General features: G+C 38.6%; 4 protein-coding genes, 1 long non-coding RNA gene and 1 pseudogene across 17 annotated transcripts; 3 read left to right on the forward strand and 3 right to left on the reverse strand.

Moving 5' to 3' along the window:
- Nucleotides 1–61,953: 61,953 nt before the first annotated feature.
- On the forward strand, nt 61,954–64,225 carry LOC116440709 (annotated as a pseudogene).
- A 21,682-nt stretch (nt 64,226–85,907) lies between these two features.
- IRAK1BP1 (interleukin 1 receptor associated kinase 1 binding protein 1) lies at nt 85,908–116,659 on the forward strand. 7 transcript variants are annotated; one of them, XR_004239428.1, is made up of 6 exons: nt 85,908–86,200; nt 92,709–92,774; nt 93,077–93,109; nt 97,845–97,975; nt 105,714–105,811; nt 112,766–116,659. XR_004239428.1 is itself a non-coding variant. In XM_032104877.1 (5 exons), the coding sequence occupies exons 1-5, from the start codon at nt 85,940–85,942 to the stop codon at nt 105,733–105,735; spliced, it is 513 nt and encodes a 170-aa protein (XP_031960768.1). In that variant the 5' UTR covers nt 85,908–85,939; the 3' UTR covers nt 105,736–108,324. The 7 variants fall into 7 exon arrangements, 6 of the variants coding, with proteins under 6 accessions (XP_031960768.1, XP_031960769.1, XP_031960767.1 ...); XM_032104877.1 differs by lacking the exon at nt 112,766–116,659 and having other exon boundaries at nt 105,714–108,324; XM_032104878.1 differs by lacking the exons at nt 105,714–105,811; nt 112,766–116,659 and adding an exon at nt 105,607–105,707.
- LOC116442171 lies at nt 99,128–114,144 on the reverse strand. Of its 3 annotated transcripts, none has more exons than XM_032104881.1 (7): nt 114,081–114,144; nt 107,724–107,886; nt 106,412–106,501; nt 104,492–104,562; nt 103,567–103,730; nt 101,700–101,810; nt 99,128–99,210 (listed from the first exon to the last, which is right to left on the reverse strand). In XM_032104881.1, exons 1-7 carry the CDS (start codon nt 114,121–114,123, stop codon nt 99,181–99,183), a joined length of 672 nt encoding a protein of 223 aa, XP_031960772.1. In that variant the 5' UTR covers nt 114,124–114,144; the 3' UTR covers nt 99,128–99,180. The 3 variants fall into 3 exon arrangements, with proteins under 3 accessions (XP_031960772.1, XP_031960770.1, XP_031960771.1); XM_032104879.1 differs by lacking the exon at nt 99,128–99,210 and adding an exon at nt 99,597–99,806; XM_032104880.1 differs by lacking the exons at nt 99,128–99,210; nt 114,081–114,144 and adding exons at nt 99,597–99,806; nt 109,920–110,149.
- On the reverse strand, nt 114,804–222,325 carry PHIP (pleckstrin homology domain interacting protein). Of its 2 annotated transcripts, none has more exons than XM_032104872.1 (40): nt 222,100–222,325; nt 221,932–221,990; nt 221,722–221,751; nt 221,504–221,563; nt 211,303–211,453; nt 211,090–211,188; nt 200,439–200,599; nt 195,110–195,331; nt 194,384–194,484; nt 188,185–188,255; nt 187,282–187,382; nt 187,124–187,164; nt 185,946–186,044; nt 183,813–183,966; nt 182,743–182,877; nt 167,666–167,794; nt 162,434–162,659; nt 159,328–159,465; nt 158,093–158,276; nt 157,288–157,411; nt 149,405–149,545; nt 148,528–148,604; nt 147,599–147,830; nt 144,411–144,530; nt 140,677–140,784; nt 140,163–140,287; nt 139,870–139,952; nt 136,689–136,800; nt 136,410–136,471; nt 134,670–134,825; nt 132,591–132,711; nt 130,769–130,894; nt 128,712–128,784; nt 128,266–128,316; nt 127,825–127,974; nt 126,239–126,391; nt 124,030–124,193; nt 123,273–123,553; nt 122,794–122,955; nt 114,804–120,995 (listed from the first exon to the last, which is right to left on the reverse strand). In XM_032104872.1, exons 1-40 carry the CDS (start codon nt 222,143–222,145, stop codon nt 120,352–120,354), a joined length of 5,472 nt encoding a protein of 1,823 aa, XP_031960763.1. In that variant the 5' UTR covers nt 222,146–222,325; the 3' UTR covers nt 114,804–120,351. The 2 variants fall into 2 exon arrangements, with proteins under 2 accessions (XP_031960763.1, XP_031960761.1); XM_032104870.1 differs by having other exon boundaries at nt 114,804–120,998; nt 222,100–222,323.
- A 16,007-nt stretch (nt 222,326–238,332) lies between these two features.
- On the reverse strand, nt 238,333–261,694 carry HMGN3 (high mobility group nucleosomal binding domain 3). 3 transcript variants are annotated; one of them, XM_032104884.1, is made up of 6 exons: nt 261,490–261,694; nt 246,983–247,033; nt 243,286–243,315; nt 242,586–242,633; nt 240,192–240,264; nt 238,333–239,645 (listed from the first exon to the last, which is right to left on the reverse strand). In XM_032104884.1, exons 1-6 carry the CDS (start codon nt 261,502–261,504, stop codon nt 239,632–239,634), a joined length of 231 nt encoding a protein of 76 aa, XP_031960775.1. In that variant the 5' UTR covers nt 261,505–261,694; the 3' UTR covers nt 238,333–239,631. The 3 variants fall into 3 exon arrangements, with proteins under 3 accessions (XP_031960775.1, XP_031960773.1, XP_031960774.1); XM_032104882.1 differs by having other exon boundaries at nt 240,151–240,264; nt 261,490–261,672; XM_032104883.1 differs by lacking the exon at nt 238,333–239,645 and adding an exon at nt 239,652–240,035 and having other exon boundaries at nt 240,151–240,264; nt 261,490–261,672.
- On the forward strand, nt 260,613–268,194 carry LOC116442174. 2 transcript variants are annotated; one of them, XR_004239430.1, is made up of 4 exons: nt 260,613–260,924; nt 261,965–262,158; nt 263,423–263,503; nt 265,174–268,194. It is a non-coding gene; the product is annotated as an uncharacterized LOC116442174 (long non-coding RNA). The 2 variants fall into 2 exon arrangements; XR_004239431.1 differs by lacking the exon at nt 260,613–260,924 and adding an exon at nt 261,734–261,861.
- The last annotated feature ends 20,164 nt before the right edge of the window (nt 268,195–288,358 follow it).

A 288,358-nucleotide genomic window follows, 5' to 3' on the forward strand; every position in this document is an offset into this window, starting at 1 on the left:
ATAGGAAGGAGTTCACCAAAAATTGCATTCAGAGTTAACTACATAAGGGACGTAACACAAGCAATCCAGAAAATAAGCATTTAAAATTTTAAAAAGCCTTATTCCTAGTACTGTCTAATAACAAATTAATTTACAAATGCCACCAGAAAATTAAAAATGAAGGATTAATCTGAAATTTTAGTTAGACCTGACCAGAATTTGAATTTGATGCCAAAACCATCCAAAAGCTGCTGAACAAACATTCTGTAATGCACACTTGTTTAATCAGCCCAAAAATAAAATTAGTATTTAGATTATTTTAGGTAGTGCATTTTCCCCCAACAATTTCAAGTCAGGTTTTCTCGCCATTATATTTACTGCAAAGCAATGTAAAGTGGCTTATTTAATGATCAGAGACAAGCAGAAGTCCTCTGTGAAGCAGGCATATCTAAATTAATGGTTCCCTGTGTAGCATCACTCCATGATAAAAGTTTTCATTGAAGCTGGGACTGCAGAAACAAAAAGGCAGAGGCAGTTTAGCGCTCATTACAGAAATGGTACTCAACAGTTGCAAGCCTATAGAGTTTAGTTAAAACCTTGTAAAAAAGAATGTAACATAGCACACAGATAAAAATGTTCAGATGTTTATTAACAGCCCATACAGATTTCTTTGATATGCATTCAGATTATAAGACCTCAAAGAATAGGCATTGTTGTGAAATACCCAGCCCTTCGTGCCAATACAGAGTGTCCTGGCAATTCACAGTGAGTTGGAATTAGTTCTCCAGTGCCCTCTACTGGGAATAAAACCAGTATCTTGCATCAGGTTTTGCCCACGGGCACTTTATAGACATTGTGTAAAATGCCATTTTCTTATGTAACAATTTTTAAAAACCTAAAGAGATTTGCTTTCCCACCAATAAATTCATAATCATGACATGGCCTTGGAATCATTTAGGTTTTTCTGACTGAAAATTGAAAACTTTTTTAACTTTTTCTAACTTTTTCTTTTTTCTTTCGTTTTCCTCTTCTTTTCTTTTCCTTTCCTCTTTTTCTTTTTTGTTGCTTCTTTTTTCTGTTTCATTGTTGTGCAAATAATACACAATGTTTCAACTCTTACAGAGAAGATACTTAACAGATTGAGTCTGCAATCATTCTTCTAGTTGTTAAAGCCAAAGCAGAAAATATTAATAATAATAATAATAATAATAATGAGCTGTTTACTAACAGATCATTTAACACTGTCTCCTGAGAAGACAAACAATTCACTCTTCAGTTTAAAACATGGGAGGGCAGGGTTTTGAAGGCAATTTCAACTTCTTCCCAAGTCTCAAACTACAAATAGAATAGAGGAGATTCACTATGAGTTGTTGATCTTCTGTCTAAAATTTATTTTTAAGGGCTAAACAGTACTACAAAGGTCAACATGTACTTTTTATTACTTAGCAGGCTTAAGGCTTAGATGATCTAGTCATTTTTGTATTGCCTAAATACAGTGAGTTTGGAGCCAACACAGAGGTGCAGTGAAGGAAAACACTACCTCCAGCACTTGGTCTCACCCTCCTGGCAGTCTGGCCTGGCAGAGATTGGGTGTTTTTCGTTGAAAATTCTCTTCTTAATCATGGCTTCAGATTATAGATATTATTGTTCATTTCTTGGCCAGCTTCCTAGGTACAGTACCATTATTCCTAGGTACAAAGCAAAATGGTGCCATGGTGACAATCAAATTGTAAATTATTAAAGAAAATTAATAACTGGACTGGACACACAAAAAAAAAACCCCCACCAAACTAATGTAAATCCTATTTGGCACCAGTGGAACTAATATAATTACCTTTGTAATAATTTCAGAGAAATTGAGGCTAGCTTCTGGTTTGGGAAAATTATTATTACTAATGAAAGTCCAGAAACATTTTGAGAAACATTTTCTATTGAATAGTAGAATTTAACAACTGTGTAGAGATGGAAAATTAATTACAGAACAATCCTTGGCTGTCAAAAACGTTGAGGTACTAATGGGTAAAGAAGGTGTGACATGCCAGCTCACTCAGATTCAGCAAACCTGATATATTTTCAAGGTCTCAGTGGATAAAGCTGGAAAAACCTGTCCAAGCCAGTGGCTGCCAACAGCAAACCCACCCTTCTGGAGCTGACAGTTTTGCTGCCTGTTGGCACTCTGCAAGACAAAGATGCAAAATATTAATGATGAACATTTGCATTTATTCTTTGTATTCTGTCAGTTTTCCGTCTTCCTTAAATGTCCCTGAAACAAACCCCCAACCACCCTCTAAAATAAAATACAAAAAAAATCCAAAAAAGAAAACTCTGAATAGAATCCAGTGAAACCCTTTCTATCTTCCTGTGGTCCCTACAGCTGTCACAGACACCACTTGTTTTCTGATCCCTGCATGTACTTACCCATGATCCCAGTAACCTACACTTCTCCCTGGGTCCAGCACTCCCAGCATGGAGTGTGCACAGATGGATATGTCCATCCTACTCTCTTTCTATTTATCTGCCCTCAGCAGCCATTTGCTGTTAATTTTAATCCCTCAGCTCCTGCCTAAGGCCAGGGGACACCCTAGAGCCTGTGGATTCTGCAGTTGCTCTGTGGGGGCACAAGCAGTGCTGATTCCCAAATAGGATAGCTTCTAATGACCCACTTTTGTCCATCACTGAGCATTTTGCAGTTCCTAATAATTCAGTTACCAGATAAAGGAACTGCTGAGCAGAACATGAGCTCTACCTTCACTGCAAGAGAACTGGTGTAAATGGGTGATTTTGGGAGAGTGGCTGCGGGCACAAACTCTGAGCAGAAGAACATTGACTTGCAGTCCCCAGTGACAGTCACAGAAATGTGGGGTTAAAACACAGCCTGTCTTATTTTTCACAGATGAGATGAGCTGGCTCTTGTAGGGCTCATTCCATCAAAAAAATCAACAAAAAAAAATAGTGCAAAATATTAATCCTCTGTTCTGAATTTCTAAAAAGAAGATACTGATGGTGGGATGATGAGTATCTCATAGGAGGTGTCTCAGAGTGGCAAAGGATCAGCTTGTGAAGGTGCGACCTGGGAGGCTGTGAGCCTAGGGAAACAGCTGCCATGCTTGTAGGGCACTGGCACAGCAGGACTTGCAGGGATGGGCTGCCTCCTGGTGAGGCAGTAGGTAAAATACAGTGGTCTTCTGCCAACCTTGCTGAAACGGGGTGAAAAAATTGAGACAAGCATTGGCAATGCACATACCCAACCACAGCATCATCCCTGCAGGGAAGTACCATTTTCTTTCCAGAAAGTGCCACACAAGAGACACTGGAAATGTAAGACCAAAGCTGAGTAGGAAATAGCTCTGCAAGGCAAAACCTCACCCCTGCTCTCCTCCAAGTGCAAACAAGTTCTTGTCCCCAGAGACTTCCCACCTTTCTTTAGAGCTTTGAGCATCTGTCATTTGTAGGAACCAACATGACTTGCAAGTAACAGCTCCTTTCCTGAACTGAGGCTGGGCAGAGTGTTTATAAAGATTTCCCACAACACAAAGAGCCACATCCAGAGGGGAATTATGTCCACAGCAGAGTATGAACTGTGCAGTGGTGGGGGAGAGGACACTGAAAATAGAGATTGAACCAGCTATGGTTACAGTTTTCCCAGCTTAGACCAAAATCTTTAATATTTCAATGTGATTTTTTAATGTATGAATAAACACTGCTTTAATAAATGGAGTAATATATCTGTAACCATAGATTTTTTTGTTTGTGCAGCTCCTCTCATGGAATATTCATAAACGTGTTCCTATTTCTTTTCTGATAATTTCACTAGCACATTGTCTTGGGGTGACCTTATGATGTGTATCCCATATCGCTGCCTATGCCCAGAAATTAATTATTGGCCTTTCTATGCCTCTGAACTGAGCCTGAGAGGGGGAAGAAAAAACTGAGCAAAACTTTCTCAAAGCAGTTTGAAACTTGTTCAAGGTCACATAAAGATAGCAGGTTTTTTTTTCAGCTGGGGCAGGGGGGAGCGAGGAAGCACCCAGCTGGCAGTTTTTCCAGTCAGCTTTTGGCCAGTTTTTTTCCAGTTCCTTGTTCTCTGGAGAGAGGCTGAGAGCTGAACTTTTCCTTCTCTGGAATTTCGGATTTTCTCCCTTTTCTACTGGACTGCCTGATTGCTGTAACATCAGAGCACATCGGGAGGACTTTCCACCGGGCACAGAGGGCCTGGCCCTGGGCCAAGCCCCAGCTCCGAGGAGACCAAAGGGAGGACTCGAACACTTTCCCAGGTTTTTCCTCTACAGCGAAAGATTTTACCATTTAACATTATTTTCCTTTCCCGTGTGCTTGTTAAATAAATAGTTTTATCTTCTTCACTTTCCTTCGAGGAAAATTTTTTTTTTTTTTTTTCCCGAACCTGGTGGGGGGAGGGGTGGTTGTGCCTTCTCTCAGAGTATATATATATTTCTAAATTTGGCCAAACCGGAACACACATTGAAAGAGTTCCTGGCATGTCATAAAATGCAATTGCTGTTTTCACAGCATATTGCGCACTTGCTAAAATTTTATCCTCAAATGAATGCTACCCATTGTTTTGTAACAAATTACATCATGCTGGGAGTACACTGGGAAACCAAGTGTCAGCCTCCAAAGTATCACTCTTTCAGTTAAAGGTCACATCTTATCTTAATGGGATAACTGGAATGTCTTCTATGATTTCACATCCCTAAAAGCACTCTTCTTTGCTCTTGCAAATTTTCCTTTCTGACAGTCCCTTTCCAGCAATAAAAACAGAGACAAATGCACATGGTGGTGCTGGGCAAGTAGATGAGAGAGCTTCATTGATTTGAAGGAATCAACTGCTTCTTTCTGTTTTTGTCATTTTAGAAAGAAAATGATGCTACAATATAAGGAAGAATACCTCATCAATGATAGTTTGGGACACAATATTGTATTAGTGTAGTGCAGTGTGGTGTGGTGCAGTGTAGTGTCTTGTAATGAACTGTGATGGCTACAGCACAGGTACAAAATCTAAATTGGGGTAATGTAAATCATTCGAATCATCTCCTGAAGACTTTTTACAACTTTCAGTATTTTAAAAATACAGTAATAACAATTCTGTTTAAAGTGTAGCTGGGCCTTTGCAGGGTATGAACGAAAATAGTCATAATTTGGTTTTCTTCTGTTTGAAGACATGGGGTTTCTCTCATCCTGCCCATTTCTGTCCAATCAATATAGTCAATAAGTTTTGAAATATGATCTCCTATTTGACTATTTACTTATTGTTTGGGGGGACATTAACTCACAGTTGTGGTAGCATGCCATTTAATCTGGCTTTTCAGCAGAATTGATAATGTTTTAATAAAAATATTTCTCATTTGTATATAACATTTAAAACAGGTATAATTGAATCTCACTCCCATACAAGTAAATCACCAGCAGGTCTATTACTAACTTAATGGCAATAGAACACAGCCCCAGATGATCTCTGCTTACTACAGACTTCATCCACTGCCTCTGTACAGGGGATTTCTAAAAGCATTGTGAAGTGGGCCATAGAATAGGTCTGCCATAGAGCCCAGATCCAGCCTCAGGAGATTTTACTTCATAGTAGCACTGTCAAAAATACATAAAATCACAAGAGGAAGAATATATTTGGCTGCTCTGGAGTCCTGCAAGCTGCTACAGTACTGTAGTTTTACATGTCAGAGTCACCACTAGTTACTGTCATAGTAGATTTTGGCTTCACTTCAGTATTTCATCTATGGCCTTGGGCAAAGATGTGGGTTTTGGCTCTATTGTCCTCTGACAACTCTAAAAAGAAACGCTTTCCAGTGGATACATATTGACAGCAGAAGCCAGGCCCGGGTAAGGGAAGATGTATTGAAGATAGGTGGATCAACAGATGGAACAGGTTCAGATCAATCTTTGTCAAAAACTGGGAGATATCTTCATGATATTATGGAAATAAAAGAGGTTTGCCATGGTTTGTGTGTATGTGTGTGCACCATACAGGAGTTATGTGCCAGTGTTTGATAAAAATTCTTGCTAAAGAAAGAATAACCAGTGCAGTCTGGAAGATAATCAATCCCAAAAAATCCCCCAGGTCATCTTCAGACAACTAAGTTTTAATTCTTACATAGAGATTCAGCTAAGTGCTGAATTGCTTTCCCCTAAATCAATATTTCCCGTACCTGGGTTTTAATCCTCATTTTCAGAATTAATGCAATTTGATTGCTGACTACCTATTCCAAATGCAACAGAATACATAGGAAACCTCTCATCTCCAAGGAGCATTCACAGAAACTCCAGGGTCCCAATGCCTCCCTGACTGCACACATCCTCACGCTCAACATCAACCATGATAAATAATACTTTTGATAGCCCTCCCTCCAGTGTATTCATACCAAACACAGGGAGTCCAGTTACAGTGCTGGAGCCACTACTACTCACAGAAACTGAAACTAACAACTTCTGAGAGTGGACAGATAACTTTTCAGACTCCTGCTTCTCTTCCTGACTTTTCAACAGAGCTCTAGACTAATAACTAGCAACACTAGTCCAGTCCTGCACTGAGTGGGATGAAGAGCAGATCCATTAGTGCATTGTAGAAACACTTCCAAACTTTTCTGTTTGTTACTGATGATGTGAGCTGGAAAAATCAATCTCTGAGCTAACATACAGATGAGTACAGCTAGCAATTTGTTTCCCTGCAGTGCTTTTGTAATAAGAGAGAGAAGATTTGCAGGAACAAGATACTTTTAAACTGGACAAGAAATTAAACAGATGGAGCTGATTAAACAGATAATTCACCAAAGGGTACCTGGGTGAAAACAATAAGTACCCTACCTCTGACCTGGTCATAAGCATGAAAACCACACTACCTGAGAAAGTCTTAATACTTTTCAGCTTGCAGCTTTATATGCAGGTGTTTCTGGGTGAAGACCAGGATCAAACAGTATCACTCAATTTTGTCTTTCAACTCTTCAGTTGGAGAAATTGCTCTTTTTCCTGTTGTAATGGCAGCCTAAGAAACCACTATTGGAAAACAACTTAATCATGAAAGACAACACAGAACAGCCCATAAGGTTTGCTTGATTTCAGCAGCTGAGAGTATTGATTTGTGTTCACTCTTTGAACTGGCTGCAATATGAATGGCAATGGGGGAAGGGAGAGAAACATGGTTGCATCACCTTGAAGGAGCTCCAGCTACTTGATTTATCCAGGTGGGTGGCCTGACTAACCAGGGAAAGGCAAAGCAGGATGTGGGGAAAAACACTGTTCAGAGACAGCATCAGTCATATAGATGGGACTGTAACTCAGCCTGGGGAGATTAATGAAGAAGTATGAATGATAAATGCTTCTTTTTTAGGATTCTCTTAAAGATTCATTTCTTCTTTGCAAGTGATTCATTGTTTTCCTCCTCCGTTCTCATGTTATCTTAATAAGCATTTGAAAAACTTTTATTCAGTAATAAAAGGAAATAAGGTTTGAAGCCTCATTTCATAAATCATATCTGACACTCAAAATATGCTGATGTATCAGACTTGGTTTTGCAGCAGCTTTTGGAAGAAAGTGCATCCTGTGGATCATGAAAACTCTGTTTGCAGGCTCTTGGAGCTCATCTCAACAAAATATTTGAGGCTCTGGCAAGGGAGTTTGGTGGCTCTCACAGACCTTATGGCATTGTCCATACCCAGTCCACTTCCTTCTCTTTTGATGCCCTATCCACATCCCTGCCTTGTGACAGGCAGAGGAAGTGAATTCATTCTTCAGTGTTACTTATTTGGCCACAAGTGTCAGTATCACAGACCACAGATGGATTAAGCATATTTGATTTACCATCTACGCAAATTAAATCCTGAAGAATTTGAATTTAATTACAAAAATAATTCAAATTATGTAGAATTTAAACTTCCTTTTAATTAACCCTAGGCTAGAGCTACAACATAGTTCCACACAGGCAAATGGAAAGGAAGCTACTCTAATCTATGCATGTTACAGCCCAGCCCAGCATATCATCTCCTTTTGCAGGACAGTCATTCAAAAATAACCACATAATCTGACAAAATAACATAAGTAGGTACAGCCTGTACCAAAGTCCACTTTTGCTGCCCATCTGAGCCTCAGAAAATACCAGAGAAAAATAAAGTTCCTCAGTAGCTGTTGTTTTCCCATTGAATCCAGTCACACCAAAACACCAGCAGTAATTCCAGAGATTCACTTGCTTTGGTGTATGTTCCCATGGCAAAAAGTCAATTTTAAAGGACTAGAAAGACAGTTGTTATGATTCATCTGCATGAATATTACTTGCTTGTTAAGAATGAAATACCTACATAGAAGCTACTGTTTATACAAGGGCCATGAGAACATTTCCAGCTGAGAAAGATCTCACACAGCCTCCACTTGCCCAAGACATTCATACCTCAGAAAACTCATATGTAATACTTGTTATTTGCAATAATGTCAGTATGGCATAGCAGGCATTTGGGCTATTCCACCCACATTCCCTGTACTTCCCTGACCTCTGTGGTACCTTGAGGCATTCCTGCATCAACTTCTCATGACACTACACAGTCAGCATTTCTGTCATCCGTGATTAGGCATATGACCACAAAAAATGCTCAGTGCAAGACAGGTAAGTGTGGGAGTTTTGATAAGGCCATAATTTCTGATAAATCCAATTACCCAGATGGAGTTGTCACAGTTATAACCAAGGTCTGGAGTTCTTATATGATTTTCTGCCAGTGTCTTGGGGTGGGGGAGAGCTTAAACCTGTTAGCAGATATTTAGAAGGAGGAGAAGAAGTTGTTAATGAAACGAAAAGTTATAAATGTTGTCTTTCTTTAAATGAAAGCCCAGTTAACCTGTAGAAGACATGATTTTGCTTTTTTCCTTCAAGAGTCGGAGTTTGATTGATAATCAAAAATTTGAAGGCTCATAAAAAATTATGCTTAGCATCTTGGTTATATGAAAGGGTCCAGTTCCAGTGAGCTGGGGTTTAGGGAGTCCATTTCCACTGTGATAACCCAATAGTGATGTTAAACTCAGGGACCAACAAAGAGAGGAAAGTTTTGAAGTTGCAAGCACCAAACTGGCAGTGCCTGAGCGTGGCAGTGCTAATGACAACACTATGACAGCAGGTCCAAGATCAGTCCAGCACCCACAGCTGGACCTCTCAGAGACAATGGGAAGGTTGAAAATTGTTAATTCATCTTTCACACAGCAAAACACAGCTTATTCATAGCATGTCCAGGCAAGCACCCATCTTCTGCAGAGGGACTGGGCTGCACAGAGACTTGTGCACCTCCCATTTTCCCCTCTATGCTACAGCCCAAACCAGTCATTTTGTACAGTTTAAGGTCTAGTAACTCCAGTTTTGGACCAGGTAAAATTAATCTGAACTGGAACTTATTACCAACGTTCTTTCAAAGTGGAGCTTTGTATTAAGTAACAAAAATTGTCTTTTGGATCCATTTCTTTGGGAGTACAGCCCTACTAAGCCTATAAAAATATAACAATTATAATGCTACTACAACAATACCTTCCTGTTCTGTCATTGCACAGATGCTTCTGCCAATGGGCAAAATTCAGGAAATGTTTCCTTGTTGGTATCCAGAGATGCAAAAATAACACACAGAAAATACAGTTTCAGATCTCTTAAGCTATCCAAAGTCTACAACTGTGTGTATTTTTTCTGAGATTCCAACTGGATGTCTTTCTCAGATAAATATGCAGATGCCCCCATCCCTTTTTAGAAACTTTCTGAGAACATCCAGAGCCAGAAAAGCCTTTGTAAATTAATCTTTTGAGATTAAGTTGCAGGTAAACAGTAATGAAGCAGAGGAACAGGTGAATGCTCTTCGTTGGTCAGGGGTCTCCAAAGGAATGAACTAGACTAGTTGTGCCAACTCAGCTCCATATTTGGGGAGGAACATCAAGTTCATCAGGCAGTCAGCTCTAACTTTAGGCTCTCTGCCCAACAAAGCCCACCAGAGAGACCCCCAGAACAAGAGAATGCATGCATCAATGGGAGGGGAAATAGGCTAATTATTCCAAGGAAATTATTATCATACATATGTTTCTTTTGTGAAAACCAACAAATATGTATGTAAAACATAGTATATATATATATATATACATGTGTGTGTATACATATATATGTGAACTTTTCTACATCCACACACATGATATTTTGGTAGAAATATCCCCTCAAGCATCAGCATTGTAATAAAGAATGCCTGCTTTCTAATATGAAAATTATATTGTTAGGGAGTTTACTTTCTTGCCGTCTTCAGTAACACTATGAACACAGAATATTAAACACCAAAATTCCCTGTGATGCTGTCTACTCTTAAAAAAAGTAGAAGGCTGAAATTTACTTATTTTAGAAGAAGAATTTCATGGGGTTTTGTTTTTTTAATAAATATCTGAAATTATTACCTTCCACAGGCGCTATAAATATTTTCTTCATGGATTTGTGGTAGGATTTTGAAATGCATCCTGTACTGCAGGAGCCAGAAAAATGACTATGAAGCCATAGACAAGAGTAACTCTTCAGCAGCAAAGCCAGTGTCCACAACGACTTTGAGAATCCATAGGATTTGGTATTCTTTCCATTAGGTCATACTTGCATCATATTAACGCTACCAATGAAAGTCAAGGAAAATAGAGTCTTTAATAGCTTGTTAATACCATGTGGCGGTAAGTTGCAGTTTAATAGATGTGCTCTCAGACATCTGAGTTGCAGACCACATCCTGAGAGCAATGCCAGGCTCCTCTCACCACAGACTCAGGATGAACAGGACTGAACTCTGTTGAGGTATTCTAAGATAAACTTAGCAGGGAATATAGTTGGATGAATTTGTTATTTTTCAAAACTGGCCCACTACTTCTCATGACAAAATTAATTGGGAGACAGCAATAGAGCAGCAGTGCAGGGCCAGGTTGGAGGAGAGGGCTCAGTGCATTTTGGTGGTAAGACAAGTGGAGGGCAGGGATCTCTCTCCTCTCATCATCTGGAAAATCTCATCTAGAGTACAGACTCCTTTTTCCTAGTAGGAGCTTTTGCCTCCTTAGCCCTCATGTCTCCTTCAAGAACAGGCCTGGTTCTCCAAAGCACCAGCCCTGGCAAAGTCAGAGGCAGGATCCTGGCTTTCCTTCACTATTACAATCTTAGCAGTGCTTACAGACTGCTACCACAGATGGCTGCCTCTCTGCCATATGCTTAAACTGGTCCCACTATTTTCGTTTACTGTGTATATCGGGACTAGCAAACATCAGAGTGGTAACGGGTGGCCAGGGAATAAGAGAGAAAATAGCAATGCCTTATTGTTATCATGAATCACAGGCAAAAATAGTTCAGCATGTTATCTGTGTTTATAAAAAGAAAATCCAGCCCCAAAGGTATGCACCTATGTGCGAGTATAAGCCAGGTTTGGCATCCAGTCAGTTTTCTAATTAGTAATTAATTTCTCTGAAGTAATCACAGTGAACTAAAAAGGATATAAGGAAGAAATTCTTTACTCAGAGAGTAGTGAGGGACTGGAACAGCTTTTCCAAAGAAGTTCTGGATGCCCCATCCCTGGAAGTGTCCAAAACCAGAAGGTGTCCTTGGCAGGGAGGTTGGAACAAGATTATCTTTAAGGTCCCTTCCAACCCAAACTATTCTGTGAGTCTATGATTTTGAGTCAGCTGGACAAAACCACCCAGGGAACATCCACCAGAAAGCTTGAGACAGAGAAGCAAGCAATGTAAACAGGCCTCCATGCTGATGGCACTCAAGTAACAGCTGGCAGATCTTATTCCCTTTTGGTGAAAGAAAAGTCACAAACATGAAACAGCCAATGCATGAAAAGTTGTATAAAAAGCTAAATTCATCTGTTGCTCTGCATCCAAAATCCCAGGACACAAAATGGCACTGTTAGTACATAAAAACTGCAAAGCAAAACCATGAGCTCCATCCACCTCTTGTTGAAAAAAGCTCTGTGTGAAACCAGCCAAGCCCAAGAGTTTTCTGGCGCTTTCAAATAGGCCAGATCTACTGGCTGCTGCTTCTGGGATCAGTTTTAGGGGCATCTGAACTCTGAACACCAGCTGGGCTGTCACGGGTAGCTGGCCATTTGTTGTTGAGACACTAGTGCCAAGTCAGTTGGTTGTATGGTTTGGAGCTGAATGAGTTCTCAATCACTCAAATACTCTCTGTGTTGCTGTTGTTTACCCCAGTTTTCAGACCAAAAGTCTTTTGCATAGGTCATATTCAGTCACCTCCCATTCTCTTATGCCATGAGACTTGCCAGTAAGCTCTGTTTGTTAAATAAAGCTGAGTGACATTTCTGAAAACCTTTCTTAATGGACCAGACTCATCATCATAACCTCAGCAGCTGCATGTACAAAGCTCGGAGGGATTTGGGAGCAGTGATCAGCTACTCATTCTCTTCTGCAGAAATCCCTGCAGCTTTATCATTCCCAGAATGTCAATATCCCTTCTGCTACTGCATTAAGCAACAGTGTTTGGTGTTTGTTCACTCTCACTTCAGACAAAAGGCAAAATTGTGTGCCTAATGCAATAATTAGCTGTGCTTGTACGGCACATAATGGACCTTAGATGAGGATGGAAGAAGCTAGCAAAGGACATGTCACCTACACAGACACTATAGCGCTAAAGGAACTGTGTTTCCAACCACGTTCTATCTTTCATGTTCACACAATCTTTCAGATCAACTTAAATCCAAGCTTCTAAGAAGCATTTTAAAGATGAGGCCCAAGATTTTAATCAAGATTCAGTACATGGAAAAAGTCACTGTGAAGATATTGGACCTCCACACTATGCTTGTGTTAAGCCAGCATGTTTGTTAAATCACTTGAGTCTGCAGTCTGTAGGAGTGAAAAAAGGCTTGTTTTGGTCAATAGGAATGTTCTTCTGCTGTCAAGTCACGGTTCAAATTTAGTTCCTCAAATGGGACAGATGCCAGTATAATTTCGACTGAGATTAGACAATAAGGATATATCTGAGACACTATCTAGCCTTACTGTAACTCTTCCAGTTCCACTTTAGTAAATAAATAATGCATGTTTTTCTTACTTTGATAACTCTATGCTGTAGCCATTTATGTTCCTCCGGGAGCTGAATCTGCAGCCATAAGATGCACATCAGCACCAGGCACTGGAGACTATTGTCACCAAACTGAGAGTTATCCCACAGACCTGACTGCTGAAATATTTGAGAGTTTCAGCATTTCATTTAATGGGAAAAGTTTTAGATATTGTAACATAGAAAACTCGCACCAGAACCAATACAAGTGGGTCATTTGCAAACCTCAATAAACAAAACACAAATGAAGTCAATAAACAATCATTACAAGAAGGAAAAAAACACAGCTCAGCCATTAAGAAAAAATAGACAAAATCATGAGATATTTTTGGTTTATAAATTTTTTAATTAATCAGTCGTTATATGAAAGCCCAAGAAGTAAATAGTATACTGGCTAAACTACTTCATCATTGATGTTTTAATAGTCTCAGGTGATGGCCATCTTCATCCTTGAATCACCTATTGAAATAATTTATGTGCCAAGTATGAGGGCTTATTAGTCCAAACTCAGAATAACACCTGACTTATCATTTAAATCATGTATTTTTTCTGGTTTTGAGATGTCTGATTTTACTTTATGCTCATTTTGGACAGATGATACTGAATTTGCCTAGAGTGGCTGCACTGAAAGGAGTGAAAGATGACATTGCACAGATGTATCTCTTTATTACCATGCTTCTGAAATATATCAAAACATTAAGCACATGATTGAATAGAATACCACTGGGAAATGAACTATATAGCCCTGCTGACTTATGTTTGATTGCACTTAATGCTTCAAGACTGACTCTGCCAGAGACAACTGTCTGCACAAAGCTGCATCGGCTTCTGCCTCTACAGAACCGAGCCAGCCTCAGGTCAGGGCTGCAAAGCAGAAAGATCTCTTTCCCCAGTGTCTCTCCCCACAGCGTTTGGTTTTCCATTGTCCATCAGCCTCAAAGCCAACTGATGGCACTTTTTGGGAGTGTTTTCTGGTGCCAAATGTTTACTTCATCCTAGCTGAGGAGAAAAGTAATTAAATAAGCATAGTACCAGGGTGGAGGGAAGAAAGAGGGTATTGATGTCAAAGGGTTAAGAGTGACTCTGCTCTCTTGCAAAAAGAGCTCCCAGTAAGCTCCCAGGCAATCTGGAAGTTTTAAAGACTTCTCAGGAGTAAAAGGGAAGCTGAGCTGAAGTTATGGGTGATTCTTAGCAGGAAGTTTTGATGTGCATATATCATAGGTGTGGAAAAAAATGGTGGGATGATCAGAATTTAATGGTGAGTGAAAAACTGCAAGAGCTCATTCCACAAGCTTCAAAGGACGGAAGAAACAACCAGAAAATTTTCTGTTAATTCTTTCTTATTCTCAGGTGTTTTATCCTCCCTTCTTTGACAGGATGAGAGGCTGTGGATGCTACACTGTTTGTGATCTCCAACCTTATGATTCAAACTGAAGCCTGTGAGAAAGAGTTTGCTCATTCCATACAGAGATAGCTGTCACCAGCTACCAGCTGACTCAGTAGGTGAGAGCACTTTGTTTCCACCTTAGTCAGCTTCTGATTTTACCTAATGTTTGCAATTAGAAGTATTAACACCAAAGAAGGTTTGCTTGCCACTATTTAGTAAGTGCGCAACTCACCTGCTGGTCTGGCATAATCACCACATTTCACTAAAGCTACAAAAAAGCTCCTGTTTTGTTAGGAATATACAGGTCGCAGCTGGGGCTCACAGACAGCATTACTCATTTCAGGACATTGGATAACAAGGCAGGCAGCTGCCATCTAAAACAACCTGAAAGTATCTCTGAAGTATATGTACCAAACAATACTTCTGCACATTTACTGCCGTTATGTACATATTAAAGGATTCAGCTATGTTTCCAACCAGTATCTTGTGCTCAATCTTTTGGACAGTAAACCTTCTTTTCTATTAGCAGCTCTTTATTCCAACTGGAAAAAGAAAACGGAGTCAGGTTGTTTTGAATGATTCATGGTGAATAAATCGGACATGTTTAGCCATTAACCTCTTTGACAACAACCCTGTCTTGTCAGTTATTCTTGAGAACAAGAGGGGAAATTTAATATGTAAATAAATGCCTGTTTCAGGTAGTCCATAAATGGGTAGTTAATCTCTGTTTGGCATGTGACTGACTACATTGCACATGATAATTTTGCTGCTCCCCAGGCAAATATTTTTAGAGATTCAAGCACAGCAACACTGGACAAATAACATCCTTCTAAAACCAGCCAGCATTCTTCTTCCTCTGCAGCTATGACTCTTTTGACATGAATATAGGTATTCACACATAGAAAAGACATTGTTTGGCAAGCATCCCTTCACTGAAATGCTTAGTAAAGAAACACTTTGTATGAGCAACCACTCAAAATTTTAAGGGAGCTTCACAGTATTTTTTCCCTGTGCTTCTAGTATGGACCATTTTCACTTACTATCATATTTGCTTGTGTATTTTCATCTCTGCTTTTGTGTAATAATGTAGGAAAGGGTGTCAGGTGTATTTTCAGTCTGGCCTGTTACAGGGACTGTCAAATGACAGGGGCGCGAGTATGTGCAGTGTCTGAGGAGAATGCTGCACTCCCCAAATCCCCACACTCTTATCCTCATGAAGGAAACTAATCCCTATAGAAATGTATACTTAAGATGCCCAAAACACTTAGGTGTGGGGCTTTCTTTGCTAAGACTTCTCAGTGCATCCAGGTTTCAAAACACTACAGAAAATATACCTTGACCTCAAGGATGTAAGATGTTTATTTTGGATGTTTAATTTAGGGTGCCGTAAAAAACATGCTGAACTGAATACTATCAGCCACTTACCAGTCTGAGTAATGTCAAATGACCTTTATTATGTTCTACTGCCCTCTGTGTTCAAGCACCATGTTCTTTTATAGCCCTTCTATTACTCTATAAAGTAAGAGAAGACAACATGTTTGCAGAACTTTTTCCAGACTACAAGAGTCAAGTACCTCTAATACAGTCTTATTTTTTTTTAACAACTGATTTTAGAAAGTATGAGCAATTCTCCATTTTCTTTCTAAGGTGATTGACATTTTCAATTTCACTCAGATGCACATTAACTTTGATAAGCATTATGATTTAAGAATACTTTCCCACATTACAGTAGCACTTTCACATAGGAATAAATGCAGACTAAAATACCAATAATTACACTGTAGCTAAAAGTTAAGCAGCATTAGTACCTGATATAGCATTTCTGCTGCCTGTTATTGGACAGCCACTCAACCCCTATTCTGTTTGACAACTATAGAGTGTAATTATGTGTTACTATTAAATGTTTCTTTTGCAAAGTGCCACTACAAAAATCCTTTTCTTTTTTTTTTTAATTTTAGATACACTAAAACACTTTAAAAAAAAAAACAAACTTGATGAGCTGAATTCTGTATTACAATCAAAAACAAATCTGTCACTAACTGAATGAATATACAGGGATTGAACGTGGAGAGGAGACATAATGTCTTCATCATTCTCCAAGTGGATGTGGTGGGATAAAGAAAACAGGAAATGAAGAAGAAAGCAGCATGCTCTGCAGGGCTGAACTCAGGGCTGGAGGCAGGAAAGACAGGTTCTAATTCAAACTTTCTCACTAAATCCTCACTCATCTTTAGAGAAAGTGTAATCTCACTGCTGCAACTTCACCAAATCTGGAGTGGAAATAAGAGTTTCTCCTTCAGGAAGGTTTTAGGAGGAAGAGCTGGCTAATCCCGTGCGAGTGCAAACATCCACTTTTCCCAATTTCAGTCCCAAATAGCAATTTGGGAATCATTTGAGGCAGGAGTGCCTGCAGACTCTACCCACAGCTTTAAGAACTACCTTATTTGCATTTTGCCCAGGGCCAATCTTGCTCTGTCTCCCTTCCCCACAGGGAAGTGGAGGCCAGCTGTGCCTCGAGGCAGCGTGCTGTCCTTCCTCTTAACCTGAGCCCAGCACCCTAGAGACCAAGCTCCTCTGCGTTCAGTATTTGGTAATGGGAAAGGTGAACAGAAACAGAGGAAACTTTTCAGATGCAATGCAAACCCACTGGTAAAGGTCAGAAAAAAGGTCTGAATACGGCTATTGTGAGGTTTCCCTGATCTCTCACTCCTGACCCCTTGCTGCAGGGCTATTTGCAGTTTTTTCTTCACCATATGGTACTAACAGCTGTGTCCACTGGTTTCCAGAAACTCAGGCTCTCACTGATTCTGAGCCTAGATGATGCCTGTGACAGAATGTTGGACTAAGTGCCCTGGTCTGATCCCAAAAGAGAATTCTCATGATCCATCCTAGAATTAAAATGATAGCAACAGCTAAATTCTAAAGTGAAAAAACTGAATTACCAACTTGCTTACAGACACCTTTAAACTAGAACCCAACAACTACACTACCTTGAACAAAGATTTCCAGAGTCTCATGTTTATTTGATTGGAAAGCCCTCTCCAAGAATTCAAGACAATAAACTTCAGGTCTTGGAAATCAAATTATTGTGTGACAGCACCCCCTCTTAGTGTATATCCTAATTGAATTTAACATCACACTGCACCTCTATAGAAAAAGACAATGATAAATTTCATTTTGCTGCAGAATCCTCAGAAACATATCTGCTAGATCACAACTAGATTACTCTCCTGACAGCAGTGATAAATGGTTGTCATTTCCATGTTTTAAAGAACTTTTAAAGTAATAAGCTAGTAATCCTAGTGCTCCAGTAAATAAGTGCACATTTTCTTAGTCCTCTGTCAAAGTTAACAAAACGGCCACATTGTGATTGCCTTTACCAGAGGCAAAGCCAAGTGGGAAAGACACATGCATTGGTTGACACTTTAGATTCCTTGACAAGACACATCTATTCTAGGAAATTTAAACACTTATCGGTTTGCTGGGTGCTAGGACACTGAGGATAACTTGTATGGAATGGCTTGTTAACATGCTTTAAAATTCTCTTTTCCTTATAAACAAGGTAGCACCACTTAAACTGCATTGGGAATGGCTTAGGCTAATTCCCAAGTGATGCCTGGGGATGGTACCGGACACTGATACCAGTCCCAGGCCAAACACATTCAAAGGACCATTCCAATGATTTAAGAGCATGAACAATCATAAAATCATAGAAATATTGCTTGAAGATGGCTTAATTCAACTTCCTCTTTGAAACTGAACAATCACCTTCACTTGTTCAGGTCTGTCATTCCTCTGTCCAGCCACATCTTGAGAAGATCCGAGGTTGAGGTGTGAAGTCATTTTTCTTACAGTTCTACCTGAACATTTGAACCCCAATCTACAGTTATTAACCCATGCTGCACTTTCTGGAACTACTGAGAACAGCTTTTAGACAACTAAACACAATTTCACTTACCAATCTATTTATTGTAAGAGGTGAGCAGAAGCTCTGGGCCTGGGCTCCAGAAGATGGATGAAAAAGAGATGGAGCCCTGGCAGAAATAAACTGGGTGTGGTTTCGTGGCAGTTGGGCATGATGTCAGGAGGACACCAACCCTGTCAGGAACAGTATCAATGTCCACAGAAAGACACAAGTCAGGATGTGCAGGATTGCCAGGTTTAGGGCACAGACAGTCTTCACACCTCTTCCATCAGCCACAGGCTTTGGCATTAACCCTCTCAACTCAGGGATTTTTTTCATGCACATGAGCTATTACATCAAATTGATGGGGTGAAGAGAAGAGAGGTAAGACAGAGCATGCAGCTGTGGGTACCCAGCACTGCACAGTGTGCCAGCACTGCTGAGGAGCAAGGAATAAATCACGGTGCTGTCTGGCATGGAGCCTGCTGCTGTAGAGGTTGTGTTGAGCATTGAGTACTAAGAGCTGTGAGATAGGGGGTTAGTTCCTCAGCATTTAGGCTTGAAGCCATTGAAGACACAGGCTGAGGAGTCTCACATGTGCATGCATCCATCCTCCCCCACGCCAGCCTTGGAGTCCTCACAACCTGCAGGCACTAGGTATGCCACCACCTCTCCTCTCTGCAGCTATGTCAAGAAAACACAATATATTTCAAACTGCACCCATCCCCTCTGAGCAATTTCAGGAACCAGACATCATCTCCAAGAAGATGTGGACACCTTAGAACAGGGGGAGAGAAAGTGGGGGGTTTGGAGGGGATGGGAATCTCATTGAAAATAAGGGGTCGGCAAGTGAGTATTTTTAAGAACACTGGTGTTCCTGGTCTTTTCTGTGGGATGTTCACACCACAAAATACTGATTGTTTACTGCTGGTAAACATGGCAAATTTCCCCATGTGTATATGTGCACACTCACTTACTGTATGAATGTCCTTTAATTTTGTGTAAATACTTCTAAAAGGATATGAGTCTGGATGATTGAAAAAAAAAAAAAAAGCCATGTTTAACCTCATATCAATCTAAATTCCTAAAAACCCCTTATATCTGCACTTTGACATCAGTGTTCTTGCTGAAAGTTAGTTCTACAGATCAGTCAGTTGGGCAGAAATAATGCCACATGATCTGCAGATTAAACACAATAGTACATTTCATTTTGACAGTACCTTCAAAGCACTCATCAAATATTTCAGACCCAGTGGACACACAAAAGTAATCTTTGACAAATACAGAGGAAAGGTTAACAGGGCTTTTTCCCAGCCCTTTGGGAACATAAGGAAGAGACAGCCATTAGCCGTTAGCCTGAAATCATTTATCCCATTCTGCCTGGCCACATCAATGAGCTGTGTGATTTCAATACAGTGCTAGTATGAATGATGTGAGCCTCAAATCTTGGAATAATCATATTCACCCACAGAAAACTGAGCTCAGATGAAAAAATACTCACAGCCATGCCTTCATCTAAAGCTATTAGTTTGGTTTCCTATCCTGTTATTTCTGGGAAACCTGTCCATCAAATTTCAGCTGCTGCTCAGTTCTGTCTTCACCAGGAGATGAGCAGCACAACATGGGAGCTGTCATTTGTCTTTCATTTCTAGATTGTATTACAGATGTGTGATTACAGGCGAACGAGTGGGTGAACTCCTGTTTCATTTCCCTGGAGGATGCAGATCATGTTTACATAAGCTGTCACAACTCCTAAGAGCTCCTCCTGCTGCTTGGCTTCTATCCAGAGCTGTAAATGGACCTTCCTTGTCCCCAGAATGAGGCTGCCCAGGGATATCCTCTGCAAGCACACTGTGCTGGCACAGGTCTCCCGCAGCCACAAAGCATAGGGGAAACAATTCCTGTTTTGTGCTATGGATTCAGATTTTAGGCATCATGTACAGGGCTTCCAGAATTGCACACATTTGGTGAGATTATGGCACTATGGACTGTGAGCTTTTACTAATCCTATTTTAAAAACACCTTTGAGCAATACAAATCTGAGCCAAGGGAAGACAAAAGCCAGATGAAAAAACTATTGCTCCCTTCATCAACTCCCATGGGGAGGAGTAGTTTCAGGTGTTCATAAAGTTTTCCCACCAGGAAGACAGAGAAAACCAAGTTTTGGAGACTGATCCAGCTCATTATCCGGAATCCAGATACAGCTTGCCTGGCTCCTGGCCCTGCTCCTCAGCTCATATTCTTCTTCCAGTTGCGTGGTGCAAACAACAAGCAACTTAAATCAGCATAGATGCAGATAACAGACTACATCCCCCCTCAACACACTCATACATGGCTGTCACTCACTAACAAACTAACCTGTCCCACAGCAACCAGCAGGGCTGTGACCCTACTTTTGGGACAGTTCTGTTATGAATGGATGGTTTGGGAACCTTAGAGAATCACCATCAAAGGCATTGGTGAAAAGCAAGTTTTAATATAAATTTGTGAAAGTGCAACATAACAGAGTTCAATGGCAAGGTTTGCCCTATTATTTACCCCATAGTTGAAGCACACAAAGTAAAATCAATTCAAAATTATTTACACAGAGACCGCGAAGGGTGCAAATGACATGGATGTAAAAAAGTAAGGGTACAAAAGGTTTTAGCAAGCACTTAATCATGACTACTTTGACAAGTGATTCAATAGGATTTACTACAATTTTAACAGTGACTTAATTATAGATTCAAGATAACATTCATATCATAATCAATTAACCCACGTGCACACAGAAAGAAATGTATATATTTACATCTATGCCTGCAACGGTACCTGTTGCTGTACCTGTCCTGAGCCCAGTCAGCTCTGAGAGCAGGTCACTGGAACCCCTTTGGGTTGCTTCATCTGTGTGTAAGTCACTGCCAGCTACTGACATCTGCCCAGTTTGAACTAACCAAGCACAATTACACCAGAGCAAAAACAGTATGAAATCATTTCCACAGGAGTTATCTACATTTGGGTCTGAAAAGGCAACAGGACTAACCTGCCAAACATACAAATTTATAAAGAATGACTCTTTCGTTTTTATACACACATATAAATATGTATATTTAGTAATTAGTGTAGCACTGCAGAGGCAGTCTTAAGTAGAATGTCATCATTTTTTAATTAATTCCTTGAGAAATTCCTTTCTGAGGAATATGAAGAAAACTAGGACTATGCAAAATCTAGGAAAATGAACTCTCCATATTCCTTCACCAATCAATTACAGGATAATACTGCCCATTCCCTTTAGTATCCCCCCATGCACCTGTAACTGCATTCCTTTTTGTCTAGTCCATTTTTGAAGTTGCTGGCACCTTCTGCCTCCATTAATTTCCAAGGCAATAAGTTCCAAGTTATACCCACTACATAAAGACATAATTTCTCTTATGTCTTCTAAAATAGTTTCTCACCAGTTTCAACAACCTCCCCAAATTTTTTGTGTTTAAGGAAAATAACAGTTCTGCAGTCACCTTAACTATTTCATCATGATTTTATAAGCCTTAGCCACACACCCCAAAGCCTTCCCAAACTGAAGTCCCAAGCTAATCTGCAGCTCTTTCATCCCTTTATCCATTTTAGTGATCTTTCCTGTACTTTTAAGTCTGCTCTGACCTTTCTGATGTGCAAAAATTAAAACTGCCTATAGCATTCAAGTTATGGGTGCTCTAAAGTTCTGTGCAGCTGCAAAATTATGTTTTTCCTTTTGAAGTCAATACCTGATGATACCAAATGCTTTAGACTGATACAGGAAGGAGCCTTATCCTGTCTTCAGACCTACAATAGAAATCTTGAAAATAGCTATGTAAGCCTTAATTACTCATTCTACAATATTTTCTCTGTGTGGGCACATAGAATACACACACAAATGTTTGGTGCCATTTTACAGGATTCTATCCTGCTTACAAGTTTCTGAGCCCACATGGTCCTGAATCAAACAGCCATCTGAAATTTGTAAATGAAGACTGTCTTCTTGTCCTGTGTTTTCACCATGTTTGTGGTCCTTTAGGCTAATGTGTTTGACTTTGCAAATTAGATTAGCTAAGATGTGGCTCAGCAGACAGGTGGTAGCTCAGCAGGCTTCCATTAAAAGCCAGTCCCTCTGGCTCCAAATCTGTCCAGGTTTCAAAAGCTAGTCAGTAACAGAAAAGAATTAGCCTCTTGCTATGCTTTACACACAGTCCATTTCTCCCAGAAGCAATGACCTTCTGTACTTTTGGCTTTAATATGTTCATCTTCTTTTGAACTAAATCTAAAACCTACTGAATAAGTATTCATAGCTGATGCCTTTAGAATATTTGCTGCACAGGAAGAAACATTCAAGAAGAAACTTAAAAGCGTGTCAAAAAGGATTTAGGGGTTGGCATGTATGCATATATGCATGCATATGCAAATTCAAGAGGGTGCAAAACTTTGAAAATTGGGATATTTGTGTTTACTGGTCTTAAAGAACACACATTGCTGAAAGTCACTGTGGTAATAAGAAGCTTTAAGGAGTAACAAAGGATGAGCCTTGAAGGAAAATAAAATTATTTTCAAGCAAGGAAAACAGTTAAGCTAACATTTCCTGTACAAACCTTTGAAGGTGTTGGGGTTTTTTCCTTAAGATTTCACCATAATTGGAAAATTAGGCGCTAAAACCCACAATATACATTTCTATTTCTATCTGATTTTTTTAGAAATAAGTTAGCCATGATGGCTTTTCACTAGAGAGTGCTTCTGGAGTGCTACATTAATGATTAACTACACGTAGGCTTTGATCATTCCTCCCCATCCCAATCAATATTGATTTTGAATTTAGGTTTAAAAAAATTGTCAGTTTGTGACTTGTGTTTCATAAGCAAATGCACCGACACTTCTTCAGGATTCATGTTTTGCACTCTGTGGCAGAAGGCCAGGTATAAGTAAATTAATCAGGTTATTAACTTGGCCTGCACTACAAATTACAACTCTGCACGTGGAGAGCAGAACACCTGAAACTTGCCCTTCTGATCTGCAGAACAGCTAGAGAATTGGCACAGGAACTCAGAGGCACAGGCACACTTTCCAAGAGCTTTGAAAGTCAGCCAGCATAGCAGCACAGAGCACATGCCTGAATCCAGTCAAGTCAAAATATTTTATCAGAAACCCATCAGCAAAGGCCTTTTGACATTTCTCCCCCAGACAAGAACTGTGTCGTATCACTGATCTCTCCAATCCAAAAGAAAAAGCATAACTGACCATGAATATTACCATATCAATAATGAAAGTATCACCTGGTGTGTCAGATGCTTTTGATGAAAGCAAAGTTAAGGGGGGACATCTGGGGCAATTATGCACTGTCAAAATATAGTGAATATATTTGAAAAGCCGAGCTGAAAATAAGCTGCTTGAAACAAACCTGCCAAAAGAGTCAAAGGCTTCACATTAATTAATAACGGCATTCAGCACATTACGTGGCACATCTGGCATTCCTACAGCAGGGCCAGTACACGGACTCGCCCAGCCTGTTTGCCCTGGTCTCGGTAGTAGCTCCTGATTAAAAGCCAGAAGCGGTTGGAGCCTGGTGCTGAGAGTGACTCCTCTGTCATCAGGAGAGAAAATGCAACAAATGGTCTGAATAACACAGCAAAATGGTCATGACAAAACACCACCCATTTATCAGGTGGAGAAAATATAAAATGGAGAAGATCTGGGAAGTGCAGAGCATTTCACCTCAGCACTTCATCACTGGCCAGCACACGAGGGGATTTAGCTGTAGGGTCTTCCACATCCCCTCTCCTTCTTCCTTGCTGAAGGGTGAGTGCTTGGAGGCCATCACAGCACAGCAGGTGCTCAGGGCACAACTCACCACTTCCTTTGCCAGTGGACATGAAAGTTATAGTTTGGTCCACACTGTGGAAGTATTTATTTGCAAAGGGGCAGGAGCTAAAACTGGGGTCTAGCAGCAGCTCATGAAATCCAAAGACATTGAAGCGAGAGGAAAGACAAAAGCTGTGACACGTAAAGGAACTTAACTACAGAATATTTCTGCATATTTTTGCTTTTCTTTCCGTATGCAAGTTCAGAAATACTTCACACTCTATGCTAGTCGAAATCACAGAACCTTGAAACTCTGATTTACTGTGGGGCCAAAACACAAGTTCAGTAGTTTTAAATGACAACTTTTAATTAGTTTGAAACTGAAGTAGGTGAGACTCTAGCTTTAAATAGGCTGTCATATACAAGCAAATATATGTGATTTACTGCGTATTGTTTTTATGATATAGTGCAAGAGTTGCACATGGCATTTTGATATATTACGTGAACAGTTCCTGCCTTATAATTTCATGCTGTAAAATGAAATATGTGTAAATATAAATAAATATATGTATGCATATACTTTTAAGCACATAGACTCCAGTGCTGACAGCATAGAAGTAATAATTTGGTTTCAAGCCTGTTTAAAACAGCTGTTAGCTTTGGCTGGTTTAAAAAAAAATCAAGAAGGATGCTGAAAAAATGAGAAGCAAATTGATAAAAAATGGAAATATACATTGGGGTTAGCAAATATGCCAACTGGGAAAAAATAGTTTATGAATTCTTTTAAACTAGTTGTTAAATAAAACCACAGTCAATTAAGAAGCCATTCTTCTGTTGCACAACAGATAGCTCAGCACGGTCACAGCTCGCCTCGGCCCTCACACTACAGCGCAATCTGTCTCCCAAGACAGTGCTTGTGCAAACACATGTGTGTTCTACCAGCTGCCTTCACTAAATGAATACAAATAGGCAAAAACACTGAAAAGGCCAGGGGAATCTGATGAGAAATCATTAACTTAGGTTAGGTTACCTTCTATATTTCCATCCAAAGCGCAATACAGGAAATCTGTGTATTCCTTCTCAGAAGATTGCCTATGATGGGTGAAATACATTCTGCCTTTTCTGATTCAGCATCAATTACCATGTGTTTCAGGTTTGGTTGATTACATCCTAGCCAGACTCTTATTAAGATACTGTGAAGAGCACCCCAGTCCTGCCCCTCCTACATGGCCCTTTGTACCAGAAGTTTGTGGAGCTGTTTGCTCCATTAGCAGGCCTTGCAAACTCCCTGGATAGCTGCTCCTCCAACACCACGAAACGGGCAAAACTAAAATCACTATTTCATCTGGGATGGAAACAACTTCAGTAATTCATGCCCTTCTTCCAATACTACTTACCCTGGCTAGTCCCTCAGGGGACAACTCAGACCCTTGCTCCAGATTACAATATCCCATGATGTGACTGATAATCCATCCTGGTATGTTCCCAAGGAATTAGCTTCCCAAGCCCACTGCAAAGGAACGGGAGAGTGAGACTTCTCTTGGAAGCCTTCCCAGAGTTTTCAGGCCAGAGGTAGGACCATGTGCTGTTCACAACCTGGTAAATCAGATGAGAGATCAAACTAAAGCAGATTTACCCTTGATCAACTTTCAGACTTTTCAATATCTCCAAGCTATGCAGCAGCTGGACATAAGTTTTCGGAAGGCTATTATTAGATAGATGCAAAATCTAATGATGAACAATTCTGAGCACTTCAGCTCTCTATCCTTAGCTCACTTTCTTACCTCAGAGAGGCACATGCAAAGTTTCACAACAAACAAACTGATATCTAGTAGGAATGTCTATTTTTAAATGACAAACTCACAAGAAAACTACCTGGCATAAATAGTTTAGTACCAACAAAAGAAAAAAAAAGAATAAAAATTAAAAGCTCTTTTCAAGATTCTTCTCATCCTTTTCCTGTACAAATACAAACATCAAGAAAACTGAATCAAAATTATTTCCAAACCTATTGAAGACTAGTACCTGAGCAATCCTTGGAAGGTGTTCTTTAGACAGAAATGTAATTTTGAGAAGGATTTAGGTTCCTCAAAGCAAGATTTCATCTCTCATCTAACCCACCATTAACTGTAATTCCCTAATGAGATCATAGTACATAGACACGTCAGGAAGGAGTTCTGCATTGCAGAATGGAAAATAAATGCAACGTCTGTGATATGCCCTTACCGGGAGTAAAAAGTAAATATCATTTTAAAGACCAGAGGAATTCTCTGTTCCTTCAAAACCTAACTATGGAAGACTTTTATTAATCAGTAATCGTGCCCTTTTCTACTCAGCTGCATAATAATTTCTATGATTAGCAGTACAAATGGAGTATCCATACTGCCTGAGACAGCACAAGCAGCAGGCTCATAAGCCCACAGGACTGGTCCTGACTTCTACATCCCTGTCATGATATAAGAAAAAGATGCTGAAGTGACCCTGCACACTGAGAGTACTGCTTTGTCATCGTTTCTTATTAAGCAACTCTTCTGAGGTACATTAAATTAGTTCTAGTAACTCATTCCCCTCTGATTCCTGAGTTTTTCAAACCAGCATTTTCAACAGGTTCCAACAACACAAGCAAATCTGGATTTAGGCTTAGAAAATTAATTTAGTCCCTGAATTACAAATGTCAAGGCCAAGAATCACTGCATTATCATCAGATCTAGAAGACAGTCTACTTATGGAGAACCTATGTTGGCATAAAAGGGAGAAGGGAAATAGGCACAGTTCCCAACCTGCAGCTTCCCACTGAGGTTGAAGGCCAGTCAAAGTAATGTTTGGGCTAAGTCTCTTCTACAGGTACTTCTGGGTGGTGACTCAGGAATCTAAATTAGGCTGCAGCTGTGAACTACCTTCAGAGGATCCTCATCTCTCCACCAACCATAGCTGGAGGTCTGGACGACTATCCTAAATCTCACACCTAGGCGTGACTCATAAGTTTGGTAATTTCAGTCAGTCTCCACATGCGGTATCCTTGGGTCTGTGGCCAACTTACAGACAGTATTCCTTTCGCTAATATGGAGAAGAAAACTACTCTTTGTCTCAGGGATTTGGACCCATTTATTTCAACACTGTTCATCATCTCTCCTGTGACCCAGGAAAAAGTGGAATGCCAAAGAAAGCGAACTTCATTAATTAAACCATAGATTTTTTTTCAGAACTATTGCTGGAGCACATGCAAGAGAAATTGCAAGTTATCTGTTACACATCAGGAGATCTTGCCAAAATATTTTCAAAAATAATCATTTCATTATGCCTGATTAAGCAACACAGTTTGAACATCCCTTTCCAAACACATGCTGTGCCTCTTTAGATATACTTTTTCAGCTGAATTAACTGCTTCTCTCTCCACAGTTCTTCTAAGAAACTTCTCTACATAGAATTATCTAAGCTGTCTTCATTGGGCACATATGCTTATTAGGCATATATTAACTTAACCAATATGTCTACTTGACACAATGCAGTGCTGCACAGAGAATCCCAAAGCAGTTCCAAAGAAATCAGAGACACCTGGAGCCACATCAGCTTGCTCTTTCCACAAGACTAAGGTATCCAGCCTTGCAAAAGTCCTCACTACTTTGCACAAGGGCTACTGTTCTGGCTGTGGTTCCAAAAGTAGGTCATTCATTAAACCATGCTGCATTATATATCTTTTATGGAGATAGGTGGGAACTACCATAATTCTCAACAAAACGCTATTAGTTCAATAATCATTTAGAGAACGTGGTGAGTACGAGACAGTAAATCCCATGGAAACAGCCTCCAGCCAAAACATGGCATCCGGTGTTTCTGCGCCCTAAGGTGGTAAAGGCTTCTTCCTCTTTCATATTAGAGGCTCAGATGAGGCAGCCAGCAACACGATACTTGGAGCTGTGCTGCAAGAAGGAAATGTGACAGTGAGGCATAAAATAACACTAAAGTGAATAACATTAAATTATATTGAGAAGCACTAACCTTAGCAGTCTGAAAGTTTAAGGCTGACTTTTAGTCTAAGTCACTTCTTCCATGGGAACAAATGGATTCCTTAGAGCCTAATACTCATCCTAAGGTAAGTTTCTAAAGTAAATGAAATGAATCATTATTCCCTAAGTTTTCCCTGGTAAGGACTGCCACCACATCTTTCAGATCCTTATCACACGGGTTTTCCTCTAAGACCCAAGGCAGAAAAAAGTCTGCCTACAGGTTCCCTTCCACACCAGGAAGCATCACACACAAACAAAGTTACTTCTTATTCAAAAGCCTTTCACTGAAGCCTACTTCAGTTTTCTTTTAAGATGTGAACTGAAGAAAGATTACCTTTTTTATTTCCATTTACTGATTTTTATTCATCTGTGGTAAAATTTTACAACACTGCCATTAATCAAAACTAAATTTAAATAAAAATCCTATTTCATTATCTTTTATTGTTGGTACTATTGCTCTCATAATGCTGAGTAACGTTAATGATGTGCTTGTATGCCACCAAACGATAAATTAAAAAGCTTCTCATGAGTGGAACCTCTTGTTTCACATTGAGCCCTGGAAAGATTGTGCTGGATTAGGTATGGTATAGTCTATTTTATTGCAGAATACTTCAAATTTTCTTTTTTATTTGCTAGAAAGGCTACTGACAAACAATTATTTTATGCAGAACACCAAAGAGCTGTAGCCATATACATATCTATATAACCCAGTTATTAATATATTCAGGAGGCAGGTAGAACACTTATGCACATCAATCCTTTTGCAAGTAGTTTATACATTTTCAACAGTGGTGTTGCATTTTTCAAAGCAAGGCCTAATTCTAAGGACTGCCATCCTTTTGTATCAGTGCAGGCCATTTTGCCAGTCTTGTTCTTTTACCACTTTGCTTTTATCCACTTCTACATGCCTTTTGTATTTCTGTTTGATCCTATTAGCACTGAGATCAATCACAAAATTCCTGCTGGGAGCAGAATGGGATGCTACCTTTGTGATGTCTAAATCCAATATTTGACACCATTTTTCTTTACACATCAGCTGCAAACTGGTGTCTAACTCTTCACTTTAAGTCTTTCATTGTTAGGTCTTTTTACCATTAAAAAAAAAATAAGGCAAGAATTTAAACATGCAAAACTTTTGGAATAATGCTACCTTTTCTTAATATCCTAGAATTTTTGTACAGTTACTTTTCTAATCCCAGTTCATACATACACAAGCACACTACTGGTTTATTTGCAGAAACTACTGGACAGAAGGTCAATTTATCAATGTTTTTCACAAAACCTGGGCAAGTTAACTGCATGTTCACTGGATGTCTGTGGGTTTTCAGAGTGCATAGAATACATCCATTTAGAAAAATGCATCAATATGGACAGAAAAAAATGTACAAGTTCAGCCCCTCAGATGAGGAGAAACAACTTGAAGATTTGCAGATAATAAATTGGCCTTTCTTGAAAATTTCTTCTTGACAAACAGCTCCTTTGTCACAATACTGTGATGACTCATCTTGAGAAATGGATTTATAGTCTTACACAGGGCAGAAGAGAAAAAAATTTTTTTTCCCCTTTAATACCAGCTCACTATTAAAGGAAAGTAATTAACAACTATGCATAGTCTCATATCATTTTTACTGTCAAAGAGGGCATGGTGCACATACAATTGCTCATCTCACTGAATATACTAGGAAAATAATTTTAATAATGCATACTTGCCACTGCATTGGTTTTAATCCAGTTAAGATTGATAGTCGGTGAAAGAGCAGCAAGGTAAATGCCATTTTAATAAAAACAACTGTTATAACTGATTTCTGCCATTTCACTACTGCAATCCCCTTCAGCAATACAGAAAATGAAAGCTGTTTCTCTGGTGCTGTCACATCCAGATTTCAAGACCCTCACTTCTGAAAAAACAGAAATATTTTAATTCGCTGTTTTCTGAAAAAGCAGTAACTTTTGTTGTAAAACAGACATCACAAGAAACTTTAACCTGCCTTTTCTGTTGTACTGGTATATAAGCACACAATCCACTGAAGTTTTAAGTTCCTATGTTACCACAGAGAATAAGATACTTCTGACCATGGCATTCCGTTTGTGTGCATACAGACAGCCCCATCTTTCAGGTATTCCATCTCACTTTTCCAAGAGTTAAACTCAGGATTTCTACAGATTCCATTAGGTTTACTTAGACCCAGGCTGTTGCATCCAAGCAGTTAGAAAATAAGCCATGAAGTGTGTCTGGGGATACAAATTTGATATAATTTGGATCACTGGAGGACTTTCCAGAAGATTAGAAAATCGCTATTTGTACACCATTATCCCAAAGGGTAACTAGAAATACAGAAATAAAATGATGCTCAACAAAATGACAGGGTCATTTAGGAAGGCATGAGACAACCTAAAACCAGATGCAGAAGTAATGCCCATCAAGATGGCCTTATGAAAAACAACTTGCTACCTATCAAAATCAGTTTTACATCTCTAATATCATACATGATTAGTAGATGAAAGTGATTACATAAACATAATATGTAAAAATCTTATTATTGTCTTTGATTTAATATTATCTTCAGAGGGAAAAACCTCAGATTCAGAGGGTCCCACACAACTCATTCACAAAGTCCAAAAACAGAAAATAAAGAGAGAACTGAAAAAGATATTAAGACATCCCTTAGTCCATCCCTGCCCAAATGCTTCCCTGTCCCAATGTCTTTCCTGCAAGGGGTTTGCCAAACTTGTTAAAATCTTTCATTATGGGGATTCCTTCAGATCTTCCATGTAATTTCTATCCAGGTTTTCAGAATTTTTCTGCACAAGAACAAATCACTACATTTAGCCTCTGGTATACATTTCTTTTTCTTGAATCTGGAGCTTCAGCACTGTTAAATGAAACTACAGGGTTACCCGAGACACAGTGTGCTTCCCCAGGAGGGACAGACAGATGAGGGTGTTAAAAATGGAAACCACAGTCCACAAGGAGTGTGTGGTCCTGTGTAGCACTATCCTATCAACATCAGCCTTATCAATTACAAATATTCAGATTATGAGGCAGAAAAAAGATCTTCTTTTAAAAAAAAATCTGTTAGAATTTGGACTTGAAAAAAAATAAATGCTGAATATTTTTTACTTACTTTCTAATTTGCCATTGGGGCAATCTGAGTCATGACTTTTGGGTTTTCCACTGCAACCACTAAAACTAATAACACTTTGTGGGCTGCTTTTTTCTTTCTAAAATAAGGGAATAATCTCCTGTAATGACTTGTGTCCAGGAACAAAGGCTTTGACTGAAAAACAACTGAAAAACAAACCCCTGCATAATTTGAAAACTGCTATTCTTCATAAAGGAGCTGGCAATTTTGAAATGCAGTGCAGCTTTCCAGAAATAAGTGGGAACTCCACAGACATTTTATCAGACAACATATAAGAAAACAAAAACCATCTCACACTTGTTAGCAGGCACAGAGGAGAGCAGGCATCACTTTGCAGCTGAGCGACTGAAGCAGCTTCCTGCATCTCAGCGCTGTCCGGCATCTGGAGCTGCTCCAAGTGTCACTGTTGGTCACCAGCAGTGCTGGACCTGAGGATGTTCTAATATAACCTGACCCTCAGAAATTCAGGAACAAAGATGTGCACAGAGAGAGTCAACATCCAGGAAACAAGAGTGTATATAAAGCTCTCATCTCTGTGCCTGGGGATCATAGAAAGGTTTGGATTAAAAGCAAACGGCAAGATGTCAGGAGCTCTGTGGCACTGAGTTTCATACAAAGTCACCCCCCGGGATGACTGGGAAGAGGGCAGTCACTGAGATATCACACTGTGTCTGTGCATGGTTTATTCAGCTTGACTGCCATAACAAAAGTGCAGCTTGTGGGAGATGCAGATGACAGGCTTCTGCAACGAAAGGCTTTCAACAACAATTTATTAGCTTGGATAGGATCTAGAAGGGAATAAAGTATTATATTCAGGAGAATAATTGACATAAAGGTTAAGTACTGTCAAAATGCAACCATGCTGTTCTCATAACAAATCTGTGGGGGCTTCCACCTATTTAAAATTTTAATACATTTTCAGAGCTCTCAGAAATGCTTGTGACTAAAATGTTGGAAAATGGCTCCTGGGAGGCCAAGGTGGACTGGTTTATGTATTATTCCAGTGCCGTGGGCATTTAGCAGCCTCCTGAAGTAATCAGTTATGATGGGGAACTACTTCAATATCTCTGTGCTCTAAGACTTGAGCAGAAAATCTTAAACATGTAAATGATTGACCAGGTCTCATCAGATCTCCTTGGAGTGACAGGCTTCTCACAAGTCTTCTGACAGAGCTCCACTCTCCCAGTGTGCAAATACACACACACTGTTAGTGTAATGTGGTTGCCACCGAATTTATTTTAAAAAGCAACATACAACACAACCCATTAAAAAATACTAGGAGATGGAGGGTGAAAAAATCAACCCTGGTTAAATTCCACTAATATTAGTGAGTTCTTGATGTAACACATTTGCTGAAACCATCCACAATCAATTACTGAGACAGGAATGCAGAAGCAACTGCCTTTAAATAACAGACTGTTGATGCACTTAAAACAGTCTCTTACTTTTTTTTCCATAGGACAGAGCTTCCTATGGCTTTTCCTATTGAGTCCTGGGAGCTTCTCTAAGAACAAGCATTGAACTCTTCTCACACTATGGCAGTCCTAGTTAAATAAAAGGTGTAGGAAGGTTATTATGAAACATGCCTAATATCTCTCCCTTTTCAAGGAAAAGTTATGTAAACAAAAACTGCTAGTGAGAGCAATGAGATTCACTCAGACAGTGCCAGGTTGCTCAGGCACTAATTCATGTTTGCTGCGGTTCAAGCCTCAGGTAAAAATCCTTAAGATTTAGGAGTGTTACTGAGATGTTTTGGAAATGCTGTGTTAGCCTTTCTTATCAGTTTATTTCCCAATCTCACTTCCTATAGATAAAGCAAAAGAGGTTATGAAAGAGCAGATCTATCCTGGCTATTCATGATGCTGCCTGCTTCCTGCTTCTGCCTCCGTGTGGGGTGGCATCTGCCCCAGCCCCACGTTTCAGCCACTCACCGGAGCCTTGCCTTGGGACTACTGAACGCTGCACAAACCAGACTAACATAGTTCATTTTCCTTCCCATCACACAGGTCCTGCCATGCATCAGTTGAAACCAGTGTACAAAACAAAGATCAACTATTATGCAAATAGAAGAAAAAAACATATGGCTTAAATTTAAATCTATAAACAATTACAGATTTAAACAAGAAATCAGGTTGACTATACAGGATGAAAAACCTTTGAAATAATGATGTCTGTGTTCACTTCTTTGGGTTACATATTGCTGTAATAAAATAGTAAACCAAAATATGAAATAGATACTGGCAAATCAGCAGGTTATTTAATATTAAAATAAAGGAATATTAATATGATTACTGCTTGCTTTCAAGCACTACTTCTTTTTATAAGTGAGGTTTTAGAATTGTCAGAGTATATGACACTGCCACTCCTAAACAGTTCAATTTCATCATTTAACAGAAAGGCAAAGTGCCTGGGAGCACAAGAGCAGGAAACCAGCACTACAGAATTCCCTCTCAGAAGGCATTTAAATTTTATGTAGTAAGCAAGGCCTATGACAAAAGTATGTGTAATGTAATTGTAATTGTATCATTTCTCAAAGTTTTACATAATGACTTTCTGTTTCTAAATAATACTTCATTATTGGGAGCAGGAGAATGTAATTGTTCTCTGGGTGCTGCTGTTAGCTCCTAAGGGCACGATCAATCCTGCCGAGACATATAATTCATGCACTGTTTGCTTCTGATACAGCTACATTTACGAAAGCAATGCAGTGATTAGATTCCTCCAGAATAAATGTGTCTATAAATCCCTGTGTTGTAAATATTATTAACAGCTACATCCAGTAAAGGACTTGAGCCACCGACATGAGGCTGAGGCAAAACCAACAGACCTCCAAACAAACCATAATTTTAAAAAAAAAAAAAAAAATCCCCCCTCTGTTATGGCTTAACCCTGGACGTGTTTACAATCACGAGGCATCCTTCTATCTACTGTAGTCTGCTCAGTGGCTGGGGTGCTGCTCCAGATGCTTCTCAAGCCCTTTTCCCACATGAAGGAGACCTGAGTCATGGCACTGAGCATGCTTCGGCCACATTTTTTGAAAGACTGAATCGGATAGATATTTAACACAGCAGGAGCAGAATTAGATGCCTTCACAAAAGCAACCAAGGACACTCATAAAAAACAGTGGCTATTTTATCAGCCAGTGAGTGCTCATGAAGGGAGATCACTCTCTGCAGCACCTCATGCCACAGGAGAATACTGCCTTCAGCTACCTCAGGCCAGACATGATTGTAAGTAATGATCCAGGTACTCATAGAAATTACAATATCTGAACAAAGGGTAAAATTCATGTCTACAAATTAAGACACTTGCAACAGATCTAGCTGGAGGAAGATGAGTGTTTTAGGGCATAGTTCATCTCATTTAAGCAATGAACCTAAAACTCATGATGTGCATCTCCTTGGGATTGCTTTTCCCCACATTGACTATAAAGGGAGCCCTAAAAAGCTAAATCAGATATAAATGCATGCACTGCAGACTGCTAAATTTAGCTGAAATACGTTTTGCACCAACTGTTTATTAATAATTTAACTAACCAGAAACATGGATGAAAGTGAGTCAATGCATTGTTTTAATATTATTTATGTTACCATTGGACTGTGCAGAGAGCAGAAAGATGAAACAGGGACTGAATAAACATAAATCTTTCCTAATCGTGGAGAAAGTCATATTTATGTATGTCCTTGTATCCAGAAATACCATATTGATTTTCCATCATTTCCACATATGCCATTAATATACAGAAATTAAATTCTGAAGGCAGTAATTTTTTAAAAAGAGAGAGAGAGAGAAAGAAAGAGAGTAGGACTTTGATAAACCTATAGGATTCCTGTAATAGTCCAAGGAGATCTTCACACACAGCTTTGTAACTACTCTTGTCATTGGGTTCCATGGACAGTGTCAGGGAATCTTCCAGGACATCAATATATTCAGTTTGTTTCAGCACATTTCCAGATCAGTCTTGAAGAAGACTGGTACTATTTACTTTACAGTCTAGAGAGGCTGATTCTTAGGTCTTTCTTCCCATTTGCAACTAAAGTGTACAGTGCTCACAGCAGTACCAAGTTGTTCGTTCCACAATGGCCTATTTCCGATATATATAATTTAGGAAAAGGCCACCTATGTGAAGTCATATTTCCAGGGCTCATGTTGCATCCAGCAGCACAGAACTTCAATCCCATCTTTGCAGAATTGAAACCTAAATTTCCTGCTAGATGACACAGGAATTATTATATTTAAAAAGTAAATGAGAATTACACATTTGTTGAAAAAAAACCCCAATATAAATGAGCCATACATCACCTCTTGTTGACACTAGTCTCTAATTTGGAATATGTCCTCACCCATCCCATGAATCTCACTAGTATATTTTTTGCTTTCTTTGACCCATAGCCTGCCTTTAAGGAGAGCATCACTTACTGTCTTCTGAGTGTTCAATTCACTGGTACTTCAGACAGGCATGTATTGTAATTTTCCTGCAAATGACCCATTTAAGGAGAGGCAAAGGTGATGAGTATCACAGTGCCATAGAGAAAAAAAAGACAAGAAAAACAACAAAAATCAAGGCAAACTGTTGGTAAATCCCCAATCAGGGTTTGCACTCCTCATTAGAAAAAATAAAGATAAGAAATAGTCCTTAATTGAAAGAAAGCAGGACTGAGAGATCAGCATTCATAGTTCATCTGTTTCACCTCTGCTTTCTCCCTGAGCAAAACCAGTTTCGGCATAAATAATATTGACTGTGTTGCCTGTGGTCATTTTTAATTACTCATGTTTTAACTTTCCTCTTTTTGTTAGTGTTTCCATTTTCCTGCTTCAGCTAAGCACTACCTCATTCTCATGCAAGCCCTCAGTCCAATCCAAGTGGTCTCTCCAGCACAAGCAGAATTCAGCTTCACAGCAGAGGCGCACCAGAGTGCCTTTTACTGTGGTGGGTGAAGGGGATGTGTCAGCAACAAGGATGAGCCTGTGAACTTCAGGGAAGAGCTTGACTGCTCTCAAAAAGCAGGAGTGGATGACTGTCCACACAGGAGATGGGAATAAGGTAAGAGAGGTAGTTCTACCTGGGAAGGCACAGAAGAGCAGGCATCTTGGTTATCCACCATCAAACAAGATCTCTCTCTGCTGGCTCTTCCTTTGCCTTTCCAGCCACCTGAGTGTGCACTTCCAGCTGAATTGCAGAGGGTTTAACATATTTGATTCATGGTTTGACAGACTGGGCCCACTCGAAGCTCTGAGCAGTTTGCAGTAGTTACATAGACAGTACCTGCCCAGGAGCATAAATATAAACACACACGCTTGCATGGTCCTCAGTTATCAACTGGGATGATAACAATTTACCTCACCCAGTGGACAATCAACATTAAAAACTTCAGAGGAGTACATGTGACCTCGCCCAATTCATATTCAGTGGTATACCCTCAACCCCTTGAAAACACAGCCACAGAAAAGCTAATTATGCTGTGCTTTTCTAGATAAATGTGTTGCAACCCCAGGTAGCACTCTGACAATTTAGCCTCTGAGCTCTCAGGCAGTAATTTCCCTGAAGGAAAGGGAACAGTCGTGACAGCTCCTGCAATCCTTCCACTATCAGCAACACACAGCAGCTCCAGTACCATGCCAGGATCAGTCAGGGTCTTTAATACAAGAAGGAACCACAAGGGAACATAAGACCTTACCAGCCTTCCCTTTCCTTCTGTATTGTGGGATGGCAGCCTGAAGGAAGCTGTGGAGTGACATGATTTAACTAGAGATAGCCTGGCCTTGAAGGATAGGGTAGAAGTCCTGCCAAGGTCTCTTCCACCCCTGTTCACCATGATTCCTGACTGGTAAATTAGAGCATTCCTAAATGCATGTCTCACTTCAGGCTCTAACCAATTTAAAATGCATAAGAAAATTGTCTTAGCCTTACCTCTAACTGAAGGATGTCTCCCACTTTAAAAAGATGTATTCACTTAGCACTTAGATGACATTCCTAAGTCAAGTTCAGACACTATATGGATTGTACTGTTTCCTTAAAAACCTTTGCACTTTCCCCTAAAAATTGGTATTACTTTTCATTTTCACAGGGATTTTTGTCTGAATCTCAAGGCCCTTGGCAAAGGTAAATAACTGCAAAATAAGCCTTTTGAAGAGCACAGTTCTAGCATCTATGTCTTGTATGAGAAAATGGTTATGAATGTATAATTTAGGGTTTCAAGGAAAATTTTAGAGCCAGGTATAAACTAAGGACCTAATACTGTACTCACTGAAGTCTGTTAGAACATGACTGGACTCTAAATGACCACTGGAGGTTACTGTTTCCCCAGAGAAATTCAATGAGTCAAGCACTATGCTAATTCTTTTCAATTATTAAATACAGGCATCCTTAATATCAGTGGCTGCAAATTGCTCCCATACATGGCAAGCTTTGTTAAGTATGTTCCAGGGTAGCAGAAATCGGGGTCAGGGGAAGGGTATTTGAGAGTACAAGCGTAGAAATGCAGCCAAAGAAAGATTTCTCGGTGCTTATTATAATTATTATTATTTGTTGTTACTGTATGTACTACTTCAGGACCTAGAAACCCAACATTTACCAGGTTTCTGTTGTGTGAAGAGCTCTACAGGTTGGAACTGCTGCCCTGGCCTTAGCAAGAGACAGCAGGCCCTTACAGGCAGATAGGAACCCATCAGACAGTATCAACTGGTGAGATAGACAACAGCATCCACACGCCAGTGGCACATCCTCATCAAGTCCTGGCAGAAATTACATACACAGAGGGATATTTTAAGGCAAGATCCAAGGGGGGACAATAAAGCTGTTTTGCACATATTTACAGAAGCTACTTTGCAGTTCATTGGACAGCATGAGCTTTATTGGTGTACCCCCAAAAACAGGTGAGCAAGTAATCTTGATTTTCTGGGAGCAGGGGCAGCAACCAACATCTTAAGTATGAATAAGAGATGCCAGTCTGGCTCATATGACTGATTAACGGCTTTCAGATGTCAGCCACTGTGGGTATCTTTTTTATTGCCTTAACACATCACTTCACCTTAAAGGTTGTAAGAAGGTGCTTTTTTTTGGATAGATGTTGTATCATTCTCCTTTGCCCATATTACTTCTATTTGGAGCTTGTAGTGTAATTATTTTCCTGTGCAGCAGAGGAAAAATTTCTGCTGCAAATTGTGGATAATAATTGCCTTTTTTATGTCTCACTTGTTCGAAGGCAAGCTCTAGGAGACAGGGGCTGCTTTTTAACTTCCATTTGTGCAACTCCTGTGTGATAGATCTGGACAAGGGCTCCTATAAACTCCTTCAGTACAAGTAGTAACAACAGTAACAAGGTAATCCTAACCCCTCAAAATATCTTCAAAGAGTCAACACGAACTTTAATGTTTTAAGTCACGTCAGGAAGAGCCTAATGGCAGTTTACCCACAAAAACCTGATCTTCCTCACTATTGGCAGCCAGAGGCACCTAATGGCATGTTAGAGGCAGCACAACAAGAGAAGATCAATGTGACACAAAAAGAAGAGGAAAAAAAACCAGCCCAGTGGTGTGTGGAGAAGGCATTGTCAGGCTCAGGGGAAGCAGCTGCTTTGTCATCCATAAGGCTCTGTAAAATACCACAGTCTGAAAAGAGCAGAAGAATTTTAAAAATAGTACTCCATTTTCCCGTCTTTAAAGTTTTGTCACCCCCATCATTTTCTCTTCTGCAAAGTTCTGCTCTCTATCAAAGCTTTTTAACTTTAATATTAAAGTGACATATCACTTTTTTCCTCTTACCTTTTATTTGGGGAGTGTGGAGGAGGATTTGAATATTTTCCTTCATTGTTGGATTTATTTTTTCCTGCCCAAAGCTGGTTTTGAAATTCTAAGCAGGGTTAGATGCTTTGTAGAAATTCAACAACCCTCTGTTTATTAAAAAAAAATGAAATCGGTGATTTAAATCTTTGTCATACTGTAAAAGGGCATTAATACACTCTTTTCAACTGTTTCATTGAAAGTCTTTCCGCAGGTAAAGCAGGACTAGGCACAAGAGAAAGCTCACCTTCAAAGGTGTTGGGTCTGGTTGTCTCCCAGATACCTTCCCCCAGCACAGACTGCCATCCTCTGTTTGGTAGGAGGACACAGGGTCTTTCTCCTTCCAGTTGTCACTCTGAGTCTGGGTGAGTCTGGCAGTCAGCACAAGCCATCACCTCTTAAACAGGTACTGGATAAACACTGAATGCCAGACTGTGGTTGATGTGAGCCATTTCTTAACCATTCTACCCGGACCTGAGGGGAAATGGTAATAGGTGGGTTCCCATTTAAAGTAAATCACTGCTAGAGCAGGAGAAGTCCTCACACTGAAACCAGGGAAAATTATCCTGATGCAATGAGCAGAGCAAAGGAGTCAGGGAACAAACGGTCCCTACTGGCAAACAGGAAACAAATAGCCTACCAAGGAATACTTTTATTAAAGGCAGAGAAACAAAGTGCTTCTAACAGGCAGATAAACAGGGCAACAATAAATCATTCTCAAAGCATACTGTAATTTATAGTCTTTTCTTCCAGAAAGAGACCAGCCATGGCAGCTGGATGCCTTTCTCCTTCTCTGCCAGCGTTCACCAACTGTGCGAGATTTTACAGCCTTTCAAGGCCCCTCTCAGCTGAGCAGGTTGGTTGTGGGTGGCCCTGGGCTCTGCTCCATCACCCACCACCTCCCATCAGTCCTCCTCCACAGCCCTGCACGTGTGTTACCCACACAGTGCAGGGACAGCTCCGGCCTTCCTGGGGGTGCAGAGGACTCGGCTGAAGATGCCAGCTCTGCCTGCTGCTTTCTGACCAGCCCATAAAAAAAACAGGTATCATCCACCTCTGAGAGCAAAGACAGATGGCAAATTGCCCTGGAAGCATGGAGACATGCTGATAGCTTTCCCATTTCTCAAGAAAAGTGACTTCTGGGTGGGGGTAAGGAGGAAACAGGCGGGGGTGAGGGAAGGAAGAGCATGTGGGAGTTGGTCCCCTAGCAGAAGTGCGAACAGTCACGTCCAGATGCTCAAGCAGAGTCATGATGCTGAAACTTGAAAGGAAACAAGAAAACTGAATTAGTGCCACACTTTTCTTTTTTTGCAGGTCTGGGTGCTCCCAGACAAAAAATGTACAAAATGTACAAAAATGTAGTCTACACAAAGCCTAAACAACATTGTGGTCTACCAAGGGCAGAATAAAAAAAAAGAATTTAAGGTTTCCTTGTTTCCAATGGGAAAATCATTCCTCTCTTGTACTGCAAGTACATCTTGACAAAAAATGATGCTACTGATAAAAGCTCATGCAAAATTTTGAAGGAATGATTCCCAAGATCCTTAAATACTTACTTTATAGGACTCAGTTAACATCTTTGATGCAGAGAAACATAAGGTTGATAAAGACAAGACCAGCAAGTTCTGAACCAGCTCTTGTAAAAGTAGAATTCTCAAGAATAAATAGCATCATTATCCATAAAAATGACATTTCATTTACTGTAGGTTTTGTAAGAATGCCTACTCTGTTCACAGAAATCTGCTGTTGATTGGAAAAGCCAGTTTTCATAGGAGTGACAGAAATTACCTGCCCTTCTCTGTGTCTAGCCTTTACTTTTCTCCCTTCATTTAGCTGCCTTGATAGCAACACTAATTTAACTGAATTATTGCAGTCTGCCCAGGCAGAGACAGTTGTATCAATAAAGAAGTCTTAATATATTTATATGTGGTTATCAACTAATACTCACATCAACATGGTGGTTATACAGATTTAATAAATTTTTATTTCTTCCCCAATCACTAAATAGAGGAAAGTCTTCAGAATAGTTCTGGTAAGCATGTACAATAGCTGGTAAACTTTCATTTCAGTTTGATATGACTGATAAAATTGAGATGAGAAATGCCCTCTGGGCTACTAACGGCCAGAAAAGTTTTTAAGGTATAAGATGTTATTTTACTGTCAACTCTAAAGCTAGACAGATTTCAGACAGTGCACACTGACGAAATGACACATTCATTGCTTCCACTTTGACTGGGACCATTACAATATTGCTTGATCCTGTCACTGTTATTCCAGAGATAATTCCTTCTTCTTCTTCCAAGCAGAACAAAAAAAAGTGTGAGCCTGCCTTTTTTTTCCACTGTTGGGTAGCACTAGGACAGGGGAAGCTGGCTCATGATGATTTGAAATAACCAATAAATAGATGCATATATTACAGCAGAGCTGGCAATTATCAGTCGATAATGGAACTTGTGTCAAGGGGTATGTAAGAAGGAAACATGTCTGGCTATGCAGAGTCCTGAGTAACCCATAATTTTTTCTTGCCTCATCTCCAAATAGTTTAACTTGTATTCAATATCATTTAAAACTAAATTCATAATAGAGAGGCCATGAGTCAAAGCGTTCTTCAAAAATTTGGTCTTTAAATTTTTATAATACCTTGAATAATTGGGCAATTAATTTGGTTGTTCTTAAAAGTGACAGCAGTGGCTGTTTGAAGCTCTGAGCATGCAATAGCCATTCTCGTGAAGATGAAAGGAGGGTGTCATAGGTTAGCAAGCATAGTCCCGGAAGGGACGTCCTTGCTAAGGGGTGCTTACAGTTTCCTCTGGGAACTGATAGAACCTATCAGCTGGCCAGTTTGAATATGGACAATTCTCTGAGCCACTTAAAGTTGTGATCACCTCTGTGATCCACATTTAAGAATAGGAAAACTCCCCCTCCAAGCTCTCTCTCGTTTCCGGCGCTGGGACAGGTGGCTGCGGGCCCCGTGTGGGGGCCAGCGGGCCCGGCCAGGCCCTGCTTGGGCCAGGCCGGGCCGGGCCACGGCCATCCTGAAGCCGATGGACCTGTTCCAGCCATGGAACCCCCCCCACTGCCTTGCCGTGGGCAGCCGGAGCGGCTCGGCTCTCCCCCCTCTCCACTGCGATAAGAAAAATTCAACATTCCAGCTGCAAAGCTGCAAGGCCAAGGTGAGATTAACCCTTTTTATTGCTGTGAAGAGCTGAAAACCTGAGGGAAGAGAGAGAGGAGATGCTTAAAGCTGAAAGTCTGTTGTGAAGCTATGATATATCAGAGTATCCTGCTGTAATTTCATGAAGATATGGGGGGTGGAGTGTTCAACTCGTAAGCAAAAGCACCTGCGCTGAGATAGGCAGATGCTGACGCAGCTGTAATTTCATGAGAAGTTTGGACAGGGAGAGATGAACCAGATGAGGACTTTTGCTCCAAACGGGAAAGGAGAAAACCTCAGTCCGTAGAGATGCTCCCAGAGATAGTCCTAACGATGAAGATGATGAAGACCCTTTGCTCCCAGGGAAGGAGAAGGGCCTCTGTTTTTGTTTCTGAACGGCTCAACCTTAAAATTATACCCCAAAAAACTTCAAGAGTGGACCCTCGAAAGCAGTTGCGGGAAAAGCTGCAAGTTGGGGGAAAGGACTCACACGCAGGCAGAGAGACTCCTCTTCCTAAATGGACTGAACGATATTTGGAAGTGGGCGGCTGTCTCGTTGTGATAATGTTTTCATAGCATGAGCAAGAAGAGACTTCTCTTTCTAAATGGACTGAACAAGGTTATTATGGAAGTGGTAAACAGACTGAACATCTTAAGGGTTGTCTTTTCACATTGTCAGTGGGAGAAGGGAGGAAGGTGGGGGGAGGAGGAGAGTTCTGAAGGCGGTATAATTTTTTTTTTCTCCTTTTAGGTCTGTTAATAAACTTCTTTATATTCTTTCAAGTTTGATGCCTGTTTTGCATTTCTCCTAATTCTTATCTCACAGCAGATAAACAGTAATGAGTATTTTGGACCAAACCACTACACTAAATTGGTGTTTCCGCCCGGTTACAAACCGAACCCGCGACAGAGGGGCAGAGAGCACAACTCACCCGTTTCAGAGAATGCTCTTCACAGATGCAATCAAAGCCTTCTTTGTGGAGCAGGTGAGAAATTTTTCAATTAATGATTCCCACCTCCTCAGTAGCTAATCTTGACTTGCTAAAAATTGTTGTTAGGTTTCATTTGAGGGAAAAAGTAAAAATTCCTGTGTTCAAAGTATTTTGTTTTAAAATTTAAGCAAAATCACCATATGATTTTATCTGAGCTACGTACTTTAAAGATTCTTAATCCCAAACGTTTTTGAGATTTTAATTTTGCACTGTAACCAAAAGAAACATTTTTAAGACTTGAATATACTCTCACTTACTGCTCGGGTTTTTTATTTCCTCTGACAGCTGAGTTTTTAATAGTTTGGTTCAATGGACATGGAAGTCACAGGTGCAGAAAACTTGCAATGTGATATTTCAACATGGTCCCATCTTTCTTCTCCAAAATGAGTTTTCTGCAAAACAAATAAAATTCCAAAATTCAGGGAAAACATTCCATCTATTTTTTTTTACTGACTTTGACCATGTTATTCATCTTCCCTTCCACTAACATATTCCCTGTTTCCTACCTGTATTATGGTCTCTTGAAGTTTGCCAAAAAAGCTTGTCTACAAAAGTACTACATGAGAGAAGTCAAACATGTGAGTAAAAGATACTTCATTAATAAGTTGCTGTGCAGGAGAAGTGGCCCTTCGCTTGCTGAATCATTGCCATGTGGTACAAATTTACTGTGAATATCTTGAGACAGAAGAAAGTAATTACTGTAGCACTTTAAAGCCTCAAAACTTTATGAAAATTTTAGATATTAGATGTTATTGGTTCTCCTAAGTCTGAGACCATGAAACCTGAAAGTTTGTCCAGTGAGAACCAAAGAAATATACCCCCATAACTCTGATATAGTAAAGCTTTACTGCCACCTTTTTCCAAAGCACAAGTTAGGGACCCTATTAAAGGAAGCCATGTAAATCCATAGCTAGCTTCGCTTACTTATAAAGGAATAAAACAAGTCTTACTCTAACACATTCTTCCATTTGGAAGGCACTGGCAGCCAGTAGATTTTAATCTGAGTTTTCCAGAAAGATGATATCTACTTGATCTCGTTTGATAGAGCTCTCACTGGAAATAGATGTTATGTCAACAAAATCACTTATTTTTATCTTCGAATGATGTTTTGAAAAAGATGTGATGTTAAAGGTTTATTTCTTAGCTGAGAGAAAACGTAAGAAGGAATGGAACTATTATTCCATAGTCAATCTGAGTCTATATAATTTTACCTTCCTCTCTGGGTTATGACTTTCAACTCTGTTGCCAATAAATTTCAGGTTTTATTAGTGGTTAGTGTTGGGTACCTCAGCCTGTTATGGCTGGTTATCTCATTCTCACAATCCATTTGATACAACCTGATCCATTAGTAGTTATTTTCCCTCTTAGGACCACAGCCATTATTTCCTCTCTGATACATGAACAGACATAAAAATAGCAGAGAAAAATCAGGTGGGAGACTTTACATTGTAGATGTCATAGTCACAAGTCTTCTATGCAATAAGCAGCATCCAAAAAACCTAAATTAATAACTGACTGTTCAATAAATCTGTAAATAAATAAATAAATAAAATACTCAAAAGCCACAATGACACCCTGAGAGTAAAGAAGAACAGTTCAATGTCTCTCTCAGGAGAGACAAATTAAATGCCTCGCTCTATAAGCAGCAGAGATGATGAAACTTGGTTTCATGCAGATCCGTATCTCAAGTCTGTGCTCTCCTCTGGACTCTCTGATGCCCAAGCAACATGATTTCTTCCTGAATCTTCCCTGATGGGGCATGAACCCTCTGCCCCCTCTACCTGACCAACTATTTTCACATAGGTGTTTATTATTTTTGCAGGGATTTATTGTTTTTCTTGTCTTTACATTTCTGACAAACTTGGATGAAATCAGCTCATGTGTCAAAATGTTTGGGGCCAGTGTTAGCAGGATTGTGGACAACTGATCATCAGACAAATGCAGCATGTTTTCATATTTCATATTTGCTCAGAAAAAAAAAGCAAGCTAAAATAAAACCTGTCTTTGAAACAGAAGTTGGACACACCTGTTATTTTCAGGGATAAATGGGTGGGGGAAGGGGGAGAAAGTAACAAGGAAGCGAAATTATTAAGAAAGGATTCAAAGATATAGAGTTTAGATAGAGATTAGAAAAATAAGAGGAAAAAGCCCTACATCTAATGGGTGAAAAAATACTGCCATGTTCTTTGGAAATGACAGCAGGACTCTGCTTTCCAGCAGCCTGAAAACAAAACTCTGTGGCCTCCAGCCCACAAATGGTCTGAAACACATTTGCTGAGAGTCAGGAAAGGAGTCACAGACACAACAGGTGCATTATGCCCCAAATTCTCCTGTCAATCGTCTGTTAGCACAATTTTCATCTAAATTATTCTCAGGAAACTTCTGAAGCTCACAGAGGAGGAGAAAAAAAAAGAGGCAAAGACACTGAAAGAAGAAGACAGCTGTTTACTTTTACTTACCAATAAAATAATATGAGTAAAGAAAGTAACAAACAGCTTTTATGAACATGCATTCAGCTGCTGTAATGGACTTTCCATACAGGATATACACCAACCCTGGAAGTGTTCAAGGCCCAGTTGGGTGGCGCTTTGAGCAACCTGGTCTAGTAGAAGTTGTCCCTGCCCATCACAGGGGGTTAGAACTAGATGATCCTTAAGGTCCCCCCAACCCAAACCATTCTACGATTCTATGATAAATAGAATGCTACCACTGCTCAGTGTGCGTAGAATCATTGCCTCCCTGGGCTATGGTGCTCCAGGGTTTCTCTGGCTATTGCACTGTGCTTGACTGTGGTTGTTGCACTTGAATAAGAACAACGGGGAAGATTGTGAAGGGCTGGGAAATGACTGAGTCAAATCTAGTTTCTGTTAGTGCCCAACTGCTGGCCTGTATGAAATTAATCTATCTACATAACACTTAAAATCAATCTTGTCTAGCTGGGTCTTTGAATAGCAAGTAACTCAGAGTACCACCCTAGCTAGAAATGAGCCAAACTAGTGCCAAAATCTGTACCACATTAAGCTTTCAGCAGGCTGAATTTCAAGGCACAAATCTAGACTGGTGTCATCAATATTTTACAGCAGATGAGCAATCCTCTTTCCCAATGAGTCCCAGTAGGCCATGCCCAAATGTAGGAGCCCCATTTCCACTTGCACAGAAATGTTGAACTCAGTCTTTCCTCTCATGGAGGTGAGGAGTGTAAGAAAAGGCCCCCACTTTCACTGCGTGATTGCTGTGGTGACAAAAAAAGTGTCCATAAATCCTTCCTTCAGCAGCACGAGCAGACATAGGTTAAGGTATAAAAGGCTAGATGTGAGCCCAAGTGGATCTCCTGCCTTGTCCACAGAAAGGAAAGAATGTGTTGCTTATAATCTGTGTCCTCAGTGATAGGGAGGCACCTCCTCAGCAAGCTATGTAGATACTTACCTGTAAAACTCTAATCCCTAAAGTTGTACAGATAACATCCTGCATATGAGATAAAAACACAAACCTTATTTAAAAGAAACAAATCCCTTTTAAAAGAAACTCCTACCTGTTCCATCCATCTCTAACTAAAATTTACTACCTTGGCATAAAAGTTTTAACAGGGATTTGAAGACCAAACTAAATCAACTTTTCTTCTTGAGATACAATTCTGTAAGAACAGTGCCATTGGTTCTGTGCTGCATACATGTACTCTGAAAGGGTTTTTACAGACCTAAGAAATCAGGATTAGCAAAATGGTGTTTTCCTTCCTGAAGTACTTAAAAGCTTTGCCCTGGATCGAGACTTGGTGATTTGCTGCAGGACTCGTAACAGTTTAGCCCTTTGCTTACCAGGACTGGCAGCACCAACCTCCTCAGGTCACTCCCATGACTGTAGCCTGCCTCATGCTATCCTGAAAAACACTCCCAGAACATGATGACCAGGAAAATTATACTGTATAGCCATGACTCATTTACCCACAACAGTTCTCCAGAAAACATGAGGCAACCATTGGAAGAGCGAGCCCTTGTGGGGTTGAGTATATGGCAAATCTCTCAAGCTTTACTTTCATCCTGCTCTCAGTGCTGTGGGTCTCTGAACTTCATCAGAAAAAATGCTCATTAATGATTCAGCTCTGGGAACTCCAACTGATGTAAAGGAGAAAATGTACCCTTTGAAAAAGATCTGATGGAAATCTTCTGTTTCAAATCTCTCCTCAAGACCTACCTCTGCTGCAACATCTATCAGACAGGTAATGATCCTTACACGTTAACAGCAGTCAGGGACAACCCACACCTCTCACTAAAGGTGTTTTGCAGTGACTCATAAACACCATGTAGGGCCCACAGATAATTTATATCATCTTGTGGTTTCATCCCCACCTTCTTTCCTCCTTTACTGTCTCCTTCCTCTTTAAACTTATTTGTTATATTCTTTACAAGACCCTGTCCTCCTGGGGTACTGGGGCAGTACAATATGCTAGTCAGATGGCACTCGTCGTGCAACTGAAGTTCTGATGTCTGTGGGGGTGTCTACGTGCACATACTTACATATAAATGTTCACAGGCAAGCATATATATATGCTCATGTGTGTATATATATGTATAGGTGTATATACATATGTATGTGTGTGTGTATATACAGAAATATATATATACACATACACACACACACACACTTGCCTTGCACCTCCACACATACCCTCTCCATTCGCAGAAAAGTTACCTGGAGCTTCCCACAACAGAGCTTCCACGCACAAAATGATTCACAATTTATTTAGATTTTTAAGCTTTAGAAACCAATTCTCTGATGAGGAGAATATTTCAGTTTTAAGTGATTTGAATTAGTTCCCTTAAATATATGCAATTACATTATTTGAAAAAATAAATTGCAGGATCAAATAAGAGTTTACATCTATCAGACAAACTCTCTTTAAGGAAAATGTTCAAACACAAAACTTCAAATGCTTTTTTTCCCCTAGGAAGTCACACAAAATAAAACTTAGAATGATATGCTATCATTCTAAGTGAATTTTAGGAAGTACAGAATCACTGCTTGTTTTACTAGCGCTATATGCATTGTAAAATTGCTCACAATATGAAAGATGTTTGATAATAAAGTGCTGAGTAAAGCATGACAAGCTAAGCTGAAACTGGTTTTAGTCTATTAGTGCTAAGGACAGGGGTAGTTTATTGCTGCGGATGACAGCCAGCCCTCTTTGAAATCAGATGGAATTTTGCCACCATGACTTCATCCAGACCACTGTTCTGGGACACAGACCGGGGTCTCAGGTCTCAGTTTGATTACCTGGCTATATTACTTCAACCAGTGACACTGGTACATTGAAAAATTAAACATAAGCAGTAATGAAATATCAGCTCATTAACACATCTGGGACAGAAATCTTTCACAAAAGAGGCCCCATGTGTATATGGGACTCCAATAAAGTCACTGGTGTCTTTGAGAGCAGTTTTATTGATGACACAGCAAGCTCCCCGTTCACTCACAAGGGCAATGCACTATTCCACAGGCTACTCCCTACACGGAGCCTACTGCAGTCAAGGCTACAAACTTCTCCTTTTGGATGTCCAGCTTCACATGCTTCCTTAGGAGGCTGTCAGTGACTTTTCTCTAGTGCATGAACACATCTCCTTCAGGACAGAGCACCATGGCCTCAGCCCCATTAAGACTTCAGGCTTGATAGACCCCTGGTAGCAATTTCGAACACAATACTGCTTTCCCTCTGCACCTGAAAGCTCTTTAAAAGTTTCACATCCAGCTGAATGCCACATCAGTAGCAGATTTTTTAACAAAAGCAGCCAAATGATGCTGAAATGAGTTTGGTCTAGGGGTTACAACAGAGATTTAGAAAGTCATTGGAATGGCCTGCTCCCACCCTCATACATGTCAGAGCAGCCTTACTGCTCACCCCTTCCAAAGCCACCCTGGTACCCAGGGACTTCACCAATGTATAGGACTGTGGGCCACAAACCAGCAACCAGGAGGCAGGTAAAAGCTGATGCAATGCTTTCATCCAATGCAGAAGTTCCCTGAACAAACCTGAATTCCATAATGCCTGAAAAAAAACCCCCAAGTGAGTTTCACACTGTCCAGATATCACGAAGCTGTCTCCTAGAGGAGACACCTCTGTTCACTACTGCCCTCAGATTCCCAAATAGCATTTCCCATATCAGATAACAAGGAGCACTCTCAAAATTCACCATTATCACAGTCCAGACGAGAGACTATCAAGGTCAGAGACAGCCAATTTGTAAAGCTAAGTTATGCTAAAGAGAACACCATACTGTAAGTTAGATTATTGTGCTTAAAACTTTGCTGCTGGAAAGCCTCTCAACATCGTACCGTGTCTCAGAACTGATCTGAAGGTGAGGATTACTTGTCACATTCTGTAGATCAGGCCAATGAATTGGGCATACACAGTAAAATGGCTTTTTTTTAGAAGCCCTCAGTTGTCACCAAGACTGAGCAGCTGCTCAGAGGACAGCAGTAGCTGCTGTGGCTGAGACATTGTCATTCTCAGCTCCTGTTTCAAGCCATTCATGGTATTCTAGACACCAGTATCAAAACTATGCAGCAGAAATCATTCCAATATATTCAAAGAAAAATAAAAAGTGGAACAGCTGCACCAAGTAATGATCTAAAATATATAAAAGCTATAGAAATCAGGTTATTCTAGTTGTCTACTTGCTTATCGGACCATGATATATTTGCAGCCAAATATCCTGGCTAAGTTGTGGATATTCTTTAAAAAGCATCGCATCTTCCTGTCTAAAATCTGAGCTGTCACCTTGAACACCTGAGCCATAAGTCACCCAAAAGCCCCCTTCTGTCTCTAGTGGCACACAAAATTTAAACTAGTAAACTATTTACTACTGTTCCTGAACTGCAGACCAGCAGTAAGTTTACACACACACACTAAATATTTTGCATAATAGAAGAGTTCAAATACTCTGATACAGGAAAAAAACTCCTGACCAGAATTTAAACAAGTTCATTAAACCATATTTGACATGCCTCCAGAACAAATTAAACCAAGGGATATTCCAAAATATCCTAAAGTCCTGAAAGATCACTACAAACAACAGAAATTACTTCAAAATAACATTATCTGTGCATAAATCTGTCCATCCAGACTGAATTAGGGCCCCATTGAATATAATGGCATAGACTTACCACCTTCATCCTTTTTTTGCTCTCTCCCAGAGTTTGGTTATTATTTTTTTTAATAATCTACAGAAAGGGAGAGATATTAGTGTCCTTCTAACAAGCAGGCTTTCCATATATCCCATAATGCCCATAATTCATCTTTAGCACAGCTTAAGTATTGCTTTCACTGTCAAAAAAAAAAAAAAACCAAACCAATAAACTGCCTCTGTTCTATGAACAAATTCACCTGAGTGTGACAGCTTCCACCTCTTTATACTGTCAGAAGGACAGACTGTCAGACCACTTCAGAGATGGTGAATGGCAAGATGGGGCTGAGTTCCCCAAAGCCCCTGAAACTGGGACAGGGATGAACCCAAAGTGTCCCAGAGCAAATCCCTGGGGTTTACCAGTCACCACTCTGGCTATCTTTGTGTAGCTTACTTCACAAGGTATTCATGAGGGGGAAAAACATCTATCAACTTGCAAAAACTGATTAAAGAAATCTAAAGGAAACTGAAGCATCCAGCTAGACTCCCTAAAAAAAAAAAAAAAAGCAATAAACATCTACCATTTGGTGCAATGCAGTGTATTCCAAGGGCAAGAACTTTTGTTCTTCAGAATTATTTTTATAATGTCACCTCTGCCAGGGATGATTTAAGAGCTTCTAGATAAGGGAATGAATTTCATCAGAGGCAGAGAGATCACCTCAAGTGTCCCTTTAGCTACTTGATTAATAAAACACCCTCCCCAGCCCTTTCTAGCACCTCACTGCTACATTCAGAAGTGGGACTTTAAAGCAAAGGAAATTATTAGTGTCTCAGTGTAAAAGCCATCTTTAAGAAACTGAGAGCAAACACAAGTGCAGTGAGTAGAGATGAGTTGACTGAGCTTTAAGCAGCATTAAAACTACCTTAAACCAGGTGTATCCAATCCAGTCCTCTGAACAGCTACTACTACATAGCAATGTTGTGCCTGCTGCAAGTGAGAACAAATAGTACCTCACATTTTCGAAAAGCAAAGGCTGTTGAAGCATTTCAGGTGTCTTACATGTAGGAATTGCTACTTGCCATTGCCAATGCCTAATTGCTGTTATTACTTGCATGTAGGGATCCTGTCTCTTAAACTAATTTATACTACTTCCAATTATAGAAACAGCAGGGTATCATCTAAAAACATAAACAAAGCTTCAATACAAATTTCCCTCTCTGTACAGTGGAGATTTCTGATTAGTCTCACCCACCAGGCCCTTCCTTTTCCAGGATCTACCAGTTCTTCTTAGTGAATGCCAATGAACAGGCAAAGGAATACCAGAGCCGGGAAATAATTTGCAATTCACTCCTTCTGCCAATAAAAGTAGCTGTTAGAAGAGGATGTCAATCTTTCCCCCTTGTAATCCTTCTGCACAGCTACAGTAAGGAAAAAGAATCCTAAATATTGTACATTCCCAGTCATGAGTCACCCAAGACAGCACTGTGCTGGGTGGCCACAGTCTGGGCTTGCGTAAGTCCCTTGGATAGCAGCAAGGATGAACCTGAAGTGTCCTACATAAGTTTCTTCAGTTCATCTCTGGATATTTTACATGTAGTTTATTTTGAATGTTGAGGTATTCTTTTCTATTCTACCAGGATCTTTTCATTCAGAGATGCTTGATCGGGAAAGATATATTGTACAAGTCTCCATAGGATTCATAATCATACTACTTCTTATGTACAGACAGTGGAGGAGCAGCACTGTTGGGTTAAGTCCTGATAAGGAAGGCCCCAGTTCACACAACACATACATTTCCTAACAGTTAGTGTTAAAGAAAGGAACTCAGGCTGTCCCGTGTTCAGAGAATAGTGGTTAGAACACTGGCAAAATGGGGATTCATCTTATAAGGTAAGGGGATACTATTACAAAATTACTTATTCAGCTCAAAAAAAGCAAAGATGCCAAATCCAGAGGGTATAACTGTGTTCCAAATACTTCAAGAAGAAAACACAAGAGAAGAACTTTCCAAACTCACAGAGAGTGTTAACACATGAAGAAAATGGTTACTAAGAAATGAGATTTCCAGTCATCTGGAGACTGAAGTTCTGGAACAGATTTCCAGAAAAACTGTACTAGAAACAAAACAAAAACCCTTCATCAGTTTTCAAGATAAGGCTGGATGTGTTTGCAAAAGAGGGTTATTTGGAATGGTTTCTCACACAGAAATCCACCTCAGCACTCTGCCTGCTGTTTCCAAGCTAGGAAAAATTTACAGATATTTCTAGGGAATCAGAGCACACAAAGGCTGTTCTAGAAAACCTTTGGTCACATCACCCTCCTAAGAGGTACAATAAAGCAGTATATGCAAACAGTGCAACAAATTTAGGAAAAATTTTATATCTGAAATACTTAGGTATGAAGAAGCAGAAAAAAGTGAAGCTTTAAATGCTCATTTAGGGAAAAGAGCTATCTACAGTGCACAGCATACTGAAGGGCAAGGAATGCAATTAGTGCTTGCTGCAGTATTTCAGGAGTGTTTGATCATTTCTTCTTAGCATGTAATTTACATATTAATACTGGAAATGTCATTTGTTTGTTCCTTGCATTATCACTCTGTGATAAGCACATGCCATTGTTGCATACAAATAAGGAGCTTCCACCTGTCTGACAGAAAATACAGCCAGAAGTTATTTACAGAGGAGCCCTAGACAGTCTGTTTCATACCACAATGAATCACCTGCCTCATTAATGGGCACCTTTCCTTCCTCCACAGCAAGCAGGCAGAGAAAGATCCTGACAGCAGAGCTTGTACTGCTCACTCCATGCCAGGAAGTAACACAAGGCATTTTGCCATGTGCTGGAATCATGCTCATGTGCCTCCTCAAGGCACCACCTTGAATTTATCTTCCTTACAAAGAACAAAACTCAAAACCCATCTTTGAAGAAAATCAAGGCTTGGGAGGGAAAAAGAAAGTCCAGGAGAGTGACAGAGCAGAAGTGTTGGGGAAGCCTGAAAGCAGGGCTCAGCTCAGCAGAGCCACAACATCTGCTAGTAGAAGATTTTGAGTCAGAGCAACCACCTGAGTCCTCTGACACAGGCCGCCTTTGACCACTCAGTCAATAGTGAAGAACAGCATTAAGTCCACATATCTGACAGAATGGAGATAAGCATAAATATTTTAAGACACTTTGGTCAAACTAAGGGTCCATTCATTCCTGTAGCCAGTCTCTGGCTGTGGCTATCAGCAGATACTCCTGCCAGGAAACATGGCACACAGAGAGCCCTGCTGACCACGGTTGATATTCCCAGCAAGCAGGTGTTTGAGGCTGCTCTGTGCCAGAGTTTGATCTCAATGGCCTTGATTCTCCAGATCCATCCAATTTGCATTTCTACTTTTACATCTGACACATCATATAGCAGTGAGCTCCTGAGCTCTATTATAGGCTGTGTGGAAAAGTATTTCCTCTTGTTCGTTTTAGGCCAGATGTCTAATAGCCCCATTACACTGTCCACGCTGCACAGTCGGGGAAAGACAGGGAATGATCTTCTCCAGCTGAACCGCACCACATACATCTCAGTATTCTCTTTCCTAGGCTAAAAGCCATAACTCATTTAATCTTCCCATGTGCAGAAGCCATTTCAAATTTCTGGTTAACCTCATTGTCCTCTATATCTTTTCTACTTCTAGTGTATCATCTTGAGACTAAGGGAGCTCTCTATTCAACACTCCATATATGTAACAGTGACAAAGAGCTATTTTATTTTCTATTCCTTTCCTTATAACTTCTAACATTCCATTTACCTTTCAGTTATCAATAAACATTATAATGATTTTTTTTCAGAAAATTATGTATAATAACTTCAAATTGACATAGCTGATAGGGAAATTACAATTTCATACATATATTTGAGACTGGTTTTCCCAGATGCATTATTTAAAATTTTTGGGCCCTAGACTTCATCTGCCATTTCTATTTTAGAGTCAGTTAATAACAAGGAATCCTTCTAATGCTCTTTGCAGTTGCTCTGAGTTTTGGTTATTATGAAATATTTTGTCTGATCAAGCAGTAGTTGTCACCACAGCACTCATCCCCTTCCTCAGATCATTAATGAATACACTAAACAGAACAGAGGCTGGACCTGTGCATACTCCTCTCTGTTGTGAAATAGGGATCATTTACTCCTACCCTGTGGCTTCTTTCATTTAACCAATTATTAACCCATGATGTCTTAATATCATCAAGACTCTATGGTTAAAAATATCATTGAAAGTATTTTAAAAAAATTTTTATTAACTGCATCACCCTTACATACCTATTCTTCACAGAACTACAATAGATTTGTGAAGGATGACTTCAGTCCATGAAAACTGCTTTGACTCTTCTCCTCTATGCTGTATTTCCCCTCTACTCTTTTCTGTCATTTCTTTCAGCTTCTACCAACTTGTCCAACACAAAAGTCAGAGGTACTTTTCTGTAGTTCCTTGAATTCTTTCTGCAACCCTTTGATAAAAACTGGTGTTATATTTGCCACACCCAAACCATCCAAAAGAAAAAATAATTTTAAACAATAAGTTGGAAGCTACAACTAATTGTTCAGCAAACTCAACCCTGAGTTCAGCAGGTACACACTTGGCTTATACTGCCTGATACCATCAGTTTTATTCTTCCTTTACCACTGACTTTTCTAAAACTCTTCTGGTGTCTTTTCATATTGAGACAGTTCCTCAGACTTGCCTCCTATAAAGGAAGGTTGTATGCTTGGGGATGTTCCCCAATGAATGTCAAAGAAAAGAATTTATTTTAAGCTTAGTTCCCTGCTTTCTCTGGGCTCCCTGTAATTCTCTCCTGCTGAACTTGAAATATCAGTATCTTCATTCAAAATCACTTACTCGAGTTCATACCTCTTCATTTTAGACTTTTATTACTGGTAAAAAAGTATTCATATTCATATGAGTTTTTACAGTACATATGAACTTGATTGAGTTTTCTGTCTCATGCTTTATGAGGTTTTTATTTTTAATATTGAGCAGTGATAAAAGGGACTTTATCTGCCTACACATGATCAGTTACACAGCCTCATGTTTTATAGCATCCCATGCCTAAGTGTAGGCATACTGCAGCCCAGAGGATTTAACCACCTCAGTAATGAAAGATAACAGTAAAAATTAAAAATTCAAGACAGTTGGCTCTTTTACCCTTCTGCAAATTAGTTGTTCTCTCCCCTCCCCCCCCCCCCCAAAAAAAAAACCAAAAATACCACTCCCTGTATTTAAATTAGAAGACAAGACTACATTATTCAGGTATAGTCTTAAATGAAGAAGGGAGATTTATGTTTCTGCTCTGGGTTTATCATAGGTCTTTGAACAACCAGTAAATGTTCAATGTCATATTTATACTCCCACATGCTGTGATTTTTGCTGCCTGAGAGACTCCATGGCATATGCCCTCTGCTCATCTGCAGTTGTGAAAATATTTCAGCTGCCATTTGTAGAGCAAACCAAATGAAAGGAATGAAAGCACTAAAGAATCCTTTTAAAACTACACAAAATACCCTTGCTGAATTTACCACCACCATTTCAGTGCTTACTTACAAAAAAAAGAAACATTATCTCTCTCCAGTGATACTTTTTGTTTCACCAGATATCAACATTGGATGTTGCTTTGATAATGAAGCTGACAAATGATTTCTATTCACAATTCAGCATCCACAAATATTTTTATAGAAATAGCAGCATTTGCAACCATTTACTTTTAAGTACATACTTTCTAGCAGCATTATGTCTGACCCATCAACTCTAATGGCCATTTTACCCAGGCCTCTTAAAAAATAAGATGGTGATAATTTCAGACATATTTATCTATTGAGAAACTTCTGGCTTTAACAGGCCTACATTGATATTTTTATTTGATATGTTGTTGTATAATACAAAGCATTTTTTGTTGGGGCCCCCCCTCAAGAAGTCCACATGGGGTTGTGCTCATCCTCAGCTATCTGACACACAAAACCACCAAGCTGATTAATCCCCTGTCTCACCACTCAGGCATCTACAACTCAAAATTACAGTTCTTATTTCTTGCCCTGAGCACACCCAAGTATCTGACACTAGCAGTGGAGGGAAAAAACATATATAGACACACAAATATATACATAATAATATACTGGGGACCAAAAAACAAAGTTCAGCCAGGAGTGCATGCATTGGCTATTGTTTGTGGTGGTGCAGGTGGCTCCAGCCACTCTGTCTCCTGAGGAAAACTCACACAACCACCTGTGGTGATCAGCAACCCAAGTTCAGCATGTAACTTCAGTCATGGTGAGCACCCATGATTCTCTTGTTCTGCTTTTACATGTTTTCTCCCAATTGGTTAATGTTTTTCCCTTCCTGTTTTATGCATGAAGTTATATATATTCATTTCCCAAGTTTAATATGTATCAGTTCTAGAAAGTTCTTTGTTCCTTGACGCCCCATTAGATCCTTCCCTAAGTCCCTCCTATGTGTTGTTCCCATTGGTTCCCTTCCTGTCAACCCCACCTGCTTATCTCTATCCCATTGGCTGTGATCCCTTTCCCCACCTATTCGTGCCCAGTATAACATTGCTGGACTCTGCCACCAATTGGTCTTTTTGTCCCTGCCTTTTCCCTGCAATAAATCTGTGTAGAACACATACGGAGAGTCCCCTCTCTCTTTCTTCTTTGCCTTCGCCTGCGTGCCTGCCTGACAGTGACAGGAAGGTACAAGCCCCTTTTGGGTGAGGAGCTCTGCCCCTTTTTCATTGTGTGATGGGCACTGAGTGCCGCCTTCCAGAGGGGTTTCAGCGTTGACCTCCGGGCTTCTTTGTGTCAGCACATGAGGGGTAAAACCCCCTTCTGCCAGCTCCCAGTGGCTGCAAACCCTCCCCCAGCAGTTCACCAGGTACAAACTGTCTGCACACCTTTGAAGCAAGAACTCTTAGGAAGGTTGGTGTATCACCCCAAGGGAGGCCTGAAACCAAGGATGGAGTGGCACGAAGGTGTTGCAGTCATGCTCTGTTGAAATCAATGCACATATGAAACAAAGGATGGAGCAGCATGGTGGTTTTGCTCTGTTGAAAACAGTGCAGATAATAGGAACTAAGCCAATGGAATTTTCCAGATGGTAATCAAAAGTTGGAATTTGCTTCATCATCTTAAATATACATGTTACTTTTCATGCCCTACATAAGCTAATGAGTGAAGTCACTCAAACTCCATCTAAACATGAAATCGTAACCTTACATTTTCTCCTCCCACAAAGAAAATAATATACATATAGATTAAGTAGGGGAAAAGGTTAGAGAAGACTCCGTTGTAACTTCCGAGATCCATCAATGGGCTGAACCTGTCTTGTCCCCATAAGGATGCCAGTTGGGTAAGAACCTTATTCTATGTTCACTAAATGATTATTTTGAGCTAGCTTTCATTGGTGATTAGGGCTTGTCTGGATATTGCTTCAAATTCATTTTTGCAGTCAGTACACTGCTGATGGCAATCTCTGAACCTTAACCTGTCACAGTCTTCTATTACCAATGTGTTTGATAATAAAGTGTGCTATTCCATGAAGTGTGAGTTTGGGTCTTTCAAGGGTGCTGGCAGCTGCTGGCAGTGGATAATATGCTTGACAAAACTGATAATAAGCTAACCAAGAGTGGGGACACTGTCAGCGTGTGACCCTGAATTATTGGTCAAATCACCCTGTGATACAGTGGCTGTTTAGTGGGGTCCCCATAACAGAGCCCTGACAGACTAGTCAGGCACAAGGGTCTCATCCTCCCTGGGGGCACTGATAGATTGCTCAAATACAAAGGGTTCAAGGAAACATCTCCCTTTCACTTGACAGTATATCACTCTTACAACCTAGCAACTAACATGCAGCTTGGAGCTTTGGCTTGAGCTAAAACCCTGAGGAAGGTTTTCACAATTAATACAGAGAAAAGCTATCTTGAAAGCAAGTAGAGTCTGGTCACCACTAATAACTCATGTGTACTTGCAAGCTTCTCAGCAGCTCACAGGAAAACCACAAAACCAATGTGAATGTCAGTGAATTTATAGAGAAAACATGCACATACTTGGCATCATGGGAACACAAGTTCAAGTGCTCACTTCCCTTGAGGTGGGTCAGAGACATACCCTAGGCTGCATGCACTGAGAGGATACCTCTGCTACCCAGCAGCTCGTATTTGGGATGGGGAATCTCATTTTCTCAATGAAGAACATTGGCTGAGATAAGCCTTTGGAGAAAGGCCAAAGGTGGGGAGAAGGGACTCCATTCTCGTCATCTCATCCCTCAGCAGCATGAGCAGACAACAACTGAGCTTGAAAAGTTCAGAGAGTTCTCAGAGCTACCAGCACTGGGAGAGTAACACTGAGATGTCTCACCTAAGGAAATGCTCCTGCAGATGTTGGCACCCTTTTGTGACTCAGCTCAGCACAAAAGCCTGTAGCTGCCAAAATATATGATTGTATCTCACTACTAACCTAAATGGGGCTACTCCTACGATTAAGGACTAATTGCATCAGAAGGGATTGCTTGATGAAGTTCTTAGGCTTGTGTGTTTCTGGTCAAGCCCTCAATGGATGCAGATCAGCACAGCTTCAAAGAAATTAGTTAAGCGATGCTGAAGGTGTAGCTTCCACTATTTGTGTGTTTTAGAGGGAAGGCAATAGAGACAAAGCAATTCTGCATGGAAAGTTGTCTCTACTAACATACTAGTAATAGATAAAGTAGGTTGGCACGGTATAATTTATTTGGATTTTCATTATGTTCTTTTTAAAATTGTCAGGCAAACTAATTAGTCATGTGTTAAATGCCAAGCTTCTGTAGTGGGATTTGAAACTGATTAAAAGGTACAAAGGTAGAGAATTTAGGCATGTAAATGGTAAGAACTTGAAGGTAGCTGTAGAGGGCCAGTACTATTTAGTATATTTAAGTTATTAGTAAACAATCAGGAGATGATTGTGTGGGAGTCTTTGGAGGCCATAAAAATGTTGAGGTGCATCAAGTCTGAAGGAGGTATGAGGAATTAAAAAGGATGTAGTACGTAAGCAGATGGTTATTGTCTCTAAGACAAAGTGACACTAGAACACACCTCTCTTAGAAAGAGTGAGCAGTCATCAGCAGTCCTGTCCTTAAAAGCAGTTTGAGCAATTTAAAACAAGCCTCAGCTGATAAGTGGGAGAAACCCATTTCCTTCCACAGAAAACATCAGTTTGCCTGGTCATCGCTAAAGCACAAGTCAACAATGGAGCATCTCTCCTGTGGGGAAAGGCTAGAAGAATTGGGGTTGTTCAGTCCCCTGAAGGCTCCAGAGAAACCTTTCAATACTTAAGGGGCTTATAAGAAAGACACAGAAAGACTTTCCAGTAGGACTTGCAGTGATAGGGCAATGGGGAATGGGTTTAAACTTAAAGAGGTCACGTTTAGATTAGATGTTAGGAAGGAATTCTTTATGGTGAGGGGTGGAGGCACTAGAACAGGTTGCCCAGAGAAGCTGTGGATGCCCCATCCCTGGATGTGTGTAAGGCCAGGTTGGATGGGGCTCTGAGAAACCTGGTCTAGTGAAAGGTAGGGGAGTTGGAACTAGGTGGTCTTTAAGGCCCATTCCAAACCAAGCCATTCTATGCTTCCCTTCCCTTCTTTTCCCTTCCTCTCTCTACTTCCCTCTACTATAAAATCTCTGTGGGCTGAACCACAACCGTTTCGCACCTGTTCACAGAAACCCTTTGCAGCTGCAAGTGTCATTCTGGGAGAAGCAGCTGAGTGTACAGGCAAATAATAGTTATTTTAGCAAATTTTCTCATGGCTATTTCACACTTCAGGCACAACAGCTTCAGAAGATGAAGGACTCTTGCATACCAGCATTTATACAAAAACTTTTGTTCCCCACTGACCTTGAGTATTGTATGTCTGTGGGAGATGGATGGTATATAATAACAGCAGTGCTGGGGGAAGTTCAGTCAGTCGCAGCTTATACACACAGGTAAATGCATTTTATTAACTGGAAGCTTTCATTTTCTCTTGTGGGCTCACAGGAGCCCCTTATGGCATTTTTGTAAGGAGAAAATGGAACTGAATAATCTTTCAAGAAAAAGAAAACATCAAGCTTACAATTAATTCAGCTCTATAAAATGCCGAACATGGGTTCAAAAGCCAATTTAAAATCTTCAGCATCAGATCAAAAAATACTACAAAAGGATTTAAGTATTTTTAGACAGGAATGTTCTCTTCTGGAGTCAAACCACTTCAGAAGTTGACAACTTTCTGTGTTCATAACCAGCAGCTTCCCTTTGAAGCAACTTTCAAATTGAGATCTGACAGAATAACTGACGTTACAAAACAGGAAAGTACTATAAATTATGCTTATTATTTTGAGGGCTACAAAAATACAGTCACAGATAAAAATCTCAAGATGTGCACAGCCTAAAAAACTTACCCTGCCTTACAGAGATTCTAGCTGATAGATAAGTGGGCAAAAATATACAGGAAAGCAATGCAATAAGAAAAATCCATTAATTAGCAGCCTGTTTTGTGGGTCATGTATAAAGAAATTAAAACAACTGTTGTGAATTCTACTTTTGTCTCTAGGACATCTTCATTTCCACACTAGTTCGCAATTTTTTTTTTTTTTTATAAAAGAATGCTGGCACTTCAGAAAAAAATTAATTATGTGGGGCTATTTCCATGACTCCTAGAACTTACCTTATGGGATTAGCTGCCCAGAAATTATACTGGAAATATGGGTCCTGCAAAAGAGAGTATTCCTTTATTCAGGTCCAAAAGCTTGATATATTTGCTGCTTGGAAGGAAGAATTTGCTCGATGAGGCTATTGCAATCTGATTATGTGACACTGCATGGTACCAGGAATAAACAGACATCAAAGACAGCACTGTGAATGCAAGAACAGCTTAAAGCTTTAGCAGACACACTCTGAAAAAACAGGGAGAAAGGACATGGAAGAGACCTTAGCAGCATATATCTCCAAGTAAGGTGTGCCAGAAAAACTGAATGATTGTAAAAGAAGAGGTTTGATTCTGACAGTCTTCTAACTGTGAAGAAGTGGATGTGTTTCAATTAAGTTTTCACTTAATTTGGGCAGATGAAGCTACGCTGTGAAAGGACCTTACCTTTCATGCAAAAGTGTGACTCCTGGCTGGCTGGCCCCAGGCTGGACACGTCAAGGCTGGACAAGCTGTTTTGCTCTTTCCCGGGACCGCCGTCCTACAGAAATAACTTAAAAATTAAGTCACTCCCATTCAATTTTAGGTAACGCTTAAAAAAATGTAAATAGCATTTACATTTTTCCTTCTACCCTTCTCTCTCCCTTTAACATCTGCCAGAGTGTCTATACCTTGCTGGCTGGGACACTCACCTAGGTGGTGGCAGGTGACTGGAATTCTTTCAGGTGGAGAAGGGAAGGGAATTGTATCCCATATAGAGTATTCCACTTGGAATTACACTGTAAAGATTACATGTAAGGAAGCCACTGCTACTTTCTCTGGTTATGTCTTATAGGACTACTGCTCCACTTCTAAAGAAAATTTCTGGGACCATCTACTTACTTCAGTGTGTCTGGAGGGAAGAACCTTCTGGGAGGGACAGGTAGGATGACTACGAGTCCAGGCAAGGATGAGGATGTGAGATGGAAGCTTATTCCCCATAGCTCCTCAAAGAGATTTGAGACAACTTTCTCCTCCAAGTGCTGACTGTGAATTCCTTATGAGACATCCAGTCCTTGGGTAAGCAGAGAGGACAGGCATTGTAAGGCTGTCGATTCCTGTATGGGAGTAGGAACCTTAAAACTGGACTATACACAGAGACACACAGTTTTCCAGCACTCAAATCTGTTGGTGGACCCAGACCAATGCTCACTTCATTGTGTTGTGTCTCCTGGTGAACCCCTGAGGCTGGCATTGACACACTATGAGTAGAACGTACAGAAATCTACCTTGTTGCTGGTGCCACATGGGAATTGAAAGGATTTCTGTCACCACTGGGACCAGAAAGTTTAACATTCTTTATTAGCTCTGTGTTTTCTTTCTTAAAAAAATTAGGAGACTGGCATTTAATGCTCCCTGATTTGCATATAGCTAAGCTATATGGTATGGTAATTTTTGCTTTGTTTTTTTTAACACATTATTTCTATTGTTGTCATAGCCTTTTGAGATTTGCCATTTATGCCCTAAGCACTAAACAAATGACTAGGATGCCACTTAATCTTTTTTGGATATTTTTCATACACAATGTTCCCTGCATAGTGACAGATTCAGTATTGTTAAAAAAACAGCAGGAGAAAAACCCAATTAAACCTGCAATTTTCCACCAAGCAAGGCACATATGCAGTGTGCCCACCAAATGACTTCCTTGTACAGGACATATCTACAGGAGGATTTTCCCTTGGGGGCACAGTGTGTCTCATTTCCTAAAACTGCTACCTTTCTGCAGAAGAGCAGTATAAATAAAACATAACCATAATGGCTTTCTTCACCTCAAATATATATACTGAATTTACATGAAGGGCTAAGGCTCTCCAGACCTCTGAAAGCTGCCCAGGCTTTCAGTTGCAGCTTTGTTGTACACACCAGAAAAGTTATTGTTTCCCATGTTGTTCAGGCTATTTTGGTGTGCAGCTCCTCCATACATGGGTAATCATTTAATTTTCACATATGCAGGAGGAAGACTAGACAGTTTTATGTTCACAGAACTGGACTCCTCCTTTGACATCCTATCTGCTCTTTAAAATCATTCATATTAAGGAACTCTTGGTTTGATTCGCAGGGAACCCAAACCCTGATTTATAGCAAACCTAGGGTGCAATTTGTCTCCCACCACTTCAGCTGTCCTCAAGCTCAACACTTTTGGTAAGCAAGTCTTCTCCATTTCCTCCATACTCAGAGGAGCATTTTTTGATATAAGTATCTTTCTGCTCAGTGATTCATCAGCATCTCCCGCTTCAGGATGGGCTGAGTCATTTGTTTCTCTGTCCAACAATTAAGAGCCCAGATCCCTTTCTTACTCAACAATTAACTCCAAAGCAATTAACATTAAGACAGTTGAATCTTACCTCCAATTGAATCATTGCTCCTCAGCTACTATTTTTATGTCAGGAATGATGACACTGTGACATAAATCCCAGGGAACTTGGGTAAAGTAACACTCCTCTGAGTGTCCTGGTTTTGGCTGCGATAGAGTTCATTTTTTTCTTCATAGCTTATTCAGTGCTGTGGTTTGGGATCTAGTATGAGAATAATATTGATAACACACGGATGTTTTGGTTGTTGCTAAGAAGTTCTTACTCTAGGTCAAAGACTTTTTGCAGAACAGATTTTCTGCATTTACTGTCAAAATATTGCTGATGGCTATAAAGATGAAGAGGAGAGACTCTTGACTGTGTAGTGAAAGACATGGAAATTTGGGAATCTTCAGGACAATGGATAGTTTCATCTTACTCACCAATGAAAGAAAAGCTGAATGTGTCAGGCTTCTCAGATTTCTTGCCAGAACAATCTATCTGGAATGTTATGAGTGCCGAGCAAACAGTAACATTCAGAATTACATATAAATTCTGTCCCACACAATGGACAATGGAAGAATCAGCTGCCTCAGTTGAAAGCTTTAAATGCATTGACAAAAGCAGCTGTGCCATCTGAATTAAATAACACAATTACTCAACCCTTGCCTTCCTTTGGATTTGGAGGACCACAAACATCAAGCCTTGGGCTGCCAAGCTTTCCCGTGAACAGCAGTAGTAACAGTGCTACCAGTTTCTCATTTACAATGATTTCCAGTCTTGCCAGTGCATCATCATCTGGAAACACTGCTGCTTTTGAGAGCGTTTCTGTTGGTTGTAATCCCCTTGCATTTGGGGCTACATCCTAGCAATTGCCTAGCAATGCTTCTGCTGTGAACTCTTCAAGCAGCACTGTGCTTACCACCTTTGGAACATTTAATGCTGTAGTACCAACTTCTGCCTCACATTCCAGCAGTGTTTTATTTGGATAGACTGCCAGTGTCTCTGGACATAACATCACATCAACATCCTCTGCACTCACAAACAAGAATACATCAAAAAAGTTATTTACACCAAAAGCAGCTGAAGAATTGAAACAATTTGAAGCAAAAAAGATTACAATGAGAAAAATTTGTCTTAAGCTACCACTACTAGAACTTTAAAATGTTTAGGACTTTTTAAGCTTATTTTGAAATAATATATTTTTGTAATTTCTCTGATAGCTCAACTACACAATTTTGTGGTTGAGTAATGAAACAAAATGTTTCCTTTTCAGTTCACTTTTATCTTCTGCAATAATAAACTCTCAGGTAAGAAAAAAATTAACAAGGCCAGGTTGAATGTGGCTTTGAGCAACCTGGTCTAGTGGCAGGTGTCCCTGCCCATGACAGGGGAGTTAGAACAAGATGATCTTTAAGGTCACTTTCACCCCAAACATTCTATGATTCTGTGACTTTTCAGTTTCCCATGCTCTGTCAGTGAGCAGGTGCACAAGAAGCCAGGAGGCAGCAAGGCCAGGACAGCTGATCTGAACTGTCCAAGGGGATATTCCATACCATAGAATGTCATGCCCAGTATCTAAACTGGGCAGAATTTGCCAGGAGGGGGCGATCATTGATTGGGGATGGATGGGAAGCAGTCAGTAGATGAAGAGCAATTGTGTTGTGCATCACTTATTTCTCTTGAGTTTTATTTATATTTAAATATCTTTCTCCTTGTCAATAAAATTTTTGTTCTTATTATTGTTATTATCATGTTTATTAGCAGTAGTATTATTATATTTTACTGTATTTGAAGTCTTAAACTGTTCTTATCTCAACCCATGGGTTTTACCTGTTTTTCTGATTCTCCTCCCCACCACACCAGGAGTGCATGGGGGAATGAGAGCGCATTTGTGTGGTTGATGCCTGGGTTTAAACCAGAACAGAGTCAAGAGTCCAAGAGCCCTAGGTAATAATCTCTATTCCAACAATATTTATGCACATATAACTAGAAAGCAATTAGATAAAATGAATGACTAGTGATAGAAGTGACACCTTTCTGCCAAGCTGGGGCTCTTACCATTACCCAAATGTGTCAGGTCCCTTTTTCCTCTGTGTCCCTGGAAGCTGATACTCCTGGATATCCAGTGGTCTGTCTGCAATGGGACAACTGCAGAGAGTATTTGCTTAGAGTGGTTACTGGCCCAGCAGAAGGGCACTTTCCATTTTGCCTGGGGGAGAGCTGAATGTTGACAAAACGGAACAGCAGCTCTATCCCTCCCCAATAAGCACATATGTTTCCTATCCAACAGCTCATCACCTGAGCTCATAAAATAGTTCTAGGATGCAAATCCCACTCTTACCTCAGCATCAAGAGCATGAGGACGCAGAGAGACAGCTCAGTTTCTACAGGCTGTTTCAATGTATCCCTGTGGGCTGTCTAGTGCCAATACCAATCCTGCATACCCAAGAGTCCCTATTAAATTCATAACAAAATTAAGTACATAGCAGGAACTTAAAAATTTTATTTCCAGGACACGTACTAAACACTGGGTCCAGTGTAAAACATGAGACAGGATTTGGGTGTCCAGCCTGTTCATGAATTGCTGAATATCACTTCCCTGGGAGTCTGGAGACACCTTGTGTGGAGATCACAGATAGGTACTGTTTTACAGATAGTAAGTGCAAAATCCATGAAAGAAGCCATAGCAACCACATTTTCAGTGGATTGACTTTCATACTTAAGATAGAACATTTCTTTAAATGCATTATTGTGTGGACAACATACTGATGCTTAGATTTTTAAACAGGAATTTCCTTCAGCCATTCTAAAAAGCGAAAGAATAAGCATATAAATTAAGACGGATTTGTTACCCAAATTACCAACCTAGCTTGTTCACTGGGAACAGTGAGATCATATGAGTATTACCATAGCCTAGATATTCTGCTCCTGAGCAGGAATAGCTCCTGCATCATCCCAGCTATCCTGCTCAGGAAACTGCATCCCTGCACCTGGGCTATCTGGCACAAGATGGCTTTGTGCCCTGTGCACAGACACTACTGTTGTGGGAAGTACAGTCATAAGGAAAGAGAAAACTATGCCATCCCAGGCCAAGCTGTCAGCCCACCACAAACTCTCTTACCCAATATCAGAAAATAAGAGCTCCTAAAAAAATGTCAGGGAAATCTTCCTGGAGGTATCTCTTGGATGAGCAAGGACAGAATCAGCCAGGATTGCTTGATGTAAATGACAGTCACTTACCAAGTTCTCCTTACTTGAACTTTCTCTTGCTTCTGGAAACTTGATATAACATTACTTTTATTAACCCAGAGCACAGCAAAGGAATAGCTGAAATTCAACAGCTACATCAGCATCAAGAAATGCCCACAGAGGAGCATTCCTCAACCTACAATCTAAAGGTAAAGTATACATCACCAAAGACAAAGGGACACTTTTCCTATTATGCATTCGAAAGGTGAAAATTGCATTTCAAAGGCCTGAATGTGTTCCTAGAAGGGAACACAGAAGGCAACACAGCTCCTTTCACCTTCAGGAAGTGAAGCAGTCATTTATGCCAAAACCTTCAGCTGGGAAGCTACTGCTGGAATTGTATCAAGTATTTGACTAAGGACACAGAAGTACATGAAGCCCCATTCAATATTTGGGTGACAGTGTTTGCTCATGCAAATTATATCCACCATACTCACCCCCAGCTTTTGTAAACATCAAAAAAAGTTGTGTTTTGTGGAGTTTACAACTTTAATATTCAGATACCTTGTTTTGTGACTTTCATTCCCAGTTGTTATCTCTTATGAACCAGGGTTGTTTGTATCATTATGAAATCCAAAACCAAGCTAGCATGGTCAGTCTTCTAACTCCCTCACCAGAACATTGCACTTGCATTGAAATGGCTCAGCATAAGAGAGAGCTTAAAATTCTGAACAGATCAAAAATATATGTATAATAGATAGGTTTTTTTTACTTCTGTGTTCCCTTTTAATAGCTTAGTTCATCTACTGAGACTAATGAACAGAACAATTTATGTAACGTTCACTGAGTTACTGGAGTTTACAAAACCGTCTGGAATCAGCTTTACTTTGTGTGCTCACGTTATTAATAAACTATTCAACTGTATTTTTCTCTGTGCAGGGGATATGTGCCAGGTTTATGTTTGAATCACATGTTTGTATTTGTGGTCCAAATCCATCAAGAGACAGACAACCACAGTCATTCTCCTGCAAACTCTTAAAATTTTCTCATTGGACACAACATGGACTACATGCTCTAGTTTTACCAGAGGTAAAGTGTGGCAAATCAACACAGGAATGGCTATAGCTGTCTTACATAGAAATATTTCTAGCTTCCAGTTCAAACCCAAGGAGGAAAATGTGTATGTAATTTTCAGAGTTAAATTTGTAAATTATGCTCTTCTTTCCTCTGTATTTCTCAGTTTCAGAAACTGCATGGATTACAGGGAAGAGCATGTTCACTGGGGAGAATTGTTAGCCCTTTTTCAAGACTTAGCCTCAAAACCAAGCAGAGAGAGAGCAAAATATTGTTTCTTCTTGATAAAACATACGAAAGGATTTTAATTTTCCTCTGGCTTTCTTGCTTTTGGCTGATTCATTGTTGTAGACAGATAGGTTTATAAGCAATGAAGAAAAATGTTAAGTTTATTCAGAACTGAGTTTATTAGTCAAGCTAATCCTAAAGCTTTGGAGGTATTAAGGGATTCAAAAAGGATATTAAAAGACTGTTTTGATAGGCACCAATCAAAATATTTCTTGAGACCAGAAATCTAGGCATTTTCTTAAGACAATGAAACAGATAAAGAAAAACTTACTTTCATATATTTTAACACTGAAATATTCCCACAAGTATGGCCAACCCACAAGAGAATTTCACTGAGAAGAAACTAACTTATTTTTATATTTGGCAAATGTTTTTACTAGTATGCATTTTAATTACTTATAATAATGTTCTAAAATATTTTGCAATACAGAGTGGACTATTTTATTATTTTATATGTTTTGCTTTCACATTTTGAAGAATGACGCTCTATTAACTTCAGGAAGAAGCATGTCTCCACAATTATACTAAATGTCTTACTCCATTTTTTTATGTACCCATAGGTTCAGAATCAAACAATGAATATGTAACTAAAAATAAAAGTAATATTTCTGTTTGTTCCATAGCTGACCTTTTCTTAATAGATAGCATAGGTAGGATCCACCTCCACTTGCTACAAAAACAGTGACTTTAAGTTACGTATCTGATTCTGGAGAAGAATCTAGGTCCATATATGTTTTAGCAATTGTCAAATTCGAACCACGTTATGTCCCACCACAATGTTCACATTATTTCATGAGCAGATCCATTTTATTTGCAGTTATTTCTTCTCTTTTCTTGCCATGCTGTAACAAACACTTTGCTCTCTTTCTCTCAGTGATTAAAAAGAAATGGGAAAAAATCAGAGAAACCAAAGTCTGTGTCTCAAGCGATGATCATTTCCAAAACAGCTCATGTGTGTCTTATCAGAGATGCCTCCATTTGCACTAATAACTTCCTGAAGACATTTGATTGCAATGAACCAAAATGTAACACTTGAATGAAGAATTATGGTTCACTAAAAAAAAATAGTATTTCTAATCAAATAACTTTCTTTCAAAGCTGAGTAGAAAATCATATATTCATTCACTATACAAGTCTAAATTTTCAAAAGCATCTAAAGTTTAACTCCCTTAATAGCCCAAATACATTTTTAGTTAAATTTAGAAGCTTCAATGCCATTGACTATCAATTACCAAAGATTTTGGTCCTTAAAAAGGCAGTAGGATGTAAAAAAAAAAAAAAACAAACATTATGGAACAACACATAGTTTTTGAACCCAAATACCTTTAAGAATCCAGCTACTTGTAAAACATCTCCTTTGAAAATGTGAAAAAAGTGAACTCAGACCAACCCAGTAAACAAATGGTCTGAAGAAATTAGGTGTCAGTTTTGCTCCTCTATGGCATTAAACAGAAGGTACATTTTGTTTTGAAGAGCCTTTCTTCTCTGTGAAGGACACAACTATACTCTGTTCTATATAACAATATAAGGAAAGAAATGAAATTATTTCTGCATGTATTCTCCTGAATAAATGTTGGGCCAGATTTGTAAAGACACACATAAAATACAAAGTCAGTTTATTCAGTCGTTGATTTCAACAAGAATTACCTGGACTCTGCCTCTATTCCAATAGTTAGAGCCGCAGCTGGGATACAGGAAAACCTTATTTGAATTCATGCTAACTTATTGTTAAAGGGATGGAAGGAATAATAGAGGATATTTATACTGTTTAGGAGGAAAACAGAGGTGAAGTTGAACCTTGAGCTCTATTCTCACTTTAAATAATCTAAGAAGTTTATTCAATTGTAATTATTACTCTTGAATTGGAAAAATCCTGATTTTTCAGAGAAAGGAAAACTTACTTCAGGTCAAATGATGAGATGTCTGTTTCCTAGCTGAGATTTTTCTACAGGAAAGCATAGTCTCTAGACATACCAGAGGTTCAGGGGGGTGCCTTTTCAAGCCAGCAGACCTACCTGTAATACTGTCTTAATGGCTAGGAGGAAGCAAAGGAGAGAGAGCAAAAGAGAGATACTTCCACAGATTCCTTTGACAGGAATTTTCTAACTTTATCACCTAAAAGTCAGCTCCCTAAATGTCAGCTAGTCTCTTGGGCTCCTTTATAGTCAAAGGAGAGAAAGAGGCACCTCCAGGAGGCAGTTCATCTCAACCTAAAGATATCAAGACAGGTTCGATGAATCACTATCTCATTTTTTTCTTAATCTATGGCTATGAAGGAAATATGACAAGTAACTTTTCAATGTCTGACTTTGTCAAGATGAATTCTGACTTAGTGTCATTTTTCACTCCACTCTGAAATGTCACTTGTGGATTTTCTTTGCCTTTGTGGTCTTTGTGACCTGGTTACCTTTCTTGCCAAGTTTTGTGATGCCTGACCTGACCTCACACACTGACATGAGCCAAAGCCCACTGGAAGATCCTCTTTTCTGTGAACGATCTTTGGATCAGACCTTAAGGGAAAATCAATATGAGGGCAAAGGCACTCATCAAGATTATGACAGAAGAGCAATCAGTTTAGTCCAGTCATTGCAGGAAAAGTTCTCCCTTGAATCTTTAAGATAGGCCCAATGTATTGCTTATCCCATTTGAGTCCAGAAGGTCTAGCAGTTTTTTGATTTCATATCTTGTGCTGTCACGCATAACCTGATAGACTGCGTCAAAATTGCTCCATATGGTTGTCATTCACTTCTGGCCGGTAGAAAGGCCAAAGAAATGTGCAAGACTCTCTCAGAAACGTGTATTGCAAGAGTTTTTCTGCAACAGTCTGATGAAAAATGGACTTTCAACCTGAATTGCAGAGTTCCTTCTATTCTGGGATTCATCAGAAGTTAATAGGTTTGGGTAATCCATAAAAATGTTGTTGTTAAAATGTGTTCATGCTTGTCATTGAGGTGAAATCACATGACTAATTTAGTGATTTTTGCCCTCTCCTGAGGACCAGGTCACCACTATTTCCAGGATCATACAGCAGTACACAAGAAAGCAATCATAGGGAGGCTGCATTCAGTGACAATATATGAAAACTTAAATTCTTAAGTTTTCCACTGTAAGAGCAATGGCAAGGATTTCTTACTGAAATCAGAAATGGTTTGTGTTGTGCTTCAAAATACCTTGTATCATTCAAAATTATGGGGAAGAGAAGGCAGAGGGAAAAATAATCTTGAAAACATGATTTCTAAACAAAAGCTGTCAATCACTGTACTGTACTGAACATGACAAAAATGGCAAATAAAAAGATAGACCTTGACTTGAGAGCATCCATTCTCTCTTCACACATGAGAAAAAGTTGTCATACAGATAACTGTCTGATTTCTATATATTAACAGAATCCTCACTGGAAGGCAGTTTTTATCAGAACACAAACATGAAATATGGAAATATCTTTGTAAGTTCTGGTCAAAAGTGGCCCACACCTCAAGTAAATTGGTAAAGATGGGTAAAAATTAAAGCCTAAAAATCCATGGAAGTCTACCTGAGAGCTTCCAATTCTGCAGATTCAAAAGGGTAAGCATAAGAATAAAAAGCACCATTGCACCTACCATAGTAACAATAACAATTTTGTAAAGAAAACCTATTCACAATTTAAAATAATTTCTAAGCACGTTGAAGGAAAACAATTCACACTTTTAGTTCAGGTATGTCTACCCACGCAAATGGCTCCTATCCTTCTACCTGTATGAATCCCTGTGAGTTAAACACAAAAATGTGAACTTCAGTAAACCAAACTTGGATGTTCTTTACATAATTGAATCAAAACTGAGGGATCTTTATCACTTTCTCATTAGAATTAACAGGGTAAAGACACAGTAAAAAGTACCATTACTGTAATTTCATTATTATGAATTTATTATTACAATGGTGGAGGAATTTAACACCAAACAAAAATATTAGCAAAAGGAAAGAAAGAACTAAGTCACTTCTAAAGCTACTCTGTCTTTCTCACAAATTTGGAGCAAATGGATGATTTAAACCTCAAGTTCAACTTCATTTTTCCCACTAGTTCTCTTTTAATGAACATGTATGTTTTAAACCTAGTCAAATAACTATGAAGTACTTCCTATGATGTATGGTTTCTTCCTGCTCTTCCACCTAGTCACTTTATTTTATTTTGACAAAAAAATCAGTTCATCTCCTTTATTTTCAAAAAAAAAAAAACCTGTCTTTTTCAGTTTCAAAGTCCTTTTCACCTTCAGAGAAACTCACTATACAGAAAAATCTTCAGCAGATCCATTCCATAGCTCTGGCCAGCTTCAGATCCCATTAGAAAAAATTACATTTGAAATAATGGATCATACAGTCCAATACTAATAATACTTATGACTGCAATCCTAAGCATCTAGGAGCTGAAGACCTCCCTTTTATCAGTTAAATGAGACTATAATACATGCTTACGCTTTGTGGATTGTCACTGGTGCTCCCCCAGGACAGCGGGATGACACTCGCTATGGCTATAGCATGATTTGCCTTACTGACCTGTCATAGGTTAGCAAGCATAGTTCCGGAAGGGATGTCCTTGCTAAGGGGTGCTTACAGCTTCCTCTGGGACCTGACAGAACCTATCAGCTGGCCAGTTTGAATATGGACAATTCTTTAAGCCACTTAAAGTTGTGACCGCCTCTGTGATCCACACTTAAGAATAGACAAACTCCCCCCCCCAGCTCTCTCTCGTTTCCAGTGCTGGCACAGGTGGCTGCGGGGTCCAAGTGGGGCCCAGTGGGCCCGGCCCAGGTCCTGCTCGGGCCGGGCCAGGCCGGGCCACAGCTCCAGGATGACCCCCCCAGCCCTGCTGTGGGCAGCCAGAGCGGCTCGGAACCCCCCCCCACTGTGGCCAAGATTTCAGCAAAGCGTCACCGCTGTCTAGCAGAGGCCAGGTGACCAACAGTGATAAGGCACACAGCTGCAAGGCCGAGGTGAGAGTAACCCTTTTATTGCTGTGAAGAGCTGAAAACCTGAGGGAAGAGAGAGAGGAGATGCTTAAAGCTGAAATTCTGTTGTGAAGCTATGATATGTCAGAGTATCCTGTTGTAATTTCATGAAGATATGGGGGGTGGAGTGTTCAACTCGTAAGCAAAAGCACCTGCACTGAGATAGGCAGATGCTGACGCAGCTGTAATTTCACGGGAAGTTTGGACAGGGAGAGATGGACCAGACGAGGACTTTTGCTCCAAATGGGAAAGGAGAAACCTCAGTTCCTAGAGATGCTCCCAGAGATAGTCCTAACGATGAAGATGACGAGGACCCTTTGCTCCCAGGGAAGGAGAAGGGCCTCTGTTCTTAGAGATGAAATGCTCCCAGAGATGGGTGAAAAGAACTTTTGTTTCTGAACGGCTCAACCTTAAAATTGTACCCCAAAAACTTCAAGAGTGGACCCTCGAAAGCAGTTGCGGGAAAAGCTGCAAGTCGGGGGAAGGGACTCACATGCGAGCAGAGAACCAACCCGGGCGGCTGTCTCGTTGTGATAATGATTTCATAGCACGAGCAAGAAGAGAGTTCTCTTTCTAAATGGACTGAACAAGGTTATTATGGAAGTGGTAAACAGACTGAACATCTTAAGTGTTGTCTTTTCACATTGTCATTGGGAGAAGGGAGGAAGGTCGGGGGAGGAGGAGAGTTCTGAAGGTGTGGTATGAATTTTTTTCTCCTCTTTTAGGTCTGTTAATAAACTTCTTTATATTCTTTCAAGTTTGGTGCCTGCTTTGCATTTCTCCTAATTCTTATCTCACAGAAGATAATGAGTATTTTGGACCAAACCACTACATGACCCCACAAATGGTGCACCCGGTTCTACAGTGCAGAGGAGCTCCTGTGCCACACATGATCAAACGCTGCCCTGAAAAGACATGATGGAATGTCCACTCGACCTTCCCAGGAACATCATTATTAAAAAAAGATACTGAAGAAAATCAATCGACTTTTGCTTTTTTATTTCCTAAATTGTTGAAATCTCCATTGGAAGCAATCAGGTACATGTGAACTACAGAGAAAGATGAAAGTACACATATCTGCAATCCATCTCCTGGCTTACAGAGCAAGGCCTTCAGGGAACACGACAAATCCATACCATCTTTCTAAATGTCAGTTTTGTGCTTTGACCTCTGGCTTAGATATCAGATAAAAGTCATGCATAACCACATAACTAGCAATCATATTAAAACAGATGCTGAAAAGAATAATTTTGTTGATTAAAGTCATAATGAACTTGACAAACATAAAGGTCTCTTCCACATCTACCTTTCCCCACTAAAACAGATCACTGGAGAAGACATTTATTGGGCATGGTTTCTTGATGTTAATTTTACTCTTTTTGATTACATAAAGCCCTTTCTGATAAGAGATATGTGCATTTATAAGTCACTTTCAGATCTAAGGACAAAAAACACTAGCTAAAAATGTTATCATCATCACCACTGGAAAGGATTCAGAAAATGTGAATCTTTTTGTTTGAGAGGAACTTAAAGTATACACTGGGGCTGCAGAACACAGCTTTATACACTAATGTAAAGTCGTTATTGAAAATTTCAACGCAGACCTAATGAAATCATTAGCACTGAGAAATTACACACCTTTTTTTTATCCATACATTTATCCATACATTTTCTATCTTAGCCGTTCTTAAACTGGACAAATCTTACAGGAGTCGGTCTCCAGAAATAAAGCTCTCCATTTTTCTTATAGTTATCACAGGCAGTAACTATTTACATATTCAAAAGTCATTTCTCTAGCCAAGAGAAGGCAGTTGTGTGTCTCCAGGTCATAGCCCCGGACTGGAAGGTTATGAGAAGACCCTAGAGCCTTGGTGTTAAGAAACCACCTAACAAAACTTCACACAGGGCTCACCATCCCCACCCTCCTGGGATTTGACTACAGCTTCCAACACAAGTCTGAGCCCACAGTAGCCTGTCCTCCATGCTGGAGTTTAGCAGCGGATAAACTTAAGAGCCCCTAGTCCACATTGCTTCACTGGCAAGGCTGTAAAGCTGCATGTGCATTACTGACATGGTTGTTTCACCCTACTTTGTTCCTATCAGCACATGATACCATATTTAATATAACTCTAAATTTTGAGTGATTTTCATACAGCACAGATTTAAAAAGTATGAGCAGTGAATTTCAAGCACTTCCACGCAGATGGCAATGAAGTGTGAAAAACTATTCCGTTTTCCCACAATCAGATAAGAGAGTATAAATGTCAAATAAACTGGAGATTTTCCTCTGAGGAAAAGAAAAATGCAAAAAAAAGTTAGAAAACTATGTCCTGAAGGAGTCCAGCAAGCCCCATTTTTTGCTTGTTATACAGTCATCCTTATTACAAGACAGTGGGTTGATTCACTGGAATATGTCACTCCAAACAACTTTATTTTGCAATCTCTTACTGCCATCTTATGCCATTTTTTGTCACTGCACAATCCATGACATACTAAAAATCGGCAAAGAAGTACATTTTTACATATAGCATTGCCTTTCACCAGTGTTTGTGATCCTATCAGCACATTATCATCTGGCCCTCATTTCTGCACCCCCAATTCTGCAAGGAAATACTGAACACTGAATTCTCTTTGAAGTTGATGAGAACTGAGAACCCCCAGCACCTCTGAGGATGGTGTTAGAAAGGTTAATAAAAAGCTCTCCCCTTCAAAACTATTTCTTCAGTTGCTCATTGCTTTTCAGATATGTGGCTTGACTCATTTGCAGTTTGACTTCAGAGAGTACAAAGTAAATGAAGAAAGGACTGTAGTTTTCCTTCTGTTAAAAAAAAAAAAAATCCCTTATAAATGGTGAAACCAGATTCATGGTATACATCTTTTGCACAAAAATAATTTACAGAAGTTGCTGATTTAAACAGCATGGAATGACAGAACACCAAAATGAGTAAGGCACAAGGAGAAATAATGCTCTATAATAAGCAATCATATTTTGTGCCACATAAACTCCATTTTCGTAACATGGATTGACTTCAACTGTTCCCACCTATTGCAATCCTGTAGCACAATGTTGCAAGACAACTAACACTTGTATTCAATATGTGCTACAATAACTCCTTTTTAACACACTTCAGTGATCACTTTCAAGTACAATACAGTCAAATGAGAGCTGCAAAGTATTTCAATATTTGGCTTTCCCTAACAATGTAGCAATTACTATATCTCAGTAATATATCTACAGGAGAGTCATTTAATGTAGTAGGATCCGACTATTTAAAAGTAAAATTACTTTCTTCTGTGCTCAGTTTCCTGAGAGACTACTATTACCCCAAAAAAAGGACAAGCTGATTTCACAGTCTCCATTCTGGATTACACATCCAGCTCTGCAGTTTGCAGCAAAGGAAGGACATTGACCTATTTGAACAAGCCCAGAGGAGGGCCATAAAGATGATCAGAGGGACAGAACACCTCTCCTATGAGGAAAGTCTGAGAGCATTGGCATTGCTCAGCCTGGAAAAGACAAGGCTCCAGGAAGACCTTATAGTAGCATTCCAGTGCCTTAAGGGGGCCTACTGGAAAGCTGGAGAGGAGCTTTTTACAAGGGTCTCTAAAGATAGGACAAGCATTAATGGCTTTAAATCAAGAGTAGGTTTGGATTGGATATTATGAAGAAATTTTTTACTGTGAGGATGGAGAGGCACTGGAACAGAGAAGTCGAGAATGTCCCATCTCTAGAAGTGTTCAAGGCCAGGTTGGATGGGGCCCTGAGCAAGCTGGCCTAGTGACATATGTCCCTACCCATGGCAGGGGGTTGGACTACACAATCTTTAAGGTCCCTTCAAACCCAGGCCATTCTATGATTCTATGATTCTATGGCCCTGTTACAACCCTGTGTTCTGGGGCACACTAGAGTGTGGTGAAATCTAAAGTTATAGGTTGCTGCATTCTGCTTACTTGCAAGGAGAAAGAGTAAAGAATCTTACCTTAAAACCTCCCAAAACATGCCAGATTGGTATAAACAGAACCATATGGTTGATCTTGCAATTATCTATTTCCCTTAGTATTTGTATAACTCCCTGTCTTTTTAAAGTTGTGATTCACCATTTCAGGTGCAAAATAGGGTCCCTCCTCTAAAATAGGGATATTACAGTCACACATACTCAAGCTCATTCAAAATATTGGATCTAAACCTAGTTAATTAAAGATCTTATTAATACAAATAGAGGAAGAGTAAATATAGAGAAAATGGCATGGATTAACAAGGCCAACCTATTTCTCACTGACAACACCGGTCTCCTGAAAACTGCAGGGAAGTACAGTTAGCAGATATAAGGTCCAGTTACTATTACAATATAACAAAACACTCAACTTTTTAACCCAAATGTAGTATCTTAGAATCATAGAAGACTTTGTTTTAGAAGGGGCCTTTAAAGGCCATCAGGTTCAACCATCACCTCTTGTTCCCATCTTTCCAGCAGGTCCCCTTTAAGTACTGGAATGCTGCTACTGGAGCTTCCTCTTCTCTAAGCTGAACAACCCCAACTGCCTCAGCCTGATATGATATATGTGATACATTTTTACATGCTGAAGGGACAGAGACTATTAAGAGGGGAATTCAACTTCAAGCTTAGTCCACAGACGTAGTACAGAGATCTACAATAAAAGAACTTGCCAGCTTAATTTCAGCACCAAGCAGATACATATTCTAAAGGAAAGCTGATGCATTTCTAAGGCTCAAGAGTATTCTACACGTCCCTAGGTATGCATAAAGTGCCCATGGAAATTTTAGATGAAAACAAAAAGTTTCATAGCACAGAGAAAAATAAAGTTCTCCCTCTATTGCAATTTAAAAAACAAAACAAAGCTTTTTGTTTGGGAAAAAAAAGGAAATAACACCCAAGTCTTTTCCTATGTAACTTGCAAGGCTTTGGAACTGATCCTGATTATTTGTTAATTTTAAAAACATTAGTCCCTTAGGGTTACTAATGACAATGGTAGTCTGCTCCATTTCACAGCTACTTCAAAACTCCTTAAAATTTTTTTTAGAAATCGGTCATCTCTACTTCTGAATTAATTTTACACTTAATAGCAGCATTGCAAATCTCCAGATTCATAGTCCAAGCATGCTCACAAATGTTCTCTTGAGATGCAGCTTTCAGATTATAGACCTCTCTACCAATAGTTAGAACTATTGTCCTGGCACCATCTACTCTGACAGCTCTTCCTCTGCCATCCTTTTTTCTGGCATTTGCCATGTATTGTCCTACTGTCACTGTAGGTCTTATCTGTTCTCATTTTCTCTCTCTGGCATTTAGCCATTTTTTAATTAGGGAGCCTCCAGAGCTCTTCAGAAGCATTTTTATAGGCAACTGCTCCTGTTTACATTTTCTCTTGGCTGATCTTTGAACTGTGATTTGGCTTTTCTCCTGCTGTATCACTTAGATTTCCACTAACACAGTTGCTGTTTCAATTGCAGAGGATATTCTGAAACTATCTCAGACATTCCTGCAAAATTATTGAAATATCATTTCTTTAAATCTCAGTTATTGAGTGATCTACTTTCTGTGTTTAGTTACTCACTTCCAAGTCACGCTGCACTACTTCTCTTCCAAACCTTGGTGAATCTTCTGCACCATTGGGTAATAGTCTGAACGCTACTTTAAGTCTTTAATACTCTGCTTAACTTTTCTGAGGGAACAGGGTTAGGGTTTCCAGGACAACATTTTCTGAGGAAGGACATAAAGAAGAGGTTGGTAACACAGCAAATTTAGCCCTCCAGAGAATTCAAGAAATGTGGGTAAAATCTGTAAAAGGTAAAGAAGAAGATGAAAAACACATCAGTTGGATTGAGTAGAGTGAGCTGGGAAACGGAGGGAAGCAAAACCTAGAGGATAGAGAATATCCAGGGTCTTCAAAAGTGAGAATTTGAACTCTCATCATGGAAAATCTGAGGGGTAATAAATGACAGCTTGCAAAAAACAGAGCAAGAACATAACTTTCTGTTGCCTTTTCCAGTAAATTCTAACATGGAGAAAAAAGTGTTGGCACAAAAGTTAGGAAGACATTTCTAACACCATTCCATTTACTCTTTTAAGGTTGTCACTGTGTCGCTACCTGTTCTAACTTTCATCTCCCTGAGTACATAAAAGCAAATGCAGCCTTCTGCTGTCAGTCGCCATGGTCTGAGCCTCCCACCTCTGCTTCTGTTTTGCATCCAAATTTGCAGACCATATTTCAGCTAATATCTGAATTGTTACACCTCCCAAAGCTATTCTCACATCTCTTTCTTTCATCATTTACAGCTTGATCTCTGGATGTGTATATTTTTTTAAAGTATCTGTTACATTCAACTTTACACATTTTTTGTTTATTTATTATTTCAGATCAATAGGCATAATTAACAGTAATCCTAAATAATTATGAAGATCCATAACAAAACTAAAGTTACATCTTATTTCAAATATTTAAAAGAGGCAATGCCATGTACTGACTATTTTTTCTTTTAGAAAAGATGAAGATCACCCAGTGACTGGCCTAGATTTAAAGCAATCCGTTCTTTACCTTTTTCCTCCACCAACTGTGCAATAGAAAGATCTCATCTGAAAGATGAGAAAGAAAGAAAGACTAAGGAAAGGAAATCTTCAGCCTGTGTACAGTCAAAATATGGATTTCCTTGATACAGGTGATTCAAATTTTGGGGTCAAATCTAATAATGCGCGCCTGGATAATTTAATGAAAGCTAACAGTTGTTGCATACCATACCCAATTAATTTTGTGCTTCAAGACATGAAACTGTAAGTTTCCCTCCTGAAAAAGAAGCTGCTTTTTCTCTGTGTCATGGTAATGTGACAGTGTAGTTCAAGTTCAGTAGTTCAGGTTCAGTATCATTAAATAAATAAATAACAAAAAAGACAAGGAGTATTTCTTAAGTTTTTAAAAAATATTTCCCAATTCAAGCTTGGATAAACAAATTTAAGCATTGATTTTTAAAATTTATCTATTTTCCATTGTGTAATTTCCATTACATTAGAAGAATTGTGAGTGAGCAGACAAATTCCAGGAATAGGACTGATAGAAGCTGTCCTCGGGAAGAAACAGCCCTGGGCCCAGACCCTTCAGAGTTTAAGGCTTGTTGGCAAACCAGAGTATACGCATCAGCAAAGAACAGGATCTAGAAACTGAGTGCCAAGAAGAAATCTATTTGGGATAAAATCTCCTTTCCTTTGCATTTTGAAACTGGGACAAAGGTCTCTGCAACCAGCTGTGAGAGAGGGAAGTCACAGAGATGGTGCAGAAGGAACCTTCACTGATATTAAGGACTTGTGCTTGTGGAAAGAGGGAGACTGTGGACTTCAGTGTCTCCTCCTTGATGCTGATTATAATTAAGTGCTGAATCAGTGCATTCCTTGAATCAAAAGGCCATATGCAAACAAGAGACAGTGAGGACAGATAAGGATGTGCAAAAAAACTGTAATATCAGATGTTGTTTCTAGAAGTGGGTAGCCTAAAATCTGCCAAGGACTGCTTGTAAAAGAATAGATTTGTTAATTTCCAGCCTCTTCTAGTCTGCATTTTCTGTTAATACAGGTGGCATATAATGTCATCATTTTTCATCAATCAGAATAATCACTCAATAAAGATCTGCCCAAGAACATCAGGAGGTGCTCCATAACATGACATCTTTCCATCAAGACAACAGAGTCTTCAAAAAGTTTGGTAAGCTCACTTCTAAACTTTTGAAAGCTGTGTGGCCTTTTACAGAGGTCAGGGCACAGGAATTACTTTTTTTTCTTAATTTCCAACATTCCATAATTCTCTTCAATTTTATGATTGCCTCCACAAAGCTTCTTTAAAGTGTTCCTGTTGAACATATAATTGCTATAACTGTCAGGTTCTTGGTGGTGAAATTATCAAGACTTAGTGCCTTGCTAAAAAGGAGTATTTGTGGGAAATTAACACCCAGATGTTTAGCAGCACTTTTATATGAGAAGCATACATGTGTGTTCATTCACAGTTATCGTGAACTCCTAACAAAATATAAAATTATAGACTGGAGAAAATATATGTTCTTTCCTTCAGAATTTACAAAATCTCAGATATCATTTTAAATAAATTGTATTAAAATTATTAGGCATATAAATTTTAATGAAGAGTTTACTATAAGCCACTATCTTAAAATTACATTTTAATTATCATGTTCTGTAGGACTGTCTTCAACTTATGATTTTATTTTAATTTATTTTTTAAATATTACTTCTTTTGAAACATACATTTTTGGCAAAGATTTATTTCTTGCAGAGAATAAATCCTTGCAAATGGAATACTGAAAACCACTTCAAGGAGCCACTTAGCCTTTCTGTAATGTTCATGCCTTTGAACAGAGACTGTGACTTTTTACAATTTTAGGTGCTGCTGAGCACAGAACATAAGACATTTCAGTGATGTCTACCAGAGAGAACAGATTTAAATCTTAGTTCCACTTGTCTTAAACCTTTCTCTCTGACAGCATTATTAATGTCAGTATGTTCCATGATTTAGGGTTTCATTCAGTCATGACTGGAGACAACCAGTCTCTTAACTGATTTCAGTAGCAACTGTATTAAGTTCTTTACAGTTTTACAGGAACGGACAAGAATGATGTAATTACTTCTTTTTTGTACTGTGGGCTTTCACTCAGTAGATTAAATCAACACCAACAGCTAACTACAATCATAGAACAAGATAATTGCTCACATTATATGTTAAAGTTCACTTTGAAAAGCAGAGTAAAGAAATCTCCACTTATATTAACGGGACCACTTTAAAACTAGAAAAAGTCAGATTACATCTGCACTTAGCTTGAGACAGTAGTTTTGTATGGAGTTACCTCCAAAACAAATTATCTTGTCAAATCACTACTTAGGAGGAAGCCTGTTTAAAGGAAAGTAAAAATGTGATGAATCTGTTCATATTTTCCAGCAATACAGCCACTTCCTCTACTCTGGCTGCATATTCTGGAGTGTGTCTTCCAGCAAGTGACATCCAGAGCAGAGACTCATGGACTGACATCCTGAGCTACAAAAATCATTAATAGCCCTTGGAAATTCTGGAGGCACAGCCAAAGTCAGAGGACTGGAGGCATTTTCATTTCTCTGTAGACTTTTGTATGTTGTAAAAGGAAAACCTCACCAGCCTCAACTCCTGTGAGCCTTAGTATGTTCCTCTCAAGCCTCAGCAAGTCTGTTTTTCTCATTAGTTCATGAGGCGAAAAAAGCTTCCCAAGGACACATGTGTCCTTAATACAGGAGATTTCACAGAAATCATCTAAGTTCTACATTGGCTCTATCTTATCCAGTAAATTTTTATCTTGAAAATAAAACACCAACAGGGACAGAGCTACTAGTGTTGGTCTCTTTTTCTTCTATGTTTCCTGTTAAAAGATAACAGATACTCAAGTAAGTTTAGAACTCTTTGGTGTTCGTTGTTAAGAATTCAGTAATTTAGAATTCTGACCAAAAAATACTTTAAATTTTGAAGGATTATTTTCCATCTGTTTGGCTCTAACCTTCTTAATTTTGAGTTTTGTATGGTTCTGAAAAGGTAACGAACCAGGCTTACATGGGATATTTATTTGCCCTACAGAGTGACTGTCAGTGCCATGTAAGAAGTGAGTGACAGACTGACTTTGCATAAAAACATTGCAAGGAATAACCAAGTATGCATGAGTACAGCACAGGGCCTCCATTCATTAAATGTTTTGTAGCACGCTAAGTCAAGAGCTGCGACACATGAACACAGAAGGACATCAGTCAACATCGCTACTGCAAATTGTCCTCTCACAAAAATAGCATTTGGCAGCAGCTGTAACAGATTTCCTCATCAGACACATTCCAAACCTTAAAAATCTTACCTCACTAAACAAATCCAGCTCCATTGCTAAAAGTCATAATCAATGTAGCATTTCACTGCTACCATACAGAAATAGATCCAAACATAAAACCATCTGTTTCCTAAGGAAAAAACCAAATCCCACACACAATTTAGCACCATCTCTATTTCTTCACAGTCTGCAGTTAAGTTTTCAATTTCTTAATTCAACGATAAGTTAGCAGAATGATATTCACAATTAAATCAGCTTTTCCAACTCTAAAACAACAGGTTAATCCACCATTTTCAAACATGCCTCCTACTCAAAATGTAAGTCAGGAAAAGCTTATTATCTGTAGATTTGTCTCTATGTTCAAATTCTGAGTGACAGACTCTCTCAATACACATAAACTTAAGCTTTGCAATGTATATTTAAAGAGTGCAAAGCAGAAATGTGGCTATAGTAATTAAATTATCCCTAGTGTATGATGTTCTTATAAGTGCATGCTAACCACTCAGTAACATTTGACCTTGTTTCACAGAAAAGTCTTTTTTCCATAGATTAGTTTGCATTTCAGTTAATTTTATATTTGGCCTTACAAAGATCTTTTGGGATTTATCCAATTAAGCTCTTAAATATGATACCTTTATGCAATATTTCTACAAGACACACTGTGTTCCCCAAAGTTTAAAGATCACACAGCACTGAATTTTAAAGTAACACTTATGAGATTTCATTCATTACATACTGAGTATAAATACTGCAACAGATTTTGTTTGATATGGGCTGTCTCATAAAAAGGTAAATAATTTTTAATCAGTGGTTAAATCAGAATTATCTTGAATATGAAAAAAAAATAGAGAGTACACAATTTGGCTTCATTACATTATCCAAGAGTTCTTTAAAAGCTTTCTTAACAATTTCTTGATAAGCACCATTCAATACTTAGAGTATGTCAATTGATACTATTACATATTTAAGTAATTCCTCTATAAACATCTTGGCTAAACAAAAACAAAATGACAACAAAAAAAAAGTAAGTACAGCTGTGACAGACTACTTTCAAAAGCACTTAACTCTCCGTTTAAAGAAAGAATTTATTTCTGAGGAATATACATTTATAATTTCCTCTGTACTCATTTTCCTTTTTGTATTTTGTTTCTTAAAGTCAGCAGTGCCCAGAATTTATTCATGCAAGCTCTCAAATTGATTTATTTTAAGTGCCTAGGCACTGATATTTTTGGATTCTGTTACAAGCTTCTTCCTTGTCTTGTCATATAACTTTGATCAAAGTCAGTTGCACTCAAAGTTTTAGGAGTCTCTACTTCTGGTTGTTCCTGCTGAGAAACATGGAGTGTCATCTCCAGAGGTAATGAATACCTAAGAGCTTCAATCTGTTTCATTTGAAGCTTTAAGTGTTCAGCAAATATGGAGAGAAAACTAGATTCAAAGGCAGAAGACTCCAAAAGTCATGAAGCATGCAGAAGTCACTGATACCTCTTAAGGAAGATGTGATAATAATGACGAGAAAGCAAATTTGTACAGAAGCTGTATAACGACAGGACGTGAGGCATACACCACACCAAGCAGAGTAATGAAGGGGGAAAAAGACAGGGCTTCAACTCCCTCAATATTTCTGCTTCCTGGCACCTCCAAAGGATCTTCATCTGAGTTGTAAAATCAGATCTTGATATCTTTGCATGTCATGTTTTTATCTAGGAGGAGAGTATAGCAATATTTATCTGTATCATGTAACACAGACTTTCCAATACTTGCAACATGAATTCTGAAGCCTGAAAGACCTTGTATAAAGATACAGTACCATTCCAACCTCTATGCTAGATTACAGTTTTCAGGTAATCAAAATACAATGTACCACAAATGTAAACAGTGGTGACATATCCTGAGTCCTTCCCAAAAATCTTCACACAAACAAGACCAGACATAGAGAGCTCATCACTGAGCTACTCATTTCATAGTCACTCCAACTGGCTGAAGAACTGGGCTGAGAAACATCTCATGAATTTCAGCAAGGGGAAACACCAAAACCTGCACTGGGGGAGAAACAACGCTGTGCACCAGTGCACGCTGGGGCTTCAGCGGCTGGAAAGCAGAAAAGGACAACAGGTGGATCACGCACCCACATGGCAAAGCAGGCCAGCTGCATCCTGGGCGGGATTAGGGGAAGCATCGCCACCACGTCAGGGGAGGCGATCCTTCCCCTATGCTCAGTAGTGGCGAGGCACACCTGGAATGTTTTCTGGATTCCCCAATACAAGGAAGATATGGACATACTGGAGAGAGTGCAACAAAAGGCCATGAAGATGATGAAGGGACTGGGGCATGTCTCCTATGAGGAAGGGCTGACAGAGCTGGAACTACAGCCTGGAGAAAGATCAGGGAATCAGGGAGATCTTATCAGTCTATATATAAACGCCTGATGGATGGAAGACAAGGAAGCCAGACTGTCTTCAGTGCTGCCCCGTGACAGGACACAACGGACACAGATTAAAACACATGACACTCCAGGTGAACATAAAACCCCTATACTTTGAGTATGGTCAAACAGTGACTTGGGTTGCTCAAAGAGGTTCTGGAGTCTCCATCCTTTGAAATACTAAAAATGCAACTGGACATGGACCTAGGCAGCCTGCTCTGGCTGACCCTGCTTGGGCCAGGGCGTGGACCTTGTCATCTTGTCCTGGCCTTGGTCACTTTCACGGCTGGGTGCCACCCTCGGACACTGCCATGGCAGAGCCTGCTCGGTGACGGGCGGAGGGACTTCCCAGGGAACCAGCGACAGGATAGGATATAGTCTTAAGCTGCACCAGGGAGGTTTAGGTTGGACATTAGTAAGAATTTCTGCATAGAAAGGGTGATTATAAATCAGAAGGGACTCCGAAGGTTCAGGGAGATGGGGGAGTCGCCATCCCGGGAGGCGTTTTAGGAAAGACTGGACGTGGCACTCTGTGCCATGGTTTAGTGGACAGGGTGCTGTACGATCATAGGTTGCACTCGATGATCCCAGAGGTCTTTTCCAACCTTAACGACGCCGTGCCTCTGTGAGCGCCGCGCCGCTGCCGACCCGGCGGGAGCGGCCGGCTCCGGGCCCGCGCGGCGGCTGGCGGGAGCGGGAGGGCGCTGTGACGTGGCGCCCCAGGGTTGCCATGGTGCCGTGAGGGGCCGCCATAGCCACAGCCATGGCGCCGCCCGCGCCGCCGCCCTCACGCGTCTTCGCCGAGCTCGACCTGGCCCCGGCCCCAGAGGGACGCGCCGGGCTCGCGGCGCTGCCCGGGCGGGAGGTGCATGTGAGCGGCAGCGCGGAGCTGAGCGCCCGCCCGGACCGGGCGCGGGTGTCTCTGCGGCTCGGCAGCCGCAAGGAGGCGGCCGTGGCGGCGCGGAGCAGCGTGTCCCGCCGGCTGCAGTACATCGCCCACAGTGCCCGCCTGCGCGGAGTCCCGGTGAGCTCCGCCGCCCGGGGCCTGCTGAGGCGTCCCCCCGAGGGAGGGCGAGGAGGGCAGCGGGCGGGCAGTCCCGGTCCCCGGGGCAGTTCCCGGTCTCCGGGGCCTCCCAGGTCCCGCTCGGCAGCCGGCGGGGTGCGGTGCCGTCCCGCCGGGGCGGCCTTGAGGAAAGGGGCCCGCGGAGGGCCTTGGTGCCGGCGGGAAGCAGGGGAGCGAAAGGTTTGGAGCTCTCGGCCCTCTCCCTCGGGAACCGCGGGGCGCTGCTGCGAAAGCCTGCCTGTCTTTGGAAGGCTGCAGCCATGCCCGCCTCAGGGGAAAACATGAAATGTCGCTACCCGGGCTTTCCAACAGGTTTCTTTTTTAGCATGTGAAAGCCATCCTGCTTCGACTCCCACGGTGGTGGAGTCGCCGTCCCTGGAGGCGTTTAAGGAAAGGCCGGAGGTGGCACTCAGTGCCATGGTCTAGTTGACATGGTGGTGTTCGGTCATAGGTTGCACTCGATGATCCCAGAGGTCTTTTCCAACCTAATTATGTGATTTGGTCTTGTAATACAGCATTCGCCCGTGCATGCAGATGAAACCGATAAAGTTGTACACAGCGACATAACCTGTATCTGTGTCAGAGTAACTATGTGATTACCAGAGCTCAGCAACAAATACATACAGAGCTCTTTCCCTCTTTCTTGTTTCACTTAAGTAGAGGGGTTCTGAAAAACATGGAATATCATCACGATAGCTGAATTGACAGAAGTCCCTTGGGGACCCAAAAAGTTCCTTTACCACAGTAAGTTTTTTAGCCTCAGGAAGTAATTTTGCAACAATGAAAAAAGCATAGTCTTGCATTTAAAGCTTTGTCCAAACAATAAACGCTCCATAAGGGTGATACTTGTCCTAACAATTGTGCTGATTCTGTTTTTGGATTTCACAAAAGAGTTTTGGACGGTGTCCTACACATAGGGCCCTTAAAAACAGGAAAAATAACCCTGATCTTTTAGGAATAAGCAGTTGCTCTCGAAAGTTACCTGTTATTGAAGTTCCCTAGGAAGTTTGTGCCTTTTGAGTGTGTTCAGAGATAAGCTGGGGAGAAAGGGAGATGATAGAGTCTGCTGTGAACACCAGATTATTCAGTGGAGTAAAAAAGAATTGCAGAAGGGTTTCCTGATACTGCATGATGTTACAGTGCAAGTCAGTGTTAGTAAATGCAAAGTAAGAGAGTAAGTTACTCAGCCTAAACAGTGATGTGCCCACAGTGAAATTGCATGCCCACATTTCAGGTGCTGCCTGCTTTTGGAGATAAACACTGGCTCCAACTTTTCATTTCCCCAAAATAGTATTACCTGTTTTCTTTTTAAACTGTTATGCTGTCGCTGTAGTATTTATACAAATTGTTCAGGAATAAAGAAGGCAATAAAAAAGACTACTTAGCCCCTGAAAAAGCTCATATTGCAGCTCTGGGACTAGATGGGAAGGAGACACGGAGGCTCCTCTGGGCTAGGTATGTGATCATGGCTAGGTGCATGTCTGTCACAGGCAGCATTTGTCATGGGTTCCATTGCCATCAGGATGACTTGTTCCGCCAAAACTGGTGCATTTTTATACAGGATTACAGGTTGAATGTCTTCAGATTCTATTAAGGGAGTTAACAGAAGTTTAAAGATAGCAATTCAGCATGCCTTCATTTTTATTAGTAGACAAAATGATAAACTTTTTACCTACCATCATGGTGAGCTATCCAATTATGGGGCATTTTCATCCAGACTGTAAATAAATAGCTCTTCAGAGTGTGGCTAGATTTGAAAAGATAGTTGCAGATATTTACCTTACAGTGAATCTGAACAACTGACTTCCAGTTTTGACTTGAGACTGATTGAATTGGGATAGCCTGGAGCATCCAGCACGTGGTGGATGGCACACAGTAGGAGTAGGCAGGGTGTTAATTAGGTGAGTGTGCTTTAGAGGGGCCATGTGCACCACTCCAGGATGGAAAAAATAATTGCAAACTGAAGAATGACTTGGACAAACAAGTGGTTTTATTTGGGTTTATACAGCCAGGTTCAGAAATGTAATGTGAGCAGGCAAGCAGGATGGAGAGTGGGCTGTTTTTACAATGTGAGAGCATTCAGTGTCTTATTATAGTTACAATAATTTCACGGTAATCTTTTTCTGTTTCAGAGATGCTGTGTGTTGGAGAATGGAAATGTTCTTTCTACTTAGTTTAGAGACTGTGAAATGCTGCTTGAGTTGTGGGTTTCTCAGTGTTAACAAAGTGTTAGCTCTAGGGAGCTCTGAGAAAAACAACATGAAGTTGGGGGTTTTTTTCAGAGTAGTTCCCCACGGTATAATTTTTAGTGCTTTGTTCCATCCAGTTTTAAATCACTCTACTGCTGGAGCTTTTATTTGCCTTGCAGCTTTTCCACTAACAACTCTCACTGCTGACAATTTGTTCTTAACTGCGTTTGCTAACTTCACTTGTAGCTAATACCATTCTAGACAACTGTAAAATTAATCTCTCTTCACAATCTCCGTATGGTTCTCGTTGTTGCAAGCTTATCTAAGGCCTCTTTAGAAATCATCTGACTATGCTATATATTTATTTTTAATTGATCCACAGAACAATTTCCTTAACCCTTATTGTTGCTATAGTAGGAAGTCTGTGAGATCAGAAGTGCATAACCTTTGCAGCAGCAGGAGCTTGCATTAGCAGTTTGTCAGGATGCCTGGGGGCAGCACCTGATTTCCATATACATTTACACAGGATTTTAATCAGAAAGAGATGCACATAGTGGCATTTATTTATAGAGTGCTGTAAGTATATGCAGCACTTCAGAGCACAGAATGTGGTTTCCCCATTGATTGTACTTTCCCTGCAGCCTTCAAAGCAATCTCTCTTAATCAGCCCAGCCGTTCAAAAGTAACATTTTCTTCTCTTTCTCTAGAAGCAAACTGATTTTATATTTGCCACCTATGATTTATTTGGGGAGTGGTGTGGAGATGACACTTGTTTCCTTTAATGGCTATATCTAACAATTGGCATCGGCCACCTTGTTTAAAATAACTGTGATAATATTTGTTGTACCTGTCAGAGTGTTATTGAATGAAACAAAATAGCAAACTATACCTGGTAGCTCTGGGCTAGAGATTGTCTGTACTGGGATATATCCTTGGATTTATGTACAATATTCTCCATATTTCAAAACTTATTCAGGAGTCACAGTTATGTATGCACATCCATACAGTCAGTTAAAGAAAGGTTTTAAAGTTTGCTCACTCAGTTGCAAAGCCTTCCAATGTCAATATGTCCCTGAATGAAGGTAAAAACCTTTGTAAGGCATCACTTTTTTATATTACCATGTATTTAAAGAAATACCTTCAAAGTACCCTGCATTTGCTGAGTACAAATCTGCTTTTTGTCTTTCTTCTAATAACTGTTACATATACTTCTGTTATTTCTTCATTAGGCAGCAGAAACTTTTTCACCATAGGTTTTTGGGTTATCATTCTGTAATCACATGCCAAACAGACCAGACAGAGTGGGGGGATGAGAGGCTGGAGCACAGCTACCCAATCCCAGAAGGTGCTCACCATCCTTAACTGTCTGGAGACACTGTGGATGACTGTCAGGAGACAGGAGCATAAATCAAGGCTCTCATTAACCATTTCCATAGTGCTAAGAACAAAAATGCCATGATCAGATGGAAGAAGCTAACTCTTTTGATTGTACAGATATTTTTATTTTTCATAAGGTCAAGTTATACTGCATATATCAGTTCAAATGTACAAGTAGATTTTAGGAGACATTTTCAAGTATCTCCAGATATTTTTTTATTTACAGTTACACATATCAGCATAGCTTCCCCAACGGGCATTAGTGTACATTCCAAACTATAAACACTTTCCCTTGCTAAGGCTTGGCTTGTGTGTCATAAAAAGGTCTCACAGTTTTGTTCAGTCATTAACTGGGAGCAGAACACATAATTTTATGTGCAGATTGGCTGTTCTCTTAGTGTATTGTTACATACTTGCCTCCTTGAAGTGTGCTTTTGCTAACTTACCCATTTATTTTTTGCCTTGTTCTCTTCTGGGGAAAAGAGCAGTCATTCCTATAAACAGTCGGTGTCATGAGGGTGGGCACAGTGGTCCTGTGGCGAAGACATTGTTCAGAAGTAGCAGATAGGAGAAAGGGCTATATAAGGTTGTGTTCAGTTGAAAAGAGTGAAAATATAAAGCAAAGCACATTTCTAGACTTGGTGTTACAAGCTCGATGGGATATTGACTATCTTTTTCATCTGTGTTTATTTTAGAGTGCCTGCAGCAGTGATGTGATGCCACATAGAAAATAGGCTTTATAAGCAAAATTCAAGTGTGATTCTGTTAAGGGTTCTTCAATGGCTTCTGGGGTAATTGAGTTACCAATGTTGTTATATTCATTTAATTTTTTACTGTGATTCTTGGCCCACAGATTTAGAAAATGGAGAAAGTTATTCCAGATGTCCAGAACATCTGACACATCATAAGTGCAGCTTTCCCTAAGTCACAGTGAAAACTATTTCTTCTGTGGCTATTGTAATCAAATTGGTATTTCTTCAGACAAAATATGAATAGTAGACATAAACAGTAGGGAAGAAAGATTTTTGCTTTTGAACTAATCTCAGTCTTGATTCCAATTTAAAATCCTGTTGCCTCCCACCTGTCTTTTCCATATCTTTGTCTGAACACAGTCACAAATGGAAGCGAAGTATCGAACAGAAAATGTATCACAGAAGGCCACCTTGTTATGACTTCAGCAATTATTTCATCCATTTATCTTCAGTAACACATACAGCTACTGTCAAATTTGGTGGGATTAAAATTAGCTGTGAAGGAAATATTGTAATACATGTTACAAAATTATCTTTCACTCCATAATATTGATCTTGCCATAGCACCTGGTGCCACAGGATGGCAGTGTCCTTAAATACACAGGAACCTTGGGAGGGCACAGCCAAATTCCAAGGCTTGGATCTGCTCAGCAGGAAAGGGAACCTGTTTTTAAAAAGGATTAGGGAGAGGGGACAGGGGGAAACAAATGCCTTTTTTCTATCTTTACAGCTGTGTTACAGCACAGTTATTTCTGTAAGGTGCAAGTTGTAGAAGTTTGTGTTTTCTGCGTGGTAATTTCTGTAAGATATGCGAGACCTCTGGGAAAAAAAATCTTTCTTGTCAATTGTAATTGGATTCTATCATAAATCGTAAGATTAGCGCCATTTTGTAAATTAAATGAGCTGTTGGTGCTAGACTGTTTTGATCACTCTAGCAAACCACAGCCAGCCACATAAAAGAAAAAATACAGCTTTTATGGACTACTGGTCCTTATTAATCCTTACCCTTACTAGAAAAGATTATCTGAAAATATCTAAAAATAGGACTGTTGTGCTTGAATTTGAGCACTACCAATCAATCATGTTACAAACTTTGAAATTTCAATTTTTTGTAGACTGCTGTGCAGTGGTAATAAAACCATATAATGTTTTAAAAGGAAAATGCTTCTCATGGTTAATGTCATAAACTTATGCATGCAGGCATGCTACATGATAAACTTGAAGATTTGAGCATCTGTAGGAAGTATTCTGACACAAAGCATCTTTTGAAATGTGCCAACATTGCAGGCAAATATTTCCTATGCAATTAAATTTAGTAAATAAAACTTCTTCAGTGTCTGGAAGGCTGAGTATCTGCTTTACTACAGCTCCTGGGTGTTACATGCAAAGTTACAATTAAACTGTAGGCTGTGCTTTTTGCTATGTTAGAGTAATTTTACAATAAATTGTTCCTTCAAACTGTTTACTGCAGAGCAAAATGGGTGATAGAAACATGACTGTTAGACCACTAGCAAGCTGATCAAATATTCACGTGTAACTGCAGTTATTCTGTATCTTCACAAGTTCAGTACCTTATTTATAAGTCCTACAGGATTTGCTAGTGCTCTGTGCAGCCATTCTGTTGATCAGTGCAACTGCTGTTGATACAGAGGTATCACTGGTGGAACAGCCTTTTTCAAGGGTTACCGTTATGCCAGAATAATAGCTGTTCAGTCATTGTTCATATGACCTTGCCACAAGCTGCTGCTGCTAAAATACCTTAAAATAGGGGCCTAAAAAGCACTTCTCACATACTAACTTTCTAAAAACAATTGAAGCTTCTAGATTTTTTTGTACCAGGTGAATTTACAGGTACACACTAATACACACAGCTTCTACCTAGCAGCCACTTTTATGACCTACTTGTTCTCTTCAAGGGAAATGCAGCAAAATTACATTATAGAGCTACTCTGTAACTGACATAGAATAATGCAAGAAGTCTTTAACATCCAGCTAGTTTTTAACTGAAGGTATTTGCACGGAAAATTCAAAATTTCTGTTGCAAAGTCATAAGTAATATGCCAAAATAGTTCAGCTTTTATAGGACACCATGTACATACAGCAGTGCTTAATTTCTGTCTTTTAAGATTATATTCCTCTACTTTGTTTTAGGAAGAAAATATGACTGTAACAGAAGATTTTAGTAGAGTAGAAAATACTTACCAAATGGAAGCAGAGGTATGTATTCAACCTAACCAAAAATAAAAATAAAATAAAAAGCTAAGAAGTGTGTCAAGGACCTGTAAAAATTTGCAGACTATCTTTTCTTAGACCAAAGAGCATAAGGGCAGCATAGTCCAAAAAAACTATTTAATGACTACAGTTTATAGCACAGTTCAGCTGCAGTCTTCTGTGTGTGCAGAACTTGTTTTCTTCTCAGATGAATGCTTTTTAAAAGTTACCTGATGCTACAGACTGGCATATTTGGTTCTGGGGCAATGTGAGCAGACCAACAATTCTGAACTCTCCTTCACCCACAGGCCTTCCTGCCCTCTGCTTCTTGCAAGGAGTTGGTAAGTTCAGAAAGCTGCCCCAGTTAATAACATTTTTTTTTCCCCAGGTCAGCTTTTATTTTTTTCATTATTTTAGCTCCTTGAACTGGGAGCAAATGCAAGATCTGCTTAGGCCACAGTTGCACAGGACCTGGATTTGTGTCTGTTCTATACAACTCTGCCATCAGCTTGCTTTAGGTAAAGCAAAGTTCATTGTTTCTTGGGTAATTGGCTCAGAATTCTGCAGGTAAAAACTGCTCTGTGAAATGCAGATATGGGAATAATCCCATTTAGTGTCTGCTAAAGGAAGTATATTTTCTTGCCCATTCATGCCATAGTAGCAAATAAATGCTGTGCTTGAAACATTCACTGAGGGAAATTATGTGTGTTTAGCTAATGTATTTTTTTAGAACATAAAACTTTAATCACTACCCAGCAACTTTAGAGATTCTTACAAAGTAAACCTGGAAGCCTGCATTAAAATGATAGCTGTTTTACAGAGCTGTGGTTTACAGTCCTCTTAAACAGGTTCAGCCTCCTTAGTTTGCTTGCTTTAAGTCACATTCTCATCTAAATAACACCAATAAATACAGAAATGATTGAGAATTTGGAGAACAAAGTTTGGATTTTAAAATGGTGTGCATCAGTGTCATGTTCTGAATGATTTTAACTTCCTCATGGAGACACCTGCTACCTTGAGAGCTAAAATCACCCTCTTTTTTAGATGACCTGTACTTAAAAATTAATAAAACTCTATTATTAATTATTATATGAATTATCTTTTAGGCTACAGACAAGCTTAGGCTTACAACTTCAGTCTTAAGTGGTAACTTAACCAATTATCTCTCTTCTGCTATTAGGTTTTATACAACAAGGATTATATGTGGAAAGCTAATTGCTTGGATTTAGTGTTCACTTGTAAGCAGCTTGGACCAGCTTTAATTGCTGTTCCAGAGTTGTGTGGTTGCAGTTCCGGGGGTCGGAACTGGAAGAATCCAGCCACAGTGCTGCTGTTTTGGCTGCCCTGCACACTGAGGTAGCAGTGTGGCCACTCTTTATGCAGAGCTTAGTTTCTCCTTGCATTCCCTTTACATATATCCTTGTTTCATTAGTGCAGCTTCATAAACCAATGAAGTTCCATTGACCAGCATGTTTGCCTACTGTAGCAATATAAATGAATTTAAAAGGCACTTTCACTCACTTCTCTATTAAAGAGTTTGCCATTATATCTGTGTTATACTTAAAGTCTTGGAAGTCATGTGTTACTTCGTTCTATAAACTCTTTACCATTTGTCTACTGTCAAGAATTTTTAGAAGACTGAAGAATTCACAGGCAAATAGCTATTTTAAAGTATTATGAAGAATTCAAGACACTTTCAACTTAACGAGATAATTTTAATTCATGCTATAACAAAGGAATATATGCAGAAGAATAAAGTTGTGTATAAGATCACAAAGCTCTATAATATCTTTATCGTAACAGTTCACTTACTGCATGATGTTCTGTTGTGGTTTGATGTTGGCTAAGGCACCCACGAAAAAAAATCATCTATTTATTTTCCTCTGCTATAGCTGAGCAGAGGAGGGGAACTGAAAACTTCATTTTCATGAGTCGAGATAAGGATTATTGAAAAAAAATTCTTTAAGGTAAAACAGGTTCAAAATTTAAACAGTATAAAGAAGATTTATTATTAACAGAATTAAAAGTAAAAAAGGTAGTGAGAACTAAAGCAAACCTTCAGAACACCTTTCTTTCCCAGTCCCTCCCTCTTTCCACCGACCCCACAAGGAAACAAAACATGGGGTTTTGGTCAGTATTTCACTTCTTAAAAATCTTCAGTATGCTTAAGCAAAGAGTTTCTTCTTCTGTGCTGTGGGATCCTTCCCACAGGAGATAGCTCTCTGCGAACCTTCCTAGTGTGGTTTTAACTTCCACAAGCAGCAGTCCTGCCCCAACCTGCTGCAGCGTGAGTCCCTCTTATGGGCCAAGCAGTCTTCCCAGAACTGCCTAGCAGGGCTCACTTTAGTTCATGGGGTTTAGTCTTTTAAGGATGAGCTGTTCCAGTTTGGAAGCGAAGGCTCTCTTCCTCTAGCTCTAAAAGCAAGGGTCATCTCTCTCTGTCTGAGTTCCTCACTAGATTACAGCTTTTCAGTATCCATGCGCTCCAGCGTGAGTACTCTTCCTCACGGGCTGCACATGGATCTCTGCACCCCCCTGTGCTCCTCATGAATTACAGGGAAACAGTTTGTTGTATTATAGTCCTCACCACGGCTTGCAGGAGAATCTCAGCTCCGGCGCTTGGAGCAGTTCTTCCCTCTCCTTTTCTTTCACTGACCTTGGTGCCACCATGTTGGTTCTCCTCACGTGTCCTCACTTTTCCTTTTTCCCCTGACTTGGAAGAAAGTTGGTGTCTGCAAGTTTCAGTTGAGAGGTTGATCTCGTCTGGGCTCCGCATCAGGGAATTGCTCTCCGTGGCTCTCGCTGCTGGCCACGTGGCCCCTCAGGAGGGCCCCAGCTGTGCGGGCCCCAGCAGCCACCTCACCACCCCTCGGGAGAAGAAGGAGAGCTTCCTGCCATTTTTCCTTTCTTAAATATGTCATCACAGAGGCATTACCAGCTTCTCTAATTGGGCTGGTAACCTGCCCATCATCAGAGCCTTCAGCGATTGCCTCTGTGCTGGACATAAAAGTTTTGAGCAGCTTTTCTCCTGCCCCCACCAAAAACCAGGCTGTGTTAAACCAACACGCATTCTGATAGGATGAAGATTATCTTGGTTTTGTGCATTTCTTAATACACCTGCCTCCTTATAAACCATAATTTCTTGTCATTTACAGCCTTATCCAAACCTTGGAATGTGTCTAATAGTTTTGCATAGCCTCATGTTACTTTTTCACAATTTTTAACCTTGATAACTGATGATGTTAAAACATTTCTTTGCATTTTAATGTTCAAGTATCTTCTGTAATTGTAACTGGAATTTATTAGATGTAGCTCTAAATGAAAATTGGGATTTTTTTAGGAGGGGGACAGCAAAATCAGTTATTGCTCAGTTGTTTTCTGCCCCTGAGGGTACCTGATCAAGTGCTTTTTTTTTAACAATAAAGTTTCTGAGTGCCCAGAAGTGCCCCAGTCTGAGCAATTTATCTCCTGCTTAAGACCCGTTTTGTTTCATCATTGTTTTGTTTCATCCCCTAGAAGGAACAAATCTTGTAAATGCTGATGGCAAGCTGGAAAACACTATGACAGTCCTCATAGTGAGACTTTCCACAAAATACAGCTGCGACACTTTTCTGGCAAAACATCACAGGGGGTTGTATGCTTTTTATATGTATGGCAAAAACTCCCACTGAAGAAAAAAATGTAGGCATAGCCTCATCTTCAGTCTCTGTTCAATCGACACTGCACTTTCCAGAGCCACTGAACCAGTGCAAGGATCCAAGCCAGGATAAGGTTTAGGTACTACACCAAAAGGCTATCAAGGGTAACGAGATGGGAGCATTAATTACTTTGTGATTATTATCAATAACTACTTTTTCCCTTTTATGTATATGAGGTAGCTCCCTCCTCTCTCACTGAGAGACTCAGCTTCCTTGAATTATCTCATTCTCCACAAGGTGAATCTCTGGTATGCACACAGGAAGCTGCTGCAGTGCAGCTGACATGGTGTAACTTGGATTTCTATGTCATATCCCTTCACTGGGGTAGATTGATGCATAGACTGCAGCAAACACAGGGGTATGTCACCGGTGGTGGCAGTAGAATTTTCTTTACTGCAGGTTTTTTCTTCCACTCCTGTGGAAGCTGTATTAGTATGTAAAAAGAAGGGAGTCGGGGATAAGAGAGAAGGTGAACTTGACTCGTGGTGAGAGCACTGTACTGGAAGTGAAGGTGAGGTTTTAGTTTTTCTAGAAAAAGAGTTAGGGATCCAATATTTCTGATTCCTGAATGCTGTATCAGCTCAGTGTCATTGCTTCAGTCCTGGCAGCTGAGCTCTGCCACAGAGAAAAGCTGGCTCCTGCCTGGAAAGTTGCTGCCTGCCTGGACTTTCCACCAGGAAAACTGTAGGGCTCTGGATCCAGGACTGATAGTGATGCCTGCTTCATAGCATTTGGAAAAGCACCTGAATTCCTAATGCGTCTTCATTTCATGCTTCTTAAAGTCAGAGACACCTTAGGTGTGTAAACTGTTTTAATCCAAGTCTGAAATGCCCAGCTCCCTCTCAGCACTGCAGTGAGTCTGTTCAGACAACACGGGATTTGGAGCCCACTGCAAGCTGAACTGGGCTCGGCTTAGCTTAATCTCATAGCTCAGGTTTCTTGAACCTAATACTTGGAATTAAAATGTCATTTTCCTTCATGCACAATGTTTTCCACATCATTTTGCTTGAGCTTCTGCATAATTAACATCTAGCAATCTAAAAAGGGAAGAACCAGGATGCATCTAGTCATGTGCCCCAAAGAGCACATTCATTCTTCAGATTGTCTACATACCAAGAATGCCATACTTCCTCAGAAAGCGATTTCTTAATCCTCCATTTTAAACCATTTAATGAACCTCTTCTGTTGCAAACCTAATGCTAGTCTCTAGGGCTGTATAGAAGCCTTACAAGTTCATAAATGTTGGAGTTATATACAGGACTAGTATGTTTAGTTACCTTGTAGATGTCTGGCTTTATACTGATTTAAATAAAAGTGTTGAGTCGTAGTGGAAAATGAAAATATTACTCATGTGATATCTGTGTTCACTCACTCCCAGGTCTGTATCATATTCAGTGATTTTGGAAAAATGCAGAGTGTTTGCAATCTACTCATTGAAAAATTAGGAACCTCTGTTACCATCAATCCACCTCATTTCTACCATACACCAGAAGCCATAGATACCCTTCGGTAAGTTCTCTCACACACCACAAATTTTACAGCCTCAGTTAATATGAATACATAATTTATGCTGTTTGCAATGGGAGCAAGTAGTTTCCTTCACACCTATTAATATTCATGTTAGAGATTTCAGTATTTAAGTATTACTTATAAATTAATGCTGTTCAGCCTAGAAGATAGAACTTGTTCTTGTCCCTCTGCAAAAGCAGAATGTAATAAAAATATTTTCCCACTGATTTCCACTGGAGTATAATCTGCTGTGAATCTTAGGTCAACAGAATTTGGCTTTGATTGCATCATCATATGTAGATTTCATTTGTATTTATTCATAAGGGTGCAAGTGTGTTACCAGATGCTGATAATTTTAAGTACTTTTGCCAATTCCCATTACTGTTAGCTGCTGACATGATCTGGAAAGAACCCTGTGTGGCACTTCCTCAGCATCAAAACATGCTGCCCTGAAGCTCACAATCTTGATATGTTTTAAGCATTGACTATTCAAAGTCCAGGCTTCTCCCATAAAGTGGGAGGGACAGAAGGAAGTTTAGTCTTGGCTGGGGTTTTGCCTCTTTAAAGAAAAGAACTGCCTGGTCCAAGAAGCAAGTTCGATTAGCTGCTCTTAATGGTTCCAGAGATGCCAAAAGTGAATGTCAGAGGTATCTACAGGAGATCAGGAAATCTGGCCAGTGAGGTTAAGCAGGTGCTACTGTGCCTTGTAGCTGAGCCACTGAAATGCCTGGAGCTAGGGTTGAGCTCTTGCTCTGCACGACTCAGCATGGATGCCTGCAGTATACAGGTGTTGGAAATGCTTGATCTCATCAGAACTAGTGAGGATGCTGACATTTCCTCCACACACTCTCCCCTCAATGCCCAAGCTGTGGCCCAGAAGCTGGGGGAAGGTGGTGTGCCTTAGCATCTCTGCAGTGACAAAACCCGAGATGTTAAAAAAAAAAAAAGCTTGGCAGGAGCACTGGTACATCAGTTGGCCCTGCTTGTTATTGTGCTGCTGCTTCTACCTCTCAGCCGTCAAGTATGTGTCACTGCTGTTGGAAACACACGCCGGAAAGCCCAGGAAGTCTGTCGACTGTTTGGCCAGGCATTGGGAAAACCTTTATTAATAAAAGAGGAAGAAACAAAAGAATGGGGAGGCCACATAGACAGTCACCTGTCGCACTCTGCTGATTCACAGACTCTGCAGGAAAGAATCCAGAATGCTACTGCTTATGCTTCTTGTAGAGTGTTTGCTGTGTTTGAGATAAAGGGAAAAGAAAATAGAAGAAACAAGTTGCTCTAGAAACTTTGAAATCCTACACATTTTCATAATAAAATTCTTACGCTTTCTTAAGTTTTTTGATGGTTTTTTTACTCATTTTTATGATAAGTCTGTCCCCTAAAATTAATGTTACAATTAATTCTGAAAGTACAGTTCACAACTGCTTATTTTGTTCCCTGGCCCCTGTAAAACAACAATATATTTGATGTGCCAAATGTTTGGCACTCCTGGCTGAAACTGGGCTACATTTACACCTTTCCTCCCAAAACTGGAAGGAAATGAATCCCTATTGCTGGATCACGGCAAACTGAACATGCAGTGTGTTCACTTCTAAAAAAATTGAGTGTTCAACATAAAAACTGCTTAGGAATGTTTTATTTCATCAAAGGAAAAAAAATACACATTTTATCTTGGTGTCTGTTTGCTCAGGTTTAAAAAGGACATCTGTTGTATGAACAGACACTGAAGTACTCAGTCATGAGGGTAGAGTTTTTTCAACCATGGCTGCATAATGTATTTTGAGCCATCATATCCACTGAAGTAGGTTTCCATATCAGGGTGATACACCTGAGAAAAAATATTTCAAGTCAAAGAAGCATCATAATTGGCAATAAATACAAACTGATACTTAAACAAGTAATTGAAGTTACTACATTGTTTGAAGACTCCTCATGAGTTTTTAATGTACATAGAGGTACTTTCAGTGGGATTTTCTGTGTACCATAACCAAATTTCTGCCATCAGAATAGCAGCTCTCTCCAAGTACTTTACAAACATTGATCGCATGAGATGTTAAAAGCTAGATTTACACCAGCATCAGTGTTTAAAATCAGCACTGTTTCTTACTGAAGTAGTTCCCACTCATGTTGCTGTTAGAGCTATTTGGTATTTCTTTTAGCTGGATCAGTTATCTAATCCAGTGAGGCAGCAGGAACAGGAGAACAGAAGAAGCGGTGGGGGAAATGGTGAAGACAGACCCAGGTGATGGCCTTAGGTCCAGCATGAATATGCAAACCCACCAAGGACAATCCGAGCCTTGTCTGGATGCAGGAAGCCCACAGTGAGCAGCTGAGGACTGTCAGCTGGGAAAGGGTCATGACAAGTCTAAGCATTTCTGGTCACTCAACTCCTCAAGAAATTCTGTGCCTCTTCTGCTGTACAAAAGGCTGAGAGAGAGCAATCCACAGACCTTTTGAACTTGAGGTATAGGCATGACTCACCATCTATTACTAATCTCAGCTAGACAACTTTGAAATACCTGGTTTTGTGAGCTTGTTACCAACAGTTCCTCTAATAATCGGTGTGGAGAATTAACCTGCCATGCAGGTGAATAAAGCAATTTGATACCTTAAAAGCTAATTCCACAAAGTAAATATTTAAGATGAAGTATCTGTTTCTCCCCATGGAATATAAAGGAAACTGAAGGTAGCCAGCTAACTGGCATAGTGAAAGGTGCATTTTTTAGACACTGTGGGCACAATCCAGTTTTAAATATTTATAATGCTCATCTGGAACAGCATCGTTTCTGCTCCTAAGTTCAGGCATGTTGGCATATTTTATATTACAATTGGTGGCTAAAACAGAATGGACTGAACTGAGGCTTCTCCCAAATAAAAGAGGTGATGGTGTCACACTGTCGTTGAGAGGGGTCCTTTATGTGCAGCAACACAGTTTCAAGAGAGAGCATGGAGAGTCTTCAGGCCAGTCTGACTTACACAATTCCTTTGGGAGGTTTTCCCAAAAGGCAGAGGATACCAATTTGAATCTCCTCTGACTAGACCAAGCATCATCTCCTGTTAGACGAATGGTTCACCTACTTGCTGTTATTTTGAATACAGACCCTGCCACTATCCACAATTTGAAAGAAGGCATCCACAACAGCATAGGCGTCCCTTGCAAAAAGCCACTTGTATGTGGCATGCATGCCTGAAGGCTGTTTTCTGGATCAGAGTCTCAGACTATTTTAAAAATCGGGTGTGCCTTGCATAAGCTAATCAAAAGTTACTTCAACCCTGATACACAGAACAGAATTTTTGGCTCCCAAAGAGTTTTGCAGTTAAGGAAGGAGACATTCTTCAGTCTGGGCAGCAGTTGAGCAGGAGCTGTTCGAAATGCAGATTTTTGAGACTAGAATTGAGAAACCAACATACTTTGCTAGATCCCCAGAAATCCTAAAACAAAAGTCTGTGTCTGCAACAGCCTATATATAATGGAAATCAAGTTGCTAAAACACCTACCTCAGCAGTTGGATACTTTAAAGTGGGTAGTACCTGAGTTTGGTCATTTTTCAGCTTCCAAAAACCCATTCTTGAAAGCACAGCAGTAATTTGTTTATCTGCTCTCTTTATTAGTTTTCACTAACTTTGCAACCTAGCTAGTATCTGTTAAGCCAAAGGTCAGCCAACTTTTAAACATACAGGATAACAATCAAGTTGCAACTGAATAAAAAATAAGTACTACCTCTAATCCCGTAATAATTGTTATCTCTTCCTCAGGAACATAAGCTGTAGATTTGCCAAATCCATTTGCTTTGTTAATTAGAATTCGATAGTGAGGGGTATCTTTTAGATCCTGTAAAAATAGAAAGAAAATAAATAGCCTCAAAGAGACATGATGGCTAAAGATTACATATTATCATCAGTTAACTTTCAGTAGGCTTACAGAACCTAAATCCACTCGATAGATAGATAGATATACACAGCCAGTTCATTTTTTTTATTTTACCAACGTCAGTTTGGAGAATTAAGTATAAAGCAATCAGAACTGCAACACACGAAGTTCTTGGCATATCTGAAACATTTTTAAGAGTTTTAATTAAACTTTTTTTCCCACAGACCTTGCAAGAAACAAGACTTACAATATCCCTGCTTTTTGTACATAGGCCCCATGACCATCTGTTACCACCCTTCTTCCTTCAGAAGTGGCAACTGAACTCCAGAGAGGAAGAGACAAGTTCGGAACATAATGCCACCTCCAACAACCAATGGTCCCAATCCTGGAGAGAGCTAAGGCAACTTCTATGTGTATTTATATGAACCTTCCAACAAAGAAGTGCCTATGAAAACAAATCCTGGGCCAGGGAATGTGGGCCATCATATTCGCTGCTATCCATAAACATTCTTGCCAATCTAAACACAAAAAAGTGAGGGATGAATACAGAGAGTTCATGAAGCAATAAGTATCGATCAGTGAGAACAGGCAGTGGCCTCTGCTCAGTGATTTCATAAAGATCTGTAAGTGAGAGGAAGGCAAGGAAAAGTTGGGCTGAAAACCTGCTTGATATTTTGAGGGATTTACAAGGACTAAGCTTAGTAGTTGCTGCCTGAAGGTCAGAAGGCATTTTGCATAGCTGGTGCTTACGACGTGATAGGCAAAGGCAACTAAAACCCCAAAACCAAGAGAAGACACTTAAACCCCTTGTCATTGCTATTGAAATTAAACTATAAAGATGAACACAAGGCCACTGGGACAGCAGAACAATGTAAGGTGCATAAAAAGAATCAGTGTCTGCTGGGAAATTCTTGGAGGACAGTTGGATAAAATTACATCAGGGAAGGAAACAAATGCACAAAATGGGACTGAATGTCAGTTCCCAGCTGAACACAAATTTTCTGTTCTAGGCAAAGATTTTCATGTTTTCCTCATTTTCAGTCCTCTTTGACTTAATGGTTAGTGTCTTCCTGACACTTAAGCAGCATGTCAGTGGCATACAGGGTATGCAGCACTGCATTACTAGATTATCACTGTCAACAAAGATTTAGCATCTGATTTTCAAATACAAGGAGAAAGCTAGAGAAGTTCAAAGTCTTTAATAATTCTAACAAAAATCTGTTTTTAAATAGATTTATACTCCAAGTAACCAGATCCTCAAAAAACATTGCTTTCTCACTGAAACTGATTAAACACAGAGGATTACGTGCATTTCTTAGGTGCAGTGAAGATGCCACAAATTATGAATAACCAGATAAAAGACTTAACAGCTTCTCCACTGTAGTAACACAGCAGGAGAAATCCATTCAGACATAACAGGGTGACACTGCTGCTTTAAATACAACACTGTGTATAAAAAGTGAGTAATTTTGAGATAGGTCCACTACAGCCCTGACCAGCGAAGCTTAGCCAGTCAGTGGTGCAAAAGCCAAGGTGTACTGGGACCAGAGTGCAGAAGCAGCAAAGGTGCCACTCAGCTGCACAGGTGATACAGGACTCAGGAGTGTTTCCCACTAGGATGGCAGGATGTTGGTCTGTAACAGTGTTTCTGGGGGTATTTTAACTTGAGTTATTCTGTGTATATATTAATAAAAGCAAAAGTTTAGTACATTCCGACCTGTTTCACTGGAGGATATCTGGGTTGTAGTCGTTCTTCTGGCACGTTAGCTTTTACATCCCATCCAACAATGACTCCTGAATAGCCAAATCTTCTGTGAATTATTACCTGGCCCACACGGAACTTAATATATTCAGGCTTTGGACTGTGAACATGAGTTGATTCTAATTTAACAAAGAAAAAGACTTAGCAAGGATAAAAGTTTGATCAGTTATTTTAAATATTTTAACAGAAATTCTTCTGACTTCTACCTGAATAGAACTGACAATTAGATTGAGAGGTGAAGTTAAGAAGAACAGGTGCTTTGTTTTTTCCCCCAGAATACTAATTACTATATTTGACAATGGAACATCCACAAAGAAAGGCATTTTTCTATTTGTATGCCTTTGATATTACATAGGGATCTTAACAGAAGTTTAGAAAGCATTAATGTGTATGCATTGACAATTACTTCAGCCTTACATACAGTATTTTATAGTGCTCACATGTGGTAACTGATTGTGACATTTTTTTGCCAGTTTAGGTCACAGAATTCTTCTATTCAGTCTGATTGCAGGGAACTTTTTTCCAGGACCAAACTGGTCAGCTGTTTCTTTTTCCTTTTATGAAATTGATCTAAATCAGTTCATTTGAATCAAGTGAAAGCTGTACCGCTGTTTTGTAGGTCAATACAAAATACACACACTGGTGTATTCAGTAAAATACATACATATAGTTACATCATACTGATACTATTAGTTACTATTACACAACATGGGGGAGAGGCCTTGGATTTTACATCTTCTGTTTTGATTACTGAATATTATCAATTATGTTTAGAGAGATGAAAAAAGGAAAAAAGTCTGTCATTTACAAATAAGGTATAGAAATCCACTGTAGGCAACATCATGAGTAAAATACAAAAGGATTGCAAAAACTTCAATACCTGTAAAATAAGAATGGGGTTTTGCTTCATTGTCACCACTTCTAGTTTTGTTTTCGCCATAGTACCAATTCCTAAAATGTAAAATTAATAACTCAACATATAAACGAGTTTTTAGAAGCAGAGTTTTAGTAATAATCAGAAGGTTAATTATCCCAAGTGGAATACTGCAAAGCCTTTGATACAAACTTCTCTACAATTTGAAGCCTGCGTGAGTTTTACATTAAGAACACTTTTAAGGAATACACAAGAAAAAGGAGTTTGTTTCAACAGGAAAAAAAAGAGTATGAATCTCATTTCTTTGAATATGTTACTCTATAGTTGCATTAGAATTTTTGTATCAGAGGAAACCCACTAATTGTATAGGGATGAGCAAACTATTCTGCACTCTACAGCGTGATTCTTCAGTATATTTTGTAAAGTCTTTAAAAATTGGTTTCCACTGGTATGGACAAGGTGTCTGGCAGTGAGTCCTTGCCTAAGGCTGCAGTAGGTGTAGCTTTTCCTTCTGCACTAGACCGAGTTTCATCTGATTTTAAAGGGTGGGGAGTAGGGGACAGACATGTTGAGAAAAGGGAAATGGCTAGTGTTTTTTGTTGCTATTGTGAAGAAGAAAGTGTAAAGAAACGATAAGAAAACTGGACATTTAAGCTTTCAGTTATGCTTTCAAATATTCCTTCTGCTGGCAATGCAACAGCAGCAGTCCATGAACAGAGGTGTTTGGGTAACATTCTCCATCCATACTAGCCAGCAAATCATTGGTGCCAAAGAACTACAGGTTGTCCTAGTCTCCTTCCTCTTTGATGGTGTCTTTCAGTCTTACTCCCTTCACCCTGCCTGGAAGAAAGTGAAAGCAGGTTCCTGTGCAAACAGCTTTTTAAAAAAGTTTTGGTTTAGCTCAAATGTTTAGGAAGACTTAAGGCTGACAAATACCTCTTAACAGAAAGAGGAATGGGCAAAATCTTAACTTGTCCAACTGCATTGTTTAAAATAGCAACTAATATGGAAGGTCTCAAATAACATTATTTTTAGGATAACCAATTCTATATAAAATATTCAGAAGACACAAACAGCTTCAACTATATACAAATAATCAATGGATCATTTGATCTTTGCAGGCTTTATCTTTAGATATGCAAGGAGCTTTCCCCAAAGTTGCAAAGCAATTTATGGTGAACCTGAGAAGAGCACAGTTTCTGATTCCATTCATATACCGTTCCCCTAGGTTTTGCTGGGAGCAAAACTAAGTTGGAATCCTCTACAGTTCAGAGAACTTGATTGCACATGGATCAAGAATAAAGGATCTTTGAAGGTCCAGACAAGGTAAAACCTTTGGAGTATTTCTACTGTACAAGAATTAAGTCTCTCAAATGAGCCCTTCAACGAACCCAAAGAAGTCCATGAACAATCTTCTTAAATTAAAATGGTGTGTGTATATATAAATGGATATAATTTTACTTTCTCTAGACCAATCACTGTCACATGGCCAATAATCAAAGTTCCACTTCTTATCCCACAGATTTTCTGTCTGATTCCTAATTCAGATTTTCTTGAACTACCATACAGAGCATAAGATACCCATCCAATGCTTTAGCATCTGATCCTACAAACATAGTTGCTTACAGTCATTAATTTGGTTAATTGTCCTGACTTCAGAGTCAGATAAACTTCACTAATAACATGTACAGGAGTACTGCTATGAGATAGATTTAGTTTCGCATGGAGTTCAGTTTTGATATTTGGGTAGAATATAAGAATTAAGAAAATACAAGGTTTTCTTAAAACTGGTAGAATGTTCCAGATCAGTCTCAAGAAGCAAATGAGAGATACTTCCTCTTTGTCACTTATTTCCCCCACAACACACCTTCCTGCTGCGAACAGACCATGTCTGAAATCTGTTAAGTGCAGACGGTAACACCCTACCTTGTCTTTGAGAGCCACAGCTTTAAACGATCTGACCACGCATCCCGACTCAAGTAGGATCTTGTTGAGATGCTCCAAGAGGCAATTATCCTTTAGGAGTAAAAATAATCATATTGTTTTTAAAACCTTCTCTACTATTCTTATACAGATTTCTAATATTTAAACTTTAAAGTTTCACTTCTGTAGCAAAGAGGAAGAAAGGGTCAGTGACCACGAGCAAGTTCTCCTCAAGATTAATATCAAGACTGCAAATGAATATTCTTTCAATCATCACTTGTACCAGTAAACCACATGAAAATTTTGGAAAATACATTTTTCATTACAAGATTGCTTTCTTCCTGTACTCAGACCATAGGAATTGTTATATTACATTCAGACTGCAGCTTCAACTGTTACTTGAGAATAGCAAGCATGAGATATTTTAAAAATGGTGTACATAATCAAAAGACTTTTTAAAAAAGCCTCCAGGTTTTTGCATAAATCTAAATACTAAGTAGCTGACTCATGCCATGAGGCCTGAAAATTATTTCACTCTTGGTCTTTATGCATAAGCCAAGCTTAGTTCTCTTTTCATCAGGCCAATCTTTTGCTCTTACTGCATTGTGTATTGGAGTTCCACAGATGAGCTACATAGCCAGCGCACTGCACAGGCCACATTTACAACTGAGTCTCTCTTTTGTGGTTCATTTTCAAGATACCAATGTTTGCCAATGGATACCACTATCAAAAATTTGGATCTCATATAATATTCTCCACTTTTTATTTGGCGATAGATGTGTGGGATTCTGTCAATACACAGCTTCTTAGTTCATACACAAAATGGCACTCCTTACTTAACTCCATCATTGTCACTGCCTTAAGTAATTTACTGCGAATGAATTTTGTTGGTTAAGAGTCTGTACTGAGACATACTATGCAAGAAAATATTTTATAACAATAAGTGACAAAAGGTGATGGAAAATTATAACTAATGTTACTTAATCAAATGGTTAATTTTCACCTTTTGAAAGGGACGTAACCCTTAGCAACACATACTGGAATGTCCTAGAAAAGAATGAGCACTCATGCAGATTATAAAGATTTTTATGTGAAGAAAACAACAAATTGTTATTTAAATTTTGAAAGACATCCTTAAGCAACTAAATACAGTCATATTAAGCCACAATAGAAAAATGCCTGAGGTATGATTTAAATGTTGGTTTTGTATAGTAATAGTCAATACACCCACACTCCAGCTTTCCATGACAAAATTGGGGATGAGAAAGAGAACTCCCTTACAAATAAATGCAGTAGAGAAAGTGAGTCTTACAACCTTTCTGTTATTTGGATGCGCTCGGCAGAGTCCGTTCCATACCACTGAGATATGAAATACTGTGCAGGAAGAGCAAAGAGCAGCATGGAAATCTGCAGAGCTGCAGCTGCATTGATGTGAGGCATTCCAACAGGAAGTTTCATCAAAGACACTTCACTGCTCCCTACTCCAAAAAGAGGAAGAGAAAATTTTTAAAAAGAGACAAAATACATAGGGGTGAGCTTTGCTAGATGTGTAGGACTTAAAAGTTTCCTTCAGGTTCCTTTGCTGGCTCACAACATAATGTACAATCTATACTCAGGCATTTCAGTTACAGCCAGAGCATACTTAATTTAGGCCAATTTAACTGCATTAAATTTGATGGTACTTATAAAAGCTAATAGAATAATAAAGTGGACAGCTGCACAAGACAAAGCAAAAACCTGCTTTTAATTTTTATGCAGGCATCTTTTTTTGCCTGTAAACAGAGAGAGAAAAAAAAGAAGAACTGGGAATTTGTATGGTTGTCCAATTTGCAGTAAAAAGTTGCTGTCCATGAACAAAATTCTATGTGCTGCTTTGTTGTCTAATTCAGTGTATTAAACATGTCTGACATACCAGATTTATGGCCTCAAGAATAATCTGTTTAGATTCAGTGATAATTGCACATCTGACAGAACTAAGGGGTGTTTCTTTCAGGTTGAAGGCACGTATAGCATCATACCAAGTTGATAATGTGCCACAGTCCCAGCACTAGATTAGAAAAGGATTTGACATCACCTCTCATTCCATAGGCACCTGAAACACCATACCAGTGCATATTCATGGCTCTTTCCTCCTTCCCCATCCAATTAAGATACTCACCTTCACCTGAAGAGCACATTTACTGTCTTTACATTTGTGAGGCTTTTTCAAATCAGAACTAAGATGTGCTGAAATTTGAGACTTAAGTCTTTTACACATGTGTTCTCAGAGTGCCCAGGTTTACTGCACCATTCACCTACACCCACTCTCTTCTCCAAGAGCAGCTGTTGTGCTCCTGCTCTCTGGAGTGGAATACTCAGCGTGCAAGCACAAGCAATTCACCTCAGTTATGTCCAAGTTGCTTCTAGGTCCTGCTTTCCTAGTTTATGTAATTCACAAAATAATTTGGGTTACTGTAATATACCCAGCACGTGTGCACATGGAAAGGTGGATCTATGAAAACTGCCCAGCAAAAGTAGCCAAGATCACAAAACAATGCCAAAGGAGGCTCAAAGAGTATTGCAAGGAATATGAAAACATCTTCGTGTGTGGTGAAGCCTTACCACAAACTATTTTTCACTTCTGCATCATCTGCTTTAGAGCCACAAGCAAAGAAAAAACATCTTCTCCTTTTAGACAATATCAGTAGTTGTAGAGTACTTGTTTAGCCTTGTATGTTGTGGGGGGAGGAAGAGTCTCAGTTCGACCAAATAGCCACGAGCACCCTGCAAGGCCAGAGGGGCTGGACAGGACCCGGGGATCGCTGCCACGCCGCCCACAGCACTTACACAGCACGGCAATACAACTTCTGCCGCTGCACATCTTCCTCCTATTTCTAAAAATCGACTTTTTGAGCAGCCGGATCCCCCAGACAGAAAGGATGCAGTAGTGTATAGAGAGTTAGCCAGAATCAAAACATTTTTGTGTATATTCCGAAGCACCCGAGCACCCGCAAGAAGCGCGCTATGCCTGCGCCCCCCGAGTGGGGCCCGAGCTGCAGCAGCTCCGAGCCGGCAGCGCCCGGGGGAGCCGCAGCCCCGCTGCTCCTGCCCGGCCCCCGCTGTACCGCGCTCCCGGCCCCTCACCCGGCGGCGCGTCCCGTCCCGTCCCGTCCCGTCCCGTCCCGGCTGTGCGCCCAGGCGGGGCTGCGGGCGGCAGGTGGGGCCGAGGGGAGGGTTGTGCCCTCCCCTGAGCAGCAACGCCCAAAGGGACCCCGGAGGGGCGAGCGCCGAGCCTGAACCCGGGCCAGGCTCTCCGCCGGGTGCGGAGGTTGTCCCCTGCTCTCGCCTTTCCCTCGAACGAAAAAGCTCTCAGGGCAGACGGGATCAGGATTTCTTAATGTCAAAAAGCAACAAACACCCGCGTGGACTTTACACCCCGACGGTTTTATAGAGATTAAAATAAAGAAATAAAAAGTTCTGATTTATTTCTACAGGCTAACTTAAAGAAAAGTAACATTTTCAGCTTCCTCACCTGGGTATTTTTTTTTCTGTGAATGTGGACAAGTGGCTTGAACCGGCTATGAATAGAAGTACAGAGGAAGTTCTCTCATGTGAAGTTTATGCAAAATGCGGCCTAACACAAGCCTGTAACTCAGCCTCATGTTGTGCCTCTCACCACGCTGGTGGTGCCTCAGAGAGCACCTGGTGCGGTCCCTGGGCCCGGCTTTGTCACAGCTGGATGCCGGCCCAGCTGAAGCAGGAGTGTCCTGGCTGGTTTCGATAGCGCACGTGTCAGCGCCCACCAGAACCTCCGTGCCTGCCCCTGCTGGGTTGCTGCAGGGGGTCAAACCCGGCCATGGGTCTCATCTGTGGCATGGATTTCTTTGGTCTAAATTCAACAGCAACCAAATTTGCTGATGGCACCCAAATCAGAGTGGGAGCAAACAGAGCAGGCAGACTCAAACTGCAAATGATGCAGAGAGATCAGAGCAATGGGAACATTACAGACAAGAAGAGAAATTCATTAGTAGCAAATGTCGAGCCTTACCAAGAGAAAGGAAATGTTCTAGCCATCACTTCTTGCTTACTGAGCACAGCTCTCTGAGGGGCAAGACTGTGAAAAAAACCCAAAATGTTATCAAGCCATAGCTAGTGAATATGTGGGAACGAAAAGGCCAGGCCTGGGATGGATTTTCACTGACAGATTTAAACCTGTGCAACGTGGCAGGAATGCCCAATTGAAAACTTACATGAATACTAGCCTAGACTAGAAATACAAACTCTACCTAAAAAAAAAAAGTTTTTAAATCATAGAATCGTAGATCATTTGAGTTGGAAGGGACCTTTTCAAGGTCACCTAATCCAAGTCCCCCTGCAATAACCAGAGACATCTTCAGCTAGATCAGGTTGCTCAGACCAACCTATTTGCGTCACACAGCCCACCCCGAGGAGGACAGTCTTTGGGGCCATCACGGCTGTGTTTGCATCACACCAGCTCAAGCAGTGGTAAATACTGGGACTTACCAGCTCCCTTGAGCAAAACCTCAGGAGCCATGTAGACACCTGATCCTACCTCAGGGAGGCTGAAGGTTTTAAAGTGTGACTCAGCTTATTACCACCCAAACATTAAGACACCTTCTTAATACAAAGTAAATCAAATTGCAAGATGAAGATGCTTCTTTTACAAGACAGGTTACTCCCCATGTGCTTGAGCAGAGATTTTCAGTGCAAGAGCCATAAAGAAACCAGCCGTGTGTGCTCTGTCATGACTCAGAGGTGGGCAAAGAAGAGGCCAAAGCCAGAGGAAAATTACAACTTCATAAATTATCATGCAAGAAAAAATAAACAGTCCTGACCATAACACAATTTCAGATAATCTGCCCTTTCTTAAGACAACACTTACGTGAATTTTCTAGTAATTTTTTCTAAATAACCACTGATTTCCCTGGTAAACTTTATCGATCAGAAGAATTTAGCATTAACACACACTTTATAACCTCAAACACTTTACAAGCATTAAACAGCATAAAAGTTTTGAGTTCTAGATATTTAATCTTTCCCCATGTACTTGTGCGTGCAGATTAACCGGTGTCAATGGAGGACAACAGTACAGACTGTACATACACCCAGCTCCTCATGTTGAGATTCTAGCTGGGTAAAAATAGGCAGTGTATTGAGAGGCGATCACTAATTAAAGACTTCTAAGTAGCTCTTTTTTTTGTTCAAGTTTTGACAGCTGTATTCCATTTCTTAGCAGTTCATGGAAGCTTACACCATCTTCCTTAATAATTAAGAGAATTCAAGTTTTGAATAAGGTGCTCAGATCTCAAAAAAATAACCCCACTAGATTTCTCTGCTACAGAATATAAATACAGTAATTCTTTCTAATATTTTAATCATATTCTAACTAGGTTTGCATTTTAAGTTACTGTCTTTATTATTTTGAATATCCTTGTTCAAAGCCAGATTCAGAGATCTGAGACAAAACCCAAATTAACGGCTGAGGCTGCCTGGCTCTTGAATGCTAACATTGTTTGAAGTCAGTACCTCCAGGAATAGGCCTCTACAGAAATTTGATGCTGAGTGAGTTGGTTACCTGCCTCTGCTCTTGTTTCTTCCTTCTTGGTTTTTGTTTTTTGGGTTTTTTTTTTCATTTATTTACCTAGCTAAAGTAAAATGAAAGGCCAACAGACAAAGTTTTGGTAAAATCTCCCCATTTCAGAGACAAGGAAAGGAAGCGGAAAAGAAATTGGTATGGTTGTTACCAGACTGGGAACATCACTCCCAAATTTTCTACCCTGTCTTCCCTTCAGTGCTCACACAGATTTCAAAGTAGAAGAGAAGATTCATAAATTCTCACTGCACTCCTGTCAAACAGTAAATTAAGCCTCTTGCAAAGATTTCTTAGCACAGTATTTCTCTGAGCTAGAAAAGCAACCAGATGTTTTGGGCTTTGAATTTCCTGTTAATAGTAGTAAAAGCCACAAAAAATATATTTTGCATTATAATTTGTTGAAGAGGAACTCAATTTTATGCTATTTAAATTCCAGTCGCATTGTATGTTGCTTGCTGGCACTTGCTTTATTTTCACATTTGCTTCAACTAGCAACAGTGATTAATTTTTAAAGCCATTACACTTTGCTCATTTGTCTTTGGGAAAAGTGACAAACATTTTTTGCAAAGCTCATATTGATTGCTAGCGCAGGAAAGAACACAAGCTTTGGTACAGAAACTTTTCACTTTGAAAACAAAATGGTCAACTTCAATGATCACACAATTTCCTTCATTTAATGAGTGTTGTGATCTGTCCTCGTTACAGGAGGGGGCAGAGTTTAGCGGTGTGGGTGTGACCAAGTTGTTATTCTATACCACACACAGCATCACCTGGACACGGATGTGGCAGGAAAAGCCAGGCGCCCTTACTGGAAGTTGGCCACTTTTGCCTCTCCTGGTCCAGCGGGAGGGTGTCAGCAAAGGACCTGCGGACTCCATCCTGGGACACTTTTGTGGGACATGGTGCTGAGGAAGGGCTGCAGCGTGGCTCCCAGGTGTGGCACTGCAGTGACAGTGACCAGGGGCAGCACAAAGCCAGCATCCCAGTGGGACCATCCTCCCTTGCCCTGGTGCAGAGGAGCGTTGGAAGCGGCAGCAAAGGCACCTGCGCAGAAGTGAGCTCGGCAGAGCAACAGCGTGACCCCTACTCAGATGATTCAGCTTTCAGGGAGTTTGTCTATCACTGTTTGCCATTTTTTTGGGCTGGGAAATGTTAGCCACGGGAGCTCCCCCACCATATTCCCTTTGTTTCCGGACTACCACGTGGGCAGTGCATGGGAACGACCATCCTATTGCCTTTGTCTGGGGAAACCACACGGATGTGACCCACGTTCTTGTTCCTGGTGATGAATACTTTTCTGTGGGTAAAACACCTCTTTTTATTGTACTCTGTGTGTCTTATTCCATCATTTGGAGTTTTCAGTAAGTTATCTCTACCCACAGTCTCTCCATGTGTAGTCTCTCCTTTTTGTCCCTCCTTTACCGGAAGGGGCAGAGGCTGGGGTGTGGCTTGTTGGGACTTTAATTTCCTGCTGGTGTTAAAACCAGCACATGCTCCAACAGCCGTCAGGTACCAACATTTCACAGCATCTGTTAACCCTAAGCAAAGTCTTGATTTCTACACAAAGTAAAATAACCACAGTAGGTTTCAAAAAGATACCTGTCACAGAAATGGGAACTGGAATACAATTGTATTCTAAGGATTTTGTACAGAGGTACACAGAAAAGGATTTTTCTGTATCTTTTAAAAACAAAGAAAAGGTTATTAACTGCTTCAGACTATTCTCATTAACAAAACTAAAACCCTGGACCTGGAGTTGCTTATGCTTGGATGAGCACACCACTATTACTGTAGTGCTGTAGTACTGGAAATGCACATTCAAAACAACTACCACCTCCAGGACACAGCAGCAGCACTGAAGGAAGTGTGTTGTATTTTCAGTATTCTAAAATTATTTTCTCCAAGCAGAACGCGCCAATGAGCAAAACTCACACGGATCCTTGGGACAGAGATTTTTCCTCAACTGTTAAAACAAGTCTTGCTTTTGCCAGACTTCACATGGAGTCTGGAAAGCCACAGGGAACTCAATTCATTCCACTCTTACCATTCCACATTCCCGTCGCCCAGAAGCACACATACCTGCATCTGTGAGGTGAGTGAGGGTCTCTTCCATCATTTCCATCAGGTAAGGAACGGTAAGGAGGAAAAGATATCTGATAAAGCAAATAACACGTGAAATTAAACAGAATCCGCATTTTTTTTCTTGCGTCTATTAAGCAGAAAAACATAAACATAAACAAACCAACCCTGCAGTTTTGTGAAAACACATCCTGTGTCAACTTTTCCCTGCATCACTCACTCAGAGCAGCTAGACTGCAGACCAGTACTCTACAGGCAGGGCAGCAGGGGATGCTCTCTGCTTAAGTGTTTTTAGCTTCTTCTACAGCTGTTGGGAAGTGGAAATTGCCATAGATTGTATGTAGCTCTAGTACAAATAGTTGTCACCTGAACAGGGAAGGCTTCCTGGAGGATTAGAGGCGGGTGCCGTGGCGCACAAGTGAAAGTGAGCTAAGAGGACTGGCAACACTGTGTCTTCAGTGCCAGATGCTACTGCCTTTTTATTGCCTCCTGAACTGCAGGGCTTAGTGAAAACCCCTACCAAATAGCAAATTCTGATCCCTATCAGAGAGTGCTCCAGTTCCAATTTTGTCTGTTCCCACTTAACCACATACCATACTACCAGATACCGCTATACCGTATTCCACAAGGAATCAAAAGGAGCTGAATTTGGGGAGTTCTGAAAAGCACACACCCAATCGTCCCGTAGCACAGTAAATTACTAGATAGAAACAAACACTGTTGGACAGCTTAGAAAAACATGTTTTCTATTTATTTAAAAATAAGTTTGTAGTTACTACATTGCAGTGACAGTAATTCTTACACATACATTCTAGTTTGTATAAAAGGATTCAAAGTATTATGCATCAAAACTAACATAGAAAGTGTCCACATAACAGTAAAGAAATTTCCAATCCATATGTACAAAAAGAAAGGGCACTGTTATCCTGGTGAGATACTTCAGGTTATAACATGATAATCTAGATTTCTGGAAGGAAAAAAGCCTTGATAAAGCTAAAGAATTATAGTTTTCAAAACTGTTACTCATTACATTACAACAGATTTGTGTTTTACATAATTCTGTACAAAATAAGTGTGATTTTTAATCTGAAAACCTGTCAGTTTTAAAATTAACCTTTCTAGGTAATTTGCTTGAAGTTGAGCTCCATTCTATACATATTGAAACATTATGACAGAACTTAATTCACACATGATCATTATCCAGTTGTCCACCACACTTCTGCAGTTTTAGTATGGTCCAAAAATGTAACTTCTATATGGTCTCAATGCATTAGCAAACCAACCCGCGCAGATGTAAGCACAAAATAGTACATGTACATCACACAGTACGTGATAGGTACTTCTATTTCTTTCTACTTCTAGTTTGTGTGACCTCATTCTCTGTTCTTTCAGTATAGGAATTCATACTATAGTACTACTTTCCTTCCCTAAAATGTATTGTTTGCATTATTTGAAATTAATTTCCTGATGTATTTATCTGCATTGAAAAGGATCCAAATGAGTACTTGTCTCACTACGTACCTCCTAAAAGCTAAATTTATTCACCATTATTTTATTGCAGCATATAAAGTTTCTCTCTAGAGTGCCTTGCGGCTGTTAGAACCTTGGGAAAAGGGGGGTGAGGGGGAAGCAGCTAATCACCTTTTTCTGCAATTTAAGATGTCTTTTAATCTGGCTTCCTGGCATGTTTCCTCCTCTAACACACTGTAAAAATGACATGGCAAATTCCCGCATTAAAATCAGCAGAAACACAAGAGCACCTAGAGGTTAGCTCTGGTTTAAAAGCTACCTGCTGTTTTCCCCTAGACATCATAGAAAGTGAGCAAGGTGTACTCATGATTCGAAACCAGGAAGCTACGTAAGCTGTCAGTGCCAGATTTGTTATTTGAAACACATTGTCAAGCCTTGGCCAGTTTTATGAAATGTAATACACTTTCCTCTCCATACAAACAAACATGTATATACAGTAATTTACAGCAGAAAACTAACAGCCCTTTTATCAGTTGAATATCTAGGTCCCCTTGGAAACCAATCTGTTACACGAACTTCAGGGATAAAAGAAAATATATACTCATTTTACACAGTTAATTTGTCTTCATTTAGGTAGTAAACAGAAAATGAGCTTTTGCTGTTTCTAGGTGAGGTTTTAAAACCCTCTACCTTCTCTATCACAGCATTGTAGCAGAGTTATAATTAAAAATTTAAAACTGTTAAAAAAAGGCAAAAAGAAAAACCTTTGACTACCTACTGTGGAAAAAATACACTATTTCAGAATAAGGTAAGGACTCAGGACACAATGTGAATATTGTGGTATGGCTATATCTTGATTGACCAGCGATGTTAAAATTACCTCAGCAAGATTCACATGCTACAAATAAAATGCGAATGCTGATGAAAGTGAGCTTATAAAACCTCTAACCTCCAATCTACTATATAAATACAGGGTGAAAGGGTTCCATCCAGTTAAGACTAATGCTTTTATAGAACCAGTCAACTATTTAACATGTGCCTAAATTCAACTTACACACTAAAGCATTTACTTGTAATCCTCGATCCAACAAATGTGAGCAAAATATTTTAAAATGCAGTGTAAAAATCATAACAAGCTTGAAGTTACTGAATGGACAGACTATTTTTTGTGTTGCATGTAGTCCTTTTTTTGGTAAGACAAAAGCCTCTGGCACAGAATTGGTACTTAAAAATATTTGTACAGCAATACAGTGAATAAGCTGTCTCTACACTACAATTTACTTTTTAATAGATATTAATATCTATATGTGGTGCATCAGGGTCCTTTATCAATTACTAGTTTTAAAAATATTAAGCCATAGTAATATTTAACTCAACCAACTCAACCTTACAAGTCTATCAACAAACTGATCACAGGTACAAACCGGACACTGTACAAATAAACGTCTGTAAATCTTTATCACAGCAGTTGAATCACTGGAGGAAGACATTTCTCTGTAAAGTTGTATCACTGGTCATTGCCGAGTGACAAAGAGCTCTAGTTCAATATTGACAATAATTATGAATACTACAGTGGTAAAATTTCAGTTCCCAGAGAACACACTAACAACAGAAGCAAAGTGGCTAAAGAGTTGTTAAGTATGTAGGCACAGGTACAATGATTCCTGTTAAACATTTAGAGCACACTTATGGCAGAAGCAGAAGTATTTCCTCACTGGTAGTTAAAGAACACACTGTTATCAAGATACCACTCAGCAGCAAATACCAATTTTAATGTTTCCCAGTATAGCGTAGAAATACCAGAACAGTATCCTCATATCCAGGTCAAATATAAATGAATTTAATGAATAAAACTGAGTTAATTGCTGCCAGATCGTTTGCATGTGACTATGAAGCTATGTTATTTACAATGCAAATGTAAAACAAGCACATGAGATTTTGATACTCCATTTTCTGAACCAGTTGTTAGATACTTGAGATGGCATTATAAAACATGCATATAACTATAGTTCTTAAATTATTTCAGAACACTGACCAATAGTTTATTGCTCACATTTAAAAACCTAAGATTCTGTAATGAAAAGCTCTTTTTCTGTATTGATACAGTATCTCACAACCACTTCAAATAATAAATTTTTCCCCAACCAAAATACAGTCTGATGGTGACTAAAGTCTCATAAATAAAGTCTGCAACCCAGTGAAATTAAATTATAAAAAATAGACCTTTTAAATAAATCTGGTATTAATTTCTAATAAATTTCTAGTGATGCTTCTATAAAAACATTGACCCAAATTATCCACAGTTTATTTTTAAAGGAAAAACATTAACGTGTCTAATAAGAATCAAAAACTTACTGGCTAAAGTCACCAATATTACTGGGTGGGAAGCAGTACCCATGTTCTGCAGGTAAGGCCTTCTATCCTCGTAAAATTAAGATGTACAATCTTCTACCTACTGTTAAGGGAACGCAGATTATTTCAGTCTCCAAAACTTACACACAAGGTATTCTCGATATATAAATATATACATAAACATGCCATATAAAACATTATTACAAACGGAGTAAATACAGAAGATGAATTTTAGATAAAATCTATTTTATATATTACAATGCAGATAACATCAGGAAATTACACATTTTCAAATGATTGCCTTCATCAGTGATGATTTGACAAAATTAACAAGTAGAATCAATCAGTTTTGAATTGTGAAGCTGTATTGCAACTGTACAAACGTAGCTTGTTATCTTACCACATGTCTAGTGACTCCATTTTAATCAGATGATAAAGAAATACTTGTTAGAAAAAAATAAATATGCCAACAAATGAAATACAAACTAATCCCTGCCCCCCCAAGTTCAAATCCATGGCAATTCAAAGAGGATCTGGAAAACATCTTAGCCATTTTTTGTAGTAAAATGAACTACCTAAAACTAGGTATGGTGGATACTAATCTGCTATCCACAATAGCATATTTCTATTACTCTTGGTGGCAAATACCAATGTTCTTTGTTCAAACTTTTAAGCTTTTTTTTTAAGAAAATAAAGAGTGAAGAATCAGGCCTCAAATACATATACAGAATCTGTGCAAATTTAAGGTCTTAATTCTGCATGTCCTCCCGTCCAGACATTGCAGATAATGTGTAAAAACAAAAAAAAGTATAACCAGAAAATTTTGGTTACATTTTTGTACCATACCAGATCTCAGTAAATACGACTGCTTATGTATTTTTTTTCCTTGAAACTGGACAATACTTGTTTTAAGTGATAGAAAATGGTATTAAGGTTTGTTTGTAAAGGTATAAAATAACTAAATGTACCATAAACAAATAAATAACTGCTTTTCTTTTCCAGAGCAGTACATATAACAATACATTCCCCTAAGTCATATAGTTATCATTTACAATAGACAACTTAATTTTAGTAAGGATGCAAGAAATAATAGAATACAAGGCACAATCATTAAATGGAATTTTTCTTTAGGGTGTATATTGACATATGTCAGCGTGATATACCATAAAAAGTGCAGAAAAACACAATGTGCAATGAGACCACTGTATAAAATATGATTGCATAAAAAGTGATTTGGCCTTTTAACCCTAATAATTGAAAATAACCAATCTTCCCCTTAAAATTAAACTATAAAGTATGACATTTTAAAATTTTCAATTCTAGTGCTATCTAAAAAATCCTGAAAAAAATTTATACCTGGGTAATATTTTAGATGTATGTGTTTATGTATATATTAATATATACACATACACTATTCTTTGTAGGTCATTTCAGCCTCTTAAGCATGTCTTAAAGTTGTAGAAACAACAATCAATCTGGATCAGAAAGTAAACATCATAATTCCATACCTGTCCTGTAATTTCCTTGAATCCTTTAACCAATTATACATTTAGACTAAAACATCTCTGTCAAAGGACCCCACCAGTGCATTATTTTCTACCAGAAGTACCAAAAAGGATACATTTCAGAACAATGTTAACAATTTACTATTTAAAACAAGACACAGCTTTTATCACTGCAAATGGTATGCTGTACTGACACTCAAAAAGAAAAAAAGGTTTTCCACTGCACTGATTCTCAGTCTTTGGCACAATAAACAGAGATTTAGTGATTGATACAAGAATCAAGGTCTGAAAAATTAGACATTAGTCAAACTTTTTCCAATGTGGATATATATATTTGTGATTACATTTTTGCTATGTTTGGCAGAACTTGGATAAACAACGGCCTCTGCTAGGCTTCTTTTGCAGCTGAATGTTCCATCACAACTGAAATTAAACATTTTCAGATTAGCCAAGGTTGGTATTGTATTATTTAATAGAAATGTAAGTGAATTTACTGCCACTTTTTGCCAAAGTCCGCCTTCCTAGGCGACTTGACTCTACAATCGAAGTGTACCTTGCTTGGTCAAAAATAGATTTCTGTTTTTAATTTGTGGCAATTAAAAGTTCTATTACCTTTTTTCAAGTGTATAGAGATATTACATACTACTTGAGCAGAGTAGATCTGAACTCTGTACGTCAGTCAGAATTGCTTCAATTATTCTCAACTGTGAACAAAATGACTGTTGAAATGTATAACCTATTTGGAGGGCAATAAATAGCAAAAGTTTAAAATATATATTTCTTTCAAAGAATGTTCTTTCAGTTTATTGTTTTGCTATATTTTTCTCCCCAAATCAGAACATACTCTTCTAACCCATAATAGCAGCAGGGAAGCAGAAGTCTGTTCTGCTCTTCCTTAACTGTACCTGCTTCATAGCATTCTGAAGTAAAACCCTTGGTAAAAATTACCAACCAATTAAATTAGCTTTTGCTTTTTCAGTCAACTTTCGGACTCTGCCTCTGCTTGAAGTTCCAAAAGTTAAGGAGGTGTCTTCAAACAATAGCTGCCTTTGCTCTTCCTCAGAGTCATCTTCATTGTAAAAGGCTGTCCTCCTACCCTGGTTTCTAGTTCTCATGTGAGGTTCAGAATCTTTAAGTTCTTCAGAACTCTCCTCCATAGGCTCATGTGTCTTTTTCCTCCTGCTTCTTGTTTGCATTTTAACGTTTGCAGGAACTAAGAGGTCTGAGCCTGGCTGGCGGCTCTTTATCTTCCTTTTTGGCTTTCTACCCCCACGGCCTTTTTTTTGTAACAAGTCTTCCTTCACATTATTTTCAGAAAGAGAATTGCATGCAGTAGAAACAGAGGCTTCCTCTGGTATATCCCTTGTGGTCTGGATTGTATTCTGCTCTGCAACCTTTTGCTGTTCAACAATTTGTAGCTTTTTTGGCTTCCTGCCTCTCTTCTTGTGCACCACCACTTCACAGCTACTGTTATTAGTCTCCACCTTCGGTTTCCGTCCAGGACCTCTTTTAACTGGAGGTTTCAAAGGCTGTCCTCCGTGTCCATTTACCTGAATGCTTCCTGATGCCAAAGCATTATTCTTGCAATCTGCTGTAAAGAAATGGTACAGAAATGCTGTAAGTACATGTCACATAACAGATTTGCATTTACATTCATTTTCACACTGCCTTAATAAAAACTCTTACTAAAATATCTGAATGGATTCACAGTGATTGTCAATTTATCAAAATCTAAGAAACCCGAAGTTGAGCTCAGAGAGTTTCACTCCAGTATGGAATGAGGACTAACTTCTAGTTGGATTTAGCACACAGTAGCTGCAAGGAAAAAAAAAAAAAATCCAACAAACAAAAAACCCCCAGGAAAAACACAGGAGGAAAAAAAGAAGGAAAAAAAAGGGAACAGCTGAAGGGTTCTTCTCAGGTGATAACAGCACCAGTGGACAAAACTCCTATTTTGTATCTGCAACAGCAAAAGGTTGCTCAAGAAGCTTTACTGGAAGAATTGGGAATGCTTCACAGTAGGTCATCTCTGGAGAAATAAAAATTTTCTTTCAACCTGAGGTAGCATCTTTTGTATCAAATTTGTAGAGATTTTTCACATTAACAGACAGCAGAATGTACTTGCTTGGAGACTTTTATGGGGTATGAGTTTTCATTACATGAGCGGTACTCAGCTTCTTCAGAGGGGCATGTCACAGGACCTCTTAGGAAGATGTTCTGATACCACAGCCCTTGCCGGAAATGTGGCCAAGAACAGGCTCATAGCCAGAATGATAGTTCCTCCAGCCCTTTGATGTAACACCCACACACAGGTTCTGCTGTGTTCAAATGTACACCATCATGCACTAAAAGCACAGGCCTCCTCTGTCCTGTGAGTGGATGTAAGGAGACAGGACCATGTCAACATTCTGATAACCCCTGACCTGACCAAACATCCCATCCTGTAACAGCTGCATATTTAGCCATGCAATGTGGGAACAGCTGGGGCCTTTGTGAGAAAGCTTACAAGCAATGGACAGATGATTTAACTTATAAGACCACAAGCTACTTTCTCAGAGGCATGGATGAGTAAGAAAGAACTCCTTGGAGAGAGGACTACAAGGAGTAGGCAGATTAATTAGATGGGATTTAATTTGCAGACTACTGTGTCCCCATTTTCAGAGAAAAGATGTTTAGTGGATCTAGCTGCTTCAAGCATCTTCCTAACAGTTCAAAGCTCCTTCATAAACAGGAAAGCTTTTTGACTAGGAGACCTTATTTCAGCCTCCACAGAAGCTTTGAATTTTAAGGTATTCTGACATCAAAAGACCAAGCAAGCTTATTTAGGAGATTTCATGAACTAGGTCCAAGCAGGCCATTCAAATATACTAAACAGAAGCAGTAAATACTGCATAGGTTTCTTTTGCTGTGGCAAAAAATGAAAGAATGAATTTGCAGCTCAGGTCCTCTGATCCTTATGCTTTTTGCTGTGCAGAATGTCATCACACTCGGTGTTACTGACCCAAATATAACCCACAGAAATTTTGTGTGATTAAACACACAGGGTTTAAAGTGTGACCATGCAGAAGTCTGCTTTGGAATTTAGGAACTCCTAACATGACATTTGTAATAATTTAAATGAAGGTACTGATATGTTAACGTATCAAAATCATGTAGACAACAGTTCTCACACCATGGAAATGGTGTTAAGAGTAGTCAAAACCATGCTAATTCATCAAGAAGGAAACTAATGGTGACTGAATTGTTCCATTAGACTTCCCTATTCTGCTAAATCATCATGCCTTCTAATTTCCCTACCCCCAAATTACCACAACTAAAGCACAACACTACAGTCACTACATCAATAACTCTGAGGGTGGGGAGGAAGTTCCAGAGAAATTTGGTACCTTGTGGATTAACAGTGGAAGATTTTACTTTGCGCTTGATTTGCTTCTCTTTCTCGGGATTTTCTCTCGTGGAGTTATTCCTAGTGTTATGACTGTAATCAGATGGGGTAGGGTTTGATACAATATTCTGGTTCTTGGAATGTTTGGTTGAATTCTCCAGTACTAGAAGGATAAAAAGAAAAAAAAAAATTATGCAAGTCAAGTAGTATATACTACATTCAATCTTGTTGGGTAAAATGGAACTCATGTTCTACTACAAACAATGTGAGTCAGTGATCCAAAAGGGAGAAAGCTTCCTAGATAAAACAACATAGCTTAACTTGTTCATTTTTCCTCTTAAGAGCCTCAAAGTTCCATCAGCTTGAAAACAGAACCAGTCTTAACTGAGAGAGATATATCAGATTTCCAAAGAGCCAGTTTTATCTTTAAAAACATTCATAGCCTAATTAAAAAACAAAACCAAAAACGCCCCAACTTGCCTGACTTTCCTGACCCTGCAGTAGTATTAGGCTTTGTAATTAAAGGCTTTATAGTTAAAGGCTTTGCTCCTGAAGAAGTAGATGGTTGCTCTGTAACAGCCACATCTGTTATCCCCCTATTGCTTCGAGTCCGCACAAGGGAGGAGGCTTCAGCAGCTTTTCCATTCATCTGAGGCGGAGCGTGTCTCAGTGCTGTCGACCGTGCAGGTGCAGAAGATGATGAAGTGGCAGAAGTTTCTGCCTTCAGCTGAGGTTTTATTAATCTCCTCTTCCTTTCAGGGCTGCAAAAGGAGTAACAATTTGTATCCTGGATGACCACCTTGTCATTTTACAGGAATAAATAAAATTAAATGCTAGTGTCTGAGATTGTGGGAGTAAAACAATCACCTCTGCATGAAGTATGTTAAAAATATGGCATTTACTGTGGAAATTCATGTAAGTTGTGAGCTTCTGGAAAGTGAATCTTTACAATAAATACTATAGTTATATGACAAAGCATGATGCCATCACTATCCTAACGATGCTGTTTTACTGTATACATTTAGCAGTTATTTGAATTTTAAGCACTTACACTAGGATAGCTCTAAGTAAAGTTTAAAACTCTTCCACATCATAGGGACTTGCATGTCAAAGCTACCATTCTGCAATATAGGGAATAGTAAAGGAAGTATTAAGAAAAAAAACACACTAAGTTTTATTGTTTAGGTATGTCAAAATTTCACAGCATTTCATGAATACTGTAAAGGAATTAACGTACCTGGATGCAACACTACTGGAAACTGAGCTGCTTCTACTTCTTTTTTTCCTTCGTTTCTTTATTGTATTTCTTTTATGAAAGCGTAGGGCAGATTTATAATCTGATAAAATAGAACTTATGTGTTCTTCAAAGAAAGCAGAAAGGCGCAAGCTCATGCTGTAGATCTAAAAAAGAAAAGCCAGTAAACAAAGTTATATATTTTTCCAAAGCATCCTCTTATTTATCACAATAGACAGAAAAGTAAAAAGTGGTTAATATAGAAATGTTTTAGGGAAATTTACAATCTGCCTGAACAAATATATCCTAACTCATGTGTAGGTTTAACTATTTTCATGGTTTTGAAAAGTGTATTACAACTGAAGATGACACAGAAAAGGAAAAAATTAGAAAATCTACTTTTTCAATTGCCTTTCCAGAATGTATCCCTTTCTAGCTTCAACAAAAATCATAAAGAGAGATTCTTAATGTAATTTTACTGTATCATACCTAGGGTCAAGAAATCTTATTTTCTGCTCTATTAAGTTGCATCCTTATATCCTGTCTTTGAACATCAGTCAATTTCTTTTATAGATTAATTGATACTACAAGTAAGTTGGCTACAACAGGTACAATAAATGTATTGGAATTATGTAGGTGCACTTTTTTTTTTTTTACCAGCTTTAGCCTTAGATGATTTACAGAGAGTCCCAAACTCAGTTTAGGTCACAAGTAATTATTTGAGCACAGTTGCTATTAATTCTGGAAACAAAAAAAAACCACCAAAGTGACTGTCTAGGTACTTTAAGGAGAGACAGCACCTTCTAAGAAACACAAAGACAATATTGAACCACTGCCTACTTAAAAACACACCAAACCATCTGAGCATCAGACTCAAAAGGTTTGATAGATTCTGCATGTGTTACTGGAGATGATATGCAAGGAATGTGTGTCTGATGTGTCCAGCTAATAAAAAAAAAGCTGATGACTGTAGGTTTACTGTTCAAGAAAGCATCAGTGATGTCAGTTTACTGTTCAAATAAGCACCATTGACATAAAGTAAGATGCTAAAAATAGAAGTGCATGACATAGTAAAAACATCACCATTCAACTACATGTTGCATGCACTGAAAACACATAGGTTCTAGAATATTAAAATTCTTGACATAAGAACCTTCCACTTCTACTTCTGAGTAAAACAAAAAAAGACAAATTTATTACTATACCAGTCTGTTTGGAAGAAATATGAAAAATGAAAGTGTCAAACGAACCTATGAGACCAGACAAAGCTAATGTCAGGTGAGATGAGGTCAAGGAGAAAAAGAAAGACCACAAAAGAATTCAGACCTCCCCCAGAAGCCCTGTCATTTGCTGCAACTGAAAGAGTAATTCTTTTATGGGCTATGGCAGCCTCAACAGTGAGTGAGACTATCTGCTACTGACTGGGGAGTAATCTCTGATCCTGCTAGTCACCTACTAAGAAATTTGTGCCCACGTCTAAAACAATGAAGTCCTAATGATTAACTTGCTATTTAGAACAGCCAAACATAAAAGCTGTTAATAAATCTAGTCTTAAAACCAAACACATATTAGTAGAAGAAAAGCTACACAGAAGCCTTGAACACGTGTAAATATGCATCTATAATTTAACTGCTATCAGGTACTGCACCTCCCACTAGCAAGACATCTCAGTACAAATCGCTTTGTAAGCTGACACTTTATGTAAACTGTCCTGTTTCCCAGAAATCCTAAGAGCTTCATTACAATCCCACTGCATACTGGTCAACAGCACAGAAGTTCAACATCCTCTGCTGTCTATACCTGGATATTTCAGTTTGGGGCAACCTTCAAAGTAGAGGAGCTCTCCGTGTGTTTGTTTTGAAAATCTAGTTTCTTCCCCAAACTATCAGTTAAATTTCACTATTGTACTCATGATCATGTTTTTACAGAACTTATCTTCCTTGTGGCTCCCTTTAGACCCACTTTCTAATATTTACTTTCAAAATACACATGCAGAACATCAGAACTTTTGGTATTTAAATAGCACACATTCCTTTCCTTTCAAATACAAAGCTAGAATAGTTTCTCAGAAATATTTCTGTTTTAAGAACAGAAATAATTTAACTTGTTTTTTAAAAGTAATCAAATTACACTGTCTCTCTGCCTTTTAGGTCGTATAGTTTTCAGATATAAGTGTTCTTTCAAACAACAATGGAAAATAATAAAATCTTACCCTTGATCTTTTACTTGGTGTATAGGCCTTGGAATTGCTGAAAATAAGTCTCACATCTTTACATAACTCCATTGGTGACTCGTAGTTGCCAGCTTCCAGTGTTTCTCTAACAGTAGCAAAGTCCATAGGAGTGTCAATAATATCTCTATAATCCTGTTTAGAAATAGCAAAGCAATTTATTACAAGTTCTTCCCCAAGCCTTAATGTATCATTTTCACTAGGATGAGTTTGATAAACCTGTTTAACCCAAATGTCCTCTTTAAATAGGTATGGAAGACTGCTGAAGACATTTTGCTGCTTTCCACTAATATACAACATACCTCCTTGCAGACATACTCAGCAGGGTCAAGGTTAGAAGTCCACTGATAGACCTAATTTATTTTATAAAGAGATTTTTTGAAACACAGAGCTCAGAATTTTGTGTCCTAAGGGTTGCATTACTAACACACTGACAGGAAGATAACAGTGATTTGAAAGTGTGACTACAAGCCTTCTGGGTGGCTTAGCAGCTCAAACTTGGGACTAAGACTAATACTGTTCTTACATATTAGCTTTAAAATATGAAGTTTGAATATTTGAACCTGATCAGAGGCTTATCACATCCTTTCTGAAATCTAAGCAGTTTCCCAAATGGAGACCTGACAATTTACAAAAGTAATAAAGTATTAAAAACTCACAGGCTTAGGCAGGACCCAATTCAAGCCAATGACAGAACCATTTTTCTAGGTTATGGAGGAAACAGAGACATATCCATACAACAAAAAGCTTAAATATCAAATTTAACCAAAAAGTTAACTTAATCCTTCAGAGCAAATAGAACCTGCAGGAGTGCCTCTGCATGTTAGGCTTGTGACACCAGGGAGCAGTGTGTTTCATGCCTAAGCCTAGTAGAGTGCTCTCTATCAGCTCATTTGAGGATCTCAAACACAGAGGGCCACTTGTAGTCGGCCACAGTGTAGAATTTAGGTTACTTCAAAAATAATGGTACCCAGTGGCTGCAGAAGTGTCAAGACTGACCTACTAGTGACTTCCTAAAGAGAAGCATTTCTTTTCTCTGAGACAATTAATTTTGCCCAAGTTAGTCATCCTAAAGTGATATTTTACAGAACTTAAGATATGCTAGAAGGAAAGCAAGCAAAATCTTTGCTTTATTACTTGAAGTTTTCATATGATCTTACTTTTAGCTTTTATACTCTGAAATGAAACCAATGATCCTTGACAACACGTCACATGCAACAACCAAACACATGCATTTAATATATGACCACTTTTCACTCAGAAAGGGAAAGACATCTTAATTGGAAAAGGTGTAATTTGCTTTAAAAGCTGTAATTTACTTAATAGCATAAGCATCCCTGAATATAAAATGTTTTCCAAAAAAAGTATCTGAAAGAGCAGAGAAGTATTATTTATTTTGAAATAAGTTTAAAAGAACAGTAAACATTATTATCAAGTGACAACGAAGTGCTGAAAAAAATTCTGTCACTACAGTTGCCTGAAGTTTCAATTGAAAGAATGGTCAACGTAAAAAAAAAAAAAAAACCAAACCAACCCACCACTTAGCAATTTTGTTCTAAAACACTCACTGGATACTCAAGAAGATCCACTGGTTGTCGAAATGGTTCGGAATCTTCACACTGAAAAATGAGATTCAGCAGCTCCTGGCATTGCTTCTTCCATGACTGAATGTCATATGACTGAGCCCGATTACGTAGCCGCCGCTTTGGCTGATGATCCTGAAATGACAATATTGCCCGGTACATATTAAATAAACTAGCTGCTTTTTTCAAAATCTAGTGGAAAAGTTACCCCACAGAATGTAAATGAATTCACAACATGCAGCACCACAGACAGAAATACTTTTACATTGAACAGCTCGGTAGAACAACATGTCACTAAGTTCAAAACTTTCAAAAAGCTGACATTACACAATACTAGAAATATTTCAGTTTTACATTCCATTGTTTAAAAATACATTTTAGCAACTGTAGCACTAAAAACAAACTAAAAAATTTAAAAACATTTACCTTTCTTTTTCTAGTGGAAGTCCCCGGCACATTTGTGTCTTTCTCTTCTTCCTTTGAGCAAGATAATGAGTCACATAAAAAGGTTAAAAAATATAAGCATATATGAGTAGGCAAGTTCTTTTATACTTCAGACTTATAATTTGAGTCTTTACAGTCCTACCCCGTCCCTCTGAGAAGCCTTTCATGTAACTGTCAATTTTGAGAACCTCTTAGAAGTCTAAGCAGCATCCTCCAGCAAACTATTAAAGCTCTCTGCACTAAAGGAAGAGAGGAGGCTGGATTCTCACCCAGTTTCCTAGCTGACAAGAAGAAACATTGTACTGACAGAAAAGTACACTCCACTTCCCTAACAGTGACTGAAACCAGTACTTTGGTCTTCCACAGGACAGACAGTGGTCTTGTTTCTCCAGTGTATCAATGCCAGTGCCCAAGACACAACCACTTACCTCATCAGAGTCAGACAACACTTTCTTCTTCATTGCATTGTATAACAGAATTATGTCATAGCAACTCTGATCTCTGTAAAAAGAAACACAAGCTAACATTTATTTTCCATCTTTACCTGTAGAACCAACTGTAATATGCCTAGGAAAAGGAAAATATTTATGAAGCCATTCCCAAATAAAATGAGAATGTGTTTAGTGCTATACGAATACTAAGAGAACTACAGTAATAAGTTAAGCTAACCTCTGCTCAAAAAGTTGTAAATTATAGATCACTTAACAGTGTGAATGTTTTAAAATTAAAAATCATAATCCTTTACCATGCATTTATTACCATCAGAAAAATCTATTCCTATACTATATAAAGGCCCATCTTGCTTTGTAAGGAGCATTAGAGTAAATTTACCATACAAAAGTGCAATTTAATAATTTAATTTAGCACCCGCAATGTATGACATTTGAAATGCAAGTGTGTAAGGACTAACACTGCTATTGCGTAAACCTGCATAATTAAATCAGTAAAACACACACTAATTTTCAATTCTTGATTAACATGTAAAACTCCTCTACAAAGGAAAGCCCAAAGGTGTTCTACTATGTAGCAGTACAAACGACTGGGAAGAAAAGTGGTTTGTAACACTTTTACCACTGTAACTGTAAACACTCAGCAACTCCACACCGGAATCAGCATCCATAATACAGGCTACTGCCATTACCACTAGAACAGCTATGAGAGAAGGTGAAAAAAGATAAACTAACTGCAACACCCACCCCCCATTTTCAGCTTTTTAAGATACTTAGGTAACTTAAGAAACTAAGACTCAGATTCTCAGATGCATCTAGATATTTCATTCTCATGAGAACTATAGGCTTTACTTTCCATTGTCTAGGCCTTCTACCTTACAGTTACAACCTTAAAAATAAAGTCTGGGCTTTACATGAATTGCTAGTTCATTTAAATTAGTATATTAATAGACTCAAGCTATAGGCCATTATTAAATAAGAATATCCAAGAATATCCACTAATTTAGCTAAGCCAATTAAAAACACACACTTTGAAAAACTCTGAGCCACATACACTTTGAAAAACCCTGAGCTGCTTAATTAATCAGAAAAAAAACCATGTAGGACAAAGATGTTAAAGAACAAAATTAGTAACAGAAAAGCCCTTTAGATACATATCTGTTCCTAATGGTGTATATTTCACTAAAACTTTTAACATCTAAAGCAGTTAAGTGTTTTACATTCTCCAGCCAGTATTAGACATCACAGGCACTGAAGAAATTGAGCATTTATTTATGGAGTCAAAGTCCTAGTCAAAGTTCTAATGTTTTTTAAGAACACACAAAATAGAAAAGAACTAGATTTAATTTAACACTGACAAACGAAATCACTAAAAATGTCACAATTTTTGTTAAACTAACGAAGTATCTTGCTGTGTCTACAAGGTGGAAATAGCAGCGCTCATTGTGTATAAGCAAACCAAGGCAGTGGACACAGTAAGCTCTTACAAACTTCAGGTCTGTAGATGTGTCAACTGACTGAAAAATCTTAACTATTTCTCATTGACTTTGTCTATAGATAATAATAGAACATTTGAAAGATAGCTACAACTTCTGTCAACTACAAAGCCTCTAATTTTTACTTTGCATACATATAAAACACCATTTTCAAACCTATTATAAATTGTAATCTAGATTTTAGAATTAAATTCTCCCAATTATGTTAACCCAGCCAGTATTCAAACTCAAAATTAGAACTCCTAACTTACCAATGAATATATCTGTAACTCCATGAAGATACTCAGACCCATTTTTATGATTTAGGAGAAAGTATCTCAAAATAAAATGCCATGCCAATCTATGCCACTCAATGTATTACAGAACTTGTTTTACAAATTTTTGAAATCTTTGTCAACATAAGGTTTATTCTTTTCTGCCCCAACAGCAGACAACAGGCTTATTTAAAGTGAAGAACTATCTTACTTTAAAATTCAGATCTAAAAAGGCTCGTACCTTGGTAAGAGATAGGAATAACAACAGACCTACTAAGCAACTCACTTTATGAAATGCAGCAGAAGATCTGTGACAAATTTGGCAGATTTGACAATAGGACTTCCAGGTTCATTAAACGTGCGAGTATTGTGTTCGATGTACCGGACTTCCCACATTAACGAAGAAAGGCGCCTGTGTAGAAACGGTTGTCAGAAAAGAAAAGGAGAAAGAAAGACAATTTCTAGCAATGTGTATGAACGGGGGGGGGGGGAAGTTACATCCTCCTTCTCATTTACTCTTGTTTTCCCTCACATCAGAAAACGTGCACATCGGATACGCTGCCCTGAGTGACCAGCAGAAGGCATCTTCCTCTGGCTTCCTGTTCTCATGTTATATTCTGTGGTAATCTATACAATGGCTTCAAGAACATACAGCTGACACCCCTCAGGAAAACTCAGTTATGACACTTCAGCTTTTATTATTCCTTTATGATATACATAACCCATCCTATATCACCTTTGAACTCAGTTAAGGATTAACAAAATAGTAATAAAAGTGTTTTAGAATATACCTTTTTGTGACAGATAGACAACTATCAGATTTCCCCTGATTTAATAACCTAATTATAGAATAGCCACATTATAAATAATGATGCATAAAACAAAATAACTGAAAAAATAGATCAAAATCTAAAAAAGACAAAATAATAAGATAACTCTGACAGCATAGAACTTACAGGTTTAAGGGACGCCTCATGAAAAGCTACCAAAAATCAAGTGATCAGAACAATCCACAAAATGTTATTAAAAAAAATAATTCACTGAAAAACACAACACAGGGTGGTTGCTTATTACCTAACTAGGCCTGGGCAATATTACAAACTAAAAAAAACCCCAATTTATTGAAGGTGTGTTGATTACCAAAAATAACTGCTTACTCTTTTGACAAGAGAAACAATCCAGCAAAAAGTTCTCTCCATCTGACAGCAAAGCAATACATTAGAGAAGAGAAAGCTGGATTATCTCATACCACACAATAAACACGGAACAACATAAGTTCAATATTGCAATACAATGATAAAAACCAGGGATCCTTTTTTGAAAATGAAAAAGCAAATTCAGTTTAGAATTCAATCTTCATTTAGCATGTATAAAGCACTAAAAATGAACTTTGAAATTTGGCCCAAAACAAAATGCTATCCATATTTATTCAAAAGAAACTAAAGCAACACTGATTTTTAAACAATAGAACAAGAACTCAAGGAAACAGAAGTAATTTAAAGAACTATAATTCAACATAGATATTTACTAGGAAAAAAAAAAAAAGAAGAAAAGGATAAAACCCACAGCAATTGCAATTGCAGTTTAGGAAAACATCAAAATGGTATCAAAACATATAAACTTCTTTTTATTGCTGTACAGCAACTCAGAATTTCAACACAAATAATTTAAGAAGTCACATTCTGTGTAGCTGGTTAAGCGATAATGCAAGAATATTTTTTAAAGCACATCAGGACAAAAAACCACTTGAGGTATTTTTAAGGTTTCTCATATTAAAATTATTTTAAAAGTACTTTAAAAAAAATTATGAAGTGGAAACTTAATGCTTTGGTCTAAAGTCCTTTTACTAACCCTGCAATTTGAATCTCACATGGAACAGGTCATTTGCATAATCAGGAATTTGAATGCCATATAGGTCTAAAATAAATTTTGGAGATGTTCAATCCTTATTAGAGTTTTAGAAAATGGAAACCTAGATCAAGGGTAGAAGACGGAAGAAAGTAAAAGCGCACATGTGCGCCCACCTTCTAGTTTGGTATGACAAGACAAAGAGCTACCAAAACTACAGCTGCTGGTAGATCACAGCAGAACCGAGACTTGGGTCTAACCTGTAAAATCTGCTTTCCAGTCTTTGCTTAATGGTACTGAGGTCTGTGGGATATGCCACAACAGTGCAATACATTGGGTAAGCTTGAAGATCCACAGGTGCCACAAACGCAGAAGCAATATCTAGATGAAAAAAAAACCAAACAAACCACAAAACCCCCAGTGTTATATACCACAAAGTCCCACAGCAGTTTCAAGATTCACCCCCCTGCAATATACGCTATTTCTTCATGTTTGAAATGCACAGCAGTTTCCCAAAAATAACAGTTACTACTCTAGATATTCCAAACTATTTCTGATATTCTATTTAGAATGCTTGCTGAGGTGTGTGCTGTACATACCATTGCTGCAGTGACTGGGTACCCATTCTGTTATGCATGAAGCACCACACTCCCCAGAGGCACAGCAAGTGCACATATAATATACACATTTGAAAAGTATAAAAGTTATCTACAGATGAAGGCATGTAATTCAGTATCATTATTTACAGCACAGGCTTGTTTCATTTCGTTTTGTATTGCCACTCTCACATCTTCAAACAAAGCAATCCATTAAATTCCTGCCATAAAAGTTACAGTGCTATTTCAGCCTCTGTAAGATGTGGGTAAAATCCACGCTCAAAGTAAAACAGAAACACTCTCTCCTGTCCCTACCAAAAAGCAAAGAAGCCTTCCAAAACCAATCCCATATAGTGCTAGAGGACTGCTGTGCAATTTAAGTCTGTGCACCGAAACAATGTTGCCATTTCCCTCCTCTGCTTCCAAGCATCATGAGGGCTTAGACAAATCATTCTAACATCTTATATCTCAAGGAAAAATACTGCAATACAAAACAATGAAACTACCTTTTAAATTCTTAAAAGTCTTTAAAAAACAGATAATATGCTGTTGCTAAAAAAAGACTGCTCTTCTTCTAAAAGCTGTTTACTTATTCTTTCGAATGTTCTAGCAACTGCTACTTTGTACCAATATGCACCACCACACGTGCTATAGCTAAATCCCAAACTAAGCAGTCTGTCGTACAACATAATGCAACCTTGTAAAGCATTACTCTTAGATGGCGCAGCAAAAACAGCTCAAATTTAATTTCCTCACAGTTTTTTTAAAACATAAATCTCTAATTTGTTTTACTGCACTGTACAGGTAATTCCTTTGTTTAGGAAGCAAAGGGAGGTTTCTTATGCAGTATGTCATCAAAGAAACCATATGGGATATACAGGTAATCAGAATTATTTCAAGAGTTAAGTTTTGTGGCTTTTTTGAAGCATGTCTTACTTTGTATTAAGTGCTTCAAAAATCAGTTAAACAAAGTGTCTGTGACAACATTTATATTTAATGCATGACCACTGTTAGCCCAAAGCCTAAGACTGCTGATTTAACACCTTTTGATCCCCATAAAGACATACAGAAGACTTCTAATTCAGCCTGTATTTGCTGATGGATCCCCATCCAGACATCCATCTTTGATCAGGTAAATTTTGCAGTGATGTGTTAAACATTTTTAACAATTACTTTTTCAGAAGCTATGTAAAGAGTAATTGCTCAACAACCAAATAGCAAGTAGCTTTCCTAAGGTAATCAATTACTTTTTCCTAAGCATTATGTATAATTAAGGAAAAATGGAGAAGAAATCAGGAATTAGAAAAGACTAATACAGGGAAAATCCACACATAGGTATTCATTATCTAATTAAATCTATGACTTTTTTCTTCCCCCCCATCTGTCTGTAATGTAGTTAATATTCTCTTAATCATAAAGGTTTTAATTTTAACCCCGAACATGAGAATCTGGTAGCTAAAAGTTAAAAATCAAGTACTTTCTTTTAACATGTAAACCCCCTAGCATATGTCAAATTATCTACAAAAAAGCAACAGTTACCTTGGGAAACAGGAAAAAATTTAGGTTTCATAAGTACTCACTATATAAAAACTTTTAAAATGTTCAGTGAGAAAGTTTTGTTCTAGTTAATCAAGAGGTTAAAGGTGTATTTTATCACAATTACTTTGGTAATTTCAGAAGTGCACATGATCACTGTCTGAAAAACATAAACCAAAAACATTTCCCATATTATTCAGAATTTACCTAGAGTCATTAGTTGATTTATCCCTGCAATAATTCTGTCACACTCCTCATCTCGGGTCCTGGAGCCCCACTCTCCATCCAAAGGTTTGTAGAGCAGTGTTCTACGTTCATCATCAGTTAAAGGAACACTAGTTCCCAGTTCTTCTGGAAATACAGCTGGAATGTAATATGAAAATTAAATAAAGCATAAATGTTTGCATCTTGTGTAACGCATATACCTGTAAATCAAAAATACCATGAAATCATTTTTACAAATGCATAGTTCTTGATTGCTCAAAGACATTTTGGATGTATCCAGTATCCTTTCTGTTTATTATTCTGTGTTACATTTAAATCCTTACAATACAGTTTGGTGCAGTAGTCCTCCCTGGAGAAAGATTTATCCTCTTACAAATAGCTAATTGTAAAATTTATTTTAGAACCAATTAAGACACTAATTTATCCCAGTTAAAACTTGTGTTTTGGTTTTGGAGTTATTTTTTGTTTAAAACCCAACATTCTTGGTAATAACTTGTTTTGGTAAGGAATGGCAGATGATTTCCAGAGGGAGTTTAAGATAACTTTGACATTTCTGCTAAACATTCCCCAGGTAGTAGTTCTACAATGTCACAGTTCTGAGTTCAAATGCTAAAACCAGAGTTCCTGAGTGTACAAAGGAATAGTGTTCTCACCTTAGCACCCTTGAGGACCTACCAATATTGACAATTTATAATGTAACAGCAGATTTTCAAGGTATGATGTTAAGCGGTCCTCTTAACAAGTTTTAAGAAGGTGTAACAAATACTGATATTTGTGAATGTAGTGAAAAAATCAGGTTCAGGTTTAGTTATCTTAAGCAGTACCTATCCTTTGTCTGAAAATGGTTTCTCCTTTCTTAAGACAACAGGAATTGGCCTCTACTAAAAAGTAAACAGGGCCTTCTATTTTAATTATTTTAGTTATGTTACCAGTCTAACACCTGTATTTTACTTATGACAAGGAGGTACCCATTAAAAGAAGGATTGAACCAAAATGAAAAGTTGAAATGAGCACATTTACAACTTAAAATAATTAAGAATTATTTATCGTTATTTTTGAGAGACAACATTATCAAATGTTTCATGGAAAACACAAACGAAAATGCTGATTCTACTTTGCTTTAACCAGAGTTCTATGAAGTCTTAAAAAAACCCAACCAACAAACCAAAAACCTATGTAAGAAGAAATACTACATTCTTGTCTGTGAACACGTGAACAGTGGCCATGGTATGCTGTCCACTCTGCAGCATGTGTATCTGCTACATGTGCTGGTCCAGAGGGGGAGAAAAATCCTACTCTGTACCAAACTTTCTCATAGGCACAGGTTGCAACTGCAATGCACTGAATGTCTGCAGGAATGCTGACGTATCTTAGAGCAGCCAGTTTCCTCAAGCTGATCTAGGGCATGGGTTTATCTTCAATCCTTCCTAACTGTACAAAGAGTTAAATTTAACTGTACATTATCTATAGTAATTTTTGTATTTGTCTATTTTCAACATCACTCAGTTTATCTAGCATGGCTGGTTTTTTCACAGTTCTTTTATCTTGATTCACTTCTAGTTTAGTAATTGATTTAAAGATACTCTTTAAATGCAACTGGTTTGTGGGCCTTCCTCCCATCACCCCAAAAAAATAGGATTGTTTATGTAAAACCATATAACATTTTTTTTTTTCTTCTTAAAATACACTTGTAAAGCAAATTCTATTATTAAGATAACATACCATTACTTGGTATCAGCTCCATGTCCCAAGGGCTCATCTTCTCAGTATCACCATTGTCCCAGCTTAAAAATAACCACACTTGAATTATCTACTAATATTGCTTCAACAATGTAATTATTTAATGTTTGTAACATAACTTAAATTTATATACCCCAGACTATTATAGTAAAGTGGTACAGAGAAATGCATGACTGAATTTAATGAAAGCAAGTTTCTCAGTCAGTACTTCAAATGAAATAACTAATTAACATAAAAAAGATTGAAGATAAATTTGCTAACCAGACATTGTAGCACTGGAATAAGCTATCAGGATAATCAGGCTGAAGAGGTTCCTGGCTTTCAATTGTTCCAAACCACCAAGCATCATCTATCACTGACCTGAAACGATCACCTAGGTAAGAACACAAAATAATTTCATTAATATAAGGCATGTTACCCTCCCAAGAAAAGCAGGTTTTAGATATATCTGGCTTGATCTTGAATACAGAAATCCTTTGGGACATTTACAGCCTTAGCAGGCAAGCATGAGTCAATGCTCAGTTAAAAAAAACCCAAACAAAACTACTAAATTCTTTCTGAAGATTGTTTTTTAACCAAAATGAAAGTTAATGTGGCATTTTAGAAAAATACCTATTTACAAATCTACCTATACATTCTTTACTTATGAATTTATTTCTTAATTTCATATAAAAGGTAAGACATTTCAATGCTTTAAGACTCCTTTAAGATTCAAATCTACTTGCATTAAATACTACCTGCTACCCTAAGATAACTGAGCACTATGACACTTCTATATGGGGAATATTTTACAAGCTGCTGAGCTCATCCTCCTTAGTTTCTGAAGGGCTTTTTCAGCGATGCAAATGTAATTCAAGAGGTTCATTCCCTTTACTATGCAGGCAATCTGACTGATAATAGAATAAAATTTATTAAAGCTTGCTCAAAAGGTTAGCAAAGTAATTTACTGTGACTTGCAATTGCTTCACTACCACAAAGCATTCACGCAGCTGAGAAAAAAGGTCAGAAGCATTATTTAAAAAAATTACACATGAGAATGCATGTATTACACAACATCATAAATGCTAACATTTTCTACAACACAAGCCACAAAATTTAGAAACAATTTTTAGTGTAGTATTCAGCTCAATATAAGAACAAATGTAATTTAAGTCTGAGATTCCAAGAACAACACATTTTTATGCTCATAGGATATACACTCTCAACTGCTGTAGCATTTGTTCCATTTCAACACATCCAACCTCTGCCCAAATGCTTGCTGAAGTTGTCTGAACTAACAGGAAGTAAATATATTCTCAAAAATGGTCTGCTTTCTTTACTGCATTTTTTTTATACTTTAAATTTAATGGATCACAAGTAATTCCAGGACAATTACAAAGCTTCTGTTAATAGTCCTAATTGTGCTGAATAGGACCAAGTAAACCAGAAATATCTGAAATGCAAGATCAAAAATGTAAATAAGGGCTGATGCTTTATTTTAAAAGAATAAATTATTTTCTGAAGAGCTATAAATTTACAGTCTTCCAATCTGGCCTTCCCTAGTGATCAGTTTTACAAAGAAATGTGCGTAGGTACAACTATGAGTGACTTCACTGAGTTGAACGTTAAGCAGAACAAAGCCACTTGAAGGGGCATAAAGTGGCAGCTGCTTCTAAGTTCTCAAGGGTCACAGCATTCCTACAGACAGAATGCTAAAGCAGGAAAGAACACGATTGAAAGAACCATCGCCTGAATCACTGCTTTCCCCATGTCCTCTGTGCTACCTCATCTATGCAGAGAGCAGTCCAAAATCTCTTACAAGAAGGTGGCTCTAGCGCAATTTTCCAGAACTGAGTATCCCCACATAAAGCACACTTGAAGATAACATAAAATGTATGTTGAATTTACAGTGGTTGCGATGTAAGAGACAGGTATGCACACCTGTCTAAGACATACAGCTGAAGTTGCAGGAATACTACTGGAATAGCTTTTAGCCCAAATATTAAACTTGAAGTTTAGTAAGTTTAGTAAGATAAAGATATGCAATAAATAGAATCGGAATACAAATAAGAACCTGTAATTTCTCAAACTTATGTTTGTTCCCTCTAAAAGGATTCATACATTAATATAAATTTAATATTAAAAATATAATAGATAAGAAAATATTTTTCCCTAAAACAAACAAAACCCAAACAACAACAAAAATTCACATTATTTGCATTGGAAGCTTGATAAAAGGTCCTGGTACTTCCAATACTTTCTGTGTAGCTTCAATTTATTCCAGACTGCAAATTTCTTGAAATACAGTTGCCAGCCCAGGAAGCCTGGCTAGGCTATTTACAAACAAATTATGGCAATCATTCTGGTGCTGCTGCGATTTTGTGCAAAAACATGGCATAGCAGAGGAGGACAAGACAACAGATCCATAACCATGAAGAAAGAGCAAAGCTTAGTGACATACGAGTAGATCTTGATCAACCTTGTCACTTAAGAGATCTTTAAACTGAAATGATCTTTGAAGAAGAAATCCAGGTTTACATTTCTTAGTGGATCAGAAGCCTAGGTCTTTACCAAATTCCCAATAGAACTGAAGATGAACTGTCTTTTCAGACAACATAGCGTGAAGTATGAGATGATGTGGAACTTACTCCTATGCCATCATGTAATTTATACATCTACTGCTAAGGCACACAACCTAAGGATATCATAGGACAGAAGATTAATTTATTGCATTGCTGAAAGGTGATCTTTGTCATCATATGGAAAAGATGACTAGGAAATTGATCTGACTGGAGGACCTAACAGTCATGGGCATTCTTCCAGTATCCAGTACTCCAAAATAACTGAGCACAGGCAAAGTAAAAAGAATCCAAGTCATTCCCTCATCACTTAGCAGTGAATTATAACTATATACACTTCAACGCAGCTAAACCACAGGGTTTAGAACAGAATTCAAAAAGTGTAAGAAGATGGAAAGAGCACTCTTTGTACAATCTAGAAATCAATTTCCAATTTTTAAAAAATTATTTCCATATTTTCAGCAGATATTTCAGAAATTGAAAAAAAAAATAATCCTAGTAGCAATGCAGTTGTAGGAGGGCCTTCGATTAAAAAAAAAAAAAGATACACACAATATATAGGCTACAAGAAGTTATCAGCTAGCAATAAACACCATATTCCTCAAACCTATCCCTAACTATTCGCTCTGCAAATATACAACTGACTTTTTCTTTGCAGTTTCTTTTAGAGATCACCTTCACTATTTTGCTTGCTTGCTGACACTTTGATCAAGGACAAAGTAGAATTCCCCAGCTAACTATGGGCATATCTTAGTCTCTGATTTCAGCACAGTATTAGGATTTATTTACTATAACCTACTTTTAAGAAAGTTATCATGAAAATAGGTAGAAACTTAGAAAAACAAGCAAACAAAACCACAGCACGCAACTCTCCCACAACTCACCTATATTCCATCGCCTATGCTTCGCATCATCGAATTGTTGCCTCAAAACTAGGAAATCTATGACATCTGGCATATCATGGTACCTAATTACAACAGAACACATAACTATTAAGTGATAAAACAGAAAAAGCATACAGTAAGGCACTTACATAAAAAAATTAACACTTCGAATCCAACACTTGAAAAGCACAAGGTCAATATTACTGTCATCATTTAACTTTCAACCTCAACACCCCCCTGGCCATCCCCCTCCAAGAAAACTCCCAATTTGCATACAATACTGCTTTCCTTACTTCATGGTGAAGGCTCCTCCAGTCAGTTTACCCGTATCAGGGTCAAGAAAAGCTAGTTTAAGACAGCAGAGAGTAGGCAATCCCACTTCATACTTAATCCCAACTATTTTCATCAGCTCTTGCTCCTAGAATAAACAAAATGTACCACCACTGAAGTTAACTGAAATAGCTTTCTGAAACATGAAAATATGGGTATATTGAATATACTATATTTCTGCCAGATCACATCAAAATCAAGAATCTGAAATTTAGTCTTCCACAACAAGCTATTATTTCACAATGCAATATGTTTGAAAAATTTGCTGTGAAGTATAACCATCTCATCTGCTCGAGCAGATACAAAAAGTAGCACAGTTGAAGGTCTGGTTTCATTTGACTATTAAGTTAAATTTTTCCTCTTACTTTACAATATTAGGAGCACTAAATTTATTTCTATCAAGGAGTTACTTCCAGTTAGTTTCTATTTTTTTTTTTTAATATTAAGATATAAACAAAAAAGAAAAAGAAGTCATACCCGCAATTCCATTTTATGCCATGGTTGTTTCTTGGGATTAATATTATATACTTTGTTCTTCTTGGCCATTACAACGTATGCTTCATGACCTTGTCGGAAATAGTAGACCTAAAAGTGAAGTGTGACAGTTATCCAACAAAGACTCTGAGGAGCTGAAATGCTAACAAGTCACTGCCATACAGTGTGTGTACTCTCTCTTTCATCAACTTTTCAGTCTGTTTTCCTGCAAAAGTTGTGGGTTCTTAAAAAATTAAGTGGAGGAAAATTTTAAAAGCTATTACAGAAACATTTATAGAAAAAAGCAGGAAATACTTAGAACACTGTTTTCTGTATGAACAAAATACCCTAAATTACATGTGAGACCAAAACAAAATCAGTACAAAACCATCCATGTATCATTGTACCACAGAGCAACTCAGTGACAGCAACAAGAATTCCACTAATCCACCTGGTTAATCATCACTGCAGGACAGCCCTAAGTTAACAATCAAGCATCACTAAATTCACTATCTATCTTATCTTTTTTGAACAAGAATATATTCTAGAAGGAAAAAAGTCTGTTATTGTTCTGGTAAGATTTTGGTGTTTGCTTCCATGTAACTGAAAAAATAGCTTAACAAAGGCATGAACAAACTAAAAAAGACATTTCCAGTGCTTATTAATTTTTTTTTAATCCTTCCAGTATAAATTTCCATGGTCAGACATCCAGAGTCTAACAGTTCTACTTTGATCTTGTTGTATAAGATACCACATGGATGAACACTTTTATTATAAGCCATCACTGTAATGAGGTAGTAAGCTGAAACCCATAAACATGTATTCAAGGAATGTATTTGAAAAGCAAAACAGAGGTTCCACAAACTAGCTAGAACAAAATCTGATAAATGGCTGTATTCTTGGTACGATGCATGCCAAACAAAAGATCCTCTGTAAGTGTCCCAACATGGGATTTCCATCTAACAGCATGAGGGAAAGATAGCTTTAATGTAAAGGTCCAATGCAACAAAAAAAAAAAAAGCAGAGCAGAAATCCCCCTAAGTTTTAAAATATACAAATAAACACACTAATATTTGTATTTCTATCTGCTTTCCAAAACTCTTGTTTAAAACATTGTGAAGAAGTGTCTGCCAACTTTCTACATTAACAGGTACTGAACTCTTAGTGTCACATGGAAATTTTTAACTCTTTTAAATGGAGAAGGACTCAGCATCACATTTTTTTTAAATCTGGTTTTAGAGTATTCAATATACACAATATCCTCATAGGGACAAAACACATAACAGCTACAAAAGGCATGAAAGCAGTGAGAATCTCTTAGGCATTGTCAGAATCTATCTGTCAGGAAAAGGAAGAGGCTACTGAGACAAATCTGAAATAAGGCCACTTTACATTACACTCTCAACATTGTGATGATTGTTTCCCATACCTTCCAGTGAATCAAAACAAAAAAGTGCACAGGCTACAAACAATCTCTACTACACTTAGTGTTTCTGTGAAACCACTACATAAATTCAACCTACTCTTTACAGAAGTGAAATATTCTGTATTTTGCAAATGGCTCTAAGCATTGCATCTTCTGTCAGAAGAACAAATTTGGAAGATTTCTGTGAAGAAAAAAAATTCATGTCTTTTACCAGGAACTATTCTTTTTATTCTTGATTAATTCCTGCTTCTTCATGTTTGTTGTAGGACACAGACAAAACTGTTCTTTATCTGTGTTAATGGCAGAACACTCCAACAAACACGCCTTGTATTTGGATATTCAGACAGGGAAGTTGCAGCCCCATCTCTCTGGTGTATTTCCACTGTTCCTCAAGACACATGGCAGAGATCTGTAAACAGCACTATTCAGAAAGGGAAATGTGGTGGCACGTGCTATTCTTATGCACTAAGTGTAACTAAATATAGCACTACTGTTTTTTCTTACTTTTTTGTACAGCTTGAGAACAAATTTGAAATATCTCTCCTCCCAAATCTTATAAAACATACCTACTATCCAGCAAAATGTTGGAAGGCCACACAATATCTCTTCTCACAACATTTTTCTAATTAAACCAACCCTTTATTTCTGTGAATCTCAAAAGTAACTTTCTAGATTAATAATTTCTTTTCACATATTAAGTAAATCTGGGGAAGGCAAGTATCAGAGATGGAATTTCAGACAGAGCAGCTAGATTACAAACGTACTCTCTATTGGTGCAATTATTCCTCCTTTCTAGGCACAGGACAGGAAACTTCCTGTTCTCCCATATAAAGCATTTTCAGCAAAAGGATGTACCCCACTTAGATATTCCTAGTACACACTGTACATGCTACTCAGCAGGTGCCAAATCAAACACAACAGTTTATCTTACTAAACCAATACGATATTAAAGTCTCCTGAGCAGTATGGTACTGATAAATCCTTGCCTGCTTCACTGTATCCAGATGGTATCAGGCACCAAATATATTTATTTGGATTTGATCTTTGAACAGCAGAGTTTCCAAAACATGCTTACTGGAGGGTATAAATCCATAAGCATTTTCTCTTGTTGCATCTCTCAACTTCAAATGCTCCTTCCGTCCCTCACTAGCTTTGTCAATGTAATTTTTGCACAGTTGTGCTGTGAACTGGATCTGTGAAGTGATCCAGTAAAAACAAAACTGCTTGCACATGCAACCTCTGCTTCTGATTCAGTTTCTAAAGTGGTGCCCACAAAAAGCTTTAGCTTGGGAACAAAGTTAATCAACTTTGCCACCGTTTCAAGTATTTCTCCAACAGCATTCTGTAGGTCTGATCTATACAACAACTCTGTTTAGCAACTCAGAAAACATGCTGCTCCCCAAGGAGACAACACACTGCCCATTACAGCATAAGCCAGCTATTTCCTCTTATTTTAACCTGAGGGGGTTTTAAACATGCACAGACTCTGGCTTTCAAGACTGCATTTTATCCAGTACTACTTATTTGTACAATTCACTGTAATGTTCACTTGCTACATATTCCAAAGTAGAAACTGGTGGGTGTCCTTTTGCTACTGTATTTTCAGACATCGGGTCATGTTTACGGAGTGTTTACAGTCTGGTTGGTATAAAATACATATAAATAAAATTTTTCTTGTGGTTTTCTGTTCTAAGAGACTAGCAGAAGTTTTCTGATATCAGGAACACAAGTGAGAAGGACAATATCAGAGTTTTCCTTCTGAATAAATGATTTTTTTTAAAAAATTACATTGTCCACTCAAAACAATCACACCAAACAAAAAAACCCACAACCTTCCCCCAGAGGCTTAATTCCTGGTTTTTACTTCAAGTCCCAAACTGAAGTATGTTTTCCAGGCTTAATTTCATATTTGATTTCTTACCTGTTCTTCAGCATACCAAATGCTCTACAATTAAGGAATATTTTCATGACATAGAGCACCTCATACAGCTTGTTTACAGGTGTCATAAGGAAATTAACACACTGAATACCATACAAGAAGGCACACTACTGCAACAGCAAGGAATAATAATAATAATAATAATAATAATAATAATAATAATTTTTTTTAGACGTCAAAGCAACACTGTGCAGAATATTTTCTAAATACAAGGAAGTGAAAGCAAATTTTAGCTAGATCAAAGAATGTTTTTAAGAAAATCCGAAATATTTTGATTGTAAGTCTCTGGGGAAAAAATGCACAGATTAAAATAAAAAAGGCAAAAACAAGCCAAAAGAAGCAAGGACACATAGGGAAAACTAACTACAATACCTCATCCCCCATCTGTGGCACAAATGGGCACCGCCGAGGAACAGTATCTGTAATCCATGCTGAAGGCAGCCATTCTTCCAGCGTCAAACCATTTTCTGCCAGAACTCCTACAGCCAGCCTCTGAAGAAAACATACACATCAGATTAGTATGAAATTTTTGCTAGCGTGAGGATTAATTTTAACTGCCTTTTGAGTTCTTTTGCGGGGGTGTGTGGGGATGAGCTCTAACAAAAACTGAATTTAATAACAGTCCAGTAGCCATGTCTTGTGCCCAAAAAGAAAAAAACAGAAGCATGTCATTTACTCTAATCCACTTGGTTGCCTTGACCAAAACAGCACTAAATTATACAGCTGCCTCCAATTAGGGAACCTTGCACAAAACAAGGAGGAAAAGATTTATGAGGTAAATCATGTGAAAATTACCTGGATTGGGTACATCCACCTTACCTACTGGCATATTTACTATAAAGTGCAGTGGAACTGCACTTTCTGAATGTATTTCCACATAACATACTTGAAAGCAATGACACTCACTGCAGTTGCTTGTCCTAGGTGCACACTGCTTGTCTGTATCTAATAGGTCAGATTAAGCAGGGGTTTGTACAACCATTCAAGCAAGGCTGCTTTGAAATTCCTAACAGGATCTTATGTGTGTACAGACAGCAACCCTGGATGGCTGTACAGAAATCCACTCCATACAGCCACTGATGGAAGACTCTGCATCTCCAGACTGCAAATAGGATACACCACATGTAATTCCATTACACAAATTCAAGTGTGGTTTCACATGACAAGTAGTACTTTGATGAGTGCACCAGCAAGTATCACAGGAAAAAAATATACATAAAGTTAAAAAAAAAGTCCACCAAAAAAAAAAATTAAAACAGAACCTCTCTATTGTAATAAATCAATAACATAGAAGCACTTTGTGAATTCTGAGGTTCAAGCAGGTCTGTCTTGCAAAAAACTGGTACACTGCATCAGAGCAAAGTGTCTAGCTAACTGGTGAATTATGGGAAGGTAAGAAACAGCCTTTAACCAGAGAACCTTCCCTTGTCATATCTTTACACATTAATCATCAGTTTAAAGCTCTCTGGAAGCCAAACTTGATCTTAGTTATTCAACAGGAAGGCACTATTTCCAGTGACTTTTTAAAGTAATTTCTGCAACTCTACTAAATGCTTTAGTAATTAGTTCCACTACCTGACTACATGCTCAGGTGGATTTGGGGTGTTTGTTTGCTTTTGGGGGGGATAGGGATGTTGAACGGGGAAACGGCTCAGTTCTGAGCTTCATGTCTGTGTCATTGGGTGCTACATCTTATTGTAACAAAATAAGGAAGGATATCGTTCTGCATTTATTCCTTTCTAAACCATGATAGTTTTATACAAGCTTTTTCATCATATCTCTTCCAAACTCTCTCCCTTCTAAGAGAGACTGCTCTGTGTCTGCCCAAAAGAACCAAAAATGTTCTCTACTTTTGATCTTTCTGGGTGATCCTTCCTTGTCCTTCTTCACTGCCATATCAATTTTTTAGACTGATTTTTGGTAGAGGAGATTAGAAGTGTAAGCACCATTCAAGATCATGAAGCCCATGCATTAATAGACATGACTGTCAATTTTTCTCTGCTCCTTTCTTAATTTCTAAGATTCTCTGTGTGGCTACAAAGACAGTCAAAACTTCTTTCCTCAATGAAAAGCCCTAATTTTGAATCAGGATCAGGATGAGGAAGAACTTTCTATCAGAAAGGCCTGTGAGCTCTCTGCTCAGTAAGGAGGTCAAATGTCCACCAAAAGAAACTTCAAAGACTAACATCTGTCAGAAATGACAGCTGTAATTAATGGGATAGAGGAAAGAGAGATGATTTTCTGCAATTCCTTCCAGCTTCATATTTTCTTGTGACTCAAGAAATAAGCAGGTCAGCTTTAAAAGTCTGAAATATCTAGGCCTGATATTTTTTGAATTAAAGACATCCTGCATCTCAATAACTGGGACTAAAATGGATGCAAGATTCCCAAACCACTCAGTTTAGTTTTAATCTAAGTGGAAATATTAGGCTGTCAACCAGTTTTTTATTTTATAATAAGAAGCTAAACTAGAGGTTTCAATCATTAAAAAAGCCCCCCACCATATATTTTTCTCATCATCTTTGGTTTCTTATGTCTACTGATACCTTCTTTTGGTTTCAGACTGTGTAAATACCAATATACTATTAGTATTGACAGTACAACTAATAACTGCACAATAAACAAAAAAGCAGCCTAAACAACGAATAAAGACTACCACCTAACATCCTGCATGCCATACCAGAGATTCACAGTAAATCTGACACTGTGCCAACCTGCATATTTAAATAGCTGTTTTGTCAGTTTACCTTCTAATGAGGGCTAAAACATTGAAATAATGATCTTAAAGAACGCTGAGGACTTCTAACCTCATAAATAAACAAAATACAGTTATTTAGTTTAGACGATACAGCTAGCTTCTTTGGGTATTGCAAAAACAGAAGCTTTAAGTTTACAAAAACAATTAACATCTACCAGATAGATCACTTCTGGTCTCTGTAAAGAAAGAAGGAAGAGTGAAGTTTTCAGATCTAACAATTAAAAACAAAACAACCTCTCAAAAACACACTGAAAATAACCAAAGTCACAGAAAATTTCTATGCACTGATCTAAACTGAAATTACATTATATTAGAAAGCAAACAAAACACAAACAACAAAATCCTGATGAAGTCATATTTGCCTTGATGGAGATAGAGTGGCAAGCATAATGCGAATATCGTATATCATACAGAATTGACAGAAAAAAATGGCACGGTTGTGCAGATCTAAAAGAAAGTGCAATTATATGGGGAGCCAGGTCAGCACAGCTGTAAAAAATACTGGCACATTATACCAATACTCAATTGTATTGGAAGTTGAATACTCTACTTCCACAGAAAGGGTTTCTGGTGTGAGCAAGGAGAGTGATACGGACACTAGAAGTGTTCCTTATGTCAAATGTATCATTATAGCCATCTATCATTTGACTTGCAAGTCTTTAATTATCATTTGTTATGAGTGAAAGTCATGATGTGTTTTAAAATCAGACAATATTAAGGTGTATATGTAACTGAATCATTCATTAAATTATTTCTAAGTTAGCAAGAATGAGCAACCTGCAATACACAAAGAACATCTAACCTTTTGTTTTCTCTCTTTGGGTTTCCTCTTCTTTGGTGATGTTGATGGTCCATCTTTCTCCTCAATACCCTTTTTCCTTTCCTTTTTAATTTGCTTCCTTTGTTTTTCAGGTTCTTCTTCATCCTCTGAACTACTTTCTGCTTTCTTTGTTTTAATTTTAGGAATTTTCTTTGGTGGTTGCAAATTGATTCCTGCATCTGCCGTCCAGTCAGAATAATCACTAGAATAGTCACTACATGAGATATAACAAAGAAAAAAGAAATTAAAACCCCAAAGTTAAAAAGTGCATTGGATTACATAATATAACCCAATAAAAGGTTACAGTTAACAGTCTAGCTAACTACAATATTTTAATGGTTAAATTTATTTAATCCTTAATAGTTAAATTTATTTAATCTTTAAAACCTTATATTCTATCTACAATTTAAATGGTAGTAAACAAAAAGCCCTGACATCATTTGGTCTTGTAAGAAGCTTAACTTATAGCATCCCTCAAAGTAAACACCCTGTTTACTTCATCAACTCAAGATGATACACACTGAAGTCTGGATATTGTTTTCAAGATTTCTGGCTTTGAATAGCTTTGAACGAAAAAATAAAGGATGATTTATTCGCTAATTTCAAACCAAGGATCACAGATCAGACAGAGTCATAGGAAACTGCTACTACCTGCCTGAAACATTTGTGTGTCTGAAAAGAAATACCTTCCTGCAAAACAATTGTGCTTCCAGCAAACAAGGACAAAATCTTCCTGAATTTTAGTTAGCAATATGACTGAAAATTAAATCCTGAAAGTTTCATGTTCTTGTTCGCTTTTTCTTCTAAATCTGCACACGTGTTAGTTATTACTCATTAATTGTTTACAGCAAAAATTATTAAAGACTTATTGGCAAGAATTTTCTCTGTAAGGTATATATACTGTCACTTACCTAGAACTGCCATCACTGTGCCATGCTCTTTCGTCATCTTCTGATGTTCCACCGCTGGCAACAACTACTTCCCCTTCCTATTAAGGAGAGCAGCGGGCATTGGGTAGGGACAGAGGGAGAGGCAGAGAAAAAGAAAGCATTTTCTTTAGAGCTTAAGTTATAATATATGACAATAGAATGAAAACTTTTCTAGGCTTTATATGTGTGATAAACATATGACATTCTAGAAGCTTTATTCTAAAAAGGCATTTTAGTTTGCAGATAGTTCCTTTACTTTAGTGGTCTTATATAAAGAAGTATGAAGCTATCTGTGCTCGGCCAGACACAGTGTAGAGCAACATTTTTCATCACCATTTGACAAGGCTAGCTTACCTTCGCAAAAATTATTTCAAGTCTTTTTAATGTAGTATTTCCACATCTTTTCAATATCAAAAAAAACTCCAATATGAACTTTATGTACTCATCACTCATTCTGTACCGTATTTACAAAAGCACAGAATGATTGAGGATGCAAGGGACTTCTGGAGGTCATATTATCCAACCTCCCTGTTCAAGCAGGGTCACCTAAAGTTGGTGACCACGCTGCTAGGCCATGTGGGCAGTACTGACTAGGCTTACAAGTTACACATATGCTTTGCAAAATACCCTTACAAATGAGCATTTTTCTCCTTTGTCAATTACTTTTTAAGTCAAAGCTAAACACATACAACAGTGTGTGAAAACCTAACACAACATAATTTTTTTAAGACATGAAAGCAAACACACAATGAAAAATGTAACTTGAGTTTCCACTAGAAACAATGTTTCATTAGCTGAAGCAGGAGCTTAATGAGTAGAAGTGGAATATGTAAGACTGCCTCATGAATAAGGATCTTACATCTGAAGAACTGTGTCCATTTTCCAACTCTTCAGCAGGCCTTGCAGTTTCTTCTACTGCATATCTTGTACGGTAGTTGTGCTGATTAGCTGCTTGTTTCTTTGAGTCACTAGCGTCTAGTAAATTATCATGAGAATGGTTCTGTGAAGATACAAAAGTCAAAATATATAATTTTTGAGCATACATTTTATTAATACATGGCATTTTCTTTATTAATAGTATTCCAGGAAGCAATTTTTGCATTAGGAAAAAGTTACAAATCCAAGTCTAAAGAGCTGCTAAAGAAAACACTCCACGTGCATAGTTGAATGAATATAAGCACCAAACAGTTCAGTGTATTCTGGAAATAACTAAATTTCTTCTCAGGCACAACACAATTTTTAAATCTGTAATTATTAAAAATACTCATTCTCTGCAAAGTACATGTCAGTTAATAAGGACTAAAACAAGGGCTAAAACATAACTACTGATAGGCTGCTAAGGGCTTGTAAAAGCTCAGAATTACACTAAAAATGGCCAAGGAAAGGAGACTCTTAAACAGAAGTCCAGAGTGTTATTTTGCAACCGAGGGGTCAGATGTGTTAGAAGAGAGACCCGTACAGTAATACATCCCTTAGCATACAGAGATGACTGTTAGCAAATACAAGCCTTTAAATGGTTTGATGATGCATTGAAGAGTTCAAATGAATGAGTCAGTTTGAAAGAATGTGAGTTGATAAGAAGCTTAAAAGAATGAAATAAAGCTGTAATTTAGAACCACTTCATGCTCCAGCATTAAGAGATTTTGTTCCTCCTGTAGAATATATATAATGCAAACACTCGCTCTCAACACCAAGTGTGCAATCTTGTGTTAGTCCCCAATCACTGGGAAAAAACCCAAGAGTTATGATCTCAATTTCAAGAGTTTTGTGCTAATTTTTTTTTTGGCTTGTATAGTCAAACTTCAGATCCAACAAAATAATTTCTGGGCACATTCCTAGATGCCACAAAAAGAGGTACATTTCCCCAGTGCTATCCTTCTGCCACGAAGAAAACCTTGGATATCTATCAGGTGCTGATATAGTTGAAAAAAACAGTCCCAGCGACAAAGAAAGCAGAACGGGAACAAAATACAGAAAGGCACTAATATTTTGAGAGTCTTCTAGTAGAGCAGACTGCTTTTACATATTCCTCTTGGATTTTTTTTTTCTTTTGTAGGAAAGAGAAGATCTTTCCTATCATGTATGATAAAAGTTGGTTCATGAGGTTAAATTTTCTTGTTAAGGGAAATAACTCCCACTTTTTACATCAAAGCTGTACTAAAACTTGGCTAATCAACAGTAGCTAAGATTTAGTTTTCCTTAGCCACAACAATCATCATTAAAATGCAAAAGCCTAGTTACTAGTTTTTCTCCCACGCTCTCTGTTAGAAGATACACACCTTCTGCAAGCACAACAGCAACAGTTCGGTGGAGTACGCCAGCACACCACTCTGTACAATTGTGTTCCAGTTTTCATCAAAGCACAGAGGACGAACACAAACTGCTCTATGCTCTCTTCAGTGAGTACTGTGCTTCTGTTTTTCTGTCCTTCTGTCTAGCTGGGGAAGTTACCACACAGCACAGCTACCAGAGACATTTCTAATGGGACTGCTCAGCAATCAGCATTTTAACATTGCCCAAGACTTTTGAGACCTGGGGCACTCATTCCTCCTTCTGGATTCAAACTGGCAGCACACACCAGATCTCCTCAAGCTGCTCTGACCCAACCCAGAACAGCTCCAAGGCAGCCCTAAGCCCAGTGGCTGAGCCCATCATACAGCCTTCTGTCCTTCAGCCTTCTGGGGCTGCTCACTTCTCATCAAGATCTCAAGACTCATTACTGAAGCAAAGAGGTCACAAAAGCCAGTGTTACAGTAACTTGTTTCTGCAACTGAATTGAGACTTTTTCATCATGAAACATAGTAGAGAAAGCACAGACAACAGAATGGAATCACATAACTCCAATGAAACAAATTAGTCAAGTATCCATGAGGGGAACATTATTTTGCAGAAGCTACTTTACAGCTTGACTGCAATGTTCATGTCTTCTCTCTAGAAACAAAAGTCCTAAAACTTTACCTCCCTGTTTCTCTCCAGATGTGAGGTTTCTCAAACAGTTATTATACATACAGCTTTCCCCTACTTAAACAGAACTACAGATCCTTGGAAAACTGAAGCACTTTGCATTACTCTTTGGTTTTGAAAAGAGTTCTTTTCTTCTGGCAGTGCAAAGCTTAAGGGAAAAAAGAACACCCCAGCTCCCCTGCCCCAATCATTCCTTCATGGAAAAAAGTAATACCACTGTATAAATATTGGATTAGAGTGAGTTTGAAGGGTAACAAACTGCTTTGGGAAAGATACAATGCCAAAACAAGAACACAAAAAATACCAGGAAAACAAAACCACAAGTACTTATCCATAAGTAACAGAATGCTAGAATGAAGTTGGAAAGGATCTCTAGATGTCACCTTGTCTAAACCCACTGCTCAAGCAGGGATGAGAAAAGGGGCCATAAGGTATACAACTGTCTCATCTCTCCAAAAAAATGTATTTTAACGTAATTTCTATTCAACTTAGCTTTTCAAAATCTGATGAGAAGCTGTAAGACAGAACTTTATTTATTTAGGGGAGGGGTGGAGTTCAATGTGAAGGTTTGACTATAAAGTACTACAGATTTTTTTCTGACAAAATGTAATTATCACCAGCACGTTCAACAATAACTGAGGAAACACAGCTGATGCCTCCTCTCCCTCAATACATAACCTAAAGAGCGAGCTTGAAATTGGACTCTCAACTCTAATGGTAGGCTGAGAAACAAAGCCAAGACAACCTATGATTTGAGGTACAATCATCATTTTCTCTCTATACACTTTGATGAACAGTCATATATGCTGACAAGTACCTTCCTTGTATCTTGTCCAAGGCTTCCAGTCAGTATCAGAGCACATCTATTGATACATCAAAAATTACAGCTCCTGTCAGAACAGTTTTGCTGTGAAATAAAAATGATGGCATTTCCTGTATTTGAGAGGGATACTGGACACTGGACACTGCTAGGGGTCTTGGTAACATCATTTGTGAGAGGTACAGTGGAAACCCAGTGATGTCCTGACAACTCAGACCAAACTACATTCTACTGTCCTTATGATCGTGGACAGCACTGGGAAGCACAGCTTTGCTGCAGTCTCATACAGGGCTGAAGCAATTTTGGGAAGCTTTGGCTATAGCAATTTCATGGTATTTCTTAACCAGCGGCATCTATTTTTCATGTGACAATAATTCCTCCTTCCTTAAGCCAACAGGAATTAACTTCTACCAAACAGTTTAATAGGGGCAAGGCACAAGCATATGTCCAATATCAGAACTTCAGCATTCAACAGGTCACAGCTTCTTGCCCTGGCATTTTCACTTGGCTAAAGAGCACTCTTCCACAGTCTCCTCAAGTCTGGATCAGTGCCTATAATTACTTAGGTTTTACTCTTACCAAATTACGTATATGTAAAAAATTAGTAAGAACTGTTCCAAAAGCAGTGAAGATAACAGGCACTAAGCAGTAGGCTTAGTTTAGGAGTTTTATTCTCCTCTTAACATCTTGCTGATTTAAATAGAAGTAGTGTTTAAATAACATATAAGTAGAAAAACTTATTTCTGTGGAACACAAATAAGCCACTTTCAGTAGAACAAAGCACACATTCCTCCTCCCTGGGTTCTATTAGTTTACAATACAGTCACATTTACACCTCGCAACAGAGACATACGCCTACTTTTGTCCATCCATAACAATCTCCCATGTTAATTCCTTGAAATTTTCCCATAACGTTTCCACTTGAGGATAATGAGGAATATTTCCATTTTTGTCACATTTTACTAGGACACACATCACATCAACCCTCTAGTGCACAGAAATTTCACACTCTTAAATATTTATTAAAATGCTCTAATCCCAGTAGTTTAATAAACTAATACTCTTAATTACTTGGACTGGGAATATTTACCTAAGCATGTTATTTACCTCAACTCTCTTCTGCTCCTGAAAACAAGTAATTTGGAATACAGCTCCAGTCTTAAGATGGAAAAATTCCATTCTATCCTCTTTCATTAATGTTTTGGGGGGTCAAGCTTTTTCTCTTTGTTTTTAAGTGGTTTTGTTTAATAATAGAAAAATTCCTATTCCTCACCAATGACTTTGAAAGTCAAACCAAGTTCCTCATTCAGCCTGCAGGTCAGTGATACTAAATACTATTTACTAAATACTATTCAGGTCAAAATACCCAAGCTTTTAGTCTCTCCCCCCCAATTCCATTAGTCCCTTAAGCTATCATATACAAACACTTCTCCATATGACCTGTGTCAAAGAAATGTGGGCTTTCAATAGCAGAATACTTATGTGACTTCCATTTAAATTGCAGATATTGTTAAAGAAGAAAGACTGAGCTATAATTCTGTACTACTTTTAACACACCCTACAATGACCCAGGATTAAAAATTAGCAATAGGGCTTTGGAATCTCCTCAAAATGTAATTACAACTGCTCTGTGTTCCTTATTGACCTACACTTTAGCTTGCAATCCAAAATGCTAACATTCATTCCTGCCCATTTTTTCATTTTACTTCAGTATTTTTGACTTCTTTCAGTTAGAAGGGAACAGCAGAAAATATTATTTTATCATTATCATTATTATATGAGCAGATCTGATAAATTTCAGAAGTTGATATAAAAATCAGTATTTCCTACTGGTATGAATACAACTGAATTTTCCTATGAAGACAATGTTTTAACACAAGCCTTGTTTTACTCTGCTCCCAGAGAAGGTAACAGTACTATAGAGTGAGACACCCTCTAGAATTCTTGATGCTGTAGCTCTTAGGTCTAGAGATTACTGGAAGAGAATGTCTTGCCCTGTATTTTGTTGGAGGTGCTTCCCATCTCCTTTAGATCACAAATTCTCGCATTAAACCTGTAAGAATTCACTATGCAATAAGTACAGTAGTCTTACAACAGTACTGTAATATAACTTGCAAGAAATCAGTATCAAAACCTACTGGATGTTCTCAAGGAAAAGGAAAATTTACACTGTGCTTTCCAGTTCTATCTTCAACCTCACACAGCTTGTATTTAAAGTCACACCATCACTGTAAAGAACAGCAACAGAAGAGCAACTATAATGAAGTTATTAATTTCTCTTTAAAAGAACCCTAAAAATACTGCACAACAGTTTTTGGATTGCAGTCAATCTTGCTTCTCTTCCCAGGTGTTTATTTGAATTTATTGTGAACACTACATAGATGACAATTCCAATTCACTGCTCCTGTTGCTCAGACACTACCAAGCAGAAGTGTTGCTCATGTTAACTGTAAGCAACAACAAAAATCATGAAAATCTGAGCAGTTCATTTAATTGTGAAACTCAATCACTTGAGATCAAACACCTTTTTCTTCTTGAAACTTGCTTATTTAAAGCCCATGGGATATCTACTTATTTCTGAATCCCACTGAGATTTTACTCAAGAGATTTGAATTAGTGTACTTATCAGCAGTCTGAGTCCTCCAAAAAGAGACGTATTTCATGAACAATCAGCTATGGAAGAATACAACCTTTCTATTCCAAGATACTGAAAAAGTATTCTGTAGGATTTATGAAGGCTTTAAGCATTCTGAAAGTATTACTAAGTATATCAGTAATTTTTATATGGAAAATTTATTGACATACTGAAATGAAAAGACCATGATTGCCTGGTTTTTTTTCCGTATTTCCTCAAAACAAAGGTGGAAAGTGACTAAAGGATTTACCAAGTTCTCTGCCTCACATTTTGAGAATCCCTCCCCACCCCCCAGGTATAAATATATGAAACTGAAGAAAGTTATCCTTAAGTAGCAGTCGCTCTGAAGGATTTCAAGGGCATAAATATCTGCAATAAAAATATGGGGCTCAAAAGATCCAGTTGTTACCATTACAGTTTGGAGACTAAAAATTTTTTTTTGGAAACAGGATTTATAAAAACTTGCACTAAGTTTCTTTGTTTCAAAGATATAATAAAAGTAATTGCTAAAACCAAAATGCTGGACCGGATAGCCTATTCTGTTAAACTTTTATGTCCTAGTGATATTTTAGAAGAAAACTGTAAGCCAATTAGAAATTTAATGGTAATTTGATATGAAAGTGTGTAATTTGACATGAAAGTATGTGTAACTCAATACCAAAATACATCCCTCCTCAAGACAAGAAAAAACTCTGTTAAAATCTGAATTTGTCAGGCCCCTTTTCTATTATTCCCAAAAGAAAAATAAGAGTTACAAAGACTTCCGATGTCCTGGTATTTCACTAATGAGTCCTGTCATGTGGCATAAAGTTTCTCTCCTCTATGTACAAAAACTTGAGACAAAATGAACAAATTTTTTCCAGTCTATCTTGGGCAAACACACAATATTGGTGACTGCAGAACTGAAAATAGTGCATCAGTACTATTTTTTAAGATAAGAATGCACTCAAATTTACATACAAGAAAGAAATTGAAGGAAAAAGTAAGAAAGAAACTTAATAAAGAAATTTAAAGTTATTAGGGGACTATGGGTAGGGGAGTGTTCACATCACTTCTTTTGAAATTCTTACTTCAGTTGAGTATGAAAAAAGTAGCAAAACAATACTCAAATTTAATATCAAATACAAACTTGCTAATCTCAAACTCAACTCTACTACATATAAAATTAATCCATCATTACTAAAAACTACAAAATCACTACAAAGTATCTGAAATTTATTTATTTTCAGATTGCTTTCAATCTCAGTTCCTTCCTTCACAAGAAAGCGAGCAATAAAGAGCACACGCATTAAGTATGGTACTCTAATAAAGTTAAGAGCTGTAGTCTTTTGCATACTTGTTCTTTTTATTTCATTTATTCCTTTTTCCACCCTATATCCCATAAGTGATCTTTACTTTCAATCGCAATTGCCACAATTTGCAGGTGTTCCCGAAGGCTGTATTTTACAAGCTTTTGATTGAGGGTAAAAACAGTCTCCTCTGTATTAAGCATTCTGTGAAACCCATAGTATGACTAAAACTATGAACCTATGAGCTCTCCTTTACAATTGCTAAAATTCACTTCCTTTATTACAAAAACATAGTTGGCTATTTAGCTAGAAAAGCATAAATAAGCATGTGCAATTCATAGATAAACCTAATTTTAAACAAGGAAGACAAAAATCTTTCTGTAAACATAGTATATATCCTTCCATTTTTTTACCAGCAAAAAGATGTAAGATTACATTTTTTTGCAAGTTATATTAAAAAAACCAAGTGACTTATGACAATTTAATTCTTATTTCCTTCTACTACATCTATCCTGTTTTCCTCTTTTCTGAAAATGTATTCCAGCTCTAGCAGAAAGCATGACTTAGATATATTCCATAACGACCCACAATATGATTTTTAGGGTACCATGAGAGAAAACACCCAATTCTCTATTTGGACATGTATTTAACGTGTTATGGTTAAGGACTGTGTTATGGTTAAGGACTGTGACTTGAGTTTTAATAGAGCCTTTCCACAGAATAGTGCAAACAGTAGACAACAGCAGTGGGGTGTATCAATTAATAGTGACAGACTCCCAACAGTAAATCATGCCCCTAATACCAGATTTTCAGGGGTTTCCCCCCACTTCTGAAAGCAATCCATGTTGTTTATTATTCAGAACACATTGAAACATCAGTATAGAAAAGCTTCCTCATTCTGGGGAGGTAAACAAACTCCCATACCCTGTTTTTTAAATTTAAAACTGAGAAGAGGAATGTAAATTTATGTGACCCAACTCATTGAGTTAAATTTTATGCTTCATTCTGTGATAAGGTACAGTTGGACTACTTACCTTCGAGAAAGTAGGTATTTTGTTTTCTCTTGGAATATGACTCATTACATGTTTTCTTTTCTCTTCTGATCGATACACCCTTATTTCTTCTTCTCCCTTTGCTGTTCTCCATTCTTCCTGCCTACTGAAAAAAGAAAACTGAAATGTTAACTTTAAAGGACATTACTAGAACTGAGAGGATCTATCCCAAACCAAGGAATAGACATTCAACATCTATAACAATCTTTGAACAGCAGTTCTTCTCTTTACAGTTAGCATATGACTTTAAAATTAGCTTTTTTCAAACGAAGATTTTCATCTTATTGCATTAAACTAGAGCAGTTTATGCTTGACTATGGCAAGCAGGTTTTTGACTTACTGATTTAAGTACTCACCACAAGAGTTAATTAATGAAAAAATTAAAGTTCCAGTTTGGAAATCAAAATTCATCTCAGGCACCTAATAGATTAGGTCAGTATTCCAGCCATAAAATGCCATATAATGACAGGAATAAAAAGAGTAAAAACATGTAATCTTATGCTACAAGTCAGAGGATATTGAGGCAACTAGATTCTATTGCCTATACAAGTACAATTACTGTGTCATTCATTAAATGGACAATTTTTATTCCCAATCCTTCTGGTATTCCAAGATTTTTCAAGTGATACACAAACAAGTGATTTCAAACTGAAACTGATTTTATAAGAAATTTGAGATGAGAAAATAGAAAAACACCACACAAATGACAATGTGAATGGCAATAGGAATTCCAAAACTGTTCAATTTAATTAAGTTCACCATAGTAAAATTCTTGGTCTATGTTTACCTGGCCACACCAGAAGACAGTTCAGGCACTACAACCCTGCGACTCCAAGCCACAAGGTCCCGCTCAGTGGCTATTTCACTTCTTGGTGCATTGCTATGCATCTGACGCACACCTTCAATTTGTCCACTGCGCCTTAACCCTATATTTGGTGGGGAATGCACTTCTGAGGTAGAGCTTACAGATCCTAAAAAGTCAAAAAGCAATAGTTCTTGATCTGAAATTCTTAGGGAAGCATTTAAAAAGAAAAACTTGGAATGAAATGGAAAAATAACTTTACTTGATTTTTTACTTCAAAAGAAATCATATTAACTGAATAGAACTATTTCAGCCATTTCTACAGTCACCAAAACACAGCAGGAACAGCTACTGGGCTGCAGCACTCTGTTTAAAAATTCACATTAAAAAGAAGCCAATGTATTAACAATCTGAAGTGAAGCAAATGTTTGCTTCTTTAAAAATACTTTGGAAAACACTTATGCAAAGCTGACTATTGCTACTGCACTCTAAATCTGTGTTATAAAACAGTGACCTATCTCACTGAATCACTGTGCTCCTTTAAACAGTCTTCTACCTTCAAAAAAAAGGAAGCCTCAACACTGGAAATTAGGAACCAAGCTGTAAAATTTACAGACAAAAACTTGAAATGGTCAAGAGGTTAAAAATAACCAAACCAACCCAAAACAAAACCACACACACACATGCAAGAGCCTTCAAATACCTACACAGTAGCAAAATATCAACGTTTTTCCATATCCTTACACAGACAAGCTATTGTTGCTTACTATAGTGGATTGCTAACCATAATTTTTTAAGTGTTGAAAACTACTGTGTACTCTAGTGCAAGACACTGAAACATGGAACAACTTCGCAGAGAAATAAGTAGTTCCTTCCACTTTTCTTCCTCCACTTTTCTTTTTCCTGTCTCCTTATTTGAAAGAAGCCAGATTTCAAACAACTAGGTGGCCAATTCCAGATTAAACAGCAGGGTAGTTACTTCTAAGGGAATGCAGCTGCTCCAATTCCCTGAGTGACCAGACAATAACAAAGATAAATCTGTAATGTTAAGAACCCCAACATTTTGCAAAAAGGCAAAAAAACAATGGGAAAGGTCTACTATTTTCTACAGCTCCAAACCTCCTTTTTACTAGTTCAACAAAATGCACAGATCATGGACAACATAAAGGGATTTATGTTTTCCAACTCCCAGCCTCAACATCCATCCCCCAGTGATCTACCTCTGCTTATCCGGCTGGTACTACTGGTTCCTGCCTCCCCAGAGCGTCTCTGGTCCTGCTCTTGCTGAAGTCTTTGAATCATGCTATCCAATGGACTAACTTCTTGATTTGCTTGCTGACTAAGAACTTGATTCAATCCTGTGAAGTAAAATATACCGGAGAACAACATACAAACGTAAATTTTGAAGAAATTAACGTTACAGACAGCTCATCTAAGTTTTAGCTTTGAAACAAGTACAGTAAATTATCACATGTGTAACTATGGGCTACTGCTTATTTTTCTAACAGCCATTTCTTAAAACAGGACAACTTTTTTTCTTAATATATTTGAGAGCATTATATTTTCTGGAGCAGGGTCAAGACAACCACATTTCACTTCTAATAAAAGGTTAAATTTGATCAAGTACCAGCAAGTCACAGAAGCTTAACACAATCGCTGTTTGTCAGCTCAGTCAAAGCAAATTGTTCAAATGCAAGATTAGCCTGCCTCAAATGCATTACAAAACACTTTATAAGCTTCAATGAAAGAACTACATCAAGAAGGTCTAACTGAATTAGAAAATAATTATCTATACTGTAGACTACCAAGCAGTAAAAATGCTTGATTGAGCTCCACATGGACATAATGACCACACAGATGAAGTAATGGTAATTTTCTTTGGTATGTAAAACAGCCAAGAAACCTCCTTTTGGGTAGGTCTTTTGAATAGAAGATGGGAAACGGTTCCAAAGAAGTGATTACAAGGTGATAATACTGTTTCTGAGCAGCAAGCAAAATACACAGCACGTAAGCATGAACAACACAAAACTGTTTTCATACTCACAATGATCACAAAAACCAGTTAGAGAGGTATAGAGAAAAGGACAAGGGTTACAGTACTGATTCAAAAAGAAGTCAGACACCTCCACACAGAATAGTGAAATGGTGGAGTGGAATGCTGGGAAGCTCTAGCCAAGAGAAGCAGAACTTGCAAAACTTTATAATGAGGGATAACAATGTTCAAAGAAACAAGATACAGAAACTATTTTTCCAGCATGATTCTAAAGAAATATCACAGTATAAACTGCACTTTGCAAGATCAAAGACTAGATATTACAGTAATTGTGCTATGAAATGAAGAGCTTTGATTATGTAGCTGTACAGAAGCTGCTGTCTCTCTAGAGTATGCAGAAAAAAACGTAAATATTTAAGATAGTGCTCTCAGGCTTTAAAGGTTCTTGAAGTCAACTTCCCTAAAGCAGCAGAACCTTGGAATCATGGAATGAGCTCTGGTATAACCACAGCTGGATGTTTCCTGACTCATTTAAGTGAGACAGATTAATTTTTCGATCTCGTGAGCAGACATACTGTCTACTGAGAACAATGGGAAACACTACTAATAACCCAAGAATGATCTTAAATAAGGAAACTGCTATCTAAACAAAATGAAAGTTTTTATGTATCTAGCCTGTGAGACAATGCCTTAGCAAGAAACAGCAAGTGGTTTCTTTTTAAATGAAATAATAAAGACACTGGTGTAGACTTGACTTTTTCAAAATGTCTGGTTTAAAGGAGCCTCTCATGTACACTAAGGCAGTAAATCAAGTACAACTGTCCGACTTCCCCCTACTCTTAAAAGTCCCTACAGGAAACCTGACAAGAAATAAATGGTCAGTGCTCTGAGTGAGATGCATCAAATCCCACAACAAAGCTTCAGAGAGAGAAGGAACTTCCTTAGTGGAAGGGAACATACAAAATACATAAACACTGTTTAGCTCTGCATACGACTGCATACATTGTTGCTATATTGTAAAAAGGTAGAAAAATGTCTCGTGTCTCTCCATCATCTGTCAGGCTGGCGGACAACTTCCTGCTATTAAAGAAAATGCTATGGACATCATGTTCCTATAGGCATTCATGTGTCATGCAGACAGACCACTAAATTTAATTTTGTTGGGCCTGTGTGCAGAGTTTGATTTATTTCAAGATATACTAGACTGCACCCAGGAAATTTTCAAATTTGGAGAATTTCACAATGCAATGGATTCACACTTTAACTGTAACAATGAAGGAAAGGTGCATCCTTCCCTAAATATCAAATTTTGTTTCAAAGCCACTAGCTAAGAAGTTTACATTCACCAGGAAGGATTTTCTTCCTCCTTACAGTTGATTCTCAGGTAACATTTCTTCCTGTAATTTTGGAGTAAATATGGAAATCCTCCACTAAAATTATTTAAATATTCACTGCCTTATAATCCTGAGGTCTACAAATAAGGATAAAGAGATTTTTTGGTAGAAACACTCTCAGTTACCCTTCCTGGAATGTCTGACACACCACAGGCTTAAGTATCACGAACATATAAACTACAATTTACAGGAACAGTCAGTTTTCACATATTTTCCAGAATATCCAAATACTTAACCATGTTTATCTTGAAAACATTTAAAGCTACTTTCACCAGTCACTGTTTGTTTGTTCATACTAATATCAAACTAGTGAAACATAAAAAGTAGGCACTGCTTTTCCATCCCCACCCATGTGAAACACCTTTAGGCAGTTTCCAACAGCCAGCTATTGGCCCAATATATGCATGTTCTTCCCATGTCGTGTGCATGAGAATGAAACTTTCAAGGAACTTCCTAGATTTTGTATCTTTATTAAGTCTTCCATTCTTTAACCAAATCACCAAAGCTTAAAATTAATGACTGCCTTCATCTAAAGAAGAAGAGAATTTTGCTTGTTTCAGATGTCTTCTCATTTTTCTCTTCTCATAGGAGTTACCTTTTCCAACTGATCTGTGGAAAATCAGTCTATTTTCTAGATTTTCTAAAGCAGGAAACCTTATCCCAAAGAGATAACCAAGAGCTCACACGGCATTATACATTGTTCCAGTAATGAAACAAACTCCAAGCTAACTGGTGTTGTAGCATCAACTAGTGCCAACTTGATCGATGACAATACTGTAAGTGAAACTGTCACAAGCAATCAGTGCCAAAGACATTGCAATTCTTCCGCACTACATGAACTACTATGCCCGTAAATGAAGAAAAAGGACAAAGTTAAAGTGTAGAATAACTGGAGGTAACTAGATAGACTACTGTTCAGTGAAGTGAAATTTTCCATACCTGAAGATGTCACTCCCATCTGAGGAATAAGCTGTTCCTCCCTGCAGTTCTCACGACCAGGAACTAGTCTTTGATACCTTGCAGGATGAGGGTTGCCATCCACATCAACCAAAAATGGGGGAGGCATAAGGTGTGGAGCCTGCTGTGTCTGTTCATCCAGGACAAAGTTGTTGGCATCACGGATAAGGGGCCGATAATCACTATGAAAGAACATCTGATCTGCTATCTGTAAACAAAGTCATTTTGTAATTTTTTTAAAGAACCTATTAAAAAAGCATACAGAAGAGAACTGCCAAAAGTATTTTTAACAATGGTACTCATGGTCACTTTTACAAAAAACAAGGGTATAAGCTGATGTGTTTATTTCACTTTAAAGGGGAAAATTTAATGACTCCATTATTATTTTGTTTCCCAGTACTTTTCTATATTACACTGCAAGGAGAATAATCCACATGTTTGAGGGTGGGAAGCATTTAAAGAATAGGGGAATGGGTAATATTCAACTACTTGAAGAAATCTGACCAAATACAGTACTAATGTATTAGTTTATAAATTTTCTTTTATATATATATATATATTTCCTCTGAATATATATTCTGATAATGAAAAACTGTGTCACAGACTTATGAGATATGGTGCAGGAAGGACTAGGAAAAATATTTATTACATCAGGGCATTGCCAAATACTTTAACACCATCAAAATATATATATCCTTACTATAATGCTTGATATCAGAAAAAGTTTCAGTAGATAAAAAAAGCAGAGATAAAAATTGCATTTTTCATGCTCTGAGTTTTCTTTTTTTTTTCTGTCCACCTGCTCATAATTTATTATAGATGACTTTCCACAGACCCTCAAGATTGAGGAATTCTTTTGTCCAAATAAACATAAAAAGATTTATGCTCCATCCCTTGCTGGCACATGTACCTCAGTATCGTGAAATCAGAAAGGTATTGAAGCGCAAGGAGAAAAGGAAAAGTGAATAGAAGATAAGCTGATACATATACTACACATCCCAAGACTACCTACTGGCAAGCAAACCCCATGGCAGCTCATGTATTCAGCTGAACTTTGAACAGTGAAAATCAAATCTCAAAATCATCATTCACACAAATTTAAGATTTCTAGTGCAATATAAAAACAACTAAACGACTGACTCAATGCATAGAGATCTCAAAAAAAATTTGTCTTTTAAGCATGCAGAGAGGAATGCCCAAGTTGTCATAGAACATCATCTGATTTCTGGAGAGTATGCTCTATCATGACCAATCCATAACACAGTTTCCAGTAACTTGTTATGTAGAAATCAGAAAGGCAGAGGTTAGAGCAGCTACTCAGAGGTCTCGTCTCTCAATGACAAATGTCTCCCACCCTGGAAGCAAGAAGACCAGGAAACAAAGATGACAACAGACATTTGTCAATTACAGTATCAGAAAGTGCATCCATATGAAGTGGATTAAAAAAAAAAGAATTGGGAAAAAATCATAGGAATCATGGGACCTAGACCTCACAAAAACTCAGAAAAATAACAACAGGAAGAAATCAGAAAGATACACAGAAAGATGCAATGGAAAAGAATTTACTTCAGAGATTCAAAAGACTGCTCTTACAAAACGCGTATGGACAAGGTGATATCCCACTGCAGTAAAAAGCTGACTGGATGAAATCCTGTTGCCAGATTTTTTGTTAACAGATGCCAAATGAGAAATATAAAAGTTTTGTCATGTGTCTAATGGACAGAATCGAGGCCTGCTTAACACCTTTGTTTCTTCATCTCACAATAGCTCAATATGATAGAGACAGAGGTCCCCTAGGAGGACTCTGAAAATCATAATAATGGAATATGAATTACTTACACCTAGTATAAGTCTTCCTACTAAGTGCTTCCCACACTGATAAAAAAAGACTTTCCGATGGCAAGGTCATACAAACTGTGAGTTTTATTATGTTGTGACTTGGCTGTACAGAGTTGTCCGCATCCCAGGTTTTGCAAGCAAAGGGAAGACCTAGTGCAATATCACAAGGGACTTTGTTGCAATTACACTTCTGTGCACCCTACAGTGCAATCAAGTATAATAGAGAGAGTAAATAACGCTTTTGTACTCAATAAGATAACGTGGCATTTCTTGGAGAACACAGACTCTGGCCAACTCCCAGGTAGAATATCCCTACTGGAATCCAGGACAGTATCTTATCCTGAGAACAATAAGAAGAATTAGACATTCCAGCAGACAACCAGCTAGAAGTACTAACAATGAGACTTATTTGTTTATATACTATTAGAAATCAAATTCATGACAATAAGATGATACCACATCACCATCTGCACATGAGTCTTCTATTCATATAACTTCACAAACCCAGCTTGGGAATGAGCACAAAAGCTTTCCACAAGGTCTGAGCTCTATAGATAGACTCTCCTACAATCACACATTCAGAATGCTCAGTTTCTCCAAATGGGCACAGTTACACTAAGAAGTTTTCCCCAGTACTGCACCAATCCACCATACATGAACTGTCAACTTGCAACAAAGTACTGTGGTTTGGGCAGTCTGCAGGAACAAAAGCCTTAGAAACCTCAGAGATCAGGCTCCCAGGGAAAGTGGTCACAGCACCAAGCCTGCCAGAGTTCAAAAAGCATTTGGACAATGCCCTCAGGCACATGATGTGTTTTGTGCAGAGCTAGGAGTTGGTCTCGATCCTTTCCAACTCAGAATGTTCTATGATTTAAAATCAACAGAGTAGTACCTTACACTTTAGAACTGCTAGGCATTCCTGGACTAGTTTCCACCTAATTAAGAACCTCTGAAGTGCACATGCCCTGTTGACAGTGAACTTGGCTCAACTCTGGTGATGATACGCTAAGAAATTTCAGCTGAGATTGGCTCAAGGAACCCCAAACAAGCAGCAAATGTATTCTTTTTTTTTTTCCTCCCACAAAAAGATTACTTCACAAAAACATGTATCAAAGAAAAACCCCACAAAAACCCCAACAAATGCCAAACAAAAAACAAACAAACAAAAACCCCACCCCATTCACCTTCCTTGTGGCCAAGATCACACTGCAGGGGAAAGAAAGCCTAGGAATTCGTTCCAGTCAACTAGGAAACGCAGATACTATCTGAACATAACATGAAAAAACATAGATGTAGAAAAGCAAGAGCTTGTTCTCTCAGTAGAGTTAACACTATCTCAGCTATAATCACTGTCAATTCAAAAACGCAGGAATATAGGACAGGTTACCATGCTTCTTTATTCTGTAAAATTCATTTCCCCAGAGAGATGGAAAACACTTTAAAGGCCAAAAAACATATATCCTACCAGACCATCTGACAAGATGTCTGAAACCCTCCCCAGTATCTGAGGGGAGAAAGACAGAAAAAAACCCACCATCTCCAGCACCTACCTACCTGTAGTTACATTTTCCCATAAATCAGGTCAGACAAAAACAGAGATGATGAAACCACACATGGAAGACATCAGACACTTCTGAGTTTTCTGTGAGTGGAAGACTGAGATTAAAGTGGTAACAAATATAAGTCCTATTTGCTCCCATTTCTTCTCTGATCAGGAATGCCAAGAGTAACATTGGCACAGCAACAGCTGTAGAGGATCATTTTAAATCATTCAATAAGTGAAAAATTTTAAACCTGATCTTTTCTCAGAGGCTGCAGCCTCTTCACCCAAGAGAACCAAGGGTCTGTAGAATTCAAGCAGGGAAAAGCAATTGTGTTCAATCTTCAAACAGATTTAATCCCTCACAGGTAAATTCTTAAATGGCAGTATAAAGAAAAATTCTGATCTATCACAGCAAAGACGAAAAGACTCACAATTTTTCAGTTTAATTTCCAGCATTTCAAAGTAGCAGAGGACTACATACTTCCAAAACAGTTGGAGAGAAAAAGAAACCTGAACTCATACATGGACATGGTAAAAAATTGTTTCTATTACAATAGGCTTTTAAGTTTGGAACAGTAAGAGCTCTGAAAGACAAAGAAAATTATCTGATAATCCTGATTTTCCTTGCTTGTGATGTCTCTACTCATTTGTTTTACTTGGAATGGAAGCGGAAATGCACAGATAGTAATAACCAACAAATAGCAACAGCAGCTTAGTACTGAGGACTTCAAATCATAGTTGAGAAACAAGGAGAAAAAACAAATCCCCAAATGCAAATCCTTCTGTAAGACTACAGAAAGAAATGCAGTAGCTTGCAAGACAAAGACTAAAATTCCTTTTGCTCTCCCTCATTCGGGTCCCTCTGCATTGCTGTTTGCCAAAACGCTTTCAAAACCAGCCTGAGTCCAAAGATCCAAAGCAAAAGGCAAGATCCAAAAAACAGCACTTTACCAACAGCATTCAAGTATCAGCTACCAGAAGCAGAGATGAAAATCCTAGAGCAGATAGGTCTACTTAAGTCTTAGGAAAAGGGAGAAGAGACATATCTCATTTCTTCCCTGGATGGTAAAAGAAAAACTAAGATCTTGTGGACACTCCAAACCTGAATGGTTCACAGAGCATGTTCCTCCACAAAGAAAAAAAAATAACACCACATATCTTTACAGTCATGAGGGTCTGTGGCAAGACACCCACACTCAGAATACACAATGTAGACTATGACATTAGAATAAAGATAAAATATTTTAATCACACTAGTGGTGGAATATTGCTGTGTAAGCACAAAGGCATCCATGATGGTACTTCATTAACAGACATAAAATTGCATCATTAAAACATACAGTACATTTTTTTAAATAGTTCTCTCACAGGCTATGCAATATTTAAATACAGACAGCAGGAATTAGTTCTATTACACACCCTTTTCTTTGGGCTTAGTTAGGAACCAGAAAAAATACTTCAAATAAAATGTTTAACTATTATCAGTTCCACTGCAGCTTATTCCCATTATCCATGTGGATCCATTAGTAGATACTTGTAACCTTGTCACTTAGGAGAGTGGACAATGACTGGTTAATTTTGAATTCGTTTTTAAATTATTATTATTATTATTTTGAACTTCCCACATAAACAGTAGCTTAACAGAATGTTTCCATAATTTAAAAAAGGACAGTGAAATAAACCTCACTGTCAACAACAGGCATCCAAAACATCCCACATTATTGGCTCAAAATTGTGTCAAGTCATGCCCTCTTGAAATGAAGCTCTGAAGGAAAGTTTGCACAAATGAAGTCAACACAGACAAACATTCTGATTTTCATCTTGCACCGTACCTTGTCATATTTGCTACTGGAACCAAAGCCAAAAATCAGAAGGTGACCGTGAGAATCAGTACATGCAAAATGCTGTCCATCAGGAGAGCACTTGCAGTCAAAAACTGCACCATGTCCTTGTCCTTCAATCTGAAATATATCAACATACAAAATAATTAACAGAAATTAATAATTTTCAATTATGATTCTCAAAACTGTGGTGCTGACATTGAAATTTATTATAAAATTTGTATGACAGTATACTGCTAGATGGAAGTTACTTTAAAACAAAGCTTACTTTTTTAGCTATTCACTATTCAGTGAATTTTGTAATAATGCTCATGAAAGATTCCAAATTGATAGCAGTAGAAACTGACAGACTTTATCCACAAAGCAGGCACAGTATAGGAAGTGAAAGTAAAAGCTTCCCCTTGAAAGTCCTGCTAATGAGCCTAACCAGAGAGCTGGGCCCAGTTCAGGGCTTAGTCACTACACCCTTTCCATCCTCTGCCTTCTTGCTAAGCTACCCCAGTAGCAGTGGCTGCTGCGGTGTTTCACACCTGCCCCCTAGAAAACGCACTGACATTGACAACCCACATTACACAACTTAGCAACTACCTGTTTCTGTAATTCCTACTCCTAATTTATTGGAGTGGGGAAGGACTAAATTTCTGTAAAAACTCCACCTTTTATAGGAGAACTGCAAAGATTTTAAAAAAGGAATTTTTACCTGATACTCATTTTCTGTTTTCCAGTTCCATTAAGCCAGAACAAATGGGTTTTTGTTTTTCCCTGCAACCTGTCAATCAAGCAGAGGTGACCAATCACCACTCTGAATTTTCATGTCTTCAGCACCTCTTCAGAAAGCCCCTTTCTATTCTCCCCAGCAAAGCACTTTTGCATTTTCTTTAAAGAGACACCAAACAAAATTCTTTCCCTAACTGTGGTAGGCCTATATATTGCCAGAAAAGGGGAAAACAAAACAAACCGAAAAACAATGATATTCAGCCTTCAGACAGTAACACTATGCACTTCTGCAGCACCTTCCAGAGGCCATCAGCATTATTTTTAAAAGTTAACAAATCAAGCCTCAAAAATCCTGTGAGGTAGGTACTGTTCTCACTTACAGGCTGAGACAAAGGCAAGAACTCTAAATCTTTTCCCCACAGTCTTACAACACACCCACACCCCTGCACATCCCCCCAGTGATAGAGGCTGCTACATCTATTGCCAGTGCTTTCAGGTATTTGATAATGGACTTTCTTACTACAAGTAATTTCCCTAAAAGTCAAATGAGTTTCTGCACTAGCAAAAGAGGAACATAAACCAAACCGAGTTTTATGTTCTATTTTGCCCATTATTCCAGAAGAAATGAACAGAAGTATCTTACATAAAGAGATGGAAAATAAAAACAGAACTTCAAGCAAGTGACACTAAATTCACAACAGTCAGGAATGCAGAATTAATTTAGTCTAAGCGAGATCCAACTACCACAGTAAAGTTACAACTTTGTGCTGCTTTTTGCAGATAGAAAGCTCACTGTATTAAAGGGAGACAGTTTGGGAAAGCAGGTGGAAAGCAGACAGAATTTTAGCACAATAATAAGCTTTGCAGAAATACAGTTAAAATTGGAAAAGAAATATTTTATACCTAGAGATTTCTGTTCCCTTACTCTTCCTCCAACAAAGGAAACATCAACGTCAAGCTTCCTAATGTTCAAGTCCTTCACAAATAAAACTTCAGGATTCAGCCTAAGTTTTGAATACTTTTTGTTTTACAAGGGAAACAACTATTTGCTAACCATGGTGAGGGGGGAAAAAAAGACAACTATTAAGGAAAAAAAGACAACTATTAAGATGATGGGGTTTTTAATCCTTTCCATCAAGAAACGGTTTGGATGGACCATTTTCAAGAACCCCCTGGAAATTAGAGTGTTAAGTGGGAAACATTCCCTTCTTATGTAAAGAAAAGAATAGTGTTCTACTATTTGGGGACAAGTACAGTGCAAATAGTTTTAAACCAAACGTGCCCCAAATCTGGTTTTAAAAAGTGCTTTTGGAAAGGGCAACTCTAAGACCTTTCAGTAGAACCCTTCAAGTCTGAAGTACAAATACTTGGAAATAAAGATTCTTATAAGAACAAAAACTATGGCTGAGGATAACCTTCCAAGATATAATCACTATTCTAAATTAAAGAACAAAGTCAACCAGAGTGTGCTATCCAGTAGATTTTTCTTTTTCCAATAAAACTATTTCAGTAATAATAAGTGACACCTTACAATAGAATTTTTTCCATAATAAAGCTAACACAGAGGAGCTGGTCATTTAAAACAGAAACTAAATATTAAGTTGCAAAAAGGGAGGTTGTATCAGTTGTATCACAAATCAGTGAAGCTGTTACTTCAGCAAGCTAGATAAAGAATTTCAGCAAGAAGGAAGCTGCCTTCCCTTCTCTATCCTTTTTAAATCAAAGATGCAAGAACTACATGAGACTGTATCCCAAGAAGACATAAAGTGATTATTCTGTCTGGAACCTTCCCCTGCTGAATATAAGGACATCACTTGTGAAGGGAAGAAACTGCTCACGAGAACAGAAAAAGCACTGGTTATTTAAGAGCTGCCACAGAATCACAGAATTGTTTGCGTTGGAAAAGACCCTTAAGATCACATAGTTCCAACCCCCTGCCATGGGCACAGGTACCTTCTAGACCAGTTTGCTCAGAGCACCATCCAACCTGGCCTTGAACACTTTCAGGGATGGGGAGTCCACAATTCCTCTTGGCAGCGTGTTCCAGTGCTTTAACAAAGGCTGTGTCACAACAAAAGGCTGTGGAGAATGAATGTGTTAAGACATTCGAAGCAAGTAGCAAGGATTCTTCAGCTACAAACAGGGAAGAACCAGTGATGCTATACAAAGAGGACTAAGTGAAGATTATTTTTAGTCTCAGCACCAAGAATTAAGAGTCCAATTTGTCCATATTTTCACTAGCAAGGAAACATGTGGACATTGGTATATCCTGAAGGGAGGAATGCTGATGCAATAAGAGAATGAAAAAGGGAAGACTCTTCCTCTCAGGTTTGAGGAAAGCTTATTTTTTGCCCCAAACTAGGAAGAATAGAGCTGTCTTTCTTCAGAAAAATAACTAATTTTTTAATGCCAAGAAAATATAACTCATTCAACCTAGCTAGATTTCAAAGGCGTAATACAGTATTTAAACTCGATTCAAATGACTGTGATTAGTAGGAGAAATGCAGAGTAGGTAAACTTTATAAGGAAAGGATAACAGTTATTGATTTTGGAAAGACAAACAGAGCTAAAAGGATGTTATCACTAAAGTTTCTCAAGTCAGGCCTTTCTGGTTTTGACTACAGAAAAAATAAGAGCCCTTTGATGAAATGAACATTAGGGAATCATCCACTGAGAATGGATTTGGGACAGCATAAATTATATCAACTGAAGCAATTAAAAGCCAACAGGACAAATGCAACAGAGCATGAACCTAACAAGATTATTAGAAATAACTTACTAACACATTTACTGCCAGAAAAAAATAATGAAACTCAGTCTACATACAATAACACTATACATTTCTACCACATCTTCCAACACAAGTCACCAGCACAGTTAAAAAAAAAAAAAAATCAGTGAACTAAAGCCTCTACTAGCCTGAGGTAGAATCCATCCTTCATGTTAAGTAACTGAAGCAATTAGTTGAAAACACAGTGAAAAAGATCACGGTGTAGTCTTTGCAATGCACCACATATAATGCAGCAACAAAAAGAAAACTGTAATTCTAAACCAGACCATAAGTGCATGCAGAAAAGAAAGTGCATATGTGCTAGACAAATAGACAATGCTAAGAACAAAATCTTCCAAAGCAGTACATGGTTTTTTTGCTTCCCGTGTTCAAGATAAGTAAATTCTAAGAGGAACAGCTACAGAGTCACTCATCATGATAACACAAAACCTGAGAGCGAAGCTTCTTTATATGAACACTAAGGAAAGAGGACTATTTTGCATGATCAGACTAAAAGACCTTTGCAGGAAAGGAACTGCTATACTAAAAGATCTTAAACAGGATGAGAACTTCCCTACCTACATGCACAGGAACAAATGAATATTAGTCACAAGCAACATTTAAACTTGAAAACTGAAATTCAGATTCTAATGATTGCAACAATGGCATGCTAGAACAAATTTCTGAAACTAGCAAAAAAGCAGCACTAATTGTTATTAAAACATACAACCTCATTTATAGCGATGAAACTACATCATAACTGCTCAAGTCAAATCAGTCTCCAAGTATCTGGAAGTTCCTTTGCAGGTTTGTGCTCTCCTTTGCTTTAAGGAACAATCTTCAATCACAGCATGTTTCCATAAGCCAAAAAATATCTACAGACTTTCTGCAAAGTTAAAGCAGGTTGCTACTCATTTGGAGGAATAGAAAGAAGACTTGCTTTTTAAGTCAGTTTTTAAAAATAAAAATTTTAAAAAACAGCAAATCATCTACACTGCTTCCAGAGCAAAAACAAGAGATGAAATGGTAGGAAGAAGACTAGAAGTAATTAAATTCTGAGTAATATATTTACTAAAAATATTTTTATCTTCCTACCAGCCAAGTCAGTTATTCATTCAGGAATGCCTTATATCTCATGAAAGATAAATCTATCAGTTAAAAGGTCTGATAAGTCACCCACCCAGTGGATGCCTTAAGTTATATAAAGGCTATATATATATGAATTATTTACAGCTGTTGTTGTTGTTAAATATTTTTCTTAATATACATCCTGCAAACTCAGTACTGGCTTCTTCTATTTGAACTATTAGAGAATTAAGCTGGTTTTGTTCTCCAGAATCTGTTTCTCAGGATGCGCTCTTATGTGCTAAATTGAGAGGTGGAGCCTCTCGAAAATTTCAAACCATTTCAGTAGGACTATAGACAAACTGATTCAAAATAATGCATCCATAACCTTACTTAGGTCATTCTGTATTTCACATGGCTACAGAACCTGACCTAAAAATACAACCCCACAGAATCCCACTGGAAGTGGAAGACTTTATGAAGGCCACAACATAAGAAATACTGTTTTCACGTCTCTAGTTCCCATTGGAAATTACAGTATGTTGTTCATATAAGCAAGAAATGTGCCTTTCCGACATTAGTCCAAAAAAATCACCTCGTGTGGCAGAAAATCCACACACAGAGCATTCTGCAGAGGTGTTCTAAATGGAACCTGATCTTTCACACTGTTCTTTTGACAGGGACTTCCAATCTTTTGATATGTCATTTAGCCTAAAACTAATCAAGTAGTTGCTAACAAAGACCTAGGTAGGCCTGACAGGTTTACTATTTAAAGGAAAGGAAACAATGTTGTAAGTAATACGATGCTATTATGGCTTTAGTTTGCCAAGTTGCATTGAAAGTAGAAGTAGAATTAGAAAGTAAGAAACCACATCACACAGATCAGTGGAAGATCAGATTTCGGAAGATGGGGCAGGAAAAACATTAAGATACACAGACATAAGTAGCCATAGCATAGGAACTGCCTGTAATGAAGTGTCCACTTAAAGCTAAAAATAAAGGACAGTCAATAACCAGCTCTCTGAAGGAGTAAGAGCACACAGAAAAATCCAATTGCAACTCAGTAGTCTCTGCTTGATTGACAACTTGCAGGAAGAAACCCTTCTGACCTGAATCAGTTAATGCCATAACACTGACAGTAAATTCTAAACAAAACAAGGATTAAACTGCACTAAAACATTTAAACAGTCATTAACAGGGAATGTGTGTGTCCAAATTCACAAAAACTAGACGTCACTGCCATTATGAAATACATTCTTACTACGACCTCCATGGAGGTTTCTAGTATTTCTGACTGATTTATATAAAAACATAAAACGTGTAAAGAGGGCAGAGAGACTGGGCAAGGAGACAACCAACACATCACTGCATCCAGACAGTCTGATTCTTCAATTGTACTACAGATTCCCCATTAACAGGATCAAAATTACACCCTCTACAATTTCCATTGTAGAAATCAGGAAAATTCCTGTAGGTTGCTTCAACTTGACCTTTTTATGGTCAAGTTCTGTACATGATGATTTCTGTCACTGCTTATGCTAATAGCTCCAAATCAATATACAACATATCCAAAGCTCTCAAAAGCTAAGTGTTTCTATTAAAATTTTTCAAAAGATACATTGTTTAAAAGTTGGAGAAAATATATAAGCTTAAAAAAGAATCATGCAATCCAGCTACCATACATCCTAGAAAAGTAATTAAGGATTTGTAAAGAAACGCATGGAACCAGGAATAGCACCAGACAACTTTACATTAGACAATCAGCTACAGACTTGGGGACAAAACATTTGGACATTATCTTCAGCAATCTTATTCTTATTCCTTAATGTCTGTGTTGCCATAACTTTCAAACTCAACGTCATTGTATGAGACGATTTTAGGGTTGAGGTTTTTTTATTTTGGTGTGTTTTGGTTGTTTTTTAATATATAATATATATTTAATATCTAATAAAAAAAATGTATCTGCATTTACCACATGTACTTGTATCTGTCTACGAAAAGGCATATATTAACCATGGTAACTTCACGCAGTGAATGTAAAACAAAATTAGCATGAATGTACTCACTTGCTTCAAAGCTTTCTCACTGGATGCATGGCAATACACATTTTCAGTTTCAAAAACAAGTTTAATGTTTTAAATACAATTATTGCTCTGTTAAATTATGTATCACCCCATTTCCTGATTTTATGCCAGCATTTCTAAGTATAATCTGTTTCACTACTACATCATTTGAAATAAAAGCAGCATTTAGAGAGATACAACTATAATCATCACATAACCAGACGAGCACGACCTTACAAGGTAGGTTAGTATTTGCTTGCTGATTCTACTGCTCCAATTGTTTTCAAAGGCAATCAAATGAAATAAAGGAATTTCAGAGATCACCTTCAAAACAACCTTATCAAATCCACTTTTTGTTTCTTCAGCCCAAGGCTTCTCAATAAAGAAATAACCTGAAAAATAAAACTAAGGACCAATACAAGTCAGAGTTTTTTCTTTACTATAACACAGACATAAGAGCTTGGGTCTTAACTTCAAGATTGGCCAGAAAATCAAGAGATCTAAAAATAAGTTTGTGAGCATTCACAAACAAGTTATATTCTCTTGATCATATGAAAGCATTACATATTTCATTTCATAAGAAGTCAGAACACAGTCAAATGAAAGCTACTACAGTAGAGCTAAAAGTAAATAAGGTTTTAATGAGCAGTCTGGCACCATTCCAAGATTCTTCCAACATACCTTTTCTTCTGCCTAACTTTTGCAGTGGTAACTGTTAGAAATGTAATCATCTTGTAACCCTTTAAGTGAGCAAGCAGATGCTGGAGTCTTATCTCATCAAATACACATACAGAGATCTCCCAGTGAAGTAAAACTTTTGTTCTTCACAAATAGTATTTCAGGAATAACCAGACATAACCACTACAGCTTTTCAAAAACATCTAGCAAAATTTATTTACACAACTGTCTCACTTCATGTACCTGACATTGATGTATAGAGATTAAAAATTTAAATTACAATTAATTGATTTTTAAAGTAACAATATATAATCCTTCATCTAAAAATTAAATAGCGCTGAGAGAGGTATTAAGCACGTTTGTTTGAAAACTACATAAACAAGCTGTGGTAAATTTTTCCCTTTGGGGTATTTTTTCTTGAATTTGTGGTAAAACAATTACATTATAGTCAGTCATGCTAAATACCTGGTCTTTAAGTCTTGCTAAGAAATCCTGACCATCTTTCTCAACCACAGCTCTGTATTTTCATCTTTCTGATAACAAGCACTGAACCACCAAATTTGAGACTACATTAGAGAAGCCAACCCAAGCTACAAGTCAAGCTGGTAAGACAGGATAAGACGTTCAAATTTTACAGTTCTATAGGTGCAAGTAGAAGATGCTTGTATTTTATAATTCTATAGCTAAAAAGTTTGCAGAGTCATTAACAATTTTACCCTGCTGCAAAGCTCTGAGCTTTTTTTTTTTTTTTGGGGGGGGGGGGGGGGGTTGGGTTTTTTGTTGGGTCGGGGTTTTTTTCCTAAGGATTACTAACTTCTGCAGTACTTTCTTAGCTCCAGCCAAGAACATAAGCAAAAAATCAGCCTCCAAGTTTGTTAGCTCTGATAAAGTAGCTTATACCTGCTGCACTGTATGTTCAACAATAGTTTATATTTAAGTTCTTTAGAAGAACTTTAGAGTTGCTATTCCCTATTAATACAGTTGTTAAAAAGAATGACTACATTTAAGTTTTGATGTGGCAACATAATGCCAAGTCATATAACTTTATCTTGTGAAAGGATCCATAACCATTTACGTAAGGTTCCAGTAAGATGTTCTTCCATCCTTTCAGAAATAAAAGTTTCCTCCTCATTTCTCTGTTAGCTGTCATTTTAATTTAGAAGAAAAAAATTCCAAAAAAGAAACATATATTTGTTAATGCAGTTAAATCCAGACTTTATCCTAAAATTTTAAGTAATTTGCTTCTGGGATGACAATTTTAAATGAAGTTGGACAAAATAATGTGCTGCTAAATTTCTATGAAAACTGCAACTGCAAAAACTTGAACTTATTAGAAAACTGTCACTTTTCAATTCATCTGCTTACAACATTGTACCTGTTTTAATGTATGTTTTTTGACATATATGTGAGAAACTATACTCATCACACTAACCAAATTTTTGAATAAGCTATTAAACCTTTTTTTAAAATAAACACAAAAGTGTGTAAATCTTTACTTTGTTTAAAAAGTGTTCATATTTAAGGTCTAGGTTTCATAATCTCTTGAAATTTAATAAACATATTGTAAAGAACACATGTAAATCAAGAAGTCACAAGCTTTCTAGTTCTGGATACAATGTCTATTTACATAAAATTTAACTAATGCATTTTAAACGAAAGTGTGGGACTATTCATCATGAGCTTCCAACAGAAGACTGCCTAGAAACAAAGAAAACAGCTAGAGTTCTGATACAGAGGTTTAGAGGAAAATATTCCCCAGTTTAAAAAAAAAATTTAAAAAACACTAAGTTTATTTTAAGGACCTGTAAGAAGCCTTATCCTATCTTACACCAACTACAGCTATCAAAGACATTGTTGTCCTTTTAGGACTCAGTGAAAGAGCATATCTTAGCTCTTTCTCAGCTCCAGCATCACAGTTTTTTAAAAACAGCCAAGAAATGGAACTGTGGCCTATATCTTCTCCAGTAGCAATGCAACAGGCAAGTCAGCCTGCCCCTCAGGCTTTGCAATTTTAAAGGTTTGTTTTATTTCTTTTTTCTGACCATTTCCATAACAGTGGGACAGAGGGCATAAGAATGACAAACACCAATTCAAGCACTAAGAGTTACACTGCTATTTTTGAACTACCAATACGGTTTCCAGGGCAAGCAGCATTTACTAAGTGGAGAGGAAGCATTTACACAGAGGAGAACAGTAGTGTTTCTGGGGGAGATTAAAGCTTTCTTTCACACATATAACTTGCCATTTCAAAGGGAGATGAAGGTGGGAAAGGGGAGGAGTGGGCTCAGTTAGAATTTTTTCTTTTTCTTCCTCTTCCTCCAAAAGAATCAGAAGGTTGCTTCAAATGACTAGTTTAGAGTTCAAATTCTAATGCATTTTTGAAACACACCCTTGGTATTTCTATATGCTCTCATGAAACATGCTTTAGCATTTAGAAAAAGACTTATCACATAATTCTCAACAGTTAGAGATATATACACTGTGATCTATAAGTGTCGAAGGCTGAGGTGGCTTAGCCTTCCAGCAAGTCAGGTAGTCACAAAGGTAGGAGGATTTTGAAATACTCAGATCTGTGAATTTAACACCAAATTGTAAAAATACTCTTTTTGTATCCATTTTTCAAAGCATTCTTCACAATACGATGAAAGAACTAAGGCTGTCTTAGCCCTGAGTTCCAAGGGAGTTCCAGAACTACTACCCAGAACGTGTTACGGACACCCTAACACACAACAGTGCTCAGAAAGACCCTCTTAGTGCTAAGGTGATGTCACAAGAATCAGACCAAATAACCACTTCACAACTGGGAACACATTAAGATTACAAATAAGCAAAAGGCTGACCTTGACAGGTTGTCAGGCACACAGGAGACACCCAAGGCACACATATTATAAGAAGGCTGACTGCTGGCTACAGCTGAGCCTGACTTCTCAAAGAAGTGACTCATATCAAGAGTCAATCAAGTAAGACAGAAGAACAACATCTAGTCATGAAAGGTTTTTTGTTGTTGGTTTTCTTTGGGTATTTTTTTTAAGCTGTCCAGGAGAATTTTTTTTTTTCTTTAAAGGCTTCAATATTCCTACTTGATTCATTTCTACATTACACGAAGATTACACAAAGATAAGGCTAGTCTTTATCAACTAAAACACAGGCTTTCTGTTTGAGTAATTGCAATGCCTACGTACAGAATCTGCCTAGTCAGGTATCAGATTCAGGCAAAGCAATGACATTCAAAGATAGAGTAAGAATTCCAATATTCCACAGCAACAAAAATTGTAAAAATGCCTGCTCTTCCCTAATCTTTCATTCTTGCTACTGTAATACAGTCTTCATACTTTCAAAAACATACTTTAAAGTAACAGAAGTCACCATATGTTCCTGAAACTGCCCACAAAGCCATGCTATAAAGGAAATTAAAAAAAAAAAAAAAAAAAAAACAAACAACAACAAAAAAAATACACAACACCCACCGAAAACCCCTCAAGCAAACAAAAAAAACCAAAGAGAAATAACTGAACTACAGGCCTGTATATACCCTAAAATCTTTTAGGAAACTTCTTTTAATATTCTTTTACAGGGCAGCCCACTCACAGGACAAGAACTATCAACTTTACCACAGGTGAAACCTATAGTCCAAAAAATAACAATCATGGGCAGCACTGTAACACCACACCACAATCTACGTAGGGTCAGACTCGAGGAACACCAATACTTTAATGTCTAAATTACAACACCAACAAAAACCCAATCACCAAACCAAACAAAAACCCATGCATCCACCTAACATTACTAGACATCTCCATTTAGATCTGAAATATTAAGTCCTCATAGTTTTCCTTTTTTGCCTTCATATGTTCTCAGCATTGAGAAACTTCTGCCTAAAGCCTAAGGGCTAAGCTGCAGCACATACTATGCAAGTGCCAACCCTGGCATTCCTAACAAACCAACAGTGTCAGATCTATTAGGAAGTAACTTAGTGGGAACACCTCAAAACACGCTGTGACAAGAACTGAGAGGTGTACACCTTTTATTTATGACCTGACAGAACACCAATCCTGCAAATACAAAAGCTTGCCTGAAGGCAAAGAATTTCTACCACTTTCTAATTTACCTAGAACATGATTTGTATACCCAAGCAAACTAGCCCATGCCTAGCACACAGGCTACAGATCCACATCTCTCCATAGTGACACAACCTGGGAAAATTGGGAAGAAGTCCTGTCTAGGGCATTTATAGCCAAGATGCTCTCCTGAGTTAGTGGCAGACATTGAATTGAGCACTTTACTACTAAGGATAGAACAGAATCTAGGTCTTCCATTTCCCAGCTCTAACAGCTAAAGTAATCCCAAAAAATGAGTGCCACCTGCACCTGTAGACTCCTTTACGAAAGCAAGGTCTTCCCTTGGTTGTTGGAAAGGTGTCTTACCACACAAGGGATCCAGATGCCTCATTGCAGCTTTGAGTAAGGAACTGCATTTCAAACACATCTTTATGTACATTATCATGCAGTTGCTTTCACCAGACAGCCCACTATTCAATGTATTTTTTCCCCTGGATCATCCACTAAGACACCTACATCTCATGCACTCTTCAGCAAAATGAACTACAATTTAAACATTTACAAGAGTCTGTGTTGTTCTTCTGTAGCAACAACACTATTTTTGTTAAATACATAAACTCTGAAACAGTTGGCTAAAGGAATCATTTAAGATTTATACCCTGTTTCTTCAGAATGCTTCTTTGTACCTGGGAAATACAACAGATGAAACTGCCCTAATACTACACCAAGAACACATTCTTCATTAGCAGCTGTATTAAGTCATGACTGGTGTGAATATGACATAGGCCAAAAACCAAATACCTGTATTTGCACATGCAATTTAAAAGCATCTCAGGACTTACTTGCTGCATCTCAAAATTGTCTAAAACATTTTAACCATCTCACATTCTTCTTATTTCTATGGCAAATTTCACTCTCTGGCATAGCGAATACACTCCCTGAGTGTAGGTGACTCAAGTCACTGAATTAAACCAGTTCTGAATGTCCATGGACTCCAACACCAAGTTATGCAATACTTACACAACTAGACCAAATGAAATGAAGACTACAGGTGAAAACATGAAATATATAAAGCATATATACTTACTGAGAGCATGACAGTCATTTATGGGACTGAGATTACTATTAATGATAAAGACCAAAATCTGGCAAACAGATCAAAGATGCTTCAAACAGACCAAAGATGCTTCAAATTAACCATAATTGTGACAATTGATTTAACAGCAGATCTTCAGTTTAAAAACCTGGGAAAGAATATTCTGCAGGACCACCAGAGTCACCTAGTGGGACCAAATTGCAACGACCAAGAAACAAATAAATAGAGGAATCAAAGTTTAAGTTAAATACAAAACAAAAAGTATATTTGGTTACTATGATTTGCCTTGCAATTTCATATTCACTGACTGTATAAAAGAATTAAGTTTCAAACTGATTGACACTGCTTGCATCCCTTGATTTTTTTAATTTTTTCTTTTAACATTGACAATGAAGGCATTTGGGGCAGGGTGGAAAGCAATTTAAAAATATCCAGCTCTACTTTAGGGATTTGTCACAAGGCTTTAGACGTACAAAGCAATCCATCTAGGATAGAAATACCTTACTGGACTAATATCAAGCCAACAGTCACCTATGATTTTGGTAATGCAATCAACTCCCCCAAGGTCTGCAACATTTTTTAGGGAACTCTTGTTATGACAAAGCCACCAAGTGCTAGTTCTGGTACCACAGACCAGGAAATGATAATGAGAGATTCTTGAACTGTAAAGCAGACATCTTATGTCAATTCAACTCTTAGGTTTCGTTGCTCCAGATGATGTTGCCTGTCTGATCCAAAAGAACCCAATCTGTAAAAATTCCCTGAACAGAAATACAAATACTTTTTTTAAGAAGCATAAGATGACATATTGAACAAGTGAGTGAAGGTAACGGCACTTGTCAAAATAATTTAATAGTGGTTAATCTATTGATGTTCCCAGCTGATTTGCCATTTAGGAAATGGAGAAGACTGGCAGCTCTGTATGAATTCATGCCCTCTCGTAGTAAACCAGGACACTTAACCTTTGCAGCTCTGCAGAGGTGACTGCACAATGTCCTCTGCCTGCCACCCAACACCTAAGAAAACCTCTAATTTCCACCCTTGTCTTTTGAAGCATCAAACACAGAAGACTGGCTGGTGAAATATTCAGTCCATAGGGAGATGCCTCTCGTGCATACCTGGCTCATACAATGCAATTCCTTGGTTTGAGACAAACTGATTGCCAGATGTACAATTCCCCTCACCTCACACAGCAGGCAGACTTCCTCATATTAGTTTCAAGCATAAGGCACAAATTACTAGCTGCTGAGATCTTCTGATTGTCTACAAATTTCTCTCACTCCAAAGATCTTAAAATGTATGTGACTACTATCCTTTTTACGTGTTTATGTTGCACTGCACTCTTGAAATATTTCAGTCTTTCAGTCTTTTGGGGGCTGCCTAACATCACAGGGACCTGTAATTTAGGTTCTGATAGCTCTTAAATGGACTTCGCTTAAAAAGAGCAGATGAGCTCACACTATTCTGACCTAAACTCCATGAGAACCATCATACATCTACTGTAAGCAGAACTGGAAATGCAAGCTAATCATGCAATGAGAACATATACCTCAACTGGCAACAGTGAATAATAGCACCAAGTGATGAAGATGCGTGCTCATAGCTCCAATATTATTGTCTTGATCCTTCATAACCTCAGTTACAGAAATCACTGCAGAGAGAAAGCTACTCAACCTACATCAGTGCTGAAGGAACCTAGGTTGCACTCTCTCTGATTAAGCTTAGCTGAATTTTCTCAGAGACTTTATGAACCTACTGTACTGCACATCTCAAAATCTTTCTTTAGGTTCAGTGACCTTCCTGGCTTGAGTTCATTTCTAAATGTCCCTTATCATTTTGTTAATATATCTATGGTAGGTCTCTTCTTCAGATGATCTTCTTTATGCTGGTCTCCAAGACTGCCACTACAGCTGAAGCCTGTTTGCCTACTCTCAGCATTCCAAATGATAGTGGATATTCTACAAAGGCTTTTTTAATTTTCTCCATGAGACAAAGTCTGAATTGCACAATACATCATTACCTTTTTGAGGAAAAAGGTATGTACAAAGACCCACTTAATAGCAAGAAACAGATGAAAATATCATCTTGCAGGAGAATCAGTTTAGTGCAGAACAGACCAAATTTGAAACCTGCATGTGGAGGACCTCTACACAGAAAGGCTGACAGTATTCTGTCCAATGGGCTAAGGCAGCATACAATGTTGTATGAGATCAGGAGACTCCTGAAGAGCTTTAGCCAGATTAAGAATTAGTAATGCAAAAAACAAACCAAGTTCCACCTTAACTCCCCAGGCAGGAAACAGAGCAATAAAAGAGGGTCTTTGTCACCCTGTCTCTCACACATGATCTCTGACAATGTAACTAACACTCCAATTTTGTGTAGATCAAGCATATAGAAAGAAAGCTCTATGAAATACGGCCAAAGAAACAATTTGTAACATTTTACTCAAAGATTCACTCTTTGCCCCACTGAACTGAAAACGAGTTTCTCTTGACTTCACCAGATGCAGGATCTTGCTCTATACATAAATCATACTTCAAGATGGCCTACATAAGAATGTACTAAAAGCAAAAAGTTTAGAATGGTTGCTCTGGCACATCTGTATAAAGCACAGTAATTACCATGTTGAAGTAAGACCGGATTTTGACCCCTCTTGCCAAATCCCAAACTATGACATTTCCATCATGTCCAGCAGAGAAGAGAACTCTTGGATCAAACGGATGAGGTTCAAGCACAAACACTTCATCTTCATGTCCCTGAAAATAAAGACACAGCAGAATGAAAAAGAGTATTGTCTCAAATACTTACCCAAGGATTCAACATGGTAACACTAGCAGCTGCCACTTTAACCCATGAAAATGCCCAGCAAAAACTACTTTGAGCACACTCTTTTGGTAGCAGTGCATTACACTCCTTCCTTTCCAGCTGCAATTTTACCTTCCTGAGTAGTATGTCAAGTATGTCACCTTCACAAGTATGTCCCAATATTTTCACCAGGATTTTAAAGATTAGTGTCCACAACATTTGGTACTTGGGGGTCTTAATATTTGACAGATTTCCATTTTTTTCAGCAGAGTACCAGTTAGACATTTAATTTAAACCCAAAAAGAATGAAATATATAACTTAAAGTTAGAGAACAACATCTTCAAAATTAATGCTATATTTTAAAGCTGTGCATTAAGTATTTCCATCTCTATATCAAGTTACCTAGAGTAACCCATTTTCTCAGTTACCAAAGAAGTGTCAGACATTAGTAAACCTGTTGATTTATTTTAGTTAGAATACTAACTTTGTACTCATGGAATGATTAGGTTGCAGAAGTGTCTCTGTTTAAACAGGACAAATTTATCCATTAACAGTATTTCAAAACACCACATTACATAAAGATTAAAAACCCAACTGTTTCCTTCTCTCCTTCAAGATAGAATTTCAGTTAAAAAAAAAACCAAAAAAAAACCCAACCAAAATGTCCAAATTTAGTTTCAGACATCTTGAACAGCAATGGTTATTTGCAACTTTAAGGTTTTATTTTCTAATAAGCAGCTGATAGACATCTCTATTACGTTTCAGTTATCTAGAAACATTTGTCAAGGTAGTTTTCAGACAGGAAAAAACATATAAGGAAGAATGGTTATAATGTATAAATAAATTTTGCATTCAAGATTGATAAATCAAGATGGTACACCTTACCATGAGAATGTGAATGAGCTGGCCAGTGAAAGAATTCCAAACTTTCAGAGTCATGTTATTAACTGCAGTTATAACAGAGTTGTCATGGCGGTCCCATGCCACCATGGTCACTTTCAGCTTTGTGATTTTATCTTCAACTCCTTGCAAACTTTGTCTAAAACAATAGAGTAAAAAATTTCAGTGTAATCCTACTTTGCTAAAATAGTTTAACACTACTAACAAGTGAAAACGCTTCTGTATTTTGCTGTATTTGTAAGAATATTTCTTCAAGAAACCAGACAAATTAAAGATGTTTTCTATAATGTAGCACATTCAATCACAAAGAATTGTAGGTACTTAAACAATGACTATAGGATCTTCCAGAAAATGCTCTCTGATACATGACCTAACTAATTTAAATTTGATAGCTACAGTATTTGTCGTGACATCTAAAGAATAAAAATCAAAATTAGTCAACCAAGGAATGGTAAATTGTCCTGAAGAATATTTGCAATAAGTATTTCTCAATATGGAGAGATGTATTCTATACCTTTAAATGATCTGAATTCTCGGACAATATTTAGTACTACACCAGTACCCTGGCATCACTTTACTAATCATAATATGGCACTTAATCTTGCATGAAACCCAAACAACAGTAATCTATAATAAATCAATCAGAATACCCAAAAATTACATTTTTAGCAGCATGATTTAAAGACTAATCACCCTTGAATTCTCTAGCACATTTATTTCTAGGAAAACATCAGCCAAACTCAACAATAGCATGTCACCACTAAGTAGGCAGACAAAATACAGAATCTTCCATATAGTAAGCACAACAACACATTGCATAATAGTATCAACCCAATAACAGAAAATGTAGTTATAGCCAAATTCCCTTCTAGATTCAATGCAGAACCCAGGAGGCTTTATAAGCTGAATTAATTCTTTCCTTTCAGTGCAGCAATTTCATTTTCTTTGATAAAACCATTCTTGCGCAGAAAAGATCAAATTTAAAACTGCACTTATTCCTCTAGTCACAAGGATAAATCAGAATTCTGCTATAGGTGCTTTACTAAAATGAGCAAGTTCCGTTTCTCAGATAAGTTCAGCATTTATGGCCACAATGAAGAAGAATCCATTCCTCTTTTGCACAGAATCAGTTAAAATGGAGAATCTGTACTGAGAGTAACTCAGTCTGCTATCAAAGTACCAGCATTTTGTACACTCTTGTCCAACAGTTTGATACCTACGTTTTGTTGCATCTGCTCATAATTGACAGGATACTGTCTGATCTAAACATCTAACTAAATTACACTTTATTTAGCCTTCTCTTCCATCACTCTCTTCATCTTTCAGGTATCTTTCCACAGATGACTCCTGAAACCGTTATAGTTTTTTTTTCTACTAAATATCCTTCAAAACATTCCATATTAACAGTAAGGGGGAAAAGGTTTATCCCTTAAACCTGTTACAAATCTTTTTAATTTATGTCAACTGGAAAACATCTTCATGCCAAAATAAAAAGGTGCAAGCATCAATTCCTACTAACTCAGTCTCCATCTTCAAGCATCTTTTGTTGCTTGTTCTAGTGTACAGAAGTTTCCCATACCTACAAACTCTTCTAAACTCTCAGATTGTTTTAACAAATTACAGAGCCAGCAATTTCTTTGCTCTGGCATGTTGTATGAAAAGGACACAATACTTCTTTTCTGGGCATGCAGGTTCCATAAAATCTGTAAATATTACTGAAATGCAATCAGTCTCAAGAAAAGATGTGACCTGGTTTTCTTGCTCCAGAAATAAATGTCTACGTAAAAAGCCATATAAATTTGACCTTCAAAGGGTTTTGGTTATCTTTTATTCTTTTAATCTAATCAAAATACTAGTGGCACTATTATCAGGACAAGCTAATTTCCACAGCTGAATATGTAGTCAAATGTTTATTTTCATTGAATTTCAAGAGCTAGATAAACATACTGTGCATTTAAGCAATAATAATTAATAAAATTTTTATTAATAATAATAATAAATTAATAACAATTTTTCTTTTCTCTCACTGTCTTTTTAAAAATTTTTTTAGTAAGTCAGAAAATTATAGCAAAGGTCCTCAAGAATCTATGTGATAGCAGAACATTTTACATCACTTACCCTGCTGGGCGAGTAGCCATATCTAACAAAATGCTTTTCCATTCCCTTCGCTTAAATTGCCAGATTCGTGCTGTTCCATCACGGCTTCCACTCACAAATCTAATAAAAGCAGGAAAGAGTTACTCAGAGATCAAAGGCAGATCTGTACAGAAAAGACACCTGAAAATTAAAGTCCCAGAATTTAGAATTCAAAAATGGAAGCTATGAGTAAGAAGTCCAAACAGTGTCAGAATCCGGTACAAGTGGTTTGAGGTTAAAAACGCTTCCCATACCAACAAAAAAACTGAAGGCCTCCAAAAAGTCAATCCTGAGCCCGTTCCAAACTAACAGTTTCATGACCTTTGGTGCACCTTGCTGAGTTATGACACTGCACTGGCACAGGGACACCATAACCCAACGAACATTCCAAGGAGCTGACCCTATCACACACACAGAGGTCAAGAGGAGAGCCCTGCCAGCAGAAGTACAGACATGATTTAAAATAAAACCTATTCCCAATAAGTTAGCATTGTATACTGAGTAAGTACTATGATACTTATATGAAGAAGTGTTTCCCAGCTTGAGTTTCTCTCCCACTCTTTTCTTTCCCCTTTTAGAGGTTCAGGGGTAGGAGGAGGAGAAAGAGGTGGGTGAAGCTTGGTTTACAACTATTTGTATCATGATAAAAGTGTACATTAGAACATCAAATAAGTGAAAGTGTCATACTTCGTAATAAACCAAACTGTTTTCTTTAGCATCCTTCATATCCAACATCCAGAACTTTAGGTGAAACATTAAAAAAAGCCTTAGGCTAGCTAAACAAAACATTGTTAGATCTAGTTTGATATTTTTTCTGTATCCAGCAGTCATTTAAGTGAAAAAAGGTTTACACGTTAAAATATATCTAAAAGTACACGTATTTGATATGTGAATATATATACACACACACACACTTCTTAGGAAGAAGTTTCAAGTATTTTCATAATTTTAGCAAATTCAAAATACTTCAAGCATTACAATGAAAACAACTGTGAAACTAAGGAGTACTATGAAAAAGAAACAGTGAGACTCCAATAGTTATAGATGATTTTACTGGATGAAACTCAAAACAAAGCTCTTTGTTTTAATAACTACCTCTGGAAACTAGTATTTACAAATGTCTACAAGGTCAAAAAGCTAGCTCTGAATAGTGTGCTTACCTGCTACTACTATTAGAAAACTGAATGCTGTCAACTTTGTCCTATATAAAAAAAGAGCAGAAAAAGAAAAAAGAAATCAAATTTCTCCAAATTATCCCCGTTTATCCAAATTATTACTTTAATCAAGTACATATGTAATTTTAAAAAAATGTATTTACAGTATGAAACTCCAACTCTGATATCTTCTCTGGCTGACCTGATCCAAAGAAATAAACCCTAATGATGTGATCTGTACTCCCAGTGGCCAAAAACATTCCACCTGAGAAAAACAAACAGATAAGACTTTAAAAAAAGGGCAATCTACTGTTATTACAGTATTTTCAAAGGGACATAATATCAAATATTTAAATTTATTCTCTGAAATTTATAGCTGCATCTCATTTCAACTATGCCTGAAACTGACCTTTAAGTCAAAACAAGATTTAGAAACTCCAAAGTTTAACTAGAGTTGAATTATCTCACATTTGCTGTCAGTAAATATGCATCAGCAGACATATCCGAAAGATTAGTTAACTAGAGTAATTTGCTTGCATCTAAGCCCTTAGAAGCCTCCCTCTTAATAAAAATCAAATGGAACTGGAACTCTAGTACATTTTGATATTTCATCCAATTATTTATGTAGCATTCTTCAGTTGCCAGCTCTAGAACCAATGAAACCCAGACCATGAGAGAACTCTGTAATCAGCACCTTCTTGTACAAATCCCCATATACTACGCCTCAGATAAAGCCAACTCTCCTAATTATTCTGAGAAAAAGGTATATACCTATCCCATTCTGAAAAGACTTGCAGTCATAAGAGACTTACTTACGACATTTCATGTTTAACTGTATTTGTAATTTCTAATTTTAACTGTATTGCTAATTTCTGTAGCAGCAAGTATTAATGCATAAATTCTGAATTTATATTTTAAATATTTGGGATTTTTTACAGCCACTAACTCAAATCCACCTTATTAAAAAGAAATATGCTACAGTAGCTGTAGTGTACTTTATTTTACTCATCAAATAACTTCTTATACTGTTTCAAGGAGAGAAAGAAAAAAAAAAAAAAGGCTTTTACCAGCACTAAAAGAAGAACAGATCATTTGGACTCCAGGCCGAGGACGTTCTGTAAACTTCGTTGGCCTTGGACTACAAACAAAAGAAAACCAGTTAAATAATTTCCTAATAGAGTTTCAAAAAACAAGTCAGTATCTTAGAAAAAGAACAGAAGGATAAAATTAAATATGAAGGAACAGATGGCTGCCCATTTATAAACAATTTTGTGTGACTATGCTTCACGATCTGATCTTTAGGAAACCAAGACATCCAGATGGACTAAGTAACCCATGCATCAAGGAGACTTGTAACCCAACTTAAATCCCATTCCCTTCTATCCTATGATATTGCTATACAAAACACTCTCCTGAAGTTATCAGGAAAGCAGAACAGAGCCAGCTGCCCATGATGTTGTTTTAAACCGCTAGGTGTTCTGGCTTTCTCCTGTGGCATATGCTTGCTTTTACAAGAGAGAAACAGAGACAGGTGCTCTTTATAGACAAGGATATCAAAGAAGTTTAAATAAATTTGGAGTTTTCCACAGTATTAGAATATAAGATTTTCTTCAAATGACATCATATGTTCCCTGTGGGCTAGTTTCAAATAGTACCCAAAATGTCAGGACAGTGGTTAGAAGTTTGTAAGGGATTTTACTTTATGGCCCTCACTTTTCTCTAGACATTTCAGAATGTGATACGGAAGCAAAACTAAAGCTTCAGTGGATCTGGCATTTTAAGGGTGTGTAAAACCAAAACAAATCAGATCAAGTTCTTCAATCATTATTTCAATTCTGTTCATGGATTACAGCAACCTCAAACCAGTAGGTGGTCTTGCATAGTATGCCATCTGCAATCTTCCCTCAAAGAATTAACTTATGAGAGAACAGCAGCACTACACCCACGAGTGTCATCACTAAAGATTTGCTCTAACATAAAAGAATGCATATTCAGAACTTATCCAAAATGTTCTCTTTTAAAAGCAAAATGGCCTGTATAATTCATTTCACCTGAAGGTAGATGCATAAGAGATCTTTCTCCACTAATCAGTTACTGCTATCTCAAAGAAAGTAATAAGCATTAAACCTTGGCGATGTTTATGCATGAAACAAAGTAATAAACATCAGCAATATCAGTTAAGAAATCTTTCTCCAAATTATCCATTCGGTATAGGCTGTTTCTGTGACCTTTCCTGCAGGAGTTTTAAGGTAACTCCATGCAGATTTGTGACAAGGAAACTTCGCAAGATACACTAAACAGGACAAAGATCTTTTCTACAAAACAGTTGAAATCCTCCTTAACTGAGATACTAACAAGAACTATCAGACAATTCAATACCCAGTTTACATAATTTGGAACAAATGTAAATAGATAAATAAGCTGTTGTTTTCTTCCACTCTTGTTTGTGAACTCTGCCTTTGGAGTTAGGACAGCTGCAAAATAGAGCAAGTATGCACTTACATTCTAGTTTAGATAACCAATTTAAATTCTCAAACTTACGTCTCTCTAATGTGTGCTATTTAAGGCATCAGGAGACAAGGGATTATGGCACTCTTCTACAATAAAACAGATTGCAAAATGAGTTGGGCCATCAGTATTTTTGTGAAGCGTGGAAAGGGGACAAAAGCTGGTTCCATCCAGGACAATGTTTCACTTTACATATATTTTCAATGCATTTATTAAGTGTTTTATTAGTTTATTAATCTAAGTTCTGCAGACTAGCTTAACTCTGGTCATGTAGTAGTTAAAGCAAGACTTCTTCACAGAAAACAGATGCCTTGATATAACCTCTCTAACTTAAGATAATAAAAAAGGTTCAGAATATCTGAGTTCTGATATATGAACAGTCCCTTTAACATCGAGGGCCTTCTGCATAAGAAAGGAAATGAGAAGCATCACATCACACTGATGATAATTGAGAAATCAGTGTCTTGTCCAAAACAGGAATGTCAAAATCAGCATGTGTTTTTCCTGAGGTTTTTTTCCTCTTTCTAAAATTATGGGAGAATAAATAGATAAGAAGAAAAGCAGTACACCAAGCTCCTCTATCCAAATCTGTGAGACGGTTCTGCTGCCTTGTTCATATGGTCTACCAGTAACAGGCTAACACTGGAAACTTGTGATGCAAACAGGTGGCAGAAGAAAAAAAATTCAGTGTCTTCCTCAGAAAAGATATATAGGCAAATATTTTGCAGTGCAACTAATTTAACTGTGATGCACTGACCAGTTGTAATAATTCTCCATTTAACTTGACTGAAGCACACAATTCTTCAATTTCTGATGACCCGAAGCAGATTTTCTCTCTCCTCCCTACTGTAAACTGATGCAGGATCCAACTCCTGTGTTTACTACCACCACCCAGAATAGTGAAAGAAGACTAAATCCAGGGTAAGACTCGATTGCCTAAATTTTCAATTGTTTTCCCATCTAGTTTGGGCTACATTCTGTGAATTCCTTGCCTGCAGCACCAACATACCGCCTGGTCATAAACCTCTTCAAGGAAAGGAGACAGGAGCCCCTGTAACACTAAAGAACATGCATCCACACTAGTCACAGAACCATGTGAACAAGGTTGCTCACTTTCCTTTGAATAATATCAGCACTTTGCGGTCAGCTGTGCCAATGTCTCTTTCATCCTATGATACAAAATCTATTGTAATGTGTCCTTTTGCAGTTCATCAAAACAGAGCTGTCACCAACATCGCTGGACTGGGCCATATGTCTGACCCAAACAGAACATGCCTCAATTAACAAGGTTATAAAAAAATGGGAGACCAACATAGGAAGCCCTTAATTTCAGACATACTATTAATTAAATAATATTAACTGCAGCAGAGTTGTTGGCAAAGCTGAGTTATAAGAAATTTTGCAATCTGAGAATGAAACAAAATAAACATTTGCAGAGATAAGAAAAAAAAAACAGAAAATACAACTCAGTGTATTTAAGAACAAAACCGGTTTTTTTAATTTGAGACCCCACTGAACACAATACCAACTCTGCCTTTTTCATGAAAGATTTCAGCAAAGTACTAATGGCACTGCCAACCATCTTGAAATGACAATCAACCACATGATCATCGTTAGGCTGCCCACTGCCAGGTGATTCGAGTAGTGTTGAGTACAAAAAGCAGGGATGGGATATATAGATTTTCTCTTTTAAGTAGCTAAAATTTCAAGACTTCACCACCCATCCCCATTTGAAGCATTGCATAATTTAGTAACACACTTTCATCACTGATAGCAATTGCATTCTTGCAGAGCAGGTTGCAGTCAAGCTCAGGAGGAACATGAAATCAAGTTCTGACTTAAGCATGTTATAGCATCCTTCACCTGAACTACTCAGAACTCTTGGTTATGCTTGAAAGCTCCAATTTCTCCTTCCTGGGGTGGGAGTTGTACTAGAATCAAGATACAGGGCAGCAAGCTCAGAGGCTGAATAACCATGGTAAGAGATCTTATTTTCCCTGCCAGCTTTCCTCCTCTTTAGAGATATTGAACAGAAACAAGCCTGTATTTTTTACTACAGGAATAAAAGGAAGGATAAACTTCCCACCTCACCAGCGATACTCTCTTCCAGATAGCCTACACAACATACCTTTTTAAAATAACCTCAAAAAACGGCATTATGACAAAAAATTAACAGGCATCATTCTTTCCTTTGATGCTCTTATATTGCTAGTACTTGTTTTCCCCCAGCACACAACTGAATGGATGTGGAGGGAACCTGCCACACTTCCACAGCTCCAGAAGGAGAACCAGATTCAAGTGTGTAAGAAGTGCAACCACCTCACTGAAAACTGTTATGACAATATACACCCATTGCTGAGATGCACGGGCCATGTAATGCAGCCTTCTTGTGGAAAATTACACTGGAATGCAAGTTTTCCAGCATAATTTTTTTTGGTTTACCAGAATAATTGTGATAAGCACAGTTAGAAAAGTTTACACCTTAGCACATTACATAAAACTTCCACTAACAAGTTCCCTGAACTAGTACACTGTTCAACTCAGGAAATTAAGACTTGTCTGAGTGTCCATCTGTTTCAATATCACAAGTGGCAAAAAGTTATGTTCCAGTCTCAAAAGACATGCCTGTTTCTTATTTAGACATTTTTATCACGTTTTAGTTCGGATTAAAAAGCATCAATTACTTCAAATACATTACAGTTCTACTGAGTTTAAACAAAGACCTAAAAGAAGAAAAAGCACACAGTGATGCCTTTTAATATCTTCACATAATGCATAATATCCTGTGGCAAGAAGTTTTGTAACTCAGTTGCATGTTTTGTAAAGAACCATCTTCTTCCAATTTGAAAATGGATACTTCCATTTGATACCTTCTAGAACCATAAGGGCCCACAATCAATTCCTCATTATATTCCCTCCTCAACACACTCATGACTGTACATGACTCATCTTCATACATTTGGTTTTTTCCAGACTGAAGGAATACAGCTTAATGGCTTCCTCTCTCTTCTCAAACCCAATGTAAAAAATATTTCCGGAACAGAAGGTAAGAGCAGTAGAAAGATTCCAGTCTCAAAACTTAATTTGCACTCTGTTGTCAAACGACATGAATCACTGGCGTGACTTAGGTTACCAGACCACCTCCTTGCTGTGCTGCACAAGACAGCTGAACTGATCTGTTTTCTCTATGCCCCTGTCTAATCACATTACAATGACTTCTACATGAAAGCATTACTCAAATATCTTTTATACTTTTAATATTTGTTGAGCACATCTCACTAAAAATTTTTGTTCCACAATTATATATCACCATGGAAAGGAATTAGTTCAGAATCCCCTACTATAACTGGAACCAGTTTTTCCCCTACCTAAGTTTTATCTCAAGACAAATCCCATCCAACTCCATGATTCATTCAAACAATCATCATTTTGAAACATTTATCTCCTACCTTATATATTATATATAATTATATATATATTATGTAATTATATATATAATTATTATATATTATAACCTACCTAACTCTCAAGGATTTGCTATTTTCTAATGACAGAATTCATTTCAAAAATCAATTTCACAGACTAAAACTTTACTTAGGAAAAGGAGAAAAAAAGAAAGAAAAGAAAAAAACATGTAGGCTCAAAAGGTTTACCAATCAGACAGACAAAGATTTCATCTTGTCAACAAGAGCTCAGACTTGGGAAATCTTAAAAAAAATAATGTGGTGGCAACTTCTTTCCTTCACACAAAAATAAGCATGTAAGTTATCTCCTCCTCTCCTCAGTAAAAAGGGGAGTCTTAATTTGATTACAGCATGCACTAGGCAGCAGAGGAGTAACAACCTGAGACACAGCTTCACTTACATTATCAAAAGAGATACAACATCCAGAGAACATCAAAATAGCTAAGGCCCAGACAACTAGAAAAGTACCTATGCAAGTGTGCCTGCAAGCTCTGCATAACCTCAGCACTGCAAGGAAAAGATTCTAGCAGCAATTACTAAAACTACAAGGAAATTGAACTCACCTGCAAGCATATATTCAGAAGAATACATGCCATCGTCAAAACTAAATCGCTTATGATTACTAAGCCATCCATTTCCAATTTTAAGCTATGGGTTTTAGTGATAAAGGAAGAGCAAAGAGCATTTGAAAGCTACTGAGCAAGTTGGTTTTAAAAAACTATATTGGAAAGTCCTGACAACATTTTTAGTATCTTTGAAGGCAGAAACTTCATACTCAACTTCAGCCATCAATATATGGCTGTCCAAGAATTCTGCCTTCTGCCATGTTACAGCCAAGAGCAACTATGAAAAGGTAATACAAGTAAGGAAAGAACAAACATCAAAAATATCCTATCCTGATTTTTACTAGGATATTACTGTCTCCTTAAAAACTGGACTTTGCAATCTAGATTGCAATAATTTTATCAACATAATTTTCATTTCATTTGAGATTAAGAGATGACATCAGAATAAAGGAGTGCCAACTTCGACACGGTATTAAACAAAAAACCTCAATAGTAGACTTATTTTCTAAATTAACAGATATACATTATCACGCCATAAAACATTGTATTATCAACTTAGTTTTTAATAGATAAACAAGCAAGCTATAGCTACAACAGAAACAGATCATACCCAACAATCACATACTGAAATAGCCAATGAAAAGCTGTTTAGTCAAATTTTTCTCCGTATTTGCATGTCATTCTTAATTACATAAATAGAAATAGTAATAAATAAAATAGCAACTAACTTTATTTTAAGGGTGCCAGCATCCCACAGCCAAAAGCATATTGTTCCATCTGCCCCAGTCGAAGACAAGTATCTCTTTGAGCCACTACATAATGGAGAGAACTGGGAAAAGGGGGAAGAAAAAAAAGTTCTCCTGTTAATCTGTTCCAGATGTGCTAAGAAGTTCCACAATTCATTTCACCAAAAAAAGGAAAAAAAAAAAAAAGAAAAAAAAAAAAAAAAAAGAAAAAAAAAAAAAGAAAAAAAGAAAATCAAGTATCAAACCATACTTAAGGGAAACAGATTGGAATGAACAATGAACACCAAAATAACAAAATGCTGCTCAGTCACTCCCTCCAGAACCACCCTTCTGAGTTACTTGCCAAAGCAGTCCAGATTCTTCCTCCCTCCCCACCAACCAAGTTGCACAATAGCATGCAACTCTAAACAAAAGCAAACCAAAGTACTCCTGGTGACTGCAGTTCTTACTCAATACACCTGTGCTCAGAATCACAGCCTGCAAAGGAGGGGTACTTCAAAACGGAACTGCCCATATGTGCCATGAAACTTTTTTGAACAAGGATTATGTCTGGCATTCTTCAAAGGTCAAGCATTTTGACAATAAACATGTGTTATTTCACAATGCATACCATGAAAATTCCTTCTCACTTCAGGGCTTAGTTGCCAGGCATGCATTTTTATTACACTGAACGTTCTCATGACTCATTTTTGCAAAGCAAAAACCTACCTGCAATGACGTTATAGATGCACTGTGGCCCTGAAGGACTGCTAAGGGTGCACAAGTTCGAAGGCACCAAACTCGGATCATTTTATCACAGCTTCCAGCAGCTATCATGGTGTTTTCATAGTTTACTGCCATATCAGATATTTCAGCTGCATGCCCTCTCAGGGTAGCCAACAACCTTCCATCATCAGTTGCCCAGATTTTTACAAGGCAATCATCTGATCCCTAGAAGTAAGGTAGAAATAATTTCAACCACACCATTAGCTGTTTCGATGTTAGAGTTAGCACAGTGAAGTGAAAAACAGAACTACTGACATGCAGATACTCCCACCCATGCTTTTAACAGTTTTCCACACTGCATTCAAAACACAGGTTTACATTTTCAACAGCATATACCAATTTATAATACTGATCACAAATCCTACAGTAAGTTGGTCTATGCTTTAGTAAGACACTTTTTCCAAAAATCCACCACAAACTGAAGAAGCTGTTGCAATACATTAAAATAAAAATTTACATTAAACATGAAAGTGAATTATGAACTGGTACAGTCTGTCATTTATACCTACTTATGTTCCTTATCTTCCTAGTTTCATCATCATCATACTTACCACAATAAGTTAGGTAAAGAGCATGTATGAACAGCTATTCCATTTTTAAGTTGAACTACTACAAACCTGCTTCAATATTCACATTAACAAACACCGAAATGACCACTCTTTCTCAACAAACTTAAGAGGCTTCATCTATGTATTCATACTTAACTCAATTTTTGCTGGTCTTCCTACACAATTCTAACAGCTACTTGCCCATATAACAATGAATTCACAGCCCTAACAAAAAATTCAGAACTCATTCCTCCATTTTTTATTGCATTCCTGTGCCTTCCTGAAAGTCTGGGTATTTGCACCACACCATGGCTCAATACCATGATATTTGAACACTGCACACACGCTGACAGACAAGGTTTAGTGTAAACATTTAATTCAATTACTTAGGATCAGAAGCAATACAAAGTTGGGTTTTAACATCCAGAGAACTGATCTGCTACTGGACACACACAGGTGCTACAACAAGTTACAATGTGACACCATCCTTACAAAATGTCACCAGTTTTTCCTATTCTATCTACTTACAGTGTACAAGCTTACCTGCATTTACACTTTAAAGACAGCAGAAGGCATGGCAATACTATCACATACCTTTTATAAAATAGGACCAGGTCTCCTAGGCAAAGGAAATAGTTACAGAAGCTTGTTCATAATTATATTTTTTGCCTCTTAGGTGAGAAGAACAATGGTACAGCCTATACTATTTTACCTATGCATAAAACTTCCATGCTGAGATTCTGTGGAACACATTTGCCTCATCTAACTGCTAGACTGCCAGAGTGCTAGAGCAGGGAACACAACCAGTCTGAGCTACAGCAATGAGCAGACAGAATCACAGAATTATTGAGGTGAGAAGATACTTTGGTCTAAGTCCAAACTCCCTGCTCAAGTAGGGTCAGCTAGAACATGATGGTATATATCCATCACTCAGGTTTTGTTATCTTCTGTGCATTTACTGAAGGCACCCTCTTGCCCCATCACCCAGGTCCTTAAAGAAACTAAGAAAGAGTACCAGTCTCAGTACCAAACCCTGGGGTACACCTCTAGTGACAGGCCTCCAGCAGTCACTGTGCTGCTAATCACAACCCTTTGAACCTGAAAATGCACTAAACTGACACTCTCACAGTCCACACATCTAACCTGTACATCACCAGTTTGTCAGTAAGGATGCTATAACTATCTGAAAGATAGTATCTGCTCATGTGATTCTGTTATCATGATTATGAGATTCTAGAGTATGAAGAAGCTTGTACACTCTTCTCAAAATGCAGTCACCACCAAAAAGCCCAAGAAGCCAAGACAGAAGGGTATGTGTGCTTGCTTGTGTGTAAAACTGCAAATAATAGCTTCACTGCTCAAAAGAGAGACCTGAAACTAGGAGGGGGGAACGGCAGACCCAAAACTACCAAATACTATAAAAGGTAGAAATCAGTCACAGAAAGATATAAAACGGTCAGCAAGGAAAAAAAATAAAAAATACTTGTGGGACCTAATACCACCTGGAGGGTTCCCAGAGGTCTTTTTAGTAACACTAAACCAAGGAAAGAAATCAGCATAAAATGGGTCTGCTCCCTGCCAGCTGGCTATAGTGTCACTATAGAGGCACAGGTTGTACATCTCCACTGCAGAGAAAAAATGACTGTCAGCCAAGTCTCAACAATGAAAAGGGGGGGCCAGGGGCAGAAAAGGCAGGGGAAAAGGAAAACACAAGAGAAAAAAACTAAGGTAAATTTGTACATTCTGTAGCACCTCAGCAAGACATCAATATTAAGAGTTCAAATAAATTCATGTGTTTCTATCTGATCTGAATGGGACAATCCACAACTCTTAAAATACTGTTGCAATTCTACTAGCAATGGCATTGGCTTGCAGCACAGCTCATGTTTCCAAGGTTATATCTACAACTCCTACAAATTATGTACCTATTAAAAAGCGTGTGTCAAAAGTGAATCCTAAAACAACTTCAGCACCGAGAGAGAATAGATGACTGCATTACCAAGGTATGGAGTAAAATTGGTTCATTTTCCTACCATTACACACACTTGTGGGATGAAGTGAAACTGCCAAGCAACACACAGATTAATCTTGGGTTGGAAATCTTACACAGACTATTACACAATGCTGCTTATTATTCCCTAGAAAGAATAATCTCAGCAGAGACAAGAAAATAAAGGTGGGGAAAAAAGTTTTTTGCAGTCAGAAATTTGAGTAGTGCAGGAGCTAGAGAAGACAGCATTTGTTTCTTTTACCCTGCATTGGCTCTGCAAGTCATGCTTTTCAGTAGAACTAGAATACAAAGTCTCTACTTCCACAGGGGAACAGCTGCCTCACCACAGTCTTCCCCATAGGTTGCAGGAGAATCTGTTCCAGCACCTGAAACACTTTCTCCTCTTCCTTCTTCACTCATGATAGGGTCTGCAGGGCTATTTCTCTCTCATATTTCCTTCCACTCCTCTCTCCCAACTGCAGCTGCCCTGGGATTTTTCTCCTCCTTAAATACATTATCCCAGTGGCACTACCGCCGTCACTGATGTGCTGAGCCTTGGCCAGCAGCACGTCTATCCTGGAGCTGGCTGGCATTGGCTCTGTTGAACAAGCAGGAAGCTTCTGGTAGCTTCTCACAGAAGCCCCCCCAGTACCATAACCTTGCTACATGAACACAATACAGGCCAAGTAGGCTAGTAGGAAAAACGTATCATATCCTGTTCGCGCTGTCTTTAGGCAAAATAGAAGTAACATCTTTCTAGCAAGGACAACATCTCCCAGATGAGCACTGGGAGATGCTGAAAACACTTTCTTTTCCTTTTAATTCTAAACAGAACACAAACAAAGCTTGAATTTAGAGGCTTTCAATCCTTCAGACGTCACGTGGATGTCACGTGGAACAGGAAACTATCATGATGCAGCTTCTAGAACCAATTATAAATCTAAAACAATTTATCTAGATACCATCACACTGAAGGCTGCAGAGTAAAAATGTAAGGCAAGAACAATTCCCTACTGATGCACACAAATTTACACACCACACTTGAGACTTTAGAAGTTGTAGTGGTCTAGATTGAAAAGAATTGGCACCATTTCATTATACACATGCAATTACAACACAACAGATCATGACTGTTTATCCACTGACAATATGAGGCCAGCTACAGCAACTTGGACTTTACCAAAATGTGGAATACAACCATTTGCCAACAACCACTTAAACATCTACACGAAGAACACTGGATTTACCTAAGTGCAGAGACAAGAAGTTCAGTCCCAGACCCTCCAAAATGAAAATTCAGCAACCACATTTAACATCTATGGCCACTTTATTTAACACCAGACTGAAGTAATCATGATCTAAACTGGGAACTTTTTTCCAAGCAATTAGACCAGGACACCAGTCAGCAAAGGAATGCCAGCAAAACTCTGGGGTTGCAGAAACATATTGCCCCTCTCCACTCTCCATTTTATTTCAGGTTGTTCTACTTCTCTCTTGGAAAAAAACAACTGTTACAGTCAAGAGAATTCTCTCATAGAATCTCTAATGCATTCTACCATGCCACATACAAAATAAACCCACAACACAGAGCCCCTTTCCTGATAATTCAATCACATATAAACCACAGGACATAAGATTTTAATGCCTGTGATTTGGCTTGCTGATGAAAACAAAAGAAATATGAAAATGAGTCTCTTCTATGCCTGAAATAACAAGTGAACAAAAAATCTGCCTCTTCAAAACACCGCAAGGTGTCCCATCCCTTCAACAACACATCTCCCCACATGACAAAGCAAGATGTATGTGGGCAAAAGGGCAAATTATACTTACAACTGCCTTCTGAAAGAATTTTAGAAGTTAGGACTGCAAGGAAAAATAGGAAACCTGAACTGTATTTCTATCCGCATTGTTCAAGCTATCTGACATGAGGTTAAAAGGACACAATCAAGCTCCTCAATCCACACAGGTATCAATTACATCCAGTGTTTGTAGGAAGGCAATAAATGCAGCCAAAGCATCCTGGACTGGCATGAAGTGTGTTTATGAAATCTTTGTCTCTACTGAAACTGACTACTTACCAAGAAATCCAAATATTACACTGATACCTATCTGGTTTTATAAATCCCATTCCTTGGGAAAGCTGCAATTTCAGTACTGACTTCAGACATCTGTCTAGTATTTATGACTTAACAACAACAAAAAAAGCAAATAATTAAAAATACTAAGAACACTAGTATTTAAAAAAAATTCCTAGGATGTCATAAAGACAATTTGTTGTGAACCAACATTTGTTACAACACACCATGTGATTGTTCTCTCTCTTACTTCCTAGGATCTCATAAAAACAATTTGTTGTGAACCAACATTTGTTACAACACACCACATGATTGTTCTCTCTCTGACTCCCTAATCAAATTCTGTGGCGGCGGTTCCTTGTTTTGCTTATGTTTTTGCTAGAGCAAACAAACCCAGAAGAACCTACATAGGTTCAGTGGGAAAATGAACAGTTTTCCCAATGAACTACACAGATCAGCTATCACCATCACACCTAGTAGCATGTAAACCAGCATGGCTACTAAAAAAAAAATATGAGAGGAATAGTGGCAAAGGATTACCTTCTTTTCATTCATAATCAGTGTATCTATCCTATATTCAGGTTTTGGAAACAATTAGGTGACATCTTATGTGTACTTAAAAAAGAAAATGTCTACAAAAATACAGATTTTGTACTCACAGTAAATATTCGCCTGCCAGTCCGATCAAAAGTTACACAGTATACAGAAGATAAATGTCCTAAAATTCGTTTGTGCATCTTCATATGTTGATAGACTGCAGTTGGAACGAGGCGTTCAAGTCTGTATTTTCCATTTAGTTTTCTTGAAAACAGGGTATCCACTACCAAATGGGTAAAGAAAAAAGAAGAAACACATTTATATTGCGTTCATAAACTAAGATACTTGACAAGGTTGGAAAATTTATTTCAACACTGGAGCACTTGCACATATGAACAGCTTACTATAGTAATGATCTCATTTTGCCCTAGTTAGAGAAAAATATGTACAAAAGTAGCCTATGATACAGACATGGAAAAAGTATTGAAATGCAAGGCATGGTACAAAGATGCAATACAACTTGCAACTTTAAGTGCCCAAATTCAGGAGTACTGAGGCAGCTTCCATGAAGGAGTAACCTACCTCAAACACAAAAAGCGTGAAAGCTTCCACACAGCTATTAATTGAAGGTCAGCACACATTCAAATCTTCTCCAAGGCAACCTGCTTCTTGAGGTCTACTCAAACATTTATCCATCACTTGTAAGACAGTTTATTTTTTAAGAATCCTGCTACCCACTACAGTTAAACAAACACACACACAAAACCACCATACAAAAATTTACAAATTAATTTACTAAAACTTACAGAAATTTCTGATTTTGACTAACAAAACTTTGTTTCAAAGAGCTTTGAGACCTTTTTTTCAAGTTTAAAAGCTAACACGTTCCAGGAGCAAGAATTCACTTCAACAAAATGGAAATCTTCATCCAGAATGTCAGTGAAGAAAATAAAGTTCACTGTAATTCATTTTAAACTGCTACTCATGCAATAATAAAGCAACAAAGTATAATACTTCTCTGCATGGATACATAGACATTAGTTACACTCCATATCCTCATTAGACCAAAGAATGGCAATGGTGATATATTTTATAATCTACAGAACTGTGACAAGGCAGATAATGTAACATGCACATACAGAATGGTGTTGGAAGATTTAAAACAAATTTGGAAGGGACAACGGTCAGTCATCCAGTCTAACCTCCCTGCTCAAGCAGTGTCATCCTAGAACATGCAGCACAGGACTGCACCTAGATGGTTCTTGAATGTCTCCAGTGAGGGAGACTCTACAACCTCTCTGGGCAATCTGTTCCAGTGCACAGTCACCCACACAGGGAAGTTCTTCCTCATATTCACAGAAGGAATAATTCCACAAAGGTGGAACTTCCTGTGCATCAGTTTCCACCCATTGCCTCTTGTCCTATTTCTTTGCACCACCAAGAAGAGCCTGGCTTATTTCTCTTGGCACCCTCCCTTCTATAGACACTGATATGGTCACCTCTTGGTTGTTGCTTCTCAAGGACGAGCAAGCCCATCTCCCTCAGCCTGTCCTATTTATCTCAGAGAGAGACACTCCAGTCCCTTAACCATCCTCATAGCCCTCCACTGGATCCACTCCAAGACCTCCATGTCTCTCTTGTGCTGAGGAACCCAGAACTGGACACAGCACTCCAGACTGACCTCATCAGGATTGAGTAGATCACTTCCCTTGACCTGCTGGAAATGGTCTTCGTAAAGCATCCCTGGATACCACTGGCCTTCTTGGCCACAACAGCGCTGCTGGCTCCTGGAAAACTTGCTCCCTGGTATCAACTGCACAACAGCTACAAACCGCTCGCACCTCTTGGGTTTGGCCCAGACCAACATAACAGTGGTGCATGAGCCAGCACAGGTCAAATTACATCAGATTTGCCAATTTTTATAGTGGGATTGTAGCTATTCTGTAAGAACGACAAGCTTCTTGTGTTATAACCAAGCGCAAAGTCCATTAGCCTCAGGCCCTAATTCAAGGGACTTTTCCTAGTTCAAGAAGCTTTTTGAAGGAGTGGAATTATTAGCTGTAAAACAAAGCACTTTTAGTCGAGGAGCAACTGCTGTCTTAAGGCTCTACTATATCTTCACCCTTCCCTCATACTAGAAAACTAGTGGTTGCATTTGCTTTTTGACAAAGTTTTTCCTTGCCAATAGTCTACTTCAGAACAGCAGGAAACCAAGATTAGTTCAGGCACAAGATAAATCTAGTTTTGGTATCTGACAAATCATCCTACATTTAAAAAAAAAAAAAAACCTCAGTAAACAAAACACACACAAAAAAAGAAACCAAACAAGTACACACACACAAACAGAATCAAGGTCTTCATCCCAACAAAATGAGTTTACACAACCTCAACCTACACAGAAATTGCCTTTCGTCTACTTTTAATGTAAGATGGATATGGTTAATGGATCTCTCAATGCCTTCAAATTAAGCAATAGCTCACAAAAAGTGAAAAAAGCTTAACTAAAAGTTTAATTTTTAGCGATGTTGTGTCAATGAAACAAAACTGCAAGCAGACTCTTTAGGATAAAACAATAAATGACTTCTCATAAGCATGTAATTTTTAATATATACCTGAATTTATAAAAAACTTCTTAAGTACCTGGGATCAACTTCAATTTTGAGGGGGTTTGTGGGGGCAGGTTGTTTGGGTTTGGGAGTGTTTTGGTAACACTGAAGAAGCTAAGTTTAGCAGAACCCAACCCAGTATTTCTAAGAATGATCTCGCTGATACCAATCACCAAGGGGCAACTTGCTACTATTTCACATATCCCTGAGAAACTCAAGAGGTGAAACACCCTTTGTTCAGTAACAATCAACCTACCAGAGGAAATAAAAGGTAATACTGTGGCACTGGAAATGGGAAGACTGGAATCCGTCTTACTCTTTAGCCTTGAACAAAACTTAAAATGTATAAAAATACCAGCACTGGTTAAAAATAAAACTAAGTGAATTAAAAAGCAATTTGACATGAAAAGAAATCCCTCCACAGTATTATGAACTTACATTCTCTGGGAAGAAATTTTTTACCAAGTTCATGCAATTAGCAGAAGGGAGGGGAAGAACCAATCTCCTGCAGGTTTGGACACTACCCATAAGCACATAACTTTTAAGACTTCTCAGACTGGGGAGTATCTTCTGGTTATTTAAAACAGAATTCTCACATCCACCATTGTTCTTCAATATCCCTTCCATCTAACTACCTTTGTATTTACTCTCATCAATTTTGCCAAGTGATTTATCCTGATTTCTCTAACTGACGAATTCCCACTACTTATTTTAAATACTGACACCTCCAATGTGTCACCTGCAAACTCTGCCAGCACAATAGCATTTATTTTTTTCCTCCAGAGTACAGGTAAAAATCAAAAATAGCTACGTCACAAATTCCTTCAGTCAAACAAAATTGATTTTTCTTGTCCAAGCTGAGAAAGATTACCAACTGTTAATATTAATGCCTTCACACAAATCACGGGCCCTTGGTTTTATAACAGTTGCTACATCAACACTTGTCAAGTCTCTAACCTATTTAGCCTGAATTTAACTGCATTTGGAAAAAAAATAAATTTAGAACCCTCTGTGACTGCAAGTCTAATCTCTCTCTCGTTTCAGCCATATTAGCACTTTTCTGTCTTTGCTTGGCCTCACACAAATGAGTAAGCATGAACAAAGCTGTTAATCACAGGAAGAGTGACAAGGTATAAGCAGTGAAACAGTTGCAGTGGGAGCCACAAACTACATATGTGTAGGAAGTGAAGGAAGATGATACTTTATCCCAGGGTGGGTTAGAGAACGCTAGTTGGGCCTTCTAGTGAGTCAACCAACATAAAGGGAAGGGTTGGAAAGAAGAAAACAACAGAAGAGAGATTGCATGCTCCTTGCTGGAAGGGCACTGTGAAATGGACAGTACCTTGAAAAAACTACCCAATGCCTGGCTGACCAAGGAAATTAATATTAACTTAGTTTTACATGCCCGCCTGCTACTTACACATAAGGTCCTGTTTTGAAAATAAATAAGTAAAATTGAAAACAGATAAAAAAACCAGATGCTGCTAAGTGGTTGTTGCACAACACAGTATGATAAACCACCACTTACCCCCAAATGATATTCTGGTTTCAAAATCAGGATTCTTCATATTTAATAATCAGTAAAAGCCAGTGTCAGAGAAAGCTGTGAATTTGTTGACATTTTGAAACTTTTTCACAAATTTTATCATTTTAAGCTGCTAACAATTGTTTACTAACTTGTTCCAAACAAAATTAAGCGGCTTCTAGTTTTTAGTAACTGGGCTGATATTCATACAATATGACCAGCCTCCAAGGCTGAAATGGTCTACTACCACCCAAGCACTGAATGGCTGAGGTGGAAAGGAACCTCTAGAAAGGTTATCTATTCCAAGCCCCCTGCTCAAGCAGGGTCAGCTAGAACAGGTTGCTCAGTGCTGCATCCAGTCCAGTTTCAAACATCTCCAAGGATGGAGATTTCACAATCCCTCTGGGCAACCTGTGCCAGAGCTCTTATCACCCCCCAAACCTGTTTTCTTACGTTTCAATTGAAGTTCCTCTATTTCAGTTTTGGTTGATGACCTCTGCCATGTCAGGATGCAATAAGTAGAGTGTGGCTCCATCTTCATCACATGCTCCAGTTCAAGTATTTATAACCACTGATACTAGCACCACCATCCTGCCTGTGCCACACTTTCTCTTCTCAAGGCTAAACAATCCCAGGTCTCTTGGCTCCTCCTTGTATGACAGATACTTCAATCCCTTCATCACTTTCCTGGTCCTTTGATAGACCAGCTAACAGCTATAGACAGTCCATGTATCTCTTTTCCTGAGGAGCTGGATCCAGTACTCCAGGTGTGATCTTATTTACACTGAGTAGAGGAAAGAACACCCTCAACCTTATGGCAATGCACTGCCTCCAGCAACCCAGGATGCTGATTCGGTTTTGTGTGCAAGGGCACATTGTGTCTTCATTCTTCTCTTTGTGACACTTCATTAGATTCCTGTTGATGCATTTCTCCACCCTGTCAAGGTCCTCCTCAATCATCCACTACTCCTAGATTTCAACTGTTTGCAAAACTTTTTGCTTCATCATCCAAGTTATTAATTAAGCTGTTGAACAATACTGGCTCTTGCACCAACCTCTGGAGTACACCACTAGTGACTGGCTTTTGTGCCAGTCACTGGAATTAACTCTGCTGATTACAGCCCTTTGATCCCAGCAGTTCTGCCATATCTTTTCAGTTTGCCATTGAGAATGTTATGGGAGTCTGTTCAGAAAGCCTTGCTGAACTCAGGATAAATAACATTCACTATTGTCCCCTCATCTCCAAGCCACTCATCTCCTTTAAAAGGCTATTGGGCTAGCCAGGCATAATTTCTCCTTCACAGATCAATGCCAACAACTCTTAACCATGTACCTGTCTTTTCCTACATTGACCTCCAGAAATATTTGCTTCATCACTTGCCCAGGGACTGAGATGAGGAGGACCCAATCTTTAGTTCTACAAAGTCTCCTTCTCATCCTACTTCAGGTCTCCTGCCCCATTCAGCAGCAGGACCTACTGTTCCTCCTACTGTTGACAGACCTGTAAAAACTCTTCATGTTTTATTTCATATCCCTCACCAGATTTAATACCAGAAGAACTCCAGCTTCCATTACTTCAGAATCACGGAATAGTTGAAGTTGTAAATGGCCTCTAAAAATCACCTAGTCTAATCCTCCTTTGAAAGAAGGGCCAAATATTGCTCAGGATCTTTAATTTCCAGAGACAAAAAAAAGCAAGAAAGGTAGAGTAAAAAACATGGGATTTAAAAAACAAAGGCTCTAAATATAAGAGTTTAAATTCATTTTTTTAATAAGGGTCACTCAGGAACCTAAAATGCAATTTTGTTTTTTAAAATCTTGCTTCTACTGTCAGAATTCACTGCTGCCAACAACCTTAATCTCAAAACCACACATCTCAAAGAGTCAAAACCACCTTATTTGTTTGGTTTCCCATGGAACAATGTAAAAATCAGACAAAGCCAATGGAAGTGAAGTAGTGGGAGTTTTCAGTGGAACTTACAAAAGAGTATAGATTTTCTCCCTCTCAGGTATGCAATGGGCACCAAATGAATGCCTTCAAAGTTTCAGAACTTTTCTAACTCATTCCCCACCCAAAATAGACCAAGCAGCTCAAAGAAAAACAGCAATCTGTTAAAAGGAAAATAAATTTGGAGGTCTGACTGATATAGCAGTATTAGTCCTTTTTTTTTCACTTAGTTTTCTTTCCACTTTCTAATTTTACCAAAGTGATCAATTCTATCTCCTTATTTACATGGTCTTATCCTTGAATATGGAATATGCCGTAAAGATGGGGGATAGTAATCTGCCTTATCCACTAGTCAGTGATAAATCAAATTTAATTTTGTACCAAGTATAAGCTAAATTTTTAAATGTATACACAATCTTTCATTTTCTTCCTTTTTAGAGTTGTATTTAACTAATAGAAGTTCTGTTCTGAAGACCAGAATCCAAGTTCATTCCCCTTCCATTCACACAAAAATAGAACTAGATTCAGAAGAATCCTGGAAGGATAACCCAAGGATATAATTCACTTACAACTCTTACCCTTATTGAATCAAGTTCCATTAACTTAAGAGGCTAGGCAGGCCTCTAATGAATACCATGGGATTCAGAGCTGTTAAAAATAATAGTAGAGACTGCTAGACAGCTCCTTTCACTCTCCAGGCTAGTAAGACTGAATGTATCAAGCATTCAGTTTGTTCCCCTCGCTTCTTCAAAGATGTCCAAGACCAAAAAAAAAAAAAAAAAAAAACAAAACCCAGCTTGAATTGACTTCTAGCTTCCCACCATTTTTCTCTTCAGCTTCTGAACTCTATACAGTATTCCAAGTCTCTTGACTTGGACATGACTGTTAACCAAGTAAAATGATTAAGCTTGCTATCCTATCAAGCCAGAATTTGTCTCTGGTCATATCATGAAGGTAAAAGTATACCAAATCCTAACTGGAGTATTTCTGGAAACACAAAAATTCTATATACATCTCAAACTTCACATATAATATTCATTTGCTTGATGAAAGCAACTGCCAACCCTTCCTAATTCAGAGTGGTAAGAGGTGAGATATTTCAAGAGGCAGAAAGCAACAACAAATGAAAGCTACACAATCTCAAACATTTCCAAACTGCCCTGACTTCAGTAATAACCCACTTACTTTCACTATATAGTTCCATTGGTATTTTACTCAAAGTTCCATAAGACTTCTATAGCTCATTTATTCTTGCATACTAACAAGTCTTATTATACTTAAGTATAATTCCCTCTAGACTTGAATAAACACGTGTAACAAGATGTTACTTTTACACAGATCTTTTAATATAAATGCAGTCTTTTCCTTTATTTTTTTCCTATAATTAACAGAATAATAGAGTTGCACGCAGTACTCGTAAGCTAGTTACGCCTAAAGTATTTATTGTATTTCTAAAAATAGACATTTACACTGCTTTCAGAACCTGGCATTCTCTTTACAGCCAAAACACCAGCATCACTTAATAAACAAAGTGAAAAAAGTGTAAAATGCCTCAGAATTTTCTTGAGGTTGATTACTCTGTAAAATCATGAAATATTAGTTTTGAAAGGCATATATTTTTTCTGGTCAGAAAAAAAAAATCTTCATTGTTTGGGGCAAACAGCCAGTCTCATTCAGGTCCTCACACCTGAGTGGTCAGCTTTCCCAAGAGTTCTGAACTCAAAGATCTCAAAGGTTTATGCTTAGGTTTGTTCCTTTTTCAGCAGTTACCAAAAATTACTGAAAAAGAGTTCTTTTTCTCTTTCTGCATCCAAGAAAATGAGACCTTTAACAAAATAAATTAGCACATGACCTAGCTGCTTTTGTTCTTAATTAAGCATTTCAGCAACTTTTTTATAAGATATATTGCACAAGTGAGAGCAACTGGACAAAGACTACTCCATATTCAAGTTTTACTTCTCTTCATCATGTTCTACAGATATTCTGTAGTTTTCAGGGGAAATATGTATTTGTGCAAATCTATTTTAATTGTGTATAAAACCAGTTACCTACAAGGCAGTTGGCACAACATACACAAAATAATTCTAAATAATACCCCATCAGCATCATACACCCATTGATTCATCAGGCTAGGAAATAAATTACCAACTTTGTACATTCACTGAAATGTAAGTTAAGTTTTCCTGCACAACACAGAAGAATTTAAGTGTCTTTGTTTCTGTTCCTCAAACATTAGTGGATTATCTACCTGAAATACATATAGCCTGAAAAATAATAGGTTCTAATATTTTTTTTTTACATAAAATGCATTATTTCCAGGGGAAAACTGGAAGTTATTTAAGGAAACAGAAAAAAAAATTCTAATTCAATTTATAAAAGAAGTGTCATTTAAGTTCATGGTTTCATTGAGAGATCAGAGTAGATAGAATAAGATAAATCAAAAGCAAATTCTTTAACATACAGCTCTGAACCAAATATCCCAAAAATCCAAATACATTTCACAGTTGAAAACATTCAGGTACCAGCACTTATATGAATGTTTGGAAAAGGAAATTACTGGTCATGAAAAAAGTGGTATTTGAAATAACTGTAATTTTGCTAACATTCAGTGCTCTGCAAAAGGTTCAATAAAAATAACATTTATTTAGAAAGCCTGACTTGTTCTACTCTAAAAAGAGTCTGAAAGTTATTTTTCTTAACATTTCATTTCACTACCACAGCAGCTCTACAGCTTTCTTTCAACTCCAGCTACCATGGATATCATACACCGATCTTTTTCCCTTTAAAAAGTATGCACCAGCTACTATACAGTGTATGGTACAGTACAACATAAAACAGTCCTCAACCATTCTGATTCCTCCAACATGTTTTAAAATTTGTTCACAAGAAAGGCTAAGCAACCATGAAAGAAATCTTAGCTATTAAAAAGCTCAGTCCTACAGTCACCTTGCAAAAATAGCCCAAGATTTTCCAAGTTTACAATCATCTAGCCATTGCACAACCACTCAAGGGAATTTTCTAACCAGCAACAAGCATTTTCTCCTACACACCTAGAGCACAACACAGAAAAAGCCCTCTACAGGAATACAAAGCTAGTGGCTCTAAACAAAACCACATTGAATGGATGCAGGTGCTACATTAGGGTTTAACTGAACCACTTCTGACCAATACCTATACCACCTGAGGAGGTTCTTAAAACTCAGCTCTAAACAGCAAGCAGAACCATGTTCTCATCCTTCAGTCCAAGCATCTACAGAAATATCATGGAGAGCATGTAACTTGTGCTTTAAAATGAAAATGCTACTAGGACACTAAATACTCTGCCATCAACCAAGTCAAAATTGGCTGTACTGAATGAACCTAAGAGTTTAGCTGTAGCATGGTTCTGCTTCAGCTGTTGGGAGAGAACTATAATTCTATGGATAAAGTGTAATGGTGTGTATTTTGAGATTTGATTTTGAGTTCCTTCAACATAAGAAAAAAAATAAATAGCCCAAATTAACCTCTCTCGATTTTATATTTTATATATGTTATGTGTACCTATTTAAATTCATTAAAAACTTAGAGGCTACCAAAAGCCTCCAAAAGAAGTCTAGAGATTGAAAAATTGCCACGGCAAGTTATCACATTAAAAAAGTCTCTGCTCCTAATAGCATCTGGCTGAATATTTATACTGTGATACTATATATAGTATATGTATATCTATTTTTTCATATACATTGTTACATATTAGTTTCTCAATACATCTGCAGTCTTTTCTTTTTTTTCCAAGACAGGAACCTTTGTCTTTGCAGCAGCAGCTGCACCTGATCCAGAGCCAATCAACTGGATATTCTCTGCCCACTCTCATCCAACACTGCACATCTATCTGCACCTACCATTTTGGTAAAAAAACCCACTCATTTTCTGGTGTAATCCACACAGACAGTTTGGTCTTAATCATCCCCCCTTCACTGGACATCAATAGAGAAAAATTAAAAGATTCAAGTGATTCTGCTCATTTTTCTATTCATGAAAAAAAGAAAAAGGGTGCTCCTTAAAGAATCTTCTAAAATATCACACGTCTTGATCCTTCTAGCAACTAAACAAACATGTATCTTCGTTCTTAAACCATGAAAGCCAACAAACATTTCAGTGACCATGTGAGAGCTTAAAAATAAAAGCTGGAATACCTCTGACCTCCAGCTTTCAGTTTTTCAACAGTACAGACAGCACATGCATGCTTCATGATACAGCACAGCAGAGCAAGCTAAAGGACAGCTACAAAATTAGTGAATGGACCAGGGAGCAAAAAGAATAACTTCTACAAGACTCAAATTTTTCCAAAGGAAATCATTACCAGTCTACATGACTCACTCTTCCTAACAATGGGTGTAGGCCTTGCTGCCCTATAATACTAATTATTTATCTACTGGCAGCCTTATTACATCTTTAAGAAAGAGTTTTGTTTGTATGTATTCATTGTTTAAATATATTTTATTCAATTTTATACTTCAAAGACAAAATTAGCTTCAGAGAAAATTTTAGAATAAATACGGCAACACAGCATCTTAACAAAAACACTAAAGGTAAGGTATGTGGCACTAACAAGGATAAATATAAACAGAACTACTACTTAGCTCTCTTCATCACAATAATCAATCACCTTGAGAGTTAGGTATTACAATGGCAGTGCCAGAATAAAATTGACTTACCTATACTAGGTGGACTGCCATAATTTACAGGGGACTCTGGAGGCCTTCCACAATGTAGTGCAGCAAGAGCAGATCCCTTCCATACAACATGTTTGCAACCTGTTTGTTAAAAATCACACCAAAAAATGTAGGCAAATGGGTTTTTTCACGCAAAACCACAGGAAAGGTATATAATATCAAGAACTCTCAAAAATTCTTGTGAAATTTTCATACTTTTGTTTGTACGAAGCAAAGACTGTCTGCCAGCCCCTAATAATGTCTGCACTCCAGGGACACTTTGTGGAATTTCTTGCTCTAGAAGTGGTCCAAGTCGATGGCATATTTGAAGCAAGTGATCAGGTGCCAAGTGTCTGTAGTATTTCACCTATTATATCAAAGAGCAAACAAAACATTTGAGAAAGAACACAGTATTTTTGATGCACTACTGGTTTAATCTTTTCCCCCAGATTGTTACACAAATTCATAAGAAAATTATTGGATATTAAAGGACAAAAACAAATAATGACCTTTAAGTACAATAATTCATTCCAGCTGGTCCTAATTAATTCTTCTATGCAGCACATGCCACTTTGTACAGAGAACCGTTGGTATTTACTACTTTCTGACTCCAAGGCACAGTTGGTCATACACTAATAAGCTCCCTTATAATCACAGTAAAAAAATGCAAAGTACATTTACATTTAAGTAGTGGCTTGGTCAAGATAAATTACTGTAAGATAAAGATGAGACAAAGACTGTAAAGACAGCAACATTTACTTCTTGCAAGAAATACAAATACCAAATAAATAACATAGCTTTGTAAAAGAAAATGCAAAAACCTTCTGCCTCAACTCACCTAAGCTAAAATACCTTGAAACTTCATAACTGGCTTTATTTATTTTACATCTAAAGCTTTTAAACAAAAATGTTGGCTTAAGTAATTCAACTTTAAAATTCATATGTCATCCCTATTGCATCTATAAACATGATTATAAGTTTTTGTAACAGGTCATAATTTTAAACTGCACAGTACCAAGATAAGCTCCTATTATCAGCAACATAACTTCTCACCACTTGATTATAACCAGTTCAACCAGCTTTAATGAATGCTAGACAAAACCAGTTTATTCTTTTGAACTACTATAATTCTAGATCAGAAAACTGTCTTAAATAACAAGGGGGGGAAATGGCTTTGAAATGTATGTGACAATAGTAAAAATCCTACTAACATAAGGCTTTTGGTTAAGAAATAGCATTTTTAAAATGCATAAGGTATTGTCAACTCAGATTATAACAAAAAATTAAAATAATAAATTAAGAGGAGAGGGAGAATATACTCATTTTCTTCAATTCTTGACTAGAATTTGGCATGTACTCATTTTTGTCCTTCATACAGCCTGAAATACATCTTCACAGTTTTACTTCACAGAAGAGGAAAAAAACCAGCAAAATAGTGAAGAAAAAGCTTGTGATGTTTTGTTATTCTGTAACTAGAGGAGGCCTTGACTGACACTTAGGCAGAATGGTGCTTCTGTATTACACCCAATTAACAGAATATACCTCATTCTTCATCAGATGTGCTCCTATCTTGCTGACACACCGTAATTGTTTCATGTACTCCGGCAGTTTGCTAACATAAAGAGTGCTGATGACTGAAACTGAGGTTCTGGAAAAGCCTTGCTTACAGGAGTAATTCCCCCCACCACAATCTCCTAGCGAAGGAGGGAAAGTTTTCTCTCCTCTGTCTTGGTCTAACACTGGCCAGCAACTCAGTCTTATGCAGCCACTCACTCATTCTCAGTGCACTGGAACAGGGGAGAGAATCAGATGGGTAAAAGAGGAAAAAAACTTGTGGGTTGAGATAAAAACAGTTTAATAAGTAAAGCAAAATCTGCACAGCAAGAAAAGCAAAATAAGAACTCATTTACTACTTTCCATAGGCAGGCAAATGTTTAGCTGCTTCCTGGAAAGCGGGGTTTTCCTTCTGTGGATTATATTACATTTGTAGAAAGCCTTGCAAGCTATCTGAATTTGTCTGCCTAAAAGTTAAATGACTTGCAAAATTCACACAAGTTTAAAAAAAGCCAATTCTTTTAAAAATATTAGAAATATATTTTACTTAAATCAAATTGCAACTCATCATAAAGATCAGTTAATTTTAAATTGCTAAATTCAATGTCATCAGACAGGAACACTGTTAGAAGAGTAGCAAAAAATAATTCTGAATTAGTATGATAAGAAAAATGAATCAGAATAGCAAATCAACATGGTTTTTTCTGCCTAAAGGAGGAATCACAGTCAAAATACATGCATGAGAGCTCTAAAATACCTAAAAAGCCGTAAGAAGTGATGAAGCTGTACACACTTTTTGCCATCAACAGCCCTGATCCATTTCCTTAGCTTTTGTTCTCTGCTCCTATCAAAAGGAGCACAAAAGCTTAACAAACACTGCTCTTTGCTTAATTCCATCTGAAACCAGAATTTACACCTGCAGAATCTGAACTCATCTCCCAAAGATTAATAATTACTGGGTTTTTTTGTTTAACCATGAATAATACAACAAAATACACAATACAGTTGTCATTTTATCCTGCTCAAGACCCTACAGTTTTACATATCCTAAGAAATGCATAAAATCTAAAGTAAATGAAGTAAATCATCTTTGACACATTCCAAAACTACAGCAAGCTGACATCTTGAGTCATTTCTCATGATTTGTCATAAGCCATGTGCTCACTTTTTATTTTAGCAGAAACTAGGTAGGCTCAATTCCTCTTGCAGTTTTTGAAGCAAATGTTTTGATAAGAGGCATCTATCTGTTTCGTTCTTTATCATCTGTATTAAAGATCTCAATATATACCTTACACCCACGCTACAGTCTCTTCTCATTTAAGTCCATTTGTGTGAAAAGAGCTATTTATGTCACATTATGCAGTAGTTTTGTGATGCTTCTTCACAGTATTTGTCTAAGTAATCATAGCTCACTACTAAGCAGCATTCGCAACAGCTCATTAACAAACTGATTCAATGATACTAAGTGAGCTGTATGGATGCTTTACCAAAACAGAAGTGGCATTGCCCATTTAAACACTTGTCAGTTCCAAGAAGTTTATAGAGCTATTTCATGAACCATACACCGTCAACATTTGGCTGTCATTTTCCTACATAAAGCTAAAGTATACACAAGAAACTTAAATAAAAAGGTAGGTTTCATTTCTCAGTAAAATCTAATAGGAAAACTTTTTTAATTAAAGGTTTTATTTGGACTGATGTTTTTTCCCTTTTTCTCCTTCTACAAACAAACAAAATGTGGAACTTGAATAACTTATTAAAAACAGGCCATTAAGTAAGTTTTCTCCAGGTGATATAATTTCTTCACCATCAAAAAATTCTTCATCTACTCCAACTGCCTGACCACTTCAGGGCTGACCAAAAGATAAAGTATGGTGTTATGGGCATTGTCCAAATGTCTCAGACAGCAACAGGCTTGAGGCTTTGACTGCCTCTCTAGAAAGTCTGTTCCAGTGCTAATTTGTATGTGTGAATATTACAGTGGAAGTCACAAATTAAAAAGCTGTGTAACAGAAATTCACCCAATTTCTCCCTTCTGAAAAAGGAAAAACAAGAACTGCAGAAAAGATAACAACTTGGTAGCAACAAGTCAGGACAAGGTAAGTTTATTTAATACATTAAACTAAAATAATTCTGATTGTTCCATGGTGCGGCCTACCAGGAAACAATTCTTGCACTGACAAACTCCAAAAAGGACATAGAATTAAGAAAAATATACCTACAACCCAAAAAATCCACATCCAGAGTACTCTCAAGTCAGACTTCTGAGACAAAACAAAACAAATAATTTTTTGTTTTAATGGTAGCATTAGAAGCTTTGTCAGAAACAGAAAAGTTCGAGACAACTCAATAGAATGAAATTTGGTTTCATATCAATCTCTGATTCCAAGAAGAGAAAGGAAAGCAAAACAAAAAAAATAACAGATGTACAAGTATTTAAAATTCATACAGCTCTAAATGAAAGTGAAAACTGGACTCTAGAAACAGGAATTTAAAATTATATGCCAAAACTGTGATGTCAAACAGCATAAAAAGCACAGGATTTTTTCTCTGCCAGTCCCCCCAGCTGAAATTCTAGCTGTTTTTCTTCCTCGCCTTATTAGACTTTCTGCAATGTCTAACTCTGCTCTGTTCTTCCAAAAGAAACGCACAGAAGACATGCTTTTAAAGTAAAATAATAAACTCTCTTTTTGTTCCCGCAGTCTTTTCACATAAGTTAACACTTCTTAACTATTACTGTAACAAAAATTAGAACTCTGAAAGCAAGTACAAAATTTCCAGATCTTAAGCATAAATATTATTTTCTAGAAAATTAGAAGCAGCATTATCCTCAACCTCTCCCTTTACCGACTATCCCCAGCTTCACCTATTCCAAACAAGCAGCATGGGAATACACAAAATGCAGCTGCACAGCTATCTGGACTAACATATAAATCTTTATTACCTTTGAAATAGACCTAAGTGCTTATATTTTCATTCTGCATGACTCTGCAGCATAATTCAGCATCAGAAGCACAATGAATGAAACAAAAGAATCGTGATTTGATCTAGACTCTTGAGTTAAATTTGCAATACATAATGCAGTTATTCACCATCAGTGTTTTAGATATCAAATAAAATATGACCTTATTCCAGTGCTCCAAATACTCTGAATCATTCTCTGAAAAATTGTTGTTCCCCCCCTCACCATGTTAACAGTCAACATGCTTAGCTACCAGGTTGACTGTAAATATGTTTCAGAAAAACACATTTCCACACAAGGACATTTAACAACAAAGCCTACGTCAGTCAGCTACCTATACTCCAAGATGTGAGAGCTCAATCTTACACCAGCAGCTATCCCACTTTAACTATCCTGCTATGTAGCATATTACCCAAAACAAGCTCCAAATTAAATTACAGTAATTGTTGTACTATATCAGATCATCAATCTAATAGAATACTGTGTACCACCAGCCACTGCCTTATCGCTTTAAAATTAGGAATTGCAATGAAATGCAAGCAGTTTTCTCTGAAGAATTCTCATTCCCTTTTTTCTTCTTTTGGGGGTGGGAGGTCGGGGGTGGTCTGGGGAAACAGGGCAGGGACAACAAACAGGGAGGGAGAATCGGAGAACTAACCATTTTCACCAAAACATATTTATTTCTTGTATACTTTCTAATTCTGCTTGAGCTAAAACTATATGGTTATTTAAACACTATTTCCAATCAGAATGCCTATTATTTTACTGTGAGGTTACTCTTTCTCTAATTAAATGCATCTCTATGAAACCAGCCATCCCAAGAACACATTATTTTTTCAACTATTTAATGCTTTTAATAGGTGTGAGGCCAGAGCAGATAAACTCAAGACTTAGTATAAACAGTCTGCTGCAAGCTTAACACATGAGAAGGTGTGAGCAGAAGCAGCATTTTGCGCCTTATGGACTAAGATGTTCAGCTATGCCTGCTACTGTTAAATTACCTGTAGCTGTTTGCCTTTCTTAAATTCGCTCATAATGTGTTGAGGGTCTTGTTGGGTTTGAGGTTTTTTTGAACAAAAGTTACACTTTAGAAACTTGATATTCCTCTTCATCCCATCTCTCACCAGTGTTTCTTAGCCCCAGTTTGAAAGAACTAGCACAAAACAGTTGACATGGCCAGTTCTCTTGATTATCTGTGGAACAAATAAATGTGTGGTGCTTCCCACAACAAACAAGTGTTTCCCCATATCAAAATATAATCGTTTGAACAGAGAGGTTTTAACATCACCTCAGTTCTCAACTAGGGGAATAGTCTGTAGAAGAGAAGCACTTGTCTTTTAGAATTCAGAGGAGATCATTTAAGTTGATATATGTCTAACAGAAGCACTGTTAATGAGACCAAAAATCTGGCTAGGGATAACAATCAGAACACTTAGGTTTTCTTAGCCACAGTGCCAAGTCTTTCAGAACACCTTCCAAAATATTGCATAGACTGTCAAAATACTGTTAACAAAAACTAGGTGATAATACAGCTCTCTGATTCAACTCAAGTTTTAATTTTGCTCCCTATTTCTTTGAATATCTTTACAGAACAAGATATCCTGAAGAAAAAAAATCACTTATTATCTGGTTACTTATTAAGAAACAGAATTTCTAAATAGTAACCACAATTCTGCCTAAAAGACTTAACTACTACATGAACAAAGAAACACAGTACCCATGTACTTAATGTCCCAGTCCCACAGATACTCTTTGTAACTTCACGCAGGTTTTTACAAAAAAAAAAAAACAGTGGAATGACCTGAAAAAAGTGTTTTGTAATTTTCACTTGAAATTACAGTTAATGATTGTGGGCTGGAGAAGAGAAAGGCACAAACGACAGCAAAAAAATCATCAACAGTTTGTGAGACCAAGACATACTGCCTATTAACCATATTGGGCCATCCTGCTGGTGTGAAGTCCCAGCCTTCTCCCTCCTCAACCACCACCACCATGAATAAAACTCTAATTCAACCGAGAAAATTACAATTACATGAATATTCTGGATAAGGAAGTTTACATAATAGTTCTGGATCATCTACACTATGATGCTTGTACCACAGAAGACCTTAAAAAAAAAAACAAAAACCACAACACTCCTTATGGTAGCTCTAAAATGTTGAAGTAAATCTCAACAGTTGGTTTCACTCAGCTGAAGTCTACTTTGCTCCCAAAAGAAGCAACTACAACACATTCTCCAACCCCTCCACACCCACTCCTATCATCTTCCTCGTGGTGGTGGTGGTAAGACCCATGGTGTTGCAAACAAAAAGAGCTGAGCCATCTTAAAATTACTGTTCATTTTTCAGACAGTTCAGCTGCCTCATCCAACTAACTACACATTTGGATGAGCACTCGTGCCTACACAAAGGATGCAGCAGAAATGCACAGCTTTCATCCACAGCATACAATTAGAGCAGCTACACCCATAGGGAAACTGCAACATGAAAAAAACAATTACCCTGGAATCAAATGATGCACCAGAGCTTGCTTGTGTAACAAAGGCCCTAACAAAGGTGTTTTAAAGCCTAAAAATGCAACACAACACTTAAACATCTTATCCACAATCTATAAGCAATTGACACGCCTGCTTTGCTCTGCCAAAATGAGCTGTTAACTCTTAAAATTCCTCAGTTTCTGTCCCCCATAGTGAGAAATCCTCAATGTTTCAAAAAGAGAGAAAAATAGCTGTCTTACAATTTGCAAGTTTTCACAACAAAAGCAAGAGAACACAAAACATCCTGAGATCTGTTACTGAAGAGTCCCATCATTCTTGGTAGACCTATACTGAAAGTAGCCTACCAGGGAACCGATTCTCAGAGGGTCTTAGGTTATAGCACAAATAGAAATCTTTATAGTGGCAATATTAGAATGAGATTAGCACTGTGAAATAAGAGCCTACGCTGTCAAAGCCATATTCAAGTGATTTATGCCACACATGGTGACTGTAGAAAAATATAATATAGAAATACTGAAATTCAAAAAAAACCACTTCGGAATGTAGTATGAGTATAATAGCATTTCTGAACTCATGTATTTTCCTGTAGCATTACAAGTATGCACAGCATGCTATTAGCTTATTTAAGAAAATGAAACATTTACTTTCACTGGCCAAACAGAAAAATGAAAGTAATTTACAAGACAAAAATTGCATCATATTTAACATTATTTGTGCAAATTAAGTAACAGAAATAAAACACCTAGGACTATGAATCCTAGTCTAATAACAAAAAGTTAACTCTAACAAAAATTCTTAAATAAATGTTTTCCAAACAAGGACAAAATCAGAAACCTCATCATCTCTTGAAAATATATACATATATATGTTAAAGGAAGGATTTATTGAAAATATAGGTATAATAAAAGGCATGATTTTGCACACAGCAAAAGAGAAGCTTGGGATTAAATTCCATCCCGGTTACACGGAGCCCTTATTCCCTCGTAGAGTAAAAGTCAGATGTCTAACACTACATTTACTGGTAATTTTCTTAGCCTTTTCTCCCTTCAGACCTTTCTACAAGGTTTAGTGAAAGCTCAAGGCATTCATGTCTGAGAAGCTGTACCAAAACATGGCAAAACATGCCATCTTGAGAAAGAGTCAGCATCTTAAAGCTGGAAAAATATTAAATTTAAAAAAAAAATAAGAAAGAAACAACGTTAGCTCATCATTCTCTCTCTCGAAAGCTAAGGATCCTTCGGTTTGAGATAAATAAGTTTTTTGATAATGAAACAGGATACAATGAAAAACTCTTCTTTTGTACAAAATGTAACTGTCACGCTGCAAATACACTTCTGTGCCAGCTTTCACATGCCTAAAATGTCAAGTAAGACAAAGTTAACACAGCTTTGACAAGTGAGGCAAGAACAAATAGAGGATAGAGAGAAGCATCAAGAACAAAGTAACCAATTTCACACACACAGCCCCCAACATCTAAGTAAGGACAAGGTGGGAGAGAGCTTAGAAATGTTTATTGGGAAGTCTAAAGAAACTTGTTACGAACAGACAACTAGGAAGAGAAAGGACCTAGTCAGCATCACCTCTTCAAATACAAGTATCCAGAAGCAAGTCCAAGTTTTGAGGAAGTACATCTTATGCCATTACATACCTATGCTGACTAAACTGGTATTTACCTGCATTCCACAAACAAACAAACAAAGTTTTTTGGAAAAGGTCTGAATGAACTTATTTCTCACCAACTCTTCTGACTTCAACTTTTAAAATGCCTTTTTCCTCACTTTTTCCTTTTTTACATCCTTTTATATTCTGACTATAGAAGAAACCCAAATCCGTGCTACGCTAAAACTGTATCTCCAATTCTTTATAATTTATTGGATAAAAGAGACAGATTATTGATAAGTTTTACCAAGCAACTCTTACTGTTGTTTGAAATGGGTCAAATGGCCTTGCAGCCTTACAAATAAATAAGTAAATAAGAGTAGCGTAACATATCATGCACTTTGAAATTCCCGGCTCAGTTTCCTCATATTTGATTTCAAGAAAGTTCAAAAGTACTAGTATGTGCTTATATGTTTTCCACAAGTTAACTGCTATCAATTCTTCCACACTATATGTATGAAAATGCCTGTGCCAATACAAGTCTTGCTACAGAAAAAAAGAAACAATGCTGTAAGTAAACCTGTTCTAACTACAATAAAAACCTCTGGTTCGTACTGTAACATTCAGTATAGAATAAAAACAATGCATGTGGTGACAGTCTTTATTGGAGGCATTACAGATGGAAACTGTTCTGTCTCCTTTTGTGGAAGTCCAAAAGTTCTCAACATATTTGTGTTCCGGAAGTACTGGAGTTCAGAACTACTATAAGCAACCAGCAAGGGAAATCTCTCTTTGATGAGCATCACAAACAGGGCTCAGTCTTCCTCTTAAATCGTTTTCAGAAATTCAGAGACTAAATTATACAATAATGCACCTGCAATGAAAACAATACTAGCAACAAGTTGCCAACGGACACAATTCAGACACCTTAACTGCTGTTTTCCCACCTGCTGTAGTTCACAACGTGTTAGGGAAAAAAAAGCATCCAGGCCCCTGTCTGCTAGACAGAGCTACATCACTGCAAGGAACACTTTGTTTTATCACTGATCTAACCCGGGATGAAAAGCACACACTAGGAAATTTTAAAAAAGAACAAAACAAAAATCCACCTAAGTCAAATTTGTGATGCGACCCTGGCAAGCCCAGTTACAGCCACGCACCAGATACATTGCATATAAAAAACTCCAGGCCGCATAACGCACCTCACCAGCGGCACACGCCGGGGGCAGCAGGAGGGGCCCCTCACCCCAGCGCGGTGCGGGCGCGGGCGCGGGGCTGGGAGGGCCGAGCGGGGCCGAGCGGGGCCGAGCGGGGCCCGGGCCGCTGCCATTGTGTGCGCGCGGGCGGCCGGCACACAGCGCCCCCGCACGGCCGCGCGCGCTCCGGCACCCGCCGCCGCTGGCCCCGCCCCGCCCGGCGCCGCGCCGCGCGCGCGGCTGTGGCGCCCGCCCGCACCGCGTCCGTGACGTCGCGGAGCGAGCGCGGCCGGGCCCGGCGCGCGCGTTGTTATTGACCCCGCTCGGGCGGGCGGGCACCGGCCGGACCCCGGCCCGCGCCCGCCCGGGACACTGAGAGGGAGTGCAGGGAAGGACATAGGCTGTTACAAAAATTGAAAAAAAAAAAAAAAAAAAAAATTCCAAAGTTTTGTTGCTTTTTTTTTTTTAAGTTGCCTTTTTTTTTTTTTTTTTTTTTTTTGCGGGAAATTCAATTTTTTTACCGGGCTGCTCAGGGAGAGTGAGGGAGGGGGAAAAACAACTTTGCCCGCCGCAGCGCTCTCTCCTGTTACCAGCGCCTGCTCCTCTTACCAGGTTCTCGTAGCTCCGGGGATGCTCCTTGCCCGTCCAGTCCGTGCGCTTGGGCAGCAGCTAAGGGAGTGAAGAGAGGGCGCCCCGTGAGCGGCTCCCCCCTCCCCCGAGGAGCCCCCCGGCAGCGCCCGGGATGGGGCGGGGGAAGCGGGAGAACGAGGGAAGGGGGAGGGAGGCCGCAGGCGGGGCAAGTGCTGGGTGCACGGCGCCGCTCTTACCTCTTTTTCCGCCACTTCTCGGATCAGGACCTGCAGCAACAACAAAAGCGGGGCGTGAGAAAAGGTTTCAAAAAGAGAGAAAAAGGGAGAAGGAGGACGAGGCGGCCAGCGCGCCGCCCGATCAGCCGCCCTGCCCGGCCGCCCCCTCCCCGCCAGGCCCGGCGGCGCCATCCATCCATCTCTCCATCCATCCATCCCTCCATCCCCTACCTGAGCCGCTTGCTGGCATGGTCCGTCCTCCAAAAAGCGAGCGATGAGGAAGTAGAGCTCTGCGGAGAGAGGAGAGGCCGTCAGGGCTGGAGCTCGCCCCTTCCCCGCGGGCTTCCCTTTCTTCCCCCTGCCCGCCGCCCCTCTCCGGCTCCCCCGGCCACCACTCACCCGCTCGCAGCTCCGCCGTGTGCCGGCTGCCGCCGTCCCCGGACATGGCGAGGAGAAAACCGGGGAGGGGAGGGGGGGGGAAGGGGGAGAAGGGGGGTTGCCCGGGCCGCGCTCCCGCGGCAGCGTCGGGTCCCAGCGAAATGCGCCCGCCCGATCGCTGTCACTGCTCGTTCACCGGGGAGAGTCTCGGCTCCACCATTCAACCCACGGGCAGCAGCAGCAGCAGCAGGAGGAGGAGGAAACAACAACTCGCAGCCGCCCGCCGCCAACGCCGCCGCCGCCGCCGCCGCCAGCCAGCGCGAGCGAGCGCGATCCCTCCGCCCGGAGAAAGAGTCCCCTCCTCCTCCGCGCCCCCTCCTCAGCCCCCACGGCCCCGCGCGCCGCCCCTTCCCCCCGCGCCCCCCCCCCCCAGTCCCTGGCGCTGCCTGGCGGGGGCGGCCAGCCGGGGAAGGAAGGGGGGAGTCCGTCTCTCCTGCCCCCGGCTGCCGCCCCGCTACCGCGGCGGCCCCCGGCGCTGCGCGACGCTGGAGGGGAGAGAGGGGCGAGCGCTACGCGTTTATTAGCGGGAAGGCGGGCGGGCTGTGGCAGAAGATGTCGGCGGGGTGGGCGGGAAGGCGGCGGGCGGGCGGCTGAAAGGCGCTTTCTCTGCGCGGTGCCGGAGCGCGGAGGGATACGACGCACGGGGAGGAGGAGGGGCTGCGACGGCCGCGGGGCAGCGGCGACTGGCGGCGGCGACGGCGGCGCTGGAAGTTCCCGAGTTCCAGCGTCGCAAGAATGGGAAGCGAACGAAGCCAAAATGCCCCTGGGGAGCGCGGCCCCGCTGGGGAGATCCGGTGCTTCCACACCCCCCGCTTGCCGCGGCTCCCCCGTAGCCCAGCCCGCTCCCTCGGAGCCAGCCGTGGACGCCAGGGCGCTGCCAGGGGCTTTGGCATCTGCGCGTAAGTGCCACAGTGTCACGCGTTGTTGGTTCTTATTCTTGCAACATCGTGCCTTGGTTCCTGCCGTGGGTCCGGAGCGGGGGGAAATCCCAGCAAGCCCCAAACAGCCAGAAAGGCGCCTTTCTCCGTTGTTCGGCGGGGCTACCCAGGCAGCTCTGCCGGGCGTAGCCGGGGTGAAGGGAGCGCAGGGCGCTCGCTTTGAGAACTTCCCTTAAAAAAAAACCAACCAACCAAAACAAACAAACAAAAAAAACCAACCCCCGACAGCTGATAACGATTTTATTCATTGCTCTTGCCGCCAACCAGATCAGACATGCGGGACTGACGAATCTTCTGCCTTCCAGGAGCGGTGGGCAAGAGGAGGAGTGTTGTCAACGCGAGGACGAGCGATGGATGGTGATGCCTGCAACCTATGGCTGAACTGGAGGTAATTCACTAGCGGATCGATAACCTACCGAAGGTTCCTGAAAGGCTGCAACATTGTACGGGGCCTGGTTAGCGGTTAAATCATTTCTTTATTTAATGTTTGCTAGCTTGAGGATACCGAATAAAACGTTCTGATTTGTGCTGTAACTGTTTCTTTGCTGCTTACAGTCAAAAAGAAAATAAAAACAAAGCAGATGTCCGCTGATAATTAGCTTTAAAAAAATCCATATCTGATGAGGGATTTAAAGGAGCATAATTGGTTGTCTCTATGTTTTGCAATGTGTCTGTGCTTTTTCAGGTCGCGTTGGGGCCTTGCAAGAACGAATGTGTTTGTGGACAATAAGAACGAATTTAGCAGGGATCAATGTAAACAGGGGAAGCCTGTCATTTTTTAATATTCCATTAGCCTCAGTTATTAACTGATGTTAACTTGTGAAGCAAAGACAAAAGTATATTTGAAATTATATAGAAACTAGACAAAGAACTATTTTTTTTCTGTACATAAAACCCCCTGAAATTTTCAGCTATCTAACTTTCAACAAAATTAAATTTGAACTACATTTCTGTGCAGCTGAGGGTAAGATGAGTTGACCATTTTTATACGTGTTTCCGAGGCCTGCAAGCTCACTTTAGGATCTCAAGCTTTGTGCGTGACACAGTGAGAAAGCTTTGCTGCAATCAGCCTTCTGCTTTATTGAAGAAATGTTACCCTGAAAGATTAGAGAAAGGAGGCTAAAATGTAACGTATTTCCATTGTCTTATTATAAAAATTAAATTTATATAGCAGATGTCTACATGCTGTGCATTTTTTACATACAATTATCACATATCCTAAAAATCATTAAAATCCTAATCTAGAATTCGTTATCATTAGGGTAACTGAATTTTGTAGGATTTTTTTTTTAAAAATAAAAAGCAAGACTGTATGTACTAGATTTGATCACATTATCTGTGGCTATGATCATTATATATTTTAAAACGTGCGTGTATCTCTCTTTCCCCAGATTTGTAACAATAACCACTGTTTCAGCTTCATTTTAAATCCACACTTCAAATAATTAAAATGGCAATGAAATAATATTTAATGTCTAATAAAGATTTAAAAAATAAAATGACTTGAATCTTTTCTTAGCAATGTAAAATATGTATTGTAATATCTCTCATAGGTGACTCTCACAACAAAGGGCTACATGAATAATGTGATTAACATTTTAATTTCCCTTGATGTTTACATAAAAGAAAGCATCCTTATGTATGACATCACTGAAACTGTAAACCAAGCAATAGAGAAGTTTTAACAGTAAGGAGACTAAAGTAGAGGAAAAGCTCTCATGGATATATTGACCCTCCTTGTTCTTTCGGCAACTACTAACTTTTCCTATTGCAGTTTAAAACAGAGCCCAGAGAATCAAAAAGTTCTTGGTGTTTTGACAATAAAATAAGGATTGTGTCTTTTTATTTAATTTTTGTAGATCACCAAGCAAAGTGAAATCATAGTCCCAGACTTGAGCTTGAGCACTGCAGTACTACAAGTAAATATTTAATAAACAGCTTTTACAAACATACATTCCACTTTCTTTTTACAGATGAAATCTGATGGGACTTTTTTGTTTATGTGTGGTATAACATGAAAGTCACACACAAGAGAAAATGCCTAATTATTGTTTGATGATACATGTGAGAATGAGTACTGAGAATTCCTACAACACTAATATTCCATTCATTTTTCAGAGATATTTTAAAAGGTTTTTTTACTCTTGTAGTTAAATAGAAGATTTTTTTTAATAATGTACACACGTGGAGAAAAATATAATCTCTGAATTTTTATTATCTCTATTGTTTTGCTTTCACATAATCCCTTTTCTTTCATGTGATCTTGTCACCTTACATCATTCTAAACTAAAATACATCAGTCCTGCTTTGTCAGTAAGATTCAATGTTTTCAGGAGAAATTACTGTGAAAGGTCTTCATTTAAAAAAATAAAAAGTAATGGAATTATTTTATTTTGTGACTTTCAAATGTTAATATTCACACACAATTGCTAAATTAATTTTACAAAAAGAAAAGGAAGAATAAAGTTTCCTAGATTTTCCTGTTGCTGCAGATTTTACACTTCAGCTATACTAAGCTATGGACTGATCTCAAGAGTTGCTGGTTTGGGATGTCTCTTTTCACCTTAATTTGGCCTTTTTTTTTCCCTTCCATCTTCCTCTTCCCCCCTAAGAAGTGCTATAAGCTGTATAAGTATCCAAATACAGATATATTTCTGAATTACTGGTTACTTTTGACAGATAAGAATGCAGCATCTTTGGTTTCTTCTTGCTTTTTCTGGTTTCCTTCTGCACTTTTGGGGTTGGTTCCTTAGGGAGTTTGGGGTTGGGGTTTTTTTGTTTGTTTTTTTTTTTACTGATATATTTTAGCCAGTGCTTTTTTGTGTCAGCATAATTTTATACCTTGTGCCCAGAAAGTACATTACTTGGATCCTAGTAGTGGCAGTTCTTGACATGAAAAGCCTTTCTGTTTCTTCTGAAATTTGCTCTTCTCCTTTTCTTTAGAGACAAAGAAATGTATTTAGGGTTTGTAAATTGTCAAGCTGAACAATGTAGCTAAATATTTGAAGCATGATATTGGCAGGGGGTGGCTGAGAGCAACACAAAGCAGTGACTAAGCTTTCCTCGGTTTTGGATGGTTGGTTGGTTACTTGAACAGGGGGTTTTTGGTGTTTTTTTTCTACCTCAAATGAGAATTATCACTACTAGTTGCTTGTTGTTTCTTACTCTTGAAACCAACCATAAACCTTACAAGGGCCAGAAGTGTGTGATGAGTGCTTGTGAGGCCAGCAACTTTATTATCACTTATATTAACTTCATGCAGAAAGAACCACACATGCTAAAATACAATGCTACTATGAGCAAATTCCTTCTGTAGTTTCAAACAATGACTTGGAGTTAACTAAGAAGCTTCACATCAAAATTCATTTAAATACTCACCTGTTCATGCTTCACGCCAAGAATACATCCACATCTTTTCTGCACCCTGCATCAGTAACCTACCTGAACTTTCTACTATGAAGTTCCTGACAGAGTGCTTAGCTGCACTGTATTCTGCCCTCATCAGATATTAAATAGCGAACTGTATGCTTCTATTTTTTACTTTATTTCCCGTTTCAGTGTGCCCTTTACCACAGAATGGGCATGTCTTCCCACTTCACTATTTTTGAAAATATTTCCTGTTACTCCTGCTTGTTTCTCACCCATGGTGAAGAGTAGCATAGAATTAGGCATCTGTATTACCCAAACCACCATCAGCACAGACAAATTAACATTTTTAAAAAAGCACACAAATAGGTTAGCCTCTGACAAATGTTTTCTATCTGTTCTCCTCCTGTGCAGCTGGAAGAATAAAGCAAAATCAAGACACTTATGAAGACAACATTCATTTTTGTATAAAAACAAATAATTAGCTGCAAATCTACTATCAGGTTTTTGAAAGTAGATCTATATGTCATTTATATTTTGAGCAGTAAATGAGCCTTGTTGGAGTTCATTCAATGAACCTAAAAACCTCTTTGATGTGCTGTTACCCAAATAAATACGAATTGCACCAGCCACGACATTTTTTCAGTTTCACAGTTATGTCTTTGAGTACAAAACCTTCCCTTGCAAAGAGAAACTAAGAATAAGGCCTATGTTATTCCTACTGAATAGAGGAATTCTACTGGTTCATGTTGGGGATTTTATTTGGGTTTGTTTTGTTTTAAAGCAATTTTATTTGTGCTCCTGTATTTTGTAAAAGACTTTAAATTAAATTTCCTTCCTCAGTTTGACAGTACAACTTTCTATGCTGAATACTTCCCCTAGTTATCCAGAGGATATTAAGAAATTTATTAAACTGCTGTACTTAATTGTTTGCTATTGGGCTTTTCTTCACAGAGACTCTTGGATATTTGCCATGTCTATTTTCACATCTATTTGATGTCGCCAAAGTTTTCTGAGTGTTCCAAGGATTATGTAGAAGTTTTTTTTTAAGGGGAGCTTTCAAAAAATTAATACACAGGGTATATTTTAGAGGAGAGCTACTCCATAATGAAAATAGGAACTATGTTGCTTTGTATATTGACAATTATTTGCTTAGATTATTACTTCTACAAAAATTTTGAAAATGTTTGCTGTTATTTCACTTTGTAGTAAGGTATTCCAACATGCTAAGGCAATTTTTGTTGAACAGGAGATAAGGTGTATTGTTCATTTGTTTCAATGGCTTCATATTAGTGTTCTGAGTCTAAGAAGACTTACTTGAAGTCTTAAGTGACAAATTTTATTTAAATTGGTAAATAATAAAGTTTATTAACACACAATTTAGTAGTGATTTTCAGCTATTGTTTGTCTTTCTAATTCTCTAAATGAAAATTTAAATTTCTGTTTAACCAAGTTCGAGGGCATTTCCAGTTAGAGGTTTGGATTTGATTTTTTCATTTACTGTAGTAGCCTGTTAGAAATGCAACTTTTTAAAATACAGATGAGAGGTTATTTGCCCGATTTTTCAAAATGGTGCTGGCTATCAGTAGCTTTGGTATAGACTTGGAATTTCCCTGAGTTAATACAATAGACTGTTAAAGATTTACATCTATGTAATAACTTAAGGGACTCTGTCATATTGTTATCAGATATATGGTCTGATAAACTTGCTAATATGCAATTTAGATAAAAGTAGAGGAGGCCATAAGAAATATCAGTGAAATCTACCTGGAGAAGAGATGAGCAGAACAATGTAGGTAAAATTTCATGATGTTACATTCAAAATAATCTATTGAAGAAATTATATGAGTAATTCATTCTCCTTATGGGTTCTTAACCAATATAAGTGGTACTATTTGATAGCCAGTAGTAAATCTTCTTAAAAGACCATTTATTTATTACATATTCAACATTGAGAATATGGTAATTTTTTTTTCTAGAACTCTAATATGAAGCCAGTGAAGCAAAACAAAACAATAACACATCTTCTGTTGTAATACTGCATTAAGTCTTTCACCCTATCTCAAAAAAATTAGAGTTCAGGAGGAAATTAGGATCAAGGAAAAATACCCTAGGAATAGGATTAAAGACCAAGGAAAAGGAATAAAATACATGGAGGAAGTAATATTTAATCAGTGCATACAAAATTTCTCAGTTTCACCAAAGATAAAGCAAGATCCTTTATAAACTCTAGGGCATAGTTCAAGAATTGAAACACTTGAAAGATTTCAAATTAAAAACTATGTTTTTCCTCATAACAAAATATAGCCATTCTGGCTTTACTTTCACCTCAGAATTCTCAATTGGCAAGAATTTTAGCAGTCTTCAGAAGAACTGATACTTCTGTGGATAAGAACAGCCAATGATAGTACAGATACATAATTATAAAGACCGTTAGTCTGATCTAACACAGCTTCACTCTGTTGCCAGCCTAAAGACAATCCTCAGTTTTTCCCAAGTGTTTCCTTCTCATGTTGTTTTAGTTTAGACCTACCAAGTATTTTTATTTCTATGCACTTGAAATATCTGCTTTCCCCAAAATAGCAACGATGTAGAGTGAGTAGTACCAATATTTGCACTTACAGTAAAGATTCAGGGCTGTTAGCATTGAGCCATTTGGCTGACAGTGCCTACTTTGTGTAGCATATGTGATTTGTCAGTCATCCATGAAATACACATCACTGAGATTCCAATCCCCATTTATTGTTCAGTCTTCTGCAAAAATACTGGTCTGCTGATCCAGATTTCTCAATATTTTGTATTCTTGTATAGCATCTACTTGGTGCCTTGAAATAATTATTTTATATTTTCAGTTTGCCCAGCTATGGTGAACCACATAGGCATGGTGTACTAATTGAGATACAAATTGTGTAAGATAACTGCTAATTTAAAATAATTGAACCAAGCTCTTGATTTTACAGGTTTTAGAGTACCAGAGACAAGAAGTGTGATCAGACTGCAAACGATCCCTGCACATACGTGATGCTGGTTACATTTTTTTGTTTGCTTCCTTGTTTTTAACCTAATACTAGTGTAAGATGAAGACTGGCACATGTGACTCCCTTTTCCCAGGTGAGGCCCTACCACAAGATTAAAAGATTGTGATCATTCTAGATGAACTAATGTGTAGTTTCCTCATGCAGAGTGGAGCAGCTTTTTTAAAAGAGATTAAGAACCCTCTCTTGAGGTTATTTTCCCAGGTGGCTAGCTCAGTCTATTCTGAGGTACAAAATACTGATTTCTCTTCCCTGGAAGCATTTAAACTGAAGTGGGATCCTCCTGCACACCAGAGTAAATTAAAACTGCACAACCCCCTCTTTGGTTAGGACCTAGTTTGGTAAGCATGCTCAGAAAATGATCCATAGGGTGTATAGGCAAGACAAGCAGAAGATTTGTGGATTATGAGCTGCCTGGAACAGGCAGTGTTAGGCAAACTAAGAAGTTTTTTAGACACTCAGAAACTTTAACTGTTGGAGAATTGAGTATCTATATTTTGAATGGTAAAATGATGGATAGATTATTTTATTGTTAGTGTCATGCACATTCTCACCTCATCACTGATGGGTGTTCTTGCAATAAGCTCTGGAGCACTAAAAACTAGCAGAAACAGCTAGTTTCTGCACGTGTGAATTAAAAAAAAAAAAATCTAACTTCCAAGATTGAATAAAAAAGGAATTGAACTTGATCTTTCAGCATCAAGTTTGACTACCACTAATTGCCTCTTGGCAGGCCCTTATAAGTAAAGCACCAAATAACACTAAAAGTCAATCAGCCGATGTAAAGAAACATCTCATGAAGACTAGATTGAGCAGTTGAAGAAACACACAAGTATTTATTTTTAACCTAGTTATAATAAAGCCAAGTCTATTTAGTCCATGTATCAATTTTTTTGTATATATGTTTAAAAGTGCTTCCCTCAGACCCTGCATAGCAGTTGCTGACAGTTTTAACAACATGCCAGTCTTGGTACATCCCAGATTTCAACACATTAAGTGTACCTCTGAATTGTGTTGTTCCCATATACTCCCAACCCTCATTTTTAATTTGAAATTTTTCAGCAGCCAGCATCCTTACATTTGTCTCCTCCCCCAGGAGAGTGGTGTGTATGACTTTCAGTTCATTCACTGATGGATAATTCTAATAGCATAGGACTCTGTGAGAGGACAGGTCAAGGCATATTCGCAGACAACAAAATTTCAAATTCCAGTACACAGAAGGTAAGGCGTTCTTGCTGCTGTATTCCTCAGTTTGGAATTTTACCCATAGTAGTAATCTGAAGAGACTACTGCCCGGTTTCTGGCCAGTTGCTCATGCCAGTGACCATATCCATATTACTGGGCTCTTTCAACCACCAAAACAGGACAGCTGCATTTGCATTGTCAGCTGGGCCAGAGCTACCCCCTGAGCCATGCAAACGGTTGCTTGTGAGAATGCTCCTTATCCTGGACCTAGTACAGGGACTCTGCTGTCAAAAATTTAACAGTGTAAGCTGTGGGCTTCAAGTCTGCAGCTCTGTGCCCTGGCACCTCTTGGTTTGCTAGCACAAACACAGCCTTTGCGACAAACAAAACTGAAACTGTCATTATGCTTTAATTCTGAAACTGAGATGTCCTTTTAGGTATAGTATGTAAAACACAGAATACATTCCACAACAATGTCCTTTGCTAGGAAGTTCTAGAGGCAGAAATAAATCCTAGCTAGTTTGTAACAAACCCCAAGACAGCTCAGTTCATTTTTGCTCAGCCTCCAAATTATTTGAGTCTTTATTCTGTCCACTAAATAATGAGAAAATGCTGAAATTCTTAAAATGATCATAAAAACTTGTCAGGGCCGCACTGAAGATTGTTGAAGAGTTGATGTCAAAAATAAACCTGAAAATACAAAGTCTCAAACTGATGAGAAGTTGAAAGAAAACTTTACATGGAGGTAAACTAATTAACATCTGTCAGAGAGATTCACAGTATATCTCAACTATTGCTACAGTGTTCTGACCTGATAACTACCTACAATCTGTGGTGGTCACGTGCTGGCTGCAGTTGCCCCCAACAAATCTATTTAAAGGTTGAGGGATGTTACAAAGGAGAACTTACATCTTAGAATCATAGAATATCCTGATTTGGAGGGGACCCACAAGGATCATCAACTCCTGGCCCTACATAGGTCAGCCTCTAATATTGCATCATGCCCAAGAGCATTGTCCAAACATTTCTTGAACTCTGTCAGGCTTGATGCTGTGATCACATCCCTGGGGAGCCTGTTGCAGTGCTCAACCACCCTCTGGGTGAAAAACTTTTTCCTATTATCCAACCTAAACCTTCCCTGACACAACTTCAGGCATTCCATTGGTCCTGTCACCGGTCACCACAGAGATCTCCTCTTCCCCTCATGAGGAAGTTGTAACTGCAGTGAGGTCTCCCCTCAGTCTCCTCTTCTCCAGGCTGAACAGACCAAGTGCCCTCAGCTGCTCCTCACACAGCTTCCCCTCAAGGCCCTTCACCATCTTTGTTGCCCCCCTTTGGACACTCTCTAACAGTTTAATGTCTTTCTTACATTGTGGCACCCAAAACTGCCCCCAGCACTCAAGGTGAGGCCACCCCAGTGCAGAGCAGAGCGAGACGATCCCCTCCCTTGCCTGGCTGGCGATGCTGTGCCTGATGCCCCCCAGGATACACTTGGCCCTCCTGGTTGCCAGGGCACTGTTGACTCATGTTCAACTTGCCATCGATCAGGACCCCCAGGTCCCTTTCCATGGCACTGCTTTCCAGCATCTCATTCCCTGCTCTGTCTGTACATCCAGGGTTGCCCCATCCCAGGTGCAGAATCCAGCACTTGTCTTTGTTGAACTTCATACAGTGGGGTGTTTGCCCAGCCCTCTAATTTCTCAAAGACTTTGTCAGACCTTACTGGGAATAGGAAGACTAGTGTATGGAAAGCACTGAAAAGAATTCTTAAGCAGCGCTTGGGCATAAAGCTTCTTGCCACTGGCTTGTTATCTGGTGAAAATATGACTATGGGGGGGAAGGTGAAACACCCTGTTTTAAAAAAGGTAATATGTAACTGAGTCCTTTATTCATGGTCCAACAATAATATAATCTGCTAAACATACCAGATGCACTGTTGTTAAGAGATATATGACGCCAAATGCTTTGTCGAATTGCTTCATGAATAAAGGGACAGCCGGTATTTTCCATGCTTGATATAAAACAAGGCTATTGTTATTAGTGATGAACTGAGTTGGTCATTGAATTTTGTAATAATGCAGTATTTGTGCTGCTGGCTTCTTTCTGCATATTATCTAATGTGTTGTAGGATCTATCAACCTGAAACACTACCCCATCATGGAAGGATGGATCCAATGCTAATGCTGAAGCATCCATCAGATGAGGAGCATTATTATTGTTTTCACTTAAAGGAGGCAGCATTTAAAAAATAAGTTAGGACTCCCCTGTGATCATTCAAGTGTGAATAGGACAGTGGCTCGACAGAGCCAAAGACAAATGCTCTAACATCAGTTGCTTAAAACCTGTGTGGCAGTGATCCGTCTTGCAGTTTCATCACTGAGGGTGACATCTACTTGGAAATACAATTTTATTTTTTGCTAGTATTTTTGGGATGCCTTCACAATTATATTCAAATGCTGCTGTAATTGGCACTTGTAACTCAATATTTAAAACCAATTTCATACACTTCCCATAGTCCTAACAGCCTGTGTACTAGCAGAGCACTAGCCATATCTTGTAATTAATTCCTGTTAATATTATCCACATCCACTATCTTGGAATAACTATTGCCAACTTTCTGATTCATCATAGTCATGTAAGACAACCAGCTGCCAGAAATGTCACAACCAAATCTATCCTTATGCAACTATTTGGAAGTGTGCCCTTTCTGCATTGGAATAATCTGCACCAGTCATACTGTTCCCTTTGATGAACTACCACTGCACACACCTTGTGAATCCAAGGGCCCCACCTCCCCTCTGGCCGCTGAGGCCAAGCAACCCTCATCTTGTGCATGGCCACTGTAAAGAAGTCACAAAACAGTAGTAGAGGTGCTATGCTCAGCTGGCCTTCCCCTGGCTCTCTCTCTTCCATCTCACCTCAAAGTCTAGTATCTATTGTCACTGAGGTAGATAGCAGACTCCCCAGTAGCCTCCGGATGCTCAGAGGTACCTTATATTTAAACCTTCATTTCCCTAGTTCTCTTGGGGGTAAAGAAGGCAAAGCTTCCTGAAAGACTCCAGAAGGTGATCAACACAACCAGTAGTTATCCTGCAGGTGGAGATTTGGCACCGATACACAAATGATACTTAAGTGCAAAAATGCCTTCAAGGAAGTAGGAAAAAAACCCCCCTACAATTACAAGCTTTACCAGGAACATATCCCAGAGGGAGCAAAATAAAAATACTGTGCCCTCAGTAACTGGATTGTTGATAAAGGACCCAAGGGAAAAAAATAAATCTAGTGACATTCAAGGCTTGCTTGCACATGCAAAGAATTTTGCTGTTTCTCTCTTGCTCCTGTTCCTAGAAAAATGCTTCTCCTATGTTGTGCAAGATCTCTTCCTCCACACCCACTCACCCAGATTACAGGATCAGACTACTTCCCCCCTCCTGCCATTCCCAGCTCTGCCCCCTGCCCCTTGCCCATCCAGATTGTCTTCCACAAAGCATCACTGCTGTGCAGTCACTGCAGAGTATTCACACATTGCTCCTACACTCAGCCACCAGGGAACTTTCTTCCAACCTCATTCTGGGATGACCCCCAGCTGCTGCAGTAGCAGCACTCCTCCCTCTTAGGGATAACGTGCAGCCACCTATAAGATGGCTATGTACAGAATCACAAAAAATCCCCAATACTGCTACTCCTTTCTTACTCAGTTATTCTAGATGCACCTGACATACATACATCACATGCTTCGTTTCCAATAGTTATGAACCCCTTTGTATTAAGAGCTCACATCTTCCAACTTCTTACAGAACATGCCTGACATATACATACATATATATGACATCAGAAACTAGGAGGCTTTTGGTTTGGTTTTTAGAAATCAGATTTATTACTATCATTATTATTATTATTCTAAAGAAAGCTTAGAATGATCTTCCAGCTTCGTCTCACAATGGGGCAAAAGTTCTTGTTCTACAACCTTTATTTTGCAAGAAACTACAGTAACATTTTATAGCCATTTTAGAAAGAGACAGGACTTTGACAAGATCACTCTTTCCAGTCACTGCGTTGTCATCTTAAATTATATTGCTCTCCATTAAATTGTTCATGATTGGAAGATTCATATCAAGCAGCTTAGTACCTGAAATTGTCCAGCATAAATTCAGTTTTTATGGGCTTCAAGTCTGAAATTTATTTCTGAATGAGAAGGGAAACAGTGATAAAACAATTCCTACAAGTTATACTACTGTAACATAAATGCAGAACTAAAATTAAGCACAATGGCCTCACGCAATCAAGATTATTTTTTGAGCATGAATTTGAATTACTAGCTTAATCCTTATCTTAGCAGGTATGCAAATATGATTTTCCATTCACATTATGATTAGCATCAGTAGACAAATTTAAAATCTGGTGTTAGTTGAGTCATTTTTCACCAGAACTCATTTATAGCTACTTTGAAGGTGCTTGGGAGGGTACTTTGCTGTATTAGTTAAACACCTGTTAGTCCGTGTCATCACGAAGGGCACAATGTATCGAAACAGTTTATTTCTTATAACTGTCCATCTGATTTATTATAAATGCAGAACTAGACATTCTAGAAGGCAGTTGCTGGCAATTTGGCAAGCCAATTTGGCTATATCTAGGCAAGTAACAGCTTCAGTTAGCTGTTCAATTTTAAGATAAAGCAAAAAGTATGTACACTAGAGAGAACAGGAGTAGAAAATTCTTGTTTTATGAAAATAAATAATGGAACTGAACATTCTAGTGTCTCTCCGGACCATTATGCATGCAGCAATTTAACTAACAATGAAAGTATTCTTCACATTTTCTTACAAATAAAAGAAAGACAACAAACCTTAAGCCAGGAGGGTGACAGAGTTCTTGCTATCCTGGAGTTGTTTATAGACAGTCTCCTGTATTTTTAGTGCTTTAATTCAGATATAGAAGTTTACTGTCTTATTTAATATAAATGGACATTGTGGGCTAAATCGTTACTTTGAATCTGATACCAGCCAGTGGCCCAGCACGATGCCAGGTACAATGATGCAGGTGAAGGTACAGGTCCAGTAAGGCAGCCAGGTCAAAAGCAATTTATTTAGAAGAGACAGACTCCCATTTCAGATTATTTTGCCCTTTCTCATTTGATGACACCTTACCTTTACAGAATACAGAACAGCCACTTGTTTCTCAGTTCATAATGTCTCTAGGGTTATATAAATTTTGTATAATTTCTGGAGAAATTTAATCAATGTTTTGGCTGTTGAGGCTCGGTATTGTGAAACATACCTTTGGTTGAAAGACTGCTTTGACTTTAAGCCATGTACTCACTTGCACATCTAAGTGATCTAATTTTTCCCTTCTAGGACTACATTTAAAAAATCATGCAACTGAGTTTAAAAAAAAGCCAACAAAACCAACAAAAAAACTTTTCCCAATTCCACTAGAAATTCAGCTTGTATGTTATTTATTCTAATAAGGGATCTTTATTTTCTTACTAGTCCTTTTCTCTTTCCCTATTTTTTTTCTTTTTGCATTTTTGAACAGATCAAATAACTCTCAAACTTTAAAGAGTTGAGCAAGATGCACCAAAACAACTTAATTTTCACTGCTGTTTAGCACAAGGGTTAATTTTCCATTAGCATTCCCGTTAGTTGGTTGCATCTTATCTACAGTTCTCCGTTCAGAAGAAGCTGCCTTTGCCATCTGAACAGACAAAATACCAAGCGTAACCTTGTGCTGACACATGCAATTAGCCCAAGGTCAGTCAAGGATATGGAAATAGTGGAAAGTGACAACCAAGGGGAATCATATAAAGCTAAGGGAAGGGGAATCTTTAACTACTCATGAGTAATTTTTTTTTTTTGGATCATTCATTATGCCTTGTTTCTGATGCACTTGCCTTCTTTAAACTTAAAAAACTGTCTATCCTTTTGTTGTGGTTTAGGAATGGTACTCTCCAAGTCAGTGCCCACACTGAGACTCTCCCAAGCCAGATGCCACTTGCTTACTCTCCTCACTTCCCCTCCTCCTTCCCACTGCAGGGACGGAGTTGAAAATTGGAGGCACAAAAGGTGAAAATCACAGGCTGAGATAAGAAAACAAACAGTAACAGCAACAATACTAATGACAAAAGTGTACCCACTTTAGGGTGGGTGATTTACACACAAAAAGCTCACCAAGCCCAAGACAATGAAACAATGAACCCTAAGCCCACCACCGGAAAGGGGCATGCTTCTCCTTGGAAGAGACAGAGTCCCTTTTCCCCAACTCTGGGACCCTGATGATGAGGTAAGATGGTATTGAATAACATTTGGGTCTTAGACACGCCCACACAGCTCTAGGCTACGCCCCCCCCAGCTACTGCAAAACATTAACCCTGTCCTTGGCTGAAACCTGGACACCTTCCCGGCTTTTTTTAATGTACCTTGAGTTACCCATCTGTTACATCCCACAAAGAACAAACACTGCTTTCAGGGATCCCTCCAAACCTTGTGTTCAAGTGTGAAGCAGTCAGTCATTAAATACTGATGATACAAGTTTCCTTATGGCAGAGATGTGACACCTGGCACTTCCAACTGCCACTTCAAAACTAAAATACTTACATACTTCCTGAAGGTGCTCTGCAGATCACTATCTGCCCACGAAGACTCTTGCTACATATGTCTGAATGTGTGACCAATCTAATTTTAAAAACATGTTCTAGAACTTGATACAGTGCTTTGAAGGTTTCTCTGAGAACTTGACACGTAGAGAAAAAATATAGGTAAGCATTTACAAAGCACTTTTGAAAAATCAGAAACGTGAAGTGAATCAGCAGGGTAGTGTGCTTCACTTCACTTTAGCCAAGTGGATCTTTTGTTAAATGCTTCCAATGGAATTCTGGCACTGAGCTGAAACTCCTAATCCGGTTGAGACAACAGAAGAACTTTGTGCCAAAATTACTAGGTCAAGATATTGTGCAATTAGTTTAAGGACCCAATTTTTGCCCACCTTTTAGCCATTTATTAAAAGAGCTCTCCTTAAATAAGCCTGTCCAGACAAGTGTGTCTTCTGATGCTCATGCTGAAGTTAAAATCTAAATTTAAAGGGTCATTTCAAGAGCTTCAAGTGTCTAGGTAGGATTAGGCAACTTATCTCTTGGTGATCCACACATAATGATCAGAGAATATATACATACAGAGGAACGAGAAACCCATAAATTGAAAAAATGCTTAGAAATAGCACTTTGATGATTCTGTGAAAAAGTTCAGATGGTTCAACTTCCCACAACCATAGTTTTTAATAGACTTTCAGCAGCATCCATCAGAAAGCAAATCAGAAGTACTGTGCAGGATTACCAAACATGTATCACTGAGTAACACTAAGGACTTCCCTTCTCATTGTCTACAGTTCTTGTTATACCCCTCTGCCTTCCATCACCAAAAGCAGAGAATTACTTTAAATTTTCTTACAAAACTAAGTTAGTGTTGCAAAGAACAGCCTCCTCTTCTGTGGGTGTAGCAAGCCTATCAAAAAAGTGTAAGTGACATTTACATCAATGCAGGTCTTAACTCCTAGCTAGGAGAGAGTTTTGGCAATCAAGCTTCAATTTTTAAGTGTAGACATGCTTGGCTTCTTTTTGGTTGTAATTAAAAAAGGCAACTAGAGATTTCTTCCCAAAGAATAAATAGAACGCTAGGTCAGGCAACAGTCATTTATTTATTGACTTAAACAAGCAAAAAGTATCCTCAGACATAATGGCTACCACTTGAGCAATACAAATCAATGCTACTGAAGAACAGGGAACATCTTTTCTTTCACCCCTCCCATCCCAGAAGTAACAATAGAAACACCAGGACCCCTAGAGAAAAGAGAAGGAGAAAAATCATAAAAGGTATTTAGAATGAGCTGCAGAGTTGAAACATGGACACTAAAAAATCATTAGCTAATCTACCACATCACCACAATCACCTCAAAAAAACTTTCATTGTTCCATTTCTACCAGGTACCAAATATATAGCACTGTTTAACAGCGATTTCAATGTATTAACAACTGTCCTCAGCTGAAGCAGAACAGTAATTACTATTTATATTAAATTTGAGGCTACAGATAGAGAGAAAGTTTTCCATAGACTACAATGCACATTAATGAAAAGAGAGTGGGGGAGAAACAAAGTTACTTTTAAATTGCTGTATGTCTCTATGAATCAAGGAATTTGTTCTGTACTGATAGCTCACTGAAGACACAATATCCTGACAGAGTATGGCAACTCTACTCACCCTGTGACAGTGTATCTGATGACTGTATCTATGAAGAATTTATCTGTGAGGCCCTTAAATTGTAGGCCACTGAAAATCCCAGTTTGCTACTCCTGTGTGGGTGGTTTTTAATCAGACATCAGCGAAAAAAAGCAAACACCACATGCAAAACAACTGTTACTAAATCATTTAGTCTTCCTTGTAACAGTCAAAGATATGAGTAAGGCATTCCTCAGATTTAGAGAAAACATTAGGAGTCTTTAGTTTTGCAGGCAAGGAGACCTTTTATTTTAATCCATTAAAAGAACCCAAAATAGTCAGCAGGTGGCCACATCTATCCATGTTTCATTAAAATCACATAATACCTAAGTACAAAAGCACCACTGATTATTGCTCTAGAAAAACTGCATGAAAAATCCAAATACACACAGTAAAAACATCACCATATGCACAAGACATAATTTCTTAAAGCAAGTGTATGGAATGCTGATCCAATTTTACACATACCTTGCAATATTAAGTTGATATTTATATTACTTGGCAACAACGGGAATTTCTAAAAGCACTGTTATGAGAAGGGAAATGTTCATATACAGTTTAATATGTCAACTATCATAGTCCTAAAAAAATTAGCATTTACAAAATACTTGATAAAAATATCTTTTAAAAGTTGTCCAAGAGGTACATAAAATCAACCCAAAATTCTCATGGTATTTCATTCATTCTTGTCACCTACAGATTCAGTTTTCTGAGCCTGTGGAGAAGAAAGAAAGAAACTAAATTACTACGGTGAATTTCTACTGTGTACCTAAATACCCAAGCTATCCTTACTCCTTCGATTTCTTGCAACAGCTCAGTTCCAAACCTGTGTCCATACGACATTTACACAACCGGAACAGGTACAGTCACACACTTCTCAACTCATCGCTCCCAGCTTTTCAAAAGCAATACAAGCCTTACCTGTCAGCTTCCATCCTTCACACTGAAAAGCACCACACTACCACCTGTTTCTATTCACTGCACACATGCTGAATGCTCTACCGCACCCTTAACTTTCACTGTTTCAATCTGCCCTTTTACTGACAGTGTGCTGGGTGGGGCACCTCTGGATGTTGAAACACTAACAGTTGAGCGAGATGCGAATCTGCAATAACATTATGGGCAATAAAAAGAAACATTATGAACATGCTAACAATGTCTGAAAGGCTGAATAATTAAAAACACTGATTCAATCAGCAGGAGGTATGTGTGGAAAGTACCTCTTCAGCTTTATTTTCACCATTTTCAGATGGTGTAGTACCTTCCTTTGCAGCTTCTTGCTTTTCATCCTTCTTCCCTTTAGCACCTTTGCTGGCCTTTGTCCCAGGTTCCTTCTGACAGAAGATTAAAAACATGGCCATAGATGTTGTATGAGTAGCCAGAACCTTGCATCTTTATCAAAAAAACTTTCACATGAACTAAACAGCAAGTCTTGGCAAGCTGCATGTGCTGGACTGAAACAGAAAACCATCTAAAGGCTATCGGGAAACTGTAAATCCACATAAGTTGTACAGAGACTCAAATTCCTAGAAAGTGGTGGTGTCTGCTTCTTTCGTTTTTCTGCTAATTTTTTCAGGGATACAAAACCATATCAGACTATTTTGGTAGAGCTGATCTATGAGGTGCATACAGGATATCTGTGTGAACAAATCCAATTATAGTATATTGAAAGCTTATTGAGCCAAGCACAAACACCACACTGTTTGTGTAACTACAGCACTACATTTTTAATTAACATAAAATATTAAATTAGATTTTAAAAATTAAGTTTTTTCCTTGGCTCTCCTTTTGTTACATTGATAGCGTGTGTGATGGTCATTCCACGTCAATGAAAGAACCAGCCAACACGCTAGGGAGGCAAACACCAATAAAATTTCATCTGCAGCAACACAAAGCAGAAAATTTATCAAAAGGAACTATTCTAACAGCCAAAGTTTCATTTTGAGATTTGCTCTTAATTCCTGTGTTGAAGTCTACTATTTTTTCATGAATTCTTTCTCTATGTACTTATTTATGTTTGTGATCTAAAGGTTAGCAGAGACATAAGTATTTAAAATGCAATGGGAAAAAAATTTAAATGGTATTGCATTTACAATTTTACATTAATATTTAAAGTCGTTCTGATAAACACTGGCTATCTTTCATGCAATCATTTGCTCCGAATTCTCCATGCAAAATGGCAATAATAGCTGTGAACAGGGATATTAAGGCTTGCCTTCCTTCATTAACTACCTTTCCCCACCAATCCCCACACAGAAGTGGGACAGTGAGGTGAGAGCACCAGTAATCCCAGTTCCAGGGCAGCCTGAATTACTCCTTCCACCCCTCAGCTCCAATGTTACATAGCAGCTGTGGTGCTTAATTTGGAAGTTTACTAGTGGTATGAGCATAGTACTAACTCTTTACCTACAGAAGAACAAACTAAGGAGTTGACTTTGTAAATTCATAACATGCAAGCTTTTAACAAAATTATCTCAAGTCTGTACCATCTTCCATTGTTTACTAGCAAGTCCAGAGTACACACTTGCTGTTTTCTGTTTAGGAGGCCAGAATTAATATACTCCTTAAAATGTGATCCAGTTAGGGTTTGGGAAAAAAAGATTACTGTATTAAAAAGTTACTTACAGTAATGTCATAAAGGATTTGAGTCACCTGACATAAGCTTCCAATGTCTCTCATGCAACTTAGACCAAGTCCATAACACTGAGCTCATCCCACAGGTACGCGAAGCTATGGAAGCTACCACATTTCCTTCTTTATTAATACTCTTTTTAAGAGGGGAGCAGGATGGACTCAGCAAGACTTTACTGGTAATTTTATTTGATAAATCACACAGCGTTTGAAGTCAAGAGTTTTCCTTTCACATGTGGACTTTGTATCCTGGCACTTGCCCAACTGAGATGACAATAAAAGGACTTGAAAAATGGAAGTGTGAGGAGTGCTAGACTCAGTGTCCAGCATGAGGGCTTTTTTTTCCAATAAAGCAATTGCTCTTATTCAACATTCCCCTTAGGTGCAAATAAATCTACAGTTTCTGAAGTACATGATTTATATGCAGAAATCCTGAAAAGGTATTTCAAACACTAATAAGATTTTAATTTGACAGTAACTGGCCCAGAAAACCTAAACCATTCAATTTAAATATATTTAATTTCACCTTTAATCATAATTGTGCATTCTCAGCAACAACCAGGCTTCAAGAACAGATAAGAGTTTCTCAGTACAAAATGAAGTACTGCACCTCTAGACAAGGAAAGAGAATGACACAGAGTAATCTCAAATGCTTTTGTAGAAATTGCTAGGTTTCAGGTAGAGTTTACTCAACCAAGCCTGTACTTTTCAGGAAAGGTGTAGTAAAGGTAAAAATTCTTCTTAAACTAGCAATTCACTACAAACTAACATGGTCTGCATATCAAATAGGCAAGACATTTTCTTTGGGCCAGTAATGAGGCCAGGAAGGGGTGGAACAAAAAGAAAAGAATGATCTAATTTGTGGGTTTTTTCCAGGGAGGGGGGGCAGGGAGCTGCAGAGAGGGCAGGGGAGCCCATGCCTCAAAAAAAAATGCTGTGAATTGAACTGTTTGCAATGTAAAGAAGGAACATACTTACTTACTATAGGTTAAAACAATGGTAACTAAAAAGAAAGAGTATTTACCTTTGTTGTTTTCCTTGGTTTGGGTTCAGGTTTTGGTGGAGCAGGTTTCTATAAAACATTTTTAGTTGCACAACATGTTAGGCGCACCACCAGAAGCCAGTCAGTCTCCTCCACACCCTGCTTCCCCCCCCACCCTACACCTTCCCTTACTTCCTGCTCAATAGTATGCATCTATAAAAAGTTTGAAAAACCTTAATGCATAAATGCACTTCCTCTCTGTACACACCTGTTTGCATTAGTTCACTCACCTAGAAGTGAAAGTAATTTGGGGGTCATTCTACGAGTAAAACATGAAGATTAGTAGTAACTATGAAAAAAACCGCCTGTCAGCTATGTTCTAACAGAGAGAGGAACTAAAACCAAGTGCTAGCAGTGGCATCAAATGAAGTCCTTGAAACAGCTCCTCCTCCTTTCCAGAGAAGTAGCTGCATTTCCACAACTACCATCAGCCTGCAAAATGATACAAAGTCAATACTGCACCTAACAGACAGTGTTGCACTGAAGTGGGGAAATGTATCTTTTGTCAGAACAACCTGAAAACCTGAAACCAAGATAACACAGATAACTTCATTGCTGGAGTTCTCAAATACCCCTCAGCAAGAATAAAAATGGAATCAAGCAAAATGTAAAAAACCTGTTTGGTCTGAGAAACCATATGTGCTTAGAAAAGAATATACCAGGAGATACTATACATACTTACAGCTGACAGTCTTGCTGATCGTCTCGTGGGCTACAGGGAAAAAAAATTAACATTTTTAAAGGCTTACAGGAAAAAGTATCCAAAGCAACATAGTATCAGTCATTTCATAGGACAGCATAAACTATACATGTCTATTGCCAAACAATTCACATTTTCCTCACCTTGGACACTCAAATTTTTAAAGGGACAAAGTGATGTGGAAGTTAGAAATAAAAGTTGTTCAGGGAATTACAACATCTAAATCTCAGCAGTTAAATACCTCAGGCACACACCCTTTTACAACTACTTCTGAGGCCCTTCCTCTATGAAAGGTTCACAAATCCAGTAAGCTTGACTACCTGTGCAAAGGACTCTGAACCTCATTCATACATACTTAGAATTATGTTTTTAGAATCTAGCAGGTGTTACTTGTAATAGTGGGTACAAATACCATCTGATTAACAGGTGAATAAAGTTAACATCCTTCTCTAGAGGATATCAGTATGCTAAAATTTTAAAACATGAAACTAAGTCCTTCCACTTCCTCAGTTCTCCACACACTTGCTCTGAGAGCCCAGGTGCACAAAGACAGCTGCAGGATGAGAGGGAGAAATTATTTCTTCTATTTAAACACAAATCTCAAAAGGAAAGACTTGAGCCAGATATTCTGCTTCTCTCCAGCTTTTTTATCACTTCAACACACTTTCTCTATTAAATTTTATTTCATCCTGCTTTTTGTCATAAATTTATTACTGAAGTCTTAAAAATAGTTGTTAGCTTGTTAGTTCGTTTACAGTATTTTTGTATTAATTAAAACAGATTCATCCAGTTACACAGCATGGTTAATAAACTGAGTTAAAATCTGGTCTATGTCATAAAACTAGAATTACACCTGTGGCCAAAACAAAGGGAGAACTAAACTGCAGCAAATATCCAAAATAACTCAACTTAAAAAGAGAATCAAAAATACTTCTTAATTACATATTAAGCATTTAAGTTGAGCAGAAAAAACACAGCTCTGCGCATCCTGCAACAGGAAAAAGTTCTTGTTAATATCTGAAGAATGCAGTAATTTGTGTTCATTGGAGCCATTCAAGAATTCTTAGTGGAAAGCAGTAGTGAATAGTTCAAATCTGCATCCAGCAAAATAGAAGTCAAAAAATACCTATTTTCGGCTATGAAATATTTATGCATCATTAACAGCAAAAAGGTAAACCTCTCTTTTCTTGGCAATTTAGCATATCAACTGTTTAAGAAGCAGCCTAGCATTATTTTACAACAGGATAAACAAAGCATTTCAGTTGGTCAGGTAATCAAAGAACTCACTCAAGGTATCATCTTTTACAAATCTGCTTTCTTAATCAATTATTTCTATCCCTTAACATTTAGGAACTGAAACGTTTTGCTAGTATCTACTTTTTAAGGGATAATATATCAATTTACATAAGTTATAATTCTCTTCCCTACCTCCCAACTGTTCCTGTTCCATGACCTGTTTGCCATAAGAAAGTCAGCATAAACCGTAAGTTCTTCAAAAATGCTTGACAGGTAAGTAATTTTAATTCTCATTTGGAGTTTGCACGATTTTGTGTTATCTGATTATAAGGAGGGAACTAGAGCCAAGTCAGCAAAGGTCACATTTTCATGTGCTCTGGGAACCTTTGTCCTCTCCAAACAGCTGTACTAACCCAGAAATTAGCAGCTCACCCACGAGCCTGTTTGACACTGGCGCTCTAGCAAACATCTACAGAAAGAGTCTATGAAAAGGAGCAGACAGAACAACACTTTGCACTCTCCTACTGCACCAGCTTCTGGCAATCTGATGTTGCCAACTTTCCAACCTGGATATCATATGCACATCATGTGTTTAAATAGTCCCCAAGGGTTATTTTCTAGACAAATCTGTCTAATAACCTAGTACTCATTTACACTTTCAGTTTCCATAACATCCTGTGACATCTATGAGCTCCATAATGGGATTATGCACTGTGTGGAAAATAAAAAGCAAAACCTTCCCCCTCTGCTGTCTCTCCTTTTAACTTCTTGCCTCTAACTTTCATTAGATTTCTCTTGTTTATGGCTTTCATGAAGAGTAATTCTCTAACTGCCTTTCTTTGTGTTACTAATTATTTTATCACAACTCGATTATATAAAAGATGAAGAATCCTAGAAAAACTGTGTTGTTTGGTTTTTTCAGTTTGGGTTGTTAATCTTTTTTTAAAAGCTGCTCTACATCCTCTATTTGTCCCACTGTACTTGGTATCCTTTTAATTCTATCATGGCATCTATCAGGAGAGCTTCATTTAGTAGTCCCATATCCGAGAGCACAACAAATTAATCTTGTGATACACTGATGCTTACTGTGTCCTCTAGCATTTTTTCCTGTGTTTTAGTTACTTTCTGTTTAGAACTACTGCCATTTTCTAGTAACTATTCACTGTGATTTTACAATCTCTCCCCTGATTAACAGCTCATTTGGTGACCACCACTGGGTCTTCTCCTCTCCCTCTGTATTAATTTGCATTTCTCCATATTGAATTTCTTTCGATATTTTATCACTTTTTTATCAGTGACATAACAGCCTTCTCAGCCTCTTTCACCTCTGATTACCTCCACAACTTTTGTAAACTTCAGCAAACTTTGTCATTTCTTTAGTACCTCTTCTAGAGATCATTAACAAATATATTCAGCAGCACAAGCTCAAACACAAATCCTTCCAATACGCCACTTACAGTCTCCTCCATTATGAAAATTAACCTCCACTCCTCTATTCTCCTAAGTTTATATGTTAGAAATTCTTAGAAAGATCTTCCATCCTAGTTAGTTTCTTTAAGAACCTGCTTGGGGAACCTTATGAAAAAGTGCTCCTTACATGCAAGTAAACCATAGAGCTGGCTATACTTTACTTGCTATTTTCCTGATCAAATATGCTCAAAGATTTACAATCAGAGCAATTAAATATTCACCCACTCTTCTCAAGGTCCTGATTTAAATTTGTCTGCCACAAAATCAGGCAACCTAAGAAAACAAATTCTTATAATTCTCTACCTGTTTTTTAAATTCACATTAAGGGCTGTAAAAAACAAATTAGCAAACTTTATTGTGGATATCAAGATATCACCAGCTGTCTTCTTGCCTTCTCTGACAGAATGTACTGTGTCCTTTAAACAAATCCAGTCAAAGAAAACACACAAATGTGTCAGCTGCTCCAGTTTAGAGTCTGGTATCTTAATTCAAGACACCCTCCCATCAGTCACTTAAGCTAAGAATAGTTTTGAAGTAGACTGGCTGAGGTGCGTGCATTAACCCTCTTCTGCCAACCTACTAGAGACAGAGCAACAGTCCCAGGCAGTAACATACTACGTAATTGCCACAAGATCCACCAGAGTTTGTCTATCAAAGCCCTAAAACTTTCTCGAATTTATTTGGTGTACTAATAAGTTGTATAATAAAAATTAAAAAAAAAAAATAATTTGTAATAATAATAATAATAATAATAATAATAAGTTGTATAAATCCTCAGTACGCCAAGACAAAATCAAGCCAGGTAGAGTGCAAATGTGGTTTACTGTCTTTATTCCCACTGAAAACAGCACACCAGAAGTGCCAGAGAAATGCATAATCTTCTGATATACAAGACTGCAGATCTCCAGTTAAATAATTACATGCCAAAACAAATTAAATATATATATATATATATATATATATATGTACTTGCCTCTTGTTTAGTTACTTTTGCTGCATCCTTGCCTTCAGCACCCTCTGGAGACTGAAAGAAAATATTAAATCAGTGTTTTTATTACAGACTTAAAAGCATGCAGACAACAGCAAAACAAAGATTATGAAGACTGCTCTTTCATTTGCAACACTTCAAGCAGCCTGACAAATCTGCATTAGTATGTACAACATATGCACTGCACTCAAACCAGTCTCTTTACCAAAACCAGGCAAGAATCTGAGGACTGAGCACCAGGTACATACATATATCACACACTATCCCTCAGAGCTCCTCTAGGCAATTAACTAAAGCATCCACAGGCTCCAGTGGGAGCTCCACCTAATCAGCTGTTGGTTGCACAACAGTAGGAACTGGAAATCTGAGGTTTGCTCTATGATGGCTTTTGAAATTCCCAAGAAATTTAACACATTTTTTCCCAAACATGAATCTAACCTATTGAGATGCACTGACATGAACCAAAAAACCACAGCGTTACTGAAATGAATGATTTCTTAACCTCCTTTACTCCTTTTTCCTCTCAGCCTCACTCAGCTGGAAGTTTTAAAAGTATCCTTCCATCATATCTCACCTCCTCCATCAGAAGAGCATAAATCAGTATAATACTGAGACATTCACAGGAAAGCTCGGGACAAACATGTTTCTTCTCAAGAACAAAGTCTCAGCCTGAACAGCCTAACACTAATCTTGCCCAGGTACTAGAGAAAGGTTAGTTAAATTAAAGAAGGCGTGGTGGGGGGCAGGTGAAATCAGGCTTCTCTTTTGTTTACAACTCAAGATGTATTACTTCACATTTTGCAAACATCTGGGTTTCCCATGTAGGAGCAAGTGATTCCTGGATAAAAAGCAAGCAGCAGCAGTTAGAGGAGAACTACAAGAACAGCATATTTTAAAAAGGCATTTAACAGGCAGCAGAGAAGGCAATTTGGTTGTTGTTTTGTTTTTCAATCAATAAGGAAGGAGGGTAGTTATCTTTTCACTTGTCCTTCCATTTCAATCTTAATTCAAACTTCCTCGCAGATTTTGACACAAAATGTCTCAGAGTTAGAGAGCTATGGTTTGGAGCAGACAAAATGACCGGCTAGTTTGCAGCAGTTGACCAGTGCCTTCTCCTGGCACTGGGCTCTAACACACTTACAGAAAGACATCCCCTCACCAGGGAATAAAACGTGGCTTTGTTACTGTGCACTCTCCCGACAGAAAGGAAGCACGCCACAAGAGCAGCTGCTTCAAAAGAGGAGAGGACTGATCATGTAAGTAGCTTGAAAACAGCAGGAAGTTAAGCAGCATCGCACAGCGTAGAGCAACTCAGAATAGCAAGTCAGGCATCCAAAATGGAGCCTGACTGTTCCCTATGCAATTGCAGCCTCACCAGTCACCTGCAGGACCGTTTCAGGTTTGCATTTCTGAAAGTCTTTCAGTCTGGTTACTAAGGAGTTACTACAGCTTCATGTTGTGATGCTGGGAGCATCACAAGTCAGAAAGAAAACAAAAACAAGCTATTCCATGATTCCTGTCAGTAACAAGTCCTGTTTCTTACAACTTTCTTCTTCAGCTCACAGGACATGCTCTGGGTATAGTTTTTCTGTTGAGTTCATAACATCTGTTTCTCCCATATGAATTTTCTCATGTCTAAAAAAATTGTGCTGCAACCTTTGCCTGAGAGGGAACTCGAATAGCACCTTCCTGTCCTGGGCAGAACCTATTTATATGGAAGTTCCCTGAGATTTTATAATCTTTTCCTCACAGTGGTCAAGAGACTTTAGATTTACAGGGGTAGGGACAGAAAGAGGGCATGATTCATCTCCTTTGGAAGCCAAGCTAAGAAACTTATCTTAATCTAAATGAAGTTGACTTGACACTCCACAATCAGACTATTTTACCCTGCTTCACTTTTAGGAATCATAGAGCTCTGAGAGAGGGCTAAATTATCCCAGGATGGCACTGCCACATGCCAATAGCCTTGCAGTAATTGCACAAGAGCTAACTCCCCACCTGCAATACTACACAGTTAACACACAGTAATTTACCCCATTCTGTTTAGCATTTACGAAAGAGAAGTCTCCTACATTTCTGATAGACAGGGCAGTCTGATTTTAGATGCCAAGACTATTGCTAGACAACAGATTAAAAAACTGCTCATGCGGCTAATCGCAGGGGGAAAAAATTATATTAAAATACTCTTAATGCAACCACAACCTCTGTATACTAACTACTGTGATATGTTACACAACATACCTCAATTAAGTTAGATAATTAATTAGCCCAGCATTCCCTTTCAAGTTAGAAAAACCAACAGCAATTCTGAAGGCCACATAACTTTTCTCCATGGAGGGACATGGAGAATAATGATAATTTCAGAGGTGTGAATAAGCAGCAAGGGGTTCTGACATGTTCTCATTTCCATTTCAGACCTGCTCCCTCCTCTCTGCAATCACTGCAAGTCCAGGCGTTTGGTGGCTGGGCTCATTCTCCCGGGCTTTGGCTCCCTAGTACACTGGAAGAGCTGTGTGGGAGGCCATGTCATGAGTAAGGTAATTGATCCAGCTGAAAAATAGCCTGCTGCTCAAACAAATGCATAAATATTATAATATATAGACAAATTATAAATATATAGTCTTCCCTGCTCCAGCAGAATAGTTTTACTGCACAGCTGCACAAACAATTGAGTCAGTACAACAGACAAGAATGCAGTGGCACAGGGCAGCTGCGGGCAGCCTGGGACTCCATCTACTCTGTCTATCTATTGCAGCCGATAGACACACACACAGAAAGCATATGTCAGATACGGCTAACAGTGTATTTGTTAAAAGACGAACAGAAACTTATTTTCTCCTCTATGAGTTCTGGTGAGTCCCAGCTGATGTGGTTCTTCATACCAGTTTTTGCAGTACTTTCTCCTCTCCCTGGGGAAAAGAGAGATTTATACACAAATGGATTTGCGCCAAGCATAGTTCCCAAAGAACTTGGCATGCCACAAGCAGAGACTGTCTGCACTACTATCTGGAGTCACAGGACTTTTATGTAGATACCACCAAAACTTTCAAGCCTTTGCCCTTAACTCTTCCACGGGAACCCTTCCCCCATTTTTTGTCCTAGTGACAAACGACTGAAGAACCTCTGGTTCCAAAAGCAACAAAATGTACTAAGTAACCCATCCCCTTGGCACATTTCCCCCATGACGTAATGCAATGGCTCACCATATTTCACATGACACCCCAGTCACATTAAAATGCACCCTGAATACTGTGCCGTACATCGTAAACTAGTCAGGAGCAGGGATATCCACACTGCAAGTTTTGTGCAGCAAAATCAAAGACCACTACGAGAACTGAATCACTTGACAAGGGCAGCACTCGAGCCTCAGTAATTCTTCAGCTGTACTCCATCATATGTCAGTATTATATTCATAAAGTAGTCCCTATAGGCCTGCAGTGCCTGATACAGCAGGGATGCCTACAAGAGACAAGACATAAAATAAAAAAGCAAATACAGACACAGGCAACAGTGATTTTTTTTTTTTCCTCATAGAGGTACATGACTGTCTATCTCTGAATATGTTTTTGACATTTGAACTACTAGCAAATTTAAGGTTCAGATGACCACATATTGTGTCACATCTCTATTAGCACTAAATATTGGCAATAAGATTGCAAATTAAGCTGTAGCTAAGCTTTGCAAGACCTGTCGCAGCTGCATAACTTTCAAACCATAAGATTGTCTATCAGCAACTGGCTTTTTTTTTTTTCCACTTGCTTCTGCCCCAGCTATTTTTAAGAGCAACCTAGAAAATTACTTTGAGTGGACTGGAAAAAATAAAGGAATATTAATAGATGGTAGAGAATGTTAAAAAAACCCTGAAGGAATATTAACATTGAGCTTATTTGTATATACATCTCTTTCACCAGCTGTGAAGCATATGTAAGAACCAGTGTTTCTACACATCAAGGCAACATCATTACAGAAATGTTTGGTTGAAAACAGAAAACTAGACAATTGTTTTAAGTAAATATTTAATAGAAAATACAGGTCAATTTCCTGTTTTTATTGTTCTTACAGCTAAGTATTTGGTAGAGGTGCACCACAAAAGAAACATAAAGCTTCATTTTTTCTAATCAAAACCCTGGAATATAAGCAGTATATAATGAGAGTAGAATAACCCAAAGCACCGAAGTCACTGATGTCTTTTGAGAGATCCAAAGATACATGTTTGAACTTGCAAGGTCCAGCTTCCAGATAAATATTTTGTTTGCACTATTATGAATGGATTTATTACAAAAGAGTACATTAAAAAGCCTGAAGAATGAGAATACAAGTACATGAGAAGTAACAGCCAGTAGAAGGTCGGTATAAAATTAAATAGATGGTTCATTCTCTGACGGATTTTGTTACAAGCCGAAACTCAACACCCTGGCTCTGATGGGACAGAAATCAGTCCTTTCATACCCATATGAAAACAAAACAAACAAACAAAAAAAGCAGATGCAAATTTCATTCTAACTACCACATTGAGAAGTTAGAAATTAGAAAGGCAGAAAGCCTTAACTGTCCTAGCACATGAGCATTCTGAATAGCATTTCCTCCCTTCTTTGCAAGCTGTTTGGTTCAGCCACATTTTGATACACTGCCTGCAAGGGGGTTTGCCCATAGATTTCCTGGCTCGCTCTTGCAGCTGCAATTTCCATGATGTAATGCTTTTGGTAATTCCTCCTACAATTTTTTTCACCAACCAAAATAAGGTAAAAGCTTGAAAAAAAGAAAAAACACATTGCAAGAGGAGCAAATGTATCAAGTCCTAAGTCTTTTTCAGGATTTATTGCACCCCTTTCCTAAAATTTTTCTACTCCTCATTTCCTTTGAGTAGAACTATGCATTAGACTAAATTTAATGCCATTAATGGTTTCCCCATACATGCTATATCTTCTAATTATTTGTCCTCAGAGCAGCTCTGAATTTTGAGCTAGTTCATAAATGTAATTAAAATGCTGTTTATTTCTTGGTTTAGATTAATGAAGACTACATGTCGACTAATTTAACACCAACCAACTCCTGCAATACCATTCTAACTATTGTTTCCTCATTTAGCTCCTCCAGCATCTTATCATTAACCTTTGTTTACAGCTAGTTCTTTGATCTGTTTTCAGCGGATAGAACAGTGCTCACTGCCAAGCCAACGTGAATTAGCTTTGCAAGTAAAATTAATTCCCCCTAATAAATGCTTTAAGAAATCAGGTATTCTTTCTACTACACAGCTTCATTTCTTTTTTCTACCAAGAGTCTGATCCTGGATGAGGAAAAAAACTATGCATGCTGCTACTCAAAAAAAAAAAGAGTAAATCTGCCAGAACCACAAGGGAAGTACAGCATAAAGCTGTTTAGTGGCTGGCTGGATTTCTTAAATACTTATTCGAAATTATATCTGTCTTGCTCTCTTCCAAGAAATATGAGGTTGAGTTTTCTTGTATATACATGTAAATAAGTTCTTCACAAAAAAAACCCCAACCAAACAAAAAACCACACAAAACAAACAAAACCAACCACACAAAACCCCATGCTGTTAAAGTATTTTTTTTTTAAGTATACAATATTTTAATATTTTTGTTAATAATTATTACAATATTATACAATGTAACTTTTAGAATTTAAATCCCTCCATCTATTAAGAGCAGAATACTTAATTTTCTAATTCTTTGGGAGAGAATGTCAAGATCCTAAAGCTCTGAAAAGATGAATGGTACTTAAAAGTTTAAATTTAAAGACAAGCACTAATATCCCTTTTATTAATATGTTAATTACATATTAATTGGGGAAAATCAGGGAAAACACTTCCTGATCAAGGTTTCCACTCTTGCTTAATGATTCTAGCCAAGCAGAGTGACTTGTTGACATGTGATGCATTTTCAAAGAATATACAAGAAAATAAGAATACAAAAAGGCTGGCCATAAATAAAATCAGTAGGTGCAGAAAATACATTTTATTAAATTCCTTTATTCTTAAGACAGGTGATTTCTGTGAGCTTTATGCTCTTCCAGACAAGACAGCAAATCAAGTTAGAACTGGGGTATTTCCACATAACCAAAACCAGTCAGAATAAGTGCTTTTCCAGAAGAGGAAATTCCTGCATAGTAGATTGAGGTTTTGCTATTCCCACTGACAAGAGGGTCAAAGACTGACAAATATAATTGAAAATGCATTTATATTTAATAGGACAAATATTTTAAAAAAATCTCACAACTAGTTTGGCTTTTATTTTTCCTTACAAGTTCATCTTCCCTGTAGTCAGTTTTTGAATATGACATCTACCTATGGCAGAGTGAAGAAGTAAGAGCAGTTTTTAGAGGCTCAGATTTTTAAAAAATATAGCATTGTGATTTAAAATTAGACAGACAGTTCTCTTTCAGACAGTGAAGTAATCAGCTGCATTTTGAAAAATACAGATCAGCCATGGGAGTAGTGAGCACCCAGCACTTGAAATTGTTCAGTTTCCCCTGAACACCAGATGTGAAAATTCAGCTAGGTAGTGAGTAAATTCTTGTCTCTATATTTGCTTAACCATTTTACTGCCACCATAAAAGAAAGGCAGATTCAAAAAATATGATGGATGAAATCCAGTTCCTAATATTACTTCTCTAACTTTCAAAGCTGATGACAGTTCTGCAAGTGAGATGAAGCTGCTGAACTCATCCAAGTCTACATACATAGAGAGGCAGTTTTTAAAACCTTCAAGACTATGTTCCAAAATCTGTATTTAAATAGAACCGATCAGATTTGCAAAGTGAAACTAGCACACAGTATTTCTGAAAAAACAAATTATTTTATCTAAAAATAGAAATTACATTTAGGTAACTACTTTCTATAACAACTGATTCTCTAAAATAGCCACCTCTGACAAACAAAAATACTGTAAAGGACTGAAAAGAGGTGTTTAATTCCTCTTCTGCCAGAGGACATTACTGTGATAAAAACACAATAACATAGAAAAAGGACCTTTTTTGTTGTTTCAGCTAACTGGTACTACAAAACATCAAACCTCTGAGATGATGATAGCAGGTAGCAAAGCCACAACTGGTACAAAGCCTTAGATACTCCCATCTCTTACATCCCAGTAAGAATTACAGCTGTGGTTAAAAGGAGTATTGCTCCACTACAACAGCCAGAACGAAGAGCTTCACAGGCAAACAAAATGCAGCTTCAAGAGAAGAATAAATGAAAACGTCTCCAAGCAGGCACAGGTGGGATAAGGAAGAAATGATGCAGCAGAGGTAAAGGATGATTTCCTTCTCTGAACAGACCACCAACACATCTCCTCAACTCTGCTTGAGAGGAACAAAACACTGCAGAGGTTAAAATGTCCTTAGACCTTCATTTTCCATAACAGAAGCTACTACTAACACAGCTAACATTAGGTCAGTGGAGAAAGCTAGGTGGGATGAGCAAACATACCAACAGTCCCAACAAAGCTGGCATTGATGGGAACATACAGAATTCTTCTCTGCAGACAGACTCCAATGTTCTTAGGGAACACAGCAATTCATATTTGCAGCTTTCACCGTTACCAAGAACACCTACTCTTTACTATTGGAAGAAGGGAGCTGTATATCTCCAAAAACCAGTAAATTCCAAAGACACCAAGGGGGTAAAAGCCCACAAAATAACAACCAAGCCAAATGCCTCCTCCCTCCGCTGCTGCAAGGATACAATTTGAGCACTGAGTTGTTCTGATTATTCTAATGAATTAAAGAATACTCCTCTAGAAAGTCTGAGTTAGGGACAATCAAATCAAAGATGAATGCCTGGCTGCTGCTAAGAAGCATTCTGCCCTACCCCACCTAATCACTCCTGCCAATTCCAGTTTTAACACTTCATGTCAAGGTATGGGAAACTAGATCAGCAGTCAGGTCTGGCCAAAAACTACCTCAAGCACATATGGTATCTCACAGGTTAAATCAAAGGACAGGAATGGGCATCTGAAATTTCTGCTTCTGGCCTGTATATGCCAGCTTGAAGTAGCTGTTGAACTGCTGTCCAAATTGTGAAGTCCCACACTGTCGATTTTGCTGACAATAAAATTGGTATAAAACACATTTCAGCCCCAGCCCAGAATTGGTGTATTAAGAGGTCACAGGTGACATTTGGGAAAAACACAAATTACTTCTCTCTTGTGTGCAGCCAGCTGCTCATTCCCAGCCTACTCCTTTCTAATAGGTTACCACACATTCATTGTGCCACTGTGCAGCATCTCTAACTTGGATCAGTAAAATGACCCAGGATTAAAAAAAATCCCAAATCATGTTCAAGTAGATAAGGTGTAAGAGAGTCATGGCCTGAAAGGTAATTCCAGCATATTGAAGCACCTTTTTGGCTACTGGACCACGGGATAAATCACAGTGCTAGCTTAGTGCAGTTAAAGAATAGAAAATAGATGGTGGCCATGATGATCCTAGCAAGTGCTAACTTCCAAGAAAAATCTCTGGATCTGGTTTACTTACACTCTAGGCAAAAGACAGTGTTACAATCCTGTCAAGCAAAATTCAACTTCATACAACTTCTCTAAAGGAATCATACACCTTGGAACACACCATGCCTATACACAGCTACTGTTTGGGTATAAAACAGTGGAGGAAATGAAGTTTTTCAAGTAACACAGAAGAAAAGCAACCTTAAACTAAATACCACATAGATGTAGTCTGCTTACACAAATAACTACATTCCATTTACGCACAGGGCTTTTTTATTTTTTTAAACTTAACAATATTGATGCTCTACCACACAAAATAACTTCACCCGTATTTGAATGTTGAACTACCATATATAGAAAGATTACATGCACCTAATTTCGAAGTCAGAGGTGACAACGACTTACAAAGATTGTACTACTAGCTTCACTTTATCAGATATAATGCTTTAATGTGCCCAAGAAGCATGAAGAATAACTTTTAATTGACAATTCAGTGAAAATCTAGAAATTTTTAGGTTGCCCGTTCATTAAGTCCAATTGTATTTTAGTGTAGTGTAAGAAGAAAATTTATATACCTTGCCATCAACTGCTGATAAATGAGTCAGATCTTTACAGAATGGTATAAAATTATCAGAAACGTTTTAGATCATTAAATCCTTGGTCAACGAACTTTCAATCTCCGTAACTCAGTAACGACAACAACAACAATAATAATAGCTAAAATTACATAATTAGCTCTAAGTTAAAGTGTCTCTAATATAAACCATCAACAAATATTTGCTGCATGTATTTAACAGCCCTGTAAACTTCATTTACTGCAATGTGGCATAGCAGCATTGCTCAAGCATGTTTATTCTTCAGTGCCACTCAACACTGCTACATTGTTTTACATCTAAGCACTGTACGTGCAGATAAAAGGTTTTGATCTTTTCTGCTTAATTTTTCTACAAAAGATGTAGATCCTTTGAGTCAGCCTGGTCAACCAACTCTGTTGGCCTTCTTGAAGTAAGCTAACTAGGCAGTTTTCAATTGCTTTTAAATACATCAAGGTTTAAAATTCTGCAATAGTTACAAATCCACTACAATTTCTAAAATTCTAAGCAGAAAAACATCCTTCTCCCTTCTACTAGAAGGCTCCTGCAATTTTTTAAGATGCTCTGGCACATCTGTTCTGTTTGTCTTGCTTGAATTTTAAGTGCATCTCTGCATAGCAATCATTTTACCTGTCCCTGCAAGGCATGCTGAAGGTGGAAGTCCACCTGAGGACTCTGCTGACACGTTAGGTAGAAATTTGTCAAAGTCAGGGGTATGTCAGTGACAGATGCAAAGAAGAGCATCTTCTGCTGTTGCTTAGCCTGTTTTCCAGTAGATACTGAATGGTCTAGGAGTGATCTACCAGAAAATATGGAAAGAGAAACTACCTTCTCAGAGCTCTGACTTTTGCTTTTAATTCTCATGGACAGGGAGAAAGGCGAAAGCAGTCAGCATGAAACGCAGAGTGAGTTCAAGTAAAAATCTGGAGAAAGAGGTGGACAGAATGGGGGGGGGGAGAGGGCAGCAGCCAAGACATCTGGATCTGGTACTGACTCCCTTTTCCTTTCTATTCTATAATCACCTACAGACTGAAATTAAATACAGAACCTCCCACATTTCTATGTCTCACTGCTAACAGAAAATCTCTTGTGTTCTAGGATAAACTAAAGTGGCTTTGCTACAGAGAAAGAGCTTCCAACCCCAGTGTTGAAACAATTTATTGGGAAGATGCAGGTCCCCACAACATCATTGGAGATTCTCTCCTGCCAAATAGCTTCAAAATGAAGAGAACCTTAGAAGAAAAAACCACTTACATACAGTATATCACATTGATGCAGACTGACGCACAGCTTCAGTATCAAGACATGGAAAGGGATGTGAAACCAAGCTGAACAGCACTCGAGTACACTTCATACTGCTGCATCATGAACACAAACTCACCTGCTACTACTCTTTGCACAAACCTAGGCTTCATTCCACAGACCAAAGAGCAACAGCAAGATCATTCAGAGCTACAGCAAAAAAAGAGCTGTCACCTGCAGGACCTCAGCTTCATTAGTTAATTGTCTGATCACATACAAGTTGCTCCAAAATTTTAGAGAACTTGTTACTACTACAGGTTGCTCAGTTTCTATGCACACAGCACAAAGCAAAAAGACAAATTTGGCGAAGTAACAAATGCACCAATCAAAAGTGCAGGAGGTGCTTATTAGGGGGAATAAAACATCAGGACGGACATCTCAACCTGAGAATTCAAGATAAAGGGACCATTTCAACAACTCAACAATTTACTTCTGTGCCTCATTTCCCTTATCAGTGAACGAATATGGTGGACATTCTCTTTGAATATACATGACACTTCAGAAATAAAAACTTAAACACACAGAAGAATTTCACAAAGAGAACTTGGTTTAGGTCCAGACAAAACAGCATAAGTAGAATTTAGCAGCTCTAGGTTAGTACATGAAAGAACATGCATTTAACCTCAAAGATTAGAAAATACATTGATTAGATATCTTGTTGGAAACAAAACCAGAAAGGGTCTCACAAAAAAATCATCATGTGATCGTGTAACTAAATGCTCTATCATAAGACAACCATTGAATGTGGTACCTTCTGACTTATGCTAAAGAAGCAGCATTACAAGCAAAATATTCAATGGGTTTGTTTTTCAGTAGTAAATATAACTGAGTACCTTTGGCTTTAAAGAAAGTGAATTTGCATAGCAGAACAGGAACCTGTCCCAGACGGTCTCTAGTACATCTTCACAGCATCAACTGTGCTGCAGAAACTACATTCCTGACTACAAGGAGCCAGCAAATAACCTACTGAAATGGCTAATTAGACCACAATATTTTTTTATTTGCTGTGAAACAACAACAATATTCAAAGATGTCACATTAAAAAAGAGATTACTTAAGTTACACTTAGTCCTCATATCTGATTCACCTCCAAGCATTTTCAAAACAAGTGAGGTGCAGGTGGTATTGCATAGATTCAGATATTCAGATTACAGAACAAGTTGGGTCATTTTGGAGTGCAATCCCAACTAAATGACAGACTCTGCATCCAATACTGGACAAGTCACCATTTGACCTATTAATGTCCCTCAGACATGATGCACATTGATGAGGCAAGTGTCATTCACCTTGATGTACGCTTAAGCACTTGTAGGTGACAATACCACGATTCTCCTTGTCATCAGGTACAGAATGGTTCTTCATCCTTTTATGGAAAACACTGAGCTATTTTTATTGGGGCTGTTTCAAGGTCAAGGAGTTCTTCAATATGACCCAAGAGCTAACTCCACAAAGACAAGTGAAAAGCAAAACACCCCAACCCATTTCAAGGTGTTCTTTCTATCATTACCACAACAAGCATTCTGGTTTATCCCACACTGGCATGCCATTCTTCTTGAGAAAGGCCATGTTCACACCACATCATGTTATTACAACAGATGAAGGGTACAGAAATCTGACAGGAGCAGTCCAGAGTTCAACCCCTTTTTGCTTTAGCACAATATTTAACACCATCCCAACACAGAGTAAGTTCTTCCTTTTCTCTGTGACCCTCAAGCAATGAGTAATGATATCCCGATATCCTATGCCACAGCCCTCTAGAGAAGGGGAGGCAGCTTACACTTTTTTGTTCATAATATTCATAAAGAACATAAGGCCAGGGACTTAGCAAGTGACTTGAGTTTACACAGATATGAAAAAAATCAGAGATGAAAAGAAAAGCAAACAAAATAGAACCAGTCAGCTTAGACAACTACAGATACACAAAAATAGATACTGGTAGATTTTAGCCCTTTCTGCAATATTATTTGTTTACCTACCCTTATAACGGTGAAAATTTCTCATTTTGACTTTTGATGTTTATTTCCTTATAAAATTTTCTGTATTAGAAGCCTTTTTATAAGTTAGAAATTTTAAGAGAAGAATTGACTATTAGTTGCATGTGATGGTTTTGTCTCCATGTCAAAACTGGCTGGTGTAATTACTCAGTTATTGCTGCATCACCAACTTTTCACTCTGTGGATGTTATTATGGAATAAAATTGACTATGGTAAAATACTACAATTACACTTTTCTTAAAAAGCAAAGCCATTAACCATATGCTTTTCCTGGAACCAGTGCTTCCTAAAACCCACATTTCGTATATAATCTTTAAATGTAAATCTTTACTGGTACAATGCTAACCAAAATAAAATTTACTGTGCTGTTAAAATTCATCTCCATTGCTCTCATCCCATATGCAATGTTTTTATTACTTTTTAAAAATAATCTTCTAGAAACAAGACATGTTCTTATGGACTTACTACTCAAAGGTAGCTTCCCTTAATAAACATTTCACAATAGACCACAATAACCTTTAACTCCACCCACACTTAGGATGGACAGCCTGAAACATCTGTAGTGTAAGAAAGCAGAACAGCAAAGTAAACAGGGTAGGAAGTTCACAAGGTTTCAAAAGTTGGGGGGGGTCCTATGGACACAAGATAATTTTCAAGTTTCTTGTGGTGACAAGCAAGAGTACTAAAAGCACAGAAGCATGTGAGGGTGCAATGACAGAAGACGAAAAAAGGCCCAACATTCACTGACTTCAAGACCAGTTATTCCAGTCAGCCCCGCAGTCACATCCATTTTCAGAAGCGGAATCAGGCCCTCAACCACAAATTATATTATTCAGTAGCATACTTGACAATTTGACATTTTGATACCTCCCATAAGGAATAAGCAAAGGACAACAAGTAAACACCAAGTTACCTGGAAGGCATCATCTACTTGCAACTTTATTAAAACGCATTTCAGCCCCAGCCCAGAATTGGTGTATTAAGAGGTCACAGGTGACATTTGGGAAAAACACAAATTGCTTTGCCATGGTTGACCTAGTTAAAATTAAAGGACTGCAGCTATCATTTTTTTGTCATTGCATGTATTAGTGTCAAGTCTCTCGCTGCACTCTGCTAGCGCCTGTGGAAGGCAGGCAGTAAGTCCTCGACGAGGCTCTCCAGCAGCACGGCCTCTCTCAGCCGCCCACCCCCGGGGCCCTGCAGGGGCGGGAGGGGGCCGGCTGCCACCCTCGAGGCTCAGCCCTCCTTCTGCCAGCGCCGGAGCGCTCCCGGCGGCCGCGCAGCCAAGGCTCCGCTTCCAGCGGGCACGAGAGGGATAGAAAAACCCTCACAGCACCGAGCCCGGCCGCTCAAGGGCCGCCCAAGTTTCTCTCCCTGGGGGAAGGCGGTCTCACTGCCGGCTCCCTGCCGAGGAAGAGGCTGCCCGCCCCGAGGCGCCTGGAGAGCAGGACTCGGACGGCGACGGGAGTCCCTCAGCCCGGCACGGCTCCCCCGGCGCGGCGGGGGCCGCGGGCGCTCCCTTGGGAGGCGCCGCCCCCCACCCCCGGGGGCCCTGCCCGGATGGGCGCCGGAGTTGGTACATACGGGTCTGCCGCGGGAGGCGAGGAGAAGGGTGTAGTTTGTTTTAAACATGGCTTGCCTCTCCCCTCCTCCCTTTTACCTCGGAGCCATCGCTCCGGCGCGGCGGGAAGCGGCGGCGGCGGGATCCGGCCGCCCCGGGTGGGGGCTGCCTCCTCCCCGCCGCGGCGCCGGAGTTTGCGAGCAGGAAACTCCTCCCGCGGGGGCCAGGGGCGAAGCCGCAGCTGCTGCAGCGCTTCTCCCCGGCGGCGGAGGGGGAGGAGGAGGAAGGTGGGGGCTGGAGTTGTGATAGCGACTTCACCCCCCGGGGAGAGGAGCGACGCCGCCCCGCACGGCACCGAGAAAGTAAACAGGCGGCGGGGAGCGGCGGGGTGGGGTGGAGGGGGCTTGCAACAGGCAGCAAAATGCCCAGGCTCGGGAGCCATCCGCGAGCCCCAGCACGGAGCGGCAGGAGAGCAGCGGGCGCCCCCGGCCCCTGATGCGCGTTTCACCCGCCGGCCGCCGCTCGGTCCCCCGACCCCACCCGGGGAGGCAGGACCCGCCGCACACCCGGGGCGCCTCACCTTTCTCTTCGGCATAATGTCCCTGCTCCGGGCCGCCAAAGTAAAGCGGCCGAAAGAAGCTCCGGCAGAAGCGCGGGATCCGCCCGGCGGTGGCGGCGGCGGCGACACCGGCGTGGCTGGTGCCCGCAGCTGTGCCCGCGCCCGGTGCCCGCCGCGCCGCCCCGCCGCCCCCGGCGCCCCGGCAGCCCCCGCCGCCAGCGCCCGCCTCGCCGACGGGGCGGGCGGAGCGGGGCGGCCGCAGCTCCCGATTGGCTCCCCGGCGGCGCCGCGCCCCCCGCCCCGGCGGCAGCGGCTAATCACGGGCCCGGGATTCTCCATCAGCCGTCGGGAAGGCGAACCGGAGGTCTGGGCGCGTCGGGCAAGTTGCGTGCGGTGAGCGGCGAACAGCATCCGCTCACAAACCCCTGCAGTGGTCCTCGTACAGGTGCATTATTTCAGGCTGTTTAAATTTACCTTCGTTTTTTCCTTTCACTAGGTTCCAGTTTCCCCTCCTCGACTGAAATCCGCCGCAGTCTTTCTCCATCGCTACTGTTCTCCCTTTTTCAGCCCGGGGGGTTGTTTTGCCGTGTAAATCCATTCATCCTCCAAATGCAAGCATTACGTGGCCCTGATAAATCACTAGCAAGATAAACTAGTGCCGCTGAGAGAAACACTTCATTACAAGTTGGGGTAATCAATTCTTCATTTGACGATCAAATACCACCTACCTTTTTTTTTTTTCTTTTAGTTTTAATGAGAAAAATAAAAGTGATTGACTTGTCAACAGTTTGAAACTAAGCTATTCCTCTCAAGTACCTGCAGAAGAAGCAGAACAAAAACCAAAGGTTTTCCAACTGGTTGGCCGCCTGCCTTTTGGCCAAGAGCTGTAGTTAGGCTGCACACATCCCTGTGGCAGCTATAGGCCTCATTTTCCCTCTTTACCTGGGGGCATTTGAACTCATACCTCTTGTTCTCCCACAACGTTATTTTGACAACAAACTACAGTATCTCTGAAGCAGGAGAGGTTAGATTCTACTGTTGATACAGTTTCAACAGCTTTGTTTAGCTTGAACAATTTGTACTAATTAACTAATTTGTACTAATAATTCACCAGGGCAGGAACTCAGCTGGGTTTGCTCCCAGTTACATGTGTAAACCACCAAATTAGGGAGTCACACCCGCTATAGAGTTTACATGCTATTCATGTATATTTAAATAGTTTGTACAGAGTGGTATAGTTCCACATGGTAAGACTGGAAACACGGCCTTTAGCAGGAGATGCCTGTGTTAATCAGAGATTCAGGCCCACCTTATATAGTGTATTGCCTCAGTACTGAGTAACATCGGAAAGAAACAGGTTGGAATTACTCTGTAACTTAACTTTTCCCTGTTTCTTTTCCCACCTGTTTGCCAGCATTTTCCCCAGGTGTCTTTAATGGATGATGCAAGCAACCCCCTACAGCTTCACTGTGGACCATCCATTCAGAAAGAGAAAACAGAGCTAGGCCTCTGTTAATACAGATTAAATGTCATCCACAAGAGAATTGTGCACAAGTGCAGTGCTTTATTCCTACGCCATCCAAAAAGTTTGGATTAATCCCACATCTCATTCCAAATCAAAATAACTTGGGTGGGGGGAATTAGAATTTTTGATTAGTTCTGTGGCTACCTTCCTCATTTGGTTATATTCCTCTTCCATCTTTTCTCCCTACTTTTAGACTTGCAGGATAATTCAGGTTGAGAGGAGTCTCAGGAGGTCATCAGATAAAACCCTCCGCTCAGTTAGAGCAGGCAGCTGAAGACTTTGTCAAGTTCAGAATATCTCTGCAAACACAGATTCCATCATCTTTCCAGGCACCCTTTGCTGGTTCTTTCCCTGCATATGCATAAGCTCAATTCTAAAACTGTCCCCCACCCTATTTCCACACTCACTCCAGTTGCTTTAAATTTGCAGCTAGAAGACAGCAACAACAATTCCATGAGAGCAGTAGGAGCCTGGTAACAGGCAGAGAGGAAGTCCAGTAAACTTGAAGAGGTAATTTTCCCTGGATTTATGGGAAAGGGAGAAGCAATCCTGTTGACAATTTATAGTTATCTACAACTAATGAGCAGTATGAAGGAAAAGCAAAATTTTAGCAGTGAGACAGCAAGAGAAAGAACTGGTAGAGCTGGTAACTTATTTGCAGATGCCTTTTTTCCTCAATTGAACCAAATTCAGGTTCAATGGAAACATTGCACCTCAGGGTGAAATCATTCAGGAGAGTTGCTGATGGGTAGAAGAGCCCAGTTGGTCTCTTTCTTCACTCCCTCAGTATTTTCTGTGTCAATAGAAATTTATTCTGTTTGCTTTCTGTCACTGCAAGTCCTGTCAGATCTCTGGACAGTGGCAGGTTATAGGTGAAATTCCTGGAAACCTGAGAATAGCAGCAAGTTGTTTTTCTCCTACCCATATACTCATCCCTCTGTGTCTGTGTGATGCTTTCTCTGTAACAGAATTTATGTTCAGGCTGGCTGGCCTGCTGCTACAGCTTTCAGTTAAAAAGCACAGGAATTATCAGGTGGTTTTTTCTTTCTGCAGCTGTTGTCTTTTTCCATCATACCTGACCTGCTGGTGTTGAAAGATGACTCTTGTCTGAAAAGCTCTGATATTAACAGGAGAAACACTGTAGGTTTTCAGAGCAAAAAGGCAAAAATGCTGCTTTCCAATATGCGGTGAAAACTTCTGTACCACAGATGTAGGCCATGCTAGAAAAGCCATGTTTTGACCATATTTTTGGTTGTCATAGAAATTAGTTTATTCCTTAACTTCACAACTGCTTCTATTTATAAGTAATTAGGGGATGCAACTGTAATGCACCACCACTTTTCTATAGCATTTAGGAGGGACACAGATGAAAGTAATGTAGCCCTACATCACATTTTGTGTCCAAGGGATGCTGCTTGCACTACAGAGCCACCCTGAAATATAGCCTTGGAACTGTCAAAAGGCACATTACTGTCATCAGTTCCTTTAAATGAGTATGTGGCTGTACACAAATAATTCCAAATGGTGATGATAAGGGGTTACGGATATACAAACTAAGCAGTCTCATCACACTTGTTGTTCCACTCTTTCAAACATAGGCACTCTGAAGTCTGGTAAATATATTATTATCATTATCAATGTCTGGCGCTGTGTAGAAATTTCTGTTACTTCAGAATTGTTATTTTTAAGCAAAAATAACCTGTGACAGCTTTCTTTGAAAAGAAATCTGTCATGCAGTTCAATTGGTAGGAAGAAACTTCCATAAACTATTTAAAATAAATTTCAGAACAGCTTTATGTTTTATCTTCAAATAAGAAAAATGTTCAAGCACTCCACACTACTATTATGATGTTTTTCAAGTTATTAAGCTTTTGGAACATGTTGTAGTACTCAGCAAAGCTGCTTCTATCACTGTTTCAGGGACATCTCCACCACCTCAAAGGACTACAACCACACTTTAAACCTCTTGAACTTTCATTCAATAGTCCTCTGCACAAATACTACAGGGAATAGCAGAAAACAGATATTTACTAGCTAGCTACTACAAAGCAGAAAATAAAGCCAATTTTTCTACTATACTAATCAAGAAAAGTTCAGTCTGTTCCACACATATATTAGGCAGTTAAATTTGGAAATCTGATTTTTTTTTTTTGCCATTATTTTCTCCTGATTATTTGCAGAAACCGAGCTTCTGGTGTACACAGTTTCCATACAAGTCAAGACAAGCCTGATCAATGACGGTTGGAGTAGAAGCGGACTAACAACATATACAGCAGAGAACTTGGACTATTTTGGACTTTTTCATGCTATGATCAGCCGATTAGTTGTTAACATTCAAAATCACAGACACAGAACTTTTAAGGTCACAGAATGATTGAAGTGGGAAGGAACATCTGCAGATTGTCTAGTCCAACCCTCTGTTGAAAGCAGAGTCAGATACTGCAGGTTGCTTAGAGCTGGTTATCTTCAAGGATGGAATCTCCACAGCCTCCCTTTGCTGCCTGTTCCAGTGTCTGACCACCCTCACAATAAGTGGGTTTTTTACATTCAGATGGAATTTTATCAGAGAATGAGAGTTCAGTGACTAACAAGTCTGCTAGGCCTTGATGCAGCAGTACGGCAGAAACACATCCTGGAGAGTCAATTGCATATTGAAGTTAAGTGAGAAGCACACCACATGGTTATCCAGCCCATTGTCAAATAAGGCAGCTGTCTGCCGTTCAAACTCTCTTACTCTATTACATAATTCCACGAGGCAACTTATGGCCAATTATGTACAAGCTCATTGTTTGGCATGATTTGCTGAAGCAAGAGCAAAGGCCTTCATCTATCTCAGCTTCAGCAACGCCACCAGCCGAGGCATTCTAAATACTAATATGAACACTAAGCTGAGACAAATAACATTATCACGATGTTTTTTCTCTTCCTTGTTTAAGGTCTGACCTGTTCTGCTTGCGTACGGAAGCTGGGCCAAGAAAGATTCCACCTTTTGAGATAAATTAGTATTGAAAGTAGTAAACCTTGAATTAATTAAAGAGTCTGATTTCAGTGACTCAGGAATTCCAGAGAAGTGATTCTGTCATCTTAAACCTTCTGTTGAGTAATTCTACTTGAAGTAGCCTTATGTTCAGAACTCTGTCTTTAGTTCTATGTTAGCCCTTCCTGTAAGTATACACTGATGTTTCCAGTGTGATGTTAATATTTGATTTACAAATGCAGGAAATGTACTTGAAATACACTGGTTTCCACATTTATTCCTAGCATGTCTAAGTACTTCTAGAATGAAGTAGCTAAAAAAGTTAGAAAAGAGAGGCACCCTGAAGTGGTTTTTACATTGGGGTTTACATCAAACAGGCAGAGGAAGACATGGCTGCTCTTCAGAAGGCTTTAACAAAGGTCTCAGGTGTTGCTTCACCTACCACTAAACCAGGTGAAACCCTGTCAGGTCTATCAATATACCAATTTATGTGGCCACACCCTAGTTCACTACTTATCAAAGTGGGTTAGGTTAGAAACACAAGTATTTGGAGGTATTTAATTAATCAAACCACTTTAAAAAATGAGGCTAAGAGCATAAGAGATATAGTGAGGGGTTTGCGGAAATGCTAAGCTCCAGCTAATGAGGCAGGGCAGTAATCTGTAGCTGGGGCAGTAGGTCTCATTTAGCTTCTGCCAGAACTGGCTGTACTTGGACTACAGCACTTGTCCTGCCTTCTTGCTGTCAAACAAGAAAGCACCTGCAGTGCTGCCCCATTTCAGTGGCAGTTTTGCTAGGTCAGGGGACCCCTCCACCCCTCTGACCATAAAAATGCTCTGAAAATTGCTGCCCTCAATTCTACTGGCCCAGTCTTTCAAAAAGTCACTCTCTATTTCAGTTTGGGCAAACCAAAATGCACCTGCAAAGACCTGTCATCGAAAGTGAGTAGGCCTGGCTCATTTCAACACAGGTTGGTTGGGGAGCAACCGGACAAGTTACACTGGCAGAACCTGGGAGGTGGAAATGTATGGTGGGGGTGGTAATGAGCAGCTAGGGGTTCCCTAAGTGTTCTTCTGGTAGCCTAGCTACAGCCAGAACTAGCTGTGTGTACACAGGAAACCAGCGTCCCTGAGCATCCTCTTTTGTTCATGGAGAGAGTTGGGTGGCTATAAGACATAGTTCATCCTGCTAAGGTTCTGAATCACCCTTTGAAATTGTAAAATGCACATAAATATAAGAAAGTGATTCATAAATCTAGATTATTATTTTTCTGATAGTCTAGAGAAGCATTTCCATCACAGTTCTCTGAAATACTATATCTGATTGACACAAACAGGGGAAAAGGTTTTTTTAAAATTAATAAATTTTAAGACAAGTTTAGGTTAGTGATAGGTTCTCTGCTAACATACAATGAGAAAAAGAAATTATCTATTGAGTATTTTCTGTCCCACAGCATTAAACCCTGCTGTCAATAGTAAGAATTTAACTGTAGGGACTATTACTAGATAAAGCCAAATTAGATCAGCTAAAATCTAATCGTTGTTAAAAAAATTTCTAAATGTGGTAGGTGTACATTTATTTATGTTCCTAAAATGTAAGGAGTTGTGGGGTTTTTTTGGTTATACACTGTATAAAGTTCATCCTAATTGAAAATGTGAGGAGTCCACCTTGACTAAAGACAAAATGCTGCTACAACACAGGAACAATGTTTCTGAACTTGTAATTTAATGACACTTTGAACAGCTCAAGTCAGAGCTCCTACTGTTCTGTTGAAATTCTGGACCAGCTAAACAAAACCAGCAGTTTCTCTCAATCCCCCATTACTAGCTCTCTTCAGTCTTTGCTTAGATTTTCTCTGCAATCAGTTCATCTGCCTCAAACTAAAAAAGTAGAGAGAATGCAAAAGAACACAAACTGTAGCTGCAGTGGTCTGGCTCAGAGCTCCTGAGCTTGCAGCAATGAAATTTCTCTTTCCTTTACACTGAGGCTGCATCTGCTTCTGGGTAAGAATCTGCTGTCAGATGTTAAATATGAAACAGTCTTTTGTAAGGCTGTACTAGGGATGTAGAGGTTAGTTTACTGGCTATTTTGTAGCAAGGAAGTATTGTAAATATATAGTAAGTATTTCCATTTTCCTTGCATATGTTTTCCTGGGCTAACTGTGCTTATCAGTTTTTGTGTGTATTTAATGATAAATATATTAATAAATGATTGATTCAGCTGACAGGAAGAAAAAGACAATGCAATGGGAAACACTGTCAAATAAGGCCTCTAAATAGACCGGGTAATTTAAACGGGAAATCCTAAATCAACTGCTAGATAATGTAGTAAGTAAACATATTAACCTGTAAGTAAACATATCAACCAGACAGAAATTATGTCATAAATTACGTTTCTTGATTTATCACAGTCCAGTCATAGCACTCAAGGAACAGTTAAGGAAACTCAGGAAATAAAGATAATGGATAATTTAATGGAGTTTATATATTGCAGCTTCTAAACACTTATTTAAAAAAAAAATAAATTTCCAGAGTGCTACTTTAGAATCGTCATTGAAAACCATTACTGCAGGAATGTGTGGTTCTGTATAGTAAACAGTATACAGTCATTGTGCTGAAAAAGCATTTGTTGGTGAAATTCTGTCACTATTAAAAAAACCCCAAACAAAAAAACCTGTATATGTGTGCAGGCACGGTATATTCTAATGAGATATATTTATAACAATTCTGGCATGTTAGATATGGCTGTATTTACAAACCTTTTTTTGCTTTACAGCATGCTTGCACACATTCTTTAGGGTTTTTTTTAATGTGCAGATCGTTTTTTTCCTGAATTAGTCTTATAATTATCCCTTCTAGTACAAACAGATATGAGAATATAATTAGTCCATCCTTTTTCTGCGACATGTTGCTCCTAACGCCTTGAGGTAAGTAAAACCAAATAAAACTGAAACAAGCATCACCACCTCCCAAACCCAGTGTGAAACTTTGTATCACACATTGTCTTCAAATCCAGGAGACATCATTGGTGGGATTTCCCAAAGATTTGATGTCAACTATCTGCTGCCACTGAAGACATTGAAACCCCTGCCTTTGATAGAAACAAAGTCAGGCCAAAGCTGAGCCCTTCATTAAATCTTTTCCGTGACAACTGCAAAGATATAAACCATTTGAAAATATGAATGGTACTTAAAATGTTTACAAATCTGCCTGATTCATTCTGTAGAGGCCTTGAAACTAACAGAACTAAAAACAACCCAGTCTTCCTGAAAATTCATATTTCTTCTATTCCCCAAATGCTAAACTATTATCCATTGCAGGCATTGCTATGCTAGGGGAACCTGTGCAGCTGGGTGAACAGTGGAAGTCAGCAAATACAGTAATGAGTGTTTTCAGTGACAAGCTGAAGGGATCCTGTACTTGCTGATTCAGACATCTGGAATTTAAACTCTGGAGAACTTCAGTGAGAAGAGAGTTATCTGGAGTTGACTGATGATTTCTTTTTGTTTGTTCATTTTTGTTTGAAAAACAGGTACCACAGCTGAGGCAATGTACCTGGTATGAGCTTTACTGATGTAGCAATGCTAAAGTCAGAACTTTCTAACTGAAAATTGCAGAGGCCTACAACATATATCAGTGTATCTCATACTGCCACTTTATAGAACTGGGTTTTATCCAGTGTGCTGATGATGTAAAGCCTTAAGAGATGTTTCTGGCATGCTCTAGTAGGTGAAGCAATCACCCCCATGGGGATCAGCTTTGTACATACAACTATGTGTGTCCTGGGTTTAATTTCCTTAATCCTAAGTGCCAGCAGAAGTTGTGATGATTGATTTTGAGTGTTCACAGTGCAGTTTCCAATACAGATGTTAAAGTATTAAAAGAAGTTGGTAAACTGAGCCTAGGTGTACTGATTAAGTGAACTTCTTCTTAGCTCTTGTGAGAAGAAATCAAAGCTGCTGGAGGTCAGTATGCTAATGGCTTCTGAAAGCACTTTGACATTGCACTTTGTAAAGTCAAACTGCCTCAGTGTTTTGCTATAGTACCTCTAAATGCCAGAGACAGGGAGGCGAGGTGAGATTTTTCAGCTATACCGAGTGCCATTTATCTTTAAAACTTTCCTTAAATTAGGATGTAAACTTGATTTTATATTTAAACATACAATTATTTATATATGCACATCTATACAATATGTACAACATGTAATAGAAAATGTAAAATAGTATACATTACCTCACATATATTGTAGTACGTTATTGTAATATATGTTGCATATGACATATTGTACTTTAGATACAGACTAAGATATATGCAAAAAAGTTACATTGTTGATTTAAGGTCTCTCTGGCTTCTTAACTGAAAGTTTGTCTTAGAAAGGAAATTAATGGGTTCACAGCTTCAAGCCCACATCTGCAGCTTTGTCTGCTTCTTTGCTTCCCTTTAAATACCTTATCTACAGCTATGTATGCAGCTAGATTATGAAAAAGAAATTTGCTATTATCACTGTTACCTTGTAATGCAGAGGTAATATTCCTGTTGTGGAAGCAGTGTTCCTGAACAATGGTGTAACACACCTTATCCTTCATGCTTCAGCAGGAAGCAACTAGCTTTCAGTCAGCTCTGCTTGTCAGCCCAATGTAACACTCCTCATTGTGTGGGGAACATATAGACATGCTCTCCACCACTGACTAAAAACATTGTCAGGTTTGACCATTACACCGTGAGACATGAAGAATAGATGCATATGAAGAATTAAATCCTATCCTTATTAAAACTGAGGGGAAAAGACACCCCAAACCTCTCACTGAATTATTTAGGCTCAAAATTTCAAAGCGCAAGATACAGAACTATTATCCTCTTTTTCCTTGGAGAAGATTGTTGCAGTGTAGAGTTCAGACATATTCATAAGATATATCAAGACATGAAAAGACCTGTAGTGTTTGCCCTTGAAATGATACATATTCTCAGGACAAAGGCAATACAACTGCCATAGCTGAGAGATCAGTATCTTTCTTGAGAGCTTGCATCTATATCTAAAAGTAAACATCACAGCATTGAAAGTTGCAATACCTTTATCTTGTGCAGGATTTATGAAATTTTTGGGTGGAGTCATGTCAGGTTCCTGCGCTATGTGTGGTCAGAGGAAGGCAGCACTAGGAGTTACAGTCATCATGCTCTAAGGTTTTGGCTTGCCTACACCTAACCAGTGCTGATGGTAATTCCAGCTCTGCTCCGGCACTTAAGGCACTCAACATTATAAGAGGAATGTCTCCTCTCTTCATGATGTGTGGCAGCAATGTCTTTTTAAGACTAGGAGCTGATTGACAAACTTGAAATCAGCGGTCTTTTAGCTGTGTTGTCTGAACATCTGCCACCTGTTGGAGCTGCAACTGCCAGTAATTTATCACCACCAGAGAAATGAAAAAAGGTCTTTGAGTTCCACCCAGTGGAAAAGAAGATGTGATCCTAGGCTTCAGAGCCTTAGGTCCATTACCCAGGAGGGGGGAGTTCTAGGTTTTTAGTTTCTGCTCTAAGAACTCTTCATGAATTTTCTTCACTGAATGTTTCTTATAAAATGAAGAATTGTCAAAGCAGAGCTCATATCCGAGATGTTTCTCTAAGGCCAACTAGGCTTCCTGACTATATTCCTTCTTTCTTCTTGGGAAGATAGAGAAATACCACAATTTTGCTACTTCAGCTGGTGCAGATGTGACATAGGTGAAATGCTTCATATACGCCTTCAGAAGAAAGCTGAAAGATTTGTTTCAGATTTTCACTTTAGACTTGGACATATCCAAGTTTGAGGCCTGAAATAATTGATTTCTTTTTTTAAAATTATTTTTTATGGTTATATCAGTATTAAATTTGATTCACATCAGCTGGATTTAGCCAACGTCACACAATATGGATGAAATGTCAGAGAACAGAAAAATGAGACAAACAATCTCATGGCTGAAAGCTGAAGTCAACAAAACCAGTTAATAACAAGGATTAGCTCACTTATGGAGCAGGTAAGTGAAGAGTGTGCTCCAGTTTCAAAATTAAGATGGGAACTTTTGCCAGAACGTATATGTAGCTAAGTTACTGGATTGAGGGACAAGAACTGCAAGATGAATTCCCATAGTTCAGTGCTAAGATTAATTTAAACTTTTATGGACAGTGCCCTGCTGAAACTCTAAGACCTTCATGCTTTTCTGAGGAGACACAACTTGCTTATTCTGCCTGTGCCTGGAACTGTTTTTCAGGTCACTTATGGTTTTAACTGCACTGCTGTCAGCCTTTACCCTGGATGGGTATGAGTCAGCTCCAAACCATAAACAGTGTAGCCATGGTTAGCAAGCCTGAGCTACTAAACCTTTGCTGATGGCGTGGGCATAACAAGTTGTGCCTGCTTGGAGCACAACCAAAGCAAGCTCACATCTGCTTGAAAAAAAAAAAAGTCAACATACCCTCTCTGTTCTTTTCCTGCTTCCTCCCCCCACCTTTCTCTTTCCCTCTCCCTTTTTCGTTCTGCCCCATCCACAAGAACACTCACAGAAACTTCACCTATATAAGCCCTCCACCCAGTTCCAATTCCTGAATGGGATCTCACAGGGCACACGTTTGTTTAGAGTGGTAACATGCGGCAATGTTTTGGTATGAGGCCCCTCGTGCAGTTCCTTACAGTGAATTTGAACAAAGAGCAGTTGTTATATTCATCCCTTTCAAGAGGGTTTTACTCAACCTATGAGGTGTTCATTTTTGCCTCATACAGCTGACTGAACCCAGAAAAGGGTAATGTAGATCATGGAGGAGAAGCTACAATGCTGAGATCCAAACACTTTTTGGGGAGTTCAGAGGGGACAGACTCACCCTAAGTTTCACTTAGGCCATGATGGCAGGATGTCACTGTCCCGCCTCTCACAGCACAGACTCTGGCTGCAGAAATGTCAGTAGCAGCCCTGCTTGTTATTGACAGTAGCAGCCAATGATACATGAATTTTGAGTGACTTTTTCTGTGGTTACAAGACCTAGTTTCCATGGGCTTTTCTCATGTGCAAAAGAAGAAATAGGTTACTCTTTCCCTAAATGTTCTTTTAATCTCTCTTTTCTTCCACTAGCTAGGCGCTAACTGTGTTGTACATCATCTTCTGCCATTTCTCTGGCACAAGCAACAGGCTGGCACAAGTCAGTGGAAATTCAACATTCATTAAGGTTTGACTGTATTGCCTGTGCATCACCTCTCTCTCTCTTTTTTTTTTCCCCCTAAGATGACTGCTTTCATGAATGAGACTAACAATCTTACAACAGGAAGCCCTCCATTTTAGACAGCTAAGCTACATAAGCTGCATCCTGGCTATCATTGCCTTGGATGCCTGGGATTTAGTTTTTCTGAGATTTGGGGATTTTTACCAGTGAGTTTTGAAAAGCATCAACAATCTTAGTCACCTACACACTTACAGGAGGACTGTGTTCGCAAAGAAGCAGTACTTTTTGACAGAACAACCGTAAAAATGCTGAGTAAAAGTAAAAGGATCATCACAGAATGCACACCTTTCTCTTTTTAAAATGTATAATCCTTACAGGGGATTACTGGTGGGTGAATATTAGAGCTGGTCTGCCTTCTAGCTTGAAATCTTGTTTTTCAGGCAAAGCTGTCTTCTGGCAAATTAAAGGAAATTGAGTTTCTCAGGATTCCATTTCCCTCTGCAGAGGAGAAACTGATATAAGAGAAAGCAAGCTCACTTATTTCTCTGAATTCTTCCTAAATGTGTGTGTATTTGTGTGTAATATTTTTAACCTGGTGGCAAAACCCAACACACCAGGTGCAGACCCCAGAATTTTCTTTTCTTGTATTACCTATGTCCCAAGGAAGCACCAGTAAGGAAAAGATGGCTCTCCCTCATTCACTTATTCCTGCTACCTGCTGGATGCCACAGGTCCTGGAGGTTCACCCACATGCTCTGTACATTAGTTAAATGTGAGAGAAATAAAAGTGCCACTGTTCTATTTGGAAGATACTTACATAGGTCCACTATTACAGCATAGTCATAGTCTGTAACAAATACATTGTCCATAAATTCATTGCAGTCAGGCAGTGGTATTCCCATTGAAGAAAAGGGAACAGAAAGAAAGTGTAAATTAAATCAAATTGCTCAACATTACATATACCTGTGGTCATGGAAAATGACATTTGTTCCCTGGAAGAGCAAGGTTTGATTTGTTTCACAAGCTAAAATAGTGCATCAATTCATTTAATAAGCCCCAAATTGTTCCTCAGCCCTTTAATCTCTAGACCAGTACCTTGTTATGGTGGAATTAATGATCACATAGTACCTAAACCAAATATGGATTTCTCATGCCTGACAAGTAGATATAAAAATTTCACAGTATTTGGACTAAAATGGACAGTCAGGGTTAGCAGATGAGTGCAGAATTCCTCACTCTCAAAATAAGTTTTGGGGCTAGGAAAAGTCAGTCAAAAAAACCCTCAAGTCTCACATGATGTTACCTGCTGGAGAAGGTGAGAATTCTGTTCCTATATCTTCTGCAAGATAATTTCCTGTTCCTGCTTGGCATCCTAAACACTTGCAGCCTGCACTTCAGGGCTGTGCTGTGCTGTGAGGAGGGAGAATCCAATTAATTATGTCCTACCTCGCATTCAGCTTTCAGCAACCAATTATTAGACAAAACCTGGCTGAAGCCCTCATTTGATTTAGGAGGCTTGGGTATCTTGGCATTCATCAGGATTTACTGATGTTGATAAATTGCTCTTCTCTGTCATGGCTCTAAGTAGACATATCAGGTTTGTCCAAGGCTTCTTGCCGAGCCTTCATCTAAGTGGTTTTTCATCTAAGAGTGTGGAGCAGTTGTTCTTTTATCTGGAACTGAGATATGGAGGTCAGAAGTAATGAAACTGGCATTTGTCTAATTAGGAATTCCATTATTATTTTCTATCTTCAAGCAGCTAGGGGTAAATCCACGAGTCTGCTTCAGTAAAGCTCTCCTGAACTACCATAGTGAGATAAATTAAAAGTAGCATGAGCCAAGTATGTCCTAGGATATCTTTATGTGCAATACCTAAGAGAGCCTAGGTTGCAATCTGGAGACATGCTGTTGTTAGCTCAAGTGCATCAGAATTGAAAGAGATGGGTCGGGAGTGTGCAAACTCTGCTCAGAGTTTGGGATGCTGCCTCCTGCCCCCCAGTCAGCACCTGTTTTTGTTAGCTTCCCTTTGAAGGGTGGTGGGAGGAATAACGTGCAGACAGATGCATAGAGCTACCTGGTAGTAAAGCATGAACTGATTGTACTGTTTGTTTTAGTTAAATTTCGAGATAATTGACAAGATGCTCAAAGGCCTGGGGCACTACTATTATATTTTAAGACAGAGGAAATCCAAAGAGGGGAAAAAAAAATAGAATACTTTAATTTTCCTTGCTCTCAGCCTCCTGTGTTCTTATCCAGGAGCCTTGTAAAGTACTTTCACATATTTTTCAGATTAGTACTTGAGACCAAATGGGCAGAAGTCTGCTCTTTCTCACACAGGTACTGAACTGTAATTACTTGGGTTTTTTTTCTCCTAAATTTGTTCTAGGTTCTTGTGAGTCACTCTATTACTTGACAGCTGAATTTAATGCATCTGATTGTTCAGTTCCCTAGCTGCTAATCTTCAAAGATCACTTACTGACAAGTATCATGTAACGTGTGTAATAGAATTGCTGCACATTTATGTTAAATAGCTCTGAGTTTTGTTTGTTAATTTCAGGTAATTCAGGCTGAACTCTTTTTTGATATAACCAAAGATAAAATCTAATCTGTTTTGACTACTTTCGTGCCATGTAATGTTCAAGTTCATGCCAGTTTTACACCAAAAGCTACAGAAAGGGACTTTCATGAACCTTCGAATTCCAGTGAATTGCCTTGTACAATTGTGCTTGTAATCCAAATGTCTTTTTGAAGGAGTGGGGTTTTAAATGCTCATCACAATCATTAGAGTATTCCTCATGGATGTAGCTTTGTGTTTATAAAAAGAGAGTCTGTTTTTTTCACAAACAGTACTTGCTATCCATTATTTCCTATCTAGCTGTTTTAAAAGTTTTCTCTCTAATTAATAATTAGAAAGGATGGGAAGACTTACCCATCACAAGTGGAAACCAGAGAATAGTGGACTTACAATATTGTGAAAAAAAAATTAGTAAGTATTTTAAAATACCCACCCCTGCAAATTTTGCAACCTAAATGCTGTTGTATTACTAAAATATTCACAAGTATAAGAAGAGCTTAAACTGATGAAAAGTGATTACCTGATAAGTGTCATGACTGTACAGCTCAGTAGTCTGTGGAGCAACTTTCCTTCTGCAGAAATTCCTGTTTCTGAAATGGAAGTGGTCCTCCTTCCTTCCATCACTGCACACCACCTGCTAGGGGAGATTCACTTCCACCTCCACCAGACCTTGGCCTCAGCCGCGCTTGTGGAAACCAGGTAATCTTTTGGCACTGAGTGTCTGTATATCACCTTAAGCTTTCTTATGTCAAAATGTCAGTCGCACTTGGTACTTTTATACTGCTTAATATTGGTATTATTGTTCTTCTATATGTCAGCCTGAAGATATAAGACTATCATAAAGTGGTTCAGATGTCAAGGTGTTTCATTACTATCTAATGGTTCAGTGCAGTTTTCTCTGCTCTCCTTAACCTTACAGTAAAAGTTGACATATTTCTTCAGAAATAATTTATTACTTTTACGTATCTGATTAATAACAAATCAGGACATACATTAACAGAAAAGATATCTTGGACCTAACAAGTAAATAAGCAAACAAAAGCAAATATCTAATTGTATTATTTACTCTTGGAATAATATTTTCAGTAGTAAATTTTTGACTGGATGATCAGAGGAAAAGTCATTCCTGGCTTGAAGGAAGACATGTTAAATTTCTAATTTTCTATTGACTGCTTAACTAAGAATATAAGAAAGCAGGGTTAATCAGGATGACTCACAGTGAAGAAAGAAGCTGTGAGCTTTTTTTATGGCCATGAAAATTTAAGTGAACTGTAAAGTTTTAGAAAAATGTGTATGTTTATTAACACATCAACTTATCTTTAGTAGATAACCTTCTACGAACATACACCACCTTATATGCACTACCTTTTATAGACGTCTCCAGAAACTATCGCATTCTGTACAAAATCTAACATATAATTTAAGGCAGATATTCAGACCAGCACTTCATTTTGAGCTAGCATTGTCTTTTATACTTAATTTATAAAAGACTATTGCTGGATAATACTAATTATTATCTAGCAAGTGAATCTCACTAATATTAATTATCAGTGAACCAAAATCTAAGTGACATAATTATCTTGAAAAATATCTGCAATAAGAACATGCCACACTGTAGCATATCAAAAGCTCCAGTAACCAGAGTTCTGTCTCCAGCAGTGTTAATAGGTAGCAGAGAGAATCCACAACCTCATTAGCACTAAAATGGGTGCAGTAGTGTGTTTCAGAAGCAACTGGTTAAAGCAGGGCAGCAATTTGATTGATTTCCTTTAACAGCAGTTATATGCAGTGTAGAAGCTACTTCTGAGAGAACTGTCTAGCCTCCCTATGCAAAATTAGTCATTGAAAGGACTAGAAATATTTATTTCTGGTTTGCAGAAATGTCTTAAAATGTCTACTTCTCTTCAAGAACTCAAAGAGCAACCTGCAGTGACTATCTCAGAGGCATTTGCATGACTCCCTTCACAGGACCTTGTATTTTAAAACAAATGTCTATACATGCAGGTAGGACAAGAAAGCCACGGGCATTGCATTCATCTTCTCTGCAAACAAATGCAAGGGAGGTGCCCCAGGTAAAACAACTTCATTCAGACTCATTCATCTGGACATGCAAACCGCAGCCAGAACTAACAAAGCTCATAATCTTTTAGGCTAAGAGAATTCACCAAGGAGTTAATTGTTTTCTGGCAAAGACTGGCAATGAAATGGAAGAATTAACAAAAGTGTTCTGTACATGCAGTGAGGATTTTGAATGGGCAAAGTTTCATAAGCTGAGAAAACTACATAGTGAGACAGGATGGACTGAAGTGCTTAGAAAAGGGAATGCTTGAATTGGATTTTTCTGAAGTCAAAACTGAAAAAAATAGCATGAATTTTTTAACCAGAAACTGGTATGAAAATGTTCAGAATCAAAGTGGACAATTAACCACATCAAAAGTATATCAGAAAAAAAGTAGACACTCTTAGTGAAATACAAAAAGAGATGGAACAGTTTCCTGGAGACCAACAAGTGTAGACTAAATTAAAAATTGCTGGAAGTTCAGATGAATTAGATCTTGTAAAGGCAATTAAAACAGTAGATTTAACACATATCCTTAAAAACAAGAAGACAACCAGAAAAGAAAGCAGCAGATCTTATGTAGCAAAACTGATCTTATTTGCTTTTTTGCTAGTATGCCTAGGATAAATGGAACAAAATGTGGCTTGTGTTCACCAGAAGTAGACTATATGATGACAACACAGTTTTTTGAGGACAAAAATATTTTCTCTGTGTTATCTTTCTCTTGAAATGCAATAGCTTTAATCCCCTTGGATGTTGTTTACTCACTTTCTATTCTACACAGAGAATCATCAGTTTATGAAGAGGGGGTTATGTATAAGAAATGAAAAGAGGGTAGTTCGAACACAGATGACAGGAGTTTGTGCTGAAAACAGTCATAATACTAGACCTAAGTATGTGGCAAATTTCCTCCAGGAGCAGTTTTGGTCTATATCAATCTCTAATTTAATATTTTCATGTAGTAGATGTTGTCATGGGAAAATGTGCATATCCTAATAAAATATGATGATGATTATTATGATGGTGCAAAATTGAGAGGCAGCATTAACATAGAAAAGGATTTGGATATTGACAGTATAAAACAGAATCAGAGGATATAAAAGAGAACTGAAGAAGAGTTTGAGGATAGAATGGCATGTAACCATATGACATGCAAAGCAGCAGGCTTGGGAACAAAGAACAGGATTCTCTGCTGTTACATAGGTGTTCATTGATGACCACAGAACTATGTGGTACATAAATGATATGACCATGGGAGAGGCAAATGTGATTCCAGGAAGTGTAAGTACCATATGACAGAGCTGCTCCTGGATTATTTTGGATGGAGTACCATTCTCTGGGGCAATTATGGTGATCATTTGTCCCAGAAGTTGCTCCCTGAAGACACAGTCGCCAGGCTTCCCTTCTCTGAGCCTTCACATTCTTCCAACACCAGCCCAGGAGTCTCAAGACATCATTAAACTCCACTGGGCTGAACCAAGTCCCAGAATAGGCAAAAGGTACTTTCACAATCATGTTGATGCCTTAGGTTTTAACTTTCATATTTTTCATATCCGGTACTGCCTAGCGTGTAACTCTGAAGTTTCTTGTAGCCTGTTAACTTCTGCTCTCTCATGCTAGGTAGACAAAACAAAGCCTCTCCAGGCCTGCTCTCCAAGGACACTCAGACTGTCCTGGGCCAAAAATGTGTAAACCCACATCTTAAGAGGGGGATGAGCTTGGGGAAACTACATCATTAACTGAAGCTTTAACTGGAGAATTAACCCTGGGATGCAAATGAACCAAACTTACAAAAGTGTGAAGAATTTGTGACCTATTGTCCATCTTGGGGGTCCATCTTGGGAGTAGCCTCTGGCTCCCCAGGGGGTACTTCGAAGGCCCTTCAAATAAATACCTACCTTTATTCCCTTATTCTTGTCTAGTCTCTGTTTTAGGTGGCCTCATCAGGCATCAATGTTATAAAACCAGCAGTCTGGTGAGCTCTATTCAGCACAATCCTTACACTTTGAGCTAAAACCTCATCCCACCACAGATACACACACACGCAGTTGTAATGATGATGTTTTAGACTCACAGTGTCACTGTGCTGTCCCCATGGAGACCCAGCTCAAGCACTGTGCAGTGTGTGCACGAGCAGCCTGTGCTTGAGGAGGTTTTGCTTTGGACAGCATGGATGCTCTGCACCACTGATCTGAAGGTTCTCTGGGAGGATGCCTGCAGACACAAGCATGGACACAAGCCACCTGTGCACACTCAGGACCAGCATCTACTACCTTGCTACGATCTAAACAACTTTTCTAGCTGTGACCAGAACACACTAATTCCTTTCCTGATCTTTGTGATGCAAACTCTCAAAGCAGCTCCTGCAGCTACCATGGGGATACAGTCCTTTTTTCTGTTGGCTATCCTAGGAAAGTGGGACAGTTGCTAAAATCCTAGGTAAACAATTTGTTGCCCCTTTGCCAATCTAAAGGAATGCCTTGCTAAATAAGAGAGGTGTGGGACCACTGACTTTTAGCCAGTTACTTTGATATCATACTTAAGTCAAAAGATACATTATTAATTCCAATTGTAAAGTAGATGTCAAAATTATAGAAACAAAAAACAACTGTCTAATCTACTGGTACCAAATCAACATCTAAGGAAAAAAAATCTCTTGTCTACAGTCTGCTTTGCAGACACACTGGGTCTCATAGACATACCTCTACTCTGGCAAACACACAGGGCCAAGGGGTGAGCTTTAACACCAAACCCCATGGCTGTCCTATTAAAAGTTCTAAGGAAACTGAGGGGAAGGTGTATATGTGGGTATATAATTGTTTGTCAGCTTACCCCTGGCTCTGCATTTGACCACTCTATGTTATTCTCTGTAAGATAAAAACCCAGACACAGTTTTGGGGGTAGCTCAATCCAGAAATCCATCTAGCAGTCAGTTAGGATGAGACTATCAGGTTCAACTCCCACGAAGTCTTCTAATAAGCTTTGTACCCTTTTGCTTCCTAGAGAACACAATCCAAACCCTCCAGTTTCAGACTCCAATGACATGGAAGTGACAGTCTGACATATAGTCCTGAAGTTGTTTCATAGACTTTGTGATTAAAATGAAAAAAAGACACGAGATAATAATTATGTCATAGGATCTTGTGGGCAATATGTAAGAGACAGAAGAGATTCAATGCCAACCAATCTGTAGTTTGTACATGATTGATTTCCCTAGAAGGGACTGGACCTAAGCAGTGGGGACTTTTGCTTTTTTGTTAATCCATAGTATCTATCCTCAAGGTCAAGCACTGGTCACAGTCCTCCCTTTTTTACAAGCATAGATGTACCCCTCCCTTCACTGAATTCTTTCTCTTTGCTCTACTCACACACTGTGTTCCACAGCAGGAACCACCTACTAGTACACCATCCTAACTCCTACGGCCACTGTTTCTTTAGCAGTTTCCAGGGAATCCATTCAGATTCAGGAATCAGAAAAATTATTTAGTTATACAAGAGATGACCTTCCTCCTTCCTGTTGATTCACCTTTTCAAGGTTGGAAATGTCACACTGCCAGAGCAGCTGTCATCCGTACTAGGCTGACTTTGACTTCACATGTAGTAAAACATCTTCCTTTGTCATGACTCTGTTACATACAGTGTGAAGTGTCTCCATCTACTGAGCTTCTATTTTATATCAACCTGTAAATAGGATAATGTACTTCTTATGAACATTTACATGAGTTTAATACACCCCATTCTTTACAAATTGTTGACCGACACAGGCAAATAATATTATCTACCATTTTGGATAAAAATGAGTTTGAGGTTCTTTTATGATAGGAGACAAAAAAGTTTGGCTTGGGTAGCTTAGCAAAATATGAACTGTACCATAATTCAGGTTGGAAGAGACCTCTGGAGGTCACTCAGTTCTCAACCTCCTTCTCAACGGCAGACCTAAATTCAAAGTTAGATTAAGTTGATCAGGTTTTTGTCCATTTGAATTGAAAGTATCCCCAGGAACTGAGATTCCACAGTCACTTTGGACAACTTGGTTTGCCATTTGGCCATTCTCCCGTGAATTTTTTTGGGGGGGTTTTCTCCTTTTATCCAGTCAGATTTTGTTTATAGCTCTTTGTGCGTGTTGCCTCTCATCTTTATTTCTGACTATGTTAAAGAAAACTCTGTCTTCTCTATAAGTCCCTGGTGACCCCCTAACTCTTCCTTCTGCTTAACAAACCCGTGTATCTCAGCATGTCCTCTGCATTGAACTTGAACATACAGGACGTCCCTTTCCCTCCTCAGTTTTGATTTTTGTAGAATTGGTTTTAGCATTTTTGGCTAGGAGAAAATTTTCCAATACTACCTTAATCTGTTTCTGTCAGCAGTGACCTCACCAGTGTAGACAGGAGAGGTCTGAGGATTTAGGGAACATTTGCAAAATCATTATTTGGAACAAGAATCATACACTTAAGGTGTAATTAATTCTAACCCAATTCATGTAAAAGTTTCCCAGTCTGTCGCATTCAGGGATAAATAAAAAAAAAAAAACATTTATGGCTTCCAGGATGGCTAGATGCAATCAGGTCTAGTTTTCAAGAGTAGAAACTGTACAAATATAAGAAATGTACATTACAAAAGAAAAAAAAAAGAAAAGAAAAAAGAAAAGAAAAGGGAAAAAGAAGAACTGTATTTCAGTGCAGTCCTAGAAGTAGATGCCTCACAGAAAGTCTTCAGCTTTGGTAGTGGGTACACATAAGCCAGACAAGAGAAGAGATTGTTGAGTGTTTCCTTCTGTGCTCTTGCAGAAGTGAAGTGCTTTATTCTGTTTACTCCTAGGATCACTGTATTCTTTGGCTGGTAATTATGGAAGCAAAAGAGAGAAATGAGAACTGACATGGTGTCACAAACGAGTGTGTTTGTCTCTAAGACCATGGATTATACCTGAGGTCCAGAATGAGTCACGTGCAGATTGCATGTCCTGCACTAATTCTAAAAAAGAAGTATGTGAAATTCAGAACAAGTGATTAGAATTCAGAAGCTCTTGCTGAAGTGGAGAGATACAGACAGAAAGAGTTCACTGGGATGAATTTCTACCTCCTGGTGATCTCTCTTCACCTTTCTTGGGAAGCTCAACCTTTGCTAAGCAAAGCCTTAATGCAATGCTCAGTGTTACTGTGTTAAACATCCTCTAGCAGCACATTTGGCTTGACATTAAAAGGAAAATAATTCAGCTATTGAGCTGTACAGAGCTATTGCCAGCTCTAAAATTGCAGCTATGCTTACTGTGCCCTCTTGACACTAGCGCTCAGATCACAGAGATGCTAAGTTTGTTTACAAATAACTTAATTTTGAATTAATGGCATTGGTGCTGCTAGTGTTTTGAGCTGACTGCAGATATAATCATGTCTTTTTTTCATGCCTAAGCTGATCAATTGGAAATTAACGTTGGTGACCAGGTTCTCTAAGGTGATCAGCATAACGGACCCTTGTTAGCAGCATGAATTTCAGGAGCACATTTCACTCATATAACACTGTTAATATGGATCAGATTGTACAACTAGGTTCTATGATTTTTAGGGACTCAGATGTTGTCAGTAGGAAAAATGTATTTCTCTTTTCAAGCAAAAAGAATACTGCTGGCTTGTTCTGAATAAATCCCATTGAACCACCTTGTTAGCATCTCTTAATGACATCCCTGCTTCTTCTGACTCCTACCATGAGTACTTTCCTTCCTAAAGAAAAAATGGACAGTATTATTTTACAGCAGATTCCTGCATTGCATGGGGAAGATGAAGATTAGTTATGCAGTAGAACCTCAGTATCTGAAAGACTGTGACCCAAACTTCTCCCTCTAACAAACTACTTCTTCCATTATTATCTTCCACTTCTGTATTGATTTGCATTTAGCTGAAAATCCTTGATGACACCTAACTGATTCAGACAACCAGGATTTCATGGCAAAGCAATGGTGCCCTAGCAATCTATAACACGTTAGAGTATTCTTTCCAGAGCAACATTAAAAAAAACCCCATGAACTTGCATCTCTGTGTCATGGTACTGCTGTACTGTGCATATTCTCCTGTTCTGTTGCATTAATTGACTTAGAAAAGTTTAAAAACAAAGGAGAAAAATAAAACGATCTATGAACCAATTTGTGAAATACATATTTAGAGTTACTCAGAAAGACAAGATGAACTCCCAAAACATAATTATGTTTTCATAGCTTGTTCAGCTTAAGCAGCAATTTGAGTTCAGTGGGACTTGAATTTATTCCTGAATTGTTTGCTCATCATTTGATATTAGATTGCCAAGTAATGTGTTATTCTCCACTGTCTTCAAAATGTGAGATTATAGCTTAGTGTATACAGAATGAAAAGGCTCTGTCAAGTCTTTGTCCTGTTGACACTATGACCAGCAAAAAAGGGAAGAAATCCACAGCACAATTAATCATGCCAGGCAGTAAGACAGTAAACCATTTCCCCTCTGGTTCCGCCTTTTTGTTGGCCTACCTTTGGAATCATGATAATTCTTTTTATTTATTATTTTCCATCAAGTTCTAGTCACTGGCTCCTTCCTCATCACTGTTTTGTATTCTTGACTTCTTGTCTTACAGAATTTCTGAAGACAAGGCAGTGGTAGGAACACATGAGTTTACCAATGACTGATGTAACCTACTAAGCACTCCTTAATTACAATAATTAAGGAAACCATTAAGGAAACATTTGTTAGACCCTTGCTTTTGCAAATGATGTACTGCAGATCAAATGACAAATACAGATAATTTTTCTTACAGAGGACTCTGTCGTCTATTTTCCCTGTGCATACTTTTCAGCTGTAGACATGGGCCAGGCTCTGTCCAGTTTTTCACCCACTGAAACGATTCTTTATTTATTTTACAAAGAGCTAACAAAAAAATTACAGGTATTGTGCTGCTCTTTGCTCAGGTGTGTCAGTCCTCTAGCCACACCCTCAGTGCTGTATATCCCTCCCAGCAGCACAGTTGATATTTAGCAAATATTACAGAATGATAGAGGATGTTCACCCACTCATTTTCAAAATGCTTTTGGGAATAATGTGCTCCACTTGACAGGGCATTCCTGCTGAATGAAGCTAGAAGGAAATAATGTCAGCTCATGCTCTTTGTCTTTGTTAACAGTCCCCTGTTTTCCATTAACATTAGCTGTGTACAAAGCTCAATATTGAAAGATGACTTTATGCTGATTTTCCAGACTGGCAAGCGGAAAATTGGCCAAATATATATTACGAAGCACATGCTAGACAGCATTAAGCACTAGCAGTTTAAATGAAAGAAAAAGTAAAGACAAAGAGGCATACCCATCTTCAACTGATGGACTTTCAAAGGATGATCTATTGTGAAGAGTCTCACTTATCACCCTGAAGAAGCCGCTTTACACCAGCACCATCATGAGTAGCTTCCAGTCCCAGCCGTCAGAGTGGGGATGGGGAACGAGTGCACTGAGTCTCTCATTCATACGTGTGTCAACATTCTGGGCTTAATGAACCGCCTTTTCACAAATCCTGTGAGAATAGCAGCCCTGTGGGGATAGTTGTCTGCAGGGATTAGGTACAGAGCTTGGGATATACACAAGAGCCTTGTCAACAAGGCTCCTGCACATAACAAGGCTGTCCCACAACCACAGGTGAAGTCAAACCTCTTTTATCAACCTCTGCCTTCCGCTTGCCCCAGTACCTTCGGTGCTATCTGGTTTTCCATCACACATGGAATGAGAGGAAGGGATGACCATCCTGGAGTGAGAAATGGGACAAAATAAAGAGTGACGGGCTTAAAACCTCCCATCCTTCCTTTTCCAAGGGGCTAAAGATACTGTGAAAATACAGGACTCTTCCATCTGGAGAGGAGAAAGCTAAGGGGGATTTTAAAAATCATGTAGATGTTAGTTAAACTGAACTGCTAATCACTGAAACCTGCAATACTAGAACTAGGGATATATACTGAAACAAGTGATAGAGCATCCCAAAGCCCATATATAAAAAAGTGCATCTTTACATAGTGAGTGGTGAACTTCTCTGGCCACAGGGGACTGTGGGGGCAGATGGTATCAGCAACTTCAAGTGAGGCTGGACAAATTCAGGCCAAAGGTCTGACAGCCAGACCATGATTCGCTGTTTCTATGATTCTATGAGTCCATGACTCAGATACTAAAGAAAATGAGCAGGGATGTACCCTATGATACAGTGAGTGTGGACTATGTGGATTACCTATGTCCCTGGAGGTATTTAAAAGAAACCTGGGGACATAGTTTAGTATTGGATTTGGCAGTGCTGGGTTAACAGCTGGACTTGATGACCTTAGAGGTCCTTCCAGCCTAAACAGTTCAACGAGTCTTTGATATTGTAAGCATTGTCCGTTCAAGACCAGGAGTCTGAGATAACTTCTGAATTCTGCTTGGCAGCCAAGGATAGCTGGGGCAGCAGCTGGATTGCAGTTTGGAAATGTGCCTGTGAAGGCTGTCCCTTATCTCATTAGGCTGAGGAGACAAGTCTCTGTGCTTGATGAGGTTGCCTTAACAGCTTCACAAACAGCCACAAGTGATCATGTTTAGAAAGGCTGTGAAGGGAAGCTAGAGCCAAGTGCTTGTCAGTCTAAGCATGGAGAGCCTCCTCCCTGAATGCTTCCCTTGGACACAAGAAAATTGTGAGTTAATGTGATACTTTAATACTATACAGCTCTGCTTTGGAAGATTACTTTGAAGAAATTCTGATTTACAGCAATAATCACATAGCTAATGAATTTTTTTCAATTGAAGAGAATGAGCATAATCTAGTTATAACAACTTGAGAAGAGTGTGACCAGTTTTTACACTAAAGTCAAACAGGATGACCCAGCTAATTATAGTTTTGACATCCTGATATCAATCCTGGGCAAATTAATGGAATGACTGATATGGGACTTGATTCATCAAGAATTAAAAGAAGGGAATATAATTAACACCAGCTAACAGGACTTTACTGAAAATAGATTTAATCCTTTTACGTTGATTTTTTAAAATGACGTTTCATGTTTAATCTGTAAAGATAAGAGAGTAAGTAAAAAATACATGACCTAGTATGTCACAACAAAAAAGAATACACATATATAAAGTTAACTGATACGTATTTGATATGTAGTAAAAGAAGGATAAACCATTTCACTGACAGCGTCTCCAAATGTAGTCATTAATTTGGAATCACCAATGGCCTGGTGGTTCTAACTGGTCCCACAGTGTTCATCTGAGGGGCTCAGACTCGCAACAAAATTCTGATGCTAATGATATTTGAAGACAACACAAGAGGGTGTGAAAGCAGTAAGTAACAGAGAGAATGAGACAGACAGCAGCATGGATTGCTCTTCAAGTGTGCTGAACATGCACTTCAGGACAGTATGAGGGAAACTGTACACCTGTGGGACAAAAGAAATGTAGGCAATGCTTGAGAATGGAGGAATCTGTCCTATTGGGCAGTGGTTGTGAAAAGAAGCATGTTGGAAAGATATAACTGCAAAGTCTGACTGTGGCCAGCGGTAACAGGTGGTGCAAACTAATGAGAAAGCTCAAGTAGCATTGCTGCACTGCATAGTCTCCTTTGATTTCTTGATTTTACTTCTGTAGAAATAGTGTTTCTATAATGTGCCTTCATCTGCTTGCCCTTCGTGGAGCGAGTCTTTTTTACCCTTAGCAGCCTCATCAGTGCTGGGTTCTTTCTGCACGGAAACAAAACAAGTTTCTAGTGCAGACAGGATCAAAAATGTTCTGGAGGAGCCCATCTCTCTTCACTGCGAGGAGATGATATTTGGGAACTAGCAGAGACTAAGCCTTTTCCTTCTATTAGAGACAGCTAAAACTGAATGAAATGAAGCCTGCTTGATAGCCAGAATTTTAGACATACTTAGAGACCACAAATCCTTTTGAGTGTGGATGGTGATTGGACTATCTGACACTGAAGTGGATTAAGATTTCTTTCTAGTCAAGATAAAATGACAATACTTGTTAAAATGGTTTGAAGTGGTTGTCTGTGTTCCCTGGAGCTATCTGTGATCCTTCAGACCAGAAGAAAGAACTTACAATATTGAAATTAATATACTTTGTACCACAAGCACTCACCATATGACATGAAGAACAAACATAATGTGTTACAGAAGCTAATAGGCTGCAAATTATTTTCAAGGACTTGAATGAGTTCAGCAGTAGAAAAAGGTAAATTAGAACATTCTTATAAGAAATGCATTAAAGCAGTTTTGAACTGAGAAGCTGAGAGAGCATTTAGACAGAAGTCAGCAAAACAAATGTTGGTTACAATCAAAGCTATATATTCTAAAAAGATGAATCGATGATACAACACGAAAATGTGTGTGATCCTATTTATTGTTCTAATTGGCTATGTCTTGATAAATACCAGGAAATGATTGATCTCTCATCACAGATGCTTTGTGAGTTTGGTGGTGGTGCAGCATAAGCAATTTTAACAGCTGTGTAGAGTTATTACAATTCACTAGCTGAAACAGTAATTTTCTTTAAATATTTTTGATTACTTAAATTAGCTCTAAGGTTAGAGCATTGCGTTTCCT

This window comes from Corvus moneduloides, chromosome 3 (assembly GCF_009650955.1).
Source record: "Corvus moneduloides isolate bCorMon1 chromosome 3, bCorMon1.pri, whole genome shotgun sequence".
In the NCBI taxonomy this organism is placed as follows: domain Eukaryota; kingdom Metazoa; phylum Chordata; class Aves; order Passeriformes; family Corvidae; genus Corvus; species Corvus moneduloides.

Bases quoted from the DNA above. Each gene is read 5' to 3' on its own strand.
- LOC116442171 (XM_032104879.1), bottom strand. From the start codon at position 114,123: ATGGAAATGATGGAAGAGACCCTCACTCACCTCACAGATGCAG. The intron at 104,563-106,411 runs GTAGGGTGTTAC...TTTACATTTTAG, and splicing joins CTGTGGCTCTCAAAGACAAG to GAATTGGTACTATGGCGAAA. The intron at 103,731-104,491 runs GTATTGAAGTTT...TTGTTAAATTAG, and splicing joins ACCCCATTCTTATTTTACAG to AATCAACTCATGTTCACAGT.
- PHIP (XM_032104870.1), bottom strand. From the start codon at position 222,145: ATGTCCGGGGACGGCGGCAGCCGGCACACGGCGGAGCTGCGAGCGG. The intron at 221,752-221,931 runs GTAGGGGATGGA...TTGTTGCTGCAG, and splicing joins CATGCCAGCAAGCGGCTCAG to GTCCTGATCCGAGAAGTGGC. The intron at 148,605-149,404 runs GTAAGATCCTTA...TCTCCTTAATAG, and splicing joins ATGGACACAGTTCTTCAGAT to GAAGGGGAAGTAGTTGTTGC.
- HMGN3 (XM_032104882.1), bottom strand. The intron at 242,634-243,285 runs GTAAGTATGTAT...AATGTTTTATAG, and splicing joins GATCAGCAAGACTGTCAGCT to AAACCTGCTCCACCAAAACC. The intron at 239,646-240,150 runs GTACTTTCCACA...TCTTCTCCACAG, and splicing joins GTGAAAATAAAGCTGAAGAG to GCTCAGAAAACTGAATCTGT.
- IRAK1BP1 (XM_032104873.1), top strand. From the start codon at position 85,940: ATGGCGCCGCCCGCGCCGCCGCCCTCACGCGTCTTCGCCGAGCTCGAC. The intron at 92,775-93,076 runs GTATGTATTCAA...CTTCACCCACAG, and splicing joins CTTACCAAATGGAAGCAGAG to GCCTTCCTGCCCTCTGCTTC. The intron at 93,110-97,844 runs GTAAGTTCAGAA...ACTCACTCCCAG, and splicing joins CTGCTTCTTGCAAGGAGTTG to GTCTGTATCATATTCAGTGA.